Here is a 225,988-nt window from a genome sequence, read left to right as displayed (position 1 = left end):
GAGGTCAGGAGATCGAGACCATCCTGGCTAACACGGTGAAACCCCGTCTCTACTAAAAAATACAAAAACCTAGCCGGGCGAGGTGGTGGGTGTCTGTAGTCCCAGCTACTCGGGAGGCTGAGGCAGGAGAATGGCGTGAACCCGGGAGGCGGAGCTTGCAGTGAGCTGAGATCCGGCCACTGCACTCCAGTCTGGGCGACAAAGCAAGACTCTGTCTCAACAAAAAAAAAAAAAAAAGAAAGAAGTAGACATAAGAGACTCCATTTTGTTCTGTATTTGAGATGCTGTTAATCTGTGACCCTACCCCCAACCTTGTCCTTGCAAGAGACATGTGCTGCAGTGACTCAAGGTTTAATGGATTTTGGGCTGTGCAGGATGTGTCTTTGTTAAACAAGTGCCTGAAGGCAGCTTGCTGGTTAAGAGTCATCACCATTCTCTTAATTTCAACTACCCAGGGACACATACACGGCCAAAGGTCACAGGGACCTCTGCCTAGGAGAGCTAGGTATTGTCCAAGGTTTCTCCCCATATGATAGGCTGAAGTAATGCTAAAAGGTTTATGGAGATGTTTGCATATGCATCTCAAGGCACAGCATTTTCCTTTAAACTTATTCATGTCACAGAGGTTTTTGTTCATATGTCTTACTGCCGATTTCCTCCCTACAATGATCCTATTGTCCTGCCACTCCCTTATCCTTAAGATGGTAAAGATAATTATCAATAAATACTAAGGGAACTCAGAGACCGGTGCCGGTGTGGGTCCTCTGTAAGCTGAGCGCCGGTCCCCTGGGCCCCCGCTTTCTCTTTCTCTACACTTTGTCTCTGTGTCTCATTTCTTTTCTCAAGTCTCTCGTTCACCTAACGAGAAACACCCACAGGTGTGGAGGGGCAGGCCACCCCTTCAGGCGTGAACCCAGGAGGTGGAGCTTGCAGTGAGCCGAAATCTCACCACTGTGCTCCAACCTGGGCAAGAGAGTGGGACTCCGTCTCAAAAAAACCAAGCAAACCAAAAAAAGGAAGGAAGAGCTGGAGAGGAGAAATCTGTACCGGGTATTGAATCTTTCTTACAGGCACGAGGCCCTGCCCACACAGTGCCCAACTCTTGGTGGTTGAGCCCATGCTAGTGATGCCCACATTTGTATCATTGGTCCACACCCCTCCTTGACCCTTAGGCTCCTCATCATCTCTGGTCTGATTTCTGACAAGTACTACTTCAATGCTGAGCTCCCAGCTCTTCTCCCACCCCCAACTCCATCCATGACCTTTCCCTCTTGGGGAATGGCAGTTCTGTTCTTGCAGTTCCTGGGGCCACAATTCTGCAGTCATCCTTGACTTTTCCTTTCTTGTGCTGTAGCATGTCTATCACCAAGCCTTGTCAGCTGTGCTTTCAAAATCTATGAGAATTTAACCATTAAATTTTACCACTTCCATGGTCCCCACCCTGGGCCAAACTGCTGTCATCTCTCACCTCCATTATTTGAATAGCCTAACTGGTCTCCTGCCTCCACTTTGTCTCACTTCTGTCCACTTAATTCAGCTGCCACATAGGATTTTCTTGTTATTACAAGGTCTAATTCTGTCATTTATTTGCTCAGAACACTTAAGTGGCTCCCCATCTCACTCAAAACCCAAGGCTTACAAAAGGGTTTAACATGGCCCTCCCTGACTGTAGAGCACCCAATTCCGTCGCTGATCAGAAGTGCCACTTGTAACCTGCACGGACCTAGGGGACCTGAACAAAGAGGGATGAATGCGGGAATAAAAGACAAGAGACCAAAGAGTATATTTTGAAGACGGGGTCGGGGGCACCTTGCCTCTAGTGGACAAGGGTCCTGAGCTTTACACAGCCCTCCATATTTATTAGGCAAAACAGATAGCGATAAATGGGGGGTGATTGTGGGGTAGTGATTGTCGGTATGCTGTTTGGTTCACAGCAGGCTTGCCAGACTGCATCCTGTGAACAATAGGCACTAGATTTCTCAGTAGATAACTTCAAGGAGCCCAGCGCCAGGGAGTGAGGCCCTCAGCAAACCTTTTGGTGGCAGGCGCTGTGTGAGTTTGCTCACATCCTGCATTCATGATAAACAGTAGCTATTTGACCATATAGCCTCCAGTGGAATGCTGAGTTGATCATGATCCCTTTGTCCTTTTCAGCTCCCAACATCTCTCCCTTCCTGTTTATGTGTTAATTGAAAGAATGTGGCCGGGCGCGGTGGCTCAAGCCTGTAATCCCAGCACTTTGGGAGGCCGAGACGGGTGGATCACGAGGTCAGGAGATCGAGACCATCCTGGCTAACACGGTGAAACCCCATCTCTACTAAAAAATACAAAAAACTAGCCGGGCGAGGTGGCGGGCGCCTGTAGTCCCAGCTACTCAGGAGGCTGAGGCAGGAGAATGGCGTAAACCCGGGAGGTGGAGCTTGCAGTGAGCTGAGATCCGGCCACTGCACCCCAGCCTGGGCGACAGAGCAAGACTCCGTCTCAAAAAAAAAAAAAGAATGTAAGGCCAGGCTGGGCAGCTCTCATTCTCTGATTGGCAGTCCATCCGATTTTACAGACTATGAGCAGAAGACAGAGACAAAAACAGCATTATTCCAAGAACTACATATAAGATGTTAATGAGGTGCTTTAGATAGGTCCAAGGGCTGAGGCTTGCCAGGCCTTGCTGGAATTTGGTCCAGTCTTTTTTTTTTTTTTTTTTTTTTGAGACGGAGTCTGGCTCTGTTGCCCAGGCTGGGGTGCAGTGGCTGGATCTCAGCTCACTGCAAGCCCCGCCTCCCGGGTTCACGCCATTCTCCTGCCTCAGCCTCCTGAGTAGCTGGGAGTACAGGCGCCCGCCACCTCGCCCGGCTAATTTTTTTTTGTATATTTAGTAGAGACGGGGTTTCACCATGTTAGCCAGGATGGTCTCGATCTCCTGAACTCGTGATTCGCCCGTCTCGGCCTCCCAAAGTGCTGGGATTACAGGCTTGAGCCACCGCGCCCGGCCCAGTCTTCTAAAGAAGGCTGACATTTTTGAGTTCGCTTATTTAAATCAAGAATTTTGTTTTGTCATTCACCAATATCAAAGGTGATGTTGGATGTGAATGCTCCCTGTAAATGAGCTTTCACAAGGTCCCGTGGATACTCACTTTGGTTATATTCTAAGTTTTTTGCACAAATATGAATGTGGTTAAAATGACAACGCAATTGCTGCTGCAACTGCAAGCTCTGTACTTGTTCCCCTAACCATAGGACCGTGGATTTTAACATTGCCACTTCAGTTAACTCAGTGTTAATTTTATTCTGAAGTAGCCTCGTTTGATCAGCTGTGCGTGTCCAGTTCTCCAGGTCCTGAGCTGTTTGAATAGAATTATGCAAAGCTACAGGGAACATCACAACAGAAGTTATTAGTGTGACTAAGGAGACAATAGCAAAAATTATGCCTAAGGCTCTACAGACAAGATGAGTAAGCTAAGTTGGAAGAAGTTTCACAAAATGCAAAGCAGGTGTAGCAGCCCAAGGCTTGGACAGATTAACAGGAATCCATAGCCCAGGGATGTGACCCAAAATCATCAAGGTAGAAATGCTATGTGTTTGCAATGTGCTATGATTAATGCAGTGATAAAACTGGCAAGATTTACAGGTCAATTGGGTATTGTTTACCTGGAGCTGGTTCTCCTTAACTGCCAAAAAGACATGAGGATTAAAAACAAAAACTGTAAATTGAGTGGTGATATTCTTTACAAATGCAACATTAAGATTGTGTCACTTACTATTGCTTTTATTGGAGAGTATTCCAATCCAGATGTTGCCATTCATAAATGGGAGTGCTGCCTTCCATATCGTCTCTTGAATTGGTCCTTTCCTCCCTAGATAATGCCACGGAAGAGGAGGTGAGCTAAATCCTGCTCCATGCCAAGCAATCTGGGTGGCAGACTGGGATTGGATCCCAGTATTGTATAAAGAAGAAGCATTGAAAGCTTGCCACCAATGCCAGTGAAGTTTGTGCCATGATTTCTGATTTTCATCTTTTCGATCTAATTGACCTTTAGGTCCCCAATCCACAATGTCTCCAGTTGACATAGATTGTTTTCTAGCCAGTGGAACAAGACACTGGGTCCACGGAGTAGGGTAGAACTATTGAATGGAATCCATTCCTTAATCAGCACAATTAGGGCAACTGGGCCGGGAAAGGTTGGTTAGCACACCAGTTACATTAATAGAACCAAGACTTAATAAGTACATAATTTTTCCATAGTGACTCAACCATGTTTGAGCTTGAATTGTAAGACAGCTATGGCTGAGCGACGTCTTTGTGGTGATACACAAAGGAAGTCCTTCCAGTGGAGCGGTATAATTAATGCCATTATTCTGAGAGTTTAAGTGTTCTATGTCAGGGGGAGTTAGGGGTCCTGGAGCCCACACTCCCTGATCGTGATAAATCTCAGGAGGAGTGTTGCTCCAAAGTATAGGTTGTACTGCTGGGGGATTGAGAACATATGCACAATGTTTTTGCCTCTGCACAGCGAAAACATACTAAGGGAGGAGACCACCCCTCATATTGTCTTATGCCTAATTTCTGCCTCCAAAGAAAGAAGAAGTCAAAACTAAAAGGCAGAAATGAAATCCACAGGCAGACAGCCTGGCGCCACACCCTGGGCCTGGTAGTTAAAGATCGACCCCTGACCTAATTGGTTCTGTTATCTATAGATTACAGACATTGTATAGGAATGCACTGTGAAAATCCCTATCTTGTTTTGTTCCAATCTAATTACCAGTGCACACAGCCCCCAGTCACATACCTGCTGCTTGCTCAATCAATCACAACCCTCTCACGTGCACCCCCTTAGAGTTGTGAGCCCTTAAAAGGGACAGGAATTGCTTACTGGGGAGCTCGGCTCTTGAGGCAGAAGTCTTGCCAATGCTCCCCGCCGAGTAAACCCCTTCCTTCTTTAACTCGGTGTCTGAAGAGTTTTGTCTGCCACTCGTCCTGCTACAATACTGCACAGGACACTATGGCTAACATGGCCAAGAACATGGAATCAGGGGTTTTGCCTGTCACTGATGCTCCAGTAGTTTCTCATCTTCCTGCGTGGTTTTCTTGAGTTGTCCCCAGGTTATGGGGGTGGATGTCATCATCACTCTGGTCGGCCTTCTCTCTATCTTTGCACTCAGGCTCAGCTGGCTCAAGGCTTGAATCGGAGGGACCAGGCCCATGGTTGGCCGCCCTGGGTGTCATGCGCGTCTGTGTGAAGAGACCACCAAACAGGCTTTGTGTGAGCAATAAAGCTTTTTAATCACCTGGGTGCAGGCAGGCTGAGTCCGAAAAGAGAGTCAGCGAAGGGAGATAACGGTGGGGCCATTTTATAGGATTTGGGTAGGTAAAGGAAAATTACAGTCAAGGGGGGGTTGTTCTCTGGCGGGCAGGAGTGAAAGTCACAAGGTGCTCAGTGGGGGAGCTTTTTGAGCCAGGATGAGCCAGGCACAAGATAATGTCATCGCTTAAGGCAAGGACCGGCCATTTTCACTTCTTTTGTGGTGGAATGTCATCAGTTAAGGCAGGGCGGGGCATTTTTACTTCTTTTGTGATTCTTCAGTTACTTCAGGCCATCTGGGCATATACGTGCAAGTCACAGGGGATGCGATGGCTTGGCTTGGGCTCAGAGGCCTGACACTGGGTTCCCCCAGGCTCCTACTCCATGGTTGCATGCACCTTGAGGGCACCCACACGGTTTGTCCATCGCCTGTGAAAACAGAAATATACCCTCTTCTCCATGTCAGTAAATCCGCTGGACGTTTCCATTTTCCTTCTTCCAGGGATTTCCATAACACTTTTGGATAAACTTTCCTCTTTTCCTCTAACACTTCCCAATGTCTTTCTGCTGGAGTCTTACCATCCATACCAGGAGTCAAAAAATTTAAGGTAAATAAGGCTAAATGTAGTTTTGATTGAGGTGGTAGTTGGCCTCCTATACCCCCTTTTGTATTTTCAACGTGCATTATAATGTTTGATGTGCCCGCTCTACAATGTGTTTTCCTCTAAAATTGGAATTATAAGGAATTCCAATATTATGGGTTATAAGCTGTAAGACATTTTGAAAAGCATGACTAGTATAAGTGGGTTCATTGTCAGTTTTTAATTGCTTATGTATCCCCATGTGAGCAAATGATGACAGACAATGTCATTGTACATGACCAGCTGTCTCACATGTTTGGCATGTAGCATGCAGCATATGAGAATAAGTGTCTATAGTCATATGAACATAGCTAAGCTTACCAAAGGTTGCTATGTGTGTAATGTCAGGCCTCTGAGCCCAAGCCAAGCCATCGCATCCCCTGTGACTTGCACGTATATGCCCAGATGGCCTGAAGTAACTGAAGAATCACAAAAGAAGTAAAAATGCCCTGCCCTGCCTTAACTGATGACATTCCACCACAAAAGAAGTGAAAATGGCCGGTCCTTGCCTTAGGCGATGACATTATCTTGTGCCTGGCTCATCCTGGCTCAAAAAGCTCCCCCACTGAGCACCTTGTGACTTTCACTCCTGCCTGCCAGAGAACAACCCCCCTTTGACTGGAATTTTCCTTTATCTACCCAACTCCTATAAAATGGCCCCACCCTTATCTCCCTTCACTGACTCTCTTTTCGGACTCAGCCCGCCTGCACCCTGGTGATCAAAATGCTTTATTGCTCACACAAAGCCTGTTTAGTGGTCTCTTTACACGGACCCGCATGACATGTAATATCCATTTGCCAAATTTCATTTGGAGCCAAACCTCGTGGGCTACAGCTTTCTACAGGTGTGGTTCCAGGGACATGCTGGCAAGTAGGACAGGCTTGTATTATAGCCCTAGTTTGGCTGCGAGATAAATGTAACATGCGAGTAAGGGTGGCAGTACTTTGGTGCAGAAGCTCATGAGACACTTGAGCTTGCTGAAACACAGAACCAACCAGCTTGTCTGCTTTCTCATTACCTAGACATAGTGGCCCAGGAAGTTGTGTGTGAGAGCGAATATGAGAAATATGAAAAGGACCTGCACGAGCGTGAATAACTTGTTGAAGTCTTACGTATAAGTTAAGCTGTCCGTGTGCGGTGGCTCACACCTGTAATCCCAGCACTTTGGGAGGTCAATGTGCGCAGATCACAAGATCAGGAGTTGCAGACCAGCCTGGCCAATATGGTGAAACCCCGTCTCTACTAAAAATACAAAAAAATTAGCTGGGCATGGTGGTGGAGGCTGAGGAAGGAGAATTGCTTGAACCCAGGAGGCAGAGGTTGCAGTGAGCCGAGATCATTCCACTGCACTCCAGTCTTGGCAACAGAGCGGGACTCTGTCTCAAAAACGAAAGAAAAGAGAAAAGGGAAGGGAAGGGGAAAGGGGGAAGGGGGAGAGGAAGGGAGAGGAAAAGGGGTAGGGGAAGGGAAGGGAAGGAGTTCTGGGTCTAGTGTACTTTTAATTGTAGCAGTTCCTGTGTGACTGGCTACATTTACAACATAAGCTGAATCACAGACAATGTTGATAGGATCTGAAGCTGTGAGCTGTAAAACCTGAATGACTGCAATTAGCTGTGAGTGTTGCGCTGAAACTCCAGAGGTCATTATTGTTTGAATATGTTTTGGTCCATAGATAGCGGCAGTACCTTTGGAAGAGCCATCAGTAAAATAAGTCTGTCCACCTGGAATAGGCTTGTGATGAGTAATCACAGGAAGAATGAAATAATGGATTTTATAAAACTGTAAAATTTTGTCTTGAGGGGTAGTGGTTATCTATAGCACCCATGAAGTCTGCAAAAGTAGTTTGCCAGGCAGTGGACGTTTCCCAAGCTGCGGCTTGTTGCTGGGAGTATAAAGGAACAATAATTTTGTCAGGGTCGTATCCCGTAAACATTTTTGACCTCTACCTGCCCATAGTCACAATCTGTGTAATTAAAGAAAGATAAACTTGCAGGGTTTTGAGTGTTTGATTAGGTAGAAAAGAGCCATTCAATTACTGTTACAGACTTGTCTATGAACTGGTCCAAAAGTCCTGTTGGAGAGTTGGGGGTAGGAAGAATAAACAAAAGCAAGGGTTTTTGCAATTGTAGCCTTGGGGCATGTCTCTGCAATAACCTTTGCTCTACAAGCCATAATTCAGCTTCTGCCTCTTTAGTTAATTGCTGCAGAGAATTTATAGAAGAATCTCCTTGCAGGGTTTGGTAAAGATGTGTAAGTTGGTAGGTAGCAATACCTAACATCGGCCATAGCCAATTAATATCTCCTAATAATTGCTGAACATCATTTAAAGTCTGTAACCTGTCTTTATGGAGAACTACTTTCTGAGGCTGTACACTTCTCTCTAATAATAGTTCCTAAGTATTGGTGTGGGGAAGTTGTTTGTACCATTTCTGGAGCTATTTGGAGATTCCATTTAGTCAAAGCCTGTTTTGTTTCTCTGAATAACTGATGTAGGATTTGATCTGTAGGAGCAGCCAAAAGAATATCATCCATAAAATGAATGGTGTAAGCAGTAGGAAATGTATTCCGAGGTTCCTTTAATGCCTGGCCTACAAAATGCTGACATAGCATAGGACTGTTAAGCATGCCCTGGGGTAAACTCTCCATTGATAATGAGACACAGGTTCTCTTTGATTAATAGAAGGCACAGAGAAAATGAATCGAGGCTTATCCTTCTCGGGTAAGGGTATAGTAAAGAAGCAATCCTTAAGATCTGTTACTACAAGAGGCCAGTCTCTTGGAATAGCCGCTGGAGATGGTAAGCCTTTTTGTAAGGCACCCATCAATTTTATATGTGCATTAATAGCTCTTAAATCATGTAGCAGTCGCCATCTTCTGGACTTTTTTGTAATAACAAACACTGGAGAATTCCAGGGGCTGACTCCTCTATGTGTCTGGCATCCCATTGTTCTTTTACTAGCTGCTGAAGTTGTGTCAGCTTCTCCTGAGATAGGGGCCATTGATCCACCCATGTGGGTTTGTCACTGAGCCATTCTAATGGTAAGGCAGTGGGTGGAGGAGAAATATCAATGACCCCTGTCAGAAATCCTGATGTCCTAGCCCTTTTCTATCTATTTTTCCAGTTACTGATAATCGGGTTAGGATTTCCTTGAAATTTTCCTAAACCTTTTTCCCTCTGATATCCCATGTTCTTCCTCATTTTAAATCCTGGGTTATCAAAGTTTTTTTTTTTTTTTTTTTTTTTTTGAGACGGAGTCTCACGCTGTTGCCCAGGCTGGAGTGCAGTGGTGCGATCTCGGCTCACTGCAAGCTCCGCCTCCTGCGTTCACGCCATTCTCCTGCCTCAGCCTCCCGAGTAGCTGGGACTACAGGCGCCCGCCACTGCGCCCGGCTAATTTTTTGTATTTTTAGTAGAGACGGGGTTTCACTGTGGTCTCGATCTCCTGACCTTGTGATCCGCCCGCCTCGGCCTCCCAAAGTGCTGGGATTACAGGCTTGAGCCACCGCGCCCGGCCCAAAGTTTTTTTTTGTAAGTTTCATATCCCATGCTGTAAGTAAGTCTCGACCCCATAAATTGATAGCTATATTTGAAACATAAGGCTGAGAAGTACATGACTGTCCATCCGAAACAAGACAAGATAAAATCTCAGGGCTCTGTTGAACACTTTGAGCTGTTCCTACTCCCACTAGGGACGTAGAAGTTAATTGCAAGGGCCAGGATGGGGGCCAGTAGTCTTTAGATATTACTGATACATCAGCTCGTATATCCATAAGCCCATAAAATTTCTTTCCTTTAATTTGTACTACACAGGTAGGTCTATTAGAGGCTATGGGTTGGGATACCTAGATTCCCATGTAGTTGTGCTCCCAAACCCTTTATTTCCTTGTTTCTCCTTTTGTGCAGAAGGGTGTAATTTGCAGGGAATAAGCAATAATTAGCAATATATTCTCCTGGTTCAAAAATCTAAAGATCTTGTGACATTAAAACTACTTGAATTTCTCCTTCATAATCGGAGTCAATCACTCCTGGGACTACAGTCCCTTGCAAATTAAGATGGCTTTTGCCTAAAATTAGTCTCATGTATGCTGTTGGTAAAGGTCCCCAAATACCAGTGGGAACTTTGATAGGTTTGTCTTCCGCTACTAACATGATTCTTTCTCTGGTGGGTAGATCTAATCCTGCACTTTGTGGTGTTCCTGGGGTGAGGGAATCAGTGTGCCTCCGGGAACTTATCCCTTCCCTGAAATGGGATTGAGGTCTGGACTGGGAATGCCCTCATTGTTTGTGGGGCCCAGGTCTAGGCCCCGTCTCGTTTCCTGGCATGGGGGTGCCATTCTGATGAAATTTTGAGTGACGGCCGGGCGCGGTGGCTCAAGCCTGTAATCCCAGCACTTTGGGAGGCCGAGACGGGTGGATCACGAGGTCAGGAGATCGAGACCATCCTGGCTAACACGGTGAAACCCCGTCTCTACTAAGAAATACAAAAAACTAGCCGGGCGAGGTGGCGGGCGGCTATAGTCCCAGCTACTTGGGAGGCTGAGGCCGGAGAATGGCGTGAACCCGGGAGGCGGAGCTTGCAGTGAGCTGAGATCCGGCCACTGCACTCCAGCCTGGGCTACAGAGTGAGACTCTGTCTCAAAAAAAAAAAAAAAAAGAAATTTTGAGTGACACCAATTAGCCCAGTGATTTCCTTTGTTACAGTGTTATGCCCAGACCGTTTATTCCCCGAAGAAGACCACCAGAGTCAAAGCTAAGCAGCAAGGATCTTTATTACAGGTTCGAACCTGGAACTCTCCCTCGCCCGTGAAACGAGACGGGCAGGAGAGCTCCCCCACTGAGCTCCGAGCAGTGTTATATAGTCTAAGAAAAGTGGGCATAGAGTTATTATACAAATCAGATATATGATTGGCTAGTGTTTGAACAAGGCGATTTAGCTATGATTGGTTCCCGCCATTTCTGATATTTTGGTTCAAACTTTGAGGCGGGAGAGCAGGTTTATGGCAGCAAGAGTTTATCTTACTTAAACACGTCTTGTGACCTTGCCTCAGAACTTACAAAATCTCTGGTATGTGCAAAACAAAATCTCTGGTACGTGCAGAAAACCAGGTACTCACAGAACTTACGAAATCTCTGGTATGTGCAAAGATTAGAGAGCAGAACAAGGGTGTAGCGGGTGGGGGGCGGGTACACATCTATCTTTGTGTCCTTTCATTTCCCCCTTCTCATAAGTAACTGGATGTCCAATCGTGGATTTCCAGAGTCTTATAATATAGCCTCACTTTCTGGGTGCAGGAGAGGCTGGTGATGGCTATGGAGGACCATTAGTTGGATGGTATCAAACCTTTCTCTGACAAATTGTAAAATTTTATTTACCACACAGGGGCCTATAGTGAATAGAAGTAGTAAAGACATTAGGGGGCCTAAAAGGGGTGCCAGAAGGGAAAACATTGAAGAGCTCCACCAATTGTTAGCGGCTGTAGTGAATTGTTGCTTTTTCATTTCTAAGCTTAGTTTGTGTAGGCGTTGGACTCTTTCCTCAACTAACCCTGACTCATTTATATAGAAACAGCATTCTTCTTTGAGGAACATACAGGTACCTCCTTTCTCAGCCGTGAGTAAGTCTAAGGCTCTGCGGTTTTGAAGGGTGACCTGTGCTAGGGAGGTGAGCTGCCGCTGAAGAGAGGCTAGGGAATAGGCGGAGTCTTCCATAGCAACAGAGAACTGTTGTAACAGCTTGTCGTTTTCTATCATGGAGTGTTGTAGGGCCCCTCCTGCTAACCCCGCTGCGACGACAGAGGTGGTTAAGGATATTCCGGCAATTAGTGGTAGAAAAACTGCTCGTCTATGTCGCGCAGTTTCAGTTGGGGCAGTCCCTGCCCAGCCTATGAACTCTGCCGGGGTCAGCAGGGTCAGTCGGGGAACTAGTGTAACAGGGATGCACAACTGTCCGTCAGAGATGCTTTTGGACAGAGTTTTTAACAGAGTCATATTACACCAGAAGAACACACCAGGGGGAGCACGTATGGGGCTATTAGGGTATGTAGCCGTCTGGTTGCAGAGGCTGCTACTAAATGCTGAATAACAGTAGGGGTATTTCTCTTGGTATGGGTCACGGTACAGGGCTACATCAGGTATTGCAACTGTTGATGAATTAGAATCTGGCATATAGTTTGTGGGTGGGGAGGAAAGGGGAACAGCGGTTAATGGTGGTCTTCCTAAGGTTGCACACATAAAGCAAGAGGACAGGTCACCTAAACCGGTGAGGTTGGCGAATGCTAGCCCTTCTTGTAATAGGGTTAGCCAGGAGAAGGGCTGCAAGTCTTGTGATAGCTTGGTTTCCTGTCTGTGGATTTGTGTATGGATTAAGGGTCGAATCTGGACTAGACTCCGCCACAAGTACAGGTGGCTACTAGGCCAGCTACTACTGGCATCGTAGTAGACTGCCCCATGTTGGGGCGATGTCCACCGGGAGTGCCCTGGATCTGTTATTATCCAAGTGAATATGTTGGGAGTCCCTGTCAGGTAGCGAGTCCTGAGGAGGTTAGACTTTCTCGGGTATTCGTCCCATACCCTGGCTGAGTGCATTTTACAATAGTGGTATGGGCAACCTGCATTCTGGTGCCACCAATAATTCTTAAAATTATATTCAGTCTGATCATATTCAAAACAAATCATGGGTATCCCCGGTTGGGCAATTTGGAAATTAGTGAAATTGAGGTAAATTGGAGTATTGCACCCGGAGGGGGGGCAGTCTGCACTAGCTAGCAGTTTACCCGCTTGGGGGGTTTCCCCGGGGTGAGTTTTGTTCTCATAGAGCCAGAACCTCCAGACATAGGGATTAGACGGCGCAGCAGTTAGGAGAGTCAGATGTATAAGGCATAAAAGCATAGGCAAGCTAGATATGGTTACGGGTATGTGGGTGATGGCGCAGGGTTAGCTTTAAGGGATTGTTCTTAGCTTTGTCTACAGTCCATGTAACCGGTGCTCCAGACGGCTCGAGAAGGTCGGATGTTGGGTCCACTGGTTTGACGTGTGTGTAGTGGATCCACGAAGCGATGCCTTCTACTTTGAGAGCGGTGGGAGTAGTCAGGAGTACTTGCAGTGGTCCTTTCCACCTGGGTTGAAGAGTTTCTTGCCAGTGGCGCTTGACTAGGACCCAGTCTCCCGGCTGGAACGGATGAGGCGTCGGCGGAGGTCCTGCCTCGTACAGTTCTCGTAGTCTGGGCCAAATTTCCTGGTGAATTTTCTGTAAGGCTTGTAAGGAGAACAGGAGCTCAGAGACATTTTCAGTTTCAGGTTTGAGTAAGTCATCTTTTAGACTGGGGACCAGGGGTGGGGGTCTGCCATACATGATTTCATATGGTGTGAGGCCCAGTCTGTAAGGGGTATTTCGGGCCCGGAACAGAGCGTAGGGGAGAAGTACTACCCAATTAGCGCCAGTCTCCATGGTCAATTTAGTTAAGGTCTCCTTCAGAGTCCGATTCATCCTTTCTACCTGTCCTGAGCTTTGGGGCCTATAAGCACAATGTAATTTCCAATTTGCCCCAAGAATGGAAGCCAAATCCTGACTTACCTTAGCAACGAAGGCTGGTCCATTGTCTGACCCTATTTGGACGGGAAAGCCATACCTGGGGAGGATTTCTTCCAAAATTTTTTTGCTACAACCTGAGCAGTTTCTCTCTTAGTTGGGAACGCTTCTGTCCATCCTGAAAAAGTATCTACAAAGACAAGTAAGTACTGATACCCATATTTTCCAGGCTTTATCTCAGTAAAGTCTATTTCCCAATAGATACCAGGCCTAGTTCCTCTACACCTAATTCCTGCGGTGGTCTGGGTTTGGGGGCAAGCGTTGTTTAGTTGGCAGGCTTTGCAATTTGTTGTGACATCGCTGGCCAGTTCAGCTATGCGCCTGATTCTAAACTTGGTGTGCCTGATTAAGTCCATCATTCGCCGGGCACCCAGGTGGGTTGTCCGGTGGATGTGTTCCAACACCTGCCGTCCTAATTTTTCTGGTAGGATGGTTTGGTCATTTATATCAGTCCACCACCCATTTTTAACCTGTTTTAGGGGAAGCGTGTTCATCCATTCGCGATCCTGTTCGGTATAGTCGGGAAAACATGGCAAATTTCGCGGGCCAGGATCGGGGAGCTGGAGCGCGAGGAGCTGACTGGGAGCTTTTGCTATGCTCCTTGCGGTTTGGTCGGCTAAGAAGTTGCCTCGAGCAATTGGCGTAGTTGGTTTCTGATGCCCAGGGCAATGTACGATAGCCAATTTCTTTGGTTTCCACAAAGCAGTTAATAGAGCTAGGATCTCTTGCTTGTTTTTTATTTCTTTGCCTTCGGCTGTTAATAGTCCCCTTTCTCTGTAGATGGCCCCATGTATGTGCGCAGTAGCGAAAGCATAGCGGCTATCCGTGTATACTGTTAGTTTTTTCTCTGCCCCTAGGGTGAGGGCCTGTGTGAGGGCTATCAGTTCGGCTCTTTGGGCCGATGTCCCTGGAGGCAAGGGTTCTGCCCAGATTACCTCAGTCTCTGACGTTACAGCCGCTCCTGCATACCGCTGGCCTTGGTGGACGTAGCTGCTGCCATCAGTGAACCAGGTGAGTTCTGTGTCGGGGAGCGGACGATCTTGCAGGTCCTCCCGCACCCCATGCACCTGAGCCAGTATCTCAGTGCACTCATGGAACGGGGCGTCCAAGTCTGGATTTGGCAGCAGTGAAGCAGGGTTTAAAGAGGTTGGGGGCAGAAAAGTTATTCTGAGGGGGTTTAACAGCAGTCCTTGATAGTGGGTGAGCCGGGCGTTACTCATCCATCGGTCCGGCGGCTGCCGGAGGACGCCTTCAATGGCATGCGGGGTTATAACGCGCAACTCTTGCCCCATGATAAGTTTATCAGCGTCTCGGACCATTAGGGCGGTCGCCGCGATTATCTGCAGGCAGGGTGGCCAGCCAGCAGCCACTGAATCTAATTTTTTTGACAAATAGGCAACTGGCCTCTGCCAGGGGCCTAGGTACTGTGTTAACACGGCTTTTGCAACACCCTTACTTTCATCTACGTATAAGTGGAAGGGCTTGGAGACATCAGGGAGCCCCAGCGCGGGGGCTGATAACAAGGCAGTTTTGATTTGTTGAAAGGCCAGCTCAGCCTCTTCCGTCCAATTGAAGGGCTGCCGTTCCTTTGTTGCCTGGTATAGGGGCTTGGCTAACTCAGCAAATCCGGGTATCCATAACCTACAGAACCCTGCCGACCCCAGGAATTCTCTCACTTGCCGTGTCGACTGGGGTCTAGGGATGCGTAGGACTGTTTCCTTTCGGGCTTTGGTTAGCCAGCGTTGCCCCCCTTTTAATAGGTACCCCAGATAAGTTACCTCCGACTTGCAGATCTGAGCCTTTGTTGCTGAGGCTCGGTAGCCTAGCTCCCCCAGAGTCTTCAAGAGGTCCTCAGTCCCTTGAACACAAGTTTCCGGGGATCTGGCTGCTATTAAGAGATCATCAACATATTGCAAAAGAGTTATTTCAGGGTGTTGCCGCCGGTACTCACCCAGATCTTCATGAAGGGCTTCATCAAACAGGGTTGGCGAGTTCTTGAACCCTTGTGGCAGCCTGGTCCATGTTAGCTGACCGTTGATGCCCCTCTCAGGATCCGTCCATTGAAATGCAAAGAGTCCTTGACTTTTGGGAGCCAGAGGAAGGCTGAAGAAAGCATCTTTTAGATCAAGAACGGTATACCACTGTTTTTCGGGATGTAAAGCACTCAGAAGGGTGTATGGATTGGGCACAGTGGGATGTATGTCCATGACCCTTTTATTAACTTCTCTTTTTTTTTTTTTTTTTTTTGAGACGGAGTCTCGCTCTGCCGCCCAGGCTGGAGTGCAGTGGCTGGATCTCAGCTCACTGCAAGCTCCGCCTCCCGGGTTCACGCCATTCTCCTGCCTCAGCCTCCCGAGTAGTTGGGACTACAGGTGCCCGCCACTGCGCCCGGCTAGTTTTTTGTATTTTTTAGTAGAGACGGGGTTTCACCGTGTTAGCCAGGATGGTCTCGATCTCCTGACCTCGTGATCCGCCCGTCTCGGCCTCCCAAAGTGCTGGGATTACAGGCTTGAGCCACCACACCCGGCATTAACTTCTCTTAAATCCTGTACTGGCCTGTAGTCAGTACTGTTGGGTTTACGAACAGGTAACAGTGGAGTATTCCAGGATGAGTGGCAAGCCCGTAGGACTCCCTGGTCTAGGAGTCGGCGGATATGGGGCGTAATTCCTTCTCTTGCCTCCAGGGGCATAGGATATTGCCGAACCCGAACCGGGTCCGTCCCTGGCTTAACTTCCACAAATATGGCAGGTCGATGTTTAGCTAGCCCTAAGCCCCCAGTTTCTGCCCACGCTTCAGGGAAACGCTGGAGCCAAGAGTCAATTTCCTGATCGGGGGGCTTTTGCTCTTGATGGAGTCTGTACTCATCTTCTAAGGTGACAGTCAGGATAGATATTGGCCTGTGGCCGGGCGCGGTGGCTCAAGCCTGTAATCCCAGCACTTTGGGAGGCCGAGACGGGCGGATCACGAGGTCAGGAGATCGAGACCATCCTGGCTAACACGGTGAAACCCCGTCTCTACTAAAAAATACAAAAATCTAGCCGGGCGAGGTGGCAGGCGCCTGTAGTCCCAGCTACTCGGGAGGCTGAGGCAGGAGAATGGCGTAAACCCGGGAGGCGGAGCTTGCAGTGAGCTGAGATCCGGCCACTGCAGTCCAGCCTGGGCAACAGAGCAAGACTCCGTCTCAAAAAAAAAAAAAAAAAAACATATTGGCCTGTTTTGGGACTCAGTTATCTTGGGCCCTTCTGGCTCAAAGTGGATTTGGGCCCCCATTTTTGTCAGCAAGTCCCTCCCTAGTAGAGGGCAGGGGCTCTCTGGGATGACTAGGAAGGAATGGGAGACTTTTACCGTTCCTAAGTCTACAGTCCTCTGGGTTGTCTAGGGGTATTTTTTGATGCCTGTGGCCCCGTGCACCCAGGATGTTTTCTTAGACATTTTTCCAATTGGTTTGGTTAGGACTGAGCGTTCCGCCCCAGTATCGACCAAGAAGCGAACTGGGGACCCCTCCACTTGCAAAGTTACCCTGGGTTCGGGGAGGGGGTCCGAACCCCGTCTTCCCTAGTCAGAGTCCTGGGTAACGAGTACGGAGGTAGGGTTAGCTGGTCTCTGTTTCTTTGGGCAGTCTTTAATCCAGTGACCACGTTCCTTGCAATAAGCACACTGATCCTTTTCTAATCCTTGCCTAGAGCCTTGCTTTGTCTGCTTTCTGCTTTGGCCATTCCCTGCCTGGGGGAAAGCTGCTACTAAAACTTTGGTCATTTCTTTGGTTGCCTTGAACTGTTTTTCTTCTGGAGTATCCCTATTATTATAAACTCGCTGGGCCATCTGAAGGAGGTCCTGAATCTGCTTTCCCTCTAAACCTTCTAATTTCTGGAGTTTTCTTCTAATATCTGATGCTGCCTGGTTTACAAAGGACATTACTACTGCAGCCTGATTTTCCGGTGCTCCCGGGTCCATAGGGGTATACTGTCTGAAAGCTTCCATTAATCTCTCTAAATACACAGCGGGGCTTTCTGTCTTACCTTGTAACACAGAATATACTTTAGCCAAATTGGTGGGCTTGCGAGCTGCAGCCCGGAGACCCGCCATTAGAGTCTGGCGATAAATGAGCAGTTGTTCCCTACCTTCTGCCGTGTTGTAGTCCCATCTGGGCCGGGTCAAAGGAAAAGCCGCGTTAATGAGGTCAGGATTTGCAGTTGGCTGGCCGTCATCTCCTGGAACCAGCTTTCTGGCCTCAACTTGGATCTTTCCCGCTCCTCCGTTGTGAACAGGATTCGGAGGAGCTGTTGACAGTCATCCCAGGTTGGCTGGTGAGTAAACATGACACTGTCTAACAACGAGGTTAGATCTTTGGGATTATCGGAGAACCGAGCATTTTGGGACTTCCAATTGTATAAATCACTAGTGGAAAAAGGCCAATACATGAGACGGGAGAGCCCGGTATCATCGAGCGATCCTATTTCTCTGAGAGGCAGGGCTACGGTGGAGTCAGGGAGTCGGGAAGCTTGGTCCCGCAGTACGCGGCCTCGCGTTCGGCCGGCCGGCCCCCCCGGGTTACTTTCGCTCTCAGCTGCTTCCGCTTCTTGGTTTCCCTCTAGGGAAGCACCACCCTGGGGGACTGGGTCCTGCGGGATAAGGTGTGGATATGGTGGGGGAAGTGTGGGTTCTAACGTTAGGGGGTCCTGGCTGTCTGGCAGCACAGGGGCCGAGGGAGCAGAGGGAGTCCTTTGTCTTGTAGGTCGCATTACTAGGACCTTGCAAGGCTCAAGGATGAATGGAGTTATCCAGGGCGGTGGGTCTTCCACAAGATTTTGCCACACTAGAATATAAGGAATTGGATCAGGATGTCCTGACTGCCCTGGCAGGAAAATCTTAGTTTTTACCTTAGTAATAATAGAGAGACAGAAAATTCCTTCGGAGGGCCACCCTACGCCGAAAGAGGGCCACTCCGAACGGCAGAAAGTAACTAGCTTTCCCTTCTTTAGTTCTACACTTAAGTTACGCCCCCGAGCCTTCACATCCTTAAAATTGGTAACAAGGAGTGAGAGCGGCGTGCTCTGGTTGTTGCCCATCTTTGGACTGCTCCTACAAAGAGAAGGAGGGATGAAAATGAGTGTGAAGCAGAGGGGAGTATCCGACAGGTCCGGTCCTGGAAGGGGAAGAAAAGGTTTTATGTTTCGTTTTGGACTTACACTTAACAATAACAGACAGACAGTGAGAAACGATGAGCCTTCGCGAGCGCGTGTAGGACTTCCGACCTGAGTGAGACGGGGCAACCAAGGATGGAGGCCCCCAGATGGGCACTGGGGGACGTCTCCCACCAGTCCCGAGTGCCTGTCTTTTAGCGCGTCCGCCAAGACCATGCCACTTATAAAACAGACCAATACAGATTACAGATTACGGATTTCGCGAAATTTCAGGGAGACAGACAGAGACAAAGACAGAGACAGTGACAAAGCCGGCTTACCTACAGATTAAGATCCATTGACTTGGGGGTCTGGTGGGCTTGGGGGAAATCCTGGACGAGCCCCCATTTGTTATGCCCAGACCATTTATTCCCCGAAGAAGACCACCAGAGTCCAGAGTCAAAGCTAAGAAGCAAGGATCTTTATTACAGGTTCGAACCTGGAACTCTCCCTCGCTCGTGAAACGAGACGGGCAGGAGAGCTCCCCCACTGAGCTCCGAGCAGTGTTATATAGTCTAAGAAAAGTGGGCATAGAGTTATTATACAAATCAGATATATGATTGGCTAGTGTTTGAACAAGGCGATTTGGCTAACTATGATTGGTTCCCGCCATTTCTGATATTTTGGTTCAAACTTTGAGGTGGGAGAGCAGGTTTATGGCAGCAAGAGTTTATCTTACTTAAACACGTCTTGTGACCTTGCCTCAGAACTTACAAAATCTCTGGTACGTGCAGAAAACCAGGTACTCACAGAACTTACGAAATCTCTGGTATGTGCAAAGATTAGAGAGCAGAACAAGGGTGTAGTGGATGGGGGGCGGGTACACATCTATCTTTGTGTCCTTTCATTAGCAAGGACAAAGTCCTGACGTTTTTTTCCGCTGGGTGGGACACTGTATTGTAAGGTCGTTTCTGTCCTGAGATCTGGCAGCATTCCTTTTTAAAATGTCCAGTTTTTCCACAATTATAACATTTTCCCATTTTAGGGTTTGACCCTTGGCTTCTTTTAGATTTGTCAACTGTTAAATTAGCCATTGCTTGTGCTAACATTGCAGAGTGATGAAGCTCAGTTCCCACATCCTGACAATTTCCCAAGTTTTTTGTACACCTCACCAGTGCCAGTGCATGTTTACAATCCGTGTTTGCATTCTCAAAAGCTAGAGTTAAGGTTAGCATTGCAGCTGCGGTATGAGGAATTTGACACTTCACTGCCTCTTGCAATCTTGCAAGAAAATGTGCATAGGGCGGCCAGGTGCAGTGGCTCACGCCTGTAATCCCAGCACTTTGGGAGGCCGAGACGGGTGGATCACGAGGTCAGGAGATTGAGACCATCCTGGCCAACATGGTGAAACCCCATCTCTACCAAAATTACAAAAAATTATCCAGGCGTGGTGGCGGGCACCTGTAGTCCCAGCTACTTGGGAGGCTGAGGCAGGAAAATAGTGTGAACCTGGGAGGCGGAGCTTGCAGTGAGCCAAGATCGTGCAACTGCACTGCAGCCTGGGCAACAAAGCAAGACTCTGTCTCAGAAAAAAAAAAGAAAAAGAAAGAAAATGTGCATAGGGCTCTTGCAACCCTTGCATGATATGTAAAAAGGATTGTACTGGGACTCCCTCTTCAGGAATTGTGGCCCAGGTGCATTTAGTGGCCTGTGCGCACTGCTGATAAGCAGTGTCTGGGAGTGCCATTTGATATTCCAGGTCTGAATAAGGGCCATTACCTAACAGCATATCCTCTGTAATGTCTCGGTGTCTAGCAACATGATTCTGTCTAGCCTGGTCTGCACATATTTCTTGCCAATTTAAATTCCATGTCAGATATGTGCTAGTGGACAACCAAGCTCGCTCCAAGTGTTTTACATCAAAGGATAAAAGACTCATAGCACCAAACACGGATTCTAGCAATCCTAAGGTAAATGGGCTCTGTATGCCATTATTTATCACACTTGCTTTTAATTCCTTTAACAACTTAAACTCTCGTGGAGTGTATTCATGAATAATCTGCTGTGGATTATTTGGATCAGGCCTTACAGAAATAGGAAAAGCACAAGGTCCTAAGGACTCTCCAGCTATGGCAGCAGAACGTAAAATTCTTTGTATTGGGGTCTCTATTTCTGCTACTTGAAGGAAGCGGTACAGATGTTTCTGCAACTGGAGGAGGCGGTATAGGCCAATTTTTATCCTCCCTATCCTGTTCTTTATTTTTAATTGGAGCTGTGGGTGGGACAACAGATTCTTTAAGATTTTTAGATTCAGCCTGCTGCCCCGCAGAATAATAAGGAGATAATGGCAGAAGTGCAGTACGAATTAAACTCCAAGTGGAAAAAAACAGAAGAATCAACTTTAGGACCTTTTTGATGAGTCTGTTTTAATCTTTCTCCTGCTCTAGCTCAATTTTCCACATCAAGAGTGCCTGCCTGATGGCCGGGTGTGGTGGCTTATGCCTGTAATCCCAGCACTTTGGGAGGCCAAGGCGAGTGGATCACGAGGTCATGAGATCGAGACCATCCTAGCCAACATGGTGAAACCCCGTCTCTACAAAAATACAAAAAGTTAGCCGGGAGTGGTGGTGCATGCCTGTAGTCCCAGCTACTCGGGAGGCCGAGGCAGTGGAATCGCTTGAACCCAGGAGGCAGAGGTTGCAGTGAGCCGAGATTGCGCCACTGCATTCCAGCCTGATGACAGAGCAAGATTCTGTCTCAAAAAAAAAAAAAAAAAAAAAAAAAAGAGTGCCTGCCTGTGGAAACCATGGGTTATGTGTAATAACCTTTTATGGCTTCTGCAGGAGATTAGTTAGTGCCTGTGAATTAACCTGAGCTCCAGACTGTCTCAACAGAACTTTAAGCAACTGCACATAATGTTTTCCTTTAATAGACAAATTCTGCCCCTTGTTACCCTGATTCAGAAAACTTCCCATTCCCAGTACTTCTTTAAAGCACTGCTCCCAGTACCTCTTTAGGGCACTGACTTTATATCTGCTGCCAGCAGACTTGTCCTGGGGTCCCTGTTCACCTTGTCAATTTCAGTTCCTCTGCTCCAGCAGACCTTCTTTGTTCACATCCTTGAAGTCCCTGTTCAGGTGCCACTTTGTAGAGCACCTGATTCTGTCGCTGATTGGGGGCGCCACTTGTAACCTGCATGGACCTAGGGGGACTGAACAAAGAGGGGGCAAACGCAGGAATAAAAGACAGGAGACAAAAGAGTATATTTGGAAGAAGGGGTCGGGGGCACCTTGCCTCTAGTGGACAGGGGCCCTGAGCTTTACACAGCCCTCCATATTTATTTATTTATTTATTTATTTATTTTGAGACGGAGTCTCACTCTGTCGCCCAGGCTGGAGTGCAGTGGCTGGATCTCAGCTCACTGCAAGCTCCGCTTCCCGGGTTTACGCCATTCTCCTGCCTCAGCCTCCCGAGTAGCTGGGACTACAGGCGCCCGCCACCTCGCCCGGCTAGTTTTTTGTATTTTTAGTAGAGACAGGGTTTCACCATGTTAGCCAGGATGGTCTCGATCTCCTGACCTTGTGATCCGCCCATCTCGGCCTCCCAAAGTGCTGGGATTACAGGCTTGAGCCACCGCGCCCGGCCAAGCCCTCCATATTTATTAGGCAAAACAGATAGCAATAAATGGTGGTGGTGGGGGGTGATTGTTGGGTAATAGTCAGCTGTTTGGTTCACAGCAGCCTTGCCAGGCTGTATCCTTTGAACAATAGGCAATAGATTTCTCAGTAGATAACTTCAAGGAGTCCGGTGCCAGGGAGTGAAGCTCTCAGCAAACCTTTTGGTGGCAGGCACAGTGTGAGTTTGCTCACATCCTGCATTCGTGATAAACAGTTTGCTGTTTGATCATATAGCCTCCAGTGGAATGCTGAGTTGGTCACAATCCCTTTGGCCTTTTCAGCTCCCAACATCTGACCTGAACACTGGCCTCTCCTATCATCTCCCTGCTCCAGCATCACTGCCTCTTTGCTAGTCCTCACCCAACCTTCCTGGGGCCTTTGCAGTTTGATTCCTCTGCCTGGAATTCCCTGCCTTGCCTAAGGCCCACAATCACTTGGGTTATTTTCTCCCTATTCAGGTCTGTGCCTTCTCTGAACACTTGAACTCAAAACCCTGACTCTTTCACCTTCACTCTGTTCACCTTCCTTGGGTTATTCTTAGTGCTTTATCACCAATATATTTCTTATCAGTGTATCTGTATGTTGCCGTTTTCCCACACTGGAATGTAGACTCTGTAGAAGGGACTTTGTTTACTGCTTTATTTTCAGTATCTAGGTCAATGCCAGGCTAATACTAGTGTAAACCAAAAATAAAATCCCAAACCCTCCATCCCCTGCTGACTGGATGGACCCCTTCTGGGCCAAAGGGACCCCAGAGAAACCTGAAAACCAAACCAAACCAAACCAAAAAAAACCAGAATTATTGGCTATGGACAAGAAGCAAAGTGGAACACACCTTGTTGTACCCCCTCCCTTTTGGAGTGTAGTCACAACTGGCCAGCATTAACATTAAAATAAAGATCCTAAGACTCACAAACACACTCTTTGTGGCAGTAAGGTCTAAACTCCAACCTGACTGATATAGCATCACATGACAGATAGCAGACTCTGAAGGAAATCAAGATGTTTTACCCCAAAATATATTTCTTTGAAATATTTTGAAATGGCCCTGGAAAGCCATCTTTTGTGTGTGGAATTTGTGTAAAGAATCTCCATTAATGCAGCCAGGTCTTTCCTGAATCTAGGAGAGGTTAAACAAGAGTTTAATATACCTTTTAAGATCCGAAAAGAGACATTTACCATCAATTCTCTCAGAAGGCTGCTGCCTATGAGGCTTCATCCATATAACAAGAACCTTGGTCTCCACAACCTTTCCCTTAACGCAGTAATTTCCTTCTGTTGACAGTCTTTAGACAAAACTTGACTCTTTAAACCAATTGCTAATCAGAAAATCTGTAAACTCCCTGCTTCAAGATATCCCACCTCTTTAGGCTAAACAAAAGTATACCTTCCATGTGTTGATTTATGATTTTACCTATAATTCCTGTCTCCCTAAAACACATAAAACCAACCTGTAACCTGTAACTGCACTGCCTCACGCACACTTTCTCAGGACCTCTTGAGGCTGTTCATGGGCCATGGTCACTCATTGGCTCAGAATAAATCTCTTTAACTATTTTAGAGTTTGGGTTTAACTTCAACACTAGGCATTTCATAAATATTTGCAGAAGGTATAACTGAGTCATCTCAACTCCTTAGAGGTGGTTCCACTGTTCTCATTCTACTGGTAAGGAAGTGAGTCTTGGGGTCATTAAGGAACTTTGCCTCTGGGCGGAAATTAAAAAGGCGTATGGCCGAGGAGGGTAGTGCATGCTGGTCCTTGATTCAGTCCTGCAGCATGGTCCAATCTAGAGTTGTGTATTTGAGAAAAACACCTGGATAAACTATTCCTTACTATAGAGATGAAAATGAAATTGCCCAAGGGGTTCTCCTTGTCCACTGCCCAGACAGAACTGATCTATCAGGACGGGGGAGTCGTAATAGAGACAAAGTTTTTTGGTTTTTTTTTTTTTTTTTTTGAGACAGTCTTGCTTTGTCACCCAGGCCGGAGTGCAATGGCACAATCTCAGCTCATGGCAACCTCCTCCTCCTGTGTTTGAGATTCTCCTGCCTCAGCCTCCTGAGTAGCTGGGATTACAGGTATGTGCCACCATGCCCAGCTAATTTTTTTTTTTTTTTTTTTTTTTGAGACGGAGTCTCTGTTGCCCAGGATGGAATGCAGTGGGGTGATCTTGGCCCACTGCAACCTCCACCTCCCGGGTTCAAGCGATTCTCCTGCCTCAGCCTCCTGAGTAGCTGGGATTACAGGTGTGTGCCGCCATGCTCAGCTAATTTTTTTGTATTTTTAGTAGAGACGGGGTTTGGCTGTGTTGGCCAGGCTGGTTTTGAACTTCTGACCTCAGATGATCCACCCACCTTGGGCTCCCAAAGTGCTGGGATTACAGGCATGAGCCACCATGCCTGGCCAGGCTACTTTCTGAATTTTTAGTAGAGATGGGGCTTCACCATGTTGGCCAGACTCGTCTCAAACTCCTGACCTCAGGTGATCCACCTGCCTCAGTCTCCCAACGTGCTGGGATTACAGGCGTGAGTCACTGGGCCTGGCTGAGAAAGAGTTTCATTCATGCAGACCCAGCTGTACAGGAGACTAGAGTTTTATTATGGCTCAAATCAGTCTCCTAGAAAACTCCAAGATAGGGATTTTAAAGGATAATGTAGTGGGTAGGGGATACAAAGTGAGGGGTGCTGATTGGTTGGATCAGAGATAAAATCATAGAGAGTCAAAGCGGCCCTCTTGGACTGAGTCACTTCTTGGGTGGGGACCACAAGACCAGATCAGCCAGTTTATCGATCTGGGTGGTGCCAGCTGATCCCATCAAGTGCAGGGTCTGCAAAATATCTCAAGCACTGGTCTTAGGTTTAATAATAGTGATGTTATCCCTAGGAGCACTCGGGGAGGTTTCAGAATCTTGTAGCCTCCTGCTGCATGACTCCTAAATTTCTAGTCTTGTGGCTAATTTGTTACTCCTGCAAAGGCAATCTAGCCGGGCGCGGTGGCTCACGCCTGTAATCCCAGCACTTCGGGAGGCCGTGGCAGGCGGATCACGAGGTCAGGAGATCCAGACCATCCTGGCTGACACAGTGAAACCCCATCTCTACTAAAAATACAAAAAAATTAGCCAGGCGTAGTAGCGGGCGCCTGTAGTCCCAGCTACTCGGGAGGCTGAGGCAGGAGAATGGCGTGAACCTGGGAGGCGGAGCTCGCAGTGAGCCGAGATCGCGCCACTGCGCTCCTGCCTGGGCGGCAAAGCAAGACTCCGTCTCAAAAAAAAAAAAAAAAAAAAATCTAGTCCCCAGGCAAGAAGGGGTTTTGCTTTGGTAAAGGGCTGTTACGTGTTTGTTTCAAAATTAAAGTATAAACTAAGTTTCTCCCCAAGTTAATTCGTCCTAAGCCCAGGAATGAACAAGGATGGCTTGGCGGTTAGAAGCAAGATGGAGCCAATTAGATCAGATCTCGTTCACTGTAATAATTTTCTCAATTATAATTTTTTCAAAGGCGGTTTCAAAAAGGCAATGGTTGCTGGGCGTGATGGCCCACGCGGTAATTCTAGCACTTTGAGAGGCCCAGGTGGATGGATCCGTTGAGCTCAGCAGTTGTAGACCAGACTGGCCAACATGGTGAAACCCCGTCTCCACTTAAAATGCAAAATAGCCAGGTGTGGTGGCCTGAGCCTGTAGTCCCAGCTACTCAGAGGGCTGAGAGGGGAAAATCATCTCGGCCCGGGAAGTGGAGGCTGCAGTGAGCTGAAATGCCGCCACTGCACTCCACCTGAGCAACGGAAGTTAAGACCCGGTCACCAAAAAAAAAAAAAAAAAAAAAAAGGCAATGTGGTTATTCAGCATAAGCCTGAGTAGGCCATTCCCATGCCCATTCCTCAGATGACATACTTACTGTATATTTGCAAAAGATCAACATACTTTATAGGGTTAGCTAGAATTAATCCAAGATTGCTTGTTAGAAATTAACATTGCTTTTTGAAAAATTGCCTAATAAAACAATTCTTTAGCAGTGATTCCCATCTTCTATTCTATATGGTTAAGAAATATTCCATAACCATCTAGCCAAGAAAACGCCTAGTGAATTCGTGTTACTCTAAGGCAGATACTACAAATATTTTAAACGACTGCTTTAAAATCAAAGGGTGGTACTGTGGTGTCGGAAATGGAAAGCCTAAATGTCTAACCACTCAGGAGCTGTGTGACCTTGGGCAAGTTACCTAACTTCTGTTTCGTTATTAATCCCGGGTCTTAAAACACTTCGAGATAATCGTGGGAATGAAATACACACTGCAGTCCCTACCAGCACTAGGTACCCAATAAAAGATAGCTTTATTTTAATATCAAACAGAAAACCCGCACTGAAAAACTGAAACGCTTGCGTCCTACCAATGCATACCAAGTTTTTGGGCCTTTCCTCTTAACCTCAAAGTGCCGCCTTGAACCTAAACGAGAATGAAAAGGAAAATGAGAAGGAAGCTGCGGGGCGTGCATTTATTTCCAGCTCTGCTGCCTGTAGAGTCGCCCGGCCCGCCGCCTGAGAACTCGAAAAGCCCTCTCTGCTCAGCCGAGGGGTTCTCCCATCTCCCGGGCGCGGACCTCACCTTGGAAGGACCCCTCTCACTCCGCCCCTCCTGGAATGCGGCTGAGCGGCGGATGTCCCTTTTCGGGCGCCATAGGCCGCGTTCCTATTGGCTAGCTTTGTTTGGCGCCAAAGAGCGGAGGAGGAGGCGAGAGCCTGGCGCTGTAGGTCTTAGAACGAAAGGAGTCAGGCGGCCCAGAGCGCAGATACCGTTTTGGCGTGCCAGCTGGCAGTTGGCAAGGCTGCAAAAGCGGAAAGCATCCGCCATGTTCTGCGAGAAAGCCATGGAACTGATCCGCGAGCTGCACCGCGCGCCGGAAGGGCAGCTGCCTGCCTTCAACGTGAGGGGCGGATAGACTCGGACGGGGCATGCCGGGGTTGGGCCCGGGGCTCTGGGGCGGGGCGGCCCCCCGGCAGGGTTTACTTTCGCACCTTGTTCCCCCCGAGGTCCGGAAAAATGTTGGGAAGCAGCAAAACAAAATTCGGGAGGAAAAAGCATTCGTGCTTACGCTACCCAGCGATTTGGTGAATTTCCTCATCTGAGCACGTTTTAGCATTTTTCCTTGGACAGATTTGTTCCAGACCCTTAAACAAAACGTTTACAGGTTGCTTGATAATTTAGCATATCTTGCCCACTCAGGCATCTAAGCGTGGTCAGGAAAAGCTAGGCCTCTGGAACCTGGCTGAGATTCTGGTTCTGTAGTGTGACTTTGGGGCAGTTACTCAAGCTTTCTGTGCTCTCTGTTTTCTCATACGCAAAAATGGGGATGGTGACGATAATAGTACCCAACGCGTGATGTAGTGGACGCAAAATGAGTGGCCCGTGTAAGGGTCTGTGCCTATGCCTTACATACAGTAAGGGCTGAGTCAGTGTTAGCTATTAATATTCTTGTTCTCCTGCTGCTACTATTAATATTATGATTATTTGTATTTTTCTACCGCTGCTACGCCAGGGAGAGTGCTAAGCACTTCATGTACATTATCTCCTGTCTTTCTGATAACCCTTTGAGGGCCCGGTGGCATGACTCCTGCCTGTAATCCCAGTACTTTGGGAGGCTGAGGCGGGAGGATCGCTTGGGGCCCAGGAGTTCAAAGCTGCAGTGAGCCATGATAGTGCCACTGCATTCCAGCTTGAGTGACAGAGGGAGACCCTGTCCCAAACAAAACAAAAATAACTTTTTGATGTTTATTGATTTCCACTTTTTTCAGCTATATATGCATAGGATTGGGGAGATTTAAGTATATTGCCTAAGGTGACACAGCAGGAAAGCTAGGATTTGAACCCTGGCACTCTGGCTCCAGAGCCTGCACTCTAAATTCTGTATTTCACTTCTGTCATAGAGCAGGCATTATATGGATATCAGGACACATTTTGCTGGAAGAGGGGCACAAAAACAGATAATAGAGTTTACCACAATAAGTGATACCAAGGAGGTGTAGCAAGGAGCACGAAGGAGAAACACCAGTATGAGCTGTGGTAGAGGCGGTGACATATGAGCCTTTCCATCCTCAAGGATGCGGTTACTGATCTGAGAAGGAAGTGAGGCATCCCAGCCAAAGGATGCTGCAGCACAAAGTCACGTGGTCACACTGGAGCAGGTGATCAATAGAATCTTTGGGGAGGCTAGGAAGGTGGCTCACAGCGTACATGAGTTTGTTGTTCACTCATAAGGCATGCTGAGAGCTGGTAGAGGATTTTAGACAAGGAAGTGATAGGGTAATTTTTGTGTTTTGAAGATAACTGCGACAGCAATATGGGGAATGGATTGAAGAGAGGAAAGAATGGAACAGAGATGGCTACTGGGTGGCTGATAGAGCAGGTGAGAGGTGTGTGGTCTGAACTGTGTCAGGTCAGTGGCACTGAGATCAGTGTCTGGGTTTTAGAGGCATGAAGCAAACACGACTTGTAACTATTAGAGCAGGGGCTGAGATGGAGCCCATAATGAATGAGAGGGAGGAATCGGGATCTTGGAGGATCCTCAGGAAACTGGGTAAACGACATCAGAGTTCAGGAGATAGAGTGTGTTGGGAAAGGTAATGCGTTTTGTTTTGAACACTAAAGAGCACCTAGCCGGACAATTAGATTGTCTTACAAATCAAGAAACTGAGCCAACACAAATTATGGGTCCAGTTAAGGAACTTGTCTGAATTTACAGCATATTGGAGATAGAGCTTCAACTTGAACCCAGGTTTTCCAGTTTCCAGTCAATTGTTTTTTCAACTTCAGAACAGTTACCTCATTTAAAAAGTTAGAAGGCAGCAGTCTGCAGCTCAGTAGAGATGCTGGAATGCAGGAGCATGTAAGTGCTAAAATGTGGCTGGAGAAATAGGAACTTTAGAGGCCATCGTACATATCAGGACACGGGCCTAGAGAACAGAGAGACTGTGCCAGCAGCAGGTGCGGCCAAGCTGGATTTTGGACCTGACTCTGACACTTAGTTTAGCTCTGTTTTACTCAAATTTTAAGATAAATGTTGGGTTATCACTTTGTGGGGCTAGGGGCTGGTCTTAGAAGTTGTAGAATCAGGCCAGGCGCGGTGGCTCATGCCTGTAATCCCCCCACTTTGGGAGGGCAAATCACAAGGTCTGGAGATTGAGACCATCCCGGCTAACACGGTGAAACCCCGTATCTACTAAAAATACAAAAAATTAGCCAGGCGTGGTGGGACGTGCTTGTAGTCCCAGCTACTCGGAAGGCTGAGGCAGGAGAATCGCTTGAACCTGGGAGGCGGAGGTTGCAGTGAGCTGAGATCGGGTCACAGCACTCCAGCCTGGGCAACAGAGTGAGACTCTGCCTCAAAAAAAAAAAAAAAGTTGTAGAATCACTCTTTTGTAGGTCTTAATTTGGTGGAGCACCTTTTGTCTCACTAGTGCCTTCCACTGACAAACCCACCTGATGATCTCAAGGTGATTCAGCAGCCTGGAACACTCAGTCAGCCTGCGGAGGCTGGCTTCCGACTCAGTGACACAGAGGAAGGCTGACGGTGGGTCTGAGAGGCCCTAGGACCACACAGGCTTTTCTTTTTTTTACTGTTTTGAGATGGAGTTTCGCTCATGTGGCCCAGGCTGGAATGTGGCTCACTGCAACCTCTGCCTTCTGGGTTAAGCAATTCTCCTGCCTCAGCCTCCCTAGTAGCTGAGATTACAGGCGCCCGCCACCACACCCAGATAATTTTATGTATTTTTAGTAGAAACGGTTTCACTATGTTAGCCAGGCTGGTCTCGAACTCCTGACCTCAGGTGATCCACCCACCTCAGCCTCCCAGAGTTCTGGGATTACAGGTGTGAGCCACTGCACCTGGCTCAACACACAGGCTTTTCTTCAGGAATCACTCATGGTGAAGTGCTGTGTTCAGCAAATAGAAAAGCGATTACTCCCTTTCAATATGCAGAATTGATACTTTTTTTAAAAAGTGCATTTTTAGTAAAATTAGACCAAGCATGGTGGCTCATGACTGTAATCCCAGCCAGCACTTTGGGAGGCCAAGGTGGAAGGAACGCTTGAGCCCAGGAGTTCGAGACTATTCTGGGGCAACATAGTGAGACCCCATCTTCACAAAAAATAGAATTATCCGGTGTGGTGGCACAGATTTGTAGTCCCAGCAACTTAGGAGGCTGAGATGAGAGGATTGTATGACTCCAGGAAGTTGAAACTGCAGTCAGCTGTGGTCACGCTATTACACTCCAGCCTGGGTGACAGGCTTAATCCCTGTCTCAAAAAGGAAAAGGTAAAAAAATTACCTTGGGCTCATGTAGAAGTCATGCTTGCATTTTTCACCAGGAATTACATCTTTTGAGCAGAGTTGAGTAGTTGATTTTGGAATTGTGCCATTTGTATATACCACAGCATTTTTGCCAACGCGTATATTTTGGCTCTAAAAATAGATTGCGAAAAAGAGATGGGATTGCTTCTCTTTGGATTGTTGGCAGACCTATTGGGCAACGTTTAATCATTTCAGGCTGGACACGGTGACTCCCGCCTGTAATCCCAGCACTTTGGGAGACCATGGCAGGCGGATCACTTGAGGTCAGGAGTTTGAGAGTGGCGTGGCCAACGTAGCGAAACCCTGTCTCTACCAAAAAAAAAAAATTACAAAAATTAGCCAGGCATGGTGGCTTACACTTGTAATCCCAGCACTTTGGGAAGCTGAGGTGGGTGGATTGCCTGAGGTCAGGAGTTCAAGACCAGCCTGGTGAACATGGTGAAACACTGTCTCTACTAAAAATACAAAAATTAGCTGGACGTGGTGGTGGGCGCCTATAATCCCAGCTACTTGAGAGGCTAAGGCAGGAGAATCATCGCTTGAACCTGGGAGACGGAGGTTGCAGTGAGCCAAGATTGCACTATTGTACCCCAGCCTGGGTGACAAGAACAAAACTCTGTCTCTCAAAAAAAAAAAAAAAAAAAAATTAGCCGGGCATTGGTAGTGCACACCTGTAGTCGCAGCTACTCGGGAGGCTGAGGCAGGAGAATCACTTAAACCTGGGAGGCAGAGGTTGCAGTGAACTGAGATCACACCACCGCACTCCAGCCTGGGCCACAGAATGAGACTCCATCTCAACAACAACAACAAAACAACAACAAGAAAAATCAGAATTCTAATGTTTTATTTTTCCAAGGGAAAATTTGCCCCAAACTGGATATTAGAAAAACTCTTATGGCCAGTTTTTGCAGTGCAAACCAAAACCACTATTCCTTTTTCTTTTTTTGGTATTAACCTTTTAAGATCACTTTTTAAGCTGGGCCCGGTGGCTCATCCTTATAATCCCAGCACTTTGAGAGGCTGAGGCGGGTGGATCACCTGAGGTCAGGAGTTCGAGACTAGCCTGACCAATATAGTGAAACCCCGTCTCTACTAAAAATACAAAAAATTAGCCAGGCGTGGTGGTGGTTGCCTGTAATCCCAACTACTCGGGAGGCTGAGACAGGAGAATCTCTTGAACCCAGGAGGCAGAGGTTGCAGTGAGCCGAGATTGTACATCGCACTCCAGCCCAGGCAACAGTGTGAGATTCTGTCTCAAAAAAAAGACCATTTTTTAGTAAATTATGAATTATTTGCATTATTTTTCTTTATACCTCATGCTTCAGTAGGACAATTGATATGTTTGTTCCTCAATTTTATTGATGTATAATTTACATACAACAAAATGTGTATTTTAATAGATTTTTGAATTTTGACTAATATGTACATCTTTGTAACCAGCACCCTGATCAAGATTTCTGTAATTATCAAAATATCTCATGTACCCCATAAATATATATACCTACTGTGTACCTACAAAAATAAAAAAATTAAAGAAGATTTCTGTAACTTTGACCCCCTTTTGTAGCTACCTCCCACCTATAGCCTTAGGCAACCATGAATTTGCTTTCTCTGACTATAGATGGCATTATTCTTTTTGGCAAACTTTTCCTGTAAAGAGCCAGATGGAATAATTTCATTTATACTCTTAAGTGAGGCTTCTCTTGCTCAGTATAATGTATTTCAGTTTATCCTCGTTGTGTACGTTGTCAGTAGTTCATTCTTTTTTTTTCTTTTTTTTGAGACGAAGTTTCGCTCTTGTTGCCCAGGCTGGAGTGCAATGGCATGATCTTGGCTCATTGTAACCTCTGCCTCCTGGGTTCAAGCGATTCTTCTGTCTCAGCCTCCCAAGTAGCTGGGATTACAGGCGCCTGCCACCACGCCTGGCTAATTTTTGTATATTTAATAGAGACGGAGTTTCACCATGTTGACCAGGCTGGTTTTGAACTTCTGACCTCAGGTGATCCGCCTGCCTCAGCCTCCCAAAGTGCTGGGATTACAGATAAGAGCCACCGCCCCTGGCCGATTCTTTTTATATTATTATTATTATTATTATTATTATTATTATTACTAGAGATGGAGTCTTGCTCTGTCGTCCAGGCTGGAGTGTAGTGGCACAATCTTGGCTCACTGCAAGCTCCGATTCCCAGGTTCACACCATTCTCCTGCCTCAGCCTCCCAAGTAGCTAGAACTACAGATGCCCGCCACCACGCCCAGCTAATTTTTTGTATTTTTTAGTAGAGACAGGGTTTCACTGTGTTAGCCAGGGTGGTCTCTTGACCTCATGATCCCTCCGCCTTGGCCTCCCAAAGTGCTGGGATTACAGGCGTCAGCCACCGCACCCAGCCTTTTTATTATATTAGATATTTCAGATAAGTGGAAGGTTTATCCATCTATCAGTTGATGGACATTTGGGTTGTTTCTGCATTTTGACTGTTATGAATAATGCTGCAAAAAACATGTGTTTTCTGTTTTCTTGAATATATATAAACTTAGGAGTAAAATTACTGGGTCATATGGTAATTCTGTGTGTAGCTTTTGAGGAACCGTCAAGTTTTTGCCCACAGGGCTATCGCATTTTACATTACCATCAGCAATGTACGAAGATTCCAGTTTCTCTGCATTTCCAGTTTCTCCGCATCTCACCAACATTTGTTATAACCATGCTAGTGGGGTGTGAAAGGATTATTGCTTTTTGCTAAAGTATATAAATAAAATACACAGTTCAGTATTGATAGAATATTGCCACAGAATTGGCGAGGAAATCAGTGGATTTCAATATCGGTTTATATGTTCTAGGAGGATGGACTCAGACAAGTTCTGGAGGAGATGAAAGCTTTGTATGAACAAAACCAGTCTGATGTGTAAGTTTCATAAGATTGATATTCTAAAACAATTTAATAATTAAGATGTTGAAATCGGCTGGGTGCGGTGGCTCACGCCTGTAATCCCAGCACTTTGGGAGGCTAAGGCGGGTGGATTACGAAGTCAGGAGTTTGAGATCAGCCTGGCCAACGTGGTGAAACCTCGTCTCTACTAAAAATACAAAAATTAACCTGGCATGGTGTTGGGCGCCTGTAATCCCAGCTACTCAGGAGGCTGAGGCAGAATTGTTTGAACCCGGGAGGCGGAGGTTGCAGTGAACCAAGATTGCACCACTTCACTCCAGCCTGGCAATAGGGCAAGACTGTGTCTCCAAAAAAAAGAAAAAGAAAAAAAGATGTTGAAATCAGATAACCTTGCATTAGTTTTTGGATGTGATTTTTAAAAATTGTCTGTAAAATTATCTGCTCTAGCTGTACAAATTAGCAGAAGTCTGAAGGAATTTGTGCTGATCACTGCTTAATAAATATCTGTTGTTTCTCTGATAGGAGTTGAAAGGAGTAGAGTGGACCTAAAATAAATGACATACCTAAAATAAAAAGTAAAAATAGGCCGGACACGGTGGCTCATGGCTATAAGTCCCAATGCTTTGGGAGGTAAGTCCCAATGCTTTGGGAGGCCAAGGCAAAAGGATCAGTTGAGGCCAGGAGTTGGAGACCAGCCTGGACATATAGCAGGACTCTGTCTCTATTTAAAGAAATAAAAATTAGCTGGGTGTGGTGACACACACCTGGAGTCTCAGCTACTCAGAGGGTAAGGTGGGAGGCTTGCTTGAGTGCAGGGGTGCTTGAGTGCTTTGAGGCTGCAGTGAGCTATGATCACGTTATGGCACCCTAGCCTGGGTGACAGAATGAGATCTCCATCTTTAAAAATAATAAATAAAAATTAAAACCTAACAAAGTGAAATACATGGTTCCCACTGTTTTTATTTTTATCAACAGATGCCTTAGTGAGTTTGTTAAAGGAAGAATAGGCAGTTTATAAATGGATATAAATAAGAGCAGCAATGATTTCTGATAGTTTGAGTGGAGTTCTCTGAGAACTAGCTATAAAAGTCTTCAGTGTAGTAGGTCCAGAGAGGTGACTAGATTTATTGACTCTTTAGAACTGAGCATGGTAGCTGGCACAGTAGAGAATTTGGGCTGTATGACAAACTTCATATGTTCCTGTGTGACACCAAAGGGAGTCAAGTACTAGATCAAAGTTGAAGTATTTAAGGTCTCAACTTAGAAGTCTGTCTGTGACATGAGGTTTCCTCTTTGGACTTGTTCGCTACAGTGTTTTTATCCGTTACTTGAATTTAGAAATCAGTGTTATGGCTGGTAAGATTTGTAGGGCACATAAAATGATAGGAGCGTTTCCAACTCCTGTGTTTAAGGAGAGATACAGAAAAATCTTTACAGGTGGACTTAGGAAGTGAACCTCAACAGATCTGCAGTAAATATAAGGCAAATGTAAAGTCCTGAACTCAAGTCCCTAAGCCATTCATTGATTTACTCATGAATATGTACTAAACAAATATGTATCAATAAGTGGCTCTACTATTTCAGTGGTAAACAACAGTCAAGATGGCTGTCCCCGGGCAGGTGGATCACCTGAGGTCAGGAGCTTGAGACCAGCCTGACCAACATGGTGAAACTCTGTCTCTACGAAAAATACAAAATTAGCTGTGCATGGTAGTGCATGCCTGTAATCCCAGCTACTCGGGAGGCTGAGGCAGGAGAATCGCTTGAACCCGGGAGGCAGAGGTTGTGTGAGCTGAGATCGCGCCATTGCACTCCAGCTTGGGCAACAGTAGCGAAACTCCATCTCAAAAAAAAAAAAAAAGACAGATAGATATGAAATATAGATATGCCAAATTGGGATTCATGCAATGAAGGAAATCAGAAAAGAACAAGGAGAAAGAAAAATGAATAGAAGGTCTAGCTTAAATTGAGGGATCAGGGAACTTCTCTCCAAGGAGGAGACATTTCAGCTGAGGCTTGCAGGAGAGGCAGGCCTTACTTAGGGAGGCAGTAACTGTGGGCATAGAACATTCTAGGTGGAGAGAACAGCATATGCAAAAACCCCTGAATCATGGAAGGGAATAGAGCACTCTAGAAACTGACACTTAAAGAAGACCTATGTGGCTGGAGTTTGGCAAGTGGCAAAGGGTGGCACCAGATGAGGTGTAAGTGTGGACAGGTGGTGGCGTGTTTGTGTCTTAAAAGATCATCCTGGCCGGGTGCGGTGGCTCACGCCTGTAATCCCAGCACTTTGGGAGGCCGAGGCGGGCGGATCACAAGGTCAGGAGATCGAGACCATGGTGAAACCCCGTCTCTACTAAAAAAATAGAAAAAAATTAGCCGGGCGCAGTGGCGGGCGCCTGTAGTCCCAGCTACTCGGGAGGCTGAGGCAGGAGAATGGCGTGAACCTGGGAGGCGGAGCTTGCAGTGAGCCGAGATTGCGCCACTGCACTCCAGCCTGGGGGACAGAGCGAGACTCCATCTCAAAAAAAAAAAAAAAAAAAAAAAAAGATCATCCTGGTTGCTGTGTGGAGGGGCTGAGAGGAGGGGGAAGCTGGTCACCACGTTACTAGAGAGGTGACCTGGACCTGGTAGAAAGTGAGAAGGTTATAGATGTTTTGGAGGAGACCCTATAGACCTTGGTTCCGTAAGGGAATGATTTTCTTGTATTCTCTGTGTTTATGCCATTTGCAAATTCATGATCCAAATACTGTCTTCCACCTTCCTAGTTTCATCAGACTTTCATAGGGTGGCAGAAGTATATAGAACAGCCCTAGAAGACATGACAAGATGGGACATGTATTTTGCCTGTATTATCAAGGCCTAGCACAGTGCCTGGCATAGAGGCAGGTACTACATGAATGAATTCTTTTTATATTCATCTGGTTGCTTAAAAACTCCAACGTAAATTCTTATTCATTCAAAAGTTATATGTACTTTTTATAGGGTAAAACCAAAATTTTCAGTGTGAAAAATACTGAAGTATAGTACGTACACGTATTTGGAGATCAACAGATATTTGTTAGATGAGTGAAAGACCATTTTGACTCCATTTTAGCTCACTTTATTGTAATGAGGATTTGGAAGCTCCACTGGAAGGGAGGTACTATGTAGAATAACAACATAATGTAAGTCCGTAACCTCATGTCCATCGTGTTAGGTTTGTCTCTTATTTCAGCATGATAATGGAATCCCGAAAAGTGAACACAGTGTCTTTTAGAAAGAATAGAGATTAATCAGTGTGCAAAAATGCAAAGTACCAAATGCCTAAACAAAATGTATCTGATAGCATGATCTTAGGCAAGTTGTTTAGGTTTTGGCTTTTTAACGTATTAGTAAAAGCTCTGATGTACAAATAGTTATTATTTGCTTAGGTTAACTGCTAATCACAAATGGATTAAAAACAAGCATGTGACTCAGTTGTTAGTTGGCTTTGAAAATTTTACTTAGCCTGAAATTATGTTTTTTTTTTCTTTTTAAATGCTCCTATCAGGAATGAAGCGAAGTCAGGTGGACGAAGTGATTTGATACCAACTATCAAATTTCGACACTGTTCTCTGTTAAGAAATCGACGCTGCACTGTAGCATACCTGTAAGCTTCTCAGTTTTTGCTTGGGTGGCAGGATTTTCTGTGTGGCTTCCCAGTTGACCATCTCAAATGGGTAACAAGAAATCTTAAGATTTTTCTCTCTTTATAAGCATTCTAAATTTTTCCTCTGTTTTTTCATTTTTTAAATTTTTTATTATGAAAAAACACTTTTAAAAGTAGGGAGAATAATACTATTATGAACCCAAGTGGAGCTATTGTAGGGTTTTAACAATTTTTATTATTTTGCCATATTTTCTTCATTGTGTTTCGCTTGTTGGTGCCACACTATTTAAGAGCATCATGGTCTTTCACTACTGAATATGGTAGTGATCTTACTATTTTTCTTCTTTGTCTTAGAAATAAGGACCTTTGGCCAGGCACAGTGGCTCATGCCTGTAATCCCAGCACTTTGGGAGGCCGAAGCGGGTGGATCACCTGGGGTCAGGAGTTCGAGACCAGCCTGGCCAACATGGTGAAACCTCGTCTCTACTGAAAGTACAAAAATTAGCCGGGCATGGTGGTAGGTGCCTCATCCCAGCTACTTGGGAGGCTGAGGCAGGAGAATCGCTTGAATCCGGGAGCCAGAGGTTGTAGTGAGAGGAGATCGTGCCATTGCACTCCAGCCTGGGTGACAAGAGCAAAACTCTATCTCAAAAAAAAAAAAAAGAGGGGGTGGGGAAGAAAGAAATAAGGACCTCAGGGACCTTTTTCCCAGGACTACTGTGCTGTTGTCACATGTGGAGGAGGGGACAGTGCCTTCAGGCTGACTCTCAGACTGTGCTCATGTTCCTCTTGTTGTTCCTAAGATGTCTTTTTAGAGCTGGTGTGTTTGCATCAGGGGCCAAATGAAGTCCACACATGATCCCTCTTTTATTCTTATGCCACCCAATACCTTCTTGATGTCCTAGGTATGATCGCTTGCTTCGGATCAGAGCACTCAGATGGGAATATGGTAGCATCTTGCCAAATGCATTACGATTTCACATGTCTGCTGAAGAAGTGAGTTAGCATTGTTCAAGTTTATAAATTTTGAAAATGCTGAAGTTCTGGCATTGTTCTATAATAGTGTTTATTGGTATTCCTCTTTCTGTTTTTAATGTCTGTTTTCCCCCAATTTTTGTCTGGTGTTTAGTATACAATGTGAGGGGAACTATGTGGTGTGGAGTAATTCTAAATGATATGTGGAAAATTCTATTATTACTTAACAAAATGGAGTCCTATGATGTTACTTATTAGTGATCCAATCAGTGGGATTAAAAAACTGGCATTATTATTTGGGGATATTCCATAAAATGTTTATGTGTATATATACTTTCCTAATGAAAATTCATATTTGCCTAGTCATTGAGGCAAAGAGCTAGCCCATTATTTAAGAACATAGGATTGGGCCGGGCACGGTGGCTCAAGCCTGTAATCCCAGCACTTTGGGAGGCCGAGACGGGCAGATCACGAGGTCAGGAGATTGAGACCATCCTGGCTAACACGGTGAAACCCTGTCTCTACTAAAAAATACAAAAAACTAGCCGGGGGAGGTGGCGGGCGCCTGTAGTCCCAGCTACTCGGGAGGCTGAGGCAGGAGAATGGCGTAAACCTGGGAGGCGGAGCTTGCAGTGAGCCGAGATCCGGCCACTGCACTCCGGCCTGGGTGACAGAGCGAGACTCTGTCTCAAAAAAAAAAAAAAAAATGGACATAGGATTGGAGTCACGTGGGCTTAGGTTCAAATCCTGGCTCTCTTCTGTCTAATCTTGAGCAAGTCACTTGACCTGTTTCTGTGCCTAAATTTCCTTGTTACAGGATGAAGATCATATTACCTATCTATTACAGGTCGCAATGACTTCTGACACTAACTACCTGTAGTTATTGTCAACTAAGGAAGCTCACACAAGCTTTGATGTCCAGAGTGTGTATTGGGGCTTTATTACATAGACATGATTGATTAAATCACTGGCCCTGTGATTGAGCTCAATCTTCATCCCTCTTCCCCTCCCTGGAGGTCAGACTGACATCAGGAGGCCCAAAGGCCCAATACTTTAATCACATGGTTGGTCTTTCTGGGGTGGCCAGTCCCAACTCTGAGTCATCTTGTTAGCACAGACTATCTAGGGGTTCACCCCAAGTCACCTGAGTAGCACATACTATCAGGGCACATCATGAATAATAAGACACTCCTACTAGTTGAGGAAGTCCAATAATTTAGAAGCTACCTCCCAGGAATGAGGGAGAGAGGCCCACCAAATTCTTTATTCTACAACAGTGTTATTACAAGGCCTATCAGAGGGTTACTTCAGGTGATCCATGTGAAGCACAGCATAGCATGGCACTCAATAAATGTTTTGTTTTGTTTTGTTTTTTTGAGACGGAGTCTCGCTCTGTCACCCAGGCTGGAGTGCAGTGGCCGGATCTCAGCTCACTGCAAGCTCCGCCTCCCGGGTTTACGCCATTCTCCTGCCTCAGCCTCCCGAGTAGCTGGGACTACAGGCGCCCGCCACCTCGCCCGGCTAGTTTTTTTGTATTTTTTAGTAGAGACGGGGTTTCACTGTGTTAGCCAGGATGGTCTCGATCTCCTGACCTTGTGATCCGCCCGTCTCGGCCTCCCAAAGTGCTGGGATTACAGGCTTGAGCCACCGCGCCCGGCCAATAAATGTTAACAGTTATTACATTACAGTTGCATAGGACAGAGCTTAAGAAAGCAAATATTCAGTGTAGCAAACCACCATGGCACATGTATACCTATGTAACAAACTTGCATGTTCAGCACATGTATCCCAGAACTTAAAGTAAAAAAAAAAGCAAATATTCAATGTGTTTGTCATTAGATTCTGCACATTTTTGAGTGATCTATTTGTTGTCATAACTTCGTTTTCATTCTCTTCATTTTCTGCATAAATAAATGAGTAATCTCTACCTCAGATTTACCAGTAACTACAAAATTGGTAACATGTTAGTACCTCACTTTATGCTGTTTGTGTTCAAATCGACTTATATTAATTGAACTTTGGGGTACTTCCTATGTATTATGGTGAGATGAACAGAACACTATGTTGTTTCTCTAACGACAGTAGCTTTAATGATTTTTCTCATACAATATTTTAGATTAATTTTTTAATGTATTTTTTTGAGATGGAGTCTTGCTCTGTTGCCCAGGCTGGAGTGCAGTGGTGTGACCTCTGCTCCCTGCAACTCCGCCTCCTGGCTTCAAGCAGTTCTCCTGCCTCAGCCTGCCAAGTAGCAGTGATTACAGGTACTTGCCACCATGCCCAGCTAATTTTTGTATTTTAGTAGAGACAGGGTTTCACTATGTTGGCCAGGCTGGTGTCGAACTCCTGACCTCATTATCTGCCCCCCTCGGCCTCGCAAAGTGCTGGGATTACAGGTGTGAGCCACAGCGCCTGGTGATTAACATGTTTTTTATAGTTTTGTAAATGATTACAAGCTACATTTATTCAAGCACGTCAATTAGATTTCATATTGGGCATTGTTTCTGTAAGGGTGACAGTTTTCTGTGATGACTGAGTTCCCAAAGTCAGTTTCTATTTTAATGAAATAAAACAATGTTAACAGCAAATAAAATAATTTTTTTTTTTGAGATGGAGTCTTGCTCTGTTGCCCCGGCTGGAGTGCAGTGGCGTGATCTCAGCTCGCTGAAACCTATGCCTCCCGGGTTCAAGCGATTCTCCTGCCTCAGCCTCCCGAGTAGCTGGGATTACAGGTGCCCGCCACTACACCCCGCTAATTTTTTTGTATTTTTAGTAGAGACGGGGTTTCACTGTATTGGCCAGGCGGGTCTTGAACTCCTGACCTCGTGATCCACCCGCCTCAGCCTCCCAAAGTGCTGGGATTACAAGCATGAGCCACAACGCCCCGCCTTATATAAAATAATATTAATGGGTCTAGAGATTAAGTTGTTTGAGAATAGTGAAACCTGAGTTTCTTGGAAGAGTTTGTGAATTACTGCAAAACTGGCAAATGACTTCCTTCTACCCCAGTGACCTCATCTATAAAAAGGAATATACCAGCCTGGCCAACATGGTGAAACCCCGTTTCTACTAAAAATACAAAAATTAGCTGGGTGTGGTAGCGTGCACCTGTAATCCCAGCTACTCAGGGAGGCTGAGGCAGAACAATCGCTTGAGCCTGGGGCGATGAGCCGAGATCGCACCCCTGCACTCCAGTCTGGGGGAGACAGTGAGACCCTGTCTCAAAAAAAAAAAAAAAAGAATAAAAGGAGTATACATGGTCTCATTCTCTTTTTTTTTTTTTTTTTTTTTTTGAGACGGAGTCTCGCTCTGTCGCCCAGGCTGGAGCACAGTGGCCGGATCTCAGCTCACTGCAAGCTCCGCCTCCCAGGTTCACGCCATTCTCCTGCCTCAGCCTCCTGAGTAGCTGGGACTACAGGCGCCTGCCACTTCGCCCGGCTAGTTTTTTGTATTTTTAGTAGAGACGGGGTTTCACCATGTTAGCCAGGATGGTCTCGATCTCCTGACCTCGTGATCCACCCGTCTCGGCCTCCCAAAGTGCTGGGATTACAGGCTTGAGCCACCGCGCCCGGCCTAATGGTCTCATTCTCTTAGTGGTGTTTTGGAAAAACTTAAAAATGAGAACAGATTAATACAGATATACTCTGTAGTAGACCACAGACATCCCTGCTTAAGCAATTGCATGGTGGCAACTTCATCAACCATTTTGGACCAGTAACAAAGAATATTTCCAGGTATCCCTGACAACTTACAGGAGCCTATGAGGTCTGAATGTCATCATAGGTATCTGCGTTACCCAAGGATAGTGCTTCAGTGGGTGACTGAAGCACGTGGACTTGAGTCTGCCACCTAAATTCAGATCCTTGCCTTGTTAACTCTGAGCCCTTTGCTGAATTATCTAATTCTCAAAGCTTCATTCCTTCATGAATAAAAAGAAGATAATAATACTAGTTACATCATGGGGCAATGACAAAGAGTAAATAAAATAAGCATATTAAAATTTTAGCAAATTCCTGGTATACAGTAAGCACTTTATTAGAGGGAATGATGATCTCAATATTGTTGACTTAGGGTAACAATAAAAGTAAAAGCAGAGCTAAAATAAGGTTACTGACATGAAACAGATGATCATGTGTTAATAATGTTTAGAGAAAATACCATTGAAAGAATATGAAAGTACATGGATTATAAGTAAAAATCTTACTATCTGATTTCAAAATAGTAACATCTTTTGTTTTCAAAATAGTAACATCTTTTATGTTTTTAAAATAGTAACATCTTTTGTTTTTTGATTTCCTAAGTTTCTGTTTAGAATCTTCAAGACATTAACATATGAGAGATAGTGAAAATAGGGATTTTTTCTTTCCTATTAATATTTTTCCATAAGGAAAAATAAAATAAAAATTTGTGACTATATCAGTATGTTCTTTTGTGGAAGTAATGTGCTGATTCTACATTGCCCTTTTATCTGTGAAAAAGACTAAATGAGGGTAACACCCTCATTGTCAAAACAGCTTCTGATTTTTCTTCCACTTCATCTTCTCTTTTTTTTTTTTTTTTTTTTTTTGGAGACGGAGTCTCGCTCTGTTGCCCAGGCTGGAGTGCAGTGGCCGGATCTCAGCTCACTGCAAGCTCCGCCTCCCGGGTTTACGCCATTCTCCTGCCTCAGCCTCCCGAGTAGCTGGGACTACAGGCGCCCGCCACCTCGCCCGGCTAGTTTTTTTGTATTTTTTAGTAGAGACGGGGTTTCACCGTGTTAGCCAGGATGGTCTCGATCTCCTGACCTCGTGATCCACCCGTCTCGGCCTCCCAAAGTGCTGGGATTACAGGCTTGAGCCACCGCACCCGGCTTCATCTTCTCTTTGGGGTCTGTTACACTCTACTGTTCTCAGTGGAGACACCCATGTTTGACTCATTTGGCAAGATCTCTCTCAGAGAACTCTTCTTCATACTTATCAATACAAAATGTCATTTTTTTATCCTTTGTATTGTAAAAGGCAATGCAGTTTTTACCACCTTGGCCTACATACCTTTTAAATCTTTTAAAATCACTTAATTAACAGACACATGCAAACACATCTGGAAAGGTGCAGAAAACGAACATGTACAGCCCAACGATGTAACACTGAGGAATTCCTATGTATCCATCACCCTGTTCAGGAAAGAACATTGCTCCAGAACCTTTGTGTCCCTCCTGCCAGTGATCACTACCCTCCTGGCTTTTGTGCAGACTGATCACTTCCTTGTTTTTAAAAATCTTATTGCTCTGGGTGCAGTGGCTCACACCTGGAATCCCAGCACTTTGAGAGGCCGAGGTGGATGGATTGCCTGAGCTCACGAGTTTGAGACTAGTTTGAACAACAGGGTGAAACCCCATCTCTACCAAAAAAAGAAAAAAAACAAAAACAAAAACTTAGCCAAGTGTGGTGGTGTGCGCCTGTGGTCCCAGCTACTCAGAAGACTGAGGTGGGAGGATCGCTTGAGCTTGGGAGGCAGAGGTTGTAGTAAGCCGAGATTGCGCCACTGCACTCCAACCTGGGTGACAGGGTGAGACCCTGTCTTAAAACAGCAACCAAAAAAACTTGCTATTTACCACCTAAGCTTGCATTTCTAAACACTATAATTTAGTGTTCCCCATTTTTTGAACTTCATATAGATTCATGCAGTATCCTTTAATGATTGATGACTTTCACTAAATGCAATATTTTTGAGATTCTAACCTGTTGAAATATTAGCAAGAGCTCATTCCTTGTTTTTGATATATTAGCAAGAGCTCATTCCTGTTTGTTTTTTTTTTTTTAAGACGGAGTGTTGCTCTGTCACCCAGGCTGGAGCACAGTGACAGGATCTCGGCTCACTGCAAGCTCCGCCTCCCAGGTTCGCGCCATTCTCCTGCCTCAGCCTCCTGAGTAGCTGGGACTCCAGGTTTTTTTTTTTTTGTATTTTTTTTTAAGTAGAGATGGGGTTTCACCGTGTCAGCCAGGGTGGTCTTGATCTCCTGACCTCATGATCTGCCCTCCTTGGCCTCCCAAAGTGCTGGGATTACAGACGTGAGCCACCGCGCCCAGCCCATTCCTTCTTTTTTATTTTTGTTTTTTGATGGAATATTTTGCTCTTGTTGCCCAGGCTGGAGTGCAATGGTGTGATTTGGCTTATCGCAACCCCCGCCTCCCGGGTTCAAGCGATTCTGCCTCAGCCTCCCAAGCAGCTGGGATTACAGGCATGCACCACCACGCCTAGCTAATTTTTTGTATTTTTAGCAGAGACGGGGTTTCTCCCTTGTTGGTCAGGCTAGTCTTGAACTCCCGACCTCAGGTGGTCCACCCGCTCAGACCTTCCAAAGTGCTGGGATTGCAGGTGTGAGCCACCGTGCCTGGCCGAGCTCATTCCTTTTTATTGCTGAATAGTATTTCCTTTTTTTTTTTTGGACACAGTTTGACTCTGTCACCCAGGCTGGAGTGCAGTAGCACAATCTCGGCTCAGTGCAACCTCCGCCTCCCCGGTTCAAGTGATCCTCCTGCTTCAGCCTCCGGAGTAGCTGGGACTACAGGTGTGTGCCACCATGCCTGGCTAATTTTTGTATTATTAGTGGAGGCGGGGTTTCACCATGTTTGCCAGGCTGGTCTTGAACTCCTGGCCTCAAGCAATATGCCCGCCTTGGCCTCCCAAAGTGCTGGGATTACAGGCGTGAGCCACCGTGCCCAGCCTACCCAGAGGATATTAAGAATTTTTTTTTTTTGAGACGGAGTCTCGCTCTGTAGCCCAGGCTGGAGTGCAGTGGCCACAATCTCAGCTCACTGCAAGCTCCGCCTCCCAGGTTCACGCCATTCTCCTGCCTCAGCCCCCCAAGATATTTTTCTGTGTAATCTTTTAGGAGCTATATTTTACCTTTTACAAAGAGATCTACAGTACTGGGATGAAGTTTTGTGTATACTATAGGAAGTATGCTTCATTTTGAATATAGATACTGAGATGACCCACCACCATGTATTGAACAGATGTGCCTCTCCCATCATTGTGTGCATGGTACCACCTTCATCATACACTGAGTGTCAGTATTCCTGTGGATTTTGAATGGGAGGACTTTTTCTTCTGTTAATGCTAGTCTATCTGTTCTTATACCAATTCCACTGTTGTAATTACTGTAACTATATACTATAGTTGGAGCAAGTTCCCCTCTTGTTCTTTTTTGAGAGCATTTCAACTATATTTAGCCCTTTGCACTTCCATGTAAAATTTAGACTCAGTTTGTCAGGTTCCATTTTAAAGAAAGTTAAGATTTTGATTGAGATTGAATTGAATCTATAGATTGTTGACATTATTACAATATTGAATCATCCAGTCTGTGAATGTGGTATATATTTAGGTCTTTCATTTTTTTCAACATTTTTAAAAATAGATTTACTGATATATGATTCATACACTGTGAAGTTTACCATCTTAAATTGTACAATGCAGTGGTTTTTAGTATATTCAGAGTTGTTGTGTATCCAGTACCACCATCTTATTTGAGAATATTTTCATCACCCTACAAATAAGCCCTGTCCCCTTTATATTTACTCTATATTTTCTTCCTTCCTCCCAGCTCCTGGAAATCCCGAATCTACTTTCTGTCTCTATAGATTTCCCTATTACAGGTTTTTCATATGAGTAGAATCATGTAATATGTGGCCTTTTGTCTTTCATGTGGTAATGGCAATATGTTTCAGAACTTCGTTGCTACTTATGGTTGAATAATGTTCCATCATATGGGCACATATCCATTCATCAGTTGGTGGACATTTGGGTTTTCTTAACAATGTTTTATAGTTTTCAGAAATAGCAATAATGCAGAGTTTGAAGATATAATTCTGAAATGGCATCTTTTTCTTGGTTCTGTTTCTGGTCAAAGATTCCTAAGGCTTATTATTAAGTATGCTGAAATGTAATCTCTCTGAGAACAGAGAATTTTGTTCACTTTATTGAATAATTCATCCTAAGTACCCAGACCAATGCCTATATCATAGGAGGCAATTAATAATATTTTAGCATAAATGAATGAATGGTTACAATAGTGATTTGTGTTGGGATGTGTACTGTTTTCAAATGGATGAGTACGCAATGTGTGTAAGTTTTCTTAGAATTTTGTCAAATGATCATCTCTATGTTTGCAGATGGAGTGGTTTAATAATTATAAAAGATCTCTTGCTACTTATATGAGGTCACTGGGAGGAGACGAAGGTTTGGACATTACACAGGATGTGAAACCACCAAAAAGCCTATATATTGAAGTATGTATATCTTTTTAAAATGCATTTTTCTTTAACGTGTAGATTGTGCTACCTTTTAAGAAGAGGGGAGTATATGAATATGTGTTAGCTTCTATTAAAATAGAAAAGAAGCATAGACCAAATCAAGCTACCTATAGGGGGATGACAGAATACGATGGAAGAGCTATAATTTTCTGAATATACCTGTTTTAATAGTTTTGACTATGGAACGCTATAAATGTTTTATCTATTACTAAAACAAAGTTAAATCAAAATGGGAAATCAATCCCTAAATTTTGAAAGTAAAATGAAACAAATGTCTTTCAAGTTGGTGGATTAGTCAAAACAGGAAGTATTTTTGTTTCATTTTGTTTAATTTTTTTCTGTTTTTTAAATTGTAAAATACATATAAAATCTGCCATTTTAGCTATTTTTTTTTTTTTTTTTTTTTTGATTCGGAGTCTCGCCCTGTCGCCCAGGCTGGAGTGCAGGGGCGCGATCTGGGCTCACTGCAAGCTCCGCCTCCTGGGTTCACGCCATTCTCCTGCCTCAGCTTCCCCAGTAGCTGGGACTACAGGCCACCATGCCCAGCTAGTTTTTTGTATTTTTTGTCTTTTTAGTAGAGGCGGAGTTTCACTGTGTTAGTCAGAATGGTCTCGATCTCCTGACCTCGTGATCCTCCCACCTCAGCCTCCCAAAGTGCTGGAATTACAGGCGTGAGCCAACGCGCCTGGACTTAGCTATTTTTAAATGTACATTTAAGTGGTATTAAATATTGTTTAATTTTCTATATTTTTTGCAACTTTCATATTGTTTTGCAACGGTCACCACCATCCATATCCAGATTTTTTTCATCTTTTAAAATTGAAACTCTATACTCATTAAATAATAACTTCTCAATACCCCCGCCTCCCATCCCCAGCAACCACCATTCTACCATCTGTCTCTATGATTTTGACTACTATAACTAGTTCATGTGAGTGGAATCATGCATGACTTGTCTTTTTGTTTTCTTTTGTTCTCATTAGAAAATAATTTCTGAGAAGCTACAAATGACAAGTATTTGTCTTTTTGTGACTGGCTTATTTCACTTAGCATAATATCTTCAGGGTTTATTTCTGTGGTATCTGTGGTAGAATTTGTGTCAGAATTTCCAGGCAGGCCCGGTGGCTCATGCCTGTAATCCCAGCTCTTTGGGAGGCCGAGGAGGGAGAATCACCTGAGGTCGGGAGTTCAAGACTAGCCTGACCAACATGGAGAAACCCCGTCTCTACTAAAGATACAAAATTAGCCGGGCGTGGTGGCGCATGCATGGAGAAACCCCGTCTCTACTAAAGATACAAAATTAGCCGGGCGTGGTGGCGCATGCATGTAATCCCAGCTACTGGGGAGGCTGAGGCAGAAGAATCGCTTAAACTTGGGAGGCAGAGGTTGCAGTGAGCCGAGGTGCCATTGCACAATTTTTTCTTTTTTTTTTTGAGACGGAGTTTTGCTCTTGTTGCCCAGGCTGGAGTACAATGGCGCTATCTTGGCTCACTGCAACCTCCACCTCCCGGGTTCAAGCAGTTCTCCCGCCTCAGCCTCCCAAGTAGCTGGCATGCGCCACCACACCCAGCTAATTTTGTATCTTTAGTAGAGACGGGGTTTCTCCATGTTGGTCAGGCTGGTCTCGAACTCCCGACCTCAGGTGATTCTCCCTCCTTGACTTCCCAAAGTGCTGGGATTACAGGCATGAGCCACTGCGCCTGGCCCAGAATTTCCTTCCTTTTTAAGGATGAGTAATATTCCTTGTCTGGCTATACCACATTTTGCTTATCCATTTATCCATCAATGGACACTGGATTGCTTCTTTCTTTTAGCTATCATTTTATGATTAATGCTGCTATGAACGTGGATATATAAATCTCTTTGAGACTCTGCTTTTAATTTTGGGGGACATATATCCAGAGTGGAATTACTAGATCATATGGTAATACTATGTTTGAGGAATTGTCATACTGCTGTCCGCAGCAGCCATACCATTTTACATTCCAACATTACACAAGGGTTCCAGTTTCTCCACATCCTCATCAACACTAAATATTTTGGGTTGTTTTGTTTTGTTTTTGAGACAGTTTCGCTCTTGTCACCCAGGCTGGAGTGCAGTGGCGTGATCTCAGCTCACTGCAACTTCCACCTCCTGGGTTCAAGTGATTCTCCCGCCTCAGCCTCCCGAGTAGCTGGGATTACAGGTGCACCACACTTGGCTAATTTTTGTATTTTTAGTAGAGACAATGTTTCACCATTTTGGCCAGGCTGGTCTTGAACTCCTTACCTCAGGTGATCCTCCTGCCTCAGCCTCCCAGAGGCATGAGTCACCATGCCTGGCCTTGTTCTGTTTTTTAATCATAGCCATCCTAAAGGATGTAAAAATGTGGTTTTGACTTTTATTTCCCTAACGATTAGTGATGTAGAGCTTCTTTTCTTATGCTTATTAGCTATTCCTATGTCTTCTTTGAAGAAATGTTTATTTAAGTAATTGGCCCCCTTTATGGGGCCCATTTTCAAATAGGATGTTGTTGTTGTGGAGATTTAAAAATCCTTTATGTATTCAATATATTAATTTGTTATCAGATACATTATTTGCAAATATTTTCTCCCATTCTCTGGGTTGCCTTTTTATGCTGTTGATAGTATCTTTTTTTTTTCTTTTTCTTTTTCTTTTTCTATTTTCTTCCTTCAGTGTCATGTTAATATTTTAAAATTTTCATGCCGCCCAGTTTGTCAGTTTTTTTTTTTGAGATGGAATTTTGCTTTTGTTGCCCAGACTGGAGTGCAGTGGCGTGATCTCAGCTCACTGCAACCTCCGCTTCCTGGGTTCAAGCAATTCTCCTGCCTCAGCCTCTTGAGTAGCTGGGATTACAGGCATGCGCCACCACACCCAGCTAATTTTTGTATTTTTAGTAGAGATGGGGTTTCATCATGTTGGCCAGGCTAGTCTTGAAATCCTGACCTCAGGTGATCCACCCACCTGAGGCTCCCAAAGTGCAGGGATTATAGGCATGAGCCACCGCACCCAGCCAACTTTTTTGTTTTGTTGGCTGTGCCTTTGGAGTCATAGCCCGGAAATCATTGCTAAATATATTGTCATAAAACTTTTGACCTGTATTTTCTTCTAAGTGTTATGTTGTTTTACATTTACATTTCAGTCTTTGATCCATTTCGAGTTAATTTTTGTATGGTGTTAGGTGATGGTCCAACTTTATTTTTTTGCATGTGGAAATCTAGCTTTCCAAGCATAATTTCTTAATAAGACTGCCCTTTCCCCATTGTGAATGATTTTGACACCCTTGTCAAAAATCATTTGACTATGTAGGCAAGGGTTAGTTTTTATCTCTTTATCCTATTCCATTGTTCTATACATCTGTCGTAAAAAAATTTTTTTTATATACACATCTGTCTTTATGCCAGAATTGTAGTATTTTGATTATTGTAGCTTTGCAGTAAGTTTAAATTAGGGATTTTGGGTCCTCTACCTTCATTCCTCTTTTTTTTTTTTTGAGATGAAGTCTTGGTCTGTTGCCCAGGCTGGAGTACAGTGGCACGATCTTGGCTTACTTCAACCTCTACCTCCTGGGTTCAAGTGATTCTCCTTTCTCAGCCTCCCAAGTAGCTGAGACTAAAGGCGCCTACCACCATGCCTGGCTAATTTTTTATATTTTTAGTAGAGACGAGGTTTCACCATGTTAGCTAGGCTGGTCTCGAACTCCTGACCTCAAGTGATCCGCCCACCTCGGCCTCCCAGAGTGCTGGATTACAGGCATGAGCCACCACATCCAGCCCCATTCCTCTTTTTTAAGGTTGTTTTCACTATTTGAGATCCCTTGAGATTTTATATGCATTGTAGGATGGGTTTTTCTCATGGAGAAAGGTGTCTTTCTCCAAAAGACACCTTTGAGATGATAGTAGGGATTGTGTAGATCACTTTGGGTAGTGTTGACACTACCCAAATCTTAATATTAAATCTTCCAATCCATGAATATGGGATGTGTTTCCAATTGTTGATGTCATCTTTAATTTTCTTTGGCAGTGTTTTTTAGTTTTCATTGTACAAATCTTTCATCTCCTTCGTTAATTTAATTTCTGTATATTTTATTCTTTTCACACTGATAAATTGAATTATTTTCATAATTTTTATTTTCAGATTAGTCATTGTAAGTATATAGAAATGCAACTGATTTTTGTGTGTTGACTTTGCATCCTGTTACTGTGCTGAATTCATTTATTAGTTCTAAAAGTTTTTTGTGGAATCATTAGAATTTTCTACATGTAAGATCATATCATCTTCAAACAGGTAATTTTAGTTCTTCCTTTTTAATTTAGAATCCTATTTCTTTGTCTTGTCTAATTACTCTGACTGTAACATCCAGTTATATGTTGAATAGAAGTGGCAAAAGCAGAAATCTTTGCCTTGTTAGTGAACTTAGAGGAAAATCTTTCAGTCTTTCTTTTTCTTTTTGAGACAGAGTCTTGCTCTGTTGCCCAGGCTGGAGTGCAGTGGCGTGATCTCAGCTCACCTCAACATCCACCTCCCAGGTTCAAGCGATTTTCCTGCCACAGCCTCCTGAGCAACTGGGACTACAGGCACATGCCATCATGCCTGGCTAATTTTTGTATTTTTATAAGAGACAGGGTTTCACCGTGTAGGCCAGGCTCGTCTCGAACTCCTGACCTCATCATCCACCTGCCTTGGCCTCCCAAAGTGCTGGGATTACAGGCGTGAGCCACCGCGCCTGGCCAGCTTTCAGTCTTTCACCATTGAATATGATGTTTGCTGTGGAGTTTTCATATATGGCTTTTATTATGTTGATGTATAGTTATCTTCTCTTCCTAGTTGGTTGAGTATTTTTATGAAAGGAAGTTGAATTTTGTCAAATGCTTTTTCTGTATCAGTTGAAATGATCATGTTGGTTTTTTCCCTTTGTTCGGTATTTTTTTTTTTTTGAGACGGAGTCTCGCTGTGTTGCCCAGGCTGGAGTGCAGTGGCGCGATCTCGGCTCACTGCAAGCTCCGCCTCCTGGGTTCACGCCATTCTCCTGCCTCAGCCTCCTGAGTAGCTAGGACTACAGGCGCCCGCCACTGCGCCCGGCTAATTTTTTGTATTTTTAGTAGAGACGGGGTTTCACTGTGGTCTCGATCTCCTGACCTTGTGATCCGCCCGCCTCGGCCTCCCAAAGTGCTGGGATTACAGGCTTGAGCCACCGCGCCCGGCTTCCCTTTGTTCTGTTAATGACTTATATTAAATTGATTGATTTTCATATCTTGAATTGTCCTTGCATTCCAAGAATAAATCTCAATTGATTTATGATGAACTCTTTTACTATGCTGCTGAATTTGATTTGATACTATTACGTTGAGAATGTTTTTTATTTTTATTTTTTGAGATGGAGTTTCAGTCTGGTTGCCCAGGCTGGAGTGCAATGGCATGATCTTGACTCACCACACAACCTCTGCCTCCTGGGTTCAAGCGATTCTCCTGCCTCAGCCTCCCAAGTAGCTGGGATTATAGGCATGTGCCACCACGCCTGGCTAATTTTGTATTTTTAGTAGAGATGGGGTTTCTCCATATTAGTCAGGCTGGTCTTGAACTCCCGACCTCAGGTGATCTGCCCGCCTCGGCCTCCCAAAGTGCTGGGATTACAGGCGTGAGCCACCATGCCCGGCCTGTGTTGAGAATTTTTGCATCAGTGTTCATAAGGGACATTGGTCTGTAGTTTTCTTGGAGTATCTTTTCTGGCTTTCGTATTAGGGTAATGCTGGCCTCATAAAATGAGTTAGGGAGGTGTTCCCTCCTTTTATATATATATATATATATTTTTTTTTTTTTTTTGAGACGGAGTCTCGCTCTGCCACCCAGGCTGGAGTGCAGTGGCCGGATCTCAGCTCACTGCAAGCTCCGCCTCCCGGGTTCACGCCATTCTCCTGCCTCAGCCTCCCGAGTAGCTGGGACTACAGGCGCCCGCCACCACGCCCGGCTAGTTTTTTGTAGTTTTTAGTAGAGACGGGGTTTCACAGTGTCAGCCAGGATGGTCTCGATCTCCTGACCTCGTGATCCGCCCGTCTCGGCCTCCCAAAGTACTGGGATTACAGGCTTGAGCCACCGCGCCCGGCCCCTTTTATATTTTTTAGAAAAGCTTGAGAAGAATTGGTGTTCTTGAAATGTTTGATAGAATTACCCAGTGAAGCCGGGCACGGTGTCTCAAGCCTGTAATCCCAGCACTTTGGGAGGCCGAGACGGTCGGATCACGAGGTCAGGAAATCGAGACCATCCTGGCTAACACGGTGAAACCCCGTCTCTACTAAAAAATACAAAAAACTAGGCCGGGCGCGGTGGCTCACGCCTGTAATCCCAGCACTTTGGGAGGCCGAGGCGGGCGGATCACAAGGTCAGGAGATCGAGACCACGGTGAAACCCTGTCTCTACTAAAAATACAAAAAAATTAGCCGGGCGCGGTTGTGGGCGCCTGTAGTCCCAGCTACTCGGGAGGCTGAGGCAGGAGAATGGCGTGAACCTGGGAGGCGGAGCTTGCAGTGAGCCGAGATCGCGCCACTGCACTCCAGCCTGGGCGACAGAGCCAGACTCCGTCTCAAAAAAAAAAAAAAAAAAAAACTAGCCGGGCGAGGTGGCGGGCGTCTGTAGTCCTAGCTACTCGGGAGACTGAGGCAGGAGAATGGCGTGAACCCGGGAGGCGGAGCTTGCAGTGAGCTGAGATCCGGCCACTGCACTCCAGCCTGGGTGACAGAGCAAGACTCCATCTCAAAAAAAAAAAAAAGAATTACCCAGTGAAGTCATCAGGTCCAGCGTTTTCTTTATTGAGAGATTTTTGATTAGTCATTTAGTCTCCTTGCTAGCTATAGGTCTATTCCAGTTTACTAGTTCTTCATCATTCAGTCTTTGTAGGTTTGTGTTTCTGGGAATTTGTCCATTTCATCTAGGTTTTCCAATTCGTTGGTGTACAATTGTTCATAGGACTCTTAGAACCCTTTTTATTTCTATAGGATTGGTAGTAATGTCCTCACTTTCATTTATGATTTTAGTAATTTGAGCCTTCTTTTATTCTTAGTCTGTCTAGCTAAAGGTTTGTAAGTTTTATTGACCTTTTAAAATAACCAAATTTTGGTTTTATTGGTTTTCTCTATTGTGTTTCTATTCTTTATTTATTAATGTCTGCTCTAATCATTATTTCCTCCTTCTAGCTTTAGGTTTAGCTTGCTTTTCTTTTTCTGGTTCCTTAAGGTGTAAAGTTAGGTGGTTGGTTTGAAATTTATCTTCTTTTGTTTTTGTTTCTTTTTTCTTTTTTTTTTTTTTTGAGACAGGATCTCACTCTGTTACCCAGGCTGTAGTGCAGTGGCACAATCTCAGCTCACTTCATCCTCTGCCTCCAGGGTTCACGCGATTCCCATGCCTCAGCCTCCCGAGTAGCTGGGACTATAGGGTGTACCACCACGCCTGGCTAATTTTTTTTTTTTTTTTTTGAGACAGAGTCTTGCTCTGTCGCCCAGGCTGGGGTGCAGTGGCCGGATCTCAGCTCACTGCAAGCTCCGCCTCCCGGGTTTAGACCATTCTCCTGCCTCAGCCTCCCGAGTAGCTGGGACTACAGGCGCCCGCCACCTCGCCCGGCTAGTTTTTTTTTTTGTATTTTTTAGTAGAGACGGGGTTTCACCGTGTTAGCCAGATGGTCTCGATCTCCTGACCTCGTGATCCACCCGTCTCGGCCTCCCAAAGTGCTGGGATTACAGGCTTGAGCCACCGCGCCCGGCCGGCTAATTTTTGTATTTTTTGGTAGAGAGATGATTTTACTGTATTGTCCAGTCTGGTCTCCAACTCCTTACCTCAAATGATACACCCACCTTGGCCTCACAAAGTACTGGGATTACAGGTGTGAGCCACCATGCCTGGCCTTGTTTTTGTTTTTGAGACAGAGTCTCACTGTGTTTTCCAGGCTGGAGTGCAGTGGTGCCATCTCAGCTTACTGCAACCTCCGTTTCCCGGGTTCAAGCGATCCTTCCACCACAGCCTCCCGAGTAGAGTACCCAGGACTATAGGAATGTGCCTCCATGCCCAGTTAAGTTTTGTATTTTTAGTAGAGACAGGGTTTTGCCGTGTTGGCCAGGCTGGTCTTGAACTCCTGACCTCAAATGATCTGCTGCCTCAACCTCCCAAAGTGCTGGAATTGCAGGCGTGAGCCACCGCGCCTGGCCGTGAAATCTGTCCTATTTTTTAATGTAGGTGTTTATGGTTGTAATTGTAAATTTTTCAATTAGTACTGCTTTTGCTGCATTCCATACATTTTGATGTGTTATGTTTTTGTTTTTTCACCTCTAAGTATTTTCAGATTGTCCTCGTGATTTTCTCTCTTTTCTTTTTTTTCTTTTCTTTTCTTTCTTTTCTTTCTTCTTTCTTTCTTTTTGTGTGACGGAGTCTCACTCCGTTGCCCAGGCAGTGTGGCACGATCTCGGCTCACCGCAACCTCTGCCTTGCGAGTTCAGGTGATACTCTTGCCTCAGCCTCCCAAGTTACTGGGATTACAGGACTGCACCACCACGCCTGGCTAATTTTTGTATTATTATTACTATTTTTTTTTTTGAGACAGAGTCTCGCTCTGTTGTCCAGGCTGGAGTGCAGTGGTGTGATCTTGGCTCACTACAATCTCCGCCTCCCGAGTTCAAGCGATTCTCCTGCCTCAGCCTCCCGAGTAGCTGGGATTACAGGCACATGCCACCATGCCTGGCTAATTTTTATATTTTTAGTAGAGATGGGGTTTTGCCATGTTGGTCAGGCTGGTCTCGAATTCCTGACCTCAGGAGATCTGCCTACCTCGGCCTCCCGAAGTGCTGGGATTATAGGCGTGAGCCACCACACCTGGCAGATGAATTGTTATTAGGTGTGTCTATACTTGTTATATCTTCTTCTTTGTATTATATATTTATTACATATTATGTTATATATTATGTTTATTATATGTTAATTTATTACATAATATTATATTTTTATATATTCTGTAATATATAATATTCTTTTTTGTCTCTGGTAAACTTTAAATTTAAAGTCCATTATAGGTAATATTAGTATAGCCACCCTGGTTCTCTTTTGGCGGCTATTTGCATAGAATATCTTCTTCCACCCTTTCACTTTCTTTTTTTTTTTTTTTTTTTTTTTTTTTTTGAGACGGAGTCTCGCTCTGTTGCCCAGGCTGGAGTGCAGTGGCCGGATCTCAGCTCACTGCAAGCTCCACCTCCCGGGTTGACGCCATTCTTCTGCCTCAGCTTCCCGAGTAGCTGGGACTACAGGCGCCCGCCACCTCGCCCGGCTAGTTTTTTGTATTTTTTAGTAGAGACGGGGTTTCACCATGTTAGCTAGGATGGTCTCGATCTCCTGACCTCGTGATCCACCCGTCTCGGCCTCCCAAAGTGCTGGGATTACAGGCTTGAGCCACCGCGCCCGGCCACCCTTTCACTTTCAATCTATTAATGTTTGTGTCTTTGGGTCTATAGTGAGTGTCTTGTAGACAACATGTGATTGGATCCTTTTGTTTAATCCATTCTGCTAATCTCTGTCTTTTGCTTAAAGAATTTAATCCATTCCCTTTAACATAATTACTGATAAGGAAGGACTTCTGTCATTTTGTTGTTTTTCTATATGCCTTATAACTTTTTTTCCTTGCAATGGACTAGGAAATTATAACTTTTTTGTCTCTCATTTCCTGCATTATTGCCTTCTTCAGTATTTAGTTGATTTTTTGAAACATTTAGATTTCTTTCTCATTTCCTCATTACCCCCTAAAGATACCAAGATCCATGGTTCTCAAGTCCCTTATATAAAGTAGTATGGTATTTGAATAGTACCTAGATACATGCTGTTGTATACTTTAAATCATCTCTAGATTACTTACAATACCTTATACAATATAAATGCCATAGATACAGTTGTTATACCATATCATTTTTAGGCAATAACAATAAGGAAAAAGTCTGTACATGTTCAGTGCAGATACAACCATCCATTTGTTTAAAAAATGTTTTGATCCAGAACCCACAGACAAAGAGGACCAACTATATTCTATAGCTATTTTCTTTGTGGTTAGTGATAGCTAGTACATTTAGTATCTTAAAATTATAACACTTTAATTTCAACTTACAGCAGCTTGACTTCAGTAACATACCAAAATTCTGATCCTTCCAAGCTTCATCCTTATTTTTTTCTATTGTTGATATCACAAAACTACATCTTTATATGTTGTGAGCCCCAAAACGTAAACTGATAAATCTTTTAAATGCATTAGTTTCTTAAATTGTGTAGAAAACAAAATGTAGGTTTGCGAAGTTACAGTAATACTAGCTTTTAGACTAATCAGTGTTGTTTTTAAAATGTGTTAGTCACTGAAATCATGTTAAAAACAAAAAATAGGGGCCGGGGGTGGTGGCTCTTACGCCTGTAATCCTCGCACTTTGGGAGTCCGAGGTGGGTGGCTCACAAATTTGAGACCAGCCTGGGCAACATGGCAAAACCCCATCTCTACTAAAATTACAAAATATTAGCCGGGTGTGGTGGCACGAGCTTGTAGTTTCTGCTGTTCAGGAGGCTGAGGCAGGAGAATCACTTGAACCAGGAGGCAGAGATTGCAGTGAACTGGGATCGCACAATTGCACTCCAACCTGGGCGACAGAATGTGTCTCCCTGCTCTCCCTCCCAGAAAAAGAAAACCAACAAAAAATAGAGTTATAAAATGTTACCATATTGCTAGGTTTTAGAATTCTCCATGTATTCACTGTCTTAGTCCATTTGAGCAGCTAAAACAAAATACCTGAGAGTAGGTAATTTCTAATGACAGTAATTTTTTTCTTTTCTTTTCTTTTTTTTTTGAAGAGACAAGGTATTGCTCCGTTTGTCACCCAGGCTGGGGTGTAGTGGTACAATCATAGTTCACTATAGCCTTGAACTCCTGGACTCAGTCAATCCTCCTGCCTCGGCCTCCTGAGTAGCTATAATTTACAGGCATGCACTACCATGCCTGGTTAATGTTTAAATTCTTTGTAGAGGCTGAGACGGGCGGATCACGAGGTCAGGAGATCGAGACCATCCTGGCTAACACGGTGAAACCCTGTCTCTACTAAAAAAATACAAAAAACTAGCTGGGCGAGGTGGCGGGCGCCTGTAGTCCCAGCTACTCGGGAGGCTGGGGCAGGAGAATGGCGTGAACCCGGGAGGCGGAGCTTGCAGTGAGCTGAGATCTGGCCACTGCACTCCAGCCTGGGCGACAGAGCGAGACTCCCTCTCAAAAAAAAAAAAATTTTTTTTTGTAGAGACGTGACCTTGCTGTATTGCCAAGGGTAGTCTTGAACTCCTAGCCTCAAGCAGTCCTCCTGCCTCAGCCTCTCAGTGTTGGGATTATAGGCTTGAGCCACTGTGCCCAGCCAGCCTGTCTCAGTTAATTCTGGAAGCCAAGATCAAAGTGCCAGCAGATTCATTTGTCTTCTGTGGGCTACACTCTGCTTCCAATGTGGTGCCTTGAATGCTGCATCCTCTGGAGGACTGAAATGCAGTGTCCTTGCGTGGTAGAAGCTGGAAGGACAAAAAGGACCAAACTCCTTCCATCAAGTCATTTTATAATGGCATAAATCCATTTATGAAGGCAGAACCCTTGTGCCCTAACCACCTCACCAAAGTCTCCACCTCCCAACACTGTTGAATTGGGGATTAAGTTTCTACCACATTGATTTTTGGGGACACATTCAGACACAGCATTTACCTATATTGAGATCTTTATTTCTTAACATGGGTTCAAGTTACTGTCTTATGATAGTTACCATATATAGGATTCTTGGTTGGCGATGTTATTTTTTTAGTACTTTGAATATATTGGCTCACTGCCTTCTGGCCTCCAAAGTTTGTAATAAGAAATCTGGTGAAAATCTTATTGAGGATCCCAGGTATGTGATGACTGACTTATCTTTTGCTGCTTTCTTTTTGAATTTTTTAGAGACAGGGTCTCACTGTGTCAAGCAGGATGAACCGCAGTGACACAATCATAGCTCACTGTAATCTCAAACTCCTGGGCTGAAGCAATCCACCTCAGCCTCCCAAGTGGCTAGGACTAGAGGCACATACTTCCAAGCCTGGCTAATTTTTAAACTTTTTGGGGCCAGGTGTGGTGGCTCACGCCTATAATCCCAGCACTTTTGGAGGCCGAGGCAGGCAGTTCATGAGGTCAGGAGTTCGAGACCAGCCTGACCAACATGATGAAACCCCATCTCTACTAAAAAATACAAAAATTAGCCGGGTGTGGTGGCGCACGCCTGTAGTCCTAGCTACTCAGAAGGCTGAGGGAGGAGAATTGCTTGAACCCGGGAGGCAGATGTTGCAGTGAGCCAAGATCGCTCCACTGCACGCCAGCATGGATGACAGAGCGAGATTCCATCTAAATAAAACAAAACAAAACAAAACAGAAAAAGCTTTTTGTAGAGTTAAGTCTCACTCTGTCACCCAGGCTGGAGTGCAGTGGCGTGATCTCAGCTCATTGCAACCTCCACCTCCAGGGTTCACATCATTCTCCTGCCTCAGCCTCCCAAGTAGCTGGGATTACAGGCATCCGCCACCATGCCCAGCTAATTTTTTTGGGGGGGTATTTTTAGTAGAGACGGGGTTTCACCCTGTTAGCCAGGATGGTCTCGATCTCCTGACCTCGTGATCCACTCACCTCGGCCTCCCAAAGTGCTGGGATTACAGGCGTGAGCCACCGCGCCAGGTCGAATTAAACTTTTTGTAGAGGTGAGGTCTCACTATGTTGCCTAGGCTGGTCTCACTTGGCCTCAAGTGATAATCCCAACTTGGCCTCCAAAAATGCTGAGATTACAGGTGTGAGCCACCCTGCCCAGCCCTCTCTTGCTACTTTCAAGATTCTTTGTCTTTTGAAAGTTTGATTATAATGCGTCTCATTGCGAGTCTCTTTGAGTTCATCTGGTAGTTTGTTGAGCTTCTTTGATGTTTATATTTATGTATTTTATCAAATTTAAGGAGTTTTCAGTTATTATTTCTTCAAAGATTCTCTCTGCCCCTTTGTCTTTCTTTTCTTGTTTTGCTTGATGGTGCCCGTTAGGTCTCTCAGGCTTCGTCCTTTTCTTCGGTCTTTTTTTCTTTTTGTTCTTCAGACTTAGTCATTTCTGTTGTCCTGTCTTCACGTTTGCTTATTCTTCTGCCTGCTCCAATCTGTCTTTGAATCTCTCAAGTGAATTTTTCATTTTGGTGGTGTGATCTCGACTCACTGCAACCTCCGCCTCCCGGGTTCACGCCATTCTCCTGCCTCAGCCTCCCGAATAGCTGGGACTACAGGCACCCGCCACTACGCCTGGCTAATTTTTTTGTATTTTTAGTAGAGACGGGGTTTCACCCTGTTAGCCAGGATGGTCTCGATCTCCTGACCTCGTGATCCACCCACCTCGGCCTCCCAAAGTGCTGGGATTACAGGCGTGAGCCACCATGCCCGGCCCAAATCTTTATTGAACCCATGCCTTTCCTTGGACATGCATGATCACTTTCTAATTTTTACTGTATACACAGTTGCTTTTAATGTCTGGCTCCTGAAAGGGGGAAAAAAGAAAAATGAATGGGGGTGGGAAAATGGTGCTAGCTCTTTATTTTTATTTATTTATTTATTTACTTTTTTTTCTTTTTTTTTTTTTTTTGAGGTGGAGTCTCGCTCTGTCTGTCGCCTAGGCTGGAGTGCAGTGACCCGATCTCCGCTCACTGCAAGCTCCACCTCCTGGGTTCATGCCATTCTCCTGCCTCAGCCTCCCGAGTAGCTGGGACTACAGGCGCTTGCCACCACGCCCAGCTAATTTTTTGTATTTTTTTTTTTAGTAGAGACAGAGTTTCATCATATTAGCCAGGATGGTCTCGATCTCCTGACCTCATGATCTGTCCGTCTCGGCCTCCCAAAGTGCTGGGATTACAGGTGTGAGCCACCGCACAGGGCCGGTGCTAGCCCTTTAAATCCCCTGGAATTCACTTCAGTGGAATGTGGGAGGGTCTTGCAGCCTTTGAGAAGGTATGACAAAAATGTCTGCCAGCCTCATCATTTGCGCCTCTGTGATCAGAAACAGCAATCAGCAGTGAGGAGCAGGGTGCTTTTTGCACACACTGCTCCAGCAACCCATGTACAAGCTACTCCAAGAACATGCTCTGTGGCCTGCCACAAAGCTAGGAACAGGGGATGGTTAGCTGTTGCTATGCTAAGAGGCAAAATGGACAGTAAATTGCAGTGAATGTTTGTCAAAGCTCCAACCTCAAGCCTTCAGTAGACTCCAGAGTTCCAAAATACTGACGTCAGACAGAGTCTGCTCGTGCAGTTGTTGTGGACGTAGGGAGACAGATTCCTGATGTTTCCTACTGTACCATTTTACCTGAACCTAGGAGTTATTTACATTACTTTAAAACACATAAATTGTATATTCCTGGTACATATGTTCTGAGGACAAAAGAATTGCAAAGAGTTCTTAACCTGTTTTTACTAATCATATTATTAGTAATAATTTTGTTACTGTTATTTTGAAACAGTTTTCATATTGAAGAATAGAGCAAAAGGGTAATTGACATTACCAGCAGTTTTCAGAATAAGAGAAAAGGGGCTGGGCACAGTAGCTCACACTTGTAATCCCAGCACTTGGGGAGGCCGAGCGGGTGGATCACCTGAGGTCAGGAGTTTGAGACCAGCCTGGCCAACATGGTGAAACCCCATCTCTACTAAAAATACAAAAATTAGCCAGACGTGGTGGCAGGTGCCTGTAATCCCAGCTACTCAGGAGGTTGAGGCAGGAGAATTGCTTGAACCCAGGAGAAGGAGGTTGCAGTGAGCTGAGATGGTGGCATTGCACTCCAGCCTGGGCAATAAGAGCAAAGCTCCATCTCAAAAAAAAAAAAAAGAGAGAGAGAGAAAAGAGATTCAAAGTTGAAAAACTTAAGGGAAAATCCTATATTCCTAAATTTGAGTTTGAAACATAAGCAGATAGCCGGGCGAGGTGGCGGGCGCCTGTAGTCCCAGCTACTCGGGAGGCTGAGGCAGGAGAATGGCGTGAACCTGGGAGGCGGAGCTTGCAGTGAGCTGAGATCCGGCCACTGCACTCCAGCCTGGGTGACAGAGCGAGACTCAGTCTCAAAAAAAAAAAAAAAAAAAGAAACATAAGCAGGGACTCATGAATCGTCCCTTCTTTAAAAAACAAAAAGTAGGGGTCAGGTGCAGTGGCTCATGCCTGTAATCCCAGCACTTTGGGAGGCTGAGGTGGGCAGATCACCTGAGGTCGGGAGTTTGAGACCAGCCTGACCAACATGGAGAAACCCCATCTCTACTAAAAATACAAAATTAGCCAGGCTTGGTGGCACATGCCTGTAATCCCAGCTAAGCAGGAGTCTGAGGCAGGAGAATCACTTGAACCCGGGAGGTAGAGGTTGCGGTGAGCCAAGATTGCGCCATTGCACTCCAACCTGGGCAACAAAAGCGAAACTCTGTCTCAAAAAAAAAAAAAAAAAAAAGTATTGATTAACTCTGCCCACTGAAAAGGCCTAGAAACAATGACAAGCCAGTTAGCCATGAGTGTCCAGATTCTGTATCTAAATGCCACTTCCCACTAAAGTAAACCAGGACTCCTTGCACAAAAATAGCTGATTCCAGGTTCTGAATAAAAAATGTACAAACTGAGCATGAAACATCTTGTCTTCCCAGAAAGGAAGGAAGGTGTCAAGGACTAAGTGGGGACTGCTGGAAGGATGTGGGGGCCAATTTGAAGGAGCTCTTGCTAACCAAAAAATGGACAATTTTAGCATCAACGTGAATAATAACTGCTGTGAATTGGATTACATCAATTATGTTAGAAGCATGAATGCATAATGACACCAAAGAACAACAAATTTTTTTTTTTTTTTGAGGTAGTATCTGGGTCTGTTGCCCAGGCTGGTGTACAATGGTACAATCTTGGGTCATTTGTTATTTAGGACGTGGAATCAACTATTTTAGTGCAAGGAGTCCTGGTTTACTTTAGGAACCTCCACCTCCCAGGCTCAAGTCATCCTCCCACCTCAGCTCCCACCTCAGCTTCCACAGTAGCTGTGACTACAGGTGCTCACGACCACATCCAGCTAATTTTTGTATTTTTTGTAGAGATGGGATTTCACTATGTTGCTCAGGCTCATCTTGAACTCCTAAGCTCAAGCAATCCTCTTGCCTCTCCCTCCCAAAGTGCTGGGAATACAGGCATGAGCCACCGTGCCTGGCCAACAAAATTTTTAAAAAATAAAACATTTTTGAGGTTTCCTTGGAGAATGTGAGGGATCCAACTCATGTGAAAGGTGGCAAGTTAGAGAATGGAATCAAAGCATCCATTGCCTTTACTATACAAACTCTATCTTAATGTGGCCCAATAGTTTACAAAGGAAATTTCTTTTTATAGAAGAATTCCAGCTAACAATTGTAGTAGGAATATAAGAATTAGATTAATGCTTGTAACCCTTTATTTACTAAAACCTTTCAGTGGATAATGGAGATCTTTATAATGCATAAGTATGGATGACACTTGGGCCCACTGATTAACCTCAATATCCAAAATGAGACAGCCAGGCACTTTGTGTTTTATGGGGTCTTGTAATAGAAAGTACATAACACCATTTGCCACAAAGTCACCTTATCTGATGTAGACCTAACTTCCATTTTATAGGAAACGCAGGGACAAAGGAACATGTTAAATGACCCCAAAGAAATTCACAACAAAATCTTGATTGTGAAAAGTTGTACTGACCCTGTGCAGTGACTCATGCCTATAATCCCGACACTTTGGGAGGCCAAGGCAGGAGTATTGCTTGAGGCCAGGTGTTCAAGTCTGCAGTGACAAACTACTCACCCAATTTTTTCAACAAATAAAATGGCAAGAGGAAGGAAAAAATAAAGAGGAAGTGAAACCTATAGATTAAAAAAGACTGACAAGACATTAAAAAAAAAAAAGTGATGTGTGGCTTTGTTGGATTCTGATTTCAACGTGGAAACCTTAAAATAATTAATGAGACAAGTGGGAAATTTTGGGTACTAACTAGATAGTTCATGATATTAAAAATTATTAAATGGCCGGGCGCGGTGGCTCAAGCCTGTAATCCCAGCACTTTGGGAGGCTGGGACGGGCGGATCACGAGGTCAGGAGATCGAGACCATCCTGGCTAACATGGTGAAACCCCGTCTCTACTAAAAATACAAAAAACTAGCCGGGCGAGGTGGCGGGCGCCTGTAGTCCCAGCTACTCTGGAGGCTGAGGCAGGAGAATGGCGTAAACCCGGGAGGCGGAGCTTGCGGTGAGCTGAGATCCGGCCACTGCACTCCAGCCTGGGTGACAGAGCGAGACTTCGTCTCAAAAAAAAAAAAAAAAATTATTAAATAAGGCTGGGCACGGTGGCTCATGCCTGTAATCCCAGCACTTTGGGAGGCTGCAGGTGGATCATTTGAGGTCAGGATTCGAGACCAGCCTGGCCAACATGGTGAAACCCTGTCTCTACTAAAAATACGAAAAAATTAGCTGGGCATGGTGGCACACTCCTGTAATCCCAGCTACTAGGGAGGCTGAGGCAGGAGAATTGCTTGAACCTGGGAAGCGGAGGTTCCAGTGAGCCAAGATCACACCACTGCACTCTAGCCTGGGTGACAGAGTGAGACTCTGTCTCAAAAATAAATAAATAAATAAATAAATGCCAGTACTCTCTCATCTTAATAATTTTTATTTATTTATTTGAGATGGAGTCTCATTCTGTCACCCAGGCTGGAGTGCACTGGTGTGATCTCGCTCATTGCAACCTCAGCCTCCTGAGTAGCTGGGATTACAGGCACGCACCACCACACCCAGCTAAATTTTGTGTTTTTAGTAGAGGCAGGGTTTCACCATGTTGACCAGGCTGGTCTTGAATTCCTGACTTCAGGTGATCCACCTGCCTCAGCCTCCCCAAATGCTGGGATTATAGGCATGAGCTGCCATGTACAGTCAGTATTGGGATTTTAAAAAAATTATCTGGTTTTATAGAAGTAGACAGTAGAGTATTTACAGATGAGGTGAAATGATATCTAAGATTTGCTTCAGAATAACCCACAAGTGGGTGAGGGGAACAAACTTGGCCATGTGTTGATGTCGGTTGATGGGGACATGGAATAGTCTTTTTACTGTTGAATGTGTTTGAGATTTTCCAAAATAAAAGTCTATTTAGAGAAGCCAACGCGGCCAGGCGTGGTGGCTTATGCCTGTAATCCCAGCACTTTGGGAAGCGGGGGCAGGCCGATCATTTAAGGTCAGGAGTTCGAAACCAGCCTGGCCACCATGGTGAAACCCCGGCTCTACTAAAAATTTAAAAATAACCAGGCATGGTGGTGAGCACCTGTAATCCCAGCAACCCAGGAGACTGAGGCGGGAGAATTGCTTGAGCCTGGGAGGCAGAGGTTGCAGTGCGTGGAGATCACACCACTGCACTCTGTCCTGGGCAACAGAGCAAGACTCTGTCTTGGAAAAACAAACAAAAAGAAAATGCAAAGGGCTTGGAGGATTTTTCTGGAGTGATATTTCTCATATTTAATTAAAATATTTTGAGTGCTTTGGTAAAGTTCTGGAGGGATAGTAGGACATGATAAAATTATCTGGAAAAGTGGAAGACATAGTTGTTGCTGGCATTGACTCTCCTGGCGACAATAGCAGTTCATTGCTAGTACTTGTGAGAATAACCTTCAGTCTGAATTCTCCTAGAAGAGGAAAAGTGCCCGCTTACTTCCTGTGGCAGCACTTAGTGCTGTAGCAGGTCTGTAACCTGTACCTGGGAACACCTTTGCAGTTGCAGAGGTGGATATCAGAAGGCTGCCATTCCTGAATCCTGTCACGTGAGGTGGCATCTGCTCCTCCATGGTGTACTTCTAAGTATTCCTGGGAAATCATCTGAATTTTGAATGGGATTGGAAGAATTGCTTCCAAAAACAAATACTGCAGACTTACCTGTGCCCCATTCTCAGATATTGATATTTTATGGGAGGGATCTATAAGAAGCAGGTTGGAGCAGATCTAAAGCATTCCTTGTGGATAGATATTTCACCTACTTAATTTTTCAAGATTTCAGAGGGGAAGGAGACAACATCGTTGTCTTCCTTCATCGCCTTGCTGTCAGCACTGACATTTATTTACCAGCAGAGATTTTGCGATTCTTCTTCCTCCCTGTCAAAACTGGACACTTTAAACTATTAGAATACCACAGTAGTAGTACTAGGCCTAAGTACACAGAGAGGAAACACAAAGTCCTTACTGTCTGTGTATTTGTATAATGCCGATTTATTTTTTGGTCACTGCATATTAAAAACTAATTTAGATAAAAATGTCTCACGTTTTTTCTTTCAGGTCCGATGTCTAAAAGACTATGGAGAATTTGAAGTTGATGATGGCACTTCAGTCCTATTAAAAAAAAATAGCCAGGTATTTCTTATCTTCAGATACTTTACTTTTTTTTTTTTTTTTTTTTTTTTTTTTTTTTTTTTTGGAGACGGAGTCTTGCTCTGCCGCCCAGGCTGGAGTGCGGTGGCCGGATCTCAGCTCACTGCAAGCTCCGCTTCCCGGGTTCCCGCCATTCTCCTGCCTCAGCCTCCCGAGTAGCTGGGACTACAGGCGCCGCCACCACGCCCGGCTAGTTTTTTGTATTTTTTAGTAGAGACGGGGTTTCACCGTGTTAGCCAGGATGGTCTCGATCTCCTGACCTCGTGATCCACCCGTCTCAGCCTCCCAAAGTGCTGGGATTATAGGCGTGAGCCACCGCGCCCGGCCCAGATACTTTACTTTAAATCTTATGAGTGCTGAATGGTGGAAAAGTTGGAATAGCAAAATAAATATCAACTTGTGATGATCGTTTATATCTTAGGCATTATCTTTAGTATAATACACCCTGTTCTGTACTTTTTCTGAATATTAAGACTGGAAGCAAATGTTGCATATATTAAGAAATGATTAATTCATTTAGTAAGATATTGCTTATATTTAAAGTTCCTAAGCAGTTTTTATACCTTACACTTTGCCTTATAAATCCTAGTTCTTTAGCAAGCCAATAGTGATACAGATTTTTCTATTTTCAAAAAAAGAATTTTCAAGTATTTGGTATGTAAACATAACAATTTAATAGAGGAAGATTAAAATTGTAAAGTTGTAACTTAAGCTAAATTTGTCCTTATAAGGAATCTCTCTCTCTATCAATCTATCTATATCTATCTATGTATCTATGTATCTATGTATCTATCTATCTATCTATCTATCTATCTATCTATCTATCTATCTATCTATCTATCTATTTTTAAAGAAAATAGAGATGGGGTCTTGCTGTGTTGACCATGCTAGTCTCGAACTCCTGGGCTCAAGCAATCGACCCACCTTGGCATCCTAATGTGCTAGGATTACAGGTGTGAACCACCATGCCCAAAGTAATCTCAGTATATTAATTATTTCCCTAGAAATCTTCAGATTCACATTAGATGAATTCACATTGGCTAAATTATTACTTTTATTTATTTATTTTTGAGACAGAGTCTCGCTCTGTTGCCCAGGCTGGAGTGCAGTAGCACAATCTCCACTCACTGCAAGCTCTGCCTTCTGGGTTCACGCCATTCTTCTGCCTCAGCCTCCCAAGTAGCTGGGACTACAGGCGCCCACCACGACTCCCAGCTAATTTTTTTTTTTTGTATTTTTGGTAGAGATGGGGTTTCACTGTGTTAGCCAGGATGGTCTTGATCTCCTGACCTTGTGATCTGCCTGCCTCTGCCTCCCAAAGTGCTGGGATTACAGCCGTGAGCCACTGCGCCTGGTCTATTATTATTTTTTTGAGGCAGGGTCTGGCTGTGTTCCCCAGGCTGGAGTGCAGTGGCGCAGTCTCTGCTCATTGCAACGTCTGCCTCCTGGGCTCAAGTGATCCCTCACCCTCAGCCTCCCAAGTAGCTGGACCACAGGTGTGCACCACTGCACCCGTTTAATTTTTGTATTTTTTGTAAAGATGGAGTTTCACCAGTTGGCCAGGCTGGTCTTGAACTACTGAGCTCAAGTAATCCACCCACCTCAGCCTCCCAAAGTGCTAGGATTACAGGTGTAAGCCACTGTGCCCGACCACTAAATTTTTTATCCTATCCCTATTTTCTGAAGTCGTGAGGAGGAAAAATGACCTAATAAAAGCTGTTCTTTTTCTTTCCTTGCCTGCCATCTTGGGGTCAGCCATTTAGGATCTGATGACCCTAAGGATTTGGTGTTCACTTTGTTCATGGCAGGCAGCAAAAGAATGTTTCAGGTCATGTGGTTCTTGAGCTTATTTTCCTAACAGGGTGAGTTGATCTGTTATTTTACTAATACTCTTGGAGCTTTAAAACTGTTTTACTAATAGTTGACTAAAATTGTTTTACTAATACCCTTGGAGCTTCTAAAACAAAGGTTGAATATTTTTAAAAAAGATTTTGAGGGTTCCCTAAAGTCTTTGGTTGTTAAGGCAACAATTTCTGTCCCAGTATTCTCTTAGGACACTAATGAATTGAAAGTGGATAATGGGCCGGGCGCGGTGGCTCAAGCCTGTAATCCCAGCACTTTGGGAGGCCGAGACGGGCGGATCACGAGGTCAGGAGATCGAGACCATCCTGGCCAACACGGTGAAACCCTGTCTCTACTAAAAATACAAAAAACTAGCCGGGCGAGGTGGCGGCGCCTGTAGTCCCAGGTACTCGGGAGGCTGAGACAGGAGAATGGCGTAAACCCGGGAGGCGGAGCTTGCAGTGAGCTAAGATCCGGCCACTGCACTCCAGCCCGGGCAACAGAGCCAGACTCCGTCTCAAAAAAAAAAAAAAAAAAGAAAGTGGATAATGAACTAATGTTCTGATAAGCAGCTATATTTCTGGGGGGCCCAGGAGGAAGCTCTGGTTCACAAGAACAAGAAAAAAGCCATCCTCATAAAGCAAGATATGCGAAATGTCCCTTCATCCCAAATGCTGTCCTGTGGTTGAATTTTTTTTTTTTTTTTTTTTTTTTTTTTTGAGACAAAGTCTCGCTCTTGTGCCCCAGGCTGGAGTACAATGGCATGATCTTGGCTCACTGCAACCTCTGCCTCCCGGGTTCAAGCGGTTCTCTGCCTCAGCCTCTCAAGTAGCTGGGATTACAGGTGCCTGCCACCATGCCTGGCTAATTTTTGTAGTTTTTTTAGTAGAGGTGGGATTTCACCATGTTGGCCAGGCTGGTTTCAAATTCCTGACCTCAGGTGATCCGCCCACCTTGGCCTCCCAAAGTGCTGGGATTACAGGTGTGAGCCACCACACCTGGCCTGGTGGTTGAATTTTTTAAGTCTGTTTCTCAGCTGTGACCCTACCCTCAATTACAAAAATGGAGGCATTAAAAAGAAACAATATCAGCCACAGTTGATGGTTGGTATTAGGGGCTTCTAATGTTCAACCACATCTAAATTTTCTGTAGAATCTGGTGTAGGTCATTCACATACTCTAAAGAATTAGTAGGAAACATTTTATATGTGTATATATATATGTGTGTGTGTGTGTGTGTGTGTGTATGTGTGTGTGTGTGTGTATGGTTTTTTTTTAGATGGAGTTTCCCTCTGTCACCCAGGCTAGAGTGCAGTGGCGCGATCTTGGCTCACTGCAACCTCTGCCTCCTGGGTTCAAGCGATTCTCCTGCCTCAGCCTCCTGAGTAGCTGGGATTACAGGCGCATGTCACCATGCCTGGCTAATTTTTGTATTTTTTTTTAGTAGAGATGGGATTTCACCATGTTGTTCAGGCTGGTCTCAAACTCCTGACCTTGTGATCCACCTGCCTCGGCCTCCCAAAGTACTGGGATTACAAGTGTGAGCCACCGTGCCTGGCTGGGAAACATTTTCTAATATACATTCTTTTATATTTGTCACTATGGCAAGCACTGTTTATTTTTATCCAGAAATCAATAATCTCCATCTGTTTTAATACCAGCATTAGTATGGATATTAAATGAACAACTCAGTTATTTTGTTTTTGTTGTGTTGTTTTACATTTTTCTTGGCTCATGTATCTTCAAGATTGGTTTAGAAGAATTTGGTCATGGATCTCTTGTAAGGCCTTTGAGTTTGTGAGGCAGGACCTTCACGTGCACATAGCTACTGAGGTTACATTTTGCTTCCTTGAGATCTTCCTTTGAGATTTTTTTTGACCCCCTGTGGATCGGAAAGCCTTCCTGCCTTCCTCAGCTTCCCTCCTCCAGGGCAGCCAGTGTTTTCTGTAAGTCCTTGTGTTTGAGAGGGAAGGGGACATCTTTCCACCTGCCCCTGGTTCCCTTAGAGCAAGAGCGACGTCCTCTTAGGAAGACACAGGACAAGCAATACCTGGGTGCTGGCATCTTCCCACGCACCATGTGAATAGCACCCGCACTGTGGGTCATGGATACTTTTCATCCTTGAGAAATAGAGGAGGAAGGTTGTCACTTGTTATTGGAAGAATGTTCAGACTCTGAAATCCTAGAGCAGGTTTTATGGAGAAATGAGCCTTTCATGCGTCTTCCTGATAGGCTGTTGGGCCAGTGATAATCCACATCACACCTATCTGGATTTCTCTGTGCATAAATTTAAAAAATACAAACACTAAGGACAATACCTACTAGATTCAGAAGTCTTAGTTGAATTGAACTGAAGCAAACTGAATTCATTTGTAAAAGTCAGAATTCCGTACAACTCTAAATAGCATCAATTTCACTGTGATTAACAGCAAATATAGTTAAATTTAACTTTTTTTTTTTTTGAGATGGAGTTTTGCTCTTGTTGCCCAGGCTGGAGTGCAATGGCACGATCTCGGCTCACTGCGGCCTCCACCTCCCAGGTTCAAGCGATTCTCCTGCCTCAGCCTCCTGTGTAGCTGGGATTACAGGCATGCGCCACCACGCCCGGCTAATTTTGTTTTTTTTGTTTTTGTTTTTGTTTTTGTTTTTTTTGAGACAGTCTCGCTCTGTCACCCAGGCTGGAGTGCAGTGGCATGGTCTCAGCTCACTGCAAGCTCCACCTCCCAGGTTCATGCCATTCTCCTGCCTCAGCCTCCTGAGTATCTGGGATTACAGGCGCCTGCCACTGTGCCTGGCTAATTTTTTGCATTTTTAGTTGAGACTGGGTTTCACTGTGTCAGCCAGGATGGTCTCGATCTCCCGACCTCGTGATCCACCCGCCTCGGCCTCCCAAAGTTCTGGGATTACAGGCGTGAGCCACTGCACCCGGCCCAATTTTATATTTTTTAGTAGAGACACGATTTCTCCGTGTTGGTCAGGCTGGTCTCGAACCCCCGACCTCAGGTGATCCGCCCGCCTTGGCGTCCCAAAGTGCTGGGATTACAAGTGTCAGCCACTGCGCCCAACCCCTTAAGTTTAACTTTTAACTACTTACTTGTTGGAGTTTGAAAACTAATCAGTGCTACTTTTTAATGATACAAGAAATAATTTCAAATTCTTTCCCAATCATTTATTTTACTCTTTCTGCATCCCTTCTTGTCCCCTCAGCACTTTTTACCTCGTTGGAAGTGTGAGCAGCTGATCAGACAAGGAGTACTGGAGCACATCCTGTCGTGACCATGCACTGAGGCACTCCCACCCAGGCTTCACCCAATTCATGGATGCCTCTGTACTCACTCTCTCCACCCTCCCTTCACCTCCCTCTTTGATTTTACAAGCTGTAGACATTGTTGAAGGTAACTAAGAATACTTGGCTAAGAAGTATAATTTGCTATTAAAGACTTTCTTCTTTTTTTAATGTTGTACACTATTCTTCCTACTCCTTTTTGGTGTTGGTTTTGTTTTGTTTTGTAGAAACAGTGTCTCACTATGTTGCCCAAGCTGGTCTCAAACTGCTGGCCTCAAGCAGTCCTCCCACCTTGGCCTCTCAAAGTGTTGAGATCACAGGTGTGAGCCACTGCACCTGGCCCCTACTCCTTTTTCTAATAAGCTGTATCTATAATCACAGCATTCCTACACAGTTTTGTTACAGTGTATTTTTTAAATGAAAGTAAACATGGTTACATTTGAATCTCTTAAATAATCAGTCACTTGGCTGGATAGGAAGAAGGTAGATCCTGTGTGTCTTGTTTTCTGGTCATGTGTATTGTACAAGCTAGAGATGAATTTCTGAGATACACATTTTCAAATCACATAAGCAAGTGAAGATGATGGTCTGTAGAAATTTCCGGTATATGTAATGTTTAATGACATACTAATTTATCACCTGGATATTTGGAAAGGAAGGACACACATGGATTTTGCACATTTCCACCATGGTGGCTGGTGTGGCTTGTGGCTGTGGGATGGTCACCAGTATCACCACTTTGGAGAGGGACAGTGAAATTGGGGCTAGAGAAAGAACTTTGTACAGTTTTCCCTGAGATTCAGATTGACTGAAAAGTCACATGAAGAGTTGATTGGCTTTCAATGGTATTTTTTTTTTTTTTGATATGGAGTCTTGCTCTGTCATCCAGGCTGGAGTGCAGTGGTGCGATCTCAGCTCACTGCAAGCTCTACCTCCTTGGTTCACGCCATTCTCCTGCCTCAGCCTCCTGAGTAGCTGGGACTACAGGCACCCGCCACCATGCCCGGCTAATTTATTTTGTGTGTTTAGTAGAGACGGGGTTTCACCGTGTTAGCCAGGATGGTCTTGATCTCCTGACCTCATGATCCGCCTGCCTCGGCCTCCCAAAGTGCTGGGATTACAGGCTTGAGCCACTGCGCCCGGTCCTAATGGTATCTTTTAAACAGCTGACATTTTAAATTTTGATGAAATCCAGTTTATTCGTTTGTTCTTTTATGCTTTGGATGTTGCATCCAAGAAATCTTTTCCCATCCCAAGGTCACAATTTTTTTTTCCTTTTTTCTTCTGGAAGTGTTATAATTTTAAGCTTTATACTTTGGTCTATAACCCGTTTTTTTGTTCTGTTTTTTTTTTTGTTTGTTTGTTTGTTTTGAGACGGAGTCTCGCTCTGTCACCCAGGCTGGGGTGCAGTGGCGTGATCTCGGCTCACTGCAATCTCCATCCCCTGGGTTCAAGTGATTCTTTTGTCTCAGCCTCCCAAGTAGCTGGGATTATAGGTGCAGGCCACCACACCTGGCTAATTCTCGTATTTTTAGTAGAGACAGGGTTTTACTGTGTTGGCCAGGCTGGTTTCGAACTCCTAATCTCAAGTGACCTACCTTGGCCTCCGAAAGTTTTGGGATTACAAGTGTGAGCCACCGCGCCCAGCCTGCGATTCATTTTGAATGAATTTTTTATATGGTGCAAGGTGTCGATCCACCTTCACCTTTTCTTGGGCATATAGATACCCAGCTGTTTCACTACCATTTTTTGAAAGGACTGCCCTTTGCTCTATCAGCTTTGCATTTTTGTTAAAAAGTAGTTGTCAGTGTGTATGTGGGTTTATTTCAGGACTCTGTTTTGTTCCATTGACCTGTTTTTCTCTCCTGAATGCCAATACCATATTTGTATGTAGTGTATGTAACTTTTCTAATAATTCTTGAAATAGATAGTATTAATGCATCTTATTTTTGCTGTTGTTTGTATTTTTTGGAGATGGGGTTTCACCGCGTTGGCCAGGCTGTGTTGAACTCCTGAGCTAAAGCAGTCCACTCGCCTCATCCTCCCCATGTGCTGGGGTTACAGGCGTGAGCCTTGGCACTGGCCCAATGTACCACATTTTTTTTTGAGATTTGTTTTGGCTATGTTAAGTCCTTTGCTTTTGATGTGAAATTTGGAAATAGGCAGGGTGTGGTGGCTTATGCCTGTAATCCTAGAACTTTGGGAGGCCTAGGTGGGCGGATCGCTTGAGCTCAGGAGGTCCAGACCAGTCTGGGCCCATGGTAAAACTCCGTCTCTACAAAAAATATAAAAAATTAGCTGGGTGTGGTGGTGCATGCTTGTAGTCCCAGCTACATGGTGGGCTGAGGTGGGAGGATCACTTGAGCCCCAGAGGTCAAGGCTGCAGTGAGCTGAGATCACACCACTCCAGCCTGGGTGACAAAGTGAGACTCTCTCAAAAAGAAATTAGGATCAACTTGTCAATTTCTACAACAAAAACCCCTCTTAGCACCTTGATTGAGATTGCATTGAATTTATATAAAAATGTTGGGAGAATTGACATCTTAGTGATACTGAGTCTTCTGGCCTGTAAACAAGGTCTGTCTTCCCATGTATTAATGTTTCTGTCTTCTGTTTCTCTTAATAATCCTGTAGTTTTCAGTGTACAGGTCTACCATGTCAGCGTTTCATAGTTTTGATGCTAAATGGTATTTTAAAATTTCAAATTCTAACTACTTGTTGCTAGTAAATAGAAGTACAATTGATGTTTAACTTGTATCCTTCAGCCTTGCTAAACTGTGAGTTCTCATGGTTTTTTTGTAAATTACATCAACAGTCATGTGTTCTATTAATAAAGAGTTTTACTTCTTCCTTTCTAATCTGAATGCCTTTTATTTCTTTTTCTTGCCTGATTGCATTGGTAGAACTTTCAGTGGAGTACTAAATATATGTGGTCAGAGAAGACACCCCTATCTTGTTCCTGATCTAAGAAGAAAAACAGTCTTTCATTATGATGATGTTAGCTCTTAAGTTGTTTGTAGATGCCCTTTATTGGGGTGAGGAAGTTTCCTCCTATTCCTAGTGATATGGTTTGTCTGTGTCCCTACCCAAATCTCACCTTGAATTGAAATAATTCCCACGTGTCAAGGGCAGGGCCAGTCGAGATAATTGAATCAAGAGGGTGGTTTCCCCCATACTTTTCTGGTGTTAGTCAATAAGTCTCACGAGATCTGATGGTTTTATAAATGGGAGTTCCCCTGGACACGCTCTTTTGCCTGCCAGCATGTAAGACATGACTTTGGTTCCTGTCCATTTGCCTTCTGCTGTGATTGTGAGGCCTCCCCAGCCATGTGGAACTGAGTCAATTAAACCTCTTTCCTTTTTAAATTACCCACTCTCCAGTATGTCTTTATTAGCATGAGAACAGACTCATACACCTAGTTTACTGAGAATTTTTTTAAAAATCAGAAATGGATGCTGGATTTTGTCATATCTTTTTTCTGCATCTGTTGAGATGGTTTTGTCTTTTAGTTTGTTAGTCTGGTGAATTACAGTGGCTGATTGATCGATTGAGTTTTCAGTGTTAAACCAACCCTGCATTCCTGGCATAAACCATACCTGGTCATGATATATTATCGTTTTTGTAGGATTTTATTTGAAATTTTTTTGTAGAATTTTTGCATCAGTGTGCATGAGAAAGATTGGTCTGTGGTGTTCTTGGGAAAATAGTCCCTCCTTTTCAATTTTTTGGAAGAGTTTTCTAAATAGAAAAAAAAACTGTTCTGTCACTCAATAACACAGAAGACTTCTGTGACCAAATGTGTGGGGGTTTTCCCCACATACCAAGCTCTGCAGTGGACACCAGGTGTGTCCTCTACTTCTACTTCAGTTCCAACACTACCTGGAGATGGCGTCAGATCCCACAGGCTCAGGGCTCAGTCCAAGACTGCCCTCCCTGCAGACACTGTCACAAGTCTGGGCCTCTCAGATTCTGACCAACTAGCTTCAAGTTGGAGTTCCCATGATCCCCTCTTTGGATTCAATTAATTTGCTTGAGCAGCTCATGGAACTCAGAAACACTTAAGCTTACTGGTTTATTATAAAGGATATGGTACAATATGCAGGTGAAAGGATCCAAATGGAAGAGGTACATAGGGGAAGATGTGGGGAAGGCACATGGAGCTTCGATGCCCACCACCCTCTAGGAGCCTCCATTGTTCAGCAATCCGGAAGCTCTCCAAACCCTGTCCTTTTGGGCCTTTTATAGAAATCTCATTAGATAGGCATGATCGACAACCAAGTAGAGAAACGATTGGACAAAAAGGGTATGATCTAATGCTCATAGTCTGAATGGCGCCATCCAGCCAGGCCTGTCTGCTCAGGTTCTTAGCCCTGCCGCATTCCTTCTTTCAGAGTATGGGGCAGTGCCCCTTCCTATCAGAGAATTTATTTACAGCCAGCTCCAAGCCAGAAAGGCGGGAAGATTCTTGCCGGGGAGAGAAAAAGAAGCAGGTGAAAGGAGGGCAGAAAGAGAGATTATCTTCCCTGAGGCCTAAAATGCCCCAGCATTACAACAAAAGACTGCAACGAAGGCCATGGGAGTTATGAACAAGGAGCCATGGATGAAACCAATATATCTATCATACGTTTTACATACATGGTATTATTTATTTCTTACATGTTTACAGAATTCATATTTAAGCCATCTGGGCCTGAAGTTTCTTTGTGGGAAGGTTAACCACAGTTTTGGCTTAATAAATACATGGCTATTTTGGTTATCCATTTTTTTCTTGAATGAGCTTTGGCAGTTTATGTATTCTCCATTTTATCTAAGTTACTAAATTTATTTATATAAAGTTGTTCATGAGCTGGGCACAGTGGCTCATGCCTGTAATCCCACCACTTTGGGAGGCCAAGGCAGGAGGATTACTTGAGCTCAGGAGTTTGAGACCAGCCTGGGCAACATAGTGAGATGTCAGGAAAAAAAAAAAAAATTGCCAGGTGTGGTGCTGTGCACCTGTAGTCTCAGCTACTCGGGAGGCTGAGGCAGGGGTTGGAGGCTGCAGTGAGCTATAATCATGCCACTGCACTCCAGCCTAGGCAACAGTGAGACCCTGTCTCAAAAAATAAAAGTGTTCTTCATAATACTGCCTTATGATGCTTGTATGTCTGTAGATTATAGTGATATCACCTGTAGTGGATATCACTTCTCATTTCTGATATTAGTAAGTTTTTTTTTTTCTTTTTTTTGAGACGGAGTCTCGCTCTGTCGCCAAGGCTGGAGTGCAGTGGCCAGATCTCAGCTCACTGCAAGCTCCGCCTCCCGGGTTCCTGCCATTCTCCTGCCTCAGCCTCCCGGGTAGCTGGGACTACAGGCGCCCACCATCTCGCCCGGCTAGTTTTTTGTCTTTTTTGGTAGAGACGGGGTTTCACCGTGTTAGCCAGGCTGGTCTTGATCTCTTGACCTCGTGATCCGCCCGTCTCGGCCTCCCAAAGTGCTGGGATTACAGGCTTGAGCCACCGCACCCGGCCAAGTTTTTTTTTCTTTTATTCTGACTGGACTAGAAGTTTATCAGTTTTACTAATCTTCTGAAAGAACATGCCTTTGGTTTACTTTCTCTATTCTTTGTTTTCTATTTCAAGGGTCAACAAATGTTTTCTGTGTATTAGGCTTTCTGGGCCACATGACCTGTTACAGCTGCTCTGTGTTACTGCTGGAGCACGAAGCAGGCATAGGGAATTGGTGGGTGTAGGGAATCTGTGACTGAGTGTGGCCGTGCCAACCAAACTTAACACAACCACTCTAGCCTGCAGCATGTCATGGCCAATCTGTTCTGTTCCTTGGTTTCTGCTTTGATCATCATTGTTTTCTTTTGACTTTGGGTTTAATTTGCTCTTCTTTGTCGAATTATTTAAGGTGGAAGCTGAAGTTGTTGACTTGAGGCTTTTCTTCTATTCTAAGCGGGGTGTTTGGTGCTGTGACTTTTCCCCTAAGTAATGCTTTCACTCTAGCCCACAAATTTTGATATATTGTGTTTTCATTTCCATTCAATCCAGAATATTTCCTCATTTCCCCTCTTATCTCTTCTTTGCCTCATGGGTTATTCAGCAGTATGTTGTTTCCAAATATTGGGGGATAGATTTTTTTTTCAGGGCACATGTAATAATTTAATTTTTAAAAATTTTTCACTTTACCTCATTTTTTATTTTTATTTTTTATTATACTTCAAGTTCTAGGGTACATGTGTACAACGTGCAGGTTTGTTACATATGTATACATGTGCCATGTTGGTGTGCTGCACCCATTAACTTCATCATTTACATTAGGTATATCTCCTAATGCTATCCCTCTCGCCTCCCCTCACCCCACAACAGGCCCCGGTGTGTGATGTTCCCCTTCCTGTGTCCAAATGTTCTCATTGTTCAATTCCCACCTATGAGTGAGAACATGCGGTGTTTGGTTTTCTGTCCTTAAGATAGTTTGCTGAGAATGATGGTTTCCAGCTTCATATTGCGGGACAGATTTCTAATTTAATTCCACTGTGGTCACAGTACATACATTGTATGGCTTGAATCTTCATACATTTTTGAGATTCGTTGGCCTGGAATATGGTCTGTCTTGGTAAGTGTTCGGCTGCATTTGCTTCTGCTGGTGTCGTGTGGTGGGTTCTAGATGTCAGTAGATCGATAATGTTGTTCAGGTCTCCTGGTTACTCCAATGTCGTTACTCCAGCCTCAGACAGAAAAGCCCAAGTGAATGAATAAGTGCACTCCTCAATGAGTTTTGACAAATGCATACACCCGTGTAACACAAACTGTATTGGGACTTGTATTTTAATAACTGGTAGAACTAGTCCCCATACATTGCTCTTCTTTCTTCGGAGTTTTCCTAATTGTTTTGTTTGCTTATTTAGTTTATATGTAAAAACTTTAGAATGTCTTGTCTAATTCTGGGGTTGATTGGGGCATGGAACATCTGTATTTTTATTGGGACTAATTACATTTATCAGTAAACTCTGAAGAACCAGTCAACTTCATGTTGCCAAATCTTCCAAAGAAACGAACTTTCCATGTGTTCCAGGCTTTATCTTTCCACAGTGTTGTGACATTTTTCTCCTGCAGAAAGGAGAAGACGTGCCAGCTTTGGGATGGCGGATGCCCCAGGAAGAGGGTGGACGCTGAGAACAGAACAGGCTCCGGCCCTCCACAGTGCTGTGGCAGGATATTATTCTTACACATGTTGATGGACACATGGGTGTTTCTTATATAACTATTTTCCTGTATGTTTGAAATATTTTATAGTTTAAAAAATTAACAAACTTAGAAGTCAATTTTAATAGAAAAGAATTTATTGCAAATACAGTGACTTTTTGTATTACAGCAGTACATTCCAATCAGCCATATGGCCATAATTTGTATACATTTCAAATATAAAACTATACTTTTTTTTTTTTTACATATAGTACAATTTCCAGTGTGATGACATTTCAATGGGAAAAAGATTGTGCATTTGCAATAAACACCGTCATCCCTGAGTCCACAGATAAGGTCCCTGGAGAAGGGGCTTCCCCTCTTTTCTCGCTGGGCTGACGTTCCCAGCGAGTGAAGCCTTTCTGGAATGTGTGTACACACCCGCCACCAAGCGTTCTAATAACCTAAGCTCAAAGCAGAACAGTGAAATGGCAAAACTGTACACAGCCCTGATTTTACATTTCAATCTGACAGCCGGGTCAGAAGTGCCACATGGAAAGTGCCGTCCTTAACTGCTCACTTAGCTGCTCCTTGCTGACAGCTCCCAGAATCTGCCTCCAACAAGTGGCAAAACGGGGAATTTTGCCAAGGAAAATTACTCAGGACCGCTAATAAAAACGCAGGCTTTTTCAACATGCATATTCCCCCAGCCCCCGACCCCGATCTTGCCCAGGGCAGGGCATTAACTGTCTGGGGGGTGAACAAAGAATCCCAATCCTCAGATGTCCCAGGACTCATGGCTCATGACCCATGGAAAACTAAGGCATCACAGTGGCTTAATTTAAAAGATGTGCTTCCGAATGAATCCTGGAAAACAATCCGTCTTTACATGGAGAGGGCTGCGGGGGCAATCCTACCGACGAGTTTGTTGAGAGCTCGAACTTTTTCTTCCAAGATGCGGCTTTGTTTCTCCGCGCCTCGCTGCTTCTCCTCGGTGGCCTGAAGTGCTCTCACCAGGTGGGCATTCTCCACGTACAGCTCCTTCAGCAGCAGGTCGGACTTCGTGTTCTTTTCAAACTAGAGAGGGGAGGAAGCCAATACTTTGCATGAGGCCGGTGGAGAAACGCTACAGATCAGCCTGCTGTCTTTTATCCTCCCACATTTATGCAAACCATAGTTTTGGGCTCTTAGAACTCTGACCCAAGGCCGGGGGTGGGGGCTCACGCCTATAATCCCAGCACTTTGGAAGGCCGAGGTGGGTGGATCCCAAGGTCAGGAGATCGAGACCATCCTGGCTAACACGGTAAAACCCCGTCTCTACTAAAAAATACAAAAAAAATTAGCTGGGCCTGGTGGCGGGCGCCTGTAGTCTCAGCTACTGGGGAGGCTGAGGCAGGAGAATGGTGTGAACCCAGGAGGCGGAGCTTGCAGTGAGCAGAGATCGCGCCACTACACTCTAGCCTGGGCAACAGAGCGAGACTCTGTCTCCAAAAAAAAAACAACTGACACAAATACTGCATTATAATAATAAGTTTTGTTACCCTGGCATGAGAGGAAATTGAGAATCTGCTGGGCTATGTGGTGGAGAAAACTTGAGGCAGCTTTGTGCCATGAAACAAGGAATTCAGGGACTTCAGTCCAAAATGGACAGTCCTCAAAAGGCCCTGGGATGGTCGGAGTGTGGAATAGGTTCATCTGCGTGTGCTCTCCTGGCTGTGATGTCAGCAGGGCCATGAGCCAGGGGAAGCAGGGGAGGAAGCAGCCACAGGACAGGCAGTACTGAGGCCCCGAGCTGTGGCCTGGGCTCAGGGCCAGGGCAGGTGTGCAGGAGCCACAGGATTTAACCAGAAGTCAGGTGTTACTGGCCAGACAGGCAACTGAGGACTGTGGGTGTGTGCCAGGGAGAAAGGATGAGAGGGACTCGGGGCACCAGCAGGGGAGGGAGCTGGGCAAGGACGGTGGCCCCAGGGAGGGACTGGGCACCTTCCACAAATGCCTTGTCTAGTTTGGGCTGAGCTCGGGATCCCTCATGTAGACCAAACCATACTGGATCACGATGGAGCACAAATACTTCTCCAGGTTTTCACATTTAATATCTCCTAACAACTGAATGTGGTCCGCGGCCAGGCCTCTTCTGTGTGTGCACCCCACACCCGTGGGGTCCACCCACACCCTGTGCCATCAGCCCTCGGGGCACAGCACTGCCACACGTCAGTTCCCACCTGCTGAGTTAGACTTCGAGCATCCATAGATCAGGTGAGCTGTGGCACCTCATTGTTGGTCTTTGCTCCTTATAGCAGCCCAAGTGACTTTTTCCCTAGTATGGTTTCTTTTAAAAGATAGATCTTGTCATGCTTTTACTTAAAATCTCCCATTGCCTTCTAACTGCCATTATGATAAAACCCAAACCCCTGACCTTGGCTTCCAGGACACACATGACAGGTGCTGCCTACCTGAGCCCTACCAGTTCACACCAGCCATGGCGACCTCCTCCATGGCTGTGCGCTGCCTGGAATGCACCCTCCTTGGGGTCCCCCAGACATGAGGATATGTGTCCATCTCCCACCGAGTGAGCCTTCCAAATGCCACCTGGCCTCTGCCAGGGACACAGCTGGACCTTCCTGTGCTGGTCACTGGGCATCTGTCCAAATGCTGGCTCTTCAAAGTGGCCTTGACCACCCCACCAGCTCCCTCCACTTCTCTTGTCTCATTTTCAGAGCATTCATCATGGCCCGAGGGCATGTACGCTCTATGGAAGCATCTACCTCTGTCTCCAGAGGGTCAGGTCCGGGATGTAGGCTCAGTCCTGCTCATCTCCGGTCTACCTAGGAAAGCCTCGACGGGAGGTGCTCGGGCACGCCCGAATGACTACAGGAACAAATGAACGGATGAGTCCTTTCTGAGTGTATGTGAACACCCACAGGACAGATCTTAAAACCATTCCCGAAGGAAAATAAATGCAATGTGCACCTGCAGTGTAGGGTGTGCATTTAGTTCCCTGGACTTCCGTGACAAGACAGCCTTTTCCTGTATTAGCTGCCTGCACACCCATAAAAGTGGAGAGCGCTCAGAAGAGGACGCGAGCACAAAAGCAGCAGCACCCATCACTCACCTGCTCCTTCAGCTCATCCACTTTCTCTTGGAGGAGCATTTCCATATTCTTCAGAATCATCTCCACCTCTTCTACCCGCTCTTCTGTGGCTTTCAGCTGTTTCTCATGTTCTTCCTGCCATAAAAGAAGGTTGCAGGTGGCCAGGCTCACGCCTGTAATCCCAGCACTTTGGGAGGCCGAGGTGGGTGGATCACCTAAGGTCGAGTTCAAGACTGACCTGGCCAACACGGTGAAACCCCATCTCTACTAAAAAAAAAATACAAAATTTAGCCGGATGTGGTGGTGCGTACCTGTAATCCCAGCTACTTGGGAGGCTGAGATAGGGATTCACTTGAACCCAGGAGGTGGAGGTTGCAGTAAGCCAAGATTACACCACTGCACTCCAGCCTGGCAACAGAGTCAGACTCTGTCTCAAAAAACAAAACAAAACAAAACAAAAATATGTTCTGGCCCAAACCACACAGCTTTCCTTTCTCTTTGTCGTTCAGGGAGACTCAGCAGACTCATTTGTCCTCAGAGAACTGGTCCTAAGATTTTAACCATAAATAACTCCAAAGTGAGATTTCCTCGCTGTGTTACTGTCTTCTTCTAGGAGGATTCTCCTTAACTTTGTCAATAATGTAGCATCACTTAACTTTAGCTTGACCCCTTTGTGTGATGTTACAAGGTTGTTCTTCATTAGAATTTACACTTTACAAACATCAAATGTTACCCACTTTTCAAGTCGTGTGCCAATTCCTTTTCCATAAGGGTGTCCCCTGCCCTCTGGCTCCTGATCTCTCCTGAAGTCTGTCCCTGATGAACTATGAACTATGTTGGGAATTTCAGGCGTGAGTTATTCCCTCAGCCTTTTGAACTAAACTCTTGCACAGGGCAAAGCGGTGCCGGGGCCTCTTCAAGTGCTCTAAAAGCGCCAACCCATTGATGCCTCCCGATAAGCCTTGAGGTGGACGCCACTGCCAGCAGGACTTGACAGATGAGAAACGGGCACAGAGAGGTTCGCTTGCCCAAGGTCACTCAGCTGGGAGGTGGTGGGCGGGATCCCACCCTCCACAGTCCATGCTCGGAGCCACTGTCTCCCATCGCCCACCACCTGCACGGTCTGTGGCACCTGCTGGGCCCGGTCTGTCACCCTCTGCTCTCTGCCCTCGGCCTCCGGTCCCTGCTCCCCTGGAACATGCCAAGAATCCCCTACCCCAGGGCCTCTGCTGCTCCCCTGCCAAGCCGCTCCCTCACCTCCTTCAGGTCTCACCACCTCGGGGCCACCTGTGAGGCCTTGTCTGGCCACCCTGTTTAAAACCACGCTGCCCCTCTCCCTACAGCCCTCCTCACCATCTGACATGCTACATACGTGACTCACGTATTCACACTTGGCAGCTTCTGGGTAACTGAGGACCGCTGGGCCCGCCTCACCCTCCTCCTCATCTTGTCAGCCGCCTCTCGCTGCACCCCCACTCACCCGCTGTGCATCCAGGCGCCTCCCAGCCTGCTCTCCCTGAAGGCTGAGCAGGCGCTGCAGCTCAGCCACACGGTCCTGGGGCACCAGCCGACTCATCTGCTCTTGCAGCTGCCGGACCTCCTGCGAGTGCTGGGCCTGGGCCTGCCTCAGCCTCAGGTGAGCTCCTTGCACCTGTACGGAAGAGGGGACACAGCTCTGGTGGGGCTGCTGAGACGTGGCACAGTGGGGCACCCTCTCCATCCAAGGACACCCCCACCCGCAAGGACAAGGAGGGCATGTGCTCCTGAGTATGCAGCAGCACCTGAAGATTTACAAGGAGCCCATTTCTTTGGAATTCGGACAGCCGGGCTGCTGTCAGCCAGCGCTTCCACAGGGCTAGAGTGCAGAAAACGTGTCCATCACCCTCAAAACGGTGACGCTGACTTCCTGTCACACTCAGATTCTGCTGCGTCCAGTGTTAGCTTTCGGCGAACCTCACTGGGGCCTGATTCTTTTCAATGACCCACGCCAGTCCTTTCAGCGGAGACCCCACACTCTGAAACAGGGCTACACTGGCCACAGACTACCCAGACAACACGGACTGCTGAAGGGAAGGTGGGGCCGGGGCTGGAATCCTTGGCAGTGCCTGGTTTCCTGGACGGCACCGTCTGCTGGAGTCGGGCTGAGTTGTTACGGTAAACTGTGCACCACTATGCCAGCCCCTTTAATGAAGCAGCTCGAGGCAAGATCCAAATACAGTTTACATCCAGCCAACTGGAGGCTTCACCAGGATTTCTTTGGCATCCTGTAAGAACCGGCCACGCCACCCCTTACTCATTTGAGACCCCACAGACGGCATGGGAATCACACTCCATCGAGGTCACGTTTGGGCCGGGCCTGGCATCACCGCACGGTGGAGGAAGAGGGAAGGCAACGCCCTGCGCCCGCACTGCCAGGCCTGGCTTCCCTTCAGTAGTCCCTGCACTGACTCAGCTGAGCTGGGGGCCCGTCTTGGGGGGCCAGGTCATCACTGTAAAGCTCACCCTTCTTCAGGACGGGGGTCACCCCAGAGAGACGCCACCTGCACCCCACATTTTCCAGGCCCTGGGGGGCAGCTTATGGTTTGAGACAGAAAAGGAGGGAAGAACCAGTTCTAAATCGCATCTCTACCAAATGCAGCCTTCTCCCGAAGGCTCATTTCAGACGGTCACTCTGGCTGCTGTCCCCCAGACCTGCGGGACTCCCAGGCGTCAAGCACATCTACCCACCCAGGAAGGCTCTGGCCCGCACCCCGACTCCCTCGGCTCTGATGCTTACAGGTCCTCAGACTGCACCACCCCCCACCACCATCCTGGGATCGAACCCCCACGAATTAAGCCCTCCATAGCATAGCCTGGGCCCAGCCCAAGGGGGGTCTCTGCCCATGGTGGGCAGCCTGTAAACATCTACTGAACAGACAGCCATCCAGTGCTCTTCATCTCCTTCCTCAGCAACGCGAGACGGGCCACGTCTACAGACCCTGACAGTCACAGGGACAGGGAAAGACGTCCCCAGGGGAGCACTGGAAACAAGGACATTTGTGTTCTGGGTGCTGGAGTGAGGCAGAGCCTCTGACGGGGCATCCTCTCCCACCCTGAGTGCAGCCACCCTTCCTGTCCTTCCCGTGGAGAGGGCCCTGTGGGTCCCCGTCCCTTTGCCCTCTGAGCTCCCCTGGGAGACCCTCCACCCTCTGAGCTCCTCCATGAGGCCCCATCCCTCCTGTCTGCTCTGGCCTCTGGGGCCTTCCTCCTGAGCCACACATGGGCATGACAGTGACTGCCCTGGCTTCCCTCCCACATGGAAACGGTGACCACATCAGCTTCAGGCCCAGCCTTTTGTGGCCACTCTTAGGGAGCCCCGTCTGCCTTTTCCAGAGTGTCCTGAGCTAGCCTGGAAGCTCCCAGCTTCCTGATGCTGACTGGAAGCCACTTGCTTTGGGGGAGCGTCTTCCTCTAAATCATGAGGAAGAAGGGGTGACCCACATGGCTGCAGGGCAGACTCAGTGAGGTGCTTCCCGACGGAGAGGCTGGCGGCAGGCATGGCCTCAGGGGTGTGGAATGCTCTCCCTTGGCCCTAGCGGTGCCTCCAGCGCCAGGTGCTAAGGAAGTGCCGGCCTTTTCAGGTGGTCTTACTCCTCAGCCTCAAAGGACTCGAACTGGCCCAGGCAATTTTCCAGGGTTCCTTTTAGACTCAAAAGTAGAGAAGGGTGCCCCAAATAGGCAGAGCACCTCTGGGAAACTGACAGACTGTAGCTGCAAGGCCAAGAGCCTATGGGAGCCCCAACAGCACCCCAGAAAGCTCTGGGGTCCGTGCCCAGCTGACCCCTCTGTGTCTCAGGACGTCTAGGGGGTGCCTCTGCACAGGGCACCAGGGCCAGCACTGGGGGGGACTGGGTACAGAGGCTCAGCCAAGCCTCACAGGCAGGCGGGGAGAGACCCTCTCCCACAGCCCCCTTTCCTCTCTGCAGCCCCCAAGCTTCCAAGTGTGCCCTGCACCTGTGTCCACACTGGGCACTCGCCCTCGGGGCACCTTTGGCCGTCACACACCTGCTCTTCTCTCCCTTGAGCCACCCCTCCACAAGCATCCCCTGAGCCGGCTCCCCTCCCTGAGGCCCCTGCTCGGCTGCCCCTGCACACACCTGTCTGTCCCAGACCACAAGCTCCTGCCACCATAGCCCAGCCTCCCGTGTCTGCACCTCCCGCGCCTCTCACCTGCAGGGCCAGCAGGTGTGGCACCTGGGGCATGTACAGAGGCCAGTGTCATGCATGTCCATGAGTGCCCATTTCACCCCACCCCCAGGGCTGGAGCCTGCTGCCTTGGTTCTGATGACACAGTCCCCAGGCTTGCCTCTGGCTCCTCCATTCTGTGGAGGGCTCACCCAAAGGCATGGTGACCGCACTCCTTCCCTCGGGAGTAAACTGAGTCACCACTCTTCACGGGGCTTGCTCACAGTCAAACCAACTCTGCACTGGGAGCAGCTTTTTCCTGGGCCCAGTAAGCACCTGGACAGCTGTGTCCAGGCCAGCTCAACACCTTCTCTGGGCTGGAGGAGGCCTGGCAACACCGTTGGCACTGTGGTGATGCTGCTCCCGGGTGGGACTGGACGCAGTGCCTCCAGCCACCACTCACACCCACCTGGCCTTGACTTTCTTCAAGGGTCTGGGTCAGCTCTGACTGTGACAGTTGCAGGCTCTGATATTCCTGATTCAGGCATTCAAGTTCAACTTTAAGTTTTTGGATTTGGTCACTCTGTTTTTAAAAAATCAATTGCACAAGTCAAGAAGTATCTGAAGAGTCTGGTATGTAATTCGTGCAGAAACCTCAGAAAATTACAGAAAAGAAAAAAAATTACAAAATTTAAATCCCCATGAACCCACCAACCAAGGCCGGCCCTGTATCCTGCAGCCAATCCCCGGCCCCTCCTCTACACACACGCATCCCCCTGGTGAGACAGTGTTGGGCACGCCACGCACTGCAGGAAGCGCCTTCTCCTCACCACAGCGGGAGCGTTTCCCAGGGCATTAATTGTGATTTGAAAACATGCTTTTCAATGGCTGTGCTGTGATCCAGTGACTCCCTCAGCTTCTGTTGGTGACTCGGCTGATTTCATTTCTGCTTTGCTATTATAAACAGCACAGCAAGGAAAATGCTGCAGCTGCATCCTTCCACAAGGCTCTCGGGAACATCCTCATAGGAATCATGATGTCAAGGCATGTGGACTTTCTTCAGCCTCTAAGTGTATATTTTGCCAAACTGCCCTCGGGGAACTTTGCACCAATTCCCTCCTCTGTCAGCAGCATGTAAAGCTATTCTGCTATTTTCTTTAGATACTGGGATTTGCCAACACAGCACCGTCCACCTATTTCTCCAAGGCATGCTTGGGAAGTCCCTCACTTCCCTCCAGGCTCCTTAGCGCCTGTCCTGACCTGTTTGCAGCCGCCTCCGCACCCTGCGGCTCCCAGCCTCCAGCACAGCCCAGGTGGAGCTGCCGGCGGCTGAGGCCACCCACCTGCTGCTGCCCGCTGCACGCCACCTCCTCCAGGCTCTGTGTTAACAGCTGAATGGTCACACGATGCTCCTCACTTTGGGCCTGGTGGGTAGAAGCCTCCTGTCCCAGTTGAAGAACCCTGTCGTTGAGCTGGGATAATTGATCCTTGTAGTTCTGATTCTAGGGGGAACAAGTTTTTAAATACATAAGAAAAAAATGTTTTTAATTTTTATTTTATATATATATTTGCCCATCATTGGCTATATTTTTATTAAGTAGTTTTTTGCTTTGTTTTGTTTTTCAAGACAGGCCCTCGCTCTGTTGCCCCAGCTGGACTGCGGTGGCACATTCATAGTTCACTGCAGCTGTGACCTCCTAGGCTCAGGCGATCCTCCCACCTCAGCCTCCCAAGTAGCTGGGACCACACGCACACATCACCACTCCCACCTGGTTTTGTTTTTTGGTCAAGACAGGGTCCCTCTGTGTTTCCAAGGCTGGCCCTGAACTCCTAGCCTCAAGGAATCATCCCATCTCAGCCTCCCAAAGTGCTGGGATTACAGGCGTGGGCCACTGAGCCCAGCCCCACCTTGCCCCGTAAAATACTTTTAAGCCAGCAGCTCAATTCGTATCATTGTAATTGCTCTCAACCAGGTACAACTTTGCTCCTGAGGAAATGTCTGGCAATGTCTCTAGGTATTTTTGGTGATCACAGCTGGAGATGGAGGAAGCTGCTGGCACCAACGGCATGGGGCACTCGACACCCTACAACGCAGATCATCTGGCCCCAAACGTCACCAGTGCCGAGGACAGGAAGCCCTGCTCCGGCCCCTAGGAGAAACACACACACATCTAGGCCAACAGAGCGGAGTAGATGCCATGACCATCCAAACCACTGTTTGGAACACTTTTCACGTTTTTCTCATTTCCTCCACGATTATTTTAATATATTTAAAAATATATGGCAATTTTAACAAAAAAGCAACCTATTTAAACTTGAGGTATATGAATCCCTTAAGTCTCCTCTGATCTCTGTCACTGAACACACAAGCGTAGCTCTTGGCAGGGTACATGGGTTCAACAAATGGTATGTTTTGCTTTTTCTCAATAGCACCCCCCATAGATAGTGGATTTCAGCACACGTTCAGTGGGTGAACCTGTGAGGGCACCGTGCAGTGAAACAGTGGCAGGAAAGCGGCCCTGCGGTCTGGACCACGGAGGCTCTGCTGTCTGCAGTCACCTGTCGGGAACATCTTCATGTAACCACATTTCTACTTGTTTTTTCCCACCGCAGCTCTTGGGGGTTCGGAGCGATGTCCTCTGACCCACTCTCAGCACAATCGACCACGTACACGTCACCTTCCCAGAGTGATGCCAACAACCACTGCCTTTGCTTTTATAGGTTTTACAGGCACATAAGAAAACTGGGACATTGTTTCCATTTGGATTTACTCAAGATTAGGGAGTTCGGCCGGGCGCGGTGGCTCAAGCCTGTAATCCCAGCACTTTGGGAGGCCGAGACGGGTGGATCACAAGGTCAGGAGATCGAGACCATCCTGGCTAACACGGTGAAACCCCGTCTCTATTAAAAAATACAAAAAAACTAGCTGGGCGAGGTGGCGGGCGCCTGTAATCCCAGCTACTCGGAGGCTGAGGCAGGAGAATGGCGTAAACCTGGGAGGCGGAGCTTGCAGTGAGCTGAGATCCGGCCACTGCACTCCAGCCTGGGCGACAGAGCGAGACTCCGTCTCAAAAAAAAAAAAAAAAGATTAGGGAGTCCACGAATTTTTCTCATGCAATTCCTTGCAAATTAACCTCACCTCATCCCTTCCCTAGAACCTCGAGCCTGAAGTTAAGAGAAGCTTCCACCACAACATAAGCATGTGGCAGTTATGTCTGGTATAGAGCTCACGTGTTCTATTACATTTTATTGTGAAAATTAGAACTGTTTTAATACTGACACACATTCACCTTGCCCTCTAAAGACAGCCTTGATTTCATGAGTAGAAATGGAATCTTCCTTCAGTTCTTGAGATAAACACAAAGTGGATTTTCTTCTATTCACCTTTAACATTTAAACTCTTCATTTGGTGGCTGGGTGTGGTGGCTCATGCCTGTAATCCCAGTGCTTTGGGAGGCCGAAGTGGAAGGATAACCTGAGGTCAGGAGTTTGAGACCAGCCTGGCCAACATGGCGAAACCCCATCTCCACCAAAAATACAAAAATTAGCCGGGCTTGGTAGCGCACACCTGTAATCCCAACTACTTGGGAGGTTGAGGCAGGAGAATTGGTTGAACCTGGGAGGCAGAGGTTGCAGTGAGCTGACATTACACCACTGTACTCCAGCCAGAGTGACAGAACAACATTCCATCTCAAAACAAACACACACAAAAAAAACTCTTCATTTGGAAATAATTTCAGACTTGAACAGTTGCAAGACTAGAACATGACCACGGAAACCCACCTGCCTTCCATCCCGGCTCCTAGCCAACAACACCCCCCAGAATCTGCTTTGCCCCCCTACACACACAGGCGCACACATGTCTTCCCTCCTCCACAGCTGCCTGCCTCCCGGGGACAGCAGCTGTCACACGGCTACTGTGCAGCTACTGCTTCAGGACAGTGGCTTCCATGTCCCCACACTTCATTTTGTCAACGAGCCTGGCAGCATCCTTCCGGGCACAAGATCAGCCGGGCCCTGTCCTGTTGTTTCAGCCTCCTCAAATGTGCAATGTCTCCTCAGCCTCTGTCTCTCATAACTTTGACAGTTTTTGACAAATACAGTTCCATCCCCTCCCATTTGGGGTTTGTCTGGTGCTTCCTTGTGACTCGGGTGACAAGTTCCTGGGCAGATACTGTGCAGGGAGCTGCATCAGGAGGCAGAGATGCTATGTGCTCCTGGTGGCGTTCACGCTGGCCACCTCTTAACTTCGAACTTGCACTCATCTGGCTCTCACTGCAGAAGCCAGCATGAGATGTCAGCAGTTGTCTCCTGGCCGTGTGTTAAAACAAATGACATGTGTGTCAAATATGTTCACTCTGCATCTGCTCCAGCCTTTAGGCCTAATTTCCAGTTTACAAGACAGACAAGTGACATACGACCAGAGTAGCCTACACTCTCAGAAAACAACTGGACAGCTCCAGAACGTGGGATGGCCCATGGGACCACTACCTGGGCTCTTCCAAAAGCCAGTGTCATGGGGAAAAACAGGTCTTCCAGATCAAAACACCAGAGCGACCCCGCAGGGCATGTGTTGTCCAAAGAAGCCTCCAGCAGCTTCTCCCATCCCACGTCCTCTTCTGCAATGTGACCTGAACACTTACCCAGCAGAGAAGCCTCTCCGCAGCTCCAGGGACTCAGTGGGAATAACGTGGAGTGACTTCCGAGGAGGGCCTGGGACCCGTGCCTCCCACCAGTTGCCCTGGAACACTAGCTCCCTGACACCCCCATGACACTCCCTCCAGGTCCAGCCCCATGAGGAGAGGCCCCAGACAGACATGAGCAGAAGGGGTCCCCAGATGACTCTAGCCCTGGCCATTAGGTAACCCCAGCTGTCCAGCTTTCCCAGCTGAGGCCCCCGCATCACAGAGTAGGGACGGCTATGCAGGCTGTTTGTCTGAATGCCTGACCCACAGGTGCCATGAATGCACTCAAGTGGCTGGTTTATGCCAATAAGTTGATCTGACAGCTAAACACGGCTGAACAGAGGCACAGTTACACACAACGTGGCACCCCCAGCTGCATCCTACTGTCAGAAAACTTACTGTACAGGACACTTTTTAATAACTGGAGAAATGAGAATATGGTCTGAATACTGATATGAGGTAACTACTGCTATAGCATTCCTTCAACGTGGCAAGGCAGGAGATGCACTTCCTTTTAAGAGATGCCTGTTGAAATATTGAGGAGTGGAGTATCATGACATTTGGAACTTATTTTCTATTTTTATTATTATTAGAGACAGGGTCTCACTCTGTCACTCAGGCTGGAGTGCAGTGGTATGATCTCCGCTCACTGTAGCCTCAACCATCCTCCCACCTCAGCCTCCCAAGTAGCTGGGACTATAGGTACATGCCAGCACACACAGCTCATTTTTCTTTTTTTGTGGGGAGATGGGGTTTTGTCATGTTGCCCAGGCTGGTCTTGAACTCCTGGGCTCAAGTGATCTGCCCACCTTAGCCTCCCAAAATGCAGGGATTATAGGTATGAGGCACTGCACCCAGCCTACAACTTATCTTCAAATGGTTCAGAACACACACACACACACACGCACAAGTGAAATACATAGATATGAACAGAACTAAAGTGCACGCGGCAATGTTGATAACAGTTGCATTAATGTTGTGGTAGGTTGGTATATGGATGATCACTGTATATTGTTTCAACTTTCCTGTGTTTAAAGTTTTTCATGATAAAATTTTTGGGGTAAGCAGGGTACACTGGCTCACACCTGTAATCCCAGCAATTTGGGAGGCCGAGGCCGGCGGATAGCTTGAGGTCAGGAGTTCAAGACCACCCTGGCCAACGTGGTGAAACCCTGTCTCTACTAATAATATAAAAATTAGCCAGGCATGGTGGTACATGCCTGCAATCCCAGCTACCCAGGAGGCTGAGGCAGAAGAATTGCTTGAACCTGGGAGGTGGAGGTTGCAGTGAGCCAAGATCGCACCACTGTACTCTAGCCTGGGTGACAGAGTGATAATGAGTCTCGAAAAAATGAAAAACAAAAAAAAAAAACCCAAACTTTGGGGAGTGTCCAGGCACAGTGTTTGACACCTATAACCCCAGCACTTTGGGAGGCCGAAGCTGGAGGACTGCTTGAGGCCAGGAGTTTGAGAGCAGCCTTGGCAACATAGTGAGACCCTGTCTCTACTGAAAATACAAAACATGAGCTCAGCATGCTGGCGTGCGGCTCCCCAGGCGGGTCATCTGCACAAGCAGCTGGGCCTCGGGCCAGTGCAGAGCCTCAGGCACTCACAACACAGACAGTGCCTGCCTGCCGGTGTCTGTGAGAAGCTGCTCACAGTTTCTAGATCAAAACACCAAAGAGGCCGGGCACGGTGGCTCAAGCCTGTAATCCCAGCACTTTGGGAGGCCGAGACGGGCGGATCACGAGGTCAGGAGATCGAGACCATCCTGGCTAACACGGTGAAACCCCGTCTCTACTAAAAATACAAAAAACTAGCCGGGCGAGGTGGCGGGCGCATGTAGTCCCAGCTACTCCGGAGGCTGAGGCAGGAGAATGGCGCAAACCCGGGAGGCGGAGCTTGCAGTGAGCTGAGATCCGGCCACTGCACTCCAGCCCGGGCTACAGAGCAAGACTCCGTCTCAAAAAAAAAAAAAAAAAAAAAAAAAAAACAAAAAAAACACCAAAGAGACCCTGCAGGGGATGCCTGTGGTCCCAACTACTGCGTGCCACATGATTCTGAACATCCTTGGGACCACCAGCAGATCTGACTGAGGCAGGGGTCTTCACAGCCACACTCAGTTCCTGACTTTGATGACGCCTGGGGGCCGGTCAGCAACTCACTCTCAAGTCTTTTAGAAGAATGTTCTCCACTTCCTTTTGTAAGTTTAAAACGCTTTCAAAATAATAAAAAAAAGAAGGGTGGCATGAGCTCCATGCCAGGCATCGATACATCACCTGTCTGGTGAGCACCTCCATCTCAGAGCAGGCCTTTTCCTTGTCTTTCTTTAAAACCTCAATTTCCTTCCTGTTGAAGAAGCACAATTAACAGTGATACCACTTGTGACCAACCAGTGCCTTCTTTCCTGGTCAGCACCCAGGGTAAGAGCAGCATGCGGGTTTGCAGCCACAGTACAGACGCCCACAACTGCCCCTGGCATTCTCCAACCCCTCTTGGTCCCTGCTGTTACCGCTGCTAATGATGACGACGACCCCGTCCTCCGTGGTTTATCCCAAACCACGAAGACTTTAGGAACGTGAAACTGTCAGATTACTAGAGAGCCTCTAGTAATCTACACTGCCAGCATTGTAAGAACGCAAACCCTGCATGACATTCCTCAATCAAATACGTGAATATTTCTTTTGTAAAACATGTAACAGTTCACACTCAGCAGAGTGAACAGAGACTGAAACAGCCTGGCATCTCCGGAGGCATGCCATCAGCGGGGTCCTGACAGACTCAGGAAACCCAGAGAAAAAACGGTTTCTAAAGGAAAACAAGCTTTGAGATTTCAGAAGTGCTGTCATGGAAGGGCAATCCTTGGGTACCTGCTTGGGACTCGCTACTTTAATCACCGCGGCAATTCTGTCATTTCAGAATTACTGTCTATGAGAGCTAAGCTCACCTTGAGATGCATACTTGGGGGAAAAAAGGCCAAACAGTTGTCCTTGGATATGGCTACAGTAGTGACAGCAGAAAGCCACTCTCTCCAGAACACACATTCTCTTCAGTCCCAGCCCTTCCCCAGCTGCACTGAGGGGACACTCCTGCTGTGTCCCCTGACTCTCGCTGATGAATGCCCCCTGCTCTGTCCCGCTGACTCTGACGGGCGCCTCCCTGCTCAATCCCTCGACTCTCACTGATGGGTACCCCCCGTCCAGTCCCCCAACTCTCACTGGTGGCCTCCCTGCCCTGTAACCCCTGACTCTCACTGGCGGGCACCCCCTTGCCCTGTCCCCTGACTTTCCCTGGTGGGCACCCCCTTGCCCTGTCCCCTGACTGACTCTCACTGGTGGGCGCCCCCCTGCCCTGTCCCCTGATTCTCACTGGTGGGCGCCCCCCTGCCCTGTCCCGCTGACTCTCACTGACGGGCGCCTCCCTGCTCAGTCCCTCGACTCTCACTGATGGGTGCCCCCCATCCGGTCCCCCAACTCTCACTGGTGGCGTCCCTGCCCTGTAACCCCTGACTCTCACTGGCGGGCGCCCCCTTGCCCTGTCCCCTGACTGACTCTCACTGGCGGGCGCCCCCCTACCCTGTCCCCTGACTCTCACTGGTGGGCCCCCCCTACCCTGTCCCCTGACTGATTCTCACTGGTGGGCGCCCCCTGCCCTGTCCCCTGACTCTCACTGGTGGGCGCCCCCCTGCCCTGTCCCGACTCTCACTGGTGGGCGCCCCCTTCCCTGTCCTGACTCTCACTGGTGGGCGCCCCCTTGCCCTGTCCCCGACTCTCACTGGTGGGCGCCCCCCTACCCTGTCCCCTGACTGATTCTCACTGGTGGGTGCCCCCCTACCCTGTCCCCTGACTGATTCTCACTGGTGGGCGCCCCCTGCCCTGTCCCCTGACTCTCACTGGTGGGTGCCCCCTGCCCTGTCCCGACTCTCACTGGTGGGCGCCCCCTGCCCTGTCCCGACTCTCACTGGTGGGCGCCCCCTGCCCTGTCCCCTGACTCTCACTGGTGGGTGCCCCCTACCCTGTCCCGACTCTCACTGGTGGGCGCCCCCTGCCCTGTCCCGACTCTCACTGGTGGGTGCCCCCTTGCCCTGTCTCCTGACTGACTCTCTCTGGCGGGCGCCCCCTGCCCTGTCCCCTGACTCTCACTGGTGGGCGCCCCCTGCCCTGTCCCCTGACTCTCACTGGCGGGCGCCCCCTGCCCTGTCCCGACTGACTCTCACTGGCGGGCGCCCCCTGCCCTGTCCCGACTGACTCTCACTGGCGGGTGCCCCCTGCCCTGTCCTGACTCTCACTGGCGGGCGCCCCCTTGCTCTGTCCCCTGACTGACTCTCACTGGCGGGCGCCCCCTGCCTTGTCCCGACTGACTCTCACTGGCGGGCGCCCCCTGCCCTGTCCCCTGACTGACTCTCACTGGTGGGCGCCCACCTACCCTGTCCCCTGACTGACTCTCACTGGTGGGTGTCCCCCTACCGTGTCCCCTGACTGACTCTCACTGGTGGGCGCCCCCCTACCCTGTCCCCTGATTCTCACTAGTGGCCACCCCCTGCCCTGTCCCCCGACTCTCACTGGTGGGCGCCCCCCTGCCCTGTCCCCTGACTCTCACTGGTACCCCCACCCCCATCCTCTCTTGCCTCAGTGCTCAGGTTCCTGACCCTCCCCACACACGTCCCCTCCCCCAGCTCTTGTTCACTGAAATTGATAAACCAGCAATGACCCTCCGAGGAAGGCAGAGCTGAAACTGTTATCAGGAGAGGAGCCTAGGAGCACCTCTGACCCCTACAGACACTGTTGTGGCCTCCCCCAATCCCTAAGTGCGACGTGGAGCATCTCCGTGTGGTGAGCAGCGCCCGTGCTGGTGCTGGGGCTCTGCTCGCAGTCCCGACCATGCTGCGGGCGCCCTGCCCCACTTCCCACACCAAGGAGCTGGGGTGTTCAGGTGTCGCCCACATGAGGAAGGAGCCCAGAGCCTCCCACATCTGCCGAGTCGTTCAGAAGTTAACAAGGCTCACAGTTTAGGGTTTTCTGGAATGCAGGGCTAATCTGAGAACACTTCCCATGGTCTATATGGAGACTGCATAAGGTCACTCTATGGAGGACAAAACGCACCCCCAGAAGGTCTGGGTGGGGGCGTGGCCCTTACCTCTGTGCATTGTGAGTGCTTTCTGCAGCTTCAAGCTCTTGCCGAACCCTTCCCAGGTCGTTTTTCAACAAAGCGTTTTCTTCGGAAAGTCTATGGAATTCCAGTCTGCGTTAAAATTGAGGAAAGACTGGTGAGCACCTGGGAAGCCACATGCGGTCGCGGAGACTGGCTCTGCAGCAGGGAGTCCTGAGAACTGTGCGTTGCCATCTCCCCGTCCCTGGAGGTGGCGCCAGCCACCCTTCCTTTCCCTCTTCCTGTACCAGGTGTTAAGGTCTTGGATCTCCCATGAGCCAAGCCACAGAAAACCAAGCTCTCTTAGCTTCTAAACTGCCACGCTGTCAAGTCACAAATGCACTCAGAACCTTGGGTTTTGCTTATGCTGAGTTTATAGCTGACCTGCTCCTGCATCTGTGGCCTCTCACCAAACACATGTGTGTCCTGGGTGCCAGTGCTGGGTGTGAGTTCTCAGGTACTGCAGGGTACTCATCCCTGGCAGTGAACCCAGCGTGGAGCTAAGAAACACAGGAATCAGAAGGCCAAGATATACGGGAAACCTTTGCTAGGTGAATCTCAAAGTGGGAAAAGGCAGGGATAGACAGCCGCTACGGGAACCAAGTCTGCCTGGGGCCGTCTTTGTTCTCTGACAACTCAGAGAGTCCCTGCTTGGGTAATGCCATTGATTTGACAGAGGAAGATGGCAATTTACCAGTGAAGATCACTAATGGGAGCCAGGTGTGGCATCATGCATCTGTAATCCCAGCTACTGGGGAGGTTGAGGCAGGAAGACTGCTTGAGTCCAGGAGTTTGAGACCCTCCTGGGCAACACAGTGAGACCCTGTCTTTTAAAAAAAAAAAAAAAAAGATCACCAGTGAAGTAGCTTAAGACCCCTACTTGCAACCCAGAGAATGCATTCTTAATACTGACTGGTAAGGCTAACGTTTATTCCCCAAATAGGTCTCTATATGGTACTAGCTTCTTATTTTTTCAGTCTGAAAATACTGAAAGCCACATGATCTCACCATGTTCACTTCATGTATTTTTTTTTTTCTTTGAGATGGGATCTCATTCTGTCACCCAGGCTGCAGTACAGTGGCACAATCATGGCTCACTGCAGCCTTGAACTCCTGGGCCCAGGAGCTGGGACTACGGTAGGCATGCGTCACCACACCTGGATAATTTTTGTTGTGGTTGAGATGGGGTCTCGATATGTTGCCCAGGCTGGTCTTGAATTCCTGGTGATCCTCTCACCTCAGCCTCCCAAAGTGCTGGGATCACAGATGTGAGCCACCATGCCTAGCCCGCTTTATGTATTATGCTTATAATAGTAAACATAAGTTCTTCTTCATATGCCTTCATTTTATCTCATGAGGAACTAAAGACAAAAGTAAATAGAAGTCACTGGAATTAAAAGCAGCAAAAGGTTTCAAGCAGGAGAGTTCTGTGTTTTTAAACTATCACTCTGGCTCCAGAATAGAGAACAAGTTGATGCAAAGCTGAAAGCTGAGGGGTGCCCCACCCCATCCCCTACACGACGGCCAAACAACTAGATCCTGCGCAAAGCTGATCGTAACCTCTGTGACTCTCCTCATGAAAAGAAAAGGTAACCTGCAACAAAATCCTGGAAGCTGAAACCAACGCGGTGAGCATTATGCAATACAAAGCTGTGGGGACCCTGCAACCAATGCCTATGTCAGCACTACTATCAGCAGAATGGAGAAGCTGCATTGTGGACACCTGCACCAGCCAGGGCCCTGCAAGGAGGTTCAGATGGTTCCAGATTAGCAGCCTCCCACTTCTCTGCAAAAGCAATAGCATCCCATATAAGGCTCTTCACATTCCCAGAGATTAACATCAAGCAAATATGAGCTCACAATCAAAGATCACCATAACATACATGGAGCAAAGCCACCCATAAAGGACAGCAGAAGCCAGAAGCCAGAATTCAATCCCCTAGAAACTGCAGGTATTGGAATTATTAGACACAAACTAAAAATAAGTGTTATGAAATGTTTACATAAATAAAAGATGGAAACAAACAATGAACAAGCAACAAGAAACTATTGACAATGATCAGATAGGACCAAACAGAATTTTTAGAAATGAACAAAAAGTCAGTGTCAAAATAAAAACTCATGGAATGGGTTAAATAGCAGATTACACAGAGCTGAAAGAAAGAGATACTGACCTGGAACACAGAGGTATGTAAAAAATATCCCAAATGTGATACAGACAGAAGACGGAAAATATAAAAGAGAGGCTGAGAAATAAAGTGAAATGCTCTAACATTCATATATCTAATTGAAGAAAATAGTGGGAGGAAAGGCTATATATATATATACACACACACACACATATATATACACACACACATATATACACACACATACATATATATACACACACACACATATATATATATATTTTGAGACAGAGTTTTGCTCTTGTTGCCCAGGCTGGAGTGCAGTGGTGCAATCTTGGCTCACCACAACCTCCAGAGAGGCAATATTTTAATAGTGATGGCTGAGAGGTTTTCATGAGATACCAATGCAATCCATACATTCAACAGAGAAAATATTTCTTTTCTTTTTTTTTCTTTTGCTCTGCCACCCAGGCTGGAGCGCAGTGGTGCAATCTCAGCTCACTGCAGCTTCAACCTCCCAGGCTCAAGTGATCCTCCCATCTAGCCTCCCAAATAGCTGGGACCACAGGTGCGTGCCACAATGTGTGACTAATTTTTCTTAAGTTTCTGTAGAAACAGTCTCCTTACGTTGCCCAGACTGATCTTGAACTCCTGAGTTCCCAAAGTCCTGGGATTATAGGTGTGAACCACCGTGCCTGGCTGGGACAATATTTTCCAAGTAGAATGAACAAAAAGAAAACTACGCCTATACCCACAATACAACAATCCCATTTCTAGGTACGGCCTAACATAATGCTCCAAAAGACACATGCAAGAACGTTCAGTGCCGTTCCATTTGTGAGAGCCAAAAACTAGGAACTACCCAAATGCCCATCAACAGGAGAAAATAATAAACTGTGGTATGTTCACACAACAGAATACCATATAGCAATGCAAATGTATGAACTACAGCAGCAACACAGGTGAATCGCACAACCAGGTTGGGCCAAGAAAGTCAGACACAGAAGAGTACACGCTTCATGATTCCTCTCCGTAAAGTAAAAACACAAGCAAACTGAATCTATGCTGTTAAGAAGTGGTTACCCCTGGGGACTCTGGTGAATTCCATCTCTTGTTCTGGGCGCTGGTAACACACATGTGTTCAATTTGTTGACAGTTCTCCTAATTGTACATATATATGCCTTTTCTTATGTGTATCACACTTTAATAAAAAGTTAAAAAGAGGCTGGACATGGTGGCTCACACCTGTAATCTCAAGGAGGATCCACTTTGGGAGGCTGAGGCCAGAGGATCGCTTGAGGCCAGGAGTTTGAGACCAGTCTGGGCAAAATAGTGAGACTCTATCTCTATAATTAATAAATAAATAAATAAATAAAATAAAATAAACAAAAAGTGGCCAGGCATGGTGGCTCAGGCCTTATGTAATTCCAGTACTTTGGGAGGATGAGGCAGGCAAATCACTAGAGGCCAGGAGTTCAAGACCAGCCTGGCCAACATGGTGAAACCCTGTCTGTAGTAAAAATACACACACACACACACACACACACACACACACACACACACACACACAAATCAGCTGGGCATGGTGGTGGGCACCAGTAATCCCAGCTACTTGGGAGGCTGATGCAGGAGAATTGCTTGAACTCAGGAGGCAAAGGTTGCAGTGAGCTGAGATTGTACCACTGCACTCCAGCCTGGGCAACAGAGTGAGACTTCATCTCAAATAAACAAATAAATAAAATAAAAATAAATAAAAATAAAGTTAGAAATGCACAGCAAAGAAAAACCACTAAAGATAAAGGTCTCAGAAGTAGCCAGAGCACAAAAGTCAGATACCTACTGTGGATGGCACAATACTGGCCTCTAACGGAGACTATGTGACATTACACAGCAGGGGGAATGAAGGCTGCTCATTCTCTGACTGTAGATTACTCTGGATTCTCCAGAGGAACCCAACATAATCACGAGGGTCCTTAGAGGTAGAAAGCGGAGGCAGAAGAGTCAGTGTTGGAGTGAGGTGATGTGAGGAGGACTCGGTCACCCAGGGCTGGCTTCCAGGATGGAAGGATGCCTCAAGCCAAGGCCGCTGGAGAAGGCGAGGCAGGCAGCTCCCTTCGGGGCCTCTGGATGGCCCCGCAGCCCTGCCAGCACTTCACTCCTAGCCCAAGGAGACCCTTTCCTCTTCCAACCTCCAAAACTATAACATTGCGCTTTTGTGCCTTGTTAAGCCACCAAGTCCGTGGAATGAAGAGCAGATGGATCAAGGGCCTTTCACGCAGCATCAGCAACCAGGTCTCTGACACCGAGAGAAGACATTCCAAGGGTAGAAAGGCGGCCCTTTAATGGCTAATCTAGATTTGTGTCCCTAAGAATACTGTCTTACAAAAATGAAAGAACATTTAAGACACTTTTCAGATAAGCAAAAACAGGAAATTTACTACAAACAGAGTTTCACTAAAGGAACTTCTTTTTTCTGAGATGGAATCTCGCTCTGTCACCCAGGCTGGAGTGCAGTGGTGTGATCTTGGCTTACTGAAACCTCTGCCTCTTAGGTTCAAGCAATTCTCCTGCCTCAGCTTCCTGAGTAGCTGAGACTACAAGCATATGCCACCATGCCCAGCTAATTTTTGTTTTTTGTTTTTGGAGACAGAGTTTCGCTCTTGTTGCCCAGGCTGGAGTGCAGTGGTGCGATCTCGGCTCACTGCAACCTCCGCCTCCCAGGTTCAAGCGATTCTCCGGCCTCAACCTCCCAAGTAGCTGGGATTACAGGCACATGCCACCACACTAATTTTTGTATTTTTAGTAGAGACGGGGTTTCACCACGTTGGCCAGGCTGGTCTCGAACTTCTGACCTCAGGTGATCTACCCACCTCGGCCTCCCAAAGTGCTGGGATTACAGGTGTGAACCACCACACCCCAGCTGTTACGAAGTTTTAAATTCCTGATTCCTGGTGGTGCATGCCTATAATCCCAGCTACTTAGGAGGCTGAGGCTGGAGAATCGCTTGAACCCGGGAGGCAGAGGTTACAGTGAGCTGAGATAGCACCACTGCACTCCAGCCTGGGTCACAAAGCAAGACTCTGTCTAAAAAAAACAAAAAACAAAAAAACCTCATAACGAAGCCCAGGAGCTGATGGCTTCACTGGTGAATTCTACCACTTAAAGAAGAACTTCTACCACCTCTTCTCAAACTCTTCCAAGAACCGAGCAGAAGGCAACACTTCCAAACTCATTCTATGAGGCATTACTTGATACCAAAGCCAGGCAAGGACACTACAGACCAAAAAAGAAAACTGCAGACCAATCCCTTATGATGCAAAAATTGATGCTAAAATCCTCAACAAAATACTAGCAAAAAGTTATTGTTTAATGGGTATACAGCTTCTGCTGGGAACAATGAAAAAGCTTTGGAAGCAAGGGCTGTGCGCAGTGGCTCACGCCTGTAATCCCAGCACTTTGTGATGCCAAGGCGGGCTGATCACCTTTGAGGCCAGCCTGGCTAACATGGTGAAACCCCCTCTCTACTACAAGGACAAAAATAGGCCAGGCTTGGTGGCAGGCGCCTGTAATCCCAGCTACCTGGGAGGCTGAAGCACAAGAATATCTTGAACCCAGGAAGCGGAGGTTGCAGTGAGCCGAGATTGCGCCACTGCACTCCAGCACCAGCAACAATGCAAGACTCCGTTGTTGTTGTTTTTTTTTTTAAAAAAAAAGGCAGCAGGAACTTCCTAACACCAAAGGCGGGACACCAGGGCAGTCACAGCTGCCCCAAAAGGCCGTCCTGCCCTCTCTCTGCGCAATCGTAGAGCACCAGATGACCGTGGGATTCCGGAACGGGGCTGGGCTCACAACTCGTACTCAGGCTGAAGGGCTACACAGCCCCCATCAGGGGCTGCGAGCTTGTCGGCAGAAAGGACCATGCAGCACGATTAGCAACAGGGGTCAGTGGGTTAGTTCTGCTTCTTTGGTTTTAAGTTCTTAGTTTTAAGAACAAGTAGAAGCCAAACCTGTCATTCTCTCTCAAATCTACATGTTTCTCCAGAGCCCGGACGACGTCTTCCAGATGTAGAAGTTTGGTTTCCATGTCATCCTTCTCTCTCTCCAGCGCTGTTTTGGTCTCTCCCTCTTCCGGGGCGGCAAGCTGCTCCTGCCTGGAAGCCCGTGGGTCCGCGAGCTGGAGGTGGGATGGCAAGGACCCTCTCCTGGCGACCTCCACGCCGTGCTCCTGGCACGCAGACTCCAGGGCGCCCTCGGCCCGGGCCTCCTCCTCCGAGGCCTGCCCCTGGGTGCCCCTGCTCCAGCTTCGCGCTCGCTCTTCCTGAATGGACTGTGGCTTCTCAGCCTGTCCCCTGCACGAAGCGGCCGGGCTCAGGGGTGACTCCCACATCCGTGGCTGGGTTTGCGAGGCGTCCCCCTCTGTTCCCAGCAGAGGCAGCTCCCGGGGTCCAGGCTGCTCCAGCCCCACGGGCACACCAAAAAGCTCTAGCTCCTCTGGGACAGTTCCCCCATCCACCCCACAGGGCTGTACATGTGACCACCTCTCTGAAGGCCCGTGGGGTGCCGGGGCAGGGGCGGGGGCCGGCCTCTTCGTGGCTTCTGTGTCCTGAGCTTGCCTGCAGCGAGACCCGGCTCCTGCCGCCTCCTCTGACTCTCCGCCATCGCCTGGGGTCAGCCAGGCCAGTGGCCGCTCCCCATAGCCCGGGCTCAGTGGCAGGAGGCCACGTGCCCCCTCCCAGCCACTTCCTGCCACCAGCCCTTCTTTTGGCAGGGCCCCCAGCATCTCTGCTTCCCGGGAGAGCCCGTCCACTCGCTTCCCACCGGCAAGCTCCAACTCCTCCTCGAGGGCCAACGATGCGCACATCTGGGCGCCCTTCTCGCTCGCACACTCCAAGTTCAGTGCACTCTCCAAGTTCAGCTGCTCCGACCTCCGGCTCCCGCGTGGCAGGGGTCCCTGCAGCGGCTCCTCCAGCTCCAAGGTCAGGTCTCTGCGAGCGGGCAGGGCTCTCAGCCCCAACAGCTCTCCGCTCAGCTCCGCCTGGGCCTCTCTCCTGCAGAAATAGAATCCTCACACACCACAGCCCTGCCTCCCCCAGCCCCTCTCTCGGGTTTGAAAAGTCTGCCCAGCTGTTTTAATGGCTGCGACTTCCTCCCTCTGTGGCTGGCTTTCTTTATCCCTCCTCGCCTCCCTCAGCCCCAGCTTCAACCTATACCCTGGGCCCTACTTAAGAGTCCACAAGAGGATCTGCCCCACGGGGCGAGGTTCTGCACGCGGAAGCCCAAGCACGAACCCTTTCCATGTGGAGTGTTCATATGGAAGATGGCCGCCACCAAGCAGGACCCGGTTGCAGCCCCTCGGCCATGCAGGTCGCGTTCTAAGCCCTCACAAGCTCCCAACTGGACAGGGCAAACATAGGACATGGCCCACACTGCAGTGGGTTCTACAGGATCGCGCTGGAGACCCAGAGCCAAAACTGTCCCCTAAATCCCCAAAGCTGCTGGACCTTGGGACCTCTGGCGGCCCGCAGGAGAGTCCAGTGGAAGTGAAGTGAGGGCCTGCAAGACTACAGCACCGGGAGGGGTATGTGGTCCATGCCTGGCCAGGGCAGGGGAGCAAGGAAGTAGTCAGAAGGGGCTCCACCTCCAAGCATTGGCAGATCGGGAGTCCTGCAGAGTGGGGACAGCAGCTCCCCAGGAGCAGGCTGCCAGAGACAGCTAGGGGTGGGGGCCAGGTGCACAACGGCCTGGATGCTGAGAGGAGGGGGGCTGCTCGTGCCTGCCCCTCTGTCCCCATTGGGGTCAGCAGGGACTGTGACCCAGTCTCTTACCACACGCTCTTGGCTTTAAGGGGAAATAGCTGAAAGCCTGGGGAGGCACAGGAGGAAAGATGACTTTTTTTTTTTTTTGAGACAAGAGTCTCACTTTGTGGCCCAGGCTGGAGTGCAATGGCGAGATCTCAGCTCACTGCAACCTCCGCCTCCCAAATTCAAGTGATTCTCCTGCTTCAGCCTCCCGAGTAGCTGAGATTACAGGCGCCTGCTACCATGCTCAGCTAATTTTTTGTGTTTTTAGTAGAGACAGGGTTTCACCACGTTGGCCAGGCTGGTCTTGAACTCCTGAGCTCAAGCGATTTACACGCTTTGGCCTCCCAAAGTGCTAGGATTACAGGTGTGAGCCCCTGTGTCCGGCCGGAAAGATGACTTTCTGTCTGTCAGGCTGGGGGTGGCCCGGTCAGTGTGGTGGGAGGGCCCATCCTCTTCTAAGCCGGGGCCAGTGCTCTCCACAGGACAGTGGGTACCAGCTGAGCAGCAGCCTGTGTGCGATGACCAGGCACTTCCTCTCCTACCTCACATGCCCCCAACAAGAACAGACGCGGTCACTTCACATGTAGCCCACACCAGAACACACAGAACACCAGTGCAGGCTTTCCGTAAGCCTTCTCTCTCGCTTGCACACCTGAGCCTTTTTGGGACTCTCACTAACCCCAGCTGGCCATCTTTCCCATTGTTCAGGGCTTCAGGCCTTTTCCCATTTCCCCACATGCTACCCTGCCTGGCCCTGGAGAAGTGGGCAGCTCTGAGCAAGGGAGGTGATGCTCCTGCCAGGCACGGCTGAGGCAGAGGGTACAGAGCACTGGGCCGTTTCTACACAGTGAACGGCTTCACGGCCCATGCTCCAATGTATATTTTAAATTTAGAGCCAGAATCCTCGTGCCAGGACCTGTTCTTTTGGCACTCACCCATCTGCCCAGAGGAAAACCACCCAGTCAGGAGGCACAGCAATTCTGAGTTGTTTCCTAAGTCTAATTTCAACTTTTGGTTCTTGGCAAGAAACCCCAGACTTGAAATCTCGAAAGAAGCCAGCCGGACCTGATCTGCCGCAGGTGGCTCTGATGCCGCAGGGCCAGGCCACACAGTGCCTGGGTGCAGCAGGGCGCCAGGCCCATCCGCTCAGGCTCGGGGTCGTGGGCTGTGTCCTGCAGCTGCTCCTGCAGGCCCCAGATGACCTCCTGAGACTTCTTGTGGAGCTCCTCCAGGTCAGCCTTCTGACCCTCCAGCACGCTGACCTCACGCCTGCGAGCCTGCTCCATGTCCTTCCTCTCCTTCTCAAAGTTCCTTTTCAGTGCCGCAATTTCCCTTTCGTAGTGATTTACCTAAAACGAGAAACAGGAGCCCCATGGACCAGGAGGCCCTAAAAATGATCTGGCTGCTGACACAACACAGAAACACGAAGCCGCCTGGCACAATGTGCAAAGACTGGCATCCTGGCCCGCTGAGGTGCCAGGGTATGCTGAAGGGGACAGTGACATGAATGCTGGTGGTGCTCCCCAGGGCCTAGTGAGGTGTGAGTCACCTATTCCCCCTAAGGCAGGGCGGCAGGCAGGGACAGGAAGCTCAGGGCTCACTAGAGTATCCGGCCAAGCACTGCAAGGGACGCAGAGGGTGACTCTGAACAGTGTGGAGACCCTCAGTGGAAGGAATACCATCCAACCATGTGTGGGCAGGGCTCATCGGAGCTTCCAGTTAATCCTTCAGGGATCCCCAGGGCATGGCCACAGGCAGCTCCACCTAGCTGCCACTCAGACGGAGGAACTGGACACATGACAAGTCGTGGACACTGTCCCTCAAAAGCCACCACAGTCTAGGAACAGAACAGGGCTAAGTTCATCCTGACAGCTTCATCCAGGATGGCCCTGGCCTCAAAGCCACTGAGCTACCTAGGGGGCAAATGCCAGGTCGCTCAGGCTGGGAGCACAGCCAGTAACTGATTCCCACCCGCAGACCGGCAAGGAGGGCTGGCCACGGCGCTGCCTCAAGTGTCCCCTTGTGACACTCCAGAGCATCACACCATTCCCTTCCCATCAGTTATCCTATGTCCTGTGTCCTTCCAAAGAGGGTTCGGGCAGCATGTCAGTTTTATTTGCATTTCCCTACAAACTTACCTCCTGATAGGGGCTCACAATGAGACAAAGGATTCCGGGGCAGACACACGTGGAAATGTCAGTGTGGCCAAGTAAAGCTGCCCGACACACAGCAGCTGCTCTCAAGGGCCCCACAGCCCCACAGCCCCACGCTCACCTTGGTCTCCAGCTGGGTCCTGAGGTCTTCGTAATGCTCCTTCACCTGCTCCATCATCAGCTCCGTTTCTATACTCACTGGAACAGAATTACCCAGGAATGAAATGCCTGCAAACAAGAGGACACTTCCGTTTGTCACACTGAGGATGCCACGGGGGCCCCTTCTAAACCTTCCAATCTGATATTTGGGCAGCATCCATGAGGGGCAGGCGGTGCTGGCCGTGAGGATGACACTGCGTACTGAAAGTCAGCACTCCTCAGTACGCAGCATTCCGTTATTTACCACAACACTCAGAGATGAGAATAGGTAGCTCCCCACATCATTCACAGGAGCCCCTTCAGTCTCTAAAATACACTGCGCTGTGGTATATTTACTGCACCCTAAATCCTGTTTGCTGAAGATGTCAGGGTCACGGAGGAAATGGAAGGATGGAGTGGGCTATGGCACAGCAGATCCCCGGTGGTGCAGGGCTTTAGATGATGTGCAGATGACCAGAGCGCTGTGCACGGAGATTATCTATCTATTTAGATAACCTTTTCTTGGTGGCCCTATGTTATTATTTAATCACACAAATGATGCCAGGTTCTGAGAGGCAAGTCTGGCACACTAACCCCTGCTGTAATTAGCGCTCTGAGGCTGATGGGCAGGGAGGTGTGATGGCCAGCGGCGTCCAGGTGGGACATCAATGGGGCTACGGACCCACAGTCACCACTCTGGGTGCAGGCAATCCTGGATATGTGTGTTTCCGGGATGGGTGGCCGGCAGGGTCTTGCTCCTCCCTGCAGCTTCCTGAGAGTCTGCCAGCTGTCGGGGCTGCGCCTTGGGAGCCTGACTCCAATCCAGGAGCCAGCAAAGGAGGGGGTGCCTTAGGGGTCCCAGGAGGTCGGTCTCACATGCACAAAAGCCCCCACTAGGCTCCCCTAGGAGGTTCCCATATTGCCCATTTTTAAAATTTTATTGAGTAAACAGTTTCAGGGCAAAAGGAGAACTCTGAAGTTCTCCCAGGGTTACAGATGGCAGCAAAATCTCTGAGGGGCTGAGGTTGCCATGACGGGGGAGCGAGGGAAGCAGCTGGGACTGCTGGGTCCCCATGGGCTCCTGTCATAGCAGTGGACACGGAGCCACGTGCATTGAATGCTGCTATTGGGTGGGCAGAGGCCACCCCATCCTCCAAAAGGAGCACTGCAGACCTCAAGGGCGGCTGCAGCACCTGGACCCCCATTCTCTCTGCAGAGGAGCCAGAGACACTTCGATGTGGGTTCTGGGGCCTCTGGGTCTGTGGAGTTTGTCCCAATCCCATTGGCTGAGAGCACAGGGGCACTCGGTCAGGTGGGGCCGCTCCCCTTGGTGCCTGGTGCCTCCCTGCCTCGCTCAGACTTGGGGGGTGGCGCCAGCTACCACATCACACAGAAGCAGCAAGGGCAAGCCTGACAGCCTCCGTCTGAATAGGCCTGAGTACTGGGAGGCCCCAGCACATTCAGCAGGATTTACCTCTTCAGTCTCAGCAAATACCATGTCACTGAAACAACTCTCAGATGTGGGAAGAGGCTGGGCCAGACCTGGGGCTGCCCAACCTCAGCCTCCCTTCCTCCTCCCTCTCCAGGTGACCTTCCGTGTTGCAAGGTCACCCTGTGGCATCACTGGATCCTCCTTGGAAAGACCCTGCAGAGCAGACCACCTCCCTTCAGGTCACAGCAACATCATCATCTTCATCATCTCCACTCTTCTTTCCTGGCTCTGGGCCTTGGTGTCAACAGCAGGCCTTGGGTCACCCCCTTCCAGGGACGGGCTCCTACCTGCTGGGCCAAGTCCAGAGAGCTGCCGTCTGCACCCACCCGGGCTCCATGAGGGGCTGTGCTGGTTCTTGGGCGGCCGCGCCCACAGGCCTTCCAGCTCAGCTTGCAGCTCATCGTTGCGGTCCTGCAGGTCCTGCGGGGACAGAGCCAGACACCTCCTCTAGCAGCTGCAGCTATTCAGCCCAGTGAGATGGCTGAGCTAGCCTCCAGGAGGGTCCCCTGCAGGTGAGGTGCACTGTGAGGTGACAGCCTGTTGCTTCCTAGCTTCCAGCAGGAAACCATCTGGATTTTAAGTTGCTAACGACATGGTGAGATAAGCCAAAACAAAGGTCCTTTCTTGACTTTCTCTGCCCTACATCACTTTTTAAAACTTCTATTTTTACTTTATTTATTTAGAGACAGAATCTTGCTCTGTTCCTCAGGCTGGAGTGCACTGGTGCAATCTCAGCTCACTTCAGCCTCCTCCTACCAGGTTCAAGTGATTCTCCTGCCTCAGCCTCCCAAGTAGCTGGGATTACAGGTGTGCGCCACTACGCCTGGTTAATTAATTTATTTATTTTTGTGTTTTTAGTAGAGATAGGGTTTCACCATGTTGGTCAGGTTGGTCTCAAACTCCTGGTCTCAAGCGATATGCCCGCCTCAGCCTCCCAAAGTGCTGGGATTACAGGCGTAAGCCACCATGCCCGGCCCTTACATCACTTTCTATCACTGGATATATGGGAGGTACCCAAAGAAAAAAGCAAGGCGGCTACTGGGGAGAAATGTAGAAAAATGCAGAGTATGGCTGGGCATGGTGGCTCACATCTATAATCCCAGCACTTTGGGAGGCTGAGGTCGGCAGATCATGAGGTCAAGAGATCGAGACCATCCTGGCCAACATGGCGAAACCCCGATCTCTACTAAAAATACAAAAATTAGCCAGGCGTGGTGGCGGGTGCCTGTAGTCCCAGCTACTCGGGAGGCTGAGGCAGGAGAGTTGCTTTAACCCGGGAGGCATAGGTTGCAGTGAGCCGAGATCGTGCCACTGCACTCCAGCCTGGTGACAGAGTGAGACTCTGTCTCAAAAAAAAAGAAAAGAAAATGCAGAGTACTGTCACCACCAGAAGCTACAGTCTTTGTTGGAACCGCAGTGGTGCTGCAGTGTGCATGTTGCATGTCAGGCAGTGCCCTGGGTAAGGGTAGGATTCCTTCCTCAGTGGCTGCTGAATTTGCAAAGGGTTCTGCAGCTTTAACCACCAAAGAAGAAACCATTTGCTTCAGATCATATGCCGCAAAGCAGAGAAGAACATGTCAGAAAGAAAGGATGATGTTGTTAAGCAGACACTGGAGCAAGTGGAGGCTGCGTGGGCGACGGGAAGGCTAGGACACCGTGGCAGCGTGATGCTAAATCCAGGGAAAATTCTGATGAAGGCAGGATATTTGCACGGTCTTAGAGTGTCTCTCCGCTGACTGTGTATTATTAATAGTTGCAGAAAAAATGGTGATTACAGAGCAGGGAAACCAGGTGACACCTCGGTTGAGAGATCAGAAGCAACACCAGCGAGCGGGGCACATCACCACCCACGTGCTGTGCCAGTCGAAGACGCACAGCCTCAGGGCTGTGAACAGGAAACATCAGAAATGCACAAAACGAGAACGTTGCTATGAAAAAGCGAGGAGGACAACATTCTTCAAAAATATCAATGTCATAAAGACAAAGAAAGGAAATGAGTCAGAGTAAAGGACATTAAAGAAACCACCTGGCCCTGGGTGGACGCACTGAGGGAAGCGGAACGCGGCCAGCAGGTAATATGTTGCTTCGATGGCAGTTCATGAAGCTAGCAAGCATGCCTCAGTCATGGAGAAAATATTCAGTCGGGTGTTGGAAAACTTACTCTCCAGGAAATAAAAGCCCTCACTTGTGGCTTTTACAAATTTCTGTGGTTTAAAGCCTGTGTCAATTTGAAGCCTACCAAAGGCTTAATAAGCAACCTGCAAATCCTTGAACTCTGCATGATCATCTGTAGCAGCAGGAAGCTGCACAGCACTGCCAGCAGAACAGGAGGAAGCGTTTCTTTTTTTTTTTTTTTTTTGAGATGGAGTCCTGCTCTGTCACCCAGGCTGGAGTGCAGTGGCACGATCTTGGCTCACTGCAAGCTCCGTCTCCCGGGTTCACGCCATTCTCCTGCCTCAGCCTCCCGAGTAGCTGGGACTACAGGCGCCCACCACCACGCCCGGCTAGTTTTTGTATTTTTAGTAGAGACGGGGTTTCACCATGTTAGCCAGGCTGGTCTCGATCTCCTGACCTCGTGATCCACCCTCCTCAGCCTCCCAAAGTGCTGGGATTACAGGCATGAGCCACCGCGCCTGGCAGAGGAAGCGTTTCTTAGGAAGTGCACACAAGCCCTGGGCCGTGAAGGGTCAGGATGTGCGTATCTGACCCTCGGATGCTAAATCACGATGTTTAGTATCTTTATGGGTACTTATACACTTTTTTCTTATTAGGTAACGTATTCATATTCGGAGAGAGTTTTCATATATTCTGGATCCAAGTCTTTTATCAGATAAATACATAATTCACAAACATTTACTCCCATTTGTGTCTTTTGATCAATGGGTCTTAATTTTTATTAAATCAAACATTATTATTGTAAAAATCTATTATGAACTAGGCTTTAGAAGGTATAGTAAATAAAACTTGGATGTTGTGAAGATCACAGCGTTTTCTCCTTTTCTCAGTGGATTCTCCAGTGTTTTGTCCAGGGCCAGGTGCTGCCTTCAGTTGTCCTGTTCCTTTAACGTCCTTGACTCTGAAACATTCCCACAGCCTTTCTTTGTCTTTTATGACATTGATAATTTTGAAGAACACTGTTCTTCCTGCCCATTTTTCATAGAAATGGTCTCATGTTGGGGTTTGCTGATGTTTCCTTTGGATTACTTGAGGCTGTGGTTCAGAAATAACGATGTCTACATGTTCACACCCACACCAACAAGCCAGTGAGCAGGTATGCGAAGGCAGAGCCAACGGGGTGAAGTGTGAACAGGTGCATGTGGGTAAAAGGTACACAGACAGGTGTTCTGTGCACTAGTTTTGTTTGTAACTATGCAAGTTTGAAATTGTTTTCATATAAAAAGTTTTTAAATGTTCTAAATGTTAGTTTGAAACAGACAAAAAATATCCAAAAAAAGGAAAGGGGAAATATCTGAATAAATAGGTTAGCATTTAAGTATAAAATATCTCTGCCGTTTCAAAAAATAAAATTGAAAGAACCCCAGATGAAAAGAATAGCATGTCTTTAAGTAACAGAATCACGTTAAAGACAGAAGAGTTTTACATTTGAAAAATCCAGGGCACTAAAGGAACCTATTAATGGCAGGTTATCTCTAGGTTCTGAGTCTGCTCCAGCAGCTACAAGAGGAGGAAGCCGGCAGCCCACATGCAGCTGCAGTCCTAGCAGCGCACTGTCTAGACCCCATCCGCACGGCAGGCCCCACCCACCCCACACACACCAGTCGAGGCAGAGGGAAGGTGACGCCGCTCACCACACGCAGGATTCTCAAAAGGAGAATGAGACGTGCAGGGAATGATGGTAGGGTGCCCAGATGGAGGCAAACCACAGACAGGAAGGGGGAAGCACAGCCACTGAGAACGCAAGCTCGGGCTCACCTCGATCCTCTGGGGTTGCAAAGCAACGTGCGGCAGGACAAAGTCAGGGTCACTTTACATGGGAGGGAGATCATTCACAGTGAATCGAGAACAGACCCTTAAAATCGAACAACAATGCTTTATCTGGTTCTCTGACTATAGGGCAGCCCATGACTTACCAGCTTCACAGACATATTTTCTCCATAATACCTGCTCAAATTTCAAATTTCACATCGATTGCTCACTTAACAATGACCATCACAGTATCCCCAGAAACAATCACAGATTTTCAGCATGGGGTGATGTGGCCTTAAGATTCACACATGGAAAGAATCAGCTGTAACTAAAACCAGTTGTGCTGTGGCATCACCACCCAAGGTAACTACAGATTACCCACCGGGTAAAATTAAGTCAGTTTCAGATCATCACCTGTTCATATAGTTATAAACTATGGTTGCCCAACTTGAAAATTTTTATTAAAATTATTATTAAAGCTAACTTGCAGGAGAAATGAATGAGTGAAGAGTAAGCAAGCTCTACTGATACCTTCAGATATTTTTCTCATTTTTGCTGGGTGGGGGGAGCGGATTATACAGGGTCTTAAATGGCTGTTATTTGTGGAGGCAGGTGACTTATCTCTGTTCACCTGGCAATGCCACCTGGAGAGAATTCCATGCCTAAAATCATCCGCTTCCATGTTATTTTCAAGCCTATACAGGGTTCTGTTAGAACAACAGTCGTAACATGCCCAGCCATTCCTGATGCTGAGTGCTTGGCTGGGTTCAGTGCCTACTGTTATAACTCGTTTGGACCTAACCCTCTGTATGCCAGGATGTAAGAGGGGCAGCTGGGTCAACGACTGGGGTTTTGATGGTGAAAAAAATGTTTCTGTGTAAGTTTTGCATAAATTAACTTTAGGCAAATTAAAACCTAACAAGGAGCTGCCTATGAAAGAACCATGTGGTGAATGACTAGAGATAAGGTAACTTTTCTGTATTGTTAATAATCAACCTAACTCAACTCTAGTTTGTTTTCTTCTACACAGAATTTTCTTCAAGAGGATGGGTCCTGTGGGGTAAGACCCATGGGGAGCTGCCTGGGCTAGCCATCGGCTCGTCTGCGAGGCGGCCTTCAAGGCACTGGAACCGGGCTTTCCTCACAGAACCATTCTTGCAGATCTAGGGAAACACCTGAGCTTTAAAACATTCCACGGTCTCTGCATGCTCAGGTGAGCAGGGAGGGGAAGAAATGGAGGCTTTGGAATGCCCCAGAACCTGGCAGCTTGCATTCAAAATGTGCCAAGGAGGGTGGTGGTCCAACTGCAGGCTCTGAACCTGAACAATCAGTCACTCTGTGTCTGACAGAACCAGAAACACAGGCTGTGAGGGTGGACGTCCAGGCCTCCCAGCAGCCCACACGTGGCCCAGCGGGGCAGATAAATGTGTGGCACGTTGAGGTGTGAAGTGACTTCTTTGCGCTCATTCTCTTTTTTTTGGGGGGGGGGAGGAGTCACTCTGCCGCCCAGGCTGGAGTGCAGTGGCGCGATCTTGGCTCACTGCAGTCTCCGCCTCTTGGGTTCGAGTAATTCTCCCGCCTCAGCCTCCTGAGTAGCTGGGACTACAGGCATGCACCACCACACCTAGCTAATTTTTGTATTTTTAGTAGAGATGGGGTTTCACCATCTTGGCCAGGCTGGTCTTGAACTCCTGACCTTGTGAGCCACCGCTTCCCGCCTCCTTGTGCTCATTCTCTTTCGGGGCACATGGCAGTTCCAGATACTCTGCGTCATGTGATATCACGAGGGACTGACGCAGCAGCAGGTTTGAGCATCCCGTCCTCTGTTGGGCTGGCCAGTGAGGAGGCTGGCAAGAATGCAACACCACAGCACATGCCTGGCTAGTTTGTCTTTCTTTTGGAAAACAGCTATGTTCCCCAAAATAGGCTATTTATGCTAACCTATTATTACATTATTATTCTTAAATAAATTAATAAATTTAAAAAATTTCCACTTTAATTTTTACCATGGTAAATGTTAAATTTAATCCACATAACCTACATCAACAAAAGCTGTTTGGGGTCCTTGAGAACATTAAGGGTGTACGCGGGTCCTCCTGGGTTTAAGATTCATTCACCGCGTCCACTGCACCCTGCACTCCTGTGTCTCCAACTGACAAACGGACACGCGTGGCAGGTTTGGCCCAGGAAAGCTAAACATGAACAACAGAAGACGACAATGCCCTGCATGGTGCCTGGACACACAGAGGTGGCCTTCAGGATAGGTGGCAATGAGAACCAGGGAACCCTAAGTCTAGGAGTGTGGCAAGGCCATGGTCGAGAACGGCCGCAAGCAGAGGCTCTCCCTGGAGCAGACACTCCTGCGTTCCTGTGAACCACCTGCGTGTGGAGACCCAGAGCCTGGACATGAGACTATAAGGCAGACAGAGCGGGGCACGTACCCGGCACTTGAGCTCGTATTCCTTCAGGACTGCTGCGAACCGCTCCTCCTGGGCCAGGAGCTCTGCACTCTGTGGCTCCAGCTGAAAGTCAGACACGCAGGAAGTCACAGGTGGGCCTCGGACAGAGGGGGGACCTGCTTCTCCAGCCCCTGGGCTCCAAGAACCTGCCCAGCTTCCGCCAACACCAGGCGCTGCATCTCCAGGTACAGCAGCCATCCCCCCTCCTTCTCCCTACTCCCCCGTCTAGAAGGTCACAAGGCAGAAGGATTTTCCAGATTTATCTAAGGTAGCCACACTCATCCCTGGAGCCCAGACCCTGGCCCTGGGCAGCCCCTCTCCCCGTCCTCCTCCTGAGGTGACAGCCAGGGAGGGCCCTGCTCTCCCTCCATGCCCCCCACCACTGAAGCTGTCGCTAGTGAGCAGTTGTGCTGCGCGGGCAGACAGCCCCCCACATCGTCACGCAGAGGAAGCAGAGGGAAGGCCTCACGCTGACTTTCTCTTCATTCAAAATTTTAGGAGAATACCGAATTCCGTTACCTGCTGCATCTCTCCCCCGCCACCCCCGCCACCCCCGCCACCCCCACTCTGCCCAGCAGGCCCTTCCCTCTGGAAGCGCACTGTCAGCAAAGGGACGCGCCTTGTCCTTCAGCACAAACTCCAGGTCCTTCTGCAGCTTCAGGGCCAGCCTCTCTGAATCTGAAAGCTTTTCTGCCACTTCCACAATCTCCTTCTGTAGGCGACTGTTTTCCTAGGAGACACAGGCCAGTGGCTCGTCAGGCTCCTGCAGGACGGAGGGGATGTGTGCAGGATGTAGGTGAGAGGCTTGCTCCCCACAACACTGGGCATCAGGAAAGAACCCCCACCCGCCGCTCGCGAGGCAGCTGGTGCTGTGCAGGCGGCCGTGCCGGGGATGGCCCCCAGCCTCCCAGGACAGACCCCAGAGCCCACCCAGACTGTGGCTACCCCATTGTCTTCCCTTCTCTTGTCCCCTCCCTTACTCTGTGCTCAGAAAGGCCATGAGTCATACAAGAAAGGGTGGGGAGCTGGGTGCAGTGGCTCACGCCTGTAATCCCAGCACTTTGGGAGGCCGAGGCGGGCAGATCACAAGGTCAGGAAATCAAGACCATCCTGGCTAACATGGTGAAACCCCGACTCTACTGAAAATACAAAAAATTAGCCAGGCATGGTGGCGGGAGCCTGTAGTCCCTGCTACTCAGGAGGCTGAGGCAGGAGAATGGTGTGAACCTGGGAGGCGGAACTTGCAATGAGTGGAGATCGTGCCACTGCACTCTAGCCTGGGCGACAGAGCGAGACTCCATCTCAAAAAAAAAAAAAAAAAAAAAAAAAAAAAAAAAGAAAGGGTGGGGAATACAAAAGCATTGCAAAAGTATTACAGAAAAGGCATCCTTTCAGAGCCATACCTAAACCATCAATCTGATATTGCACCAGGACAGCTCAGACGGCCATCACTGGGGGAGGAGGCAGCATCTGCAGACGGTGGGGGACTGTGGTGAGAAGGGTGGAGAGCAAGGCTGTTTGGGGGCTCAGGCTGCTCAGTCCCTCCTTCCGGCAGGTGGGGCAGGTGTGGGGAGTTAGGAGAGGAGGACACAGGTGGGAGCAGAGCAGGAACCAGCACAGGAAGGGCCAGCACCTCTGTCCCACTGCAATGCCTCACTGGAGTCAACGTCCGGCAACAGGTGTGAGACACTCACCAAAGCCCATCAAACCCTATCAGCTCCAGGCCACAAACCCAGCCTCAGGCAGGCTGGGCTTTAGGTTCTGGTCACTTTGCTGCCCCCACAGGTGTTCCTGGTTTCTGGGGTTGAAGCACTGCTGGCTGCAGGTGCTGGTCCTCCCTGACCTCAGGTCCACCTGGCCCAGGGCAGAGAGTGGGAGTGGCGGGGAAGGAGGGGCAATGTCCTGCTGGCAAGCCAGGACCCCTTCTGCTCTGCAGCGTGTGGGACACCTCCTCACTGCGGCAGGTGCTCCCTCAGGCCCTGCCCTGAAACATAAGCTTGAGGGCACTGGCAGGTGTGATCTGGATCCTCAGCCAGGATGACGTGGGTATGGGGAACGCTCAGGCTCCCCCCAGATTCTTGGATACCCTGGGGACGCCCCTACCTTCAGGGCCAGGGTCAGCTTCTCCCGGAGGCCAGCCTCCTCAGCCTGCAGGCGCCCCACGTCCCACTCTAGCGCGGCCCTCTGCCTGTGGGCCTGCTCCCAGAACAGCTCTCGCTCTGCCTCCACCTCAGACCGCAGGAGGCTCAGCCTTTCCCGGTACCCCTGCTCCAGGTGCCTGTAACATGTCACACATCACACGTCAGACATGTCATCTCAGGGCCACCCAGGCCCACGTCACCACCTTCCTAGCCTCCTCCCTCTCAGAAACGCCCCTGTCCTCAGCACGTGCAGGGCCGTCCTGCCTTGGCTGAGCTGCCCATGCTGGGAGGCAAATCTGAGGGTTGGTGCTCCTCCCTCATGGGCTGGTGGAAGTGACCCCAGACAAGGGGATCTGGTGGGTCACATGGCAAATGCCACCAGCTGCCCCCTCACAGTGAGGAGCACAGCTCCCTGGGCTGAGTCCCAAGGTGGCCCCTCCACCCGGTGTGCATGGCAGGCAACAGCCCTTTAAAGACTTTTGATACCAAATGCACATGAAAATCGCCTCCCTCCCAAAGAGGGAGGCAGCATGAAACCCATGGGCAGTGAATTCCCAAAGCAATCTGAGGAAGAGGTGGGGGGTACTTTTTTCTCAGATGCTACATTCATCTTTTGCAATAACCACTTCCATTAGCAGGAAAAACAGTGTTCAACGCTCAGTCTCATCTCTGAAACAGCAGCTTCACAGGAATTCTCAGACCACGTCTACCGAGACTGAAGACCAGTGAGGCTCCGATTCTGCAGAAGCCTGGTGATGCCCATAACCAAGTCCGAGACACCTGGGCCCCAGAGCCCGGGCTTTTAATCTTGGCTCAGAACTTTAAAGAAACAACACTCTAAAGGGAAGAGTATGAAGGAAGTACAATAATCTGAGTAATATAATACGCCACAAATCTTTTGGGGTAGTGTTAAAGCTACATCAGCCTACTCTTTAAAAACTTTTGAAATATACAAAAATGGGGAAATGGTCAAATAAATTACAGCAGATCCACACAAAGATCCATGTGAGATGCTCTGTGGCCATCAGAAAAGCATATACAACATGATATCTTTTTTTTTTTTTTTTTGAGACGGAGTCTCACTCTGTCGCCCAGGCTGGAGTGCAGTGGCGCAACTGCCGCTCACTGTAAGCTCCACCACCCGGGTTTACGCCATTCTCCTGCCTCAGCCTCCTGAGTAGCTGGGACTACAGGCGCCGGCCACCACGCCCGGCTAAATTTTTGTATTTTTTGGTAGAGATGGGGTTTCACCATGTTAGCCAGGATGGTCTCGATCTCCTGACCTCATGATCTGCCCGCCTCGGCCTCCCAAAGTGCTGGAATTACCGGCGTGAGCCACCGCGCCCGGCCACAACATGGTATCATTTTTTAAGAATTAAGTGCATAGAAAAAAAAGGTGAAAGACATATAGAAAATGTAAACAGTGATACCCCCTGGAAAGTGAGATTTCTAGGTTTATTTTTCCTTTAATTGTATTTTCTAAAATGTGTGCAATAAACATATATCACTCATTACATTTATAATAAGGAAAACCTAATGCAATAATAAAAGCTACTTACAGAAACCTACTCATAACTCCCATTGCTCATAGGACAAAACCCAAGCTCTCAGGGCCACGTGGGTTCTGAGGCTGCAACTTAGCACCTCTAATGCATCCCTTCACCAGGTTCAAGAACAGAGGTGCTGCCTTAGTGTTTCCAATCCTCTAACCCTGGGAAAGACAATTCACACAAGTCTTTCCAAATGGTTGGGAGAGAATCAAGCTATACATGTGTGGACAGAAGCAAATCAGTTTTCAGTTACTCAAACTGAGTATCAAAGTCAACTTACTTCTAGCTTTGAACACAAGTGTCTCACAAGGAGCACCCTTGTCTAGGAGCTCTGCTAACCCCCAGGCTGGGATGAGGCTGTGCTCGGGAGAGAGAGGTTGCTGGAGGTCAGAGCCCAGCCCCTCAGGTCCTGAGAGGCAGCACCAAGATCCCTGTGGCACCAACAGGGATAGCTGGATCCCGACACTCAGGGTGAAAGTGAGAGACAGACGAACCAAGCTTACAACAGAGCCATCAGGAGAAAGGAGGGGGCGTCCAGGGAGAGGAAATGAGTTCCTAGAGCTCCCCGTGGGTCTCCATGACATACTTTCAGCTCCTAAATGTTAGCAATTGTCTCCTCTGTGGAGATCCAAACTGGCCTCATGTGAGCCCTGGAAGGCAGGGAGCTATGAGAACGTCTTAAGCAACAAAGCCAAGGTCACCTCCCCTGGGGGTCGGGAGCATCTTTTGGTCCCTCCTCTAGGAATTTCTCAGCCAGTTGGGAACGATGACGCTGCAAGGCTGGCCCAGAATAGCTCAGCTGACGGAGACCACAGAGACTCTTCCTGCCCACAGGAGCAGGGAAATACCGCTTCCTAATGAAATGCCTTCCACGCTCAGGGCAGGGAACTCGGGCCTTGAGGCCTGGCCCAGCTCTTCCACGTGGAGGGCAAGGGCCCCAACCACTGCCTGTACCTGTCCCTGTACCCAGTTTTTGGCCTCACCAGACACCTCCTCATGTTTGGTGAAAGGAGACTTAACTTTTACCTTCCCTGAAAATGACCACTGTCCTATAGGGGCTTCTCACCACCACCACAGCCACAGGAGCCAGTGGCACCAAAAACGTACACTCCAGGGGGCCCGCAGGCCGCAAAGGCCCCATGCACTCACACAGCACCCCCCACTGCACCCCACGCACACAGCACGCCCACTGCACCCCACAGGCCCCACGCACACTCACAGCACCCACATGGCACCACACAGTTCCTACATATACTCAGCACCCCCACTGCACCCCACAGGCTCCACACATGCACACAGTACTCTCCACTGCACCCCTCTAGCCCCACTCACAGTACCCCCACTGCACCCCACAGGCCCTAAGCACGCTCAAAGCACCCACATGGCAGCATACGGGCCCCACATACACTCACAACACCCCCAGTGCACCCCATGGGCCCCACGCACACTCACAGCACCCCCAGTGCACCCCGTGGGCCCCACGCACTCACACTGCACCACCGCTGCACCCCACATACCTGAGGCCCCATGCATGCTCACAGCACCCTCATTGCACCCCACATGCCCTTGCACTCCACAGGCCCCACGCACTCACACTAACTCCTCACACCATGTAGAGGCACATGTAGATCTGGACCTGCTGTGTACGGCTGTCCCCAGCCAGCACTGGAAGGAAAGAGGACTTGGGAGGTGCAGGCGAACAGAGGTGGGGTGAGGCCCCGCCCTGTCCCAGCCGCCCCTATGGACTGAACCACATGGAGGTGGCGGCTGCAGGAGGTGCAGCAGGGACGCCCTTCTGCCCAGAACAGATCCGTGGAAACCCTGAGGATATGGGTTATGGAGATGGGGGGTCCACTGGTCTTAGAGCTGGTCCCGGACTGTGCCTGGCTCTGGGAGGCCTGAAGGAGAGTGGCTGGGCTCTGCCCTCAAGCTTCTCCCACCTGAGATTCTTGCTCCCCAGAAAGCTGACCAGTGGCCTTCGGCTGTCCCAGAAACAGTGTAAGGCCAGGAGAAGGGAGACCTGGGTGTCAGCTTCACACACCCACGCTCACTGCTGCAGGACGGGGCCGGTTACTGAGCTGCTCTAGGACTCCATTTGTTTGGCTGAACAATGGGAATAAATGGCCTATTTGGTCCCAATGGCCGTTAAGTGAGACAACCCCTGGTGCACACAGGAGACACACCACAGCCGTCTTACCAACCAAAATCACTTCCCCAGAGGCCATGGACCTTGTTGCTCAGGGTTTCTTTGGTGAAGGAGAAGCAGCTTCAGGCTTCAGCCCGCGGTGCAGCTGGCACAATTCCAACATGCGATGTGGCCAGCGGCCGGGCTCCCATCTGCAGGCTAACTCACCCTGGGGACCCTGCAGCACCCTAGGCAAACTGCCCGCATCCCTGGCGGGTGCCACACCACATGGCTCCACCGTGCGTAGCTCTTCTCTGCGAGCCACGCTCAGCTGAGCCACCGCCACCAGGGCCATGGCAGTGAGTGCTGTGTCTGTGTTGTGCAATGCAGAGGGTGGGCCGACCTGCAGACCAAGAACCCAAGGGCGTGGGGACAACAGGGCCAGGACTGTGGCCTTGGGCAGACCTCCCGAGCCACCAGAGGACCCACTGACAAGGGAGAATGGCAGGGAGACCAGCCATGTCTTGCTGCCCCTGCCCAAGAGCTGTGACTCAGAGCCAGGAAAGCCTGTCCTGAGCTACCCCTGGAGGACCCCCAAGGCATGCGCAAACTTCAGGTGAACAGCAGCTGAGCCCTGGCAGACATGTGCCCCACCAATAACACAGAGAAGCCCCTCTCCCTGCCTGAGCCTGGGGCGCCCTCTTGGGTGGGATTTCTTCAGATGTGCTGTTCATGAAGCAGTGCGGTGGTTGTATCCTTACACAAATCAGAAATCTAAGGCCAGGCGTGGTGGCTCACACCTGTAATCCCAGCACTTTGGGAGGCTGATGGGGACGGATCACTTGAAGTCAGGAGTTGGTCAGCCTAGCCAACATGGTGAAACCCCATTTCTACTAAAAATACAAAAATTAGCCAGGTGTGGTGGCGGGCGCCTGTAATCCCAGCTACTTGGGAGGGTGAGGCAGAATTGCTCGAACCTGGGAGGCGGAGGTTGCAGTGAGCCAAGATCGCGCCACTGCACTCCAGCCTGGGCTACAGAGGGAGATTCCATCTCAAAAACAAAAACAAAAATAAAAACAAATCAGAAATCCTTTTCTCTGGTCTATCCAGCCACTGTTCCACACAACTGTCCCCACACTGGGGTCACTACAGCTGTGATACCTGGAGTTGGGTTCCTTCTCTGGGCTCCTTCTACCTACTGGGCCAAAAGGAAGCCATTGCCCTTGCAACACAGCCACCTGCCTCTTGCATCACAGGCATGCAGCTAGGGGCAGAAAGGCTTGGCTTGTGTGAGAAAGAGACCAGCAAAGCAAGGGCAGGAGGCAGGACCTCCTCAGCCCACGGGGACGCAGCCAGGGCCAGGCACTGCACCAACCCCCGGAAGAGCAGGGCTCCACTTTCTCAAGGTTTTGCCCCCGGGATTCCCCCTGGCTCAGGTGAAATAGAGGGGTCTCCACTCAGCCACACTCGCAGCTCTGGCCCCTGGCAGCCCTGTATCTACTACCTGACCTCAAAGGGGCTGGGGAGGCCCAGGTAAGAATCCTGGGCCTAGAACCCACTTGATTTTCTTCTCGGTGAGCTGCTCCAGGGCAGAGTGGCAATCATCCATCTCTTTCACAAACTCCAGGTTCCTCTTCTCGGCCCTCTCCAGGTCCTGCCTTGCCTTGTCACGCTCCCTCACCAGCTGCTCCACCTGCCCTCTGCCACAGGAAGGAGACAGGGTCAGATGGGACCCCACTGCTGGCCTGACCCACCGTGCCAGGCAGCTCTGGGCCCCGTATCCGCATCAGCAATAGAAACCAGCACACCAGCTGTACAGCGGGCGCTGCTCCACCAGCCTGCTCCTGAGGCAGTTTCTACAACTGCTATGCCCATTTTCCAGATGTGTACACTGAGAGAGAGGGGCCACATGACTTGGCAAGGAAAGTTTCTTGGTGGTTTCTAACCCAGGAAGACTGAGCCTGGAGTTCCACAGCATGCCACGTTGCTTAGGCAGCCCCAGGGTGTGTGGTAGTTGGTCTGTGAGCCCTCTCATCGGCAGCTGGGTGTGGATCACAAGTGCCTAATTCAGTAACGGGCACATGGCGGGGAGGAGGCTGGCCACCTGTTAGCCCTGCATGGGCATCCCAGCACCCTAGTGAGCACACAGTGAGTCACCAGAGCACAACACAGTGGGTGTGTGTGGTCTCAGCTCTGTGGCCACCCTGACCTGGCTGAGGCACTGTGTAAATCACTGGTGGCACCTGCTATTCCAGTGACTATTTCCCCGCCGAAGGAGCTTTTCTCCCTTCCTGTCCCAAGGCCAAGGGAGGGACCTGGTCAAGCCTTTCTCTGGTTCTATCTGCAGAGCTGCCTGAGGCCAGAGGCTCCGCTGTCAGCATGTGGACAGATGCAGTCTTTAGGACTGAGATTGTGGTTTCTGTCAATCTTTTCTGCAGCTTCAGAACATTGACAAAAACACAACAATCTTTTTGCAAATCTGCTTAGCAGACGGATGGCCTGAATGGTCAGCCACAGCAAACAGACACAATTAAAAGGGAATGGGTTCTCGGCCCCTCACGGGGTACTTTGTGACCACGTTTGAAAAGCACCTTTTCTTCCTCCTGTTGACAGCCCAGTCTGGGAGCCCCCTGGCGCTAGAGGCAGCGGCAGGACCCCACCTGGCGCTGGTGAGCGCCTGCACCAGCAGGATGAGGCGGGGCCTCAGGTCTGTCCTTTAGAAACCTCAATAAAAAGGGCTCAGTGGGGGCCCCCAACATACAGATCCCAAGCCTCAACAAGTGGGAGGGAAGCCAGCAAGCCTTAAATTGTGTGGACTCAGACAGCCCAGGTCCTCAGGCCCCACCCAGCCCACACACATGAATGAGCGGCTGCCATTCACCTGTCCATGCTCCGTGGCTAGATTCTACTCCTATCCCTCTGCGAGCGCCGGCTTCAGGGACCAGAGAGCACGGGACAGACGGTGTGCAGAGCCCTGCCCCAGGACTGACCATGTGGTGTGGACAAGAGCCAACTGGTATCCTGTGTGTCCCAGACACCCCTCCAGGCCCACCTGGCCAGCCACACTGCCACGTTCCCCAGTCCCCTGCGGCCTCTTACTGCTGGTAGCTCAGTTCCTGGTGGTAGCAGGCCAGGGCTGCCTGCTGGACGGCACTGTCCACTGTCATGAGCTCGTTGTCAAGGGCCCAGGTCAGCTCCAGAAGGTTCACCTTCTCGTCCACACTGAAGTCCAGGCTCTGGAAGCAGCAAGCCTGGTAAGCAGGAGAGGCTGAGGGACTTCCCCAAGCAGACACCTCTCTGCTCCCTCCCTGGTCCAGGGCCTAGCCCAGCATGACTGTCCCAGGCAGCACCCGCCCCTCCTGTCTGCCAAGGTCTCTGCGTCTTGAGGGGTGCTCCTCCTCCATCCCTCGCAACTCTGGTGGGCTGTCAATGGCCTGGTCCTCCTGCCTCTGCCTCAGGGGTGCATAGGCCCAGGCTAGACAGAATTCCTCTTCCTGGACAAAGTGTCAGACACAGGCAGGGGCAAGTCCCCTGCAGGCCCTTCATGGGGACTGCTGTGAGGCCAGAGCACAAGGCCCTTTTCCCTCTGAAATAATCTGTTTTAAGGATGTGAGCCTTGGGATTCCCTGCGATGAGGCCTGCCCTGCAGCTCATGCCACCAGGAAGAGTTTAGAGAGATGGAGAGGGTCCCCACAGCAGCCCTCAGGCTTAGAACCAAAAAGCTTTCCAGAGCGGACTGTTCTTCCCCTCAGAAGTGTGAAGAATACACCTCACAAACTTCAAAGCACAGAACAGCTGGCATTCTACTGATACAACAAAAAATAGAGCCACACACACCCTAAGCCCCTCAGCTCAAGGGAGCGGCAGCTAACGTTCTGTCGCGTTTGCTTTTTCTGCCTCTGCCTTTTCCGCCTCGGGTATTCCTGGCTCTGCTTTCCACTTGTGGCTACAAACGCCCTGCTCAGGCCAGCGGCAGGCACCATGGCAGGGTGGCTGAAGCAGGTGCCAGGAGAAACCCGGCCCAGAGTCTCCCGTGAAGTAGGGGCTGACTTTCCACGCTGCCCACTTCCCAGCAGCTCCTGAGGAGCAATGGCATCTTGGCAGAGGCTGGGGAGCTGCCTGGAAAGCTGTCCCTACACAAGCACACGCTCCCCGCCACGTCACTGGATGGCATAGAGGGACAGAGCCGCCACAGCAGCCTGAGGTCAGAAATGACACTGAGTTGCAAGGCAGAATTTGGCAGCAATCTATTATGAAGTGAGGGAGAAGCCACCCAGGGTGTCTTTGCAGAGCAGCACCAGCAGCTCTAGTGCAAATGGGAAAGAGAATAAGTTCTGAAAGGGCAGAGGCAAGATGTACTCATCAGAGCCAGGGCACAACAGCAGCCAGGGAACTCCCAGAGCTGTGGAGTCAGGTGTCAGGCATCTTGGAACTGAGAGACCTGTGCTCTCTGCCCTTCCTGCAAGCGATTTTTGGTGATCCTGCCTCCGCCTCTGGCTCTCAGGACAGTTGTGAGGCCAGCTGTACAGGTCTGGCTTTGCCATCTTGGGGGACTCAGTAACAGATGAGGTTGGGCCTATGAGGGTCTTGGTCCGTGGAGTTGAGTGGACTGTTTCAAGGGCTGTCTGGGCTCCTTCCTGTATTGTCTGTCTGTGCCAACAGGACATTTTCTCAGGGAATATGACAGAGCCTCCAAGAGTTACAGGGTGCAACTCCAGGAGTCCAGCCTCAGAGAAATGCCAGCATAGCAGCAAGAGGACATCGATGCATATAAATGCTCAGATTTTTCTTTTCTTTTTTTTTTTTTTTTTTGAGATGGAGTCTCGCTCTGTCGCCCAGGCTGGAGTGCAGTGGCCGGATCTCAGCTCACTGTAAGCTCCGCCTCCCGGGTTCACGCCATTCTCCTGCCTCAGCCTCCCGAGTAGCTGGGACTACAGGCGCCCGCCACTGCACCCGGCTAGTTTTTTGTATTTTTTAGTAGAGACGGGGTTTCACCGTTTTAGCCAGGATGGTCTCGATCTCCTGACCTCATGATCCGCCCGTCTCGGCCTCCCAAAGTGCTGGAATTACAGGCTTGAGCCACCGCGCCCGGCCAATGCTCAGATTTTTCATAGGAAAAGTGAAGGGTTGCATAAATTTGCAAGACAAACGGTATGACACCAATTTTGCAAAAAATATATATATATATTGTCAGAATGTATAAATAATATGCATCTCTCATGTGCCAGGGAAAAGTTCTGCAGGACGCCCACCACACCAACAGCTGTCACCCCCTCCAGGGAATGGGGGAGGGGCAGGTAGGCTTTCTTTCTTATTTAATAGGTTTTTGTTCAGTTGACATCCTTTCTAACAATGGAAAGTAATGAAAATAATAAGTCTAGTCCACTGTACCTCGTGAGGCTGTCTTTCCTCACCCATGCTGGGCCCCTGCACACCTCTGCCCCTGCACAGGTGTCACCAAATTGTGCCCAGGGCAGAGCTCCTTCCAAATCTCCAGGGCTGGCCTGCGTCCCTCTGGGAAGCCTGAGCCTGTGAGGAGCTGTGTCCCATGCGAGGACCACATCTTCCCTCCCAGGCAGCCCCAGCAGAACACAGAGGGAAGGGTGCGCCTCCTGACACCTGGCCCATGGCGGGAAGGGCCTGGGGTAAGTGGGTGCCATGGGGGAGAACAGCCCAACCAGCCAGGCAGGGGCTCCAGGAGAGTTCGGGCTCACTCTGAGCTCATCAGTAACTGCAGTGACAGTGGTGCCCAACAGACATCGACATCACAACAGGCAATTTCCTTCCATTCATCTAACCTCCTTGGCCCAACATTCAGGGAAAATGTCTAAGCCACTAAAGGCTACCTTCAAATTGACTTTTTCACACTATCTTTGTATTTTATTTCTTATCCTTTTAAATTATAATGTCCTATATTTTAGTAGCAAAAATTAAAAGATATAGGTTTCTACCTGGACTTCCTTGCATGGCATTCTCTGCACAGAGCACAAACCCCTGCTGGGTCCCTGGCTTGGGGTGCTCCATCCATCCTCCTCTGCAGCAGACGGGCCCCCCAGGTTCCCTGTCCAGCTCAGGCATCACCCAGTTCCAAACCTGCAAGATCTCCCTGCCATTCTGAATCCCCTCTTGGGTCCACATGGCCAGGACCTGATCAGGAAAAGCGAAGCCAGAACCATCGTCAATGCTGGAGAAGAGGCGCAGGCTGGAGCACAGGGACACGAGGGATGAGGTCGTGGTGGTGTGGCAGCCGCTCTCCTCTGGGACCTGCACGTCAGGAAGACTCCCATAGCACCCAGCGTCCAAAGCCTCACGCCCGTGCGCTGCTGATGTGCTCTCCATCCTCCCCAGCCTGTGCTCAGAGGGCCTCACAGGAACAGCTCATGAGACCATCCTCAGCTCTCAGAGGACAGGTCAGAGGTGCAGCCCCTTCACATGACCTCTCCAAGGTCACATGGCTGTGCAGGTGAGAAAGCCGGGACATGCAACCAAGGACCCCGACACCCAGGACTCTGAGGCCTTGCACCCACGTGGCCCAACTGGCCAGCCCCAGTCAGTACACTCATCATCACTTGGAGAGGGACGACAAAGGAGTTTTGACGTTCCACCCTTGAATTCACAGAGGTGGGAGCCTGGCCTCACAGAGGCAGGGGCCCAGAGAGTCCATGCCAGCACCAGGAAAGTCTCAGCTGTGAAAAGAAACCCAAGGCAGGTTGGAAGGGCAGAAGTGCGCTGACCCAGGCAGAGGCGCACACACCCCCAGACCCTCAGAATGCAGCATGGGTGGCTCATGGCCAAGCTGACTTGGCGTTCGACAATGAAGGCAAGCCAGTTCAGGAGGCATCTCCCCAGCCCACACTAAGCACGACCTGTGGGACCTCATGTTGATCATTCTGGCCTTACATGGCCGCCTGACCCCTTTCCTCAGTGCTGGCTCCTGAGTTTCTTCTTTGTCGTTCTCACTGATGTTAGCCTCACTGCAGCCTCGACCTCCTGGACTCAAGTGATCCTCCTGCTCAGCCTCCCAAGTAGCTGGGACCACAGGCATGTGCCACCGCACCTAGATAATTTTTAAATCTTTGAGATGGGGTCTCACTATGTTGTCTCACCTTCTCTCAAACTCCTGGGCTCAAGTGATCTGCCTGCCTTGGCCTCCCAGACTGCTGGGACTATAGGCATGAGCCACTGTGCCGGGTCCTCATTGATTTTTTTTCACCAAGTTTCTAAATTATTTAGGTTTTTAAATTAAATTAAATTAAATTAATTTATTTATTTGAGATGGAGTCTCACTCTGTCGCCCACGCTGGAGTGCAATGATGCGATCTCAGCTCACTGCAACTTCTGCCTCCTGGGTTCAAGCGATTCTCCTGCCTCAGCCTCCTGAGTAGCTAGGACTGCACATGTGCACCACCACACCTGGCTAATTTTTGTATTTTTACTAGAGACAGGGTTTCACCATGTTAACCACGCTGGTCTCAAACTTCTGACCTCAAATGATCCGCCCGCCTCGGCCTCCCAAAGTGCTGGGATTACAGACGTGAGCCACCATGCCCAGCCCTCACTGACTTTAGAATCAGAAACCTAGATTCTCAGGCATACCTACGCCCGGTATAGAATAGCACTACAGGTCCTGCAACACCACTCACCAAATTCAGGACCAATTGCAGCAGCAAAGAAGTATCCAGCCCCTCAGCAGCCATGCCCTGGTCTCCTCAAACTGCAGAGAGACCCAGTATTTGTGCAAGAGATAGAGCATGGGTTAAGGGACATTATCAGGACCAATCCTAGACAGACTCACTGGATCCTCTGGCAACTCTAGATCTGTGTTCCCGCTCAAATCTCATATTAAAATGTAATCCCTGATGTTGAAGGTGGGGCCTGGTGGGAAGTGACTGGATCTTGGAGGTGGATTTCTCACAAATGGTTTAGCATCATCCCTCTTGGTACTGTCCTCGTGATAGTGAGTTCTCTTGAGACCTGGTTGTTTAAAAGTGTGTGGCACCTCTCCCCTTGCTTTCTTGCTCCTGCTCTGGCCATGTGACCTGCCTGCACCCCTTCACCTTCTGCCATGATTGTAAGCTTCCCGAGGCCTCCCCAGAAGCAGCCGAGCAGACACTGGCACCATGCTTCCTGCACAGCCTGCAGAACTGTGAGCTCACTAAACCTCTTTTCTTTATAAATTGCCCAGTCTCAAGTATTCCTTTAGCAATGTGAGAACAGACTAACACAGAAATATTGCCCTTGCTATTCCACAATGGGGAGGATGGGAGGGAGTTTTCTTGCTGGGGCATATCACACCACAGGCTGAGGAGCTGCCACATTCCTCACCTGAGCACTGCCTTCTGTAGCCCCGGGAGGTGGGCACCTGAGCAGCCCGTTCCTCACCTGAGCACTGCCTTCTGTAGCCCCAGGAGGTTGGCACCTGAGCAGCACATTCCTCACCTAAGCACTGCCTTCTGTAGCCCCAGGAGGTTGGCACCTGAGCAGCACGTTCCTCACCTAAGCACTGCCTTCTGTAGCCCCGGGAGGTGGGCACCTGAGCAGTCATGTTCCTCACCTAAAGCACTGCCTTCTGTAGCCCCGGGAGGTGGGCACCCAAACCACCCCCGGCTTACATGTGAGCCTGAGGCTTGGAGAATGTAACTCCCCTAGTGACACACAGCCAGGTAAGAACAACACTGGACCCACCTCAAATCTAAGTGGCTCCAGAATCTACGTCGTGTGGCCTCCCACATACATGCGTGTGTGCATGGCCTATCCAGTTCTTGGACAGCTCGTTGTGTGGTGACACAGGCAGGGAGGGAGTCAGCAGTTTTAGTCACCAGAGAGTGACATCAGTGGTTGCTGGGTTCAGGATTTAACTGTTGCATTTTACCTGGTAATGAGACCAAGGCTTGCTCAGTTTAACTTGAGTGGAACACTCCAGAAGTAGCGCGGGCTCATGACTGAAGAGGCCAAGCTGGAATTCCTCAAGACTCACTTTGCCGTCTCCGTCTTGATCCAGTTTGTTAAACAGGTCTTCAAGTTCCTAAACAAAAGTCCTCATACCTCAGGCCCACCCATAAGAGCTCTACCCAGCTGCCCTCACCGGGGCCTCCCTCCCTCCCTCCCTCTGGTTCCAGGTACCCCACAAGGGCTGTTTCCTTGTCTTATCCAGCCTTAAAACTGTGTAGACCATGAGGGCTGTATTTTCCCAAGGCACTCCCTCCCTCTATCTTGCAAAACCCACAGGCCTTGGTTTCCATTTCACTGTGAGTGGGTGTCACCTGAACTTCTCAGTTCTACAAATGCTTATTCAGTGTCTGCTGGGGCTGGAGCCTGCGGGATGCTGAGCAAGGCCAGGTCCTGCAGTGTGAGGCCCAGCAAGGACACAGGGCTGAGAAGAACTCCAGCAAGGCAGACTGGCCTCCCACCCAGGAGGAGAAGGAACATGGCCACTGGGGAATGCAGACAGGCTTGGGGGTCTTGTCTTGGCTGTGCAGTGGAACCTGGTCACACAGAGAAGAGGGAAAGGCATCCAGGCAGAGGAAGGATGTGAGTGAAGGAACGGGAAGTGCCTGCTACACCTGAGCGTGGCAGGGAGTTGGTGGGACTGGGCAACTCCATCAGAGATGGGCTTTCAAAGGTGTCTGGAGTTTTTAGCTTTTGGCAGAAACGCCAAGAGCCACCAAAGGATTTTAGATTAGAAAGTGATGCACCTAAATGAGTGGCTGAAGGGTAGAGGGGTTTCCAGACCCAAAACTAAACCATGACCATGGCCAGGAACACGTGGCTGGGTGGCCTGCTGTGCCCTCACCTCTTTCTCGAGTCCCCGGAGCCCGATGCTCTGGCAGACCACAGCCAGCTCCTGCTCGCTCAGGTGCCCGCGGCTGCCCACCCCCAGCTCTTCCCACATGCCCCGGATCTGGCTCTCTGGGGTGTCAAAGGAGGGGCTGCAGGACTTCTGGGGGCTCCCAAAGTCCTCGGTATCCCAGGTCTGCAGCTGTCCTGAAGCAAGGGGGGAGTCACAGTTAGACTCTGATACATACACAATGGAGCACAACTCAGCCTTAAAAAGAAGGATGTTCTGCCCTTTCCAACAGCATGGATGAATGTGGAAGACATTACACTAGGTGAAATAAGCAGACACAGAAAGACAAACACCATGAGATCTCACTCACATGTGGGATCTAAGGAAAGAGGAACTCATGGGAGCAGGGTGTAGAAGGGTGGTTACAGAGCTGGGTGGTGGGGGAGATGCTGGTGGAGGGGGGTCACTTTCAGTTATAAGATGAGTAACTTCTGGAGCCCCAATGTACAGCACGGTGACTACAGTTAATAAGACCCGACTGCTTCCTCGAAGTTTGCTAAGAGAGTCTATCTCAAGTGTTCTCAGCACACACACATAACTAAGTGAGATGGATGTGTTAACTGGCTGGACTGTGGTCATCACTTCACAATGTACACATGTCTCAGATCATCACTGTACACCTAAAATATATACAATTTTTATTTGTCAATCACACCCCAATAAGGCTGGGGAGAAAAACCAGCAACAGTTAAGTCCTGTGCTCCAGGCTGAAGCATGCGGGGGACGCACAGCAATGCTGGTCAGTGACTCTGAAATCAGATGGACCGATGGATAGAGGGCTGGATGGACGGACCAACAGAGGGATGGATGGACGGACAGAGGGATGGACAGACCGACAAAGGGGAGCTGCAAAGCACCAAAGGTGGAATTAGGTGGTTGGTACATGGGTTTTTATGACACAGTTGTTTGCACTTCACTCTGTTTACAAATTTTCAAAATAAATGTTGGGGGAAAATATCTGCCTCTAATGGGGAAATTCTTTCTGAAGAGAACCTTCTATGGTCAGCTGTGCGAGCATTTAAAAGAGGCAGAGGGGCTGGGCACGCTGGCTCACACCTGTAATCCCAGCACTTTGGGAGACCGAGGCGGGTAGATCACGAGGTCAGGAGTTCAAGATCAGACTGGCCAAGACGGTGAAACCCCGTCTCTACTAAAAATACAAATATTAGCTGGGTGTGATGGCGGCCACCTGTAATCCCAGCTACTCGGGAGGCTGAGGCAGAGAACTGCTTGAACCCAGGAGGTGGACACTGCAGTGAGCCGAGATTGCACCACTACACTCCAGCCTGGGCTACAGAAAAAGACTCCGTCTCAAAAAAAAAAAAAAAAAAAAAAAAAAAGAAGGAGAGGACTCTATTATTTGTATTTACAATAAAAAGACGAGTCTTTTAATAAGTTAATTTTTGAAAACTTTCTAACTTACACAGAACAAAGAGTAAAGTGAAGCCCAGAGCACCTGCTACTCAGGCTCCACTATGACAGCACCCTGCCACAGGTTTCTTCTCTACCCGCTTTCCTTACGGCTGAAGTATTTAGAAGTATAGATGCTCCCTGACTTACGATGGAGCTACAGCCCAACAACCCCACAATAAGCTGAAAACGTCAAGTCAAAGATGTACTGAATATACCTAACCCACCGACATCGTAGCTGGGCCTGGCCTACCTTACACATCTCAGAACACACTAACCGACAGTGAGGCAAAATCCTCTAACACAAAGCCTATTTTAGACTAATATTATGTTCAATGTCTCATGTAATCTACTGAACACTGTACTGAAAGTGAAGATCAGAACGGTCGCATGGACACTGAAGGACGGCTTCTACTGAATGCATATCGACCTCACACCATCACAAAGTTGAAAAATCGTTGAGTCAAAACACCATGAGTCAGGATCCATCTCGGTTATTTGAAATCACGGATCTCATGTTACTTCTCCCCCACATATTTGATCCATATCTCTAGAAAAAATATATATATTCTTACATCACCACAATGCCACTATCACACCTAACAAAATCAACAGGATTTTCCCAAGCGTCTCGAAAATATATTCTTACAGTTGATATGTTTGAACCAGCATCCAAACTCCTCAGGGTGCCCTTGGCTGTTATTCCTCTCACATCTTTCAGTCACAAGCACCTCTCCCAAATCCCCACAGCCCATGCCTTTTTAAAGAAATCAGACCCACTGTTCTGTGGAATGTTCCACATCCGGATCTATCTGCCTGCTTCCCCGTGTTGTCGTCTAACAAGCTCCTCCATCCTTAACATTTCCTGAAAACCTGAGTTAGCATCAAAGTCTAGTTTGGCTGCAGGCTCAAGTTCATTTGTTTGTTTGGCATAAATGCTTTGCAGGTGGCACTGTGTCCTCCGTGCCTCACTCAGGAGGCACTGGTGTGTTTAGGACTCATCAGTGGGCTCGGGTGGTGGAAGGCCACTTTTCCTAACCTTTGTCTTCAGTCGCTTGTCTTCTTGATGTGTTTGAAGCTGTGGAAACAGCTTGAGAATGAGGACAGACACTGGGTGTCCAAGAGAAAGTGTCTGTGGTGAGCCAGCTGTCCAGCCAGACATGTTCCTATGGTGACCTATGTGTCCAGCCAGACATGTTCCTCCATGCCTCGTCCACACCACCTAGCCCAGAGCGGACATGTCTGCTTCCACCCAACACAGACTTTAGTGTTGCAGTTCTGCTTCAGCGGTCTGGATCTTTCAGGTAGATGAGCCATGTGGGCATGAATGACTGATAATCCCGCTGGTAATAGGAAAGCCACCATCCCCCAAAGGAAGGCAGACTGTGTGCTCACAAATGACACTCTGGGTTGGGTTGAGGAAAACAAGAGGAAAGGGACGGGTAAGAAAAGGCCACCTCCGAGGTCCCTTCCAGCCTAAGGTGCCTGAAATCTCCAAGGAAAAAATGTGAAAGCAATCCTGATACTGGGTTATTTCTCAGGCTGGCAGAAGAGGTCGGGCAAGTCCTCCGAGTTTGACACGAGTGTGTGCGCACTACCGTCTGTCAGCTCTGATCCTGCACAAAGCTTTCTGTAAACTGCTGGGAGGAACCCCAACCTGCTCTCCAGGCTGAGCACTGAAATCACTGGGTGAAAAACAGCCTCCCCCTGCGAGCCCTTCCCTTCGCTGCCCTAGATCTAGACATCAAGTCAAGGATGGAAGACACGGCGGCTTGGCTGACTTTTCTCAGCACATAGGAGTCTCCCTGCTTTGTCCAGCACCACAGCTAGAAGCTCAGGTCAGTTCCCCTGACATTTACTGAGATAAAAGTTGAACAAAGGCCGGGCGCGGTGGCTCACGCCTGTAATCCCTGCACTTTGGGAGGCTGAGGCGGGCGGATCACAAGGTCAGGAGATCAAGACCATCCTGGCTAACACAGTGAAACCGTCTTTACTAAAAATACAAAAAATTAGTTGGGCATGGTGGTGGGCGCCTGTAGTCCCAGCTACTCGGGAGGCTGAGGCAGGAGAATGGTGTGAACACGGGAGGCGGAGCTTGCAGTGAGCCGAGATCACGCCACTGCACTCCAGCCTGGGCGACAGAGTGAGACTCCGTCTCAAAAAAAAAAAAAAAAAAAAAAGTTGAACAAAAAATGGCCCAGGCATTCAAGGACCATGGTCCAAGGGGTGCTAACTGTTTACTTTGGCAGAAATCCCAGGGCAATGCCCTCTATCGAAGCTATGTTTCTGCACAGTCAGCCCATGTGACCGCCTGTGTGGGGAGGCCTCATTAGGGCATCCACTGACTCACATGGAAAAGCCTGGAAAGACAGTGAAACTGCTCACAGGACTAAGGAACACAGACCAGTGCTACTCCCTGCCCTGCATGGTCAGCGGCCTGCCTGGCCTGCAGCCCAGCCCAGGGCAAAGAGAATGGCGGGGCACCCTGTCTGGGGTTGGAGGTTCCTGGGGTACAGGGCACTGACTGGGAGCCACTGACCCTGCCCATGCCTCACCGGTGGGATCCAGTGCAGCCTGCAGCCTGATGACTTCCTGGGATGGCCTCATGCCTCCTGCAAGGGGACACACCCAATGCTGCCACCCTGATCCTTCTGCAACAGGGGGAGATGGGGGGCGCTGGCAGCCTGAAGAGGGCTCTCAGTGTTCAGCCGGGCTCCAGCCTCTCCTCCCCAGTCACCTGCATCCCTGCAACCTGAAATACTAGCTCCTCTCATCACTGCCTCCTCAAAGGCCATGGCAGCCTCCTGCACTCCCCTATACCTGCACCTTACATGCCTGGCTGCTAAGGATCCTGCAGTTTGCTCCCTACACATCCATCAATGCCTCCAGCCTTCCTGTTTCCTGAAGCACATGACACCCCTGTTCTAACTTCTCCCCTCTTTGCCTTCCTTCTTGCTTTCAGCCTGCCCATGTGAGGCAGTTTGGAAATGCGGCTTCCAATTTCTTTGGTACTCTTCGCTTCAGGTCTGTGTCCCTTCTCCTTGAATCTGGTAGCCTTGTGACAGCTTTGATCAATAGAACGTGGTGGAAGGGATGCTTTGTGACTTTGAGGCTGGCCTGAACTCAGTGAGGAAATCCCAGCCCTGTTTTTGGGACAACGTGTCCTTAGGGCCCTGAGCCACCAGGTGAGGCAGTTGACTACCCAGAGCCACCATGCTGTAAGGAAGCCCAGCCACGCTGAGGCCTGCTGCAACCCCTCCGAGGCTGTCCTCAGCTGAGCTCCTCCAGCCCAGACGCATCAGTGACGCTTCATATGATTTCAGACCCAGCCTTCAAGTGTCCCAACAGAGGCCCTAGATGCAATGGAGTCCATTCTAAGTCTCTCAACTTCTCCAATCCTTCCTTGAGCACTGCAGCCCTGCTCCTCGGAGAAGCCTGCAGCAGCGATGTAAAAGCTTGTGCTGTGATCATGAGGGCCTGGTGTGAACCTCAGCTCTTGTTCCCAAGCTCAGCCTGAGCCCCAAGCTGCTCTGAGAGGAGGGATGCTCGGATTATGCCAAGCCTGCTGCAAGGGTTAGCCAGGTTGCCGGCTTCACACCTGGGTAGTTCCTCAGAGCTCAGCGTCTGGCCACCACGCTGATCCTCTCACACCCACCTGTCTGTGGGGCCCCTTTCTTCACTCCTGCGGGCATCAGGTAAGTCAGCAGTCACTTCTACGGAGTCTTCTGTTTTTGCATTGTTTGCATAGGTGTTGGTCTTTTCTATCCAAAATACTCTGGGATTCACAATTAATATTTTTGTTCGCTTTTTAATGTCAAGGAAGTATTATAGGCAAGCACAAGATAATTAAAATTAAAAAGAAGTTCTCCTCTCCCAGAGCCTTTGTTCCTCTCCCCAGGGGGATCCACTGGGAAGTTTTTTTGTCTAGCTTTCTGTCCCCACAACACATGTAATGCATGTCACTCCAGAAACGTGGTGAGGGAGCTGAAGTCTCGATCATGCCCCTGCATGCAGCTTCTCTTCCCAAAATGTCAGATCTTGCAGAGGGCACCACGGCAGCACGGATGGTGAGCCTTCCCTGTGCGCTGCACAGCGCTGTGAGGCTGCACCCTGTGATTTGCTTCTGTGTCCCAACTGCTGGCCTTCTGCTACGTAAGGCTCTAAGCTCCAGGACCAGGTATTACACTCCATTTGTGGGACAGATGAAACCCTGGTGGGTGCTAAGAATGCCCCTGCACAGCAGGGGAGAGGCTGTACCTAGCCCAGCGTACCAGAAAGGAGGTATAGGGGCAGTCTGAGGTGATGGGGCCAAGCAAAGCCCTCCTGCCTGAAACCACAGGGCCATACCTGCCAGCTAGGGTCACAGCGGTACTTGCAGACCATGAAGTGTGACAAACCACACTGCTCCCTCGGCCACGGGCCTCTGCCCCAGGGTCTGACCTTGGGAGAATGAGGACCGAGTGATGGCCTCACTGCTGAGATGATGACATTCTGACCACTCCTGGAGAAGGAGGAATCCAGCGGGACACAACCCACCCCACGCATTTCCCAGGATATTAAACTTGTGGTGTGTACTGCCCAGTGACCCGGCTCTTCAGCTTTCAAAGCTCTGGGCAAAGGCAGAGTGCACCAAATGCGAGGCTGAGGCTTTACCTTGTGCTTCGAATAATTCATTCTGAGCTTCTTTAGTGCTCTCGGCCTCTTCATCTGACTTGAGACTCTGCAGAAAGATGCAGAGAGAAGGCTGTGAGTTCCAGGGGGTGCTGCTGGGGACGGAGCACCGGGAACAAATAGAGCAGGATGTTTGGGGAAGTGGCAGACGGCTGAGTATGGAGTCAATCCCTCAGAGGAGAAGCCCACCCCCACCTTGGGGCTGCCCTGCATGCCAGCTAGCAGCCCCAGGTGAGCCCCGCCTAGCAGCAGTGAGGGGCTGGACCAGGGAGACAGGGGACACGCCTTGTTCCGCACGCTCGGGCTCCTCAACATAAACCCATTCGTCAACAGTTGACCCTGCAAATACAATCAAACACTTGTGTCCAGCAGCAGAGAAGCCTGTCCGCCTCTGCATGGTGATGATGGCGATGGCTTCAGACCCAGCACTTGAAAGAAGCCAGCCCTGCAGCCACAGTCAATCATTCAGTCTCGGGACACATTCTCCATAAGAGGCTTGCAACGCGCCTCTCTGCACCTTTCCCTCATCAACCACATCAGTTCAGCAAACAGCCGCAGGGTGAGAGAGCAGGTTTCTGTATCCCTTCAAGGGCTTGGGATAGCACAGCACCTGGTAATCACCTCACACCCCAGCAGCCTTTGCAAACCTGCACCCAAGACAAGAGCCGGGGCCATCAAGAAACGTGCGACTTAAGTAAAAACCTCGTGCTGCAGTGACTGCGTCAGCCAACCAGAGTCAAAGTCTGCTTTTGTCCGGGTGTTGTGTGTCCCCACAAGTGACTGTGGAATGGATGCCTGGTGACCAAGACTCTGTATGCTTCAAAGCTGGCACTGGCTTTGACTGGGGAGAATCTGTGAGTTGGTGATAAATACTCAACCCCATTTTTTGAGTTCAACTGCACTGACAACCCTAAAGGCGGCTTTCCCCGCGTTCAGGTTTTGGGAATCAAAGATGATTTAAGAAGCAGAATGGCACCAATGAAGATCCACCACAAGGAGGAGATTCACTATCTCTCCATCCCTGAGGTCCAAATTTTTAAAACAGAACGAAAAAGGAATATTCTGGATTTACTGGCATCGCCTAGATGTCACATACCCCTGAGAAAAGAGACTCTAACATTTAAATATATTTTGGTTGTTTTTCCTCTTTGCCTCCACAAATGGTGAAGACAAATGGTAAACAAGTCCACTGGGGCCCTGACCTAAGAAGGAGGTGCTCCTGATGGAGGCCCACCTGGCAGACGCTGACGGTACAGAGAGCAGGAACCAGGAACATTTTGGAATCATTGAAAATGGTTCAACCCAGTCCATGATTAACTTACAAGCTGTGGACCTGCCCCATGGACATATTTCTTAACATGAAGCCCCACGAGACTCTGGCAGCCATCTCCTGGGCCCATCCCCCTTTCACTGGGTGATCCCTGCATACCAGCCACCTGCAGCAAATGACCCAGGGAGCCTGGGGGACAGGGAGGCAACTTCCAAGGCCCCAGGAGGCATTGGCTCATACAGGCCAGTTGTAAGTGCTGGGCCTCAGTATAACTAAGTGTTCAAGATAGGCAGGGCTGGGGGTTGACACACTCACACTCCTGACCTCGAGGCTGTTTCAAAAAGGCATCTTCCCTTTTCTACTCTTAGCACGTTGACCCTTCACTCCCATGAAGCCATAAACATTGCCTTCTAGAGTTGGTGGTGGTATCGGGGAAAAAGAGATATTGTACACAAAGGATTGATGCACAAATTCTCTATTGCACCAATTCAGGAGAGAATCCTGTGGCCAGGACTGTCCTGAAGACAACCAGACCCAATTTAAATGAAATGGCATTCCCCAAAGTGACCAAGCTTCTGGTGACTCAAGGTGCCTGAAGAGTGCCCTGCCCTCCCCACATCTTGTGATCACGTGCTACAAACAGGGATGAAAGGAAGCATTTGTTATTCCCAACACTGGGCAGCTGGGGTGGGAGAGGGGCCTGACCCACCTCCACGCTCTCCAGAGACGCTGAGCGCCAGAGTTGACTTTTCAGGCTGGCCTGGGTTTGCTGCTCGGGCACGTGTCTGGCTTCTGTGGCAGTGTCACATAGCTCGGGCCGGCTCCGACGGCCGTACCACTTAGAACCATTCACATACTTTGGAGGGATGGCACTGGAGGCAGCTGGAAAGAAAACAGGAAATTTGGTGGGAGTCCTTTATAGCAGTTATGGGCCCGTGCAGGCCAGCAGGTACGCTCTGAGAAGATGCACACTCAGCACCGAGTGCGCCTCCTAAACACGCACTGCTCTGCACATAGAAGCCTCTGGAAAGACCCGAGAAACAGTGAACAATGGCAATTCTATGCCTTGGTTGGGAGACTGTGAAAGCAAGGGTGGGGAGAGGAGGACTTTCCCCTAAACTCTATCTGCTATTTACAGTTTTTCAAGCATATTTCGCTTTTATGTAATGAAAAACTAATAGGAAATCTAGCTATCTATGCAAAGGAGCAATAAAACCTCCAAAAATCCAAGAACATATATACCTGACTCTCAGTAACCTGACTGAACACGATAAATGTCAGCTGACAATAAGCAGGGTGACCAGAATATCTCTCACCCCACTGGGACAGAGTCATCATGGGCCTGATTAACAATCACCCCAAGACAGCAGGCACCATCAAGGACTGGCCTAGCACATTCTCACCAGAAAGGTCTGAGCATATGGGAGGTTAATATGGTTTGGCTCTGTGTCCCCACCCAAATCTCATGTCAAATTGTAATCGTCAGCGTTGGAGGTGGGGTCTGGTGGGAGGTGATTGGATCATGCAGGTGGATTTTCCAATTGCTATTCTCATGATAGTGAGTTCTCATGAGATCTGGTTGTTTAAAAGTGTGTAGCACCTTCCCCTGCTCTCTTCCTCCTTCTCCATTCATGTAAGACATGCCTGCTTCCCCTTCACCTTCTGCCATGATTGTGAATTTCCTGAGGCATCCCCAGCCAGGCCTCCTGTACAGTCTGAGGAACTGTGAGTCAATTAAAACTCTTCTTTAAAAACAAATTACCCAGTCTCAGGTAGTTCCTTATAGCAATGTGAAAACAGACTAATACAGAAAATTGGCACCAGGAGTGGAGCACTGCTACAAAGATACATGAAAATGTGGAAGCAGCTTTGGAATTGGATAACAGGCAGAAGTCGGGACAGTTTGGAGGGCTTAGAAGAAGACAGGAAGATGTGGGAAAGTTTGTAACCTTCTAGAGACATGTTGAACTGTTGTGACCAAAATGCTAATAGTGATATGGACAATGAAGTCCTGACTGCAGCAGTCTCAAATGGAGATAAGGAGTATACTGGGAACTGGAAAAAGGTCACACTTGCTATGCTTTAGCAAAGAGCCTAGTGGCATTTTGCCTCTGCCCTAGAGATCTGTGAAACTTTGACCTTGAGAGAAATGATTTAGAGCATCTGGTGGAAGAAATTTCTAAGCAGCAAGGCATGGAAGATGTGCCCTGGCTACTTCTAACAGCATACGCTTATATTCATGAGCAAAGAGATGATCTGAAACTAAAATTTACATTTAAAAGGGAAGCAAAGTGTGAAAATTTGGAAAATTTGCAGCCTGGCCATGTGGAATAGAAAAGAAAAATCCATTTTCAGGGGAGGAAGGAACTCAAGCCAACTTCTCTTCTCACCTGGGGCCTCAGTTTCCTCATCTGAATAACTGGTATGGTAAGTAATGCCACAGGATTTCTATGAGGGTTAATTGGACTCTTTGTAAACGTACACAAAGCTCAATGCCATATGCTCACACAGAAAACCTCTGTGTGAGCCTGGTCCCTTCCACTTTCTCGTCCTCTGCCCCAAACCCTGTGACAGCCTTATCTACTGCCGCACACCCCTCCTGACCAGGACATCCTGCTGTGAGACACGAGGGAGGCGCTCCCTCTGTAACACACTAATCAATACCACAAACACAATACCCCTGCAAAAGGGAAAGAGCCACCCCCATTTCACACCCTCCTGACATGGGGCCATCTACAACCAAGAAGCAGGCCACCATGACCTCAACACTCCAGGCCTGGGTAGCCCTCCCTCTGACCTCGCCCACAGCCTGTTACCATCCTGGCACCCTGAGGCTGGAACCAAGGCCAGGTGGCTTTCCCCAAGGATGCCACTTCCACTTAGGGACATAGCCTGTGTCCCAGCAGCCCTGTCCCTGTAACAGGATTCTGATCACTTACATCAGCACAGTGCAGTGTTATCATCCACGGCGGGCACAGCATGCATTATTATATGACACCATTTCACAAATAAACAAAGGAAGAAAAAACATCAAGTGTTTTTTCCAAGTCCATATACCTTGTGGGTGACAGAAAGTAAGGTAGAATTCAGTTTTCAGAACTGCTGGATTCTTTCATTAGAATATTACACTCCAAAAGTTAACAAACAAATAATGAAAAGAAAATATGGCCAATAGGATTAAATCCTCTTACCTGATTCCAAAGAACTACTGTCTTCATCTGAGGGGCGAACACCAGCATTTGATGACAACACAGCCACAAAACCTTCTTTAAATTCCTCAAAGTTAACCTGGGTGAATTGAAGGTGAGAGAGGACAATGTCACTTTCAACAGATCACACATTTCATATGCGAATCTTTTGGATTTTCTCTCAGATAGAAACATATTATTATTGCCTTTTAGAATGAGAACAGTCATGTTTTCAAATATTTACTTAAGATTTTTAAAAATAGAGGAGCATGATAAGGAAAGTAAAAGTGGACCAGAATCCTACCACCAAATAAACACTATCAACAATTTTGTAAATCAAACAACATAATTAGGAAAGAGGGATCTGATGACCATGAAACGTTACACATAAGGTGAACGCCCCCATGGTGTCCCCAACGCCATCAGCACTGCAGAAGGCCTCTCCACCATGACCCTTCCCCCTGCATCTCCTGAACCTTACCCTGACTTTTATGGTGACAGCTTCCTTGCTGTTCTAGACCTCATTTGCATGCATGCCTACAGCTTAGTTTCATTTAGCTTCTCTGTGTCCTCAGAGGCTTCGCTATGGTACCCATCTGAGGAGGGGATTGCTGGGCCATAGAATGTGCCAATAGGCATATTCCCTTGGTGAACTGAACCTTTTATTGTAATAAAATGCTCACACTCTTTAATTCAGTAAAGCTTTTCACTATAAAGTCCATTTTCTCTTTTATCGAGAAACTACCCCAGCTTTCTTTTGGTCAGTATTTACATGATATCTTTTTATTGAACTTTTAATTCCAATTTTTTATATACTTTATGTTTTAGATATATCTCTTATGAATGGTAACAGTTGGATTTTGTCCAATCTGACAAACTCTATCCTTCAACTTAAATATGTAATCTAATGACATTTAACGTGATTACTGATTTACTAGATTTAAATTGACTATTTTGCTTTCTGCTTTCAATTTGACTTGCTTGCTTTTTCTCTCCCTTCCCCCACCCCGCCTTTGGATTCACTGTTTTAGGATTTCACTTTTCTCTTACTAATTTAGATGTTATGGCCAGGCATGGTGGCTCATGCCTGTAACCCCAGCACTTTGGGAGGCTAAGGCAGGTGGATCATGTGAGGTCAGGAGTTCAAGACCAGCCTGGCCAATATGGTGAGACCCCCATCTCTACTAAAAATACAAAAATTAGCCGGGCATGCTGGCGTGCGCCTGTAATCCTAGCTACTTGGGAGGCCGAGGCAGAAGAATCACTTGAACCCAGGAGGCGGAGGTTGCAGTGAGCCGAGATAGCGCCATTGCACTCCAACCTGGGCAACAGAGCGAGACTGTCTCAAAAAAAAAAAAAAAGTTATACAGTCTATTTCAACTTTTCTACTGATTACCCTAAAATTACAACATCCATTCTTAGTTTACCAAAGTTGACTATTAATCAATACTTTTACCCTCTTCTATGACAATATAAAGCCAGTGAAATATATTAGCTCCAGTTACCACACTGCTGACTTCAATGTCTTTGTTATCACATATTTTATTTCTATATGTTTTAAACCCTCACAAAATACTATTTTTGGTTTTATATAATGTTCATTTAGAATTATCCACATACTTATTCTCTTTTTCTTCTTGCATTTCTTTTTTTTTTTTTTTTTTTTTTTGAGACGGAGTCTCGCTGTGTCACCCAGGCTGGAGTGCAGTGGCCGGATCTCAGCTCACTGCAAGCTCTGCCTCCCGGGATTTTACGCCATTCTCCTGCCTCAGCCTCCCGAGTAGCCGGGACTACAGGCGCCCGCCACCTCGCCCGGCTAGTTTTTTTTTGTATTTTTTAGTAGAGACGGGGTTTCACCGTGTTAGCCAGGATGGTCTCGAACTCCTGACCTCGTGATCCGCCCGTCTCGGCCTCCCAAAGTGCTGGGATTACAGGCTTGAGCCACCGCGCCCGGCCTCTTCTTGCATTTCTGACTTTCCATCTGGAATAATTTTCCAACTATTTAAAACACATCCTTTAGATCTTTGTTTTTCTTGAATATGCCAGTGCCAATTTTTTTATCTAACATGTTTTTATTTTACATTAATTCTTTTTTTAACAAAGAAATCATTTATAACTTATAAATTATCCTTTTAGAATAGTGGAAATGACTCTGCTGTTCATTCAAACAGAATGGATAAACAAATTGATACAGGCATAGTCATACAATGAAATACATGACAATGAAAAAGAACAAACCACTAATAGACACAGTAACATGAATGTATCTCAGAGACATACTATTGAGTAAAGAAGCCAGAGAATGGCTGGGTGTGGCGGCTCATGCCTGTAATCCCACTGTAATCCCAGCACTTTGGGAGGCAGAGGCAGGGTGATTGCTTGAGCTCAGGAGTTGGAGACCAGCCTGGGCAACATAGTGAAACCTCATCTGTACAAAAAAACACAATAATTAGCCAGGCATGGTGGTGTGTGCCTGTAGACCCAGCTATCTGGGGGGCTGAGGCAGGAGGATTGCTTGAGCCCAGGAGGTCAAGGCTACAGTGAGCCAAGATCACGCCTGGGTGACAAAGTGAGACCTTGTCTCAAAAAAAAAAAAAAAAAAAAAAAAAGAAAAAAAAAGTCAGAGAGTATGTACTGAGTATGTGCTGTATTAAAATACAGAATTTATATAAAATTCAGCAACAGGCAAAAAAAAAAAAAAAATCTATGGTGTTGGCGTCCAGACAGTGGTTAACCTTTGGTAGCAGAGGAACCAAAAAGACATGATGAGGGATAAGGGTGTGATGGTTACAAAGGTGCACTCAGTTTGGAATATTCACTGACCTTGTACACTTGGAAACATGCTCTTTTCTGTAGGTACGCTTCAGTGAAAGTCACACAGAAAGAAATCAACAGAAGGGCTATTAGGTTGGTCAAAATATCTCCATTAAGTGTTGGAAAAGAAGGTTTGGGGCCATAGGTCCAAGTAGGATTCCACAATCTGGCCAAGAATTTGCATGAGCACATCTCTGTTGCTGCCACTGAATGCAAAATGTGGCTGTTTCTTTGCAGACACCTCTGCCTGGGACACACATGTATTACTCTCTGAATTAAATTATACATGCATTTGCTTATTTTCTGCCCCCCAGTTAAAATGTGAGCTCACTTTAGTAGCATATAGTAGAGACTCAACAAATATTTATTGGGTGTCTTTGCCTCTATATCCTTTCACTGCTAAGCAGAACTCTCCTTCTCACAGAGGCATTCTTTCACCTTTATTCTTAAAGGTTATTTTTACTCGGTATGAAATTCAGGTTGGCAGTTATTTTCTTCTAGCATATTGGAGATATCTTTCCAGAAGTCAGAAGTCTTCTGACTTCTACTGTTACATTAGAGAAAGCGATGGTCAATCTAACTATGGCTCACTTTTAGGATATGTCTTTTCTCTAGCTTCCCTTTTAAAATTATTAAACTTTTCATCTTGAGATCATTATAGACCCATATGCGGTTGTAAGAAAAATGCAAAGAGATCCTGTGTACCCACTTCTGGCTGTTTTTAAGATATTCTGTCTGGCTTTGTTTTCCTTCAGTTTCACATAGTAAGCCAGATATAGATGTCTCTTTATCCTGCTTGGAATTTCACAGGCTTTTGGAATCCCAAGACCTATGTTTCATCTGTCCTGAAAATGTTTTAGCTATTACTTCTTCACATAATGCCCCTCCAGCATTCACTTGTTTCCTCCCGGGACGCCAGTTAAAGAGATGCTGGACTTTCTCACGCCATCTGTACCACCTCTTTTTATATCTTCATGCTGCATTCTGGATGACTCCAGTTAATGAATGGTTTCTTCAGCTGTGTCTAATCTGCTCTTAAATGCTTCTATTTAAATTTTGGTGATCATACTTTTCTTTTTTTTTTTTTTTTTTTTTGAGATAGAGTCTGGCTCTGTCGCCCAGGCTGGAGTGCAGTGGCCGGATCTCAGCTCACTGCAAGCTCCGCCTCCCGGGTTTACGCCATTCTCCTGCCTCAGCCTCCCGAGTAGCTGGGACTACAGGCGCCCGCCACCTCGCCCGACTAGTTTTTTTGTATTTTTTAGTAGAGACGGGGTTTCACCGTGTTCACCAGGATGGTCTCGATCTCCTGACCTCGTGATCCGCCCGTCTCGGCCTCCCAAAGTGCTGGGATTACAGGCTTGAGCCACCGTGCCCGGCCTTATACTTTTCAATTCTAGACATTTTATTTGGTTCATTGTTCAGATTTGTTACTTCACTTTTTAGAGTTCTTATAGATATTTTTTAAGCTTTAAAAAAATCTCTAATATAGTAACCATAGTTGTTTTATATTTTGTGTCCAACAATTCTAATATCTCACATTTTTGTGGGTCTGTTTCCATTGTCAGTTGTTTCTGCTGGTTCTTGCTCATCCTGTCTTGTTTCTTTGCCCAGTTATCCTTTACCGTATGCTGGTCATTGTATTTGGCTATTATTTAGGAATAATTTCAGATTTGGGATGATGGCACTTTTATTGTTTGCTTTGGCTAGGTGCCTATCCATGCAGTGCCAGTAATCTAAGTGCAGGATTTGAGATTATCTAGTGTACTGAGGGATATAAGATCAGACCACAAAGCAGTATAATGACTGACTGCAATTCATCTTTACCATACAGGTCTTACCCTTCAGGATTCTTCCTTAAATTCGGGGTTGGTTTGCCAACCCTGGGTTTCTACCTTAAATGAGTCCAGGTTTTGACATATGTTTCTGGGGCCCTTTGAGGTCCTCAAAGCCACAGATCAATTTCTCAGTTGCTTACTTAAAATCACAAAATATTCTCAAGGAAAATGGGCTTTTGTGTGCTAACCTTACCTCTCTGGGTACTTAATTTACTACACTTTTTTTTTGTTTGTCTCTGAGACAAGATCTCACTCTATCACCAAGCTGGAGGGCAATGGGCACGATCATAGCTCACTGCAGCCTCAGTCTCCCAAGCTCAAGTGATCTTCCACCTTGGCCTCCTGAGTAGCCGGGTCTACATGTGTGTACCACCCCGCCCCCCAGCTAATTGTTTTTTATTTTTAGTAGAGACAAAGTCTGGCCATGTTGGCCAGACTGGTCTTGAACTCCTGAGCTCAAGTGATTCTCCTGCCTTGGCCTGCCAAAGTACTGGGATTATAGACCTGAGCCACCATGCCCAGCCTATCACAGATTTTTTGACTGGCAATTTCTCACTGATTTATTTGCTCTTTACTGTTTTCAAAATATTTGTTTTTATTATTTTGTTCAGTTTTTCTAGTAGTCCTCCTTGAAAGCTCGGCCTGAGTTAGCTCACTTGCCACTATCAGAACATCTGAACTACTTCTTCCTTTTTTCAGGGCTGCAAAAGATTTCAACAAATGGAGCTACCAGGATTATGTAAACGATCCCATACTGAAAAAGCTGTTTCCAAACTTTTCCTGTCTGAATGAATGCCAGAATGCATCCCTTGAATGCATGTCATTTCACAGGAAGATAGAAACTGTGGGTCTTTCCTCCTTGCATCCCTAGCATCTGGTGTTGCCTAGCACATAGGAAGTCCCCCAAAAATAGCTGTCAAATACTAGACAAATAATGAAATTGCAATTTTGCTCGTTCTAATCACAGATTCTTTTGTGTTGTTCGTAATAATTACCAGCTGACTTTCTTCCATCCATCAAAGAGCAGGGGGATCAGATGGCCCAGTCTGGTGTCACTTCAGTCTGACACCATCTTGACCACACTTGTTTGTTTTCTTATGTCGTTCTTTACAGTTCACAAAAGGCGAGCAGCAACCCCATATATTCAAGTATTTTACCAACAAGATACACCATCCCATCTCCGCATGATCTCAGACTCATTCGCCACAAAGTAAAGGGGCTGGAATGTGTGATCTAGAGGTACTTTCATCTTCAAATTACAATTGTCCCTCAGTATCCCTGGGGGATTGGTTCCAGGACCCTTGGCAGATACCAAACTCCACAGATGCTCAAGTCCCTTGTATAAAAGGTAGTATTTGCATATAACCTACGCACATCTTCCTGTATATTTTAAATTAGCTCTAGATTACTTACAATAGTCAGTACAATGTAAATACTATGTAATTAGCTGTTAGGCTGCATTGTTTAGGAAATAGTGAGAAGAAAAAGGTTTGTACCTGTTCAATACAGATATGACCATCTTTTTTTTTCTCTGAATATATATATATATATATATATATATATATATATATATATATATATATATGAGACAGGGTCTCATGCTGCTGCCCAGGCTGGAGTGCAGTGACACAATCACACCTCACTACAGCCTCAAACTCCTGGGCTCAAGCAATCCTCCCAGCTCAGACTCATAGTCGCTGGAATTACAGGTGCGTGCCACCACACCCAGCTACCTTTAAGACTTTTCTGTAGGCCGGGCGCGGTGGCTCAAGCCTGTAATCCCAGCACTTTGGGAGGCCGAGACGGGCGGATCACGAGGTCAGGAGATCGAGACCATCCTGGCTAACAGGGTGAAACCCCGTCTCTACTAAAAAATACAAAAAACTAGCCGGGCGAGGTGGCGGGCGCCTGTAGTCCCAGCTACTCGGGAGGCTGAGGCAGGAGAATGGCATAAACCCGGGAGGCGGAGCTTGCAGTGAGCTGAGATCCGGCCACTGCACTCCAGCCTGGGCGACAGAGTGAGACTCCGCCTCAAAAAAAAAAAAAAAAAAAAAAGACTTTTCTGTAGAGACGAGGTCTCACTCTGTTGCCCAAGCTAATCTTGAACTCCTAGACTTAGGCAATCCTCTCACGTTGGCCTCCCAAAGTGCTGGGATTACATGTGTGAGCCACTGCACCTGGCCTGTTTCATTTTTATGAGATTCCTGTATCAGTAACATTTATATAATATCATATATGTTAATTACTACAAGGACTGGATATGTAGTATTGGTTTGTTTGTTTGCTTTTTGAGATGGAGTCTTGCTCTGTCACCCAGGCTGGAGTACAATGGCGTGATCCTGGTTCACCGCAACCTCCACCTCCCGGGTTCAAGCGATTCTCCTGCCTCAGCCTTCTGAGTAGCTGGGATTACAGGTGTGCGCCACCATGCCCAGCTAATTTTGTATTTTCAGTAGACATGGGGTTTCACCACATTGGTCAGGCTGGTCTCCAACTCCCGAACTCGTGATCCGCCTGCCTTGGCCTCCCAAAGTGCTGGGACAACAGGTGTGAGCCACTGCACTTGACCTGGATATGTAGTATTTGAACCGAAAAGCCAATCAATTCTCCTGGATAAAGAGTTTATCTTGGTTTTCTCTGAGACTACCTGAAATCTCTACCATTGGGTTTCTTGTAGAAAAGTGGGGACACCTATATGGATATTTCTGGCTTAATACCGCTTCCCTTAAATCTCTGTATGATGTTCCACCTACAGGGGCTGTGGGAGCTCTGCCCTGTCTGTGGGACGAAGCAGAGAAGCAAGCAGAGCCTGAAAAGAAAAATTATCCACCATGACCAACCATCTCCGAGGAGAGAGGATCAAGGGACAAGCAGGGAGAGGTGAGCGCTAGGCACCTGCAGCACTGACGGGGTGCTCTCAAAATGTTACAGAGAGAAGAGAAAGATAACGTCAGAGCACAGTCAAGAGCACTAGTGCAAACAAAGTTACTTCTTAATTTATCTAACATCTGACTTGCTTTCTGGGAACAGAAAATTATGGCTGTAGGAGGGGATGGAGCTGGGACAGACAGACGGACAATGGCTGGACATGCATGGCTGTCCCAGGGGGAGCTGTGTCAGAAAGGGCCCGGCTCCTGTCACCGCTGTGGTACCCAACTTTCTTCTCATCCCCTCTTCACAAACATATGAGAAGCCTCAAGCCTCCTGAAGGAAATTCCGTCTCAGATGAGTCGCTTTTCAGGACGCGTGTGACCGGGTTCAAGTCAGAAATCTCACATAACCCAAGCGAATTTTTCTCCTTGCTGATGCTCTAATACTAATCATGGTTATTCTATCATAATTGGATGTTTCTGTCTTGTATCATTCCTATAAATATAAAATGAAGAAAGCCTTGGGAAGGACATGGCTTATTCAATCAGCAGAGCCTGCAACCTGAACGTGGACCCAAAAGTTACTCTTTTGGTTTTGAATTTTCCAAAGTTTGATTTCCAAATTCTTGATTTTTCAAAAATACCAATTCAGCAAGACACAGACTCAAATTAAAAAAATATATATATAAAAACTGGACCACCTGTCTGTATTACTTAAATAACCAGAGCGCTGATTTTTCACCAGTGTGCCTTTTGCTCATCTAGCTCCCAAACACACTTCCAGGTGATACCAAGAGAGGCTAGATCATTATCTATCAATAACACATTTGCCTTCTTCAGCGCATTTTAAAAGGCAGGAATAGAAAACGAAGTCAGAGAAAGGACATGAATTTGCCTGAGGAGAGCTCCCTATGAGGGAGGCACAGTGGCCTGCTGACAGGGCAGGTGAGGCTTCTTTGAGGAACTCACAAGAGGTCGGATTCACCCGGACTCTCTACTAGGCCAGCAGTGAGTGGTTCTTTTCTTCATTTGTTTTGGTCCAAGGGCCATTTCAGGAAAATTTACTGGCTGGTTTTTTTTTTTCCCCCATTCAAAATAAAAGTACTGACGGGTGTGGTGGCTCACACTTGTAATCATAGCACTTTGGAAGGCCAAGGCAGGTGGATCTCTATAGAGCTCAGGTGTTTGAGACCAGCCTGTGTAGCATGGCAAAACCCCATCTCTACAAAAAAATATAAAAATTAGCCAGGTGTGGTGGCGCAGGCCTGTGGTCCCAGCTACTTGGGGGATTGAGGCAGGAGGATCGCTGGAGCCTGGGAGGTGAAGGCTGCAGTGAGCCGAGATGGCTCCACTACACTCCAGCCTGGATGACAAAGTGAGACTGTCTCAAAAAAACAAACAAAAAGAAAATACTGAGTCTTGTAGAAAAAATATTATTCCTTCAAAGTTAAGATGACCAACAAGATAAGGCACTGCTGTTAGCACTAACATCCAGGCACGTTTAAGAAGTAGGAATGGGGAGGTGCTTTTTAGCGTTTTGATCATGAAAGCAGGCTGCAGTCTAGGACCAAGATCCCCATTCTAGATGATCTTGACCTTCTGATAGAAAAGAACCCTCCAATTTCACATTTTCCATCTGGCCTAGATGAAATTATGGGATACTTTTGGACATGGGTATCCTTCATTCTTTCAACAGCAGCTTGCAATTGTTTTGTCCAACTCCTAGATGCACTTCAAACTGTGAAATTGTATAAGACAATCTGCCTTCAAGAGACTGTGACACTCTCTCTGATTACCAGTGTGATTACAGCAGGCCCAACCCATGTGGTCTTTGTGAGCCACACACCACTGGCCCATATCAAACCCCTTCACCATTCTGCCCCTGTGACAAACCACTAAAATATCTTTCTGGAAAAACAAAACCAAACCTCTGGAAGTTACCACATTAAAAACAAGTAATCTTAAGAACCACTTTCTACAATGTAGAATTTCCATAGAGGGAAAAACTAGGACACTGTTCCGTTTGCTAATAACTTTCCTTTGACACTTGTATCCTTATTCAGCTGATACTTACCAAATGCCCATAGGAGCCAACTACAGACCCCTGTGCTTTCCTTTATGACAATGAAGTCCGACACTCACCCTGGCGAAATGGTCGTTTCCGAGAAGCGTCTGCAGTAGGACAGGCAGCTGCTGCTCCAGGTGAAGCTTAAGGCAGAGCTGGGTCAGCTCCTGGCGGTCCAGAAAGCCAGTCCCTGTGGTGTCACAGCTGCTATAGACTTCCCTGAGCTGCGAGACATAGTGGTTCTCTTCTTCATCCATCCCATAGCAAGCTGGCAGTGTGCAAGGGAAGAAGAAAACATCAGGACACTTTCCCGCCTCCTCTCCCATTCCCACACTGCCGGTAAGTGCCGAGCTACGTGGTCCAGGCAGGGGTAGGAGCTGGCATGTGGGGAAGGCACCAGGGACCCTTGCAGGGCCAAGCACAGTGGGAGGACTGAGCTCCACCCTTGCAGGAGAGGCCAGAGCAGGTTAACAGGGAGTGAGGATAAATAGTCCTTCAGTCGTCAGTCACAGGAACTAGAATTTCTTTGTTGTATGAAAAATATCCATTAGGCCAGGTATGGTGACTCACGCTTGTAATCCCAACACTTTGGGAGACAAAGGCGGGAGGACTGCTTGAACCCAGGAGTTCAAGGGTGCGGTGGACTGTGACAGTGCCACTGTTCTCCAGCCTGGGCAGTAGAGGGAAACCCTATCTCAAAAAGGAAACTATTATGGAATAATTAGAAAGTAGAGATATGTAGTATAAAGAAAACTAAAACCATCAAAAGTTCCACTACCATATAAAAACACTACTATTAATATTTTGACCAGCATACAATCTAATTTTTTTGTGGAGGGGAGACAGGGTGTTGCTCTATTGCCCAGGCTGGAGTGCAGTGGCACAATCTCAGCTCACTGCAACCTCTGCCTCCTGGGTTGAAGAGGTTCTCCTGCCACAGCCTCACAAGTAGCTGGGACTACAGGTACATGCCACCACTCCTGGCTAATTTTTGTATTTTTACCAAAGACGAGGTTTCACCATGTTGGACAGGTTGGTCTTGAACTCTTGACCTCAAGTGTCACCTGCCTTGGCCTCCCAAAGTGCTGGGATTACAGGTGTGAGCCACCACATGCAGCCCAGATTAATTTTTCTGTATACATGTACAAATGTAGTTTTTTTCCTTACAAGGTTTTCTTTCTTGTAGTAAAAAGGCAGTAAACATTTTACTAAATTGTACTAAATAAAAGTGCTTACAATAAGGAAAAAAAGGAAACTCTAATAAAAATATACAGAGGATGTTAATAAATCACAAAAGAAATATATATAATTAATAACCATCTAAAAATGCTCAAATTAAAACCGAGATATGCTATTTGTAACTGTCAAATTATCAAGACTAAAAATCCTGGATGCCTATTGTAAGCAGGGATCTCGCCCACTGCTGGAGGAAGGAATGGGCAAACATTTCTGGGGGGTACTTTGTCTGTATATGAAAAATACTTAAAATATTAACTGTCCGAGTGTCTCACTTACATGAAATTCCTTATATTTAAGAAAACAGAGCTACAGACAAAAATGTGAGTTCATCAGAATATTATTTATATAAGAACAGGAAAGAAAATAACCTAAAATATCCAACAGAAGAATAGTTTGTCAAATTATTGTGTATTTATATGACAGAATATTAAACAGTCTTGAAATTCACATTTATTTATTTTTGATTGTTTAGAGACAGGGTCTCACTCTGTCACCCAAGCCTGGAGTGCAGTGGCACAATCATAGCTCACTGTAACCTTGAACTCCTGGGCCCAAGAGATCCTTTTGCCTCAGCCTCTCAAGTAGCTGGGACTATGGATGCATACCACCCTGCCCAGCTAATTTATTTAAATTTTTTTTTACCAAGATGGGAGTCTCACTATGTTACCCAGGCTGGTCTCAAACTCCTGGACTCAAGTGATCCCTTGCTGTGGCCTCCCAAAGTGCTGGGATTACAAAGTGTAAGCCACTGCACCCAGCCGAAAATCACATTTCTGAAAAATATTTAATAGCATGGGCAGTGTAGAAGAATAAAAACTTTATAATAATAACTAATACACTTACTGGTCACTTTACATATAATAATCCATTTATGCCTTATAACAATTCTACCAAGAAGTTTCTGCAACTTTCAGGAGGAAAATATATTTTAAAAAAGGGGAAAAAAGAAACAAATACACCAAAATGGTAAGAAATGCTTTCACTGGCCCGGGCGCGGTAGCTCACGTCTGTAATCCCAGCACTTTGGGAGGCTGAGGCAGGTGGATCACGAGGTCAGGAGATTGAGACCATCCCGGCCAACATGGTGAAACCCCGTCTCTACTAAAAATACAAAAAAAAATTAGCTGGGTGTGGTGGCAGGCGCCTGTAGTCCCAGCTACTCAGGAGGCTGAGGCAGGAGAATAGCGTGAACCCAGGAGGCGGAGCTTGCAGTGAGCCAAGATCACACCACTGCACTCCAGCCTGGGCAACAGAGCGAGATGCCATCTCAAAAAATAAATAAATAAAAATAAGAAATGCTTTAATGGTATTACACATTTATATTTCCTATGTTGTATATTTTTATATCTCTCAAAAATTTTAGAACAAGTAGAACACGTTAGTAACTAGAAAATGTTACTAAAACATAAAAAACATTAAGGCCCTAAAGACATTAAGATAAACCACATAAAACCACCAATATTAGGCCATCATTCTGACCCACAAAAATGGCAATTTCACACAGTTCAGCCTATAAGGTAGGCACAACAACTAAGGAACAATTCTAAAAAACAGAAAATATAAGGAAACAACAAGATGAAAAGTCAATCAAACTCATTCATAATCAAGTAATTCGTAAACATGACACAATAAAGCAACATCCCTTTCCAGTAAGGCACAGCACAGTAAATGCCAGTTCTATATAGATGTCACTTTAATGTGGTGGGTGGCATTTACTCGCCATCATCCACATGGAGTAGGGAGGTCGGAGTCAGAAGAAGAATGTATGAGGAGTTGAAAATCTGTTCAGATCAGCTCCCCGGTGGAAAATGTGCATGCTCCTCATCTTACTCAGGAAAATAATATAATCAATGATATAAAAATTAACGTTGGGCAGGTACGGTGGTGTGAGCCTGTAGTCTCAGCTTCTCAGAAGGCTGAGGCAGGAGGATAACTTGAGCCCAGGATTCAAGGCTGCAGTGAGCCATGATCACACCACTGCACTCTAGCCTGGGTGACAGAGCAAGATCCTGTCTCTTAAAAATTAATTAATACGGTTCCTCCACCGCGGCCCATGCCAAGGTTCCTACTATGGCTTCCAGCGGGGTCCCGGTGAGCGCTGCTGGCTCGGCTAATGAAACTCCCGAAATACCGGACAACGTGGGAGATTGGCTTCGGGGCGTCTACCGCTTTGCCACAGATAGGAATGACTTCCGGAGGAACTTGATACTAAATTTGGGACTCTTTGCTGCGGGAGTTTGGCTGGCCAGGAACTTGAGTGACATTGACCTCATGGCACCTCAGCCAGGGGTGTAGCCAAGTAGACAAATGGAATCCTGTGCTGAACCCGAATCTTCCAAAAAACAGCCTACAATCTGTGACCACCACAAGATGTGCCCTGATGGCAGCTGAAGTTTGATTCAGATGGGCACTTTTCTTCCCTCTCCCTGCCTAGTTTCCTTTTGTTCCTTGAGTCCACGCAGAATTCCATTCTCTGGTCAGCAGACAGGCTTAAGCTAAAGTATGGCCTCTGTTCTATAAAGTTCTGTACATAGTTCCCAAGCTTCTGCAGGGGGTGATCTTTGCTCTTGTCCTGAGAAATAACAGTGCTGTTTTAACAAACATTTGAAATAAATACCGCACACAAAGGCAAAAAAAAAAAAAAAAAAAAATTAATTAGAATCTTCACGGTGACATTAAATTGATTGTAGAGAGTGAACACAGCTGACCTTTTAATTAAACACCTGTTGATAAGCTGTAAAAACAGTCAGTATCTACACTGAGAATGAACAAACCGGTTCATAGTCTCAGACGGCGTGCAGGTGAAAACGATAATCTGCTCAGCATCTGCAACGGCCTGCCCTATTTGCTAATCAAATTACTCAACCCTTCTCAGACAGGAGTACACAGAAGTTCAGACAGGGCGAAGAGGAGTGAACTGTGAACATCTGCCTCCTCTTTCAGACTGTTTTGAGATGGTAACAAAGAAAATGGACAGAAAACCATAAACGATAAATCGGAAAGCAAACAGCCTGGGCAACATGGTGAGACCCCGTCTCTACAAAAAATAGAACTAGCCGGGCATAGTGGTGCATGCCTGTAGTCCCAGCTACTTGGGAGACTTAGGTAGGAGGATCACCTAGAGGCCAGGAAGTTGAGGCTGCAGTGAGCTGTGATAGTGCCACTGCACTCCAGCCTCAGCAACAGAGCCAGACCTTGTCTCAAAAAAAAAAAAAAAAAAGAAAAAGAAAGAAATGAAAAAGACAGACAAGTGGTAAAATCCAGAATGTGAAAGGCAGGGAACGGGGAGAGAGGGCAGAGTGGCTGGTGGAAGGACCCCAGGCGGAGGTGAGCAGGATGCCTCCAGGGTTCACTCAGCCCACCAGGGCCCAATTTCCAGCCCTTTCCTGTGTCTCCAAGAATCATGAAAAAAACTGTTTTGAAAATTCCTCCACTTTTTTTCTATTTTATGTTTAGTTGTAACCAATTCAACCATTTAAAGTATATGAAATAAAGAAAACAAAATAAGCCTGTCCCTCTACCCTCCCTGCTTCCCAGAAGAATCACTGCTTGGAACACAGGCTTTGAGATCATTTCTAAGCCTCTAGAACAGATGGGCGGTGAGACACACGCACGTACATAACACACAGACACACATGTATATACATACTTATGTATAATAAGTATAACACTGAATACATTATTTTCCAACTTGTTCTGAAACTTGCACTGAGAGATCGTTCCCTGTCTCCCCCATTTAAAAAAATACAACGCGCTCTTGTGTGCAGGGCTGTAACATGATGTATCTAACTAAGTATTCTCAGAGAGACGGGTAAATCCAGGGTTTTCTCTTACATCACCTCCTGCTTGTATGGGCATATGTAATCTGAGGGGCAGGGGAGAAGACAAAACCTCCTGCATCAAACACCCCTGCTCCTTCCTCTTTGTGAGCTCTGAAAGGCGTGAACCAACCACTGTTTCCTCCTGACCATGCCCCACAAGCCATGCCTTTGGGAAGGTCCAGGAGTGCTTCCCAAACAGCGAGGCTTGGAGGAAACATGCGGCTGGGCTGTTTTCCCAACGTCAGAGGGTAAAAAAGGGATCTCTTCATCTCCTGGCTGTGGGCAAGTCCTGCACCTAAGCCAGTCGGGGGTGCCTGGCCTTGGCTCTCAGCTCTCCCTATACCACAGCTATTTGGACTACACAGGAGAAGGCACCAAATGGGGACTCAAAGTTCTTTCTCATGGGCATCTTTCCCTTTCTAAACAAGATGGGGAAAGTCTCAAATTGGGGCCTGCAGAGCCTTGGCTGCCCCTAGAAGGACAGCTCTCTGTGTGGCCAGGCCTGGCCCATGACACTGCAAACCCTCTGTGGAACTAAGAGAGGCACAAAAAAGGAAAGAGCCTGCCACGGCTGGGACTGCAGGGGCAGCAAGGCTGGAGAATGAGCTCCTTCCCCGCCACCTACAGCAGCTGGGCCCGCCGGTCCCTTCCATGTGTGGGGCTCTCAGGAGGCCCCAGCCACACCACTTCCCTTCCTCTCAGAGCCCCCAGATTCACGTTTCTGAGGCTGGGCTGGGATTTCCAGAAGAGGGAAGGAGCTTCAATTCCCATATGACTACGAGTCAGGCATCCACAGGAGGGCTGGCCAGCAGGGCCGGCGCGTGGGAAAGAGCGGTCCCCTCTGGCCCTGTCTTCGCGGGCTCATGGCACAGGCAGTAGGGCAAGCCCACCCATCTGACCAGCCAGCCCCCAAGGGGACCTGCAGCTCTGCCCCACCATCCCCATGTGAGCAGGGAAGTACAGGCAGCCCCTGCCCCTTCTCAAGACGGCACCGAGCCTTCTCAAGCCCATGGCTGAGTTACTGAGCATTCAGAGCCGCCCCTCTCCTCTCCTCTCCCTCACTCCTGCGTCTCAGACTCTGCCCAGAGAGCAGGTGCTTCACCTACTGGTGAGTCAGGTGTGGGCAAGCAGGTGAGTCAGACACAGCAGTTCCACAAGCCAGTCGAAGACCTTTCTGTGACAATTCACCAGCACATGGCCTAATCCCCATCCAAGACAACATCCAGCCACATTTTCAAAATAAAGGAAACGAGGAGGTACTGTCTGTATTCGCATACACCCAATATAACTTGTCCTCCCCCCCCCTCACCCCAGGAAGAGGGCCGAAGCGTCTTTCTGTAGTCTCTCAAATACCCCATGACCAACTTTAGCAAATGAGGCAGTTGGAAACCCTGGCCAGGAAAGCTTAGAAAAACCCCAAGGCTCCACAGAAGACTGCATTCACCTGGAAAGCGGCCTGGCTCAGCCACATGGAACCCCGCTGCAAAGAGGCTGGCCACTTCAAGGGGCTGCCCTGGGATCCAAGAGCCCCAGAACACAGCCCAGGCGACAAGACAGCAGACAAGCCATGAACCCCGCGAAACTGTGGAGGGTCTCAGAAGCAGTGGAGCAGCCTGAAGGTGGGGCTCAGAATTCCAGCGTTCACACACACTCCACTCCCTGGAGTCTGGAGCCGGTGAGGCAGGGAGGATGTGGGAGAGGAGAATAATGAAGGGGCTGAGCCCAACACACACACGCGCACACTCACAGAAACTGCACTACCCACAGAAGGAGAGAGGAAAGCCACTTCAGCCAGGAAACAAGACTGCTGGGCAAAAAGAACGATCCGATACCAAGGGAGGTTTCCTGGACACTGACATGTTACAGTGGCAAAACAGACATCAACAGCAGGATCAGAAGACAAGGAAAGCTCCTATCAAGTGTACCTAAACAATAAAGATAAAAAATGAGAGAGAAAAAAAGGGAAATTCAAAATCGATTCCATACATTAGTCAAATCAGTGTGGTCCTAGCACAAGCAGACATAGACCCATGGAACAGAAAACAGACCCCAGAAATCAACCCCCATGCATACCGTCAAACGATCTTCAACAAGGGGGTCAAGACCACAAAACGGTAAAAAGACTGTCTCTCCAATAAATGCCGTAGGGAAAACTATAGATATCCACAAACAAAAGAACTCAGTTTAACCCTTCCCTTCTACCACATACAAAAATTACCTTTTGTATAATTTACCAAAAATGGATCAAAGACCTAAATGTAAGACCTAAAGCTATAAAACTTTTTATAGTTTTAACTAAAATAGTGGAATAGTTTTATAAACAGAGAGAAAGCTTCATGATGTTGGATTTGGCAGTGATTTCTTAGATCTGTCAGTAAGAGCACAGGCAACAAAAGCAAAGATACACAAAGAGAACTACACCAAACTTGAAAACTTGAAGGCACTGCAGGGCCAGGCTGGTGGGAGCAGGGGAAGCCAAAAGAAAAGTAGGTAAGCTCTAAGTCTGTCCTTCTTCCTGGCCCAGGATACACAGTCCTCCTGTGCCCAGCTTCTCACCAGACACCTGCACATTAGCTCACTGCAACCTTGGCCTTATCAGTACTGCACAAAGCCCTCTTCAGCATGCAGCATAAACACTATTCCATAAAATCCCCAACAAAGCTTTGTCTCTTTGCAGTCAGCTCCTCTCTTCCTGCTGTGCCTGTTGCTCCCTTGCAACGTATTTTTCTATTTTCTTTCCGCCCTTCTTACAGGTAGGTAAAAATACCTTACCTACCTGTACGGTATTTTTCTATTTTCTCTCTGCCTTTCTTGGTAAATTCTTCTTACCCCTGCGCTGCCAGCCCCAGATAGTTGCCGCTCAACTGTGACAATAACCAAAAGAATTCAAAACAGCATCTCAAAGAGATACAGTCATGTATCACTTAACAATGGTGATAAGTTCTGAAAATGTGTTGTTAGGTGATTTCGTCGTTGTGCAAACATCACAGAGTGTGGTAGGCATGGCCTACCACAAACCTAGGCTACAAGCAGGTTCGTGTACTGAATACTGGAGGCAACTGTAACACAATGCTAATCTAAACATATCTAAACACAGAAAAGGTACAGAACTACAGTATTATAATCTTATGAGACCACCACTGTATATATAGTCCACTGCTGACTGAAACATTGCTACGTGGTGTGTGACCATACATACAGTCATCCCTCAATATCCATAGGGGGCGGTTCCAGGACCCCTCATGGAAACCAAAATCATAGATGCTCAAGTCCCTCTCTAAAATTACGTAGTATTTGCCTATAACCTATGCATATCCTCCTGTATACATTAAATCGCCTCTAGATTACATATAATACTTAAGACAAAGTAAATGCTGTGTAAGTAGTTGTTATACCATATTGTTTAGGGAACAATGACAAGAAAACAAAAAGCCTCTACATGTTCAGTATGGAGGCAACCGTCACAGGCCTTACTACATTTTTTATTCATGGTTAGTTAAATCCACAGATGTGGAACCCATAGATACAAAAGACTCACTGTACTTCTGTGTACAATGGAATATTATTACACCTCAAAAAGGAGGAAAATCTTGTCATTTGCAACAACATGGATGCACCTAGAGGACATTAATGCTAAGTGAAATAAAGCTGGCACAGAGAGACAAACACCACAGACCTTACTCAGATGTGGACTCTAGAGCAGCTGGCTGCAGAGAAGCTAAGAGTGAACAGGAGTGACCAGGGGCTGGTGTCGGGGGATGTGGAGGTGTTGGGTAGGGGTGCAAAGTTTCGGGTAAGACATGAGTAAGTTCTGGCGATCTTATTAACGTGGTGACTATAGTTAATAATAACATTTTATACTCGAAAATTGCTACGAGAGTAGATCTTAAATGTCACCACAAAAAGTATTAAGTATGAGAGGGGACAGATACGTTAATTAGCTAGATTTAACAATTTTATAATGTATACATGTATCAAAACATCATTTTGTACACCATAAATACATGCCATTTTTATTTGTCAGTTATACCTTTATAAACTGGGGTGAGGGAGAAGTTCTACAGATCTGTTACAAACCTAAGCGAATCTAGTTAACATTACAGAACTGTACACTTAACAACGGTTAAGAGGGTAAACTTCATGTTGTGTTTTTTACCACCATTAAATTTAAGTAAAATATATTTTTTAAAAAGAAAGAAAGAAAAATGTTCAAAATATGGTGGCCTGCTTTCTGAAACTGCTCAACTCTGTTCTCCTGTAGCACTTCTATCTGGATTTTCTCCTTGCCTCCCTCTCCCGCAAAATAATCAATCCCAAAGCTCTACACATCCTCAGAAAGCCCAGAAAAGGGAGCCAAGGGAAAGCAAAGGGGAAGTGATTAGAATAATACAACACTTTTCCCAGCACAGAGATGGAAAAGTCGTTCCGCTTGAGACAACAAATGAAAAGCACCTGCGCCAAGCACACCCTCGTGAACCTCAGAGCAAACTAATGAGTGAGCCCGACAGATGTCCAGAGAGAAGGAGCAGCCCCACATCACAGCAGCAGGGATCAGAACAGCACCATGCCCGCAGCAGCAAGGCTGAAAGCTCAGAGCCAACCCAGGGCCTTCCACGTGCTCAGGGTAGTGGATGACTTTCCATCTACCCAAGAGGCTATAAAATCCACGCTGAGCACACACTTCAGCAAAACAAGGGGTGAACCAAGAAAGTCGAAGACAAAGGCTCACGATCTGGGCTCCATCCAAGATGGGAGGCTTTGGTGTAGGAGCTCAGCCAGGCCAGGGATGGGAGGTGACCGACCCCAAACAGATTGCTGTGTACTGCCCACTGAGCATTTGGGAAAAATAGGGATAGGCTTTTGACAGGGCCGATGGAGCTTTTGGAAAAAATAAGAATAAGTTCATTAAAAAGCGAGCCAGGGCCGGGTGCAGTGGCTCACGCCTATAAACACAGCACTTTGGGAGGCCCAGGCAGGCAGATCACTTGAGGTCAGGAGTTCGAGACCAGCCTGGCCAATATGGTGACATCCTGTCTCTACAAAAATACAAAAAATACAAAAATTAGCTAGGTATGGTGGCGGGCGCCTGAAATCCCAGCTACTCAGGAGGCTGAGGCAAGAGAATCGCTTGAGCCTGGGGGGCGGAGGTTGCAGTAAGCTGAGATCATGCCACTGCATGGTCCAGGCTGGGCAATAGAGTGAGACTGTCTTCAAAAAAAAAAAAAAAAACAAAACGATAAGCCAGTAAAATCCCAGACAACATCAGCCTCTATAAAGCCAAACCCAGCAAAAGAGTAGAAGTATAATCACGGCCAACCTGTGGGTTCTGCAGTGGACAATGTTATGCAATGACAACAGCAAAAATGCACAGTGGCCACTGGGGAGCCTAAAGAGTATAAGAAATAACAGCAGAAAGAGGTTCAATTACCGTGTCCATACTCTGTATGCCATAAAACAGTATAGTTAGGGTATGGACATGAGTATCAGGAGAAATGTCTAAGACTGAAACGTGGTTGCCTCTAAGGAGACACATGGAGAGATGAAGGCAACAGAGCAGGGTAGCTGATGTCAACATACACTTTTTTAAACTTTCTGCCTTTCTTTGTTTTTGAAACAGTCTCCCTCGTGTTGGCTGTGGTGCGGTGGTGTTGATCACAGCTCACTGCAGCCTCAACCTCCTGGGCTCAAGCGATCCTCTCACCTCAGCCCCCAAGTAGCTGGGACTACAGGTGCGAACCACCCTGCCCAGCTACTTTTAAATTTTTCTGTACAGATGGGGCCTCCCTATGTTACCCGGGCTGGTCTCAAATTCCTGGGCTCAAGTGATCCTTCTACCTTGGCCTCCCAGAGGGCTGGGATTACAGGTGTGAGTCACCACACCTGGCCTGAATGTTTTCATTTTTAAGCCATGTGAGTATGTTATTTGACGAAACAAAAACTGACGTCAAAGAGCCGCACACCTGCTGGCTCTGCATATACAACACAGCAGTGCTCCTGGGGAGGCGTGAGGTTCATTATGGAGCCAGTCCTCCCCACACACAAAAGGAAAACAGAGTACAGAATACCGGAGTAAACACTGAACTTCACAGATGCAGCACCGCACATGCACAGCAGCGTGGCTGTCAGGTAGCACCACCCTCTGCAGGGGACAGGGGCCCGTCACTGGGAGGCCCCCTGGAGGGATGGCCCTGGGCTGCTGCCGGTGGAGGGTGGTTCTGGGGAGGAGGAACCCAGAAACGAGCTTTGTGCCTTCACCGTCCCATTGTGTGGGGCGCAGCTACCTCAGGACACTGTCTCCTTCAGGCCCACGGTGGCACCACAGGCCACCATTAACGGGGATCCTGACAAGAGTCGAAATGCACGTCACGTTAATTGCACATCTATACTCGCATGCTTGCCGCTTGGTCTCTCTCCCTCCCCCTTTCTCAGAGACCCAGCCTCTACCCGCCCCAGCAGCATTCATGGGACCAACACGGTGCCCCGCCCAGGCTGGGGACTTCCCTGGGGTTGGAGCGTGGCTTATCTGGGTGAAAGACACCTCGGCGTGAGATGCTGGTGGCCACCCCTGGCCCATCCCAACCCCGCAATGCCACTGGAAGATGAACATGTGTCGCCGAATGAAGGGCAGGGAGGCATGGGCGTGGACTGTGCACCTCTGGCCCTGTCCTGAGAGGGGACTCCTGTGGTCGCCAGGCGAGGGGAGCTCTGTTTCTGTCCAGCTTCTTCCTCGGAAAGCAGGGGCTGAGAGGGGTGGGCTCCCCTACCTCTGCTGTGGCCTGTGGTCCTATGAAAAGGCCTCGCTCCTGGACAGTGGACCACCATGGAAGGAAGGAATCTGCCAGGTCCTATAAAAATACTGCGTGATATATTTTCTTTCTTCCCCCACAACATAAATTACACCCACATTTGCTTTCCAGAGTTCTCTCAGCTCACCCCAGCTTCCTCTGGGTAAGGAATCCTTTGACGCCCTGGACCTGGTATAGACGGTGGGCAGCCCTCAGGGGCACAGCCAGGGCAGACATGGTCCTAGGCTGCCATGTGTGGCTGGCCAACCATGGCATGGCCTCTGCTTCCAGGCATGGACACGGCCTGGGCCCAAGGTCACAATGATGGGTAGGGCTGGGGAGCACAGAACTGGGGAGCATAGGGGTGGGCAGCACAGAACTGGGGAGAGCACAGAACTGGGGAGCGCAGGGGTAGGGAAGCACGGAACTTGGGAGCACAGGGCTGGGGAGCACAGGGCTGGGGAACACAGGGTTAGGGAGAACAGAGCTGGGCTTCAGGGTGGCAGCGGAAGACACTTGCCAGCCAGGGCTCTTGGGCTGTCAGCTGCTGCTGGAGAGGCCCTGCCCACTGACCTGCAGTGTTTGATCAAATGACATGAGTGTTGCCCTTAGTGACCGTCAAGCACTTGATAAATGTTACCAAAACGTACACTAACATGGGCAGGACTGGGGTCAGCTAGCCCTAGCAGTGCTGATGCCCAGAATCCAGTGTCCGATTTCCCTACAGCACAGCTGTGTGCACACTCATGGAATCAGCTGGGACAGCAGGGGTAAGGAGTCAGCAAACAGCCATGCTCCTGCTGCCAGGGTCAACGGAGAAAGGCCAAGGTCACATGACAGGGTTCATAGCAGTGGGATCTTCCTGACCCATGCAGACAACCCTGGATAGACAGACGTTGGCAATGCTGATTCCATAGCCACAGAAAAACAGCAACCTGGCCCACACCTTGCTGAGAGGCTGCAGGGCCCCTGCATGGCCAAGGCAGGCAGCTCAGCTCTGGGCAAGTCCCAGCTCCTGCCACTTGCGGCCTCATGGTCTACAGGGTGGACTAAAAACCTGCTACTAAGGGGGTGATGACTGAAAGGGCCAGGCGCTCCATACAGAGACTGCTGCTTACTCACTACACGCTGTAATACTGCCACCAGGGACACCAGAACTACCATCTCACGTACATACAGGTGCCCAGAATCCGAGCCTCATGCTGCTCAAACCCTATTTCCAGGGGTGCCTTGCTGCAAATCAGCCTTCCCCTCCTTCCCTACTTGGAAATACAACCAATGCAAATGACAGAACACTGACGGGAGAAAGACAGCTGCCCTAACTCTCCCCAGGGAGGCCACAGCGCGTGAGCCGCCCACCCACAGCCCTCTGTTTAGACTTCCCAAAGCCTCTGCGTGAGGGCAGAGGCAAGGACACCCCTTCTCTATCATCCTTCCACAGACCACGGAGAGGAGGAAAGAAACAGGGAGCTTTCCCTGAACTCTCAGGACCAAGACATTCGTCCAGCACTACCACTGCACACCCCTGCGGGTTCCCGGGGGCTCCCAGGCCTACGCAGGCGCCTCAGTGCAGTCTCACAACAAGCAGCTCACTATAATAATACACACTGTTTACCTGGGCAGTTCAGAGGCCTCTTCAGTTTCTTCTTCATGCAAACTGAATTATTAATACTCAGTATTCCACATGTGCATAAAATGTTTGCATATCAAAATCACTGGAAAACCTGGCCAGCATTCAGCAGCTGACTACAAAATTGCTAAAAAGCAACACAGTTTCTCTTAGTTTCATTTTTGGAAGCTGGAATGAGTAGGCTCTCAATAATCCTAATGCTATAAAGCTTAATTTAAGATACAAACATAAACTTTGCCAGCAAGTGAAAGAAAATCCTGTTTTCATCCAGAGGCGAAAAGCCTGTCCCCCAACAAACTGGACACTGCCCCAAAGACAGATGATGTGGCCATCGCTCTGCAGGACCGTGCAGCCCTCTGGAGGCCGGAGGAGCAAGGTGTTGGTTTGCATTTAATTAAGTTAATTTATGCACAGTGACGAGGAAATTTAAGCTATGCCCCCCAGAATCCACTGGGCATTAAGGGCAGAGAAGGGACCACTCGGAGGCAGCCTAGGTGTGCCGATCACCTAGGGACCCAGAGTGTCTGTAACAAGAAGCCATTCCCAACAAGGCTCTCTGTAAATCCCGCTCACCCAGAAAGAACAGGGCTGAGGCAGCCCTTTGAGGGTGCTCCTTTTTTATCTGGAAAGATGTTATAACCCCAATAAAACACTGAAGCTGGCGCCTACCTTCCAGCTGAGCGGACCTCAGTGCTACTTCAAACGGCCTTGCCAGCGGGAATCAAGCTTCACACTCCGGCAGTTCTGAGCTATTAGGATTAACTTCTGCTTTAACTGTTTTCATGGTTTTTGCTAATTTTTCAAAATTTTTGCTATTTATTCGTTTTGCAGGCACGGGCCTGAAATATCTCAACAATCGAGTTTGAAAGGCTATCCCTTTTTTTTAAAAAAAATCAAATAAGGTTTAAGAAGCTTTTTTATTGTTCCAGTCCCAAAAATATAAAAATAAGCTTATACCTCATTTAAGTGTTAATCAGTATAATACTTACTTTCCCTACAAAGTAGATTTTCAGACTAAAAACTACAAAGATACCAAATGTTAAAACTGTCCTAGAACACCTGTCTTTCTATGGTCTCCTAAAAAAAAGACATCTCCGTACCTATCAATGCCAGACTGTGCTGTCAAAGTCTCTGGTGTTAATGTGGGTTCTGCCACTTTCTAGCTCTGTGGCCTTGGACACGTTACTTCACCTCCCTGAACCTCAGTTTCCTGATCTGAACAACCCGATTAGGACATTATGAGCATTAAAAGAGCTAATGCTAAGCATGCTAACATGTTAGGTACTGAGACCTGTGCCTAATAGATGGCAAGTACTGAATAAATGTTACCATGCCCCATTAAACAGGCAACTGTGTCTGGGACTGTACACGTTTCTAACCATCTACAAGCTGGGTGGGCATTTATAGCTTCCAAGATAAATAATCATATACAGCTTATCCTGTAAGTTCCTACTGTATGTCAATATATGTAAAGACTTTTATATCCATACATACTTATATTCATGCTAGGACTATAGCAAATTTATATGTGTATCCATATAATTACAAAATACCCATACAATTAGTTATAGACATGAGATTATCCACAAACACTTCTATGTATATAAAATGAGCTCTCTCTATATATATCATTACAAAAATAGGAAACTTTATTCTCAGCATCAATATCAACTTCTAACATAAATCTACTGTAAAGAAAGCAACAGTTCCTCTTTTTTACTGGAAATAGCCAATAACAGAAATAGAAGAAATGAGAGAACAAGAAGAGTACATTTGCAGCTACCACTATAATAGCGGTAATAAGACCAGAATCATCTGTGTATGATCAAAAACACTGGGAGGAGTGACATTGTGCACAATAGGGGAGCGGGAAGCTCTAGGGGGTCAGACACTCCCACAGAACTGAGTTTCCCACAGAAACTGAGCAACTTCAATCAACTATTTCAAAACTCTGGAATCATTTCAGATCCTTACGGGCCTGCTACCAACCCTGTACCTCAGCCCCTGTTCCTGCTGCCCTAGAGCTGGAGGACAGCAGCCTGCACTCCTGGGATATCCGGCTGGTGCCAGAGTGGGCAGTGGGGACCCTGTCCTCCAAAGCATGGGTTCAGGGGTTTGGTTGGTCTAGTGGTTCCTTTAGGGAATGAAGCAGACCTTGCCTTGCATTCAGCCTTCCTGGTCTGCAGAAGCTTCCCTCAAAAGTATCTATCAGAAGATACAAAGGGATGGGAGTACCTTTTGGGAAGGAATAAATTTTGTCAGGTCACTGGCTGACTGTGAAGAACAAAAACTTCAGTCACTGCACACAAAAGAGATTATACAATTTGAAGAATGAAGAAAAAGAATGAAGAAAAATGAACACAGTCTAAAGGTCAAGTGAACAATCATACACATCAGAGGAGACTAGAATGGGGCAGAAAAAAACATTCACAGAAAAAATGGCCCAAAACTTCTCAAATCTGATGAAAGACATGCATATTTTGATCCAAAAGGTAAGAAACCCAAAAAGAATAGTCTTAAAGAGACCCACATTGAGACTCACTATAGCCATATGGTCAAACCCTAAAGGTAAATAGAGAATTCTGAAAGCAGCCAACCAGCAGCCCTCGGAGCTGCTCTACGGAATAGCCATTCTTTTGTTTCTTCACTTCTCTAATAAACTTGCTTTCACTAAAAAAAAAAAAAAAAAAAAAATGCCCAGGCATGGTGGCTCAAGCCTGTAATCCCAGCACTTTTGGAGGCTGAGGCAGGCAGATCACTTGAGGTCAGGAGTTCAAGACCAACCTGGTCAACATGGTGAAACACCCCCCCTCCCCGCTACTAAAAATACGAAAGTTAGCCAGGGGTAGTGGCAGGCACTACTTGCCTGTAATCCCAGTTACTCAGGAGGCCGAGGCAGAGAGAAGAGGAGAGGAGAATTGCTTGAACCCGGGAGGTGGAGGCTGCAGTGAGCCATGATCACGCCATTGCACTCCAGCCTGGGCAACAGAGCAAGACTCTGTCTTCAAAAAACAAAAAGAAAGAAAAAAAGAAAAAGAAATATGGCTGTAGAAAATCCTAAAGATTACACAGACACACACACCCCCCTCCCAAATACCCACCTGCCTGTTAGAAACAATAAGTGAATTCAGCAAAATTGCAGGATACAAAATGAGCACTTAAAAATCAGTTGCAGCCGGGTGTGGTGGCTCATGCCTGTAATCCCAGCACTTTGGGAGGCTAAGACACACAGACAGCTTGCCCTCTGGAGATCCAGACTAGCCTGGGCAACATGGCGAAACCCCATGTCTACAAAATATACAAAACTTTTACTTAGCCGGGCGTGGGGGCGTGGTGCTCTGTGCCGGTAGTTCCAGTTACTCAGGAGACTGAGGTAGGAGTGAGGCAGTTTAGGGTCTGGGGGAGGGAACCTATGGCTGTTTCATGCCCAACTAAATTGAAAGGAAAACTCTAACTTTCCATGCCTAAGTAACAAAAGGACCAAAGGCTACTCCCTTTGCAAACCCCCAACCTTTTCTGCGTGGTAGATGGGAAATTGTCTGTCCGCAACCAATCAGACTGATTGTGGGTGGAGTCCTCTTTTGCAACTTTGTAACTTTACCTTAGCCTCTGATTGGCTGCAAAATGCAACCAATCAGATGTTGCACAAGAGTGTAACATTTGTAATTCCATTTCAGCCTCTGATTGATGCTGAAAGCAACCAACTGCAGGCCACCACTTCATTTCCATGAGGTGAGCATGAAGTGGCCAATGGCAAACCTCTAGTTGGAGGATTTTGGACAGGATATTCTGTATGCAGGCCCTTGAGGCGCTGCTCAGCCCGCTCCCACCACACACCGTGGAGTGTACTTTCGTTTTCAATAAATCCTTGCTTTGGCTCTTTCATGGCTTCATTCTTTCTTTGTTTTTCTGGGTGTTTTGTCCAATTCTTTGTTCAAAATGCCAAGAAGCTGGACAACTTGGAGTCAACACCCTCTACCAGTAACAGGTGGATCACTTGAGCCCAGGAGGCAGAGACTGCAGTGAGCGAAGACTACGCCACTGCACTCCAGCCACAGCAACAGAGTAAGACCGTGTCTCAAAAACAAACAAACAAACAAACAAAAAATCAGTTGCAATTCTATATACCAGCAATGAACAACCTGAAAAGGAAATTAGGAAAACAACTCCATTCATAATAGCATCAAAAGGAATAAAATACTTTCAAACAAATTCAATGCAATCCTCAACAAAATCCCTAAGTCACATTTTGGAGAAATGAAAAAGCCCATCTTCGAATTTATATAAAATATTGAGTGACCCCCAATAGCCAAAACAATCTTGAAAAAGAAGAACCAAGTTGGAGCACTCAAACTTTCCAGTTCTGGAGCTCACTACAAGGCCACAGAGTAATCAAAACACTGTAGTAATGGAAAGAATGAAGCTGGACTCTTACCTTACATCATATATAAAAATTAGGCCAGGTGCGGTGGCTCACGCCTGTAATCCCAGCACTTTGGGAGGCCGAGGCAGGTGGATCACCTCAGATCAGGAGTTCAAGACCAGGCTGCCCAACATGGCAAAACCCTGTCTCTACTAAACATACAAAAATTAGCCGGGCCTGGTGGCAGGCACCTGTAATCCCAGCTACTCGGGAGGCTGAGGCAGGATAATCACTTGAACCCAGAAGGCAGAGCTTGCAGTGAACTGAGATCGCACCACTGCACTCTAGCCTGGGTGATAAGAGCGAAACTCCATCTAAAAAAATAAACAATAAATAAAAATGGGTTAAACAAAAAGGTAAAGGCTAAAACTATAAAACTCTTAGAAGAAAACATAGGAGAAAAGATTCAGGACACTGGATTTGGCAAGCATTTCTGGATGGCACCAAAAGCACAGGTAACAACAGGAAAAATAAAATCAGATAAATTAAATTCATCAAAATTAAAAATTTTGTGCATCAAAAGATATTATCAAGAGAACAGATACTCCAAATACCTTGATTAGACTGTTATACATCATATGCCTATATCGAAACATCACATGTACCTCATAAATATGCATAACTATTATGTGTCCATAATAATTAAAAATACTTTTCTATTTTTGAGATAGAATCTTGCCTATGGCCCAGGTTGGAGTGCAGCAGCACAATCATGTTTCACTGTATCCTCAACCTCCAGGGTTCAAGTGATCCTCCCACCTCAGGCTCCTGAGTAGCTGGGAGTACAGATGTACACCACCACTCCTGGCTATTTTTTTTTTTTTAATTTTTTTTTGTTGACATGGGAGTCTCATTTATATTGCTTAGGCTGCTCTCGAACTCCTGGGTTCCAGCAATCCTTTTGCCTTGGCCTCCCAAAGTGCTGGGGTAACAGGCATGAGCCAGCGCGCGCAGCCAAAAAAACTTTTTTTTTTTTTTTTTGAGATGGAGTTTTGCTCTTGTTGCCCAGGCTGGAGTGCAACTGCACAATCTCAGCTCACTGCAACCTCCGCTTCCCAAGTTCAAGCGATTCTCCTGCCTCAGCCTCCTCAGTAGCTGGGATTACAGGTGTGTGCCACCACACCCAGCTAATTTTGTATTTTGTTTTTAGTACAGACAGGGTTTCACCATGTTAGTGAGGCTCATCTCAGACTCCTGACCTCAAGTGATCCACCTGCCTTGGGCTTCCAAAGTGCTGGGATTACAGGTGTGAGCCACCGCGCCTGGCCAAAAAACACTTTTTAAAGACACTATTAAGAGAGAAAACACAGATGGACACACAGTGGTGCGTGCCTGTAGTACCAGCTACTTGGGAGGCTGAGGCAGTAGAATTGCTTGAGCCCAGGTGCTTCAAGTCCAGCCCAGGCGAATATCAAGACCTTGTCTCTTAAGAAGAGAGAGAATCTATGCAATAGAAAATACCTGATAAAGAATTAATATCCAGAATAAAAAACACTACAAGTCAACAACAAAAACTCAATTCAAAAATGAGCAAAGGGGTGCGGTGGCTCACACCTGTGGTCCCAGCACTTTGGAAAGCCAAGGCGGGTGGATCACTTGAGGTCAGGAGTTTGCGACCAGCCTGGCCAACATGGTGAAACCCCATCTCTACTAAAATTACAAAAATTAGCCAGGTGGGGTGGCGGCTGCCTGTAATCTCAGCTACTCGGGAGCCTGAGGCAGAAGAATCACTTGAACCTAGGAGGCAGATGTTGCAGTGAGCAAAGATTGTGCCAGTGCAGTCCAGTCTGGGTGACAGAGCCCTGTCTCAAAAAAAAAAAAAAAAGGCAGATATAAAAAATTCAATTGTAGGACGGGCATGGTGGCTCATGCCTATAATCCCAGCACTTTGGGAGGCTGATGGGGGTGTATTACTTGAGGCCATGAGTTCAAGACCAGTCTGGCCAACATGGTGAAATCCCATCTCTACTAATACAAAACAATTAGTTGTGATGGTGAACGCCTGTAATCCCAGCGACTTAGGAGGCTGAGGCAAGAGAATCACTTGAACCCAGGAGGTGGAGGTTGCAGTGAGCCAAGATCATGCCACTGCACTCTAGCCTAGGCTACAGAGAGATACTCTGTCTCAAAAAAAAAAAAAAAAAAAAAAAAAATTCAATTTTATTTCTATATACATGCAACGAACAATCCTACTAGAGCATCAAAAAGAATAAAATACTTAGGTAAAAATTTAATTTAAAAATGTAAAACCTATACTCTGGAAAAAAACATAGTTGAAAGAAACTTAAGCCAGGTGTGGTGGCTCACATCTGTAATCCTAGCACTTTGGGAAGCCAAGGCAGGCAGACTGCTTTAGCCCAGGATTTCAAGACTAGCCTTGGTAACATAGTGAGACCTCATCTTTACAAAAAATGAAAAAAATCAGCCGGGCATAGTAGTGTGCACCTATAGTCCCAGCTACTTGGGAGGCTGAAGTTGGAGGATCTCTTGAGCTTGAGAGATTGAGGCTGCAGTGAGCCAAGACTGCACCACTGCACTCCAGCCTGGACCCTGGGCAATAGGGCAAGGCTATGTCTCAAAAAAAAAAAAAAAAAAAAAGTTTAAAAGTAACTAAATAAATGGAGACACATCTGTGGTAGTTCCTCAAAGATATATTCACTTCTTAATGTCTGGAACCTGTGAATATTATCTTATATATTAATAGCAAAGAAAGTTAAGTAGATTAAGGATCTTGAGAGGAGGAGTTTATCCAAGATTATCCAGGTGGGACCTGATGCAATTACATATAGCCTCATGAAAGGCAGAAAGAATTTTGAGAGAGAAGAGGAGAGGGCTGTGTGACAAGACGCAGAGGCTGGAGTGACGCGGCCATAAGCCAAGGAATGCCTGCAGCCCCCAGAAGCTGAACAAGCCAAGGCACAAATTCTTCGTTGGAATCTAGAGAGAGCAAGCAGCCCTGCCAACACCTTGTGTTTAGACTTCTGGCCTCCATGACTGTCACAGGATAGATATTTGTTGTTTAACCGTAACTCAATTTGTTGTAATTTGGTACAGCAGCCCTAGTAACTAATACAACATCCCAAGTCTCAGTGTTGTTAAGACGGCTGTAACTCCCTCACCCATCACAGAGTTGATGCATTCTCTACCAAAATCCCAGCTGGCTTCTTTAGAGAAATTAACTAGTTGACCTTAAAATTCAGATGGAAATTCAAGGGACCAAGAATCACCAAAACAATCCTGGAAAAGAAGAGCTAGATATTCCCACTCAATTGCAAAACTTACTACAAAGGTACAGTGCAGTATGGTACTAGCATAAAGACAGACACAAAGACAAATGGAATAGCACTGACAGCCCAGAAATAAACCCTTTGATTTACAGTCCATTGATTTTCTTTTTCTTTTTTTTTTTTTCTGAGACGGAGTCTCGCTCTCTTGCCAGGCTAGAGTGCAATGGCGCCATCTCAACTCGCTGCAACCTCCGCCTCCCAGATTAAAGCAATCCTCCTGCCTCACCCTCCCAAGTAGCTGGGATTACAGGCATGCACCACCACGCTCGGCTAATTTTTGTATTTTTAGTAGAGACAGGGTTTCACCATGTTGGCCAGGCTGGTCTCAAACTCCTGACCTCATGTGATCCACCTGCCTCAGTCTCCCACAGTGCTGGGATTACAGGTGTGAGCACCTGGCCCAAAGAACTCTTAAAACTCAACAAGGCCGGGCATGGTGGCTCACACCTATAATGCCAGTACTTTGGGAGGCCAAGGTGGGTGGATCACCTGAGGTGAGGAGCTCAAGACCAGCCTGACCAACATGGTGAAACTTCATCTCTACTAAAAATACAAAACTAGCCAGGCGTGGTGGTACACGGCTGTAATCCCAGCTACTCGGGAGGCTGAGGCAGAAGAATCACTTGAACCCAGGAGGCAAGGTTGCAGTGAGCCGAGATCGCGCCACTGCACTCCAGCCTGGGCAACAAGAGCAAGACTCTGTCTCAAAAAACAACAACAACAACAAAAACTCAATAATAAGAAAAAAAACCTCAATTGGACAATGGGCAGAAGACGTGAACATCTCACCTAAGAACATATGCAAATGGCAAATATGCATATGAAGATGCTCAACATTATATGCCCCACGGGAACCACAAACAAAACGAAGAGACACCATGACACACCCATTAGCATAGCCAAAATGCAAAATACTAATACCACCAAATACTGACAAGAACCAGGAGCAACTGAAACTCATGTTCACTGCTGCTGGGAATGTAAATGGGACAGCCTCTCTGGAAGACAGTTTGGCAGTTTCTTACAAAACCAAACATATTCTTACAATGCAATCCAACAATTGTACTCCTTGGTATTTCCTTAAATAAGTTGAAAACTTATGTCCACACAAAAACTGTACCTGGATATTTATCGCAGCTTCATTCAGAACTGCCAAAACTTGGGTGCAACTAAGATGTCTTTCAGTAGCTGAATAGATAAACTGTGGTACATCAGATAATGGACTATTATTCAGCACTAAGAAGAAATGAGTGATCCTCTTGTAGTTCCTAAGTGTGATAGCTGGGTGTTCACATGCATGTGTGAGATGTGCTACCCTGAAACCTTGTTATGATGATGGGGGCATTACTCATCTAACATGAAAAGAAGAAAAAGAAAAAAGAAAATTTCTGAACTATGAAGGCATGAAAATACATGAAGGAATCTTAGATGCATATTGCTAAGTGACAGAAGGCAATGTGAAAGGCTACATTCTATACAATTCCAACTATATGACTTTGTAAAAGCGAAAAGTGTGGAGATGGTAAAAAGATCAGTGGTTGCCAGGAGTGGAGGGAAAGGAGGGATGAACAGGGGGAGTACAGAGGAATTTCAGGTTAGTAGAACTTTTCCGTAATATACTACAATAGCGGATGCATGTCATTTTACATTTGTTAAAACCCACAGAATGTACAACACCAAGAATAAACCCTAATATAAACCTTGGTCTCTGGAGGGGGATGACGTGTCGATGTGGGTTCAACAAGTACAATGGAAGCACCAAGCTGGGGCAGGACACTGATGGTGAAGGAGGCTGTGCACGGCAGAAGCGGAGGGCGTGTGGGATCTCTCTTCTATCCTGCTCAATATTGCCATGAACCAAAACCGGCTCTAGAAAATAAAGTCTTTTTTTTACTTTTGAGATAGTCTCACTCTGTCGCCCAGGCTAGAGTGCAGTGGTATGATCTCGGCTCACTGCAAGCCCCGCCTCCCAGCTTCACACCATTCTCCTGCCTCAGCCTCCCGAGTAGCTGGGTCTACAGGCGCCCACCACCACGTCCGGCTAATTTTTTGTATTTTTTTTAGTAGATGCGGGGTTTCACCATGTTGGCCAGAATGGTCTCAATCTCCTGACCTTGTGATCTGCCCGCCTCAGCCTCCCAAAGTGCTGGGATTACAGGCGTGAGCCACCGTGCCTGGCCAATAAAGTCATCTTTTTAAGTAAAGGGGAAATTAAGACATTTTCAAATAAACAAAAACTGGAAGAGTTCTTCAGTAGCAGATCTAACCAACAAGAAATACTAGAGAGTCCTTAAGGCTAAAACAAAAGGATGCTAGACTAAAATCAATATGAAGAAATAAAAAGTACCAATAATGGTAACTGTATCAGTAAATAAAAAGTTAATATTAATCAATTTTTGTATTTAACTTCATTCCCCTTCATTTGGTATAAAAGACCAATAATACACAATTTGCACAATACAATAATTATATATCTATCTTGATGAGTACAAAATGTTTAAAGATGTAATTTGTGATAATAACAGCATAAAGAGGGGAGGAACAGAGCTATCCAGAAGGAAAGTTTTTGCATACTATTGTGATATTATAAGATATACATATATGTTGGTTTCATCCACAGCACATTATCCAACTTTTAGATATTTTTTACAATCTGATAGGTTAAAAAAAAAAAATCACATCTTCCTATAGGTTTCATCGACAAACAGCTCTTTGAAGGAATAAGCAATTTTGTTTTAATGTTGGGGAACTTGAGGTCTCAGATGCAGATACTGGAGCTGACGTGAAGCCCAAGTCAGCCTGACTGGGAAGCCTGTCATCTTCCCCATGGCTGGGTTGCCCTGCCAGGCTCTGCCGATACAAGAAATCCATCGACACCCATGTGGGGTCTGGAATCAGTCTAGTGACTGTTCTCCTGCTTTCAGGGTTGAACCCTCTGGTCCCTCTGCCACAACATCTGTGAGATCCCAGCCTCGCTCAGTCCTGATCCTGCCACGCCACCCGCTGTGGGCACACACGACCCCAGCGATGAGTGTGTGGCAGCTTAACCAGCCTCCTATCAATAGACACTTAGGTTGTTTCCAATCTGCTGTGGTTTGGATGTCCGTCCCCTCCAAATCTCATGTTGAAATGTGATCCCATGTTGCAGGTAAGTCCTGATGGGAGGCGTTTAGGTCCTGGGGGCAAACCTGGCATGAATGGCTTGATGCTGTCCTCACAATAATGACTGAGCTCTTGCTCTGAGTCCATGAGAGATCTGGTAGTTTAAAGATGTGTGGCATCTCCCTGCCTCCCTCGCTCCCGCTCTCAGTACCTGCTCTCCCTTCACCTTCCACCATGACTGGAAGCTTCCTGAGGCTCTCATCAGAAGCAGGGCAGATGACTGTGCCATGCTTGTACAGCCTGCAGAACTGTAAGCCAATTAAACCTCTTTCCTTTATAAATTACCCAGTCTCAGATATTTCTTTATAGCAATGCAAGAGCAGCCTAACACACAATCTTTTGCTAATATAAACAATGCTGTAATAAATAACCTCTGAGGGATAAATTCCTAGAAGTGGAGCCCTTGGGCCATGAGTGTGCATCTTTTCCATATGAAAAGCTATCGCTAAAATGTCTTCCACAGAAGTTACACCAATGCACAGTCCCATGAGCAACAGATGAGGCTGCCTCTCTGTCCCTTGGCAACACAGCACATTATCCAACTTTCAGATATTTTTTATAATCTGATAGGTTAAAAAAAAAATCACATCTTCCTATAGGTTTCATTGACAAACAGCTTTTTGAAGGAATAAGCAATTACTCAATGTCTGCTCTAGGTAAATCTTAGATAATCTGATGGATTACAAAAGATATAAAAGAAACGTTCTCAGCTCGCAAGCCCGAAGTCAGGTGTGACTGACGGAATACGCACACGACACCAGTTAGGAACATGAAGCAGCATGTCTGGTCAAAAGGGAGATGGGACGCAGTAGCAAGCACCTCAGGCTGTCTCCATCAACACCTGCTGGGCCTCAGTTTCTTCTTATGTAAAATCGGGCCATGAAATCAGATGAATCCCAAGATCCCTTCCATTTTTGAAATTCTATATTGAATAGAACACAGTCGAACTCATTTTAAATCTGGGTTCTTTGCAAATAACTCATGTTGGCCAGCAGGGTGTGACAACGGCACTGTGTCCCCACCCTCCTGACTCTGGGCACGAGGCTGCATTCAGTGCTGGAGCTTTATGACACTGCTGCCCTTCCCCCAGCCTAGAACCATAATTTGGTTCCAGACACCACAACAGGCAAGTGTTAGAATGGAAGGTGTAAGAGGAACCTTGTCCAGTAGTGGTGACGAACCCACACTCAACTAGCCTCACTCACACATATTCTCACCTCTGTTCACTGCCCACAATTTGACACGTGGAATCTGGATGGGAAAACAGTGATGCTGAGTGGCCCCAGGCAACTCCTGGCTCTGGCCTCACCAGCACCCATATAACAGGATAAAGGAGGCGCACAGGGCTGATGGGCCCACAGAACCATCTATCTTTAGACCAAAGACAGTGAAGGCACAGGAAGGGATCTTTCGTTAGTTCTACCCTGCATCTCCTATTTCTCAACTTGTAGTAAAAGTATGGATTACTTTCAAGGAATGAGCAGGATGCAGACAGATTAAAAAACAGATTTGCACGTGACCTGACTATGCTGAAAGGCCACTCTGGCATAAAATATTTGAGGTGCTTTGGAGAACAGGAAGTGGAATCTTTGGAAACTTCAGAAGTTCAGTCCCAGGGGCCAAATCTTTGTTTCAGATGCATGGGTCCTTGTGAGAAGTCTGGCTGCTCTGAGCCCCACAACGCTGGAGTCTGTATTTTTCACATTACGATTCCTAAACTCAACTCTCTCCAAAAGCTAGCATTGGCATGAAACAAGCAGCCACAAAAAGGTTTTTCCTCTGGCAGGAACCAAGCTGGGTGCAGGGAAAAGACATTTGCTAAAACAAACTTCTGGTTCCTGAGCACCCCAAACAACTTTTACTTGGTCTAATCATTGCTGGCCAATCTCCCTTGACAGGATGAATTCTTAAATAAACAAATCTGTCTTCAAGCTGCATTTGTTAAAACAGCAGATGGAGATTTAACTGAGCTGAGGAGGAACAGAGCTCTTTATCTCAGTAAGTAATGACAAGCGAGATGAGGGACTGAGGCAGACGTCTCAACCCTCAGGGCCTATTAAGCAGCTTTAGGAAGCATCCAGGAAAACCCGGAGCCACAGTTACATATGTGGCTGTTTTCCTGAAGAGGTTTTCTGGAGGTTTAGTATTTACATATTCCTTTAAAGTGGGGAAGGCATGTGGGAAGAGGGACAGGTAGGCAGTAAGGCAAACGGTTCTATTCCCATGGGCCTTGAGCTGGTGCCCAGTAAATCTATATTTTACATAAGATAAGGTGAATGTCTGACGAGGAGGAAGGACTAAAGAAGTCAGTTCCACAGACATCTCCCAGGTAGGTAGAGAAGGGAGTCTTGTCTTTGCTCTGCACATGGGAAGATAAGCTTGTAATCAACATTATCAGTGTGGAGTTTCAGGAGCCAGACTTAGACTGTAGACCTAAAGTCTCCCCTTTTTCATACATTGGCATGTCCTCATGTATGGGAGGTGAAAACCAAAAATAAAATTCTGAGCCCCCCCAATCATCCCCTCCTCTCAGCCAAGGGCATTCCAAAGTTAACCTAAAGAACCAGTTCAGGCATGATGGGATGGGGGGTTGGACTGTCCCATTATACCCTCCTCTCTTTAGGAGAATTCAGGCCCAACTGACCAGCATTAACATTAAAACAGATCTCAAGACTGACAAAGCCGACTCCTATAGCAATAAGATACCAGATACCAGCTTGACTCTAGTACGGCGTCACAAGACAGATAGCAAGCCCTGGAAGTACTTTGTTACACACTACATTGCTTTGCCATATCTTGAAGTAGTCCTGCAAAGCTGTCTCTTGCGGGGAAAATCTACATTCTGAAGAGAATCTCCTTCCTTTTCCAGGCCTTCTTCCTGATCCAGGAGAGAATCAGCTCTGATAAGACACATTTACAATGGATTCTCTCTGAAGCCTGCTTCCTGGAGGCTCCCTAAGTATAATGGGAACGCTGGTCTCCATAACCCCTTTTCTTTCTTTGTTGTTTTTTTGTTTTTTGAGATAGAGTCTCGCTCTGTTGCCCAGGCTGGAGTGCAGTGGTGCAATCTCAGCTCAAGGCAACCTCCACCTCCCAGGTTCAAGCAATTCTCCTGCCTCAGCCTCCTGAGTAGCTGGGACCACAGGTGCATGCCACCACACCTGCCACACCTGGCTAACTGTTTGTATTTTTAGTAGAGACAGGGTTTCACCATGTTGGCCAGGCTGGTCTTGAACTCCTGGCCTCAGGTGATCTGCCCACCTTGGCCTCCCAAAGTGCTGGGATTACAGGCATGAGCCACCTGTGTGCCTGGCCTCACAGCCCCTTATCTTAACCTAGACATTCCCTTCCATTGATTCTGTTTTTAGACAATAACTTAACTTTTTCAACCAATTGCCAATTGGAACATCTTTGAATCTACCTATGACCTGGAAGCCCCCACCCTACCGCTTTGAATTGTCCCACCTTTCTGGACAGACCAATATACATTTTACATACACTGATTGATGTTTTATGTCTCCCTAAAATGTATAAAACCAGCCTCTCACCTGACCACCTTGGGCACATGTTCTTGGGATCTCCTGAGCCTCTTGTATTTGGCTCAGAATAAATCTCTTCAAGTATTTTTCAGAGTTTGACTCTTTTTAACAACAGAGACCAGCAAAGAATTGACCAGTGAAAAATCTGTGGGGGCAGACCTTTACAGATACCCGAGGTCCGTGACCTTTCCTTAGTAATAGTTGTTCATTTGGAAACAACACCTCACATGACTCAGCATCTGGGCTTAACCTTCCCTTTTACATAAGAAGTTTTGGAGTCCTGAGATTTCTAATTGGCCTTTAAAAACTAAAAATAAAATCTTAAGCCCCCACTCAGTGAACCAAGGGGACCCCAGAAAAAACTTAAAAACTGAATTTCCAGCCATGATGGGAAAGTCAGACATTATATCCCACTCCTTTTGGAGTTCAGGCACAACTGACCAGCATTAATGTTAAACAACAGATCCTAAGACTGACAGAACAGACCCTTTGTGACAAGAAGATATCAAGTTATAAACAGGACAGAAGGCCATGCCAGACAAAGTTTACGTCATGCACCCCTGCAAGTCGCCCTGACCCTGTGTCCTAGGTAGCAACTTTCTTAATTCCAGTTTTCCCTTCTGCTGAGTCCAAAACTTTAGACAATGCTTCACTCCTTTAACCAACGGCAAATTAAAGAATCTCTAAATCCACTCATGACCTGCAAGCCCCTCACTTCAAGATATATCCCACCTTTTGGGGCCAAACTAATGTCTGGCCTCCACATACTGACGTCTGACTTTGCCTGTGACTTTTGCTTCGCTAAAATGCGTGCCCTAACTGCCTCGGGACCACTTATCAAGGCTTCCTGGGTTTGTGTTTTCCCCAGGCCACGGTCAATCATATTGGTTCAGAATAAACCTCCTTAAGACATTTTACAGTTTGGGTTTTCCATTAACACCTTCACAGCATAAACTTGAGTTTTTAAATTTGAGTAGGTCCAGCAGGTTTCCCCCAGGTGGATTCTGACTGAACAGTTTATGAGTCATTTCTCTATCCCTGTTATTCAATCCAAGCTTTCCTGGGTAAGTGCTTTCTTACCTGCCTGTGCCCCTCAATCAGAACATCAGAGTCAGAAGGTACTCAGAACCAAGAAAAATTTAACCCAAAAAAGATCTAGAATAAAATGCAGCTTTTGCTTCACCCCTAAAAGAGTGGTAAATTTGACTACATAAAAGTCAAAATTTCTAAATAGGGAAAAATAAAATCAGAAGATAAATGACAAACGAGAAGATAATTTTAATGTAAATCACAGGCCAAAGGTTAATCCCCTTAATAAAGAGCTCCTAAAATCAGTACTGAAACAACTTACCCTGCCCCCACCCTCCAAAAGCAAAGGATCTAGATTACAAAGAGGGAAAAACAAACGGCTCTTGAGCCTGTGGAGAGCTGCTCCACTGTGCTCATCGGGAGAGATACCAAGCCCACTGAGAGGACTTTTCGCCTGTCAGACTGTGCCTCGGGTCGGCTGGGCTGCTGTGACGAGGCACCGTGGCCGGGTGGCTGAAACAGAACGTATTTCCCTCTGTTCCAGAGCCTGGAACTCCCAGATGACGCGTCTCATCAAGAAGCAGGCGTGGCTGCTTCTTTGACCTCTCCTCGGCTTCCAGATGTCTCCCCTGCATGTGCCTGTGTCCTCATCTCTTCTCATAAGGACACCAGTCGTACAGAACCAGGGCCACCCTTATGGCCTCATGTGATACTGTGGTGTAGTAAGAAGTGTTATGTTTAGTCTTGGTTCTAAATTCCTGACATACAGCTCCCAAAACCCTCGGAATTTCCTGACTAATATGGGTGAGAGGGGCATCTTCTGTTATTCATAATAAGCCCCTTTCAACTACACCAGTGTTTATACTACTGCAGTGACTCTAGGAGGAAACGGCTGGTTACCAGATGGACCAACACTGGGATTAGGATAATCCCACCCGCAGCCTCCAGGGTGGGCGGGGCTGCAGCTAAACCCCATCCGCCTCTTCATCTGCTATTCATCCACATTCTTGGTCACAGCTTCATAACAAACCGGTAAACATTTGTAAATGTTTCCTTGAGCTTTGCAAGCCACCCAATCAGATGATCAATCCCCAGAGATGGTCTTGGGGACTCCTGATTTAAAGTCAGTCATTCAGATGCACAGGTCACAACCTAGGACTTGTGACTGGCTTCTGAACTGAGGGAAGCCAAATGGAACTGCGCCCTTAACCTATGGGGTCTATACTAACTCCAAGTAGTGTAGAACTGGCTTAAATTCTAGGATATCCAGTGGTCTCTGAAGAGAACTGGAGAACTGCGTGGTGTGGAAAGACCACACGTTTGGTGTTAGAAGTGTTCTGTTGAGCAGAGAAACCATGTTTTCCATTTTACTTTTCACTCGATTACCTCTTTAAAGAACCTGTCTCCAAATACAATCATATTCTGAGGTACTGGAGGTTAGGGCCTCATACACACTGATGGGAAATAAACCGGAGCAACCTCTATGGACAGCAACTTGTCAGCATCAAAATTTTAATGTGCATTTCACAAAAGAAGACGCATTAATGGGCAATAAGTGCACAGAAAGATGCTCAACAGTATAAGTCATTAGGGAAATGCAAATCAAACTAATGAGATAATGCTGCACACTGCCTGGGATAGCTATGCTCCTGGGATCGACTGGGCAGATGCACTGCAATGCTGGTCTTCCCCAAGGTTCCTGCCCTGTCCCTCCTTGCCATGGGGGCACATTTAAGGAGGGCCACTGCCACTCACGCCAGTCTAGTGCAGCTTGGTCTGGGGAGTTCTGCTGCACTCCTGGGCAGCTGTGTGGCCTGAGTCAAGCTGCTTATGCTTTCTGGGCCTGAGCTTTCTGAGATACCAAATGAGGAAGCCAAACCTGACCCCAGGCCCCTTTGTGCTCCAAAATTCTCATTCTCTTGGGCCCAGCACAATGCCTCCTGGGCTCCCCTCACCACTGAGCTCCACGAGTCCTGAGGGGGAGATCAGAGGACACCAAGCAGCCTGGTCTTGAACAGGGTGTTCTGGAGATGGCCATTACCTGAGCGTGCCAGATTATGGGCTGGCCCTGGGCACCCACGGCCACAGCTCCCACACCCAGCCTCACCCAGGCCTGACCCCAGCACCATGGCCACAGCTCCCACACCCAGCCTCACCCAGGCCTGACCCCAGCACCATGGCCACAGCTCCCACACCCAGCCTCACCCAGGCCTGACCCCAGCACCATGGCCACAGCTCCCACACCCAGCCTCACCCAGGGCTGACCCCAGCACCATGGCCACAGCTCCCAAACCCAGCCTCACCCAGGCCTGACCCCAGCACCATGGCCACAGCTCCCACACCCAGCCTCACCCAGGCCTGACCCCAGCACCATGGCCACAGCTCCCACACCCAGCCTCACCCAGGCCTGACCCCAGCACCATGGCCACAGCTCCCACACCCAGCCTCACCCAGGGCTGACCCCAGCACCATGGCCACAGCTCCCAAACCCAGCCTCACCCAGGCCTGACCCCAGCACCATGGCCACAGCTCCCACACCCAGCCTCACCCAGGGCTGACCCCAGCACCATGGCCACAGCTCCCACACCCAGCCTCACCCAGGCCTGACCCCGAGCACCCACGGCCACAGCTCCCACACCCAGCCTCACCCAGGCCTGGCCCCGAGCACCCACGGCCACACCTCCCAAACCCAGACTCACCCAGGGCTGACCCCAGCACTCATGGCCACAGCTCCCACACCCAGCCTCACCCAGGCCTGACCCTGAGCACCCACGGCCACAGCTCCCACACCCAGCCTCACCCAGGCCTGACCCCGAGCACCCACGGCCACACCTCCCAAACCCAGACTCACCCAGGGCTGACCCCAGCACTCATGGCCACAGCTCCCACACCCAGCCTCACCCAGGCCTGACCCCGAGCACCCACGGCCACACCTCCCAAACCCAGACTCACCCAGGGCTGACCCCGAGCATCCACGGCCACACCTCCCAAACCCAGACTCACCCAGGGCTGACCCCAGCACTCATGGCCACAGCTCCCACACCCAGCCTCATCCAGAATCCAAGCTCGCCCTGGACACTGTCTCTCTGGCCATTGCTCAGCATGGACCTGGCTCTTAATGAACCCTCCATCGAGGTCTGCTGAGTCTCACTTCCTCTCTCCCTCTCCTGCTCTGTGCTAGGAAAAAGGCAATGTGAGTTTTTCTTTTACATCCAAACAAAAGCTGGCCGCTCATCATGCATGAGTGGAAGCAAATCAGTTTCGTGGCCTGAGGTCGTGCAGCACACCGTGAGCAGGTAAGCAACCTTAGCGGGGAAGCCCACTCGGACCTCGGAGCCCCAGCACTCCCATTCAGCCGTCTGGGCCACTCTTTCCAACCAACTCCACAATGTCCCTAACGTGTTTTTTAAAAAATGTTTCCACACAGGAAAAGTCAAAAGTTAGGAAAATTGCAGAACTCCAGCTATAATATTTACAAGGTTCTAGCTAAGCTTGCCATACACATGTCTGCCAACATGCTTCTAAAAGAGGAAAACTTTTAGAGCCAAAAGAATGAAATAAAGTGGATCAGAAGTAAATTCAACACTGACAGGGCAGTGAAAAGAACACATGAAACACTTGGCATCTATTTATCAAAAGGAATTTGTCTCTCCAAACACTGGCTCACATCATGTTTACTTAAAGAAAAAAGGGGGTGGATACAGTGGCTCATGCCTGTAATCCCAGGACTTTGGGAGGCTGTGGTAGGAAGATCACTTGAGGCCAGGAGTTCAGGAACAGCCTGAGCAACATAGTGAGACTGTCTAGAAAACAGAAAAATTAGCTGGGCATGGTGGCACGCGCCTGTATTCCCACCTACTTGGGAGGCTGAGGTGGGAGGACCACTTTAGCCTGAGAGGTTAAGGCTGTGGTGACCCGTGACTGTACCACTGTATGATGAAGGGGGCCTGCCCCTCCACACCTGTGAGTATTTCTTGCAAGGTGGAGACGAGAGACTGAGAAAAGAAAGAAGACACAGAGGAAAAGTGGGTCCAGGGACCAGCGCTCAGCAAGAGAGGACCTGCACCGGCACTGGTCTCTGAGTTCCCTCAGTATTTATTGATCACTATCTCTACTATCTCAGCGAGGGGGATGTGGCAGGACTATAGGGAGAGGGTCAGCAGGAAAACATGTGAGCAAAGGACTGTGTGTCACAAATAAGTTTAAGGAAAGGTGCTGCGCCTGGATATGCACATAGGCCAGATTTGTGTTTGACTTTATACAAACATCTCAGTGCAGTAAAGAGCAGTACTGCTGCCAGCATGTCTCACCTCCAACCATAAGGCGGTTTTTTCCTATCTCAGTAAATAGAATGTATGATCGGATTTTATACTAGACATTCCATTCCCAGGGACGAGCAGGAGACAGATGCCTTCCTCTTATCTCAACTGCAAAGAGGCCTTCCTCTTTCACTAATCCTCCTCAGCACAGACCCTTTACGGGTGTCGGGCTGGGGAACGGTAAGTTCTTTCCCTTCCCACAAGGCCGTATCTCAGGTTTTCTCAGTGTGGGGAAACCTTGGACAATACCCAGGCTTTCTTGGGCAGAGGTCCCTGCAGCCTTCCGCAGTGCATTGTGTCCCTGGGTACTTGAGAATGGAGAATGGCGATGACTTTTACAAAGCATACTGCCTGCAAACACATTTTTAACAAAGCACATCCTGCACAGCCCTAAATCCATTAAACCTGGAGTCAACACAGCACGTGTTTCTGCGAGCACAGGGTTGGGGCTAGGGTTACAGATTAACAGCATCTCAAGGCAGAAGAGTGTTTCTTAGTTCAGATCAAAACAGAGTTTCTTATGTCTTCCTTTTTCTACACAGACACAGTAACAGTCTGATCTCTCTTTCTTTCCCCCACACATTCCAGCCTGGGCAACAAGGGTGAGACTGGGCAACAAGGGCGAGACTCTGTCTCAAATACATTTTAAAAAAAAGAAAAGAAAGAAAGAAAAGAATTATGAAACTGCCCCTAACAGATGTAGAAAAAAGAAGGTAGGGTGTTCAACAAAAATGGTCACTGAGGCAAGTGTCTCGATCAGCAGAGGTTTATTAAGCCAAGTCTGAGGACTCACCCAGGAAAAACACAAGCCAGTGAAGCATCTGTGACCTGTGCTTTTCCAAAGAGGATGCTGGGAACTTAGTGTGCGTGTGAGGTGGGGGCAGGCAGGAGGGAAACAAGGGCGGGGGCAGGGAGGCAAATGGTTATTCTTACGAGGCTCTAACACTGCTCAGCACCTGTATGTTTTATATCAGATAAGGTAAATGTTTGAAAAGAGGGAACGGAGGAGAGTCAAGCAGGAAGAGTGACCGATGCTGTCTTGTGCGTGTTCTGCACTTGGGAAGGTAAGCTTGTCATCAACATTGTCAGTGTGAGATTTAACAGAACTCAGTTTGAGGAGTGAAACTTGGCTTGCAGACCCAAGGTGACAATTGGCATGTACTGGTTTTATAGGAGATATGTATCCTGAAAGGTTTAGGAGCTAGCAAACGACGTCCTTGTGAGCAATTTGTGAGGGAGGCCATCGGGAGGTATACGTCCTTTTGCCATCCTGGGACCTGGCTTATGTCTAACACTAAGACCCAGGGTTGTGAAGTGACAGTTCTGTTTAGGGAAAAAGAATGGCAGTTGCATGACTCCATTCCCAGGCTTAACTCTCCCTTTGGCATAACTAGTCGGTGGGGTGGGGATGGGGAGGTACCAAAATTTCATTTTCTTTTACAGAAGCTGTTTCCCTCAAACCTTTTACCATTTTTGTTCTTCCAACTCAAGTTAAAAATCTACTAAAAGAGCTAGGCATGGTGGTGTGTGGCTGTAATCCCAGCTACATGGGAGGCTAAGGTGGGAAGACCATTTGAGCCCAGGAGTTCAAGACTAGCCTGAGCAACATAGCCAGACCCTCTCCACCACCAAAAGAACCCCGATAAACTAACCATATAAATAGGTTAAACCACTTGTCTAAAAGAGCTGTGAAAGAAAAAAATAAATCTACTAAAAAAAAAAAAAAAAAAGTAACCTAATCCTCTGGATTTGTAAGGCCAATTGCATGTTTATCCTATTAATCAAACAGTGAAGTGGATTCCAGAGCTTTTGTTCCAAGCCATGCTGGCACTGTACAGACAGAGGCATGCTTGCCCACCCTTCTGTCTAAATCACGGAGGGGCCACAAGCCACTAGCATTTGGTCAGGCCCTCAAATCTGAAGTCAACTCAGTCAGGTCTAGACACACCCCCTTGCAAGACTGAGAGGTCCTGGAAAGAACCACATCCCGGGCTACATCCAAGAGAGAAAAACAGAGGTGCTGAGCAGGGACAGGAGAAGAAAGGAGACACAGAAAGTAATTCAGAGTAGCTCCAGGTGGCTCTTACAGCTTGGAGGACAAGTCTGGGAAGAGCTGAGCCTATCTGCGAAGGTCAGTAAACACACCAGGTTACTCAGGCCTCTCTGGAGAATCGGGGTCTGGCTAGAGTCAAAGAAAGGCTGAGTGAGACACCCAGGGAAAGCGCTGGTCTGGTGAAACACTCATGGAGCGGGGGTCTCAGCTCACCTTTTGCTTCCCCACACAAGGGCACTGGTGCAGAGGCCTTGCTCACTGTGGCCCTCCACTCCAGACCCCACTATGCCTGGACGTTATTTCTCACCCTTGTTGGGTTTTGGGTTTTTTTTTTTTTTTTTTGGAGATGGGGTCTTGCTATGTGGCCCAGACTGCTATTCACAGGTGCGATCATAGCTCAATGCAGCCTCACGCTCCTGTGCTCATGATCCTCCCACCTCAGCTGCCCAAGTAGGTGGGACTACAGGTACCTGCCACCATGTGCAGCTTACTGGAATCATAATTGGCCTCAGACACACTGTTACAAAAGAAATGTGTGATCTAAGGCAAAGGTTGGGAAGCTCGGTGGCTCATGCCTGTAACTGCAGCACTTTGGGACGTGGAGGCGGGCAGACTGCTTGAGCTCAGGAGTTTGAGACCAGCCTGAGCAACATGGTGAAACCCCATCTCTACCAAAAATACAAAAATCAATTAGACAGGTGTGGTGGCACATGCCTGTGGTCCCAGCTACCCGGGAGGCTGAGGTGGGAGAATTACTTGAGCCCAGAAAATGGGGTTGCAGTGACTTGAGACTCCAGCCTGGGTGACAGCATGAGACCCTGCCTCAAAAAAAAAAAAAAAGAAAACGAAAACAAAAACAAAAATCCAAAGGTTGGGGAAATGGTATTTTAAACAGAGCCACTCACTGGTCCCCGCCAGTGCTGAGGACACACACAATACTGGCCCCGGTGTTTCCACTTCTCTAACCAATGGCTTGTGGGCCACATTGAGAAAGATACTTTCTGATTTTCTTTAACATTAAAAACAATTTTAAGAAAAATTATCATCATTCCCATGGAAAAGGTATTTTCCTCCAATGTGTAACACAGATGCATATTAGGCTGAAATAAATACAGTTAGGTTAGCATGAACACGTGTCACAAGTAAAGCCCAAATAAAATCTCATTCCTTTAAACATGCACACAATTACATGAACTTGAGTCGAAAAAGAGTGTCCTTCACGTGTCTTTCTCCCCAGGGAAGCTAAAGAGGAAGGAAAGAGCATCTCAGGTCAACAGGCACGAACAGGAAGAGGTTCTGAAACAGTGGCCCATGGAGGTGACCCCGTTTCCTGCTCCCTGATCACTCTGCCCCACTCGGGCAGCAGGAGGATATTCTGCACTTGCTGCCTCCAGGAGGGAGACAGAGCAGAACACCACAAACTGGGAGGCTCTTCTTAGCGTCTGAGGTTCAGACGCTCAGTTCCCAGACAGCAGCCAACAGTTACAAATAATAAACATGCAAGCCTTCCAGGCAGCTATGGCTGGGCCTGGCAGGCAGGGCACGGATCAGGGCAGAAGGACAAGGCCTTCTAACCTAACCTGCAGGTAGACGTGGGGGAAGTGAGAGTGAATTCACTCTTTCAGGCAACATTTAGGAAGGGGCAGGAGCCCAGCCAAGGAAGGGCAGCGAGGTGTGTACAGGCAACAAGCAGCAGAAGCTAAACAAGGAGCCACACAGCAGGAGTGCTGCACTCTGCAGAGCACGGGGTCAGGAGAAAGGTCTGTGTACAGGGGACCCATGGGAACCAAGGCCCAAAGACAGACAGAAGGACAGCCCAGTGAGTGCCAGAGTGGAAAGAACATGGAACACCTGCCAGGTAGAGACATAGCCCTGGGTGACCTCTGGATGGATAAAAATGAACTTTCTGCCACCTGGAAGGGTATGGGCTCATGGAGGAGAACACAGTGCATCTCAGACAACAGAATGGCAATCTGCACACTGGAGTTTCAGGATCACAATTTATACAACACCTATGGCTCTAGCCAGGCATGGTGACTCACGCCTGTAATCCCAGCACTTTGGGAGGCCAGAGTGGGTGGACTGCTTGAGACCCGGAGTTCAAGACCAGCCTGAGAAACACAGTGAGACTCCCATTCTTTACAAAAAAAAAAAATTAGCTAGGTGTGGCGATGGGGGTCTGTAGTCCTAGCTATTCAGGAGGCTGAGGCAGGAGGATCACTTGGGCCCAGGAGGTCAAGGCTGAAGTAAGCTGTGATTGCACCTTTGCACTGCAGCTTGGGGGATAAAGCAAAACCATCTTAAAAACAAACAAACAACCTGTGTCTGGTAACTGCAGCATCAGGGACCCTGGGGAGCCCGCTTTGGCAGTATGTGCCACTCAGGTCTTTCATTCATATCATCATAGCTCCACAGGCCTGAATATCTTCATTGTGTGCCAATATATTTAAAACTAGAAAAAATATGTGCCCTGGGATGATATTTTTTTTCCTCTACAGAGCAATGGCCATCAGCACCCCTGTAACAACCTGAGTCGAGATCACAGGCTGAGATGAATACAAACAGTGTTTGGTTTCTGAGAAGGCCAGTTTGCTCCCAGTTCACTCCTGTTCCTAGGGAATAATCTTCCTCACGGTCCTGACCCAAAATGTAGGCAGTCTATCAGGCGTCTACCTTGGTGGGGCCTGGACATCAACTTGTGTCTACCCAACCCTGTGACACCGTCAGATGTGACTCTCAGGCACCTCTTCCGGAATGTACAGACAGGCCCCACAGCAGAGCCGCCCATGCCACACACACCTGCCGAGGCTCCTACCTCTTCCTACTCGCTATTTTGATGGATATAGCCAAATTGCTCTCCATAGAGGCTGTATCTATTTACACAATACATCATGGATAATGTTCCAGGTAGATAAATGAGAATTGTAACACATTTACTCTAAGTAAAATTTGTACTGAAAAATAAATACTCAAAAGTAAATGTACACAAATCATGAGCATATGGCTCAAAGAATACTTACAAAGAGAACACACTCATGTAACTACCATTCAGAACAAGAAAGACACATCAGGCCAGATGTGGTGGCTTCTGCCTGCAATCCCAGCACTTTGGGAGGCCAAGGTAGGAGGATCGCTTGAGTCCCGGAGTTTGAGACCAGCCTGGGCAACACAGTGAGGCCTCCGTCTCTATTTTCCCTGTTGCCCAGGCTGGTGTGCAATGGTGCAATCTCGGCTCACTACAACTTCCACCTCCCGGTTTCAAGCGATTCTCCTGCCTCAGCCTCCCAAGTAGGTAAGATTACAGGCATGCGCCACCACACTTGGGTAATTTTTGTATTTTTAGTAGAGACGGGGTTTCACCATGTTGGCCAGGCTGGTCTCGAACTCCTGACCTCAGGTGTTCCACCCACCTCGGCCTCCCAAAGTGCTGGGATTATAGGCATGAGACACCATGTCCAGCTTATTTTCAATTAAAAACAAAACAAAACAAAAACAGGCTGGACATGGTCCCTCATGCCTATAATCCCAACACTTTGGGATGCCAAGGCAAGGGGATTACTTGAGCCCAGAAGTTCAAGACCACCTTGGGCAAACATAGTGAGACTTCATTTCTACCAAAAAGCAAAAAATTAGCCAAGCGAGGTGGCAGATGCTTGTAGTACCAGATATTCAGGAGGGTGAGGTGGGAGGACTGCTTGGGCCTAGCAGGTCAAGGCTACAGCGAGCCATGATTATGCCACTGCACTCCAGCCTGGGTGACAGAGCAAGACCCTGTCTCCAAGACCCTGTCTCAAAAAAAAAAAAAAAAGTTTCATGTAACACAAAAAACTTTTATCTATTTAAAATCAAGGCCAGGTACAGTGGATCATGCCTGTAATCCTAGCACTTTGTGAAGCCAAAGTGGGAGGATCACTTGAGCCTACGAGTTTGAGACCAGCCTGGGCAATATAATGAAACCCTGTCTCTAAAGAAAAATACCAAAATTAGCCAGGCATGGTCGTGTGCAACTGTATTCCCAGCTACTTGGGAGACTGAGGTGGGAGGATCACTTGAGTCTGGGAGGTCAAGGTTGCAGTGAGCTATGATCATGCCACTGTACTCCAGTCTAGGCGACAGGGTGAGATTCTGTCTCTAAATAAATTAATTAGTAATTAAATAAAAAAAATTAGACAGGCATGGTGGTATGTGCCTATGATCCCAACTACTCAGGAGGTTGAGGTGGGAGGATCACTTGGGCCTAGGAGATCGAGGCTGCAGGGAGCTGAGATCGCACTTCAGCCTGGGTGATGGCGAGACTCTGTCTCATGCATGGATACATATACAAGGGCCAATAATCCTACCAAACTGACCTTTCCCCAAATACAAATGATAAACTTCGGATATAATACAGAACACAACTATTAAGGGCAGATACCTGAGAGCAACCCAAAACAGGAGGACTCTGGAAGGGAGCTATGGGCACCAGGGGAGTTTCCCACCTCCACAGCTCCCACTCGCAGCTGGAAGGAAGTGGGGAGTGATTGCTAACGGGTACAAGGTTTCTTTTGGGTGTGATGAAACTGTGTTGCACAACTCTGTGCGTGTATTTTATTGTACACTGAACTGCATACTTTAAACAGGTGAATTATATGGTATTTGAATTATATCTCAATTAAAGCCATTATTTTTGAAAAGTGGCTATAACCTCTACCATGCATATTGTAAACAAGCATACTGGAGAGATCATATTAATAGACTCCAAGAGGTACAGTATTGGTCAGGTGTGGTGGCTCACACCTGTAATCCTAGCACTTTGGGAGGTCGAGGCGGGCAGATCACTTGAGGCCAAGGGTTCGAGACTAGCCTGGCCGACATGGTGAAACCCTGTCTCTACTAAAAATACAAAAAAAAAAAAAAGGAGCCAGGTATGGTGGCATGTGTCTGTAATCACAGCTACTCGGGAGGCTGAAGCATAAGAATCACTTGAAGACAAGAGGCGGAGGCTGCAGTAAGCCGAGATCATGCCATTACACTATAACCTGGGTGAAAGAGCAAGACTCTATCCCAAAAACAAACAAAAAACAAAGATAAACTTGCTGAGTAGAATAGGCAGTAATTAAGCCTTCATTTATTTATTTATTTATTTGTTTTGAGACGGAGTCTTGCTCTGTAGCCCAGGCCGGAGTGCAGTGGTGTGATCTCAGCTCACTGCCACCTCTGTCTCCTGGATTCAAGTGATTCTCCTGCCTCAGCCTCCCAAGTAGCTGAGATGACACACACCCACCACCACATCGGCTAATTTTTTGTATTTTCAGTAGAGACGGGGTTTCGCCATGTTGGCCAGGCTAGTCTCAAACTCCTGACCTTAGGTGATTCGCCCACCTCAGCCTCCCAAAGTGCTGGCATGAGCCATCACACCTGGCCCAACCCTTCATTTAATAATAATTTATTTAATCTCCTTGGAACTTATAATGATTTTTCAAATGGTCTTGTCTTCCCAATGAAACTGACCAAGGTAATTTGCAATGATGCCTTTTTCCTTCTTGACCAAATTTTCTGAGTATGAAGACTCATTCAAATACATTCCATTGTCCTCAACGTGCAGTCAGGTTGCTCCTTGCTCTTACGTTTTAATATTCTTACTCCCCAGCACCAAGGGACAAGAGGTCCTGGTTCCCTTCAGATTGTGTTTAGGCCAAGAGCAAGTAGGCAGGCAGAGGCACAGAGTATCTGAGAATAGGTATATTCTGAGAACTGCAAACACAGAGCAGTCAAAAGCAGAGACGGCCTGTCCCATTTCATACCCACAGCAACAGACACTTGCAGATTCAACTGTTCATTTCCCAATATCAAGCTGCAGAAGCGAGACACACGCTTGCACCTCCTGCTTTTCCCAGCCAGGTTGCTTTGCTTCCAAGATCTTGTGATATTCTCCAGAGTTTCACATGTTTTGTAACACTTTACTTTTCAGCAGTTACCTGTGAGCTTCAGTCTCAAGAGACTTACCTGCACAACTTTGCTCAACCTATGTGATTATCACGTGATGACCTGCACAGAGCCTAAAAATAGGGCCACGTAAGGTAAGGTATCTGCTCACCCAGAAAGCCTCCTTCCTGTAAATGAAGCCGTCATTGGCTTGGGATGAGGCAGTGTGCTCAGCTGGAGGAGCAGAGGAAGGCCTTTTTCTTTTTTCTTTGAGATGGAGTCTCGCTCTGTCGCCAGGCTGGAGTGCAGTGGTGTGATCTCGGCTCACTGCAACCTCCACCTCCCGGGTTCAAGTGGTTCTCCTGCCCCAGCCTCCCAAATAGCTGGGACTGCAGGTGTGTGCCGCCACACCCAGCTAATTTTTGTATTTTTATTAGAGATGGGGTTTCACCATGTTGGCCAGGATGGTCTAGATTTCTTGACCTCGTAATCTTCCTGCCTTGGCCTCCCAAAGTGCTGGGATTACAGGTGTGAGCCACCACACCCAGCCAGGAAGGTCCATTTCATCTTCCATCTGCTTGGTCACCACTAATCCATTTTCTATCTTGCCAGGTGTTTTGTTTTGGTTTTGAGACAGAATCTTATAGTCTGTCACCCAGGCTGGAGTGCAGTAGCCCGATCACAGCTAATTGCAGCCTCGAACTCCTGAGCTCAAGCGATCCTCCTGATGCAGCCTCCCAAGCAGCTGCGACAACAGGCACATACCACCACGCCTGATTAATTTTTTTTTTCATTTCTTGTAAAGATGGGATCTCACTGTGTTGCCCATGTTGGTCTCAAACTCCCGGCCTCACGCAATCTTCCCCCTTTAGGCTCCCAAATTGTTGGGATTACAGGCGTGAGCCAGCATGCCTGGCCTTGCATGGTGCTTTGATGCCAATGGTTTACACTGATTGACTGATTGATTGATTGATTGATTGAAACAGGGTCTTGCTCTGTCAACCAGGCTGGAGTGTAGTGGTGTGAACATGACTCACCACAGCCTCAACCTCCTGGGCTCAAGCGATCTTCCACCTCAGACTCCTAAGTAGCTGGGACTACAGCCATGTGTCACAATACTCAGCTACTTTTTAAAATTTTTATAGACAGGTCTCGCCTTGTTGCCCAGGCTGGTCTCCAACTCTTGGTCTCAGGCAATTCTTCACCTTAGCCTCCCAAAGTGCTGGGATTACAGATATAAGCCACCACGCCTGGCCTATTAAATACTGTTTAATGCCTATGTATGTAATTGACAGAAGTTGGTCTGAGACTCCCTTTCATCATAACCAGAGAGCAAGGTTATAATGAGGGGGAGCACTACCTTTCATTCATTTCCAACTTCCTACGTGGCTAATCTCCTCTAACAAAGGAACCTAAAATTTGTAAATGATCAAACTGGCTGAGGTCAGTAAGCACACGTTATCCTAGAAGTCAGGTGGCCCTAATATATCAGTGCTGCGATGAGCACAGGCCTGGAGCCCAGCAGCCCTGAGTGCTGCATCAGCCGGTAACCGCCTCACTCGAGTTTCTGTCACCTCCTCAGGATCTTCAAGGAGTGGGTGGAAGATCTCTTTTTCTCCAGGAATTTATAGCCCCCTGTACCTTTGCTGGTTTGGGGGGATCTCTCTCATAGAGTTTAATGTCTCCTTGCAGGTATTCACTGTCTCCTCTCTCTAACCATGACCCCTCAAAGGAACCTAAGAGCCCTACGATGAAAGACAAGGAAGGAGGCAGGATCTGAGGGCTCTGAGAAGTAAATGACAACAACAACAACAAAGACAGTAAAAATATCTTTCACAAATTAAGGTGAAAGAAAGACATTCTCAGATGAAGAAAAACCAAGAAAATTTGCCACCAACAGACCTGTTCTAAAAGAAACGCTAAACAAAGATCTTCAGATAGAAGGGAAGTAATACCAGAGGGAAAACTGGAGTTTCAGGAATAAAGGAACAGCACCAGAAATGACAAAGAGCAGGCCAGGCATGGTGGCTCAAGCCTGTAATTCCAGCACTTTGGGAGGCTGAAGCAGGTGGATCACGAGGTCAGGAGATCGAGACTATCCTGGCTAACACAGTGAAATCCCATCTCTACTAAAAATACAAAAAATTAGCCCGGCGTGGTAGCAGGCACCTGTAGTCCCAGCTACTTGGGAGGCTGAGGCAGGAGAATGACCTGAACCGGGGAGGCGAAGCTTGAAGTGAGCCGAGATGGCGCCACTGCACTCCAGACTCGGTGATAGAGCAAGACTCCATCTCAAAATGACAAAGAGCTATATAAATAGACTATTTTCCTCTTCTTATGCTAGCTGAAGGCAAAATTTGTAACACTGAAGCAATTTTCAACACACACAGATCTACAACATAATGTGGTGGGTAAAGGAACTTGTATGGTAGTATGGTTTCTACATTCCACTTCAAGTGGCACAATATTATTTCTAAGTAAACAAAGTTAAATATGAATACTATAATCCCTGCAGTCACCACTAAAATACCTATACAAAGATATATAGTCTAAACCTCAATAAACTGATTAAATGGAATACCGAGAAACATTCAAGAAATCCCAGAAAGAGAGAGAAATAAAACCTAATGAACAAAAAGAAAATAACAAAATGATACATCTATATTCAAACATATTAATAGTTACATTAAGTATAAATGGTCTAAACACACCAATTAAAGAGAAGGACTATCAGATTGAATGTTCTTTAAAACAGACTCAAATATATGCTACCTACAAGAAATCTTCTTCAAATACAAGTAGAAGGATGGAGAAAATATACCACGCAAATAATATTTTTTAATGTGAGATAGCCATATTAATAGGAAAAGAGAGCGACTATGGAGTAAAGAAAATTACCAGAAATAAAGCACGACATTAAATAATGATTTTTATAAGTCCATTTGCCAAGAAGACACAGAAATCCTAAATGTATACTTGTCCTTAGTGTCAAGAAATGAAAAAAGAGAAGAAGGAGAAGAAGAAACAAATAATTAGACCAACAAAATACATAAAGCAAAAATGGACAGAACTGGCTGGGTGTGGTGGCTCACGCCTGTAATTCCAGCTCTTTGGGAGACCAAGGCAAGAGGATTGCTTGAACCCAGGAGAACAATCTGGGCAACAAAGCAAGACCTCATCTCTACAAAAAAATCAAAATATTAGCCTGTCATGGTAGCTGGGTATGGTGGCATATACCTGTGGTCTCAGCTACTTGGGAGGCTGAGGTGGCTTTTCCTTCTTCTTTTTTTTGGAGACAGAGTCTTGCTCTGTCACCCAGGCTGGAGTGCAGCTGTGCAGTATCAGCTCACTGCAACCTCTGCCTCCTAGGTTCAAGCAATTCTCCTGCCTCAGTCTCCCAAGTAGCTGAGATTACAGGTGCATGCTACCACGCCCAGCTAATTAATTTTTTTTTTTTTTTTTTTGGAGACAGAGTTTTGCTCTTTTTGCCCAGGCTGGAGTGCAATGGCACGATCTCAGCTCACTGCAACCTCTGCCTCCTGGGTTCAACCCATTCTCCTGCCTCAGCCTCCTGTGTAGCTGAGATTACAGGTACTTGCCACCAGGCCCAACTAATTTTTGTATTTTTAGTAGAGACAGGGTTTCACCATGTTGGTCAGGCTGGTCTTGTGTCCTGACCTCAGGTGATCTGTCCGCCTCAGCCTCCCAAAGTGCAGGGATTACAGGCGTGAGCCACTGCACCTGTCCAATTTTTGTATTTTTAGTAGACATGGGGTTTCACCATGTCGGCCAGGCTGGTCTTGAACTCCTGACCTCAAGTGACCCACCCGCCTCAGCCTCCCAAAGTTCTGGGATTACAGGTGTAAGCCACTGCCCCATTTCTGTTCTAACATGTAAAGAACTTGAAAGGTGCCATTTAAGTCCTCCTCACAATTAAAAAAAAAAAAAAGAGCTGAATGAAATAAAACTTCTCATATCCATCAGAGAATGAGGTCACAAGGTAAACTCCTACCTAAAAACTGAAGAGATAGCGGGCAAATACAGAGATCACAGTTTTACTGAAGCAAAAGCCAGGTAAGCCATAATTGGTAGAAACACATGGCAATTGATGATTGCTGGAAGCTGATTATAGACAAGTATGAGTTCAAAAATCCTGAGGCCCAATCTTTCAGGGTAGGGGCAGGAAGTGACATACTTTCATAAGTTTTGTTATATCTTCAAAAGCCTCACCAGATGCTCATGATGAAGACTGGAGGAAAAAATAAATCCCCCACTCTTCGGACAAGGGGAGAGAAAAAAAAACCATTTTGAAATGCACTCAAAGAAAAGTAATCATTTTGAAAAATGCCCAGAACATTCTGTTTTCCATAACAAAGGCCTTCCATCAAGGAAAACTACTTTATCAGAACCTTGTCTGGCCAAGGGAAAGGAAACCTTGAAAAATCAAACCTCCAGTAGCTTTCTGGATAACTTAATGGGGTGGGTGGGTCAGGGGAGGAAGACAGAAAGAGGGAAGAGGAGGAGGAGGGAGAGGGAAGAGAGGCAGGGAGGGAGGGAGGAAGACAGGCAGGGAGGCAAAGAAACTTCTAAAGTTCACAGTCCAGGGACTCAGATTTACTAAAAACCTGAGACTGAATCATAGGATTACAGGAAATTTTCCTTCCCCAATACCTTACCACCACATCAACAGGGCTGTAGTATAATCACATGAATTACAATGGAGGGGCAAGATAAAGACTCCACTTGTAATGGTTAATTTTAGGTGTCAACTTGACTGAATTAAGAAATATCCAGAAACCCGCTAGAGCATTATTTTTGGGTGTGTCTGTGAAGGTGTTTCCAGGGCAGATTAGCAAGGGAGTCTGAGTGGACTAGGTGGGGAAGACTTACCCTCAACGTGGGCAGGCACTGTCTAATCTGCTGGGGGCCTAGAGAGAACAAAAATAGAGAAAAGGCAAAGCTATCTATTGAGCTGCCGTGCACTCTTCATCTCCTGCCCTGGGACAACAACTCCAGACTCCCAGCATTTGGACTCTAGGACTTACACTGGCGGCCCCCCGAGGCTCTCCGAGCTTTGGCTTCAAATTGAGTTACACCATTGGTTTCCCTGGCTCTGAGGCCTTCAGACCTGGCCTCAGCCATGCTATTAGCATCCTCGGACCTCCGGCTGGCAGCCAGCTGGGCACTGGACGTCTCAGCCTCCATAGTCACATGAGCCAGTTCTCCTAACACATCCCTTCTCACACACCTATTATCCATAGATACACAGACAGATACCCTGTTGGTCTGTCTGGAGAACCCTCATACACCACTTAAGAGGGAGTTTCTAGAAAAACCCAAAGACAGTTGGGAAACAAAAATGGACACAGGAGGAATGTGAAGCCTCTGCCAGCTACAGCTACAGCAAACATTAAACACAGCCTAACTGCCCGCCAGAGAAACACAAAACCTCACACTAAAGATCCATTTACTTAAGTTCCTATAGCCCAATCAATATATCATGTCCAGCTTTCAACAAACAATTATAAGATATATTAAAGTCAAGAAAAAAAAAGTCTGAATACACAAGGCAAGCATCAGAACCCACCTCAGATCTGACAAAGATTTTGCAATTATCAGACTGAGACTTTCAGATAACTATGATTAACATTCTAGGGGCTGTAATGGGAAAAAGTGGACAACATACAAAAAGATGAGTAAGGTTCATAAAAATATGCAAACTCTGAGAAAGAATCAGAAGAAAATGCTAGAGATCAAAAACATTGTAACAGGCCTGGCATGGTAGCTCATGCCTGTAATCCCAGTGCTTTGGGAGGCCCAAGGCAGGAGGCTTGCTGGAGCCCAGGAGTTTGAGGCTGCAGTGAGCTATTATTATACCACTGCACTCCAACCTAGGTGACACAGCAAGACCCATCTCTAAAAAATACAAACAACAACAACCAAAAACATGAAAACAAAGCCAACACAATTGTAACAGAAATGAAGAATGCTGGCTAGGTGCAGTGGCTCACACTTGTAATCCTACCACTTTGGGAGGTTGAGGCAAGAGGGTCACTTGAGGCCAGGAGTTTGAGACCAGCCTGGGCAACACAGTGAGACAAAAAAAATCTAAAAATCAGCCAGGCATGGTGGTGCATACCTACAGTCCCAGGAGTTTGAGGCTGCAGTGAACTATGATCTCACCACTACACTCCAACCTGGGCAGCAGAGTGACACCCTGTCTTGAAAAAAATTTTTTTTAAAAGAATACCTTTGATGGGCTCATCAGTAGACTGCTTATGGTAGAGGAAAGAATCAACAAGCTTGAAAATATTTCAATAGAAATTTCACAAACTGAAAAGCAGAGAGAACAAAGAATAGGGGTGGTGGAGTAGGGGAAAAACAGAATCTTCAACAGCTATGAGACAATTATCAAAGGTATAACACGTGCATAATGGGAACATTAGAAGTAGAAAGACAGGGAGAAGCAGAAGAAATGTTTGAAGCAATAATGGCTGAGAATTTCCCCACACCATAGACTCAGGAAGCTCAGAGAGCACCACACAGGATGATACCAAAAAATTGATGCCGAGGCCTATCATATTCCAATTGGAGAAAACCAAAACAAAGACCTAGGCCTATCATATTCAAACTGCAGGAACCCAAACAAAGAGAAATCCTGAAAGAAGCCAGAAGAAAAAAGAAATCTTAGGAGCAAAGTTAAGTATTACATCAGACTTCTCAGATACCATGAAGCCAAGAAAAAGATATTCTATATTTTGGGCCATAAAACATGTACCAATACATTCAAAAGAATAGAAACAAAATAAAATATGCTATCAGACCATAATAAAATTAAATCAGAATTCAGTAACAGAAAGATGCAACTGAAAATCTCCATACACTTGAAAACTAACACATTTCTCAATAATCCATGGGTCAAAGACGACATTGCAAGAAAAAAATTTAAATATATTAAACTGAATGAAATGAAAATGCAACATACAAAAATCTGTGGGATACAAATAAAGCAGTTCTCAGAGGAAAATTTATTATTAAATGCTTATATTAGAAAAGAAGGGCTCAAATCAATAATCTCAGCTCAAGTAACTAGAAAAAAAAGAGCAAAATAAACTGAAGCAAGCAGAAGAATGAAAATAACAGGGGAAATCAATAAAACTGAATGCAGAAAAGTAATAGAAAAAAAAAATCAATAAAACCCAAAACTGATTTTTGAAGTTCAATAAAATTGATAAACCTCTAGCAAAACTAATGAAGGGAAAAAAAGAGAAGTCACAAATTTTCATTTGTCAGATCTCAAAAAAAAAAAAAAAGACGGCCGGGCGCGGTGGCTCACGCCTGTAATCCCAGCACTTTAGGAGGCCGAGGTGGGCGGATCACGAGGTCAGGAGATTGTGACCATCCTGGCTAACACGGTGAAACCCCGTCTCTACTAAAAAATACGAAAACACTAGCCAGGCGAGGTGGCGGACGCCTGTAGTCCCAGCTACTCAGGAGGCTGAGGCAGCAGAATGGCGTAAACCCGGGAGGCAGAGCTTGCAGTGAGCTGAGATCCGGCCACTGCACTCCAGCCTGGGCGACAGAGTGAGACTCCGTCTCAAAAAAAAAAAAAAAAAAAAAACCTGCCATTATTGTCAATAAAAGAGAGAATTGTTCTTTACAGATTCTGTAGACACAATAGGATAATAAAGGAATACTATAAACTCCACACACATAAATTCAACAGTTTAGATTAAAACGATCAATTTCTTTCTTACTTTTTTTTTAAAGACAGGGTCTCACTATGTCACCTAGTCTGGAAGAGTAGCGGCATGATCATGGCTTATAGCAGCCTCAACCTCCTCAGCTCCAGTGATCCTCCTACCTCAGCCTCCTGAGTAGCTGTGACTACAGTCACAGGCCACCATGCCTGGCTTATTTTTTAAATTTTTTGTAGAGACAGCATCTCGCTATGTTTCCCAGACTGGTTTCAAACTCCTGTGCTTGAGTGATCCTGCCGCCTCAGCCTCCCAAAGTTCTGGGATTACAGGAGTTAACCACCACACCCTGCCACCAATTTCTTAAAAATCACAATCAGAACTTTCCCAAGATGAAACGGATGATCTGAATAGCAGCCCTGAAATTGAAGAAAGAAATTGAATTTAGAATTGAGTGTGGTGGCTCCTCCCTATAATCCCAGTGCTTTGGGAGGCTGAGGAAGGAGGATCACTGGAGGCCAGGAGTTTGAGACCAGCCTGGGCAACATGTTGAGACCCCTCCCTGTCTCTATAGAATAATTTTTTTTTTTTTTTTTTTTTTTCCTGCTGGGTGTAGTGGCTCACACCTGTAATCCCAGCACTTTGGAAGGCCCAGGTGGGCAGATCACTTGAGGTCAGGGGTTCGAGACCAGCCTGGCCAACATGGTGAAACCCCATTTCTACCAAAAAAATATTAGCCAGGCATGGTGGTGCATGCCTGTAATCCCAGCTACTAGGGGGGCTGAGACGGGAGAATCACTTGAACCTGGGAGGCAGAGGTTGCAGTGAGCCAGGATGGCACCATTATACTCCAGCCTGGGTGACAGAGTGAGACTCTGTCTCAAAAAAAAGAAAAAATTAAATTAGAAATTATATAAATTGGCCGGGCGCGGTGGCTCAAGCCTGTAATCCCAGCACTTTGAGAGGCCGAGATGGGCGGATCACGAGGTCAGGAAATCGAGACCATCCTGGCTAACAGGGTGAAACCCCGTCTCTACTAAAAAATACAAAAAGCTAGCCGGGCGAGGTGGCGGACGCCTGTAGTCTCAGCTACTCAGGAGGCTGAGGCAGGAGAATGGCGTGAACCCGGGAGGCGGAGCTTGCAGTGAGCTGAGATCCCGCCACTGCACTCCAGCCTGGGCGACAGAGCGAGACTCCGTCTCAAAAAAAAAAAAAAAAAAAAAGAAATTATATAAATTAAATTAGTAATAGAAAGATACAACAGGAAAATCTCCATACACTTGAAAACCAAATAAGTTTGAATAACTTATCCTGCTGCAGGGGTATACATGCTAAGGAGTTTATACCTGTTTTTATTAAACAAGATAATTTACATTTACCTGGGAGGATCTGTGATAATGCTTCCCAAGGGAGCTCCACAGTGCTGGGTCGGAGCAGCAGCGGGGTGGGATGCTGGTGCAGAAGCCACTGCGTGCCTGCAGCTCTTCCACAGCAGCCAGCAGCCCGCGTCTCAGAGCCCGGAGGGCAAGACAGCGATGAACGGAAGTGAGCAGGTCACCCCCTCCTGGGAGGCCCTGCAGGAGGCAGGAGAGATGCGGGCGCAGATATGTTCTGAGCGACACCTGAGAGGCCGAGGACTGGTAACCCAGATTCCCTCTGAGGTAGAAGGCACGGCCTGGTGCGGAGCAAGCATGGAGGCGGGGGAAGCAGCCACAGGAAGAGCAGTCCCTCCTGAATGCAGCAGGGCCACAACTGAGCCCCACTACCCTTGTCACTATGGAAATGTCACGACTGTCATGGAACCACCCAGAGCTTTTTCAGGAGCCTCCCTGGCACATCTGATTCTCCATCAAAGCTAGGTACTGCAGCCGGGCACAGTGGCTCACACTTGTAATCCTAGCACTTTGGGAGGCCAAGGTAGGAGGATCACTTAGAAGATGGAGGCCAGCCTGGCGAAACCCTGTCTCCACTAAAAAAAAAAAAAAAAAAAAAATTAGCTGGGTATGGTGGGCGCCTGTAGTCCCAGCTACTTGGGAGGCTGAGGCAGGAGAATCATTTTAATGCAGGAGGCAGAGGTTGCAGTGAGCTGAGATTGGGCCATTGCATTCCAGCCTGGGTGACAGAGCAAAACTCTGTCTCAAAACAAAAGCTAGGAATTACAGAGAAGAATTCATATAGACACCGATATGGTTTGGGTCTGTGTCCTTGACCAAATCTCACGTTCAACTGTAATCCTCAATGCCGGAGGTGGGGCCTGGTGGGAGGCAACTGGATTGTGGGGGCGGTTTCTCATGGGTAAGCACCATTCCCCTGGTGCTGTTGTCAGGATAGTGAGTTCTCGTGAGATATGGTTGTTTAAAGGGGTGTGGCACCTCCTCGCTTGCTCTCTGGTGCTCCTGCTCCCACTGTGTGAGCCACCTCACTCCCCCTTCGCCTTCTGCCATGATTGGAAGCTCCCTGAGGCCTCCCCAGCAGCAGAAGCTGCTATGCTTCCTATATAGCTTGCAGAAACCTGAGCCAATTAAACCTCTCTTCCTTATAAATTACCCAGTCTAAGGTATTTATTCATAGCAGTGCGAGAACGAACTAATACACACACTTTTTTTTTTTTTTTTCCTTTTCCAAAATGTCAGAGATCCTGGGCAAGTAGATTTTTGTTTGTTTGTTTGTTTGAAAAGAAGTTTCACTCTGTCACACAGGCTGGAGTGCAGTGGCGCAATCTCAGCTCACTGCAACCTCCACCTCCCAGGCTCATGCGATTCTCCTCCTCAGCCTCCCAAGTAGCTAGGACTGCAGACATGTGCCACCATGCCTGGCTAATTTTTGTATTTTATCTTGTCCAGGCTGGTCTCGAACTCCTGGCCTCAAGTGATCCATCCACCTGGGCCTCCCAAAGTGCTGGGATTACAGGTGTGAGCCACCACGCCCAGCCAAATTCTGGGCAAGTAGATGTTATTATTCTGAAAAAACACTGATGACTGCTCTGTAAGTAGGTATTGTTACCATGAAAGCTCCCCGTTTTCACTCATTAATGAGTAAGCCCCGACGGCTGGTTGGGTGAGGATGCCACGGCTTGCTATGACTATGATGTCTTTACTCCTATAAGAACCATGTCAAAATATCCAGAAAAAGGAAGGCTGATCATGTAAGGGCATAATCTTGCTTTTCATTATAATAAGCATATTTCATAAGCACAGTACTGCTCATCATTAAGTAAATATAAATTAAAACAACTTAAGAAAGGGTTTCCCTCCCTTTTTCACCAGGGGCAAGATGAGATGACTCCATGTGTCTGGCACGCCAGGGTCAAGGAGAGGGCATGTGTGAGCCTGGCCAACCCAGACCCTCCAGCAGTCCTCGAAGGAGCCTGCTGGGAGGTTCTGATAAGAGAACTCAGTGCACACCTGCCCCAGCAGCAGCCTGAGTACTCAGTGACGGGACTGCAGGGAGGAAGGAAGGTGGAGACATTTCAGTCCAGAGAGAAGGAAAACAGGAAGACTCGGAAACTCTTCATGGAATGCTCTTTAAAAGTTGCTTTAGGCTGGACGTGGTGGCTCACGCCTGTAATCCCAGCACTTTGGGAGGTTGAGGCGGGTGGATCACTTGAGGTCAGGAGTTTCAGACCAGCGTGGCCAACATGGTGAAACTCCGTCTCTACTAAAAATACAAAATTAGCCGGTCTTGGTGGCACACGCCTGTAATCCCAGTTACTCAGGAGGCTGAGGCAGGAGAATCACTTGAACCCTGGGAGGCAAAGGTTGCAGTGAACCAAGATCACGCCACTGCACTCCAGCCTGGTCAACAGATTAAGACTCTGTCTCAAAAAAAAAAAAAAAAAAAAAAAAAGTTGCCTTAGCTCAGCAAAAAATCAAAATCCTAACAAAAGGGAAACACAGAACATCACGGTATATATTTTCAACAGCACTGAAGCTAACAGGCCATGTACTGTGTCAACATGCAAACACCTGTCTATAAAAACACTAATCAAGAGAACTCAGCAGAAGCCTAGCACACACAGCTTTCAACTCTGCAGAATGCACATGCAGACACCGGAGGACATGAGGGCAGAACCTGCAGGGTCACCACAGGGTCTTAGTAATACAGTCTGTTCCTTTAAGTTGCCTAAGTTTATACTTGTTTGAAGTATTTGCACATTTTGCCATTCTGAGTAGTTTTTTTTTTTTTTTTTAATGAGAAAATTGTTGCAATTTATTTTTGTTTCAGTCAAGTGACCTTAAAGGTTGAGGGGATAAAAAAGGACCCCAGGAGATTTTAACACTCACTCCCTGGGAGTGCAGTCCTGGGGACCACTCTCTGAGCTGTCAGAGCCGCTGGAGAGGTGTCTACCACTGACCCCTCACTAGGGTGCTTGCTTTTGTAATTATCTTTTGATGATACAAATAACATATTTCTTGAGTGCTCATCATGTACTGGACACATTCCTAAGCACTTTGGAATTTATCCTTTTGAAGGAGGGACTATTATTACCCATTTTCCAGGTGAGGAAATTGAGCCACAGAAGAAGCTATGCAATTTGCCCAAGGTCACAGATCTGGTAAGTGAACTCACAGTGAGTTATAACTCCAGAGTTGGAACACAAACCTTTACATACTGCCCCATACCTACTAACAGCACACAAGCATATAAGATAGTTTAAAATAGTTTTCTAGAAGTTTTTCCATGAAATAAGTACAGGAATTTGATATCCAAAATACACGGAAAATGTCCCTTCCAGCTCTAAATCAACCTGAAAAGTCCTAGTGTCATGTAAGAATTTGTATTAGTAAACTGAATTATAAGGAAAGAGTATTAATTTGCTTCCTCCCCAGAACAAAAAAGCAATACTTCAACCAAACATTCCACGTCCCGATCCATTCTATCCATCTGTTATAAAACTGAGACACTTTCTCTTCCCCAGAACCTGGGTGTAACCTTTCTAGTTTCATGTTGACTATAAAGAAATAAAAGAATAGGCCAGGCGCGGTGTCTCACGCCTGTAATCCCAGCACTTTGGGAGACCGAGGCGGGCAGATTACCTGAGGTCTGAAGTTCCAGACCAGCCTGGCCAACATGGTGAAACCCTGTCTCTACTAAAAATACAAAAATTAGCTGGGCATGGTGGCATGCGCCTGTAGTGCCAGCTACCCGGGAGGCTGAGGCAGGAGAATTGCCTGAACCTGGGAACCCAGGAGGTGGCGGCTGCAGTAAGCCGAGATCATGCCATTTGCACTCCTGCCTGGGTGCCAAGAGCAAAACTCCATCTCAAAAAAAAAAAAAAAGAATAAAATAACACAGCCTATAAAATCTATGTTGAAAAATCCTAAGAACAGTCTACCCCTTTTCTCATGATTATTCCAACTTTCATATCTGAAATTCCAGCCATGCAATTAGGAGCCTAGAGGCATAGCACACAACACTGATGCTCTTCTACGCCCTCTACACGTATCCTAAAGTGCACAGAATCTGACAAAGGTCTGAATATTTGGGGCTTCTATTTCTAAAGAATGAGCCTGCTGTGAAGGTCAGTGTCAATACCAACAATTCAAAGGCCCTAAAAGAGGATTCAGAATTGCCCATCCCCCTAAATGTAGATAAAACACAGTAGTCTGAGGAGCCCACTGATGGGAAAATTACCATATTTTGCTATTGCAACTACTTGAAGTCCATGCCAAACAAACTAAAATAAAATGTTACAATCCTGGGCTGATGCAAAGTTTCCCCTGAGTCAAACGAAAAAGACTTTGCATGGAACCGTTTCTAAGTCTGACACACATGGAGTTCAAGGTCTGAAGAGACCTGAAAAGTTTCCAACATGGTGGTGACTAGGGACCCTGGAGCAGACAAGAGCCCAGGGCGTCAGGCCACATAGCCTGTTCCATAGCACACCTGTTCCTGGTGGTCGGAAATGAATTCCCTGCGAACATCCAGTGTAAAACTCACCCAGAAACAGGAACCAGTACGGGAAAGTAACCTGGGAAGGAGTGTGGGGAGCCAGGAAGCAGAGAAACCAGCCACACACCTGCCTTTCACTGACGTCTGTGCTCAGAGCTGTTTGCCTAAAGTGTATCTGTTATTTGAATGATTCTAGTAAATGACTGTTTCAAAAGTCCCCTATTTTAAATCACAGAATTTTAGAGCTCTATGGCACCTTAAATTCCCTTGTCCATTATCTTAACTAACTTGGGGAAACTATTCTCACTTGACTATGGAGAAAATGAAGCACAGACATCTGGATCCCAAAGTCATTTCAAGAAACAAAGCTAGTGTCTGTGCCATGGCATGACTGGGCAAGGGCCTTGTGCCCGCCACCGTCTTTTTTTTCTATGAGAATGCTTTATTAGGCATAAAAATGCCATTAAAATGCTTTAAAATGCAATAGGAGGAGATGTGAGACACAAAGAACAAGTACATAGTGACACATGGCTATCAGAACACTCAAAGAATCCACACCACTTCCACCCTTTACCCAGAAAAGGAAGGATCTAGGCCACCTCCTCCTCATGCATGCCCCACTTTACAGGAAGTGTCCGCATCTCCCCTCCTAGACAGGTCCTGGAGCTCCTCCCATTGGACCTTCTGGGGCCATCGGTGGCTAAAAATCAGGTTTCTGTTCCTTGAGGGAGGAAACAGAGGAAGCACAGATTGGCATGGTAGATAGAGGTGCAGACAGAAATCCAGTCTGGAATATATTGAGTTTACTGTAGCTACATGGCATGGGAGTGGAATCCTGGAGTGCAGATGTGGGCATGAGGGTCTGAAAAAAACGTCACATGCAAAGCTCCTAGGAGTCTTCTTTTTTCCCACCTCTTCACATAACAGAGCCAGAAAAAAATATAGTATTTCACCAAATTTGAGATGCCACTAATTCTAAGACAGATGACGACGAAAGACTGCTGTCAAAATGTGACCCAGTGCTAAGATGGCATCAGTTTTTAAATGTACCCCCAAATCAAACATATTATCATGTAAAGAAAAAAAAAGGTTTATCTTAGAATAGATGAAATATAGTAAACTTTTTATTGTTAGGTCTTTAGATGGCAGTGAAGACAGGACTGACTTTTTAACTTGTTATTCTGAAAAAATTTCAAACGTATAGAAAATTTAAAAGAATAGGCTGGGCTCGATGGCTCACACCTGTAATCCCAGCACTTTGGGAGGCCGAGGAGGGCGGATCACGAGGTCAGGAGATCGAGACCATCCTGGATAACACGGTGAAACCCTGTCTCTACTAAAAATACAAAAATTAGCCGGGTGTGGTGGCGGGTGCCTGTAGTCCCAGCTACTCCCGACACTGAGGCAGGAGAATGGCATGAACCCAGGAGGCGGAGCTTGCTGTGAGCCGAGATCGCGCCACTGCACTCCAGCCTGGGCGACACAGCGAGACTCCATTTCAAAAAAAAAAAAAAACAAGAAAGAAAGAAAGAATAGGCCCGGCATGGTGGCTCACGCCTGTAATCCCAGCACTTTGGGAGGCCGAGGTGGGTGGATCATGAGGTCAGGAATTCGAGACCAGCTTGGCCAACATGGTGAAACCCCGTCTCTACTAAAAAATAAAAAATTAGCCGGGTGTGGTGGTGTGCACCTGTAATCCCAGTTACTCGAGAGCCTGAGGCAGGAGAATCGTTGGAACCCAGGAGGCAAAGGTTGCAGTGAGCTGAGATTGCACCATCCAGCCTGGGTGACAGAGCAAGAGTCCGTGTCAAAAAAAAAAAAAAAAATTGTTAGAATAGTACAAAAAATTATCTAATACTCCCTCACCCGGCTGGCTTCAACACCTGTTTCCACTTTCCCCCTTTATCATGACCATTTTGTCATTTTCTCTCTCTCACTTCCTCCCTCCCTCCATATCATCTATCTACCCCCGCTCCTCTCCTTCTCCATTTGAAACTGGGTATCAGACTTTGTGTCCCTGTGTCCCTAAATAGTTCAAAATGTATTCACTAAGCTCAAGGAGACAGTCACGGTACAACAAACGAGGGAAATTTGACATTTATACAATCCACCATTCAGATTCAAATTCTGTCCATGGTGCCAACAATGTCCTTTACAGCTGTCTTTTTCACCCCAGTCCAGGTTCCAATTCAGAGTCAAGCACTGTACACAGTTTTCCTGTTCCTTTAAACCATTTTCTCAGTCTCTGTGTTTCCTAACTTTGAAATTTTTGGAGTACACACAGGCAGGGCTTTTTGTAGACTGTCCCACAGAGTCTGTCTGGTGTCTGCACAATTAGATTCAGGGGTGGCAGGAACACCTGGGTCAGGTGTGTCCTTGGCACATCTCATGGGGGCACGCATGTCTCATTACTGGTGACAGTAACTGCAGTTGCTTGGTTAGCATGGTGACTCCAGCAGGGTAGTCACCTTTACGTGAGTTTGAATTATGAGAAGTTTATTCATTTTTATTTCACTTCACTTTTTTGAGACAAGATCTTGCTCTGTTACCCAGGTTGGAGTGCAGTGGTGCATCTCCACTCACTACAGCCTCCACTTCCCGTGCTCAAGTGATCCTCCTACCTCAGCTTCTCAAGTAGCTTGGACCACAGGCACATGCCTTTGCACCTAGCTAATTTTTCCTTTTTTTTTTTTTTTTTTTTGTAGAGATGGGGTTTCAGTACATTGCCCAGGTTGGTCTTGAACTCCTGAGCTCAAGGGATCCTCTCACCTCAGACTCCCAAAGTTCTGGGATGACAGGCATGAGCCACCGTGCCCAGCCTGAGAATTTTAAGTGGTAAAAATCTACAATTCTAAGAGTCTTACTTTATGTGCACAGTTGTAAATAATAAAAACTCAATAAGAATTTAAAATGTATCAAGAATTGCTTAGTTTTAAAGCTGTGCAACAGTGTACACTATCAACTACAGTTTAAAACTTTTGCCACAGAGCAAGGCCTGGCTGGTCTTGAACTATGTAGGCTGTGGACTGTGTCCACTTCAGACCCGCCCCTGCAAACGTCCTGCTTGACACAGTTTCCTGAGGAACCCTACTGGAAATCAGTACAGGTCATTAATGTAGATTCTGGGGTTCCGAAATTGGGCATCCACGTTTCTGTCCCTAACCAGAGTCGGGGAAAATCTCCGCCTGTCACTTACTTTCATTTGGGGCCTTGGAGAGCAGTGACACCATCACCTGAAGCAGGAAGCTAACTGGCTGGGCTGCAGCCCGCCCTCCGGAGTCCCTGCTGGTCATCGCAGGACTGTGGGTACTCAGTTTTACTCACCGGTCCACATGGAGATATGCGTTCCCAAGTCTGTTCAAGGCCCTGCCCCCTCTCCTGTGTTGGAGATCTGTCACGCTACCCACTTCTGCCTGCCTGGTTTTGTCCTCATCCCGAGCACAGCTGAAGCCCCAAGGCCACGTGGCTGGACAGTCCAGCACATCCTTCCTCAGGTCACCTGAGTACAGGACAGGCAGAGGCCTTCCAGATACAAGGAGCTCACCCTGGGGTTGGGACAACCTGCTCAAAATCTGCACCGAGCAGACTCTCCCTGTTGATTTTTAAATAATTAATAAGCTGTTTACTACATTCCTATGCCCTTGAAATGAAAACTCCAAGTCAGTGAATATTTCACTATATTGACTGACGCTGGTTCTCATGTTTAGGGTCTGACACCACCCGTGACTCTAAGGGGAACCTGGAGGCCCTCAGTGTGAATGGAGCTCCTGTGAGGTCCATCCTGGCAGGGGAAGCCCACCACCCCTCTTTGTGTGGGGCCAGCAGAAGATCGGGCCTTGTTATTTCCCAGTCCCAGGAACAGACTCATTTTTCTGAAATATTTTCTTTTCCTTTTTTTTTTTTTTCTTTTTGAGACGAAGTTTCACTCTTGTTGCCCAGGCTGGAATGCAATGGCGCAATCTCAGCTCACCGCAACCTCTGCCTCCCGGGTTCAAGAGATTCTCCTGCCTCAGCCTACCGAGTAGCTGGGATTACAGGCATGTACCACCACACCTGGCTAATTTTGTATTTTTAGTAGACATGGGGTTTCTCTGTGTTGGTCAGGCTGGTCTCGAACTCCCAACCTCAGGTGACCTGCCTGCCTCGGCCTGCCAAAGTGCTGGGATTACACGCGTGATTTTTTTTTTTTTTTTTTGAGACGGAATGTCACTCTGTCACCAGGCTGGAGTGCAGTGGTGAAATCTTGGCTCACTGCTACCTCTGCCTCCCAGGATCAAGCGATTCTCCCACGTCAGTCTCTGGAGTAGCTGGGATTATAGGCGTGCCTATAATCTTTTTCTAATTTTGGCAGAGATAATTTTTTTATCTCTACCTGGCTAATTTTTCTATTTTTGGTAGAGATGGGGTTTCACCATGTTGATCAGGCTGGTCTCAAATTCCTGACCTCAAGTGATCTGCCCGCCTCAGTCTCCCAAAGTGCTGGGATTACAGGTATAAGCCACCTCACCCAGCCCAGAAATGTTATTTCCATGGGCGCACACACTCACACAAAGCCCACAAAAGGCAAAGCACAATTCATTAAGTCCTCAATACTCTTGCTTAAAAATGGAATTTGATCGGCCAGGCTTGGTGGCTCACACCTGTAATGCCAGCACTTTGGGAGGCTGAGGCAGGCGGATCATGAGGTCAGGAGATCGAGACCATCTCGGCTAACACAGTGAAACCCTGTTTCTACTAAAAATACAAAAAATTAGCTGGGCAAGGTGGCGGACGCCTGTAGTCCCAACTACTCGGGAGGCTGAGGCAGGAGAATGGCGTAAACCCGGGAGGCGGAGCTTGCAGTGAGCTGAGATCCGGCCACTGCACTCCAGCCTGGGTGACAGAGCAAGACTCCATCTCAAAAAAAAAAAAAAAAAAAAAGGAATTTAATCAAGCAGTAAAGCTCAAGCAAACTTAAATTAAATTAAATTAAATTAAATTAAATTAAATGGAGTCATGCACATACCTGTAGTCCCAGCTACTTGGGAGGCTGAGGTGGGAGAATGCTTGAACCTAGGAGTTCAAGTCAAGCCAGGCAACACAGTGAAACTCTGTCTCTAAAACATAAATAGATAAAATAAAAACGGGACTTTGAGCTAACAATCCTCATACTGCTTCTCAACCAGCATGTGTAGACAGGATCACATAAGTCACAGCTTTTCTCTAGCACTGAAAACACCCCGTTTTCTTGTTAAGGTAAAGAAATGATACAGTCATAGGCAGTAAGGTATGCTGGAAACCCCATTGTGTTGGGAGGCACAGTGGGGGACATGGAATTTGCAGAGCCTGCCCAGACCCGAGCACCCTGACCTCCATGTGACCTTGAGCATGTTATTATCCTCCCTGACCCTCGCACTCTGTGCTTGAGATGGGGGCAACAGCACACCCGGCTCAGCCTCCTGCTGTGAGTACTCCGTGAAAGAATTTAACAAAACACTGAGAACAGTACCTGGCACCTACTGAATGCTCATTCAAAATTTAAAAACAAAACACCAGGAGACCTGAGCTCCATTTCTGGCAGCCACAACCAGTGCACAAGTCATGCACGGGGACTGGGCACAGGTGACACGCTACCTGTATGGTGAGGCTCACACAGCCCCCATGGACCAGGCACCCGAAAGCCTGTCCTTCCTGTCCCCACACCCCCACGGCACCCTGCCTCTGGAGACAGCCCAGGGGAGGCCTCCTGGTGACTGGTTCAAACGGTCCAGGACTCCACTACCCTGGCTGGGGGCACCAGCTGTCATTCCTCCCTCTTCAGAAAGGCACAGAAGCCACAGAAGCCAAGCTCCCTCTCCTCACTGATGTGAGAGGCTGTGTGCAGAAGAGGAGCCATCTGGGTCCCTCAGGGCCACTTCAACCATGGAGCAGCCCATCCTGAGGTCTTCTGTGAACTCCCTGTGTATTTAAGCCAGACTGAGTTGGGTTTTCCATCACTAGTGGCTAAAATATCCTAACTGATATACTCTATAAATGTAAAATTCTTTACCAAAGGCTTAAAAACTGAGAGATTTTGAAGAGTGACTGACCCTCAGGTCTCTGACCACTCTTAGAAACTCCAACAAACCAAAATCATTACTTTACTCAACAAAGTAGATGCAAAAATAAGGTTGTAAGAGGATGTGTGGGCCAGGCACAGTGGCTCAAGCCTGTAATCCCAGCACTTTGGGAGGCCGAGGCGGGCTGATCACCTGAGGTCAGGAGTTCGAGACCAGCCTAGCCAACGTGGTGAAACCCCGTCCCTACTAAAAAATACAAAAATTAGCTGGGCATGGAGGTGGACGCCTGTAATCCCAGCTATTCAGGACGCTAAGACAGGAGAATCACTTGAACCTAGCAGGCAGAGGTTGCGGTGAGCCAAGATTGCGCCATGGCACTCCAGCCTGGGTGACAGAGTGAGACTCCATCTCAAAAAAAAAAAAAAAATTGTGCCAATTGCCCCTTATGAGATACAAAGTAACAATCAATGCACAAAAATTGGTATATCCTAGAGCTTCTCAAACTTGATTGCCTCAGAGGTACCTGGAGAGTTCTGCTGTTTCAGAAACTAACAAATGACTTTTACTCCAGGGAGACTATACGGCAGTCTTGGGGAAAACGGGTCACCTCGCTTGGAGGATGATGGAAGGCTCTATTATCTTTCTGAAGTCCAAGGAAAGACAATCCGGGTTCAGAGAGGGGAGTACAACCAGGCAGTGCCAGATGCATGGTTGAACCTAGGTCAAAAAAGGATGAAAATACAAGCCATGCTCCAAAAGACTCCTCTGTCCCAGAAAACTGTCCATCAGGCCGGGCACAGTGGCTCAAGCCTGTAATCCCAGCACTTTGGGAGGCCGAGACAGGCGGATCACGAGGTCAGGAGATCGAGACCATCCTGGCTAACACGGTGAAACCCTGTCCCTACTAAAAAATACAAAAAACTAGCCGGGCGAGGTGGCGGGCGCCTATAGTCCCAGCTACTTGGGAGGCTGAGGCAGGAGAATGCCGTGAACCTGGGAGGTGGAGCTTGCAGTGAGCTGAGATCTGGCCACTGCACTCCAGCCTGGGCGACAGAGCAAGATTCCATCTCAAAAAAAAAAAAAAAAGAGAGAAAACTGTCCATCAATTCACAAACAACAATAATCATAATCTAGGAGGCTCAAAGTTACCCCAAGGTGGGAAAAGGAAAGCCTACCTCCAAATAGCTCCAGGTAGAGTTATGACCCAAACTTTTGGTCTCCGCTTGTGAGTAACCAAATGTCTTTGCCTTAAGCCTGAATTCCTAATCTGCACTTGAAGCCAAGGACTAAGCTAAACTCAAACCTAGATTCCAGTTACAATCACCGCTGCTCAACTACCTGTGCAATAACCAAGGAATGGAACAGTAAAGTGGCCACAGCGCTGGAGATGCCTTCCAGGGCAGAGGACACTATTACCTGCAGCTAGGAAGCCACACCAGTTCAGGTGTGAGGCCAAGACACTGCTTCTGTTTTTGCTTCCTGCTTCCAAATCTGTCTTGTGCCAGGAAAGAGGAAAGCTATCTAGTAGCTACCTGCTCGTGGCAAGATCCAAAAGTAGGCTTGGCGCAGTGGCTCACACCCGTAATCCCACCACTTTGGGAGGCCAAGGCAGGTGGGTCATTTGAGGTCAGGAGTTTGAGACCAGCCTGGCCAACATGGTGAAACTGTCTCTACTAAAAATACAAAAATTAGCTGGGCATGGTGTCAGGCACCTATAATCCCAGCCACTCAGGAGGCTAAGGCAGTAGAATCGCTTGAACCCGGGAGGCAGAGATTGCAGTGAGCCAAGATCATGCCACTGCACTCCAGCCCGGGCGACAGAGCAAGACTCCGTCTCAAAAAAAAAAAAAGACTTACAACATGCTCTTAGCAAATGACCATATCAATTCACCCACCTCAGAGCAGTCCTATAAATCACAACGTATGGGGTAAGTATGAGTTAGCAAAAAAGTTTCCATCCAAGTTAATATAAACCGCTCAATTAAATTTTGCTTAAGTCCGGCCAGGCGTGGTGGCTCATGCCTGTAATCTCAGCACTTTGGGAGGCTGAAGCAGGTGGATCACGAGGTCAGGAGATGGAGACCATCCTGGCCAACATGGTGAAACCCCGTTTCTACTAAAATACAAACATTTAGCCGGGCGTGGTGGTGCACACCTGTAATCCCAGCTACTCAGAAGGCTGAGGCAGGGGAATCGCTTGAACCTGGGAGACGGAGATAGCAGTGACCCAAGATCATGGCACCTGGCGAAAGAGCGAGACTCCATCTCAAAAAAGAAAAAGAAAAAAACTTTTTGCTTAAGTCCTAGTTATTCCTCTATAAAGTGCTTTCTTTCTAATTTGATGGAGTTAAATGTTATCTGAGGCCAGGTGTGGTGGCTCATACCTGTAATGCCAGCACTTTGGTAGGCTGAGGCAGGTGGATCACTTCAGTCCAGGAGTTGGAGACCACCCTGGGCAAGACTCCTGGCTCTACATTTAAAAAAAAGAAAAAAAAAAAAAATTCTGAAGTCCAAGTTCCTCGGAGAAGGCTTGCTATTTACTCATTCTACAAAAAAGAGTTATCCTCTAATATTTATTGCACCTGAACTTCATATTCATGCACCTGAACTAATATTTATTGCACCTGAACACATTCCACTTTTATTTGACAATACAGATCGGTTCAATCTGTCATCATTTAAACCACTAATGGATGATGTATAAGTGAAATGAAAGGGACAAGCGTGAAAGTAGACTGCTTCTCTAACACCTGAGCATTTTCCTTTTAATATAAAAGTATTCTTGCACACAGTTCATAAAACTGCTAGACTGCTGATTCAGTGTTCTGTTTAACAGATGAGTTTTAACTACTTAAAAACAAAACAAAACTGCTTTCTACAACTATCTGATCTTTGACAAACCTGACAAAAACAAGCAATGGGGAAAGGATTTCCTATTTAATAAATGGTGCTGGGAAAACTGGCTAGCCATATGCAGAAAACAGAAACTGGACCCCTTCCTTACACCTTGTGCAAAAATAAACTCAAGATGGATTAAAGACTTAAATGTAAAACCCAAAACCATAAAAAACCTAAAAGAAAACCTAGGCAATACTATTCAGGACATAGGCATGCGCTAAGACTTCATGACTAAAACACCAAAAGCAATGGCAACAAAAGCCAAAACTGACAAATGGAATCTAACCTAAGAGCTTCTCCACAACAAAAGAAACTATCTTCAGAGTTAACAGGCAACCTACAGAATGGGAGAAAACTTTTGCAATCTACCCTTCTGACAAAAGTCTAATATACAGAATCTACAAGGAACTTAAACAAATTTACAAGAGAAAAACAACCCCATCAAAAAGTGGGCAAAGGTTATGAACAGACACTTCTCAAAAGAAGACATTTACGCAGTCAACAAACATATATATAAAAAAAAAGCTCATCATCACTGGTCATTAGAGAAATGCAAATCAAAACCACAATGAGATAACATCTCACACCAATTAGAATGGTAATTATTAAAAAGTCAGGAAACAACGGATGCTGGAGAGGCTGGGGAGAAATAGGAAGGCTTTTACACTGTTGGTGGGAGTGTAAATTAGTTCAACCATTGTGGAAGACAGTGTGGCGATTCCTCAAGGATCCAGAACCAGAAATACCATTTGACCCGGCGATCCTATTACTGGGTATATACCCAAAGAACTATAAATCATTCTACTATAAAGACGCATAAACGTGTATGTTTATTGCAGCACTATTTACAATAGCAAAGACCTGGAACCAACCCAAAAGGCCATCAATGATAGACTGAATAAAGAAAATGTGGTACATATACACTGTGGAATACTATGTAGCCATAAAAAAGAATGAGTTCATGTCCTTTGCAGGAACATGTATGAAGTGGGAAGCCATCATTCTCAGCAAACTAACACAAGAACAGTAAACCAAACACCGTATGCTCTCACTCATAAGTGGGAGCTGACAACGAGAACACATGGGCACAGGGAGGGGAACATCACACACCTCACACACCGGGACCTGTGGGTGGGGGGAAGGGGAGGGAGAGCATTAGGACAAATACCTAACGCATGTGGGCCTTAAAATCTAGATGCCGGGTTGATAGGTGCAGCAAAATATCATGGCACATGTATACCCATGTAACAAACCCGAACGTTCTGCACATGTATCCCAGAACTTAAAGTAAAATAAAATTTAAAAACAAAAACAAAACAAAACAAAAACTTGGCCGGGCACAATGGCTCAAGCCTGTAATCCCAGAACTTTGGGAGGTCGAGGCAGCTGGATCACCTGAAGGTCAGGAGTTCGAGACCAGCCTGACCAACATGGTGAAACCCCCATCTCCACTAAAAATACAAAACATTAGCTGGGCGTGGTAACAGGCGCCTGTAATCCCAGCTACTCGGGAGGTTGAGGCAGGAGAACTGCTTGAATCCGGGAGGCGGGGGTTACAGTGAGCCGAGATCACGCCATTGCACTCCAGCCTGGGCAACAAGAGTGAAACTTCGTTGTCAAAAACAGCAACAACAAGAACAACAACAACTCTGCTTTTAAAAGTATTTTAAGTCCGGTATGAAAGATCTGGAAGTCATAGCAAAGGCCTCTAAGAAGAAACTCACCATCACTCATGACCCCTCTTACTACTGACCTTGAAAATCACTTGCCCTTCTCCAAGGCCCCGCCAGCTTCATGGGTCTGAACCTCCTCCCTAGTTCCAGGGCTTGGCCTAAGTCTCACGGAGCAGAAAGAAACGTGGCCACCCTTCCTCACCTGAGTCCCGTGCAAACATACAGCCCTACACAGAGCTCCTAACAATGGAGCATCAGTACCCAGGCAGGATGGATTAGTATGAATGCAACGCGATCAGAAACTCCCACGTCGTGTGTGTGAGTTGTGCGCACAGGCGAGAGGAAGGGAGCGAATCTGCAAAACGAGTACAACAGATAAAACTCGCAACAGACTTCACCCTTTCAATCAACCGACCGAAGCGCCACAATGCGGGACACGCTCTGTAGGGGGCCGCAGCCACACTGGCGGGAGGAAATCCTGGGCCTCGACAGGCGCCAGGAGAAACGGCCCGCGCTGGGCAGACGGTGGGCACCGCTGCGCTCAGGACCGCGGGGAGCCCCGGCCAAGGCCGCCCGCCCCCCGCCGAGCCTCGGGGCTGTGCTGGACCCGGCCCTCGTTCCCATGGCGCCCGCGCCGCCGCCGTCGGGAAACCAGGTTTTCAAGCGTTCGGCCCAGCGGGCTCGGTATTTTAGGGCGTGACCCCCGCCCAGCCCTCGAGGGCGACCGGAAGAGCAGGCACCACTGCGGATGGGCCGAATCTGCGCCCCGCACCAAGAGGAGCACCCGAGGCCGCGCTCCCGGAGCCGGGTCCGGTGACTGAGGCGCGGGTCGCGAGGCAGGGGCGGCCCCGGACTTTTGACCCCACCCGCTGCCCGAACGGCCGGCCGGAAGCCCTGGCCCATCTCACCTGGGAGGCGCCTGGGCCAGGAGCGCGGCACCACCCCAGTCCAGCCGGCAGCTCTTTGTGTCTGGAGGCCGCGACGCAACACTCCTCCCGGCCTCGAGGCGCCGCCCCCTCGGTGTCCTGGCGCGGCGGGCGAACGGGGGGCGGGGCGGGGCGGGTCCGGGATTGCGGGGCTGGGTGGGGGCAAGGCGGCCGCAAATCTCAGAGCGGCTCGGGCCAGTTTGGAGCCTGGGGTGATCCTTGGAGCTGACCTCGCTGGTCCCTGTCGGGGCCCTGCGCGCTGCGGAGCTTGGCGGTTCGCAGCTCTGGGGGTAGCATCTTCTGTAACAAGCCCGGAGGCCGGCCAGGCAGGGATAATACCCCAAACCCACCACTGAGGAAACCGCGATTTAAAACCTAGATCGTCACGTTTCCACCGCATATTAAATCAATACAGGTTGAGCACCCCAATCCAAGCATCTGAAATCCGAAATGCTTCAAAAGCTGAAAGTTTCTGAGCGCTGACCTGATGCTCAAAAGAAACGCACATTGGAGCATTTCTTTTTTCTTCTTTTAACTTTCTTTTCTTTTGAGAAAGGCTGTCACTTCTGTTGCCCAGGCTGGGATGCAGTGGAGCGGTCATGGCTCACTACAGCCTCGACTTTTCCGGCTATGGCGATCCTCCCGCCTCAGCGTCCCAGCCCCCAGTAGCTGGGACTGCAGGCACCTGCTACCATGTCCGCTAATTTTTGTATTTTTAGCACAGTCTCACTGTGTTGCCTAGGCTGGTCTCGAACTCCTAAGCTCAAGGGATCCACCGCCTTGGCCTCCCAAAGTGCTGAGATTGCAGGCATGAACAACCAGGCCCAGGCTCTGGCTAATTTTTGTATTTTTTGTAAGAAAGGAGGCTTCACCATGTTGCCCAGGCTCGCCTGGAATTTCTGGCCTCAAATGATCCACCTTGGCCTCCCATAGTGCTGGGATTACTGGCATGAAACACCGCGCCTGGCCTCATTGGAGCATTTCTGATTTGGGATTTTCAGATTAGGGATGTTCAATTGGTATAATGCAAATATTCCAAAATCTGAAATCCTAAATGCTGCTGGTGCCAAGCATCTCTGTTAAGGGATATTCAACCTGTATGTATTTATCGAGCACCTACTAGGGTCAGGCATCGTCCTAGGGGCTGCCAACAGGGGGGCAAAAAATCCCTGCCCCTTATAGAGTTTACACGGAAAACAATTTAAAAACGTAAATACCCGGCCAGGCATAGTGGCTCATGCCTGTAATCCCAGCACTTTGGGATGCGGATGCAGGCAGATAGATCACCTGAGGCCAGGAGTTCGAGACCAACCTGACCAACATGGAGAAACCCCGTCTCTACTAAAAATACAAAAATAGCCGGGCGTGATGGCACGTGCCTGTAATCCCAGCTACTCAGGAGACTGAGGCAGGAGAATCGCTTGAACCTGGGAGGCAGAGGTTGTAGTGAGCCGAGATCATACCACTGTACTCCAGCTTGGGCGACAGAGCGAGACTCTGTCTCAAAAAAAAAAGTAAATACAGCCAGGCACGGTGACTCACGCCTGTAATCCCAGCACTTTGGGAGGCCACTGTGGGCAGATTGCCTGAGGACAGGAGTTCAAGACCAGCCTGGCCAACATGGTGAAACCCAGTGTCTACTGAAATACAAAAAAATTAGCCAGTTGTGGTTAACACGCGCCTGTAGTCCCAGCTACTCAGGAGGCTGAGGCACAAGAATTGCATGAACCCAGGAGTCAGAGGTTGCAGTGAGCTGAGATCTTGCTACTAGACTCCAGCTTGGGTGACAGATCAAGACTCTGTCTCCAAAAAATAAAAACATAAATATACAAAAATGTCGGCCGGGCGCGGTGGCTCACGCCTGTAATCCCAGCACTTTGGGAGGCCGAGGCGGGCGGATCACAAGGTCAGGAGATCGAGACCACGGTGAAACCCCGTCTCTACTAAAAATACAAAAAATTAGCCGGGCGCGGTTGTGGGCGCCTGTAGTCCCAGCTACTCGGGAGGCTGAGGCAGGAGAATGGCGTGAACCCGGGAGGCGGAGCTTGCAGTGAGCCGAGATCGCGCCACTGCACTCCAGCCTGGGCGACAGAGCGAGACTCCGTCTCAAAAAAAAAAAAAAAGTCAGAGTTATAAATATATCAGAATTACAAAATGAGCTCTACACTCTAGTACAGTACACTCTAGCATGAGAAAGGTGCATATATTTTGTAGGAACTCCACTTTAGAGGATGTGAGGATCAGAGGCAAAATTACTGGGGTGAGAAGGAACCAGGATGAAAGACAGGCTCTGAAGGCAAGCACAGGGAGGCACTCACAGTGTCTTCTAGACTGGGAGGTTTCTCTGACCTGCTGAGTGTGCCCGGATACCTTTTGCTATGCCTATGACCTGTCCCAACCAGTGTAGGGTACAATGGCAGGGCACACCGTGCAAAGGTGGTCCCCGTGGGATGCGCAGCCAAGACCCTGATGACTCCAGTTTATAACCCTGGATTCCCAGGGGTGCTCAGAGCCATGGGGGTTGCCATTGTGAAAAATGTCTTCTCTTCAGTGCTCCTGATGCTCTGCATGGGCTCCCACTCACTGGCTGGAGAATGAATTTGGTGTCAGAAGATATGGATAGTGCCACTTACTAGCTGTTTGACTGTGGATCACCCAGTCATGTAACATCTGTAATCTCAGTTTCATTTCCAAAATAGAAATGTAAAAATTACCCATTGCACAGGAGTGTACTGAATTTATTTGTTATTTTATTTCTTGAGACAGGATCTCAGTCTGTTACCCAGGCTGGAGTGTGGTGGTGTGATCACAGCTCACTGCAGCTTTGATCGCCTGGGCTTAAGTGATTTTCCCACCTCAGCCTCCCAAGCAGCTGCACTACAGGTGCACCCCCACACCTGGCTAGCTTACTAATTTTTTGTAGAGATGGGGTGTATGTTGCCCAGGCTGGTCTTGAACTCCTGGGTTCAAATGATCCTCCCACCTTGGCCTCCCAAAGTACTGAGATTGCAGGCATGAGGCACCATGCCTGGTAGAGCATACCGAATTTAAATGACTAGGAGTTCTCCACTTTGACTACTTAAAAATTAAAAACACCGGTGCCTGCATCCTACCTCCAGACATTCCAATTTTATTGTTGTGTAGGGAAAACTCTCTACTCCCACACCGCACCGACAGTCAACACAGAAGACCTATGACTAAGTGTGTGGGGGGGTTTTCTCCACGCACCAACCAGCAGACACCAGCTGGGCATCCTCTAATTCAATTCTGTCACTACCTGGAGGGAGCGTCAGATCCCACAGGGTAAGGACTCAGTCCCCAAGACTCCTCACACACACCAGTCGCAAGTCCGGGCCTCCACAGAACTTCTGACAGATCCACTTCAAGTTGAGGTTCCCATGACCCTCTGACCCCCTGTTTGGTTTCGATTAATTTCCTGGAGTGGCTCACAGAACTCAGAGAAACGCTTATGTTCACTGGTTTATTTTTTTTATTTGTTTTTGAGACGGATTGTTGCTCTGTCGCCCAGGCTGCAGTGCAGTGGTGTGATCTCAGCTCACTGCAACCTCCGCCTACCACGTTCAAGTGATTGTTGTGCCTCAGCCTCCCAAGAAGCTGGCACTACAGGCATGCACCACCACACCTGGCTAGGTTTTATATTTTTAGTAGAAACAGGGTTTCGTCATGTTGGCCAAGCTGGTCTCGAGCTCCTGACCTCAGGTGATCTGCCTGCCTCGGCCTCCCAAAGTGCTGGGATTACAGGCGTGAGCCACCATGCCTGGCCCGCTAGTTTATTATAATGGATATTGTAAAGGACACAGGTGAAGAGATGTATAGGGCAAGGTTTGGAGGAAGGGGGAGAGCTTCCATACCTCCCTGGGTGCCACCATCCAGGAACCTCCACTGTTCAGCTACCCAGAAGTTCACTGAACCCTGTCCTCTTGGGGTTTTATAGAAGCTTCGTGACATCAGCATTCCTTCTCCCAGGGAGTAGGGTAAGACCCTCTCATGGGAGAGTCTTAAGACCCGCAATTGATGGCAGGGCATGTTGGCTCACTCCTGTAATCCCAGCACTTTCGGAGGCCGAGGTGGGCGGATCACAAGGTCAGGAGATCGAGACCATCCTGGCCAACATGGTGAAACCCCATATTTACTAAAAAAACAAAAATTAGCCGGGCGTGGTGGCACATGCTTATAGTCCCAGCTACTTGGGAGACTGAGGCAGGAGAATCGCTTGAACCCGCGAGGCGGAGAGGTTACAGTGAGCCAAGGTCACACCACTGCACTCCAGCCTGGGCAACAGAGTGAGACTCCATCTAAAAATTAAAAAAAAAGACCCACAATCAGAAAGCCAGGAGAAGGTCAGGGGCCTACCCCTGAGGCCCAACACAACATTATAACAAAGGACTATAACAAAGGACAAGGGCTATGGGAGTCATGTGCCAGTAACTGTGGATGAAAATCAATGGATATCCTAACACCACAATTGTTCAGGAAAGAACCTTTGAATCAATCTTGACTCTCTCTCTTATACCCTACAGTGACATCATCACATCCTGATCGCTCTTTTTAAAAACTTTTTCTTGGCCAGGCGCAGGAGAGGCCGAGGTGGGGGTGAGTCACCTGAGGTCAGGAGTTCATGACCAGCCTGACTAACATGGTGAAACCCCATCTTTACTAAATACAAAAGGAAAACAGCCGGGCGTGGTGGTGCATGCCTGTAATCTGAGCTACTTAGGAGGCTGAGACAGGAGAATCGCTTGTACCTGGGAGGCAGAGGTTGCAGTGAGCAGAGATAGCGCCATTGCACTCAAGCCTGGGCAACAAGAGTGAAACTCTGTCTCACAAAAAAAGAAACAACAACAACAAAAAAACTTTTTCTTTTGAATTAATGTTATCTTTACATAAAACTTGGAAACGTAGAAAAGAGAGGTTCCATATACTTCTCACTCAGGTCCTGTAAATATCAGCATCTTACATAGCCATGTTTTTTTTTTTTTAAGTAAAAACAAATACTTTTAAATAAAGTATACTTTATTAAGTATAACGAAGACAAGAAAAGTGCACATATCATAAGTGTACAGTTTGATAAATTTTCACACCGATGTCACCAGCAAAAGAACATTACCAGTGCCCCTGAAACCCTTCTTCCCTCCCATTCCAACACTACTGCCCCAAAGGGATTATCTTTTTTTTTTTTTTTTTTTTTTTTTTTTTTTTTTTTTTTTTTTTTTGAGAGGGAGTCTCGCGCTGTCGCCCAGGCTGGAGTGCAGTGGCTATCTTTTCATTTTAATGGAATATTTAGATATATTTCTTTCAATGCCTAGAACTAATCATTATCTATATTAATCTTCAAAACTGGACAAAGGGCAGAATGCTTTTAATTCTCTATCTCTTCTTCATCTCCCATAAAATACTATCGGAGAATTCAATTCTCTATTGTTACTACTTTTAAGAACAGCTTATTTAGATTAACCACTTTCCTGGCTCATCTGCTTCCTATATCTCCTGTCTTTTTGTAGGGGTCTATAGCCATGTTTGATATTCTTTTCAGTTGTCCTCTTTCTCATCCCCCTTTCTATAGTTTGGAAATTTTCTACCTCATAATCTAAACCTTGCTTACCACGAGAGGATTTGGAAGTAGCAGAGATTTGTTTTCCCTGGCTGCCTTGAGCTGGCAGCTGCTTCTGGTCTCCAGAGGCAACAGGGGTGGTTGTTCTAGTGGGAGTAGCCACTCAATATGTTTCTGAAATATTTCCATGGTTATGTGTTCAGAACCTGCATCTATAGTCCATTTTACTGCTGTAGAAAATTTCCATTGTATAAATGTTACTGGGGGGTTCCTGCTCACAGAGCTCCCAGGATGGTGGCGGGCCCCTTCCAAGATGGTGGCAAGCCTCGTGTTCTCTGACCTGGGATTCTTGGCCTCACGGATTCCAACGAATGGAATCTTGGGCCATGGGTGAGTGTTATAGCTCTATTAGAAGCCGTGGGTCATGGAAGAGAACAGTGGAACCCAGTGACTAGTGTTGAGCTCGATTAGGATGAACCCAGGCACTTAGCCATGCAGGAACAATGGCAAGCCTTTAGCCCAATCGGGAGCGGCAATGGGCGCCTTGCTGGATCAGGAGCACAGCAGACACCCTGCTGGATCCGGAAGGATGGAAGTCAGCCGCAGGTCTGGCGGCAAACAGCAGTGGTGGACCCTGAGGGAAAGCTCAGCTCCAGCGGTAACAAACACGGACCAGAGGAGTGCAGTTGCAAGATTCAATAGAGTGAAAACAGAGCTCCCATACAAAGGGAGGGGACCCAAAGGGGGTTGCCCAGCCATGTTTTTTTATAATGGTGTAGTTATCGAAACCAGGAATTTAACATCAGTACATTACTATTAACTAAAGACTTTATTCAGGTTTTACCAGTTTTCCCACTAATGTCCCTCCCCTTTTCTTGTCAGTGCCGGATCCTTCCAGCATCCCATCACGGCCATTCCAACCCACTTACTCCCACCTTTAGTCCGTGTAATAGTCTCCTGGGCCTCCTCTTGCTTCTACTTTTGCCTCTCAACTTTCCATTTAAGCATTGCTGTTTTTAATTACCGACTCCTCTTGTAATAATCCAGCTTTCGTCTTCAGTTTCTTTCCTCAGGTCCGCAGCTTTCCTTTCATCCCACGCTGTTGTTTTGTCTGTTCTGGAGCTCCTGTTCACGAACTATATTATATTCTTAAGATATTGTAGGCTGGGTACGGTGGCTCACGCCTATAATCCCAGCACTTTAGGAGGCTGAGGCTGGAGGATCGCTTGAGCCCAAGAGTCTGAGGCTACAGTGAGCTATGATTGTGCCACTACCCTCCAGCCTGGGCGACAGAACAAGACCCTGTCTCAAAAAAAGGAAAAAAAAAAAAAAAAAAAGAATGCTCTGTCTTTGTTGATTGTGGTATCTGATCTTAACTAGATAGGCTGAAGGCACATGGTTCTCTCCAGAAACCACTATTGGTACCACTGCAAAAACAAGCCAGCAAAAAGACAGTGTAGAGAGGTTGGCTTGCTTCCCTCTCTTCCTAAATGCATGTTGAAAAATAAGCCTTTATTGATCTTAAACATCTGTCAGATGAGTCATACATTGGGTTATTTTTTATATACATGTATACACAAAATATTTCAAATTGAAAGCAGCATCTTAATGGATTCAAAACTAGTACAAGCTGTTGTCTAAGACAGATGCGAAAATTTATAACTATAAAAGCAAATGCACATGTTGATATTTAAAATGCATAATTAAGAAAAAAAAGAATACTCTGTCTCTTATTTTATTTTAAGCCTTACAGTAATAAATGCCTTTTCCTCAGGTGGTTTAAAGCAGGTTTCCAAGGAGGCCCGTCTTGCTCCTTGCCTGCTGCTGTCCTGGGGGAACTGCACAGTTCTAACTGCCTGTAAAACTCAGCCTCCTTCCCGAATGTGAGAACCAGCACTGTTCACTTTTGAGGTGTGGGGCATTGTTCTAAACCCTTCAGAAGGTCTTAGAGGCCGGAGAGAAGTGGGAGCTGTGTGGCTGGGGCCAGACACATCAGATAATGAAGACAGAGAAGGCAATGGCAGGTTAAGATGCCTGCAGGAAACTCAGCTGGAAAAACAGGCAGGAAGGGACCAGAGCTAGTGGGAAAAGTGGCCCATGGAGCAGATACAGCTGACATGTAAAAGGAAGCAGTAGAATTTAGCTACAAACTAAACGGTGAAGTAAGAGGCAAAGAGAAATGAACATTAGAAATGCCTCCCGCCGGGCACGGTGGCTCACACCTGTAATCCCAGTACTTTGGGAGGTCAAGGTAGGTGCATCACCTGAGGTCGGGATTTCGAGACCAGCCTGACCAACGTGGAGAAACCCCGTCTCTACTAAAAATACAAAACTAGTTGGGCATGGTGGTGTATGCCTGTAATCCCAGCTACTCGGGAAGCAGGAGAATCGCTTGAACCTGGGACGTGGAGGTTGTGGTGAGCCGGGATTGTGCCACTGCACTCTAGCCTGGGCAACAAGAGTGAAACTCCATTGCAAGAAAAAAAAAAGAAAGAAAGAAAGAAATGCCTCCCAAGGGCTGGGCACAGTGGCACATGCCTGTAATTCCAGCACTTTGGGAGCCTGAGGTGGGCAAATCACTTGAAGCCAGGAGTTTGAGTCCAGCCTGTGTAACATGGCAAAACCCTGTTTCTACGAAAAATACAAAAATTAGCTGGGCATGGTGGCGACCACCTGTAGTCCCAACTACTTGGGAGGCTGAGGAGGGAGGATCACATGAGCGTGGGAAGTCCAGGCTTCAGTGAGCTGAGATTGCACCACTGCACTCCCAGCCTGGGCAACAGGAGTGCTGTGCCTTACCAGGTTAGAGCCTTGCTGCCTCCCCAATGTTTCTCCTCTAGTCTCTCTATCTGCTGTGATAAAATGAGCTTCATCTTCCTGAAAACCTGCTTTGATCACTCCTCCTTTCTCCAAGGCCTTTGGTGACTCCACACTAACTAGACAGAGAAATCCAGATTCACAAACCCTCATCCAGCCTCCTTCACAGAAATCCCAGACCCTGTTTCCAACTTCTCCCATCACATCCCATGAGCCCTGCCTCCAGGAAAACCAGTACTTGCTGACTCTGGGGAGTGCCCCTGGCACTCTTGCCTTGTGTTTTAAGCACACCATGCCTCCTTTCCATCAACTTGAATCTGTCCATTCATCAGGTTGTGCTCAAATCTGTCTTTTTCTGAGAAGACCTCCAAAGCAACTGCAGTCCTCCACCCCATCCATTGAATAAGGAGTCCTGTTCTGCCTTGGACCATTCATTCTGGTGTCCTGGTCTGTTAAGTCCTATGACACTAAGGTTCCACTGGTAGGTCCTACTTGCTTGAGTCCCAACAAGATTGTAAACTGCCACAGTCAGGAATGATGAGTTTTTTATCTTTACATCCCCAACAACACCTAGTATTATAGAAAGCCTGATAAACAGTAAGGGTTCCTTATTTTATTGAACTCTAGTGTTGATTTTATGTTTCTGGCGATGGTTTCAATTAGTGGGGGTATAGCTTTTTTTTTTTTTTTTGAGATAAAGTTTCGCTCTTGTTGCCCAAGCTGGAGTGCAATAGCATGATCTCGGCTCACCGCAACCTCCACCTCCAGGGTTCAAGCGATCTTCCTGCCTCAGCCTCCCAAGTAGCTGGGATTATAGGCACGTGCCACCATGCCTGGCTAATTTTGTATTTTTAGTAGAGACAGGGTTTCTCTATGTTGGTCAGGCTGGTCTTGAACTCTTGACTTCAGGTGATCCACCTACCTCGGCCTCCCAAAGTGCTGGGATTACAGGCGTGAGCCACTGCGCCCAGCCCACATAGCTTTTACTCTATGATATAGACATCTTAATTTTTCTTAAATAACCCATCATGAAATTGCCATCAGTGAATTCCAATGTGATGCTGGAAGTTGAGAAATGCCAGCAGCCCTCAGACGGCTGTGTTTTGACAAGTGGCCACAAGATCCTGCATTTGTTTTACAGTGTTGTTAGTTCACATTGATCTCCCACAGTTCAATCAAAATAACAACAATCAGGTGACTTAACAGAGAACATTAGCCTTTAGAGGAAAGATTTGCCACATTCAAGTTCTTGTAACTTCCTTAGGAGTCATTGCTAAGTGCTCATTTCAGAACATTTCAAAAATATATTCATTTGTGGATATTGTTGCTTCATTAGCCTTTAAAAAGCTTTGATAACTCAGATATACCCAGTTTAACTCAGTCTGAGTATATCTGATTCTTCTTTTTCTGAAACAGAGTCTCACTCTGTTTCCCAGGCTGGAGTGCAGTGGCGCGATCTCGGCTCACTGCAACCTTTGCCTCCCGGGTTCAAGTGATTCTTCTGCCTCAGCCTCCTGAGTAGCTGGGACTACAGGCACGTGCCACCATGCCTGTCTAATTTTTGTATTTTCAGAAGAGATGGGGTTTCGTCATGTTGGCCAGGCCGGTCTCAAACTCTTGACCTCAGGTGATCCACCCACCTCGGCCTCCCAAAGTGCTGGGATTACAGGCGTGAGCCACCGTGCCCAGCTGAGCATATCTGATTCTTTCAGTAAATTCCATGTTCTTTTCTTCATAATAAGTTTTATTTGAACATTTTTAGATGCATAGAGTAGGCGTCAACATAGTATAGAAAGCTCCATGTACCCCCCTTGCCCACTCTCCCTTAATGCTAAAATCCTACGTAACAATGGTACAATGACCAGAACCAGGGATTTAACCACTAATGACACAACCTATCAGCTAAGCTCCAGACATTGGCTGGATTTCACCAGTGTTCCTGGATCCCATGTGGCATTTACTCAGTGTGTCTCCTTAGTTTCCTCTGGTCTGTGACAGTTTCAACTTTTCCTGTTTTTCATGACCTTCACAACTAGGCATTTCATAGGATGTCCCTTACTTTGGGTTT

The 225,988-nt window shown here is 47.4% G+C and overlaps 4 protein-coding genes and 1 non-coding gene across 49 annotated transcripts; 3 read left to right on the top strand and 2 right to left on the bottom strand.

Moving 5' to 3' along the window:
- Nucleotides 1–10,691: 10,691 nt before the first annotated feature.
- Nucleotides 10,692–17,728, bottom strand: LOC135965586 (uncharacterized). The gene is made up of 2 exons (XM_065522676.2): nucleotides 17,651–17,728; nucleotides 10,692–15,416 (listed from the first exon to the last, which is right to left on the bottom strand). Exon 2 carries the CDS (start codon nucleotides 14,845–14,847, stop codon nucleotides 13,546–13,548), a length of 1,302 nt encoding a protein of 433 aa, XP_065378748.1. The 5' UTR covers nucleotides 14,848–15,416; nucleotides 17,651–17,728; the 3' UTR covers nucleotides 10,692–13,545.
- Nucleotides 17,729–27,046: 9,318 nt separating this feature from the next.
- On the top strand, nucleotides 27,047–73,931 carry GINS1 (GINS complex subunit 1). 2 transcript variants are annotated; one of them, XM_005568127.4, is made up of 7 exons: nucleotides 27,047–27,249; nucleotides 33,512–33,576; nucleotides 37,094–37,192; nucleotides 38,098–38,188; nucleotides 46,321–46,437; nucleotides 65,854–65,928; nucleotides 70,995–73,931. In XM_005568127.4, the coding sequence occupies exons 1-7, from the start codon at nucleotides 27,175–27,177 to the stop codon at nucleotides 71,061–71,063; spliced, it is 591 nt and encodes a 196-aa protein (XP_005568184.2). In that variant the 5' UTR covers nucleotides 27,047–27,174; the 3' UTR covers nucleotides 71,064–73,931. The 2 variants fall into 2 exon arrangements, with proteins under 2 accessions (XP_005568184.2, XP_065378753.1); XM_065522681.1 differs by lacking the exons at nucleotides 33,512–33,576; nucleotides 37,094–37,192; nucleotides 38,098–38,188.
- A 4,452-nt stretch (nucleotides 73,932–78,383) lies between these two features.
- Nucleotides 78,384–215,608, bottom strand: NINL (ninein like). 44 transcript variants are annotated; one of them, XM_065522652.1, is made up of 28 exons: nucleotides 215,514–215,608; nucleotides 212,419–212,504; nucleotides 209,002–209,092; nucleotides 199,484–199,678; nucleotides 195,298–195,335; nucleotides 149,294–149,484; nucleotides 139,636–139,732; nucleotides 137,154–137,326; nucleotides 135,157–135,223; nucleotides 129,040–129,230; nucleotides 128,119–128,271; nucleotides 125,340–125,510; nucleotides 122,346–122,497; nucleotides 120,806–120,946; nucleotides 115,534–115,708; nucleotides 114,050–114,160; nucleotides 113,413–113,493; nucleotides 107,332–107,464; nucleotides 105,536–105,642; nucleotides 104,327–104,610; nucleotides 101,468–102,508; nucleotides 95,320–95,424; nucleotides 92,463–92,532; nucleotides 86,842–87,000; nucleotides 85,968–86,081; nucleotides 82,815–82,985; nucleotides 81,356–81,469; nucleotides 78,384–79,320 (listed from the first exon to the last, which is right to left on the bottom strand). In XM_065522652.1, exons 6-28 carry the CDS (start codon nucleotides 149,471–149,473, stop codon nucleotides 79,129–79,131), a joined length of 4,182 nt encoding a protein of 1,393 aa, XP_065378724.1. In that variant the 5' UTR covers nucleotides 149,474–149,484; nucleotides 195,298–195,335; nucleotides 199,484–199,678; nucleotides 209,002–209,092; nucleotides 212,419–212,504; nucleotides 215,514–215,608; the 3' UTR covers nucleotides 78,384–79,128. The 44 variants fall into 44 exon arrangements, 34 of the variants coding, with proteins under 34 accessions (XP_065378724.1, XP_073860695.1, XP_073860689.1 ...); XM_074004594.1 differs by having other exon boundaries at nucleotides 122,346–122,482; XM_074004588.1 differs by lacking the exon at nucleotides 215,514–215,608 and adding an exon at nucleotides 214,686–214,828.
- LOC123567096 (mitochondrial import receptor subunit TOM6 homolog) lies at nucleotides 152,515–152,996 on the top strand. Its single transcript, XM_045362365.3, has one exon. It carries the CDS (start codon nucleotides 152,526–152,528, stop codon nucleotides 152,748–152,750), a length of 225 nt encoding a protein of 74 aa, XP_045218300.2. The 5' UTR covers nucleotides 152,515–152,525; the 3' UTR covers nucleotides 152,751–152,996.
- Nucleotides 171,655–171,759, top strand: LOC135965822 (small nucleolar RNA U13). Its single transcript, XR_010578936.1, has one exon. It is a non-coding gene; the product is annotated as a small nucleolar RNA U13 (small nucleolar RNA).
- Nucleotides 215,609–225,988: the final 10,380 nt, after the last annotated feature.

This window comes from Macaca fascicularis, chromosome 10, assembly GCF_037993035.2.
Source record: "Macaca fascicularis isolate 582-1 chromosome 10, T2T-MFA8v1.1".
NCBI classification, from domain to species: domain Eukaryota; kingdom Metazoa; phylum Chordata; class Mammalia; order Primates; family Cercopithecidae; genus Macaca; species Macaca fascicularis.
This window is presented reverse-complemented; position numbering and strand designations above follow the sequence as displayed.

Excerpts from the sequence above, each read along its gene's own strand:
- LOC135965586 (XM_065522676.2), bottom strand. The coding sequence starts at position 14,847 with ATGGTCCGAGACGCTGATAAACTTATCATGGGGCAAGAGTTGCGCGTT.
- GINS1 (XM_005568127.4), top strand. The coding sequence starts at position 27,175 with ATGTTCTGCGAGAAAGCCATGGAACTGATCCGCGAGCTGCACCGCGCG. Across the intron at positions 33,577-37,093 it reads GAACAAAACCAGTCTGATGT|GAATGAAGCGAAGTCAGGTG; the intron begins GTAAGTTTCATA and ends TGCTCCTATCAG. Across the intron at positions 37,193-38,097 it reads CGCTGCACTGTAGCATACCT|GTATGATCGCTTGCTTCGGA; the intron begins GTAAGCTTCTCA and ends TTGATGTCCTAG.
- LOC123567096 (XM_045362365.3), top strand. The coding sequence starts at position 152,526 with ATGGCTTCCAGCGGGGTCCCGGTGAGCGCTGCTGGCTCGGCTAATGAA.
- NINL (XM_045362352.3), bottom strand. The coding sequence starts at position 166,577 with ATGAAAGAGCCAAAGCAAGGATTTATTGAAAACGAAAGTACACTCCAC. Across the intron at positions 122,498-125,339 it reads ATGGCAGGGAGATCTTGCAG|GCTTGCTGCTTCCAGAGCCT; the intron begins GTTTGGAACTGG and ends CCTGCTTACCAG. Across the intron at positions 102,509-104,326 it reads AGCCACCTGCGGCAGATCAG|GAGAGAGGCCCAGGCGGAGC; the intron begins GTCCGGCTGGCT and ends CTATTTCTGCAG.